Genomic DNA, 288,358 nt, shown 5'->3' on the forward strand with positions numbered 1-288,358 from the left:
GGGTGGCGGGTTCAAACCCAGCCCCGGCCAAACTGCAACCAAAAAATAGCCGGGCGTTGTGGCGGGCGCCTGTAGTCCCAGCTACTCAGGAGGCTGAGGCAAGAGAATCGCTTAAGCCCAGGAGTTGGAGGTTGCTGTGAGCTGTGTGAGGCCACGGCACTCTACGGAGGGCCATAAAGTGAGACTCTGTCTCTACAAAAAAAAAAAAAAAAGTATTATTTGTCCACATACATCTACACAAAATGTGATCTCTGGCTGCTGTTAACAGCAAAAACCACTTTGCACGGCTGAACCATCTGTGACATAGATAATAACATTGTGGTGCATTGGAGAGGGGGTGGCCTTTCATTAACACAACCAGATCCAATTTATTCATGAGAAAAAAAAATGCATTTTGACCCCTACCTTACACTATTTACAAAAGACCAATTATTTATATTTCATACCTCTTAATTATATATGTACATATGTATGTATATGTGAGCCTAAATGTGAACACTAAAATAAAACATTTAAAAGGAGACATATGAAAATACTTCCATGACCTTTAGGGTAAAAGAAACTCTTAAATTAAACATGAAAATTTCTAACCATAAAGAAAAAAGATAAATTGAATTTTACTAAAACAAAAAAACTTCTGTTCATCAAAAAAAATCACTGAGAGAAAAATTAAGCTACAGAAAGAAGGGACAATATTTGCAAAATGTATACCCAGCAAAAGACTCATATTCAGAATATATGCAGAAATCACACCCCCCAAAAATAGCATAATAGAAAAATGGGCAAAATGTTTGAATAGGAAATTTCTTAAAAAGATATACAAGTGGCCGATAAACACATGCAAAGATGTTCAACTTCTATAACCACCAGAAAAACACAAATTTAAAGCACAATGGGATATCACTACATAGCCATTAGAATGGGTAAACTGAAATAGACAAAGAGTACCAAGGGGTACGCTTTGCCAGCATCTAACATGCATGCCAACAGAAGTTATTTACCAACAAGAAGTGTAAAAGATTTGTACAAGAATGCTCATCACAGTACTAGTTGTAAATTATCTCAAACTAGAAACAACTCAAATGTCCATCAATAGCAGAATGAATAAATAAATTGTGGTATATTCATAAATTACAATACTGTACAGCAATGAGAAGGAACAAATAATGCTATCCTCAATAGCAAGAATAAATCTGACAAATACAAGAGTGAGCAAAAGAAAGAAGTCAGAAAGGAAAAAATTGTATGATTTCCGTTCATAAAAAGTTCAAAAACAGGCCAAAGTAATCTATGGTAACTTTCAGCTACTGGTACTTTCAGAAGTAGAAGTGATAACAGGGAGACACTTCCAGTGATGATAAGGTGGTTCTTTTTCCTACTTTGAGAACTGTCTACATATTAACTATAAAAAATTCACCATACTGCAAATGTGTGATGTGTTTTTCTGAATGTAGGTTATATTTCATTAGAAAGCTATTTTAATGGCTTAAAGTTAGAAGTTTATTTAACTCAAACAAAAGATGTTTATAGGAGGCAGTAGAGAAGCAGAATTGTGTCTCAACAATGTCCTGGAGAACCCAGGCTCTTCCAACTTCATGCTTCTTCATGTTCAGCACGCGAATTGCATCTGTAAGGCTGCAGGATGCCAGTGACACTTCCAGATGTCACGTCACATCTGCATTATGGGAACGGAAAAGGCAGAAGACCAAAAGCCAAACAGTATACCCGCTGAGTTTAAGGCTATGGAATGGAGGATGCTTTTTATTTCATCATCATAATTTTCTACAGTTTCCAAATGTTCCACCATGATATATATTAATGTTATTTTTAAAAGAAAGCTCTGCTCTTTGGGTGGCAATACAGCAAAATCATTCTCTGATTTTAAGCTTCAAGTCCTATAGAGGTAATGTACAGGGTTTTCTATTGGGCTGAATAATTGGAGAATCTTTCTACGCCTATAGGGGCAGAAAGATATCCCTGGTCTGGTTCACTGGAGGGAACAGAATAACGCACTGCTCTCCAATTCTCCTGTTATAAGGTGCATGGAGAGACCTTATGTGTGGGCCCCAAAAAGGTATTCTTTGGGAGCAGAGGTGTTTCTGACCCGAAACGACTTGGGGAAAATGGCAGCGTCCCACACAGCAAGGGTTTGGTGTGTAGGTGTCTGCTGCTGCTATTCAACACTCAAATGCATATTTTATCCATTTTCTGGAGCTCTGCAGGGTAGAGTTTAGCTCAGAATAATTAAGGAGAAATGGAAATCAAGAAATGAGGTTGGTTATAGTTTAATTCACTGAAAGAAGGTAAAGTGAAGAGCAGTATAAATTATACTTTAATGCAGAGTTGACATCCTGAAAGATATAATTGATCAATATTTTTTCTTAAGAAAAAACCCTTGAAATAACCTTGAACAGAGTCAAGTTGATTGATCAGATCTGGAGGACGGTCCTTGGCCCTGAGCTTCTGTCCTTCACTTGCCTTACTATCTGAGGAAACTTGGTCCCCAACAAACAACTTTCACAGGAGTGTCTCCTTGAAAAACCCAGAGAGCTCTCTCTCTCTGACTTACAGTCCAAGAACCATTTGAAGGTGGCCCTAAATTTTTCCAGTGAAGAGAAGTAGGAAGTTGATGCGTGATGGTTTAAAATTTTAAGTAAGGAGATCGTGTTAAAGAAGAACCAAAAACCTATGGAATTTTTAGACTTCACTTCCAACAATATTTATTTCCTGCCAACTTTGAGGTCCTGTGCTAAACCTGGTGTAGTCAGAGAAAAATCCTCACACCATCATGATCACCCCCACAGACACCCCCACAGCCTTCTCCCGGTCAGAGCCACATCTCACAGCCCCTCACCTTCCCTGTCTACCAGCAGCATTCTTCCCTTCTCCCCCACTCACCCCAGTCTTAGAGAACTTCCACTCAGCCACCAGGCCTTTGTTCAGACATGTCTTCTGAGAAAGGCCACCTAAGTCCTCCTGAGTTTCTCTGCCTACATTTTTATTTAGAACTTCTTTCCTGAATAAACTTAAAAGGACACAAGGAGATAAAAATAAAATGTCTTTTAGGGCTATCTCTAAGGAATCTTGCTTAATCGACACACGGATGATATAAAGCTAACATTTACTGGGACTTATTACATGCCAGATACTGCCCTAGGTGCCTGATGTATTAAAAAATTGATGCCTGGAAACAGCCCAAAGAGTTGGATGAGTAGGTCTAATATTGTTCCAATTTTACAGATGAAGATACTGAGGTATTCAAACGGTTAATAACTTTCCTCCAAGTTCACAAAGATGGTTGGAGGGGCACTTCAATGCAGAAAACTCCCACCTATGTACCACTGGCCTTGAGCTCTCCCATACGATTAAGACTTGATGGACAGCTCCATTTAGATCACCCCAAACTCAACCTGACCTCAGCTGACCCAAACTTTCTCCCCACCAGCCAGCCATATGTTCTTTGTTTTCCATTTTGCTAGTAGTAAAGTCATGCTCCCAAGAACCCAGGTTCAAAAGTCTGAGCATTCTGTGACTTTTCACTTTTTATCTCCATTTGTAGCCTATAGATCCTGTATCATAATACTCTGAGTCTATTCCCGGCTTTCCCTTCCCTTTGCCAGTATTCCACTTCAGAATTCCCCGACCACATATTTATGTTGCTAGTTAACAACTCACATCTGTGATTTCTCCTATTCCATCCACTTTATTCACAGGTCCGAGATCTTTAATAACTCCCCATTTGTGTTTTACCAGGTAAAAACACTCCTGCCTATTATTCTAACAACTCTGTTTGGGCTCAAGTTACTCTTGAAGCTTGTTGCCCAGTTAGGTGGTTCCCTAAATGCACACTATCACTCCCGTTTCATAGTATTTTCTCTGTCTAGACTTCCTTGGTTCTTATCACCGTGTATTACAGTCCTACATAGGTAGCAAAGTGCGTCCCAAATGCCATATCCCCTTTATGACATTTCACAGTCCTGCCTAACTGATATGTTCTCTCCCTACTTGGAAACACCATGATTTTTCTTTATTACAGACACACACATTCCTGTCGTACTCATCTTGGTTCCCAACAGGAATCAGTATGGTATACTGAAATAGGAGATGTTAAAAATATAGTTAAGTTGGATATTGTAAGATATGATTGCATACTACACTTGTCCCATGAAACAGGTCTATTTAGTCTTCCCAGCTAGGTTTATAGAACTAACTGAAGTTCATAGTAAATGTGGAAACAACATATACTTCCCCATGACACATTCAAGACAAACTCTAGACCAACTAGTGGAGTTGGTGCCTTAAAACTGAAGCATTTTTATAGAAATGAAAACTTGGGACGCCAAGTTGGAGCATCAGTAAGTGAACCGTTGAGGAGTTTAAGGTCCATCTTTTCAGTGGACCACAACTAGGCATCAAAATAAATTTGTAAATCTGTTTGTCGATGTGAGAAAATGTCCATAACACAGCATTAAGTGACAAAAACAGAGTAGATAATAGAAATTTTATTTGCATTTAAAAAAATATGTTATGTGTGTCCGAGGAAGAAAAAGGAGCCCAGGAGAACACACACCAAATGTTGACCTTAGTGATCTCTGAGGGGTAAAGACAATTTATCTTCTGTTCTAGAAGTTTTTCTCGAATGTTTACAAGGAGTAAAACATGAAAATTTTAAACTTTCATTGTGGATACCATGGTCAAGGGTATCATAACTACATGCCAAGGTGTGTGTGAGGACATTGCGTCATTCTGAGGGGTCCACTAAGCTCTATAATTGTAGCCAGATTACAAATAACAGCTGAAACTTTTGCTGTTGTTTTATGCCAAGCACTCAACCCTTCTTTATTTTTCTTTATAGCGTATATCCCTTTCTGATATTAAAGTTTACTTTTTTATCTCCTTTATTGTACGTTCTTCTTCTCACAAGAACATAAACTTCCCGAGGGCAGGAAAACTTGTTAGTTTTGAGCACCGTTGTATCTCTAGTACCTACTGCAGTGCCTGGCACCTTAATAATTAATAAAGATTTATTGTCTGAATGAATGAATGAACAGCCTGTCTTAGCCCACTTTGGGCTGCTGTAACAGAATACCTAAGACTTGGTAATTTACAATGAACGGACATTTATTTGGCGTACAGCTCTGGGGCTGTGAAGTCCAAGATTGAGAGGCCACATCTGCTGAGGGCCTCCTTGCTGCGTCATCCCAGGTCAAAAGGCAGAAGGGCAGGAGAGCTCATGTGACAGAGTGAGAGGGAATGAATTCACTTTTATAATACACCCATTCCCACAATAATGACATGAATCCATTCATGATGGCAGGGCCCTCAGGACCTAATCACCTCTTAACGTCCCACCTCTCAACACTATTGTATTAAGGATTAAGTTTTCAACAGATAAACATTGGGGGACACATTCAAATCATAGCAAGTATTATTCCTAGTTTACAATGAGGACTCTTAAGAAAGGCTAAACAGTTTGTCTAAAATCACACACATAGGAAGAAGCAGAGCCATGTCTGAACCTCCATGTCTGTGGCTCCAGGAACTGTTTTCTGAACCTCTCTTTCTCGTCGGTTACAACCAACCCTTGAATAGTAAGCAGTGTCCTCCTCCTGCTGTAGTTGATCCATGGGAGAAAGTGTAAGATGAGATGTGAGAACTTGCAGGCTTAAAATATCATCTGAGCATTAAATTAGTAGGATTGTCACATAATAAATAATGTTCTATATCCACAGGGGTCACCATAAAAGGCACAATATTTTTCACATCAAAAGCAGAAGAGATAGGGTCCAGAAATGTCATCAAGTATTCACTAATAATAGAAGAAAGCTAAAGTCTGGGAAATGATCTTCAGGCATCCTTTTTTAAAAAAGATAAAATTGGGAATGCAAGAAGCTGGACTGAAGAAATAGGGACCCAAACCCTTCAGAGAAGGATTTATCAGAAAGTTACTTGGACCAGCAAACCCAGCGATTTGGGCTCCATGCTGGCTTTTAGCATCATCCACGTACTTTGTCTGATTGCCATGGACTGTCATGGGGCTTCCTGTGTGAATACATGTCAATTCTCCTGAGTGAGTGGAATTTGAGAGGTAGGTAGCCTCAGGCAGTGTGTGTAGCCCAGCCCCAAGCAGGGTAGATGTCTGCAGGTCTTGGAGCTCAGGGGCCTAGAGAGAGACTCCTCTGACCAGCAGATATGTGTTCCCTAGCTCCTTTGATGATTTGATCTCTCACTGTAAGTTAAGCAATTGGCATTTTGAGTAATTAGTCTTTTGTGGATTTGATTAATGTGGGTGAGTCCCTTGGACCTGACAACCTTTAAGAACTCTGCCAAGCTGGACCTGGTGGTGTGCACCTGTAATCTCAGCACTTTATGACGCTGAGACGGGAAGATGGCTTGAGCCCAGGAGTTTGGGACCACCCTGGGCAACATAACAAGATCTCACTTCAAAAACAGAAGAGTACTACCTAACTCAGTTTTAGTTCTTCAACGGGAAAAACAGCAGTGAATTATAGTAAGAACTCTACCTCTGCTCCTACCTCACACACAAGTGCACACACTTACACACATAGCCACATACATACTTACACATGTGTAATATGCGCAGACACACTTACATGCACGCATAGATACACATACGAGGCCCTGTTTGGCCAGACGCTTCCCCGGATGATAGCATTATCTCATCTTCCCTGAAACTACAAAACCACGCAGTTAAAATGGTACGAAACATTTCCTTCCAATATGCTCATATTTCTCCATCTTTGGTAGTTGCCAACTTTTCACAGAGGGCACACAGACTCAGCTCAGCCCACCACCAGCCCAGGTACAATGGTTTCCCCCTACAGTTTAGCTCCAGGCTGGTTCTAAGGGCAACTGGTCAGCAGCGGCTGCTCCCTTGGAGACAGGAGGTGAGTGTGGCCCCAGGGTCCCTGAACAGAGCTGAGAAGGAGACAAACAATGCCTTTTCTTCTCTCCCAGCCACACCAGGCCCTTTTGGCTCTTCTCTGTAGGAGCTCAGAACTGGCAAAGGAGGCCATTATGAACCAGGCTGTTTGATGTTAAAAAACACGATACTCAAACATGTGAAAAGCTAGTTCATTGCCATTGCGTCTGCTCCTCATTCCTGTTACTTTTTGCCAGCTGACTCACAATATTGTTGTACTCATTTGCCACCTGTAAGAAAGACTCAGACCCCACTTCAGGTATAAATCAGATGGTGGTTTATTACACCTGCCGCCCAAAGGTGAACAGCCCTGGAGAGAGGAGCCCTTTTTGTGCCTTGTGGCAAACCAAGCAAAAACAGAAGCAGAACATGGCGGCTGGTTAGCTCGGGGGTGGGTTACAGAGTTGACTCAGGTGGGCTACAACATGGTGATCGGCACGAGGGCGGGGTTACAGTGAGTCAGGGGGCTACATCGTGGCAGCTGGCATGGGGACAAACTTGGCTTGGGAAATTTTGCTCGAGTAAGCTTTCCACCATTGTTTAGCCATTGTTAGGGGTTTGGGGTAAGTTCAGGGGGGTTACAGAACCTGGGAAACTCTGCTTGAGTGAGTTTTTACCATTGTTTGGCAAGGAAGCCAGGAAACTCAGAGAGAACTTCCTTGTAACCTGTTCTCAGAATTAAACTAATAAGGGGGGTTTAAGACTGACAGGGACTCAGGCTGAAACAGGGAACTTTAGTGGTCTTCTTGCTGGGTCGGTTACTACAGTATAACCCAAAGTTCCTCCTTGGCCCTCGAGGCCATTACAAAATAGTCTGGGCTATTCTGACTGCGTCTGCTACCCTTCTGTCCCCTTGTCCACCTCATTGCAGCCCCCGGACTCCTCACTTTTCATCTGATGCACCTCACCCTGCTGCCTCAAGACCTCCACACTTTCCGTTCCTTTTACAAGAGATACTCTTCCCTCCCCCATAGCCACATGGCCGCTCCCTTGCTTCAGTTAGGTCTTTATTCAAATATCATCTGATCAGAGACGCTTCCTTATCACACCTAACATATGGCAGTCCGTACCTCCTAGGACTCTCCATTCTCTTATTTCTTCATAGTTCTTATTCCCCACTGACATGCCGTACATGTGTTTATTGTCTGTCTCCACTAGAATATAGGCTCCTTGAAAGCAGGGACTTCGTCTGACTTAATGACTGCCATCTCTCCAGGGCCTAAATAGTGCCTGGCCTATAGTAAGTACCAATAAATTGTTGGGAGTGAATGGTGCTCCTCCAGCCCCATATTTCCTTTTTCTTACATATCACAGCCCTCCCCCTAAGTTTTAGAATCTTCAAATAATAGGTTGACTCTAGAAGGGTGTCATTTGACTAAGGTGTCATTTCTCCTTGAAGTCTTTTGAAATGTAAAGTCCTTTGTGGCATTGGAGCAGCCCAATGGGAAGTGTAAGAGCTCTGGTTGGGTTGAGAAAGAATTTTAAATAATTAGCTAGTTGTACAGAGAATCACGAAAGAGGAGACACTAAGGGAATTCTATAGCTGTCCAGAGATAATGGCCAAATTCATCTTGTGGAGAGGAATGTTCTTTGGCTTGGAGAATTGCTTTAAGGGGCCTTTTAGTTCTGCAAAAACAGGCCTGGCATTTGGGCAGGATAGGAGAAGCAGATTTAAAGTGGGCAAAATTTTGCTCTCATACAATTATAAAAGATGTCTGTAGCGGTAGGAGAGATTTTGACATTTTGGTGTTTTCTAATTCCAATTTTTACCAAAGGTAAAAATTTTAAGAATAAGATAAAATGGACAGTGTGGGAAATAAATCCTTGCAAACCTGATAAGAGCAGAACCATCTTGGGAGGACAGCTAGTGATAGAAACCAGGTGAAAAATCAGAGAGCATGATCACAGCCACCCTCTCTCCACACTCCCAGAAGGCTTCAAAGCCTGTGTGCCTAGGAAACATCAGAATAATGACCTACCCTGGGCACTACAGGTTAAGTCACTGGTGCAAAGATTAACATCTCTGCGGAAGGGAGTAAGTCCGCGAGTGGCCCCTGATGCAAAGATGACTTACTCTGCAGAAGAGAATGACTCCCCACACCCCTCACAACCCCTCCTGCATTTCAACTGCATTGTTAAGGTTAATAACAGCCTCTTGAAACTGTAAGTGCAGAGCGGGCTCTTGATCAGACTCCCCTCTGCTCTTTTCTCCTCAATAAAGCTTCCCCTTAATCCCTGGACTGGCCTCCTCTTCTTGCGGAACTTCATCCCAACTCTACCCTTCAAAGAGGTTATTTTGTTCCATATGGCAAGAAAATAGGGCTGCAAAAGAGATCAGGAGGTACTCCTCACAACGTCGGATATTTTACATTCAGCTTTATGGTTTGCGTTGTATGAAAACCTGCCCTCGTTAACCCCAACTCGTCGACAAAGACCATGCTAACCCCTGACAGTGTCAGCTTTGTGTGAGTGCTGCCTTCAGGAATCAAAAGAGCGCTGTGTCTGTGTTTGGAGATGGCACAGATCCACTGGGACTGGGGAGGCATTAAGAAATTGATCGTGGAGATGGCTAGAGGTGAAGGAGGAACATTTGGAAGCGGGAGGTCAAAGGTGTTAACCAGGAAAATGGAATCACCTATAGGAATTTTTCAAAACTTGAGATAGGAAAGAGAATTCCTTGAAATCAACATTATTTCAGTATTTGGAGGGTAAAGGAAAGGGGACCCTGAAAGAATGAAAGATCTAGAAACTTTCAGGTCGCCCTGGGTTACAACCTTCCGACTTGAATCTTAGTGGTTATCTAGTTTTCAAACGTAATTTAACCACAAAATTCTTTTCATCAAATGAATTATTGTATGGAACCCAATGTGTAAAATGGATTAACAATCAAGGTACCATGATGAGCTTGATAGAGGTTTGACATTGTGGCCATATGGCCTTCCCATTGGATCCCATGCAGCTCCTCAGGCACTTCTGTGCAATCCCACTACCCCAGAAACACGTTGAGAAACCACTTATCTAAAACCCCAAGTAGGAAACTGGTCTTTGATATTCTAGACAGTTGACCATTCTGCCTGACTCTGCGTGCTTATAAACTGCTCAGAAGCCTGCCCCTTAGCAGACTGTTACTGACAGAATGTTATTCCCTTTCTTGAACCAACTTCCTCAACTTCTACACATTGGTCCTTGTAGAAAAATCAAATAAGCCTGATTTCTTGGCTGGGTATGGTGGTTCACACCTATAATCCCAGCACTTGAGAGGCTGAGGTAGGACGATTACTTGTGGCCAGGAGTTCAAGACCAGCCTGGGCAGCATAGCAAGACCCCTGTCTCTAAAGACAAATAAATAAAAATTAGCCAGCCACCATAGCATAAGCCTGTAAACCCAGCTATCCAGGAGGCTAAGGCAGGAGGATCCCTTAAGCCCAGGAGTTTGATATTGTACTGAACTACAATGATTCTACTGTGCTCTAGCCTGGGCAACAGAGCAAGACCCTGTTTCACACACACACACACATTTGCACACACACACAAAACCATGATTCCTTCCATGTAACCATTCTAAGAGCTCTTCAAATCTTCATAGACCTCTTAAATCCTTCCCCAAGATGTCTTTTTTCCAAGTTAAACATTTTTCATTCTCCAACACTCAAATTATTCTTTTTTCCTTTTTTTTTTTGAGACAGAGTCTCACTATGTCACCCTCAGTAGAGTACTGTGCGTCACAGCTCACAGCAACCTCAAACTCTTGGGCTCAAGCAATTCTCTTGCTTCAGTCTCCCTTGTAGCTTGGACTACAGGCACCCACCACAACATCTGGCTATTTTTGTTGTTGTTTGTTTGTTTAGCAGGCTTGGGCCAGGTTCAAACCCACCAGCCATGGTGTATGTGGCCGGCACCCTAACTGCTGAGCTACGGGCATCAAGCCAACTCTCAAATTATTCTTAAGTTCATATATTACTTGGAGATCTGAAATTATTGGTGTCAATTGGAAAAACAAACTCAGCATAGAAATAGAGTTCACTTAAGACCAAAACAGAAGCACAGAAAAGAGAGGCATAGCCACATACACTTGAGGGTAGTAAAGTCAAATGAGAGGTATTGATCTCCCACTCCAGAAACAGCCTAGACTATATGTACCCTTCTGAGCCCCAGAAGGGGCTGTGAAAGGGGCTGGAAATCAAGTCCAAGTTCACTCAGCTCAGGGATGTGCCTGGGACTATTCCTCAGCCCTAGCAGCCACCAATCAGGGAACGGAAGGAGATGGCTAATAGCAGCAGAGGCACTCAGTTCTTACTAATAGCATTCTTTTTTTCCAGGCCTTTAATCTTTCTTTAAAAAATTATTTTTAGGCTTGGCGCCCGTAACACAGTGGTTTCGGCACCAGCCACATGCACCAAGGCTGGCAGGTTCAAACCCAGCTCAGGCCAGCTAAACATCAATGACAACTGCAACAAAAAAAATGGCTGGGCGTTGTGGCGGGCACCTGTAGTCCCAGCTACTTGGGAGGCTGAGGCAAGAGAATCGCTTAAGCCCAAGAGTTTGAGGTTGCTGTGAGCTGTGTCTCCATGGCACTCTACTGAGGGTGATATAGTGAGACTCTGTCTCAAAAAAGTATATATTTTTAATTATTATGTGTACATAATAGTTGTAGTACATGTATGTTTATGGGGTTTACACGATATTTGGATTCTAAGGATGTTTTTGAAAAACCCCTTAGCAATTGGGCTTAGGAATGCAGGCCAGTAAACGCCTAGAATGAGTTAATCCAGCTGATCTTAACTGAACACAAGCATATCTATGGAGTTACTGACCCTTGGACAATGCCATAGAACCTTGTAACTGAAAATAAATGGCCTTCTAGAACACGGATTCACTCCACTGTTGTTCTTGAGGGCGGGACGTATCAGCCTGTCAGCTTCTTTTAGGAATAATCATTGGGTTTATAACTTGCACTTGATTTAGTAATAATCAGTGGAGCCTGTGGGGTCGGGGAGGTGAGTTTCAACAGTGAGGGACAGTCATATCACTAGAATGTGCCCATGTGTCCAGCTCACTATGAGAGACTCACCACCACTACCACAGCTAAAATTTGAGCTCCCTGGTATCAAAGCGCTTCACACGTCCACCAGGGGTGGTTTCAGGTGGGGAGCCCAGATGTACCATGCAACCCAAGAATGAGGGGACAAAGACGCCTGCACCCACGCTGTCAGAGCCCTGCCAGCGCCTCTCCTCCTGCAAGGTGTACTGTATCCTCTACCTGTATAACGCTGTTCCATGGACAGAAACTATTTGAGTCCTGTGGGTTCTTTTAGCAATGGAGCGCTTGGGATTATTAAGGGTAATTACTGCAGTGGGGATGACAAGGGACTTCAGATACAGGCCTCTGAGGTGTAAAGGATGCTTCTGATGGGAGAAAGTCAGTGTTTCACACGTCCCTGTCCCTCCCACATGCCTGTCAAAGCTGTGGCAGTGCACTCTCTGTAAGCAGGTGTGATGAAGCACAAGGCCCCCCAGTTCTGCTGGACTGTAAGGAAGCACCTCCAGGAAAACAACAGGAACATGTTCTGGTGTGTCGCAATAGAAAAATATGTCTAACTTTGACAAAGAATATGTCCATCTAAGTTTGCCAGGAATGGACACAGAGAAGGACCACCGTGTTAATCCTCATTTCTTTTTCTTTTTCCCACAAACTCCTTTACTTTGACTCCATACTGCTTAACAGCAGCATTGCAGTTTCACATATGTGAAGTTTTGTCTCCACAAATACAATGTTATAGGCTCTTTTGAACTTTCAAAGAGCCATGTGCAATTAATGCTGGGAATAAATGAATGAAAGTCACTGGTACTGAAGAAAAAATCAGGGTAACCCCATGTCTTCCATGAGTTAAGGCGGCACCAACAACAAAACAGAAGGGGGAGGAGAATGTGTATGTACGTAAGTATACACACATGTGTGGAAACATACAGGTAATTCTCACATACATATATGTGAAAAAATGATCTATAATAAAGAAAAAATGAAATGTAATCATTTTATTTTCACCTCAGGATTTGAGCTGTATCTAAGATCCATGCTCTGTCACCTGCCAGCTGTGACTGTGAATAAGTTCTTTTAACTGCTCTGAGATCAGTTTCCTCATCTATAAAATGGCAATGATGTTTACTGTTCTGATGAGGATTAAAGAGAGGCTGCATGTGCTTGGTACATGTCATTAAACTTAGGCTAGATGTGGTGGCTCATCCCTGTAACTCCAGCACTTTGGGAGGCTGAGTCAGGAGGATCACTTGAGGTCAGGAGCTCAAAAGGCAGCCTGAGCAGCATAGCAAGACTCCGTCTCTCAAAAACAATAATTTAAAAATCAGCCAAACATGGTGGTGTTTGCCTGTAGTCCCAGCTACTTGAGAGGCTGAGGCAGGAGGATTGCTTGAGCCCAGGATTTTGAGGCTACAGTGAGCTATGATTGCCCCACAGCACTCTAGCCTGGGTCCTGAGTGACAGAGCAAGACCCATCTCAAAGAAAAGGAAGGAAGGAGGGAGGAAGGGAAGAAGGAAGAACAAACAGGAAACCTAATAAACACCACTGACAGATTTCCAGAGAAGCAATTTTGATCAAAATTTGTTGACTTCTTTTCCTCCTTCTAAGGGTCTGTGTTGTGTGAAGAGGAAGGACAAAAGGAAGGGAAAATGGAACTCAGAGAAGAAAAGCCATAGAGTAAATCAGTCCTTGACAGAGTAAATCAGTCCTGGAAAAACAGCATTAAGTTAGCTCTACTTGTCTGCACTAAGGTTAATCCCCTAAGGAGCAACCAAGAAATCTATCACTCCACAGACAAAGGCAGCCAACACGTGCATCTCCTGACCCCAGAGTCCTGCCTCCCGCCATCCTCTTGCCACGGAGGCAGAGACAGGAGGGCCACTCTATCGGATGTGGTGGAGAGCTGGACACTCTTGTGTCCCTTGGGTGATGCTTTATAAATTGCAAAACGCTGTGCCACTTCACGTGTTTATTCAATCTGATGTTTACAATTACAGTTCAACAAGCCGAGTTTCCTAAGGCAATCATCTCGTAAGGCCTCAGTCAAGATGCAAACCTCGTTCTCCCCATTACAGTAGCTTCTCCTTTGTACCACAGCTGCTTGGAGCATGACAGTAGCTGCTGCCCCCTCCCCCGCCCCTCCAGCCGACCGAGGGCACCCTGCTGGTGGCACACACAGAGAAGCCCTGTGCCAGGTGTCCTTTTCCCATTAGCTCTCTCCGAGGGCTTTGTCAGGACCAGGGGAGCTTGCAGAGAAGGTTCCCCAGGCAACTCTCAACCAACAGTGGTTGGGCAGGAGTGGGTCAGTGCCAGTCTCTGGCAGGTTCTGTGTGGTTTCCAGAGGGCCCGCACATGCACAAGTGAGCCCCAGGTGCCCACAGTGCCAATAACCCATTCATAAAACACGTCCTTACTGGCTTCCCCTCCTCCCGTCTCACCTCCCGCACCTCCTCCCGTATTCGTTCTGGAATCAGCTCCTATGGACACAACTAGCGTTGAGTCTTTATCCTGGACTACTTTGGAGGAACCCAAACTGAAATTCTAAAACTCATGTGGTTATACGTTCATACCAAAAAAAAAGTAATGACCATGGGTGGAGGGTCAATCAGAGCCTGGTAACATTTCCAAAGCTTGAAAAAGTGAAGATAACATTCTCCACAAAGTAGCAATTGACTTCTCCAGCTTCACAAAGACTCCATCTTGCCTCAACTGCTCTAATTGTAAAGCAAGGCGATGGCTTCAGGGGGCTCTGTGAAAGCTGTTACAAATCCAGTTTGGATTGTCTAGCTGCTAAACAATGGACTTAGAATATGTTCAAAAAGTAGGATATTATTCCTCGATTCAAGAAAATAACCAAATTCATAATGTTTTAAGAAGTTTTTTAAAAACTATGAATATGATCAAATCACTTACATTATAGGAAGTGAGCAATTGCCTCAACATGCATTCTAGATTTATCAATGTTGCACACACATTTTTAAGAAGATTTTGAGATATTTTAATATAATATCTTTTTTTAATTAAGACAGGGTCTTGCTCTGTCATCCGAGCTGGAGTGTTATGGTGTGGTCATAGCTCACTGCAGCCTCTTGAACTCAAGCATACCATCACACTTAGCTAATTGTTTTTAGGTTTTTAAAATTAAAAAAAAAAATGTTTTGTAAAGACAAAGTCTCACTATGTTGTCCAGGCTGGTCTCAAACTTTGGGGCTCAAGTGACGCTCCTGCCTCAATCTACTGAGTAGCTGGGATTATAGGCTATGATATAGTTTTATATAGTATCAACACAGTATTTTAAAATGACCAACCATTCTATGCCAGTCAAAAGAGATTCCTAGTTTCTGATTGTTGACTTTAACTATAGGCTAAATTGTGTCTGTGTGTGTGTATGTGTGTAAAATTCTTGCATGAAAATCAACAGTAACACAACTTACTGAAGTCTGCTGGGTATTTACTCTGCAGTTTCCCCTGCTCCCGAAATGCCCGACGGGTGAGTTACACACAAGAAGTTCACATAACTTGTTTCGTTTTATAGACTCTAACCATTTATTTAACAAAATGGAAATTTCTAATATCTAGCACTTTTCTACATTTAAAATTTCAGGGAAAAGAGGCTCAAGTTATACATTATACATTATTACAAAAGAGTTCATTATAAATTTAGATCAGTTAAAACACTTTTCTCTAATGATCAGAGTCATCACCTTTTAGCAAAGCCAGGGGACATCTTTCTTGTGGAAAATGTCCGTATTTCTTCATCTGAGAAAAATGTCTGACCAACCCAACCTTCCTTTCACTCCAACCTGTTCATGAGAGGGTTTCTTTTAACCAATAAAACAGGTGGAAGTCCATTTTTCTGTTTGGGTTCCCAAGTCAAGTGTAAGACCTTTTAGTTTAGGAAAGAATACAAATAAACATAAGCCAAAGGGTTGAGGTGGTTGTTCTCATCCTCTTTACTCACACTCGGCTCCGTAAAGCCAAGGTTTTCCTAGGGGTTGTGCTCATGTGCCGACTGTTGTGCACACAGCTGTCATTAGTGTGAGTGTGTGGGAGACTTCTTGAATAATATGTTGCACCCAAGGAAAAGAACAACAGAGTCTCCTGATTTAAATTGTCACCCTTGCAAACTCTGACAGCCAAGGCTCACTTGTGCCTTGCAGAATCCGGGGCCTCTATCCCCAGGTGCAAAGTACATTTCCCAGGTTTCTCCAGGGCAAAGGCAGGGTGAACACCCTCATTGAACCTGTGCCTGATGATGAAGAGCAGCTGTCCACTCTCAGCATTTATGAACAGAAGCCTCTGGTTGGGGTAGTCCAGGAGAACACCCACTCTGGCGGGAGGCTCAGTCACGTGCACGTCACTCACGATGCCACTATAGAAAAATGTGTACCTGAAAGGAAATGGCATGGGAAATTTTTTAAAAAGAAAAAACTTGGGAAATCTTGAGAACTGGATAAGGTAAATCACTTGGGGATAACCAATTTTTCAGGTATTAACTCCAATTCACAATAATGAGTTGCAACAATATTTGTCCCAAATACTTTAATCAGATCCCTCCTAGGTGCTAAGAGGCATAGCTCGTCCCAACAGATGAGCACTGTTAATACTTTTGCTCCTTCTACATTAGGAGGCAGTCCCAGAATAACCAACATATGCCTCCCTTGTGATTTTTCTCCACATTCGAATTATTTGCTAGCTGCCCACATGTTTTAACTACTGCATTCACGGCGTGTCATTCTTTTGAATAAAACTCCTTTGAGGCTGCCATGTATTTTAAAAAGTACCATGGGCTTGCCTTCCATACAATGTATTAAATTTACAGTTTAAAACTTTGATACGTAACTTACATAACAGCCTTTATGAAGTTGAAGAAAAGATTTTCTTTTTTTTTTTTTAAACAGAGTCTTACTATGTCACCCTCGGGAGAGTGCTGTGGCTTCACAGCTCACAGCAACCTCAAACTCTTGGGCTTAAGCAATTCTCTTGCCTCAGCCTCCTGAGTAGTTGGGACGACAGGAGCCCCCCAGAATGCCCAGCTATTTTTTTTGTTGCAGTTTGGCCAGGGCCGGGTTCGAACCCACCACCCTCGGTGCTCTACCCATTGAGCCACAGGCACCCCCCGATTTCATGACTTTTTGCCCACTTCACCCTTTGTTTCCACTCCTCCTGCTCCAAACTAACTTTCTATTTTATCTTCTCAATGTTTCTGCAGCCTTGCAGCCGTGGAGGGGTGTGTTGCCTTTGGTTCCTCTCTTTAATTCAAACAAATTCAATTCACCAACTACTTGTTGGGCATATCGAGCACTTTAACAGGCACCCAGGAGAAATGAAGGACCACAGGGTGATATCCTGGCCCTCTGGGATCCCATTCTGTGTGGAGCAGGAAGGAAAAACTGTGGACAAGGGCTGCGAATGTATTAATAACTCAGGGCACAGATTGTTAAAGTGTGTGCAGATCACATTTAACAAATACGTTTTGGTCATGAAGGGAAAGGTTCAAGACCAGGCTGGGAGGGAAAATTGCTGACCAGAAAAGCTAAACTGCTCTGTGCAAAAAAAGAAACACAGTCTGGGGTTTGCTCCTAGTAATCTTAGAAACTTTGAGAGCAGGGCCCTGAAAGCAGGGAAAGGGAAGGAATGAGAGTTGGAAGAGGAGAGAGGTGAAAGGACTGTGGATATGGTAGGTCCAAGGGGTGGGAGCACAGAGGCTCCAGGGCAGTTTGGGGCCTAAGAAGCTGAGTCAGCGACAGGTCTGGCAGGAAGAAACTTTAATACCTGTGATGTCTGTTTTAAGGCCCAGAAGCTCAAGGGTAGGTGTTTAAGGGATGGCAGTAGCCAACTTCATTGCAGAAAGAAATCCAAATGCGAAATCAGAGGCTCATGGTGATGGGGAGATAAGCAAGACTTAGGGCATGATGAAGAATCTCTTTAATGCCTTGCTAAGGAGATGCTGGAACATTGTGGAGTTCTGGAGCCTGCAAGCCAGACCAATGTTTCAGGCGTCAATGATGAAGGCACAGTGAGGGCTGGGCTTGCAGGGAAGGCTTTGGGAGCAGACAGGCTTGGACTCGGCCAAAAAGAATGGACAGGGTTTGAACAGGTGGAGAGGAAAGAAAAAAGAGATCCACACAGTGAGAACAGCAGCCACCGAGATGAGGTGGCGGAATGGCCTGTATGTGGCAGACATCATCACCATCTCCCTGGTAGGCTTGGTTGAGACATGGGGGTGACTTTCACAAAATTACATGTTTAAGGAAGTCGGGAGCCAGGCTCTAGACCTGCCCTGCCAAATACAGTAGCCACTAGCCACGTGTAGCCACTTAAAATTTAATAAAATTTAAAGTTCAGTTTTTTATTCCTACTAGCCACACTTGTATTTAATAGCCACTTGTGACTTTTTTTCTATTATTGTTCTTTTGCAGTGCTGGTCTGGAGGGTTCTTAATGATCAAATGAGCTATTTCTTCTCCCCTGTTTGGAAGGTCCCTGGTCCCCAGACCAAAGGCGCAGTGTTGGTCAGTCCTTGAGCCAGTCCCCACTGTAGAGGCCATTGAGGGACAGACACTTCTTGAAGTCTCGGTTCTACCAGTTTGGCAGGGCATGAAATCTGCCCAGCCTTGCTTCTGTTTCTGACTGAGCACACTGGTTCCCTCACTGACCTGCATCTGGGCTGAACCCAACCTGTTGGCCTGGGGCCTGACTCCCTGCCCGGATTTTGCCTGCCCACCCTTGGCACTGCTGGTCCCTGTTCAAACAAGAATCATCCAGAAGCCTGACTCTGAACACGTGCGTGATCCTGGAAGTGCCTGTTTGGGACCCCCTCAACCAGGTGGACTGAGCCCCTCAGCCCCTTGAATCTCACTGCTGACCCAGACTCAGCCTGGACCCTCAGACTGGTGGCCACCCCTTCAGGGGTCCTCCTCTCACCTGGCCACATCTTTCTGACCTCCCCTCTTCACTGTGCCCCACAAGTGGTCCCACCCAAGTTCTGATACTTCTGTAGATGTGTGTAGATTTTTAAGCAGAAAAGGAAGGGATATGATAAAAGAGATGTTTTAGAAATATTTTTCAATTTGGACATGCAGGATAGCTGGTGGTGGGAATAGACCAGCGAGCCTACAGACAGGATGGCTGCTGGTGAAACTGTGAAGGAGGTGAGAAAGCCTTGAGCTAGGACAGCAAAGGTAGGAGTGGACAGGAAGAAAACCAGCTGACCTTGCTGGGATAGACCTGAGGCCACCTTCACGTCTCCATCACAACTGCAGCACCCGAAAGCTCAGAGTCTGCGTCAGCAGAATCAGAAATAACATCAGCTGGTTTAAATCCTTAAGCCAAAAACAGTGAAAGACACAAGGGCTGCCACAGCAGTCTTTCCAGTGCCCCGAGGGTTGGGGTGCTCCACGTGAAGCCCCCAAAACAAGAAATAAGGCACGTGGGCCCTGACCTCTCTCTTCTATGACCACACAGGTCGACACCTTCTTTCTCTAGCATCCATGGTGCCTGCTCTGGGTGTGAAAGACCCAAAGACCAAAGTCCTAGTTTGAACTAGTCAACAAAACATACAATTCTATTTTCTAGAGTCTAGAAATTTGTTATTGGAAGTCGGACTTGGATTTTTAAGGATTTGAATATGTAAGGATGTTCATGAGATTAATACCTAGTTTCAGCCATAAATCTACTCTGAGTTTGAGTGATTTCAAACTCTGAGCAGGGGCTGGGTCCTTAAGCACTGCACAGCACTGAATATCAATTAATCATAATCGCTTTGACTTGATGAAATGCGACTTTAAATAGTGCTTGGAGATGGTGTCCTTATGAACCATCTCAGAGAAGCAAACTGTCAAGTAGGATGGAGGGAGAAATGTGCAGCCAGAGATATGCAAATCCCAATCTGTGGGCCTTTTCTGGGAACTTGCAAGCATTCAAGGCTTCTTTTTAAAGCATTTCATTTGAATAATGCCTCACATTCGGATGACACTTTACAATTTCAAAGCTCTTTCCTGGACCTGACTTCATGTGGTCTTCACAACCCTGAAAGGTAGCAGGTCAGGCATTTCCTGTCCCCTGCTGAGACAGATGATGCGTCAGGTTGCTCAAAGGGTTAACCAACTCCCAGTGAACAGCCATCAGGAGGCCAAGCAAGCATGGAGCCAGGACTAAAATTAGGTTCCTGGCTCCCAGGACATTGCTCTTTCTATTACACCATCCCCGTGAGCATATTCAGATTATAACACGCTTGCCTGATCTCTCCGAGACTAACACAAGATGGTGGCTTTTACACATCAACCCAACCAAACAATGTAAATAACAGACCAGAGGTTGGCAAACTTTCTCTGTAAAGAGGCTGATAGTAAATATCCTAGGATTTGGAGGCTGTTGTGGTGCAAAGGTAGCCTTAGACAATACATAAACAAATGCGCAGGACTGTGCTCTAGACAGCTTCATGTGCAAAGACAGGCAGCGGGTCACATTTGCCCTGAGCTATAGTTTGCCAACCCCTGAGAAAGACCAGCGCGGGGAGTGTGTTGAGTACCTGCTTCCTCCTCACTCCTGTTCATTCCTTCTCTGTGAGGGAGCCCTCTCAGCATTACTCTGTGATTTCTTTGCCCGCTGGGGTGAACTCAGAAGGAAAGACTGGCCATGAGCCATCACCCCCTTCCCTAGCTCTTCTTCATGAGCTGACTGAACAGGCACACAATCCTTCTTTGTGTCTCTGGAGACCAACTCTGCCCTGCAGGGCAGGGAAGCCAGCCTGGCCAGGGCTTGGGTGGCTGAACCTAGGGGCTCAATATAAGAAACCCTCTTGCTCTTAGGTCTGATCCACAGTCTCTATAGTTAGCTTTCTCAGTAATAAGACTTTCTTCTCCATATCCTTGACTCCTGTTTTCTTAGTTGGCTCAGAGCTAAGGGAAGGGAAGTAGGATGCTATTCATCAGATCCCTCAGAGACCCTAGATGGCCATGCAGACATGTCGATCAGAAGGGATGGGGCAGGGCTCCGGCTTACCTCTGTGGCTCAGAGCAGTGCATGTACCACGAGGTGTCCCCTTGTCCCAGGGTACCAGCCTGCACAGCGGAGCTGGAGCAGATGCCAAGTCGATAAGCTGGACAGTCTGTGACCGTGGTTTCCCAGTAATGCTGGCCACAAGCAGGCAGCTCCTCGCCCAGCACTGATGGGATTCTGCAGGCAAAGTCGATCAGATCAAGCTTGGCACAGACATCACCAGCCTATATGTCATGAGCATCAACATTCACAGACTCACACACAGCTTAGGCAGGTTCTATCCTTGGAAACTGCTGGAATTTGACTAAAGATATTCTTTTGTCCACTGTGCTCCAACCTTGACCAGAATGCCACAGAATTCCTCATCTCTTAACACGCATCTGATACATTTCCACTGTCACATACAACACACATATATTGCACATTGCATCTCTTAAAGGAACTGGGAACCAGGAAATAACTAGAATAGGGACAGGACAAAAAGAAATAATACAATCTTTTCTTTTAAGGAAAGAGAAGAAATTTAAGGGAGGCAGGTGGGAAATATAATTTTCAGAATTTTCTCCCAACACTTGCAAAAAAGGAGTCATAAAAACTTTATTTAACAATGAGTTCTGGGGTGGAGCAAGATGGCAGCCGAGTAACAGCTTCCTTGCATCTGGGCACCGTGAGTCTGGGGATATAGGACTCCAGGCATCTCTGGCTGGTGGGATCTGCCTATCATCACCCCTGAGAGGATACAGGGAGTCAGCGAGAGACTTCTGGACCCCAAGAGGAGGACTAAAACAGTGGAAAACCGGCAAGTGGTCGCGTGTGTTCAATCCGCCTAAACCCGCCCGCAACTGTAAGTTCAGTAGCAGCGAGACTGCAAACCAGAAAGGCCTTACCTGTGAACTGTTTTGGTGTCTTTGGACTTGGCACTCAGCTGAACTGCCTTGGGGAGAGCCTGAGCGGGAGTGCGGAGAACTTTGGCCTTTGTCTAGGGCCCCAGTCTGAGCCGCTGAGCCAGACGGAGCTAATAGAGTTTGGCTCTGGGTCACAGGCAGACATTGTGAGCGATCTGCCCTGGCAAGCTCCGCCCTCAGGGTCACAGAGCTGGAATTGGGTGGGAGCTGGTAACCCAGCGACCAAGTAGCCTAAGGGCGGGGTCTGAGCCGCCTTGCAGCCCTAACCCTCGGGGGCAGAGGGAAACCAGATTTGACACACAGGGTAAGTGGATAGCCACTTCAGCAGTGATTCCAGCAACAAGCACTTCCCTGAGAAAGCTTCTGCTCAGTAAGTGAACAAGTTCAAAGTGCCTTTTAAGTGGGCTGAAGAGAGATTTAGGGTGTCTACCTGCTGGGGTTCGAGAAACTAGCAGCCTCCAGTCGTATCAGAACTGTGATTAACATCTCATACCCCAGAAGACCACGTGTTGCCCAGACAATATTCAATTCCATATACATACTGCTTTGTTTTTGGTTGCGTGTGTGTTTTTTTTTTTTTGTTTGTTTGGTTTTTTTTTTTTTTTTTTTTGTTTGGTTGTTTTTTTTGTTTATTTTGACGTTCTAGATTGTTGTTTTGTTTTTTAAGTTCAACCTTTTCCATACAGATCCTTTTTCTTTCTCAATTTTTCTAGTTTAATTATAATTTCCCATTGCTGCCTATTTCAATAATCAGAACTTCATTTTTGTTAGTGTTTCTACCACTATTATTTGGTTTTTCCAGCCAATTTTATCCCGTAAGGTTTTCTGTTTGCTTGTTTTGGTTTGATTTATAGCATTTTTGTCTTTCCTCTCTACTTGGTGGAGGTGGGGTACTGTGTCTGATCAGGTTAGCAAAGAGCTGCTGACCTCAAGGGAACCACCCCACTTGGCACCCCCAGAAGGTGTTTTTTTTTTTTTTTAAGGTTGTATCAAAGTACCCTACTGTACACCTATATTGCTCTGTCTCCCTCTTTCTGTGCCTCTCTTCTTTTTGTCAATATTCCTTTCACCCAACCACTCTCCTTTCTCTATTTTTCTTTTTTTTCATTTTTTTTTTTTTTTCTTATCACTCGGTTCTCATTTCTTTCATCGCTTTTTTGCTCTTAAACCTTCTCACCCTTCTGGTCCTGTAACCCTTAGTCCACAGGCACAAGAACTTAAAGAGCAAGAGGAATTGAAAGGAAAATTAGGGCAAGTAAACAGATAAAAGAAATCACCCATGAGGAAGAATCAGCAGAAAACTCCAGGCAACATGAAGAACCAGTCCAGAACTACCACGCCAAGGGACCATGAGGTAGCTACTGCAGAGGATTCCACCTATACAGAAATGTTAGGAATGACAGAAAGGGAATTTAGAATACACATGCTGAAAACAATGAAGGAATTGATGGAAACAATGAAGGAAACTGTTAATAAAGTGGAAAATAACCAAAAGGAAATTGAAAAACAGAATCAAATAAGAGATGAACGATATGAAGAATATAAAAAGGATATAGCAGAGCTGAAGGAAATGAAACAGTCAATCAGGGAACTTAAAGATGCAATGGAAAGTATCAGCAACAGGTTAGACCATGCAGAAGAAAGAATTTCAGAGGTAGAAGACAAAGTTTTTGAGATAACTCAGATAGTAAAAGAGGCAGAAAAGAAGAGAGAGAAAGCAGAACGTTCACTGTCAGAATTATGGGACTTTATGAAGCGTTCCAACATACGAGTTATAGGAATTCCAGAAGGGGAAGAAGAATGCCCCAGAGGAATGGAAGCCATACTTGAGAATATTATAAAAGAAAATTTCCCAAATATCACCAAAGATTCTGACACACTGCTTTCAGAGGGATATCGGACCCCAGGTCGCCTCAACTCTAACCGAGCTTCTCCAAGACACATTGTGATGAACCTGTCCAAAGTCAAGACCAAAGAAAAGATTCTGCAAGCTGCCAGGAGTAAGCGCCAGTTGACCTACAGGGGCAAATCCATCAGAGTGACCGCAGACTTCTCTAATGAAACTTTCCAAGCAAGAAGACAATGGTCATCTACCTTTAATCTACTTAAACAGAACAATTTTCAGCCCAGAATTCTGTACCCTGCTAAGCTAAGCTTCAAAATTGACGGAGAAATCAAATCATTTACGGATATACAAACATTGAGGAAATTCGCCACAACAAGACCAGCTCTACAGGAAATACTTCAACCTGTTCTGCACACTGACCACCACAATGGATCAGCAGCAAAGTAAGAACTCAGAAATTAAAGGACAGAACCTAACCTCCACACTGATGCAAAAGATAAAACTAAGCAATGGACTCTCACAAAATAAGACGAATAGAATACTACCACACTTGTCAATTATCTCAATAAATGTTAATGGCTTGAATTCCCCACTGAAGAGACATAGATTGGTTGACTGGATTAAAAAACACAAGCCATCCATTTGCTGTCTGCAAGAAACACACCTGGCTTCAAAAGACAAATTAAAGCTCCGAGTCAAGGGTTGGAAGGCAATTTTTCAGGCAAATGGAATTCAGAAGAAAAGAGGAGTTGCAATCTTATTTTCAGACACATGTGGATTTAAAGCAACTAAAGTCAAAAAAAACAAAGATGGTCACTTTATATTGGTCAAGGGAAAAATACAACAAGAAGACATTTCAATTCTAAATATTTATGCACCCAATTTAAATGCTCCCAGATTCTTGAAGCAGACCTTACTCAGTCTGAGCAATATGATATCTGATAATACCATCATAACAGGGGACTTTAACACTCCTCTTACAGAGCTGGACAGATCCTCTAAACAGAAATTAAACAAGGATATAAGAGACTTAAATGAGACTCTAGAACAACTGTGCTTGATAGACGCATATAGAACACTCCACCCCAAAGATAAAGAATATACATTCTTCTCATCACCCCATGGAACATTCTCCAAAATTGATCATATCCTGGGACACAAAACAAATATCAACAGAATCAAAAGAATTGAAATTTTACCTTGTATCTTCTCAGACCATAAGGCACTAAAGGTGGAACTCAACTCTAACAAAAATGCTCGACCCCACCCAAAGGCATGGAAACTAAACAATCTTCTGTTGAACAACAGATGGGTGCAGGAAGAAATAAAACAGGAAATCATTAACTTCCTTGAGCATAACAACAATGAAGACACAAGCTACCAAAACCTGTGGGATACTGCAAAGGCAGTTTTGAGAGGAAAATTCATCGCTTTAGATGCCTACATTCGAAAAACTGAAAGAGAGCACATCAACAATCTCACAAGAGATCTTATGGAATTGGAAAAAGAAGAACAATCTAAGCCTAAACTCAGTAGAAGAAAAGAAATATCCAAAATCAAATCAGAGATCAATGAAATTGAAAACAAAAGAATCATTCAGAAAATTAATGAAACAAGGAGTTGGTTTTTTGAAAAAATAAATAAAATAGATAAACCATTGGCCAGACTAACGAGGAATAGAAAAGTAAAATCTCTAGTAACCTCAATCAGAAATGATAAAGGGGACATAACAACTGATCCCACAGAGATACAAGAGATCATCTCTGAATACTACCAGAAACTCTATGCCCAGAAATTTGACAATGTGAAAGAAATGGATCAATATTTGGAATCACACCCTCTCCCTAGACTCAGCCAGGAAGAAATAGAGCTCCTGAACAGACCAATTTCAAGCACTGAGATCAAAGAAACAATAAAAAAGCTTCCAACCAAAAAATGCCCTGGTCCAGATGGCTTCACTCCAGAATTCTATCAAACCTTCAAGGAAGAGCTTATTCCTGTACTGCAGAAATTATTCCAGAAAATTGAGGAAGAAGGAATCTTCCCCAACACATTCTATGAAGCAAACATCACCCTGATACCAAAACCAGGAAAAGACCCAAACAAAAAGGAGAATTTCAGACCAATCTCACTCATGAACATAGACGCAAAAATTCTCAACAAAATCCTAGCCAATAGATTACAGCTTATCATCAAAAAAGTCATTCATCATGATCAAGTAGGCTTCATCCCAGGGATGCAAGGCTGGTTTAACATACGCAAGTCTATAAACGTTATCCACCATATTAACAGAGGCAAAAATAAAGATCACATGATCCTCTCAATAGATGCAGAAAAAGCATTTGATAAAATCCAGCATCCTTTTCTAATTAGAACACTGAAGAGTATAGGCATAGGTGGCACATTTCTAAAACTGATTGAAGCTATCTATGACAAACCCACAGCCAATATTTTACTGAATGGAGTAAAACTGAAAGCTTTTCCTCTTAGAACTGGAACCAGACAAGGTTGTCCTCTGTCACCTTTACTATTCAACATAGTGCTGGAAGTTCTAGCCAATACAATTAGGCAAGACAAGGAAATAAAGGGAATCCAAATGGGAGCAGAGGAGGTCAAACTCTCCCTCTTTGCTGACGACATGATCTTATACTTAGAGAACCCCAAAGACTCAACCACAAGACTCCTAGAAGTCATCAAAAAATACAGTAATGTTTCAGGATATAAAATCAATGTCCACAAGTCAGTAGCCTTTGTGTACACCAATAACAGTCAAGATGAGAAGCTAATTAAGGACACAACTCCCTTCACCATAGTCTCAAAGAAAATCAAATACCTAGGAATATACCTAACGAAGGAGGTGAAGGACCTGTATAAAGAAAACTATGAAATCCTCAGAAAGGAAATAGCAGAGGATATTAATAAATGGAAGAACATACCATGCTCATGGATGGGAAGAATCAACATTGTTAAAATGTCCATACTTCCCAAAGCAATCTACCTATTCAATGCCATTCCTATCAAAATACCAACATCATACTTTCAAGATTTGGAAAAAATGATTCTGCGTTTTGTATGGAACTGGAAAAAACCCCGTATAGCTAAGGCAGTTCTCTGTAACAAAAATAAAGCTGGGGGCATCAGCATACCAGATTTTAGTCTGTACTACAAAGCCATAATGCTCAAGACAGCATGGTACTGGCACAAAAACAGAGACATAGACACTTGGAATCGAATGGAAAACCAAGAAATGAAACTAACATCTTACAACCACCTAATCTTTGATAAACCAAACAAGAACATACCTTGGGGAAAAGACTCCCTATTCAATAAATGGTGTTGGGAGAACTGGATGTCTACATGTAAAAGACTGAAACTGGACCCACACCTTTCCCCACTCACAAAAATTGATTCAAGATGGATAAAGGACTTAAACTTAAGGCATGAAACAATAAAAACCCTCCAAGAAAGCATAGGAAAAACACTGGAAGATATTGGCCTGGGGAAAGACTTCATGAAGAAGACTGCCATGGCAATTGCAACAACAACAAAAATAAACAAATGGGACTTCATTAAACTGAAAAGCTTCTGTACAGCTAAGGAGACAATAACCAACGCAAAGAGACAACCTACACAATGGGAAAGGATATTTGCATATTTTCAATCAGACAAAAGCTTGATAACTAGGATCTATAGAGAACTCAAATTAATCCACATGAAAAAAGCCAACAATCCCTTATATCAATGGGCAAGAGACATGAATAGAACTTTCTCTAAAGACGACAGACGAATGGCTAACAAACACATGAAAAAATGTTCATCATCTCTATATATTAGAGAAATGCAAATCAAAACAACCCTGAGATATCATCTAACCCCAGTGAGAATGGCCCACATCACAAAATCTCAAAACTGCAGATGCTGGCGTGGATGTGGAGAGAAGGGAACACTTTTACACTGCTGGAGGGACTGCAAACTAGTACAACCTTTCTGGAAGGAAGTATGGAGAAACCTCAAAGCACTCAAGCTAGACCTCCCATTTGATCCTGCAATCCCATTACTGGGCATCTACCCAGAAGGAAAAAAACCCTTTTATCATAAGGACACTTGTACTAGACTGTTTATTGCAGCTCAATTTACAATCGCCAAAATGTGGAAACAGCCTAAATGCCCACCAACCCAGGAATGGATTAACAAGCTGTGGTATATGTATACCATGGAATACTATTCAGCCATTAAAAAAAATGGAGACTTTACATCCTTCGTATTAACCTGGATGGACGTGGAAGATATTATTCTTAGTAAAGCATCACAAGAATGGAGAAGCATGAATCCTATGTACTCAATTTTGATATGAGGACAATTAATGACAATTATGGTTATGGGGGGGGAAACAGAAAGAGGGAAGGAGGGAGGTGGGTGGGGCCTTGGTGTGTGTCACACTTTATGGGGGCAAGACATGATTGCAAGAGGGACTTTACCTAACAATTGCAATCAGTGTAACCTGGCTTATTGTACCCTCAATGAATCCCCAACAATAAAAAAAAAAAAAAAAAAAAAAAAAAACAATGAGTTCTAGTGCTTGCTGACCTTACTGGGGACAGTAACCAAATGAGATACACCTTTTAAATGGCAAGACAGATGGGGCTGCGCAGAGCAGGGTATGGAATTAACAAGATCTGCTTAGGGGCTTGTGGTCAACAGTCTTCCAGATTCTATAAGTCCTCTCTGCCCTATAGGTGCCCTTGAGAGATCGGTTAAAGGTCTCTTTTTTTTGTCTCAGCTCCGCAATTTTTACAAGACGCTCAGTAAAATGAACCAAAGTACTTTCAACTGCTGACAGGTGACCTTGTTTGCATGAATTGCCCAATTTTGCTTGGAAATGGCTGACATGGCAAGGAAACATTTTTAATTTCAGCAGTGTTAATATTCAGTCAGCACCCTCTACCCTTTAACAGATGAGAAAATGATTAATGCCAGAAAGTGTATTTTACCTTCTCATGTCTTTACCCAACAACCTCATTTCAGAGAGGTGGCTACTGACAAGCCCTCATTCTCTGGAGCAAAGCCTGACTCCCTAATATTTATGAGTTAATTTTCAGGTTAATAATAAAGAAAATTCTACAAAATACATTGCAGTGATCATTGGTTATAGTCTATGAACTCTAACCCACCTCTCATCTACTTCTTAATTTCTTGAGAAATCCAAAAGACAAAAAAGTTCAACTTATTTCTTAACTTTTTTCCCCCCAGATTCACTCATCTATATATTTTTAGCATCTACAATGTTCCAGGCCCCATGCTGGATGCTGGGAATTCAAAGATAGAGGATTATTCATGATCAAGTGGATGACAAATGGCCCTGCAAGTTTTCCCTCCTTTTATACAAATAAGACGAAATGGTACCAGGGCCCAGAGAAGGCTTGACCATCTCCAGGAGCAGTGACATCTAAGCTAGGCCACAGATAGGCAAGTAGTGACCCCCTAGAAAGCAGCGTAGGAGGCCACTGGCTGGCTTAGGGCACCCCAGCACCATCAGCAGTGTGGACTTCACATGCTTTCTCCCATTCGGCCAGTTGGACGTAACAGTTGGCAGGCAGGTTGCAGGGCACCCTGTCCTCAGCTTCAGGCTCTTCTTTGATGCTTCCTTTTGTGGAAGCTGCTATGGAGACAAGATTCTGTAGCCAGAACCAGGGACTGAATAAAACATCTCCTCTATTCCTTTTTGAGAGGAATGATACAAAATCAAGTTTGCTATTGAAAGTAATGGAAGAATCACTGAACCGTATCTTTTATTGAACCAGAGACACTACCTTAAAACCACCAATGTTTTAAGCAAAACCATCTGTGCTTATCTTTCCAATAAAAATATTGACAAAGCTCCAAGGGATGAACCATCACCGCCACTTTCCCGTAACAATGAAGCACAACTGGACTGCGTGGGCACACACGCACAGGCGACACCACGCCCCCTGTCTGTCCAACCAATGCTCAGTGATGCCACACGGAGGCAGCACGCCCTCAGACTCTCCCGCGGGGCATCAGCCCGCTTGGGCTTTCTTCTCCCACTTACTCTGTCAGCCGTCTCCTCTCTGTGAAGCTGATGACAGTCCCATTTGTGGAAATCTGTAGGGCAGGATGAGCTGTTTCTCTCAACAAGAGAAATCTGGTTCCTATTGCAATTAGAAAAATGGGATCATGACAGTGCTATGATACCCAGGGCTGTCCCTAGCCTGAGCCCTACATTTCAGATCTTAGTCTCCCTCTCCCTGGCATCAAAATCCCCCACTCAGTGTTTTTGGATCTGCCGCTGAAACTCTCACCAACCATGAGGCATTCCTAGATGCCAGAGGCTGGTTTACCGGTATGTCCTCCCAGGTGTGTCCTGTACTAGTGCTCACTCTGCTATGCAAAGTGTGCTCCTTAGACCAGCAGCCCCTCCATCACCTGGAAGCTAGTTAGAAATGCAGATCTCAGGCCCCACCCCATACCTACTGACTCAGAATTCGTATTTTAACCATATCCTCAAGAGACCTGTGTGTTTGCTAAAATTTGGGGATGCACTGGGGTAGTCTAAAGGAAAAGATTTAATAATGGGAGGGATGGGCACGATGCTGGACTTTGAAGAGAACATTTCTGAGCAGGCAGCCTCACAGCTGCTCTTCACGGTCACCGCACTATCCCTAACTGCATCACAAATGAGGCACCTGCACAAGTTTTGGCTGGTTGAACAAATCACAGATTGCGCCGTCTCTGGTCTAAGATAAGATAATAAAATGACACCTTTCCATTCCTCATTTCCTTTCATGAAAATAGAGACTAGTCAAACATTTTTTGTTGGCATCATCCGGGTATTTTTTCCAAAATGCCATTGAACGGTTTTATCACTTCCTTGAGTGACTCTTTCAATCATCCATTCAACAACCATAAACTGGCACAACCTATGTGCCAAGCACCAAGAATAAATAGAAGAACAAGACTGTGAACTTGTTCATAGAGGTCACAGTGTGATAGGATAGGAATACCCCCAACCCTACCACCACAACATACACACAAAAATAGCATACTGAGAGTCAAACAAAAGTCATTAGGGGAGATTTCCAAAAACACCAATGTCCAAGCCCAATTCCAGATCTTTAGGAGTGGGACCAGGGCATTATTATCTTTTTAAAAATATTTTTTAAGTATCTCCTTTTTCAAAGTTGAGCATCAGTATCTTTTAAGCATCCTGACTGGTTGCTGATGGGTAGCCAAAGTTGAGAACCTTTAAAGCAGAAAAATAAAAGAAACTTCTTGATCTTTGACAATCTTGAGAACTAATGACCAGCACCAACAGCACTGGGGGCTTCATGAAGTTGCCCTTTAAGAGGTCTTCTCTGGGCATCAGAAGAAAACGAAATGCTTGGAAACAGCTCACTGTGTAGAAAGGAGAAAGTACCTCTGGTGGAGACGAGGGCAGCTTCACTCTGTTCACTTGTCCCAAAGGCATTAATGGCTCTCACGTAGAAAAAGTAATTATCATTCGGTTGCAGGTTAACTTTCAGCTGAAGTCCTTTGATTCCAGAGAAAGACCTAAATACAAAGGAAAATAATTGGGTGGCGCCTGTGGCTCAAGGAGTAGGGTGCTGGTCCCGTATGCTGGAGGTGGTGGGTTCAAACCCAGCCCTGGCCAAAAAAAAAAAAAAAAAAAAAACAAAGGAAAATAATCATTTTAAATAGAAGATCATCTGCTAAATGACTCATCTTTCAATTCTGTAGTGAATGTATATATTTTATTAACAATAAATAACTTATTTTATTCCCTTTTTATGACTCCGAGAGTTATCAAGCCAGATTACTCAAAATGGCTATTGTCTACTAAGATAACTTTATCAAATCATTACTATTCTTGTCAACTTTTATTTGGTTTGTGCCTCCCAGAGTGGTATTTGGAACAGAACCAGGTTTTTTTTTTTTAATTCACAAAACAAACTGATTTTTGTGGTTAATGAACCTCCAAGAATACATTATTGTCTTTATCAATTTTTGGCTGAGAGGGCACTTTGGGGTTAAGACGATGCTAAATCAATCTTTAATACAAAGTTCCCTAATTATCTTATTAACAGATCCCAAGTGTGGAAAACTTATGGTGATGATTTTGTACATGATAATCATGCCAAAGCTACCAAAGTTAATAAAAACTGAGTAACTTTAAAGAAGACAGTATCTTCTAAAGCAAACTTAATACTGGAAAGCAAAGAGAATTCTAAATGCCCAAAGGGAGAGGGGGGAAGGAAACCTTCAAGTTGCTGCCCCTAAATCACCTACTTAAATTAAAAGAAAGTGCTGGTCATGGTTTCTAATTGGCAGTGGGCCTGGCAAGTACACTGTAATAGCCCAACCAGTCAAATACAAATAGACTTGCTGGATTTGAAGATGGAGCTCTCTGGATTTGCCAATGAGCTGGAATAGTTTTGTGCTTCTTTTTCATTCTCTTTAATCTGCTTGATATCATGGCCTACAGCAAGGATACCAAAAAATTTTTTTAAATTAAAAAAAAAAAAATCATTCAACTGCTCTTTCCTTATGCCTTCTTTGGGAGAGGAGAGGCCTGGGAGAGAATTATAAGTTAGGCTCTTTGCTGAAGAAAGAATTCCGAACCCCAGTGCTATAAAGCAGAGTCCTGATTCTAGGAGTATGCAGTACATAATGGCCAATGAAAATAATAGTGCAATCGCCTTCATTCTCAGAGAAGTAGGGTCTTTTGTTTGGTTAGTTTTGGGTTTTGGGTTTTGTTTGTTTCTTTGTTTTTGTTTTGCTATTAATGAATACAACACGAAAGCATTAGAATCAAAGAGTGGTCACTGTTTATCCACAGGTGGATTTTTTTTCATGTTATTTCTACATTTGCTGATTCATTTCATGTCTTAATACCTGCCTTAGAGAATAACGTGGAGAAAAAGAAAAAGGAAAGAGTATCAATGACGAATATCATTTGACTAACAAACTAACTTAGGACTTCTTAAAAGCAGAAAATCTGTACAGAGTATCCACCCCAGGTCTAAAAGTCCAAAACTCAAGGTGTGTTACTCAGAAGAAAGTGGGGAGGGGAGCAGTGGGGAGGGGAGCAGCCTGGATCTATTTGTGTGTCTGCTGTTTAGTGCCTATATCTGGAAAAGGTCAGTGTGAACACCTCAAATTATGCCGGTTGTTATTTCAGAACCTATCACCCAACCAGACCCTTAGGAGAGGACTATCTTTAGATATGCTGAGAGTAGATCAATGGAATAGAGCCATATGTCCACTGACAACAAATTATGCTCCAGCTAATTAATGAAAAACCATGCCCTATGACTGAGAATGTAGTTCCTGATTAATATCTAGAATATTAGAATCATATTAACATTATTGCTTATCTTACAATATCTAGAATATTATTAGAATAATATTAACATTATTGCTTATCTTACCTGGACTGATGACTGAAAAAATATTTTAAGTGTACATTAATTATAATTAATGATAAAATTATTGTCATGAATATGATAAATATACATTAATTATAATTAGTAATAAAATTATTGTCTCAATAAGCACACTCAGGTCTGGTGCGGTGACTCACACCTATAATCTACCACTCTGGGAGGCTGAGGTCGGAGGATGGCTTGAGCTCTGGAGTTTGAGACCAGTTTCTTTTTCTTTTTTTTTTTTTTTTGAGACAGAGACTCAAGCTGTCGCCCTGGGTAGAGTGCTGTGCCATCACAGCTCACAGCAACCTCCAACTCCTGGGCTCAAGTGAGTCTCATGCCTTCACCTCCCAAGTAGCTGGGACTACAGGAGCCCGCTACAACGCCCGGCTATTTCTCGGTTGTAGCCATCATTGTTGTTTGGTGGGCCCAGGCTGGATTTGAACCCGCCAGCTCAGGTGTATGTGGCTGGAGCCACAGGCCCCGAGCCTGAGACCGGTTTCAACAAGAATGAGACCCCAATAGCCGGGAGTTGTGGTGGGTGCCTATTGTCCCAGCTACTTGGGAGGCTAAGGCAAGGGAATTGCTTAAGCCCAGGAGTTTGAGGTTGCTGTGAGCTGTGACTCTGTCTCAAAGAAAAAAAAAAAAGAGTGAGACACCATCTCTATTAAGAATAGAAAAATTAGCTGGGTGTTGTGGCAGGTGCCTGTAGTCCCAACTACTCAGGAGGCTCAGGCAAAAGGATCACTTGAATCCAAGAGTTTGAGGTTGTTGTGAGCTACAATGACACCACGGCACTCTACCCAGGGTGACAAAGTTGAGACTCTGTCTCAAAAAAAAAAAGAAGAAGAAAAAGCACACTCAGCCTGAACTGAATTGCAGACTTATTTACTCATTAAATACATATTTATTGATCATTTATCATATGCCCAAGCCCTGTTATCCTGAAGCCTGAGGGGGAAGTGACAAGGATTGGTGAGCAAGTTTTTGCTCTAGAGACTAGATAGAACATGCTGGCTTCATTTTGTAACAATGGAGTTGTTAAATACCAAGGAAGCTTTGTTTTTAAGTAAGTGTATTAAGACTTATGGAATCTGTCAAGGAGAAACTTCCATATGTATAGTCAACTGCGTATCGTGGCTTATCACTCATTTAAAGAACAAAGGTTCACATGGTACTGAAGTCAAAACAGGAAATCAGTCCTGCTTGCAATGCTTGAAACAGGCCAAGCAGATTTAACAGAGATGCGCAATGCCCCAGGGCCCCAGGCATGAGAACAAAAGTAAAACCAAATGTGATGGTGTCTTATTGTTTAAAAGATGCCATCTTATGCTTGACATCAAGAACAAAATGAAAAAGATCAGAACAAATGGTTCGTTTCCATGCCTATTTATTCCGATTCCACTTAGATGTCACCAAAGTCTTCACGTCAGCTGTCTCTGCTTTTTAGCCAAAGGAAAACTTCAAGAATTTTGGAATTTGAGATCTGAAGAGTGGCACCCTTCCGGAGGTTATGATTTCTTTATTTCAAAATCAAAAACCTGTCATAACTGCAATTAAATCCACATAACTTATAATGAGCCTTGCATAGTTGGCAGTAAAATTCAAGTTCACAGAATATCCGCCATGAAGGAAGTGGTCAGAGAGCAAATGAAACTACAGTAGGTGGTTGGTGCTTAGCTAAGAAGGGATTTGACAGATGTCATTGTGATTGTGATTAGAAGTCTGGGGCCAACAGTAAAATTTAAAAGACAAGAGGGAATGTGACTCAGACGGTCTCACTTTGGAATTTTCGCTGTTACAAGTGCCAGAGCGCCATGGAAAGGGATGGCTTTATTTAGCCTCCAGAGACCGAGGGCAAGAAACAGCCCTGGACATGCTGACACGCTGGCAAATGGCTGATTGCTGGTGGAGCATAAGCATGTGTGGAGCTGGAACTCAGCGTAGAGCTGTGTGCCCTGCACATCTTCAAAGGCCTCTCCACCTGCTCACCTCTCTTGGTAGGACAGGGAGCATCTGTTAAGCTACCATGCTGTAAAGCAGAGAGAGACACTCACTGTCTCCTCGGGAGGCTGGTGACTGCCCAGTCCCAGGGAGGCCTTTCTGCCTTGTGCCTTTCAGTCTTCAGTTTTTCCAAGGAGTGACTGGAAAGTTTGCCACAACTACCCACGGACAATTGGGCAGGAGTCATTTTAAGTAAGAATTGAAAAGGATCTTTACAAAATGAAAATTAGTAGAAACATAATATTTAAGGGGGAAATACTAAAACCATTCCCATTAAGTCAAAGAGAAACAGGAAGTTAAAAAATCGAGAGGTAGAAGTCAAAATTATTACCATTTGCAGATAATATGACTGTTATCTAGATAGTGAACCCAAGAACATCAGCTTTACTCTTACATAATCAGAGAATTCAGTATGATGGTTAAATATGTTCCTAATACAAAAAAATCGAAAGCCTTCATCTATAAATAACAACTAGTTAGAAGATAAAATGAGAATTTTTTTTTTTTTTTTTTGAGATGGAGTCTCACTATGTCGCCCTGGGTAGAATGCTGTGGTGTCACAGCTCACAGCAACCTCAAACTCTTGGGCTTAAGTGATTCTCTTGCTTCAGCCTCCCAAGCAGCTGGGACTACAGGCACCCGCCACAATGCCTGGCTATTTTTTGGTTACAGTTGTCATTGTTGTTTAGCAGGCCTGGGCTGGGCTCAAACCCACCAGCCTTGGTGTATGTGGCCAGCGCCCTAATCACTGAGCTATAGACTTTTTTGTTTTCTTTGATTTTTGTTTTTGTTTTTGAGACAGGATTTTATTCAGTTTCCCAGGCTAGAGTGCAGTGGCATCATGACAGCTCACTGCAACCTCAAACGATCCTCTTGTCTCCTCAGCCTCCTGAGTAGCTGGCAATACAGACCTGTGCCACTATCCCCAGCTAATTTTTTTTAAGAAGAGTCTGGCTATATTGCTCAGGCTGGTCTCCAACTCCTGGCCTCAAATAATCCCCCTGTCTCAGCCTCCCAAAGCCCTGGGATTACAAATGTGAGCCACCTTGCCTGGCTGAAAGTTCTTATTCAGAATAGTGACAAATATTTTAAAAGTATAAGATTTATATAAAGAACTTTTTTTTTTTTGAAACAGAGTCTCACTCTGCTGCCCTTGGTAGAGTGCTGTGGCATCACAGCTTACAGCAACCTCAGCCTCTTGGGCTTAAACAATTCTCTTGCCTCAGCCTCCCAAGTAGCTGGGACTACAGGCACCCACCACAACTAGCTATTTTTAGTTATAGCTGTTGTTGTTTTTAGCAGGCCTGAGCCGGGTGCGAACCCACCAGCCTCGATGTATGTGGCCAGCGCCCTACTCACTGAGCTAAGGGCGCCGCCCTATAAAGAACATTTTTGAAGATTCTGTTGCGAGAAAATACAAAAGTCTTGAATGAATAAAGAGGCACATCAGTTCCTAGTTAGGAAAATGCAATCTCACAAAAAATTTCAATTCTCCCCAAATTAATCCATACATTTAATACGATCTCTGAAAATAAATGATCAGGAGCAGGCTGATGAAGATGGCTGAATCTAAAGATCATATAAAATACAAACTAGCAAACAGCAGAAAAATAAAGATCATGAAGGGGCAATCTAACCAGCTAACCTATTAGGGATTCTAAATTATAAATCTATAATAATAAAAACAGAGTGGTCCTTGGGAATATATATCCATCTCCCCAAGAGTGATCAAAGGAACAGATTATAAAGGTTCGTAATAGAGCTAAACATATAGTCTCTTGAGTATATAAGGATGGAAGCATTTCAGATCAGAAGGGAAAATGCTGGGTTTTCTTATGGGGACAGCTGGATAGCCACACTAAAAAAATAAAGTTGTATTCCCTACTTCACACTTTCTACTGAAATAAATTCCAGATGATAAATTATCTAGTTTTTTAAAAATGAAATCACCATATTGGCCACTACAAAAAAACATGGGAACACACACATTTTGGGGGGAAGGTACATTTAAAAATAGGACACCAAAACTAAAAGCCATTTTCAAAAGAGACTGATACATTCAATTAAATTATTTTAAAATATGCCTGGCAAAAAAATAGCAAAAAATGATTTGCAACTCAGATCACACATGAGAGCTAACTTCCCTTAAAAAAAAAAAAGTCTCTACAAATCAATAAGAAAAAACCACCACAATCCAACAGAAAAAAAAAATGGTAAAGGAAATGAATAGTTCATAGAAAAAGAAACACTATACATGACTCTGAAACATGAAAAGATGTTCAACCTAATAACAGAAATACACAGATAAACCACAATAAGATTCTATTTTCTACCTACTAAATTATGGAAGATCTAAAGTTTTATACCAGGTATAGCCAAGGGTATGAACAACCAAGCCCTCTAAGCCCCTACTAGCCTGGGTGTAAACAGCTACAACCTCTGTGGAGACTTTTTGGTAATATCTACCAAAATTCACAATGTTAGACCCCTTTTGACAAGTCATTCTACTTCTAAGAATTTAATCTACAAATGTGTTTGCACATGTATGAAATGATAAGTGCAGGGGGTTTGCTTACTGAAGCATTGTTTGTGATAGAAAAAGAACAGAAACCACTCAAATGCTTCCCAATTGGTAAAAAAGCTAGACTATGTTCTCAAAACAGAACACAGTAAATTTTTTTTTTAATCGAAGTAGGTCCATGTGTATTGATCTGGGATGATCACCAAGGCATATTGATACACAAGGAAAATAAGGTGGTTTTTAGAAACATATGTGCATACAGATACTTTCCGGACAGCCCCTGTGGATAGTAGGCTACCATTTGTTGAAAAACTACAGATGCTTGGGGTAAGCACAGAAATTATGAAAGGATAAATATGAATCAGGTAACAGTACTTGTTTCTGGGGAAGAGATTTGAGTAAGTATGGTTATGAAGACTTAATTTCTAGTGTCAGCCCTTTTGTTATCTTTTTTTTTTTCTTTTCTTTTTTTGAGACAGTCTCACTTTGTCGCCCTGGGTAGAGTGCTATGGCATCACAGTTCACAGCAAATTTTATGCTTCAGCAATCCTCCTGCCTCAGCCTCCCAAGTAGCTAGGACTGCAGGCACACACCACAACGCCTGGCTAGTTTTGTATTTTTAGTAGAGATGGGGGTCTCATTCAATCCACTCCCCTTGGCCTCCTAGAATGTTAAGATTACAGGCGTGAGCCACTGCACCCCGCTCCTTTTGTATTTTTTGAATTTGTACAATAAGTACATATTTTCAATACAAAATTCATTAAATAATTTCTTTTTAAGAGCTATATTACCAGCTCTGGAGTTCAGAAGTTGGTTCAATTGTTCGGCATGTTAGTTTGAACACTGTAAAGTAGCTTTTCCAGGAATTTGATAATTTAGCAACTTGTGTGGGTTGGAAAGAAAGAGTGTGCATGTGCTTAAGGTAACTTGAGGGGCTGGCAGTGACGGGGACTGGCTGTTCTCTGTGTCACCCCATCTGACACCTGGATCTAACCAGGCTTCCTCCCCAGGGGAGGGACAGCTGGGGACAAACCACCTGGAGGTGTCCAGTGCCCTGACTCTGGCGAGCAAGCTAACGATGGTGCTATCACTGTAGCATACAACAGATGGTTAAGTAGAAATTGTTCTTTAAAACACAGTTGACTCTTACTGCCATCACGTTGGCAGCACCAACATTCAGCCATCAGTCAACACCATTTAATGTGAACAGAGCATGCAGCCGGGCCCTGCAGGACCAGCTAGTAAAATGGTGTTTCCCAAACCTGCCTAGGCCTTCTGAGGTGAAATCTCTTAAGAGGGGCCTTTGAATCTAAATGTTTAACAAGATTGCATTTGATTTTTATAATCATTTAGGATTGGGAAACACAATCTTAAGATAATATGGGGTGAGAAGAAAAAACAGGAAAAAAGAAAACTACATGAGAATACAAGTGACATTAAACACCAGGAAACTAAATAGCCATAGCTCTTTGAAGCCACTTATAAAACCATAACTAACCGTAAATATGCAACTTTTTGTTTAAGATGAAACATTTTGGTTAAATCAGGATTAAGAAGAAAATTCTTATTTATTTATTTATTTTGAGACAGTCTCACTATGTCACCCTTGGTAGAATGCCGTGGTGTCACAGTCATAGCAACCTCAAACTCTTGGGTTTCAGCGATTCTCTTGCCTCACCTTCCAGAGTAGCTGGGACTACAGGCACCTGCCACAATGCCTGGCTATTGTTTGGTTGCAGTTGTCATTGTTGTTTAGCTGGCCTGGGCAGGGCTTGAACCTACCAGCCTCGGTGTATGTGGCCGGCACTCTACTCATTGAGCTACAGGCACTGAGCCAAGAAGAAAATTCTTTACATACTGATTTTCTTTTTAAAAAACTTGGTAAGGCTCGGCACTCATAGCTCAGTGGTTAGGGCACTGGCCACGTACACCAGGGCTGGTGGGTTCGAACCTGGCCTGGGCCTGCTAAATAGCAATGGCAACTACAAAAAAAATAGCAAGGGACTTGCAGAGAAACTTCTCTGAAGAAGACAGGTGCACGGCCTATAGACATACGAAAAAATGCTCATCATCTTTAATCATCAGAGAAATGCAAATCAAAACTACCTTGAGATACCATCTAACGCCAGTAAGATCAGCCCATATCACAAAATCCCAAGACCAAAGATGTTGGCATGGATGTGGAGAAAAGGGAACACTTCTACACTGCTGGTGGGAATGCAAATTAATACATTCCTTTTGGAAAGATGTTTGGAGAACACTTAGAGATCTAAAAATAGATCTGCCATTCAATCCTCTAATTCCTCTACTAGGCATATACCCAGAAGACCAAAAATCACATTATAATAAAGATATTTGTACCAGAATGTTTATTGCAGCCCAATTCACAATTGCTAAGTCATGGAAAAAGCCCAAGTGCCCACTGACCCACGAATGGATTAATCAATTGTGGTATATGTACACCATGGAATATTATGCAGCCTTAAAGAAAGATGGAGACTTTACCTCTCTCATGTTTACATGGATGGAGCTGGAGCATATTCTTCTTAGTAAAGTATCTCAAGAATGGAAGAAAAGGTATCCAATGTACTCAGCCCTACTATGAAACTAATTTATGGCTTTCACATGAAAGCCGTAACCCAGTTATAACCTAAGAATAGGGGGAAGGGGAAGAGGGAAGGAGGGAGGGAGGAGGATGGGCAGAGGGAGGGTGATTGGTGGGATTACACCTGCCGTGCATCTTACAAGGGTACATGTGAAACTTAGTAAATGTAGAATATAATTGTCTTAATACAATAACTAAGAAAATGCCAGGAAGGCTATGTTAACCAGTGTGATGAAAATGTGTCAAACTGTTTATAAAAGCAATGTATGGTGTCCCATGATCACATTGATGTACACAGCTATGATTGAATATTAATTAAAAAAAATAGCGGGCATTGCGGCGGGCACCTGTAGTCCCAGCTACTCCAGAGGCTGAGGCAAGAGAATCGCTTAAGCCCAAAAGTTCAAGGTTTCTGGGAGCTGTAATGCCAGGGCACTCTACCGAGGGCAATATAGTGAGACGCTGTCTAAAAAACATAAAATACCTGGTAAATAAAAATTTTCAAATGGGATTATTTTTCTTTTGATTAAATGAGGGTCTTATGAGACTCAATGTTAACTAAATATCACTCACTCTTAGTTCACAGTAAGTGCAGAAAAATAACACGGGCTGAATGCTGACGACCACGGCCCTTAGGCTTTTCTGTATTTAGAAGCTGTCACAAAATCAACCGAAGCCAAAGGTTCCAGCAGAAAGCTCCTGGATTTTTGTTTTCTCTCTCTACTTATCCCCCAAAGCCTGAATGATACAATTTATATTTCAGGCAGAGAATCCCACTGGATTCTCTACGCCCTCATTTACCACAGCATGGCCACATATGTGAATGAGGACTTGAGCTCCCCACAGAACTGCCCGTTACGAAAAGGTGATTCAATATTATGCTTTCAGATCTTTTTTAAAAAATGGTTGCATTGGGAATGTTTTTGCATCTTTTGTAAAACTGCTCTTCAAGACAATCGCTATTATCTTGTTCAATAGCCCTTATATAAAGACCTCCATGAAAAATTCATCATTGACCTGAAAGTCAAGAAGTATAATGGTTTCTCTTAGTGAAATGTTGTGCTTCCTTTTAAAAAGGAGATGAGTTATGTAATCTCTTTCTTCCTCTTGCTCTCTCCCCCTCTCTTCTATTTTCACTTTAGCTGCCAGGAAGTTCAGATTTAAATTTCACGTTCCATTGAGGGACAGTGTTTCACCTGTGCTTCCTGATACAGTCTCCTCAGCCCTGCATTATTGGGCTCTTGTTCATACAGGGTTATTTTATTGGTTCCTTTGTATCAGGGTCTTTTTTTATGAACAACTTGAATGTTTTTCTTGGAACTTGACAACTTGACAGAACATAAGTTAGAAGTAAAGGAATAGGTTGGGTTTCAACTGGCTGAGGTTTTACTGTAAAACCAGGAAGTATATGGGAATTTTTAAATGATCAAATCAAATTAGGGTCATTTGAGAGTTAAGATTTTGTTTATAAAAAGCTGGATGCCAAAAGTGCTGGGGATTTAAAAATGCTCTTCCCATCACTCACTCTCCCAAAGGCTCCCTGGAGAGAGACATTGCAACCGGATCAGCAGAACAATACCACATCACAGTTGGCAACTAGCTCTTACTTACTCACCAGATTTGGGCCTAATCATGTCACTGGCCCTCCTGTCACCCTAAGCACCAAGCGCGGAGCAGGAATAACTGCCTGCTTTACCCACAGATTGCAGACAAAGTCCAGTGACTTGCTGTTGACATGTCAGTCAGGTCCTATCTATCTGAAAACTTAGTAACAAAATTATAAAAACGAAAAAGAAAAGAAATGCTGGGAGCTGGGATTCCTCACTCCTACTTGGGCACTAAGTTCATTAGGAAACTCACCTTTATTTGTCCTTATTATTTGGACAGAGCTGGGGGTGTCCCCAACTGGAACGCCCACCTATGCTGGGCAATTCTGTTCCTGCTCCACCAGGTGTGGCCCCTAACGCTGGAAGGAGGAGAAACATAAACTGACAGCCCAGGCCACACCTAGAGCCCACCCTCCCCCCAATGTGCATCCTAGAGGGTAGCCCAAGGGCGGGTCTCCCTACCTACCCACAGTGGGGCCAGGGAGCAGGAAGCTCATTCCCAACTTCTTTGTGGCGTATTGAGTCTCACAGATTTGTCATTCAATACATGGCTTCTCTCTGCACAGCCCACACAGCTAATCCCTGTACTATATTTCTCTCAGTTTTCCCTCCTCCACCCACACTTCTGCTGACTTCTCTCCACACAGGAGAGACAGAACAGCTGAGGAAACAGCAGAGCGGTGAAAAAGTTTTAAAAGTGTTTTAAGCCCACCCAACCTGAGGAGAGCATTCAAAGAAAAACAGGAAAAGGGTGAGTAGGAGCTCCCTCAACCCCCACACACAAGCCGGGATTGTCACTCCCGCCCACCCCAATCCTGGGACTCAGCCTCAGTGCCCACACGCAAAAATATGCAAATACGTTTTCTGTGAGGATTCTGGAATGAAGGCAATCGCTCAGCTATTTCAGACACCGTGTCATGAAACTGGAGGGCAAAGTAGGCTCATTCAAACACCCATCATAAGGGTTCAACCAGCACCTTTGGTCTTAAATTGGAATATCTAGTGGCCACGATACTGGGAGAGTGAACGTAGGCTCCCCAATCCAGAAGCCAATCAATGCACCCTCTGTGTGTGTGTGTGTGTTTGTGTGTGTGTGTTTTATTTATCCTTTGCTCCTTTTTTTTTTTTTTCATTTCAACTTCTCTTCCTATAACAGACCAGAGCTTTTAAGGCTGCCTGCCTGCTTTTTCAGGGTTTGGGTGCAGGAAAGAGATGTGAACTCATTTAGAGTTTGTTCCTTCTCTCTTTTGCTACAGATTCTAGTCAATTAGATGACTTGAAGTGGACAAGGACAAAACATTAGCTAATCCCACGCATTCATCCACTCATTCATCAAACAGACATGTGAGGAGAATCTACACAAATAAGTTCCCCATCCTCCCAAGTTTATGGTCAAGGGTCAGTCAAACTGAGCTAGCACACAGAAGTAACCTTTGATCCCCCTTGCTCCCCTTTGGATCGATTTTTAGAACTGGTTTAGTACTATAGGGTTTTTCCATGGAACCCAGAACCTAGGTAAGGGTTATACAACCAGTGGATAAACAAGATTATAAATGGTCTTCCCTATAATTGATCCACGGAAAGGTTTCTAGCCCATAGATCTGACTAGTCCTATCTCCTCGTTAAGTATCCAACCACTGGGCAGTGCCTGTGGCTCAGTGAGCAGGGCGCCGGCCCCATATGCGAGGGTGGCAGGTTCAAACCCAGCCCCGGCCAAACTGCAACAAAAAAATAGCCTGGTGCTGTGGCGGGCACCTGTAGTCCCAGCTACTCGGGAGGCTGAGGCAAGAGAATCGCTTAAGCCCAGGAGCTGGAGGTTGCTGTGAGCTGTGTGATGCCACGGCACTCTACCAAGGGCCATAAAGTGAGACTCTGTCTCTACAAAAAAAAAAAAAAAAAAAAGTATCCAACCACTAAAATTAATTCACTCACCCATTCTTCTTTACTTTGATGACACAATTTATGTTTTCTCATTTTGAATAAGAATTCACCTCAAAGCTGATCTATTTGTCTTATTGGTCCGTGCTGTGTGCCTGTTGTTAGTTGATATTTACCCATTCAGGTAACACATGTCTTGAATAGCTACGGTACACCAGGGGCTGTACCAGACACTGAGGTACAGTGATCCCTTCATGAAGCCAGCAACGGAGTGAGACCAGACAGCTCTTGGTTCTTTCCAAGACACAAAGTAACTTTATCCATTGCTGTGCAGAAAACCAAAGTGAAGAATGAGGTTCTAATACAATGGAAAAAAGATGGGAGTGTTTGCATTTGTTGGCCAGAAGTGAACGAGTTTTGAGTCTACTGTCAGACTGGTTCTCCACAGCTGACATCTTCGAAATCAAGCTATATATTAATAGATTGTAGTTAAATAATTAACCTTATATAGAGTTTGAAACACCAGACCCTGTAAGGAATGTTTTAAAGTTGGTTGTCAGAACCAGATGGTCAAAAGACCTATGACACATGGCCACTGTCAAAGAGCAGAGTTTTCTTCCCCTCCTTAACTGTCAAATTGGAGAACCAAAGAGATACAAATGAGTTTTGCAGTCCTGGGGCCCTGAGATTAGGGATGGACTTACATCACAGTCTATTGACGCCAGCCTGGGGTAAGACGTGGAGGCTCATTCTGATGAGGCATGGCTCTGGTGTGGTGTGTCAGCAACAGACTTAGTGAGTGAATAGGGTAGCAATTTATGGCCAAGAAAATATTGCTTGCTTCAAAAAATTCAGTTTGGCGCCTGTGGCTCAAGAGGCTAAGGCACCAGCCATATACACCTGAGCTGGTGGGTTCGAATCCAGCCAAGGCCTGCCAAACAACAATGACAGTTGTGACCAAAAAATAGCCAGACGTTGTGGCAGGCGCCTCTGGTCCCAGCTACTTGGGAGATGGAGGCAGGAGAATCTCCTGAACCCAGGAGTTGGAGGTTTCTGTGAGCTGTGATGCCACGGCACTCTACCCAGGGCGACAGCTTGAGGCTCTGTCTCAAAAAAAAAAAAACCAACCAACCAACCAAACAAACAAAAAATTACCTATTCTCAGACTCAGCAGGGATTTGGAGGCTGGAAAGTCAGCCCTGGGCTGTAGATCGACATACCTTTTCACATCCAGCACTGAGGGGTCTCTCAACACCTAATTGGAAAACAGCTCTATCTCCAATACAGCTTCAAACTATCAACAGCACTCTGAATGAGGGATTTCCCTTCCCTTGTAAACTTGCTGGATTATGTATATCCAGTCAATAACAAAGAACCCTTCATATTGTTCTTTAACTACTTCTGCTTATCCAGCCCCTAATATGCTGTCCTGCAACAAGAAAAATAAAAATCAATCCCCCGGCTAAGTCTCAAATACAATAAACTAATGACAAGCTTTAAGTTTTAATAAACTCCATTTTGGTCTTGCTTTTTTTTTTTTGAGACAGGGTGTCACTCTAGTACCCCTGACTAGAGTAACATGGCATTAGCCTAGTTCACAGCAACCTCAAACTCCTGGGTTCAAGCCCTCCCAAGTAGCTGGCACTACAGGAGCTGCCACAATGCCTGGCTAATTTTTCTATTTTAAGTAGAGATGGGGTTTTGTTCTTGCTCAGGCTGGTCTCCAATTCCTGAGCTCAAGCAATCCACCCTCCTCAGCCTCCCAGAGTGCTAGGATTACAGGTGTAAGCCATCGTCATCGTTGGTTTCTCTGGCCTTGATAGAAGGATTTGTTTGGACTGCATTGTCAATATCAAATGAACCCTTCTTTGTTTTAGTTTTGAGGGCCTGAGAACAATCAGAGAAAGGACAAACCTTAAAGATGGTTTGAATAGTAGTGTAGTCTCTCTCTTTTTTCTTTAATTACAGAATATTAAAGGGTACACATGTTTTGTTTGTTTTGTACACACATGCTTTATTTTTGCACAAACTGAATTAAAGTTATAAGTGTGCCCTTCCCCCAGATACTGTGCCTGTATTTAATAGGTGTGAATTTACCCGCCCCTTCTTCCTCTCTCTCCCCAGATTGATTTTCATTGAGATTTACTTTCATGTGTGCGCTTAAGTATTGATTGATTGGCTCCAATTTGGTCATTGTTTCTCCATTCTTGTGATGTGTCACTTAGAAGAATGGCTTCCAGTTCCTTCTGGGTTGTCACAAACAACACTAGATCACCATTTTTTATGGCTGAGTAGTGCTCCGTGGCATGCATATGTCACACTTTATCAAGCCATCCATGTACTGCTGGGCACTTGGGTTGTGTTCACATCTTTGTAATTGTGAATTGTGCTGCTATAAACATTCAAGTGCAGGTGTCCTTTTTATAAAATGTCTTTTTTCCCTTTGGGTATAAATCCAGCAATCCTACTTCAAGTTCTTTGACGTATCTCCATACAACTTTCCATAGTGTGTTCCCTCTTAGTATCTATGCTTTCCATGAGACAAAGGAAACTAAAGATAACAGTAAGCCCCACTTCTCAGGATGTTGAGGTATGCTAACTCAGTCTGTTAGTGACAGCAGTTTTAATGGTAATAGAAAGAATAAGATAGACTGGGTTTGAAGCCTGACCCCAAATGCTCACTTTACCTTGGAATACGTTGACCAGATTTAAGTCTGATTTAAGGGAGGTCACTACCTACCTCACAGGATTGCTGAGAAGGTTAACTGAGAATAAGCACAGCGTCCGGCCTGCTGGAGGCCCTCAGTGGCTCCCGTTCCCTCCTTCCCCTTCTCCCTATAACCACATTTACAAGATGACATTACGGTTTCCTCAGTTGGATGGCTACTAGGTTTCCAGATTTCTGCTGATTTAAATATCCAACTGTGCTGACATGATTTAGGCAAATGCCAGCTGGGGACTGATGCCATAACAGAAGTGAGTCATTTTTGAGCCTTCCTTAGCAGTCTGGTCCTGCCTCAAAAAGAACTGGGTTTTCCTTACCGATGGTAGAGAAGGGGGAAGGAGGAGGTTGCCCTGAGAGTTGGGTACTCCTGACAGTGTTCTCATCACCAAGGGTTTTCATAGGTAAGGTCCAGGACTTCCCTAAGTGACACCAAATGGAAGCTAGCAGCTTGGACTGTGAAGCCTGACAAACTGAGGTTTGAATCACGATTGTTACTGCTGAGTAGCCTCTCAAAGTGTCTGTTTTCCCTTAGAGTTCTTGTGAGTATAAAATGAGGCAATATACTTAAAGCACTTGGGACAGGGACTGGCACACAGTAAATGCTGAATGCAAGTCAGTTCTTCTCTCCCTGTCCTGGCTGGCGTTCACCTCAGCTACCTGTTAATTCCCGAAGTCTGCCTTCCCTCAACTGGCATGTTAATAGAGATGCTGTTTCTTGTACAATTACTATGTTCACACTTCAGCTGAAATGCCTACATCCCACCCAAACAGCCCGTCAAACATTAATTCATCCTTTGATCATGATTTTGTGAAGCCTGTCTTCAAGTCGAAAGAAACTATAATTATTTCTCACTCATACGAAACCTCGCATCATAACTAAATAGTTGTTGATCATGAACATAATCAAGAGCTTAAATAATACACTTTATTCAAAAGCAGTCTAATTTCATGCCATTTTTCCTAAGTTCCATGTCCTACCAAAATAGTTCATCTCAGTAAACTCATTTAAAAAGAAAAACCAAAAAATGTCTCTGTCAAGATACAAATGAGAATAATGATCCAACTATGTGTCATGGTCCACGAGGTTGCTCTATAGCCAGGAGATGGAAGGTTAAGAAAATACCTCCTCCGTAGAGGAGTTAACTTTTGTCAAATGCCTTGAAGATGCATAGCCCTTTATTGATAAACATCAGCAGCATCATTTTAGTGAGAGAGATTCACATTTCTTTTTCCCTAGAAGAATCTCTTTAGATTCTTCATGGTTTTGGAGGGGCAGTTATGTCTCTGTGATAGTATATATGTGATTAGCTCCTTTACATTACCAATATATCATGGAGACATTCAGATTTACATTATACACAAGCTCACTATTAGTTTCTGAGTTAGGTGGTGCCTCTTCTGCTATAGCTAGTAAAAAGTGCATAAAATACGCATAAATCCTGTCTAATGACTGAAGTTAAATATACCTCAAAGAATGTTCTATCATTAAGATTTGCATACATTTTTCTTACAAGAGAGGCCTTATTCTGCATTGGAGTATGTGTTTTATTACAAACGTGGAGTTCATTGATGAATAGTGATGAAGCCGCAAATCAAGTCAACAGCTTAATTAACTCAGCAGGATTTGGGGATGCTTTTCTCTCTTGGTGAACACACCACCTCGGAGGTTAGTTTAGGCCCAGAGCTCGGTTCCTGGAGCTTTGGGTGGTTTCTCTGTGGAGAGGGATCCTCACCTGAGACCCTCGCCCTCTGGAGAGTGTTGTCTGCAGTACTCCAGGGTGTAAGTCTCCGTGGCGTCTGGGTTGGCAGACCGCCATCGGATAGTGGCTGTGTTCCAACACACCGTACAGTCCTCAGTGCGGATCACGGGGGCAGAGGGTGCTGCAGAGAGAGAACCAAGACAATTGTTCAGTGATGTCAGCTCCGCTTTGTAGGACTGGGAGTACTACTGCTTGGGCACGATTTTATTTTTACTTTTTGTCTCAGAAAATTTATTCTGGGTTGAGAATTCAAAGGGATCAAAATTTATATAGTGAAGTCTCTCTCCCTCCTCTGCCTTGGAAATTGCCCAGTTCTCACCCATCCCCTAACAGCCTCTAAGGTTAGCTTCCTATAAATACCACCAAAATCTTTATATCAATACACATAAAAAAATAAAGATTCTCGCTCCTCTCCCTTTACACAAAAGGTAGCCATGACCAGGACCTCAATAAGTGCTCAATAATGACTTGGAAAAGGCAAGAGGAGGCCAGGCGAAGTGGCTCACGCCTGTACCCTCAGGATTTGGGGAGGCCCAGGCAGGAGAATTCCTTGAGGCCAGGAGTAACAAATGTTACCAGCCTGGGTAATATCCCGAGACCCTGTCTCTACAAAAAATAGAAAAATTAGCTGGGCATGGTAGCACTTTCCTATAGTTCCAGCTATTCAGGAGGCTGAAGCAGGAGGATCGTTTGAGCCTAGAAGTTTGAGGTTGCAGTGGGTTATGATGATGCCACTGCACTCCAGCCCAGGCAATGGAATAAGACCCTATCTCAAGAAAATAAAAAAAAAGCAAGAGAAAAGGATGGAGAGTGGGAGGAAGGGATCCTTTCCCCTGAGGCAGGTGTAATTATCTTTTTTTTTTTTTATTAAATCATAGCTGTGTACATTAATGTGATCATGGGGCACCATACACTGGTTTTATAGACCGTTTGACACATTTTTATCACACTGGTTGACATAGCCTTCCTGGCATTTTCTTAGTTATTGTGTTAAGACATTTACATTCTACATTTACTAAGTTTTACATGTACCCTTGTAAGATGCACCTCAGGTATAATCCTACCAATCATCCTCCCTCCACCCACCTTTCCCCTCCCACCCCTCCCTTTCCTCCTTCCCCCTATTCTTAGGTTATAACTGAGTTATAGCTTTCATGTGAAAGCCATAAATTAGTTTCATAGTAGGGCTGAGTACATTGGATACTTTTTCTTCCATTCTTGAGATACTTTACTAAGAAGAATATGTTCCAGCTCCATCCATGTAAACATGAAAGAGGTAAAGTCTCCATCTTTCTTTAAGGCTGCATAATATTCCATGGTGTACATATACCACAATTTATTAATCCATTTGTGGATCAATGGGCACTTGGGCTTTTTCCATGACTTAGTAATTATGAATTGGGCTGCAATAAACATTCTGGTACAAATATCTTTGTTATGATGTGATTTTTGGTCTTCTGGGTATATGCCTAGTAGAGGAATTATAGGATTGAATGGCAGATCTATTTTTAGATCTCTAAGTGTTCTCCAAACATCTTTCCAAAAGGAATGTATTAATTTGCATTCCCACCAGCAGTGTAGAAGTGTTCCCTTTTCTCCACATCCATGCCAACATCTCTGGTCTTGGGATTTTATAATATGGGCTAATCTTACTGGAGTTAGATGATATCTCAAAGTAGTTTTGATTTGCATTTCTCTGATGATTAAAGATGATGAGCATTTTTTCATATATCTGTAGGCCGAACGCCTGTCTTCTTCAGAGAAGTTTCTCTTCAAGTCCCTGCAGGTGCAATTATCTTGAAGGTAATTCAGCCTTGGTTTATACCACACCTCCTCCTTCAGCTCCTTGTGAAAAGATTTTATCACCTGAATACATTCCCAGTTGAATGTCATTGCTTAAAACCTTTCTGGGGCTCCCTGAACCTATATGGCACAGCCCAAGTTACTTACCTTACAAACACAGCCTCTGTATGCTAGCCTTTCTCATCCTTTGTCTTTCCTCTCTCTCCTCTCCCTCTCTTTTTTTTTAGACAGAGTATCACTCTGTTGCCCCGGTTAGAATGCAGTGATGGGATCATAGCTCACTGAAGCCTCAAACTCCTGAGTTTAAGTGATCCTCCTGCCTCAGCCCCCTGAGTAGCTGGGGCTACAGGCATAGGCTACCATGCTTGGCTAATTTTTCTCCTTTCAGTAGAGGCAGGGTCTCACTCTTGCTTACACTGTTCTTGAACTCCTGAGCTCAAGCAGTCCTTCTGCCTTGGCCTCCCAGAGAGCTGGGATTATAAGCATGAGCTATCATGCCCAGCCTCCTCTCTTTGTTTTTAAGTCTAAGAAACAACACCAAACTTCTTACAGCGTCTGCACACTCCATACTGTTTCTTACCACAATGCCTCTGGTCATATGTCTTCTTCAAGGGGAATATGCTTTAACACATGACTTCTTACTGCTCCTTAGTTTAAGCATTTCATGTAGGCCTCAGTTCTAGGAAACCATTCCTAATCCTTCCCCTGCCACAGTCTGTCTTGGGTACCCCCTGGAGTACTTTCGTAATAACCTGTGCACATGTGGATCGTGGCCCTTACCACACATTTTCTATGATCTTCTGATTTTCTGTGTCCTCCTCCCTCTTGGCTATGAGCTTTTTTTTTTTTTTTGTAGAGACAGAGTCTCACTTTATCACCCCGGGTAGAGTGCCGTGGCATCACACGGCTCACAGCAACCTCTAACTCTTGGGCCTACGCGGTTCTCTTGCCTCAGCCTCCCGAGCAGCTGGGACTACAGGTGTGTGCCACAATGCCCGGCTATTTTTCTGTTGCAGTTTGGCCGGGGCTGGGTCCGAACCCGCCACCCTCGGCATATGGGGCCGGCGCCCTACTCACTGAGCCACAGGCACCACCCCGGCTATGAGCTTTTTAAGAACAAGAATCCAGTCATTCATCATTATATACAAAGGACTTTGCCCAACACCCAACAGATTGTAGGTGCCTAATAAATAATTATTGGTGATCTCAAGAGTCTGAAGAATGGAGTCCTGCCTTCTAACACCCGCTTAGCATCTCCTTACCTGTTCTAAAAACTGCCCTTTCACTGGGCAGACTGCATCCGGTGAAGTTCACGGCCATAACCCACACTTGATAGCATCGGTCAGGTTCTAAATCTTCGAAAATGCAGTAGCTTTCTTTCACTGTCACTCTGTATTCTTCTACCAACTCTAGCAAAAAACACAATCATAAAGTCTAAGATGTCTTCCAAAGTTAAGTGAAAGTTACTGGGAAACACAGTCTGTGATCTTTTTCCCCCAGTGGAAAACTCAAACTGATAGCCTTACACGTACCATTATATATGATAACTAGCTGTTTAGAATACATAAGAAAGCAATCGCATTCTGAAAAGAGATATTTAGAAAGACATAGTATTTCTTGTGAACACTTACCAGAAAATAATAGCATATTAGTAAGATTCTGAGCTTCATATACCACAATTAAAGTAACTCATTTCAAAAGCAAATATTAAAATTGCATAGTGTTTATGTTAGCTTAAATCTCAGAAACACAGTCTCAAGAAAGTCCTAAGAATGAATACCAACTTACAGAAGTGTATATCACTAAAAAAGGGACAACCCTGTGCTTTTAAACTTATAAAGAAAGCATCTTTACAGATTAGTAAACTATTTTGGAATTCAGTATGACTTTCCCAGTTTCAAATCCTGTTTCCTTCTAATAAATTCCAGAATCTTTCAACTAGAGAATTCCACAATTTATAGGAATACTTTAAAAACTTTGATAGGTCATAAGCTGTTCCAAGAAGTAACTTTATACAATCTGGATGTTTTCCTTTAAAAAATTCTTCAATCAATTTTCTCTCAATATTTTTATAGTAAATGTTAACACCATTCTATATACCTTCCCCTTTGGACCAATCTGATTATTCTTATCAAAAATTTTCCCTACATTTTATTTTATTTTATTGAGACAGAGACTCACTTTGTCACCCTTGGCAGAGTGCCATAGCATCATAGCTCATAGCAATCTCAAACTCTTGGGCTTAAGTGATTCTCTTCCCTCAGCCTCCTGACTTTTGAGACAGATTCTCACTTTATGGCCCTCAGTGGAGTGCTGTGGTGTCACAGCTCACAGCAACCTCCAACTCCTGGGCTTAGGCGATTCTCTTGCCTCAGCCTTCCAAGTAGCTGGGACTACAGGTGCCTGCCACCATGCCTGGCTATTTTTTGTTGCAGTTTGGCTGGGGCCGGGTTCAAACCTGCCACCCTCGGTATATGGGGCCAGTGCCCACTGAGCCACAGGCACTACCTGCCCAGCTATTTTTTTAAGAGACAGGGATCATGTGCCTGGATCATGTGCAATGGCTCACGCCTGTAATCCTGACACTCTGGGAGACTGAGGTGGGTGGATTGCTTGAGGTCACAGGTTGGAGAGTGGTCTGACCCAGAGCGGGACCTCCTCTCTAAAGGTATCCAGGTGTTGCAGTGGGCACCTGTACTCTCAGCTACTCGAGAGCCTGAGGTAAGAGAATCACTTGAGTCCAAGAGTTTGAGGTTGCTGTGAGCTATGATGCTACACAGCACTCTACTGAGGGCGACAAAGTGAGCTCTGTTTCCAAAAAAGAAAAAGGAGAGAGAGACATGGTTTCACGCTTGCTCAGGCTGGTCTCCAACTCCTAAGCTCAAACAATCCAACCGCCTCAGCCTCCCAGGGTGCTAGGATTGTAGGAGGAGCCACTGTGTTTGGCCCCTCCTTTACAAAGAACAATTTTCTTCTTAAAATTAGCCTATAGTAATTTCAGTTATTCTCCTTTATTACTCTTAAATGTCACATCTCCAAAACTCCTCCAGTTAAGGGCCCAGATTGTTTCTTTAAAAGATATTTAGGAGCTCTTTTACCCAGCAGGTCTCTCTAATGAGCTATACTCTTTTTCAATGAGCTATACTTTCTGGATAGAAAGTTCAGTTTAAAGAACGTCATAAGGACTTAATCATACACTGAAAAACATTTCCCCCATAGCCCAGCAGCTGTGACTGCAGTTTTCTCTGGAATCATTCCTTTGAGGTCCTATTACCTTGACACTCGCTTTAAGGATGCATGTTACTGGAGACCCTGTTATGCAAGGGACAAGGTACAGTATCACAGAGCTGATCATCAGATTAGCCGTCATCAGCACAGTCCAAAGCATAGAACCAGTGCAATACACAGGACAGGACATGTCGGGGTGGGATATGGGAGTGGGGGTGTGGATAGAGGTCACACACATATAAAAGGTACTGCAGGCAACTACTTGTTAAGAGTGTTCTCAGAGAGCCATAGTGTTTCATGAAACAGCTGGATGAAGATGGAGTTAAAGTGTAGTATAACAAAACAAACAAAAATGTAAGTCTGAAAGATGTTTGTGAATCTGCCCCCGTCATGTACACGTTGTGTGGCCTTAGGCAAATGGCTTACCCTGAATCAGTTTTCTCATTTGCAAAGGGAAATAGTAACATTTATTTCATTGTGTTCTGATAGGCGTATGGAAGTAGGCCTTTAACAACATAGAAGTCTTTATAGACAAACCTAGCCAACATGACACTCTGCCTACAGTTGCTTTTTTAACTTTTTCCTAAATTATCAAATGACATTTCAAAAGCCTTAAATATTGGTAACAGTAAAATGTATTACATTCATTCCTGATTATAAATTGGGAGCCTCAGTTTTGAATAGGATGGCGCTCCTGCCACGTACTCATCTGGTCTCCAAAGTATGCGGCTCTGGAGAGGCAGCACTCCCGGGTCTGATTCATCGGAGAGTAAACCTCAAACTGCCTGGTCTTACTGGAAGTCTGGCTGAGCACGCAGACACTGACAGAGGCTCATCTATGAGACATACCACCCATTCACCCTCCCAACATTATCACTTCTATGCACCCCAGAACAATACGCCATTCCTAAGCCCTCGCTTTGAGAACTGGGAGCAGTGAATGAACCTCATCGCCTGTTGGTGGCTTTCATAGAGGGGGACCTGAGAAACTGCCAGCTGTGACATCCAATGCCTCATTTGCATTCAAATCATTGTGGAGGACACTGTCCTGTACAGCTTGTTAGTCCCCTACAAAATGACACACATGACACTTTTCTTTCAGACTTCAGTACTAATGAAAACTTGGTTTTCCTTGAAACTCCTACCTGATTGTTCCTGTTACCCTGAGAGCGCAAAGCCAGATGGGAACCTCATTGACAGTATTAATGCTGACTGTGAGGACGACACTTATGCATATTTATTTCCCTTGATCCTGCTTTCCAAATTGTGCTTGTGTGTTATGATTTTACGGGGTTTTGTTTAAATGTCTCGCATTGAGATGTCTAAACACACATCTGCACCTGCCTTAGCACCCTACCATTTTCTTCTTGGTCCTCTTGGGGCTCCTCCATGCAGTAAACCTGGAACGAGTCGATGACGTCCCCCTTATCCATGCTCCAATAAACCGCGATCGTGCTGCCAGTGGCAGAATTCGGTTCCTGAGGTTCTAATCTAGGAGGCTGTGGAACTGGGATAGAAACAGGGGTTATTACAACTCATGCTCTTTTTATTCCTTTTTTGGCAAAATTTACTTATGCTTTTTGAAAAAACAATAGAATCGTTTGTATTTCAAACAATACAGAAATAGATGGAGTAAAAGTGGAAGCAGTGCTCTGTCACCAATAACTCCCACCCCAGTGCTGTTCCTTGGATGCCCTCACTGCCTGTTGAGTGCGGCGTAACCCTCCAGAATGTTCTCTGTGCATTTGTGTATGTGCATGTGCACCGCAAGACACCCAGAAATAAGCACCAATGGATCCAAGAACAGAATCACTTGATAAGACTCTTCTGTAGTCCTATATTTAGAGCAAAAAACTAAATAACTCTTCATTGTTCCTTCAAGAAAAGTGTCCTTTTGAGTATGCTTTGCTAGGTAATCAAGGCTATATCGTTCTATATCAATCCAGCATCTATATTCCTAACAGAGACAAATGAAACGTTTTTTAGATATAGTTGCTGCATCTTCAAGGCTGAAAAATACCAGAATGAATAAAATACCAAAATATACATTTCTTTTTTTTTTCTGTTGCCCAGGCTAGAACATAGTGGCATCATCACAACTCACTGCAACCTTAAACTCCTGGGCTGAAGTGATCCTCCTGCCTCAGCCTCCAGAGTAACTGGGACTACAGGTGTGTGCCACCATACCCGAGTAACTTTTTCTATGTTTTGTAGAGATAAAGTCTGGATATGTTGTTTAGTCTGATCTTAAACTCCTGGCCTCAAGCAATCTGTAGGTATGGGTGGCACCTGTGGCTCAAAGGAGTAGGGCGCTGGCCCCATATGCCAGAGGGGGTGGGTTCAAACCCGGCCCTGACCAAAAACTGCAAAAAAAAAAAGAAAAAGAAAAGAAAAGAAAAACCTGTAGGTATAGCCATGTTGGAAAGATAAAATGGGATAGTAGTTTCAGAAAGTATATTTTGAGAGGCGGAGTCAGGACGATTGCTTGAGGCCAGGAGTTTAAGATCAGACTAAACAACATATCCAGACTTTATCTCAACTACAACCAAAAAATAGCCGGGCGTTGTGGTGGGCATCTGTCATCTCAGCTATTTGGGAGGCTGAGGCAAGAGAATCGCTTAAGCCCGGAAGTTGGAGGTTGCTGTGAGCTGTGACGCCTCGGCACTCTACCCAGGGCAACAGCTTGAGGCTCTGTCTCAAATAAATAAATAAATATAAAATGAGCAAGATGGTGAATTTTAAGTTATGTGCATTTTACCACAATTTTTTAAAAATCCCTAGGGGTCAGGGTCAAGAAAGCTGCCACTATCCCATTTTGATCTCATCTGTCACAGCAACTCGCCCTGCCTCTCTGGTGTAGAACAGTGGGTGCAGCTGACCTCCCCCTCCCATCCCACCGCACACAGCCCCAACCAGCTGTGTGGCCTTGAGGAACAGGACATTTTTCTGTTCCTCTCTTTCCTCACCTGAGAATAATAAAAAACCTGCCATTGTGAGATGAGATAATTTGATATGCCTAACAGTCTCCAAGTGTCAGGCATCTCCTCGGAATGGAATAAATGGCTCTATTTCTCTTTGGAAAATTTACGTTCTTTCCTCATTATCTCTGCTCAGTCTAGGTAGGGGGTCACCAGATGAAGCTTTCTGTTGCCAAGTGAGGACTTTATGCCTGAGAGGTGTCATTGGTCACAAAATGAAAAAAAACTATCTAGCAGTAAGTCAACACCTTGAGCTCCAGTTCTGTGAAGCAGACACACAAAGAGGCATTTATCACTAAGAGATCCTTCTCCTTTATGGGGCTTTGCACCACTGGGACCATCACAGGCACTTCCTGAGTTAATCATTACCACTTTGTGGCCTCTAAAACATATCATAGAAAATGTTCTCTCGTCGCCCTTCAGGTATTCAAAACACGTCTTTCTAAATGAACAACAGCATATAATTAATCTCTGAAAAGCAAAAGACCAGCTCTGTCAATCAGAATTTCCTAATATGCAAAATTACAATATACCATCTCGTAATATCAAAGACATTTACAAGAAAGCATCCTTTTGTTTTGAGACATTTCTAGAGGAAATAGGGTGACTAAATATACCGCTTTATAAAGGGTTGGTGGGGTTTGTATGTACATGTGTTTTGTCTTTTGAGAGCCTTTAGTTACTAAACTAAAACTGTTCCTACAAGAATGAAAGTTAATTGCCAATTTAAATACAACAGCCATCTTTTTGCATTTTTGTTTTGGGGTTGGTTGGTTGGTGTAGAGGCAGGGTCACACAACATGGCCCCGGCTGGATTCAGACTCTCGGGCTCAAATGTTCCTCCCGCCTCAGCCTCCTAAGTAGCTATGATCTTTGAGTTAGTTTTAGAAGAACAGTTAGCATCTTTTGAGGAGGACATCTGAGCACATTGTACAGTAAGTCAAATTTGACAACTGCACCGAAACACAGCAATCTTGAGAATCGAAATACGTTTCATTGTCCTGTTTGTTAAAATAGCACATTAAAAAATAGTGTGAAGAGCCAGCAGAATGCTCTGACAGTTAAGTGGGAGGCTCCTGGCTACGGACCATGATGCTGAGCTGTTAGTTCTCTAAGCTCATCTGGTTAGTTCAAAAACTAAAAAAAAAAAAAAAAAAAGGAAAAAGAACTGAATTAGAGAGGGGAAAACCACTCATGAGGAAAAATCTGTTCAACAAATATGAAAATATTTGACTTCTATTTTTTTTTTCATACCTGGCTGCTGGCACGAAGTAAACAACTCTCAAAGAGAGGGAGAAAAATTCTATTTTTAAAAGAAAAAAGAAATCAAAAAGAGGAGACCCTCTGGTTTCTTGGCTTCTTTCTCCCACCTCCTCAGTCTCCTGCACAATCAGACAAAGCTTCAGCTAGCAAGGCAGTCAGTCCCAGCAATGGGCTGCTAGCCGCATGCTCTAGTTCAGAGTCTAGCGTTACAGTTTCACAGTCAACACTTTCCTTTTTCTAGTTATGTCTTTACATTCAAACTCTTTACAAAACAAACAAGCCAAACTTGCCATCTTTCATCAAGGTAATTAAGACGTTAAAATGCCTACCAGGCACTTGTTTCAACATCTGGTCACTTCTTGCCAAGTTGTCATCGTAATGTTCGAAAAGAGAGAAGGCAGTGGGCATTTTCTCTAACGAAGCCGTGCTCTCCATGGCAGAAAGCAACCTGACAGCAAGAGAGAACTCTACGTAAGTCAAGAAATTATTAACACACAGAATGAAAGCGAACCCCAGTTGTTCACAATGAAGCTGGTGTTGGTAGTGGTGGTTTTATAAGGCAGAGCTTCTTAGGATATCCCAAAAGGATATAAACAGTTTTGAAATCTGAAAATATGTCTAAAAGCTCTTTATTATTAGAGTTATTAGGCAACTGGTAAGATTAGAAATTTCATTCCTCTATTCTCCAATTAGAAAAGATACTATCAAATTAAATTTAATTTAATCAAATTAAATTTCTTATCTACAAAGTTAGTCCTAAAAATGACTTCCTTGTAATGGTTATTTTCTTTGTTTTCTAAAGGATATAAATGCTCAGAGTCCATCTGGAAACATCTACACTGTAGGATGGCCTTGTTCTCAAACCTCAATATTGAGCTTCTAGACATTTGTGATTCAAAAAATACTGTTCCCCTACTATGTGCCAGGCGCTGTACTAGATAACGGGGACCCGGCAGTCAAAGAGGGTGAAGTCTGAAAAGACTAACCAAGCCACAGCTTTTAAACTAATGGCTTTTACAGGCTCAAGGCCCTCTTAGGAGGAATGCCAGCTGATGCTAGCCTAAGCATTTGTTTCCAGGTGAAATCTGGATTCAAATGTACAAAAACAAGTTAGCTCTAGAGGGGTGGGAGAGAAAGAAGAGTTTGCAAACAAATTTATGTTTCGCATGAAAATTAGGAGCCCTTCCCTGTCTCCTCCCTGACACCAGCTGGCTTTCTCTTCCTGCAGCTGAGTTAACCCCAAGACCTGCACAGGCTTCGTTACCGCCGGTGGACTTTTGGCTTTCCCAGCACAGACGCATCTCGCTGGCTGCTGGGACTTTGTTTTCCCAGGTGCTTGCCTGACTCCTTCCTTTGCTTGACTTCAATCTCTGTTCAAATGTCAGCTCCTCAGAGAGGACGCTGCTAAGGCAGCCCCGCCTGCCCCACCCCACCTTCCTCAGCTTCCTGTTCTCCCTCAAATTTCTCATCGCTTATTTGGGCTTTGTCCACCAAAACCCAAAATACTTCACCAGGATACAATTTATACTCAAGAAAAGATGTTGTTTTATTCACTACTGTATTGTAATGCCTTCCTTGGCACATGGTGGGCACTTGCCCATCTATAAATATATTTTGAATGAATGAGAGGCCAATGGTTTACTGGGGTAAAGATACCAGCTTCATTTGGGTAAGTAGGAAGAAAAAATATTATAAAATATAACTGAAATATTTAAAGAGTGCCTTGCACACTTAACAAGTGTTAGAAATAATATGGCTCACTATCATCTGATTTAGGGGAGATGGTTCTAATAGTGGCTTCAAAGAGAAGGTGTCATTTGGGCTGGGTCTTAAGGAATGAATAGGAGTTTCCTAGGCAGAAAAGGGAGTAAGGGTGCTGCAGACCCAACAGTGTGAACAAAGGCATGCGGATGGGAACAAGTATGGTACATGGAAGGGCAGGTTCCACAGGAGAGTTGGAGAACCAGACACAGTTAGGGATAGAATAGAAAGGGCAGGGAGATCCACAGAATTGTATAAAAGGGAAATGTAGAAGCATATCCTGGCAAGTATCTGAGGAAGGATCAGGCAGGCAGACTAGAGAGGCAGTGAGGTTAGTGGGGAGGACCCCACGATAGTCCAGGTGAGGGAAGACAACATGAGCCTAAATTAAAGCTTTGGGGCTGCAGAGGATGGAAACGATAGACTCAGAATTCACAGAAAATGGTGAGTCGTGCATACACCGAGCCCTTTCACGACGCATCCCTGACTAAAGGTAGGACTTTCGTAGCATAAAAACTCTGGTTGCAGACAACACAAGCAAAATGTTTGCATTTCCCCTTATGCACCGACCTGTTCAATTTTAACATCAGCGTGTGAAATGGCAAGAAGACATCTTTTTATAAGCAGGTCCTACAATGGCTGTGACTCTTTTTCTCATTATAATAACATAAAAGAGCAAAATGAAGAAAAAAAAATGAATCCCCTTCCAGAACAGCATTTTCTAAGCAAATGTGTTTTTCAAGATATGCAAATGTTGAGTCTAAATATGTTTGACAGCATTCTTTAATTTAAGCATTTTTAGTGTTGCGAAAAATCATTTAATATACAAGCACTGCCTTTGGAGACAGAATTTGAAGGGAAGGAGAAAAGGGAAAATAAACTACAGTTGACCCCTGAACAAATTGTAGGTTAGGGGCACCAATCTCTCCTGTAGTCAAAACTCCATATATAACTTTTAACTCACTCAAACTTAACTACCAAGAGCCTACTGTTGACAAGAAGCCTTACAATAACAGAAACAGTTGGTTAACACATCTTCCGTATGTTCTATGTTTTATATATTGTATATTGCCTTTGTTTACACAGTAGTGTCTGCAGCACCCTTACTCCCTTCTCTGCCTAGGAAACTCCTATTCATTCTTTAAGACTCAGCCCAATACAATTTATTGTATTATATGTGTTTTATATATTGTAAGGTAAGCTAGAGAACAGAAAATGTTACTAAGAAAATCTTAAGGAAGAGAAAAGATATTACAGTACTATACTATTTCTACCTATACCGTGAGTTCACATCATCTGTTTACAAGACAAATTGCCTGTCTGAAACAGCAAGTAACCACAGTACATGGTACATAGCGACTGATTCAGCTTTTTCTTGCCATGTCATGTCTTTGCCTCTTGGGAGTGCTTCTAGCATCATTAGTGGCACTTGTATGAGGCCCAGGGAGTTAGTCAAGGTTTATGACACTGCTCTAAACAAGACGAAAAACACACAAGAACCTTAAGAGACCACTTTTTACTTCAATGTACAACTTTCTGGAGAGACCAACTACTGACTCAGAGATGATTTCTGTCACAAAGAGTATTAAGTGCAGAGTTGCAGCACTTGAACTCACTGCAATAGCAACAGGAGGGGGCTAGGAAATGATCACAATAGTACAGTATGTATGTACTGTATGCTGTTACCATTTATTTTTCATCTCTTTTTGTTGCTGAGATAGAGTCTCACTCTGTCGCCCTGGGTAGAGTGCAGTGGCATCAGCCTAACTCATAGCAACCTCAAACTCCCGGGCTCAAGCAATCCTCAGTCTCCCAAGTAACTGGGACTACAGATGCCTACCACAATGCCTGACTAATGTTTCTATTTTTAGTAGAGACAGGGTCTCACTCTTGCTCAGGCAGGTCTTGAACTCCTGAGCTCAAGCAATCCACCTGCCTCAGCCTCCCAGATTACAGGTCTGAGCGTCTACAGTCATTATTTAATACCACATCTTTATGTTTATTTACATTTCTCTTGATTGTAAATGGTGCCGTGGACCATTGTGTTTACACAAGTTTTGATAAATTTTAATTTTTGTAATAGATTGGTGTATATTTTGGTAGTATATATGGTAGTAAGTGACAAAACAGATTTATATTTTATGCATCCATAATGTACCTTTGTCTTAATTCTTTCAATATTTCTAAGCTACACGGTTCATCTTCAAATTGTCATAAATCTCCAGACATTTTTCCAATATATTTATTGAAAAAAGTGCATACGGACCCACACATTGCAAATCCACATTGTTCAAGGGTCAGCTGCAGATAATTTGCACTCCTTATAGAAAGGAACACTCCTAACCTTGAGACTTTGAGACATAAGTTTTCTTGAGAACATTGAAGGCTTTATAGTGAGACAATCAAGCTTCATCGTGTGTGTGTGTGTGCACACGCACAGGCGCACACATGTGTGTCTGTATGTCTGTGTGTGTGTCTGTATTCTCGCACGCGAGTGTGTGTGCACTTGTTTAATAGGACTTTCTTTAGTTACTTACATTTCTTCACCAAATCCCAGAATTTTCTTGTCTTTTTTCTTTACAGAATAGTAATGGCTACCCCAAGTGTACTATCCTTTCAGTGACATGCAGCTTTAGCAAAGATTAATTCATTGTCAATTGGACAATGAAATAGAAATTAATTAAAATGACACACAGATGAACACATTTAAGCACAAAACCAAAGAAATGGCATTTAGAATTAAACGGGTGTCAATTTATATTAGCAATATTCTAATGGTTAGAAAAGTAAAAACAAACATTCTGTTAATTTTTTTTTAAGGGAAAAGCATATGCAAATTTTCATTCACCAAATTTTGTTACTGATCAATATCTTCCATGAATGAATAAAATATAAATAAACAAATATATATCTACACTGTCCACTGTATATGGAATGGCACTGTAAATCCATATACTTTTTGGATAAAAAGAAATGTCAATAATATTTAGAAAAAATGTATAATGTATTTTAAAAATAAAGATGTTGGGGACCTAAACTCTTCCTCCTCCTCCTCCTCTTCCTCTTTTCCCTTCTCTCTTTCCTCCTTTTCTCCTATACCTGGTCCCATTCTAAGAATTCCACTGGAAAGACCGTAGCCCACCAGAACCTTCCAGCAAGCTGTGGAATCTTCCTCCCCCTACGCCCAGTGTAAAAACAAGCCAGGCGGGTCTCTGTCCCCTCTCATTAAACTTGACCTGAACCTCTTCAGGTCTCATCTCTGGGTATATCACTGAACTCCTTAAGGGAACTGGGAATAAGGCCTGAGTATCAGCTTCCAGAACTGACTTGTGTGTCTTAGACTCATCTGTGGCAATTGGTAACAAGCAAATGCTTAGTCCCATTCCAGAAATTCTGATGTAGTGGAGATCTGGAGTGGGGCCCCAGGGTCTTTGGTTAAACAAGTTACACAGATGATTTAGGCACAGTCAGCTTGGGGAAACAGTGAGCCAGCGGACAGATTGTTATAAACCAGAATTTTCAACTCTGGTTATGTATTAAAATCATCTAAGTCTAGGAAGCTTTAAGAATGCCCACCTATACCCAGATCAATTAAATCAGAATCTCAGGAGATAAGATTGAGATATCAGCAGTTTTTAAAGCTCCCTGGGGGAATTCTACTTATAGCTGTCACTTAGTGAATAATGCTAATATTAATATACACATCATTTTCATAAAACTTATAATATTCTATTGAATAGAATTTTTTATAGGTAAATAGGATTCATCCATGTGGTTTCAACTATCTTTTTAAACAGTCATGTTTCTAATCCAAATCCATTTTTCCATGTTTTAATACATTACCAATACAAATTTTTGATTTTACTCTTATGCTGTATCACAATTTGAATTGGCATGGAAATAAACTGAAGATAATATTTACCATTTAGAAATTTACATTTAAAATTACATTAAAAACATTAGGGAGAGCCAGTTGGAAAAAAAACCTCCCATCTCACTATGGGGTAAAAGGGAAAATTTGTCAGATCTGTATGAGAATTTCAACATCAGATGCTCTAAAAGATAAGCATAAATCTGATGTTATATGTTTTTATAGACAACATTTTCTAATTTCTTGTTGAGTGTTTTACCATTTGAAAGAATAAAGAATTCTCTCAGACTGAGTGTTAAAAACAACAGCAAAACAAGTAACAAAACGAAGATTCATTTAGGTTAGCAGAGCAGAAAGAGAAGACAAATGCTTGGCTATCTTTTGAAAAGAAAATGAGAGAATATCCCATTAAGATTACATAAGTCATAAAATGCCTCAAGGCAGATATGAACGATTCTTTCAAATACTCGTATTTAATAAGTCTACATATCTACAAAATGCTCTATATGCATGACAGGAAAGATGGTGTAGATTAGGCCAAAAATATAGACTAGATCTCAAAGAAGCAGTTAAAAATCTACAGTATGATAATTGTTATTTAACTAAAGCACATGCAATTTTCTTTCAACTCTGTCATTTAACTTTTAAAAGTGCTATATCTAAAAGTGAAAATACAGTAGCTCACTAAATGTATTTTTTTTAATTGGCAGCTCATTTTCTACAAAGCATCAAAATATTAAAAAGAAAGCATCCAGTCATGCTCTTCCCAGCCACCACCACATTGTGCCATGTTTTATGTACCTTTCATTGATTTCCTCAAATGACTTATGGAGATGGGAGAGAGGGGAGAAAGAGAGAGAGAGAAACTAATTAACAAAGAGAAAAACCACCCAAGAGCATTAAGATCAAGGCCATTTGAAAATCATTACCCCTCAGCTTCCCTGAGGTTGTTTTCCTTGGGTGATTTCAGCAATTCACCCAAGAATTGGGGAGTGGGGGGTGGGGGTGGCCCTGGACAGGGACGGGAGGGGCTCTAGTTTTCAGTTCCTTTGGCTCTGCTCTCCAGGGTCAGCAAGGCCGCCCATGAGGGGCTCACATTCTACTTCTCTCCTCATTAACAAATGGCTTAGCTTCCAGAATTGACCTCTCTGAAGCAAGAAAAATGTCTTACATTTGTTCAGTGTGGGATATGTATCAAAAATGTAATCAGTAGTTACCTGACTGATCATTTGTCTATGCTCTTCTGTATTTTCCAACTTTTCTAAAATGAATATATATATCACTTTTAGAAGCAGAAAAAAATGCCCCTCGCCCCTTTTTTTATAATTTGTACTTCTAAGACAGAAAGAAATTTCCTTATTCTTATCAAACGAAGATAAAGTTCTCAGGGAACACAAAGCACTTTTTGAAAGTTATACTTCACAAGAGGTGCCTAATTTTAAAAATATTAAAGCCTTGGGCGGTGCCTGTGACTCAAAGGAGTAAGGTGCCGGCTCCGTATACAGGAGGTGGTAGGTTCAAACCCACCCCTGGCCAAAAACTGCAAAAAGTAAAAATAAATAAAATAAAATAAATAAAAAATATTAAAGCCTTGCCTTAGTCACACATAAAGCGAGCTACTGAGTTTAGTTCTCTGAGGATGGCCGTATCTATCCACATCACTCAAATTTGCCCTGGTTGGAAATGTCCCAATTAGTAAACCAAAAGGCTAATATTGCCCCCATTTTGTCTTGCTCTATCTCCAAAGTTTACTTAAGGGTTAGGAAGATGGGGAACTTCGAAAGGGAGGTCCCCTGTCATCACAACATGTACCTTTCTCCATGTGACAAACAGGCCTGGGATTCCCCTCAAAAAAACATCTCCATTATACCTGCTGAATCCCAGCTCTATGGAGAACTGGCATCTTACTGAAGGTTCTAGGGAATTATAGGAGCAAACAGCTGTCTCAGTGGTACAATTTAAGGAGCAGCCAAGGGTTATCCTATCTACAAGTTACTTGCTTGAATTAAGGAATCCTGTTCCTAGGATGTCCTTTGCAAAAATGTCAACATCCGTATGGCCTGAGAGAGGTACCACATACCAAAATGGTACTCTCAGCTACTTGTCAAGGCTCAGAGGGAATGGTCCATAAGCGGGGTCACTTCAGATTAGGGAGTGGAGAGGACAGGCTCAGGGGTCAGCATGAGGACACTAGGCACTGGAAAAGAGGGCTGACCCTTCAAGGGAGAGTGTGGCATGAATAAGGCATTAAGGCTGCTTTCTGTCCACCTTAGAAAGAAGGTGACTGATCTGGTATGACAGATGTAATGATGACACTTTAGCCCAACTCCACGTGTCCTTCAACTGGATCTGAGCATTACGTTTGCATGATTTGCTGGATCTTTCTCACAGGCATCAGGCATGCCTAAGTAATTTTTAAATGCCAGAACTATTTAAACCCTACACAGAGATAGCAATGATCTTAAGGGAGATAGAAAGATGAAGTTTTCAAAGTAGATGTGCTGGATGAACCCCAGGTGTTTTGAGCCCATTTCACTTGGCACTTACGGTCAGGAGGACAGTCTCATCAAGCTCCTCTGCTTCTCGCACGATGGTCTCCAGGGTGTCCTTGGCAGTGTCCATGCTCTGCAGAAAGCTGACCATCTGCTCGTGCAGGAACTCCATCTTCTTCTTCTTCACTTCCTCGAAGCTCTGGGCTTTCTCATCATATTGTGCCAAAACCTTCTTCATCATTTCCTCATTCTGTTCTTCCAGCCTTTTCTCATTTTTACTACAGTTTTCCTAAAAATGAACAAACAAAAACAACCAAAAAAAAAAAAAAACAGCCCACCCAGTTCTGAATGAAACAAGGAATGAAACTGAGTTGGTGTTGGTGTTTCACCAAAAACAAAACAAAAAGCACGCACTCCACACCAAAAACACCAACCACACCTGTCAACCACAAGTGGCAGAGACCCCAACGCCACTGCAGAAGGCTATTGGTGATCTGGCATCCTGATCAGAGAATCAGACATCAGGTATGCCGTCTAAATTTCCAACCTACTAACCTGCTTTGTCATGATTAGCTTTGCAATAGAATTTACTGTGAGAGTATCATCAAGAAGCTCCCAAAACATTTTAACTACTGAAATACAAAAATAAACAAATAAATAAATAAAACAAAGCTGTTTGTATGGGAAGTCTTACCACCTTGCACTCCCACATGATGAAACTTGAAAATGGCATCACAGTGAGTGAGGACCACTGGCCTCAGTAGTGGAGAAGGGTTAGCACCATTTCACCACCCTGCTGAAATCAGTGTGAGGGAGGGAGCAGCCAGCTACATTCCCCAAAGTTCTCCAGTGAGGCCACGGCTTCTACCACGGTGGGGGAAACTTTACTGCCCATCTGAACACAGCCAGATGCCTGGCTATCCTCACCAGTGCTAGGTGTAAGGTGATCACAGCATTTACTAAGAGGAGCACTTGGGGGAGGAGACAGTACAAATAATTAGCAGGCGTTACTTGCTTGACAACAGGAGGTAAGCAGGACGTGGAGCAGTAGGGAACCGTGGCGCAGAGGAGGAACTAGGCAACAGCCTTCTGCAATGGCGCTGGGGCCTCTGCCACTTGTGGTTGACAGGTGAGGGTGCCTGGCCATCTCTGTATGAGAACGGAACATCACTCTCCCCACCCCTCACTGTGGAAGGGGCAGGAGCCAGCAGCTAGGAGAGTATAAACTCTTTAGTGACAGTTGTACCAGGAGAGGCACTCATCAGCCCTGGGCAGGGGACATTCTACAGTAACTCAGAGTATTTCTGCAGAGCTAACCCAGGGAGAGGCAGGAAAGTGGAGTAGTACACTTCAAGACTCAGTTTTTATCTAAAAAATGGGAATGATAATAATAACACATATCTTATAATGTTGTGAGGATTAAATTAGGTAAAGCGTTTTCCCTATTATAGTAAGTGCTCAATAAATGCATGTTTGTTTTTAAGGGCAATTCTTTTATCCTTAGGCAGAAAGTAGTCTCCTACACTTAGAGGGAAGACTTTAAGGGTCCTCCCTTTGAAAGGAACAAAGCCAATAATGGCAAATAACACATGCACACAAAAACCCCAAATCAGATCCTTTTAGCTCAGAATCATTTCCTTATGATCTTGTGAACAAACCAGGTCAAAGCAAAATGGACAAGTTAACTTACCTCAATGGTATTAAAAAAGGATTCTATCTCACTAACAAAGGCTTCAATCCTCAAGGACTTTTCCTGTAAGTTTTCTAGAAATTCTGCTAATTGAACCTAAAGAAAAGAATTGAGACATCCTTAGTATATGGCTGTGGAAAAGAATTTCAACCAGTGAGTTCCAATTTCCTTATAAATTTAGTACATTATAGAGATATATTATATTATATTCACTAATAAATCAATCTTTAAATTTTCTTTGCTGCTTCATCTAAATTGACTGTAGATAATTTCGTATGATAAATCACTTGAAGGCTGTGAGTGGGAACCTCAAAGCAACAATAAAAGGGGCACTTTCTTATGCAAAAGAAAAAACTTCTTCGTAACTTGAGCTCAAAGCATACTTATTTTAATGAACTTTGGATGTGAATGCTTTCTCCTTAGATTGACCACGATTTTTATATTTTCTGGGAGAGCAAGCAGTCTTGCTAACCTGGCCCAACATATCTGAGTAGTTTCTTCACATTTGTGCCCATGACCTCAGATGTGGCTGGAAGACCTGATTCTAGGATGGTGACCAAGGTGACACCAGAAGTCTAGCATATCAAATGAAAGAAACCACCTACTAAAAGGATCTAAAAGTTCTAATGACCCGGAAAGGGTTATAAAATACTCAAGAGGTTGGGGTGAGGCTCATGTCTGTAATCTGCCCTGCAATCCCAGCACTCTGGGAGGCTGAGGCAGGTGGATTGCCTGAGCTCACCGGTTTGAGACCAGCCTGAGCTAGAGCAAGACCTTGTCTCTAAAAATAGCTACTCAAGAGACTAAGGCAAGAAAAATCGCTTGAGCACAGGAGTCTGAGGTTGCTGTGAGCTATGACACCATGGCACTCTACCAAGGGCGACAAAATAAGGCTCTGTCTCAAAAAAAAAAAAAATACTCAAGAGGTGACAGTGAAATAGAAAACTTATGGGGTGATAGGGGAAGATGGTATCTACTTTATTCATAGTTACAATCCTAGCAGTAATCAACCCTGCTAAAGTTAGAAAATAACAAAACAGAATAAGAGCATCGGCTGCCCGGTTGACTATATACAGAACAATGAAGACCCGACACTGTTGGAGGCCTGTTTAGGATCTGGCCTCTGCTTCCCTCTGTGGCCCTTACCTCTTCTCCAAAACCCTCCAAAGTCCTCAAACTACGGCCCGCGGGCCACATGCAGCAGTGTGATTGTATTTGTTCCCATTTTTGTTTTTTTACTTCAAAATAAGATACGTGCAGTGTGCATAGGAATTGTTCATAGTTTTTATTATTTTTTTTTAACTATAGTGCAGCCCTCCCATGGTCTGAGGAACAGTGAACTGGACCTCTATTTAAAAAGTTTGAGGACCCCTGCCTTGGACCCTTTCTCACCTGTGTGAGACTCCTAGACTCAAGTGATCTTCAATGAGATAGAGATCTTCTAGCAACATTCTGGAAACACGGGAATACCATATGCATGCCTTCCCTTGTCTCCAGAATGCTGCTAGAAGATCTCTATCTCATTGAAGGCTCCCCCAAATTTCACCTCTTAGAGACAGTTTCCCCAACTCTGCCCACCCCACCATTTCACTCTCAAAAGGTGAATTTCTCAGAACATTGTACTCCCACAACCTTGTACAGATTTGAGGGATCTGAAAATCCATCTTCTCTTTTTTTTCATTCCCAATGATTAATACAGTTCCTGACACAGAGCATGAGATCGTCAACATTAACAATGAGGGAAGGGAGTCAGTAAGGAAGAAAATAACTAACAGACTAAAGATGAGGGGTGGGGGAGGGAGGGGAGGGTTTGGGGAGACACGGGATGGTCTTAAATGCAGCCAGCAGCTCCCGAACAGACACGAATGCCTAATCATGAGTGCTACAGAGTTCTCAATTTACACCTTTTTCAATTGATTTTTATTCTGAGAGTTGCCAACAGACTCTTAATCTTCACTTAATCTTCACTTTGACTTAATGAAATGAAGCAAAATCCCTTCGCTTTTGTCAACGGAGTTCCCACTTTCTTCTTCTCATACTAGTTAGAGAAGATCAAAAATACCAATTTTTAAAATGATTTCAAGGGCTACTGCTCATGCCTATAATCTCAGGAACTTGGGAAGCTGAGGTGGGAGGATCACTTGAGTCTAGGAGTTTGAGGCCATTCTGGGCAACATAGTAAAACCCTGTCTCTAAAAACATGAAAAAAAGGTTAGCTGGATCAATTATCAACTAAGGCTTAGGCAAAATAAATAAATATTTACAAACAAAAAAACCTACCTGAGTGTGGTGGTGGCACCTATAATCCCAGCTACCTACTTGGAAGGCTAAAGTGGGAGGATCACTTAAGCCCAGGAGTTTGAGGCCACCGTGAGGTATGTTTATACCACTGTACTCTACGCAGGTGACAGAGTAAGACCCCATCACTAAAAAATTAAGAAATAAAATAAAATAATTTTAAGGCAGGAGACATCATATCTCCCTGTTTATGAAACTTATTTTAAACGGACATTTAGACAATGATTTTTTTTAATTTCTAAAACTCATGGAAATAAAACATAATTTAAAAGGCCCCCCAAAATACCATCAATAAAAAAGGGAAAAACAAATTCTGTCTTCTTTTTGCTGACAGAAGTGGTTAGTTAACAAAACCAGGTATCACCACAGAATGCTAATACATCTGATGTCTGAGATGTCACAAAGAAGCTGCCCCCTGCCTAGCCCCAAACTTTAACAAGTTTCTACAAAATTTCACCCTGGAGAAATGGAACCAATTATCAGACAAATTAAGAAGGATGAATTTGGTAGAAAAAAATGCCAAGATTCTAATATGTTACTGTATTGAATCAAAATGAGTCTGACAATTATTTAACAGTGACCTATTGAATGATAATACTGAAAATCACTACCATTAGCAAGGCACTGAGCCAAGCAATGTGGATACAGTCAAGAGCATGAGCTCAGACAGACCTATGAACCAATCCCAGTTCTACCTTCCATGACGATGGTCAAACCACTCAAACACTCTTAAAGTGTTCAAACCACTTAAGACCACTTAACACTTCATCTGTAAACTGATGACAGGGTTGTTTTAAAAAGTATAAGATATCCTGTATAATAAAAAACTTAACACAGTACCTGGCACATAGTGCTCAGTTCTTGATATTTGCTAATTTTAAGATAATTGCAAAAGGGAGGCAAGATGGCTGATAAGAGACAGTCTCTTATCAGATTGCCTCAGAGAGAAGGAAAAATTTTAGATGGGGGGGTGGGAAACAACATAGCCCACGTGTAATTCCGAGGGGAAAGTGCCAGAATCTATCGTGCCAGATTCCACAGGAAGAGGTTGTGGAGCAGAACAAAGAGGAAGCAAGATTTCGGCAGAGATCAACCCCCCCCCCCCAACAATTTGAAGTCCCATGGAGAGAGTAGGTTGGGGTGATTGTTTTTCCTCTCCTCACACCTCTGGCAGACTGCAGGCTCCCAAGCTGCTGGGAGTGTCTCCACCCTCACAAGCCCAAATGCTGCTGCCACCAGTGAACTTGGGGACACTTGGGGACAAAGCACCAGCTGCCAGCCCCCTTGGTGTCGCTCCCCTGCCACAGACCTGAGTGGAGGTGGCAGGCACCATAAAGCTTCCCCACCCGTTGTGTGCCTGTGTCCTCCCCAGGGAGCTTCAGCCCTCCAGTTTTCTTGTCACTGGTCCCCACACAAACATTTCCCAAATCCTGCCCAGACTGTGGTGGCCATACGGGGCTGGTGGGTCTCGGGAGAACTGTGTGATCCCAGAACTTGGATTTCAGCGCAGGCTGCCTTCAGGGTAGAGGAGAGTGCAGCAAGCCAGAGGGTTCCCTCGGAACAAAGGGGAGCAGAGTGCCAGCTGCTCTCCTCCACTCAGACTTTTCTCTTCTTCCTCCCCTCCCCCACCCATAGCTGCCAGTACAGCCATGGCAGTTCTGACAACTCTGCATGGGCGCCCTAAGGAACAACTGAGCAGAGGCTCTCAAGAGCAGCCGCTTTTCCTCTGTTGGTGCACCTATGACACTAAGGCTTCCACGAAGAATGTGGCTTATGCCTTTCCTCTTAAAGACCTGCAGTGGACCAAGAGGTGCTTGGACTGTGAGGTCCCTGCCCACTGGCCCTCCTTCATGTTCCTTGCTGGGCTGCTGCAGCAGAGCAGGGCAGATCCCAAGAGTGGAGGGTCATTAAGCCTGCTTGAGCACTGCATGGGAAACTTGAGACCACCATGCTTCTCCCTGCAGAGTCAGGGATTGAACTTGGGGAATCAGAAGACAGGCCTGCAAGTTGGATCCCATACCTCCAGGACTCAATCATATTGCTGGGGGATATGGAGGGAAGATAAATGAACTGATCTTGGCAGCAAAGGTAGCCCGCATGGGCATAAATAAAAGGAAAATGTGATATGGGCTAGAGCTGCAGCACGCTTGCAGATCACCCCTCCCCACCCACAGGAAAGATGAGCTTTTGGTCTGGGGTGGGGTTCTGGGCAGACAGGCTCCCAGCCCATGACACCAGTGCTTTTCAGCTTGGCTAATTTGGGCTGCTGCTCATGGCTAGACGCCAGAAGGAGACCCATGGGTCAAGGAAGATGGAAAAGAGCAAAACCCATTCCTGTCTGCCAGACTGAATCCCAGACTGCCCCTCCCCTGAGAGCAGACCTTCTGGTGTGGTGGAGCTGCTTCAACCTCTCCCTGGTGGCTTTCCCCAGCCCTACCTTGCCTCAGCTATGGTAGAGCACAAGAAGGAGTGACTTGGGAGTTCCAGCGCCCTGCCCTTGGTCTGGGACATTTGAGTACTTCTGATCAACCAGAGCCAATCACAGGTCTTGGGAAACACCATTGCAGAGGGCTCTTTTCTACAAGTGCCACCTACTGGCAGGGAGGACAAATTATACAGCCCATTACAGTATTTACTGATTTAATCATACAGGGCATGCCTAACTTTTGCCCACAAGTTCCACCTGCTGACTTACAGATTAAACTGGGCATCTCATTATAATTCATATTGTTAATAAGACCACAGGGCTGGGGAAAGAGAAAAGATTTCAAAGACCTCCATCTCCTCTTGTCACCAATAGGCAGGGAATCTGCCTACACACACATAGTACACCACCCTACAGCCTACAAATAACTAGCAACTGAGAAAATCACCATGCCAAAGATATCTATAACCAAGGTATCCTATCCATAACCTGGTCCCACATCACAGTACCCACAGGCAAAGTGAAAGGTCCTTACCCAACATGTCCTACAGTAGTGGTTTTCAACCTGTGGGTCATGACCCCTTTGGGGGTTGAATGACCCTTTCACAGGGGTCGCCTAAATACATCCTGCATATCAGATATTTACATTACAATTCATAACAGTAGCAAAATTACAGTTATGAAGCAGCAACAAAAATAATTTTATGGTTGGGGGTCACCACAATATGAGGAACTGTATTAAAGGTTTGCAGCATTAGGAAGGTTGAGAACCACTGTCCTACAGGCATACCCTTAAGAGTTAGGGGGGTAGGGAATTCCATCTAAACAAAAGAAAATTCAAAAACAAGAAGCCACAGTCTCTCCAGCTGAGAAGGAATCAATGCAAGAACTGGAGAAGTATGAGAAATCACAGTGAAAGGACTCTTCACCAAAGGAACACACCAGCTCTAGCAATGAATCCCAACCAAAATGAAAATATTGAAATGACAGATAAAGAATTACAAATATGGATTGTAAGCAAGCTCAATGAGATCCAAGAGAAAACCAACTGGAAGAAACCAAACAATGAGTTGAATGTTTACTAAAGAGCATTGATAAAGGAAATCACAGATGACACAAACTGAAAAATATCCCCTGCTCATGGATTGGTAGAATCCACATAGTTAAAATGTCCGTACTACCCAAAGTGATTTACAGATTCAACACAATCCTCATCAAATTACCAGTGTCATAGCTCCCAAATCTAGCAAAAATAACCCTAAGCTTCCTTTAGAGCAAAAAAAGAGCCCAAATAGCCAAAGCAATTTTAAGCAAAAAGAAAAAATCTAGAGGCATCAATCATATCACTAGAGTTCAAATTATGTTACAAGGCTATAGTAACCAAAACAGCGTGATACAGGTATAAAAGTAAAGCCATAGACCAATTGAACAGAATAGAGAACCCAGAAATTAAATCATTTACCTACAACCAACTGGTCTTCAATAAAGCAGCCAACATACACTTGGGAAAAGAAATCCTATTCAATAAATGGTTCTAGGAAGATTGGAGAGCCACATGTAGAATGAAACAGGATCCCAATCTCTCACAATATAAAAAAAATAAATTCAAGATGTATTAAAGACTAAAATGTAAGGCATGAAACTACAAAAATTCTAGAAGAAAATGTAAGAAAAACTCTTTTAGACATTGGCCTAGACAAAGAATTATGACTAAGATCCCAAAGGGAAATACAGCAACAATGAAATAAGCAAATGGGACTTAATCAAATTAAAAAGCTTCTGCACAGCAAAGGTAATAATAAACACAGTAAATGTACCACTTACAGAATGAGAGAAAATATTTGCAAAATATTTCCACACAATGGAAACTAAAAGCTAGCAGGAGTAGCTAGCTTTGGATAAAAACAGACTACAAAACAACAACAGACTTTAAATCAACAATAGTAAAAAAAAAAAAAAAAGACAAAGATGATTACTATATAATAATAAAGGGATTGACTCAACAAGAAGATCTAACAATCCTAAATATACTTGGACCTAACAAGAGCTCCCAGATTTATAAAGCAAATTCTACTAAATCTAAGGAAAGAGAAATAAACAGCAACAACATAATTGCTGGAGAATTAAACACTCCACTGACAGGACTACACAGATCATCAAGGCAGACAATCAACAAAGAAACACTATTCTTAAATAGAACTCTGAAACAAATGGACCAAACAGACATTTACAGCAAATTCTACCCCCAAACTACTGACTATACATTTTTCTCATCAGCACATAGGCCATTTCCCAAGATAGATCATTACAAAGTGATCAAAAAACATGGAAGAGTTTTTCCAAAATAAGATATACAAGTGGCCAAAAGACATATAAAAAACATGCTGAACATCACTAACCATCAGAGAAAGGCAAACTAAAACCACAAGGAGATACCATCTTACCCCTTGCCAGAACAGCTATTATTAAAAAAATCAACAAACCTTTGATGTTGGTGTGGATGCAGTGAATAAGGAATGCTTATACGTTATTGACAGGACTGCAAATTAGTAGAACTTCTATGAAAAATGGTAAGGAGATTCCTCAAAGAAATAAAAGTAGACCTACTCTTCAAACCAGCAATCCCACTCCTGGGTATCGACTCAAAGGAAAAGAAGTCACTATATCGAAAGACACCTATACTCAAATGTTTATTGCTGCACAATTCACAACTGCAAACATGTAGAATCAACCTAAATACCTTTCAATTGATGAGTGGATAAAGAAAATGTCATCTATACACACACACACACACACACACACACACACACACTCTCTCTCTCTCTCTCTCTCTCTATATATATATATAGAGAGAGAGAGAGAGAGTACCACTCAGCCATAAAAATGAATGAAATAGCATCATTTGCAGCAAGTTGAATGGAACTGGAGAACATTATCTTAAGTGAACATTTCATTTCCTTAGAAATGAATAAACAAACACCACACATTTCTCACTAACAAGTGAGAGCTAAATGATGGTTACAGATGGTAATAAAGTGGTATAAAGATATTGGAAACTAAGAAGAAGGGTGGTAAAGAGAGAGATGAGGAATAAAAACTTACCTATTAAAAAAAAAAAAAACTTACCTATTGTGTATAGTGCACCCTATTCTGGTAATGGGCACACTGAAAGCCCTGATTTCAGCATTATACAATTCACCCATGTAAAAGAACACTTGTCCCTTCTAAGATTTTAAAATAAAAATTATTTTTTAAAAAGATGATTCTAGCTGCTCAATGGAGAATGGATAGAGGAGACATGAATGGAGACCAGTTAGAAGGCTATCTAAAGGTAAACGGCAGTCTCAAAGCCTAAATGCTGATTTCCAATAGTACCTCTGGGGAAGTAGAGTATTTGTAATCACTCACATAGGATATGTGTTGTGACTAACTTTTTATCTGGAACATTGGGGTGCTACAAACATAGCCAGAAACTATGCAAAAATTTCCCATTTCTAACATACGTTTTATACATATAAAGGAAATACAGAGAAAAATCAGAATTTAAAATGTCTTAATGTGTTAAGTACTCCAATATAACTTGCAATAAAATTTCTCAATGTAATATTAATATGTGTGTATTTTTAAAGGATGATACTTTAGATAGAAAATGAAATTGTGTGTTATAGTCAAAGGTATTTTTATTTATTTCAACTCATTTGGTATTTTTGATAATGTTAAGGGATATTAGCCTAAGATGACACACTCCTCACAGGCAGTGACCCTGTGTTATTTATCTTGGTATCTCCAGAACCTGGAAAAATGCCTGGCAAATAGTGTATACAGTCATCTCCAGCATCTGCAGGAAACTGGTTCCAGGGGTCCCCAGCAGATACCAAAATGCACAGATGCTCAAGTCTCTGATAAAAAATGACATAGTATTTGCATATAACCTATGTACATCCTCCATTATATTTTAAATCATCTCTGGATTATTTATGATAGCTAATATGATGTAAATGCTATGCAAATAGTGTTACACTGTATTTTTTAATTTATATTATTTTTATGGCTATGCTGTTATTCTTATTGGTTTTTTCCCCAAATATTTTCTGCAGTTGGTTGATTCCAAGAATGCAAAATTCAAGGATACCAAGGGCCAGCTGTACTCAATGAGTTTGTCAAATCAAACTTAACTAAATTCTTGGAGAAGTATTCTCAGTTTGCTTTTGTCACGTATAATGCACACTTTTCCGCAGTCAGGACTGGGGATGGTGGCAGGGCTTGTGAGGCAGAACACGGCTATGCGGGGTGAGGGCCAATGCTTGAGGCCCAACCACACAGAGGGGACTTGGAGCCCCACCCAGGCCCCAGGGATCTACCTGGCTGCCCAGGGGCCCAGCAGCCTCAGAAACTCCCGCCCTACCAGCACACGCCTGGCCTCTTGGCCCAGGCCCTTAACATGGCAGGCAGGAAAGGGCTCCTGGGAGAGAGGGAAGGAGCAGCCTTCACAGACTGGGAGAGGAGAGAGGGTAGTGCGTCTCCACATTTACCAGGGGAGTGTTAGCCCTTCCCAAGAGCCAGCCATTTTCTCAGGAGGCATTTTCCTGAAAGTTTGTGTGCACATTATATGTGGGGTCACATTATACCCAGCAAAATACAGTAATTATTCTGCTTAAAGATGAATGTATCAAATATTGGTCATTTTTTAAATTGAGAAAATGTGAAAACAAATTAAATACATATGAATTATTAATTACTTGTATGTTTTTAAATCTAATTACCTTTACAGCACTTATAGCTGTGTCAAGTGTTGAAACCTCATGGCTTTTGTGGGTACCAGAAGCCTTGTCCGTAGCCGAAATTGGGCTTTTGCAGGTGTAGCAATATGCGTCAATCTGGGGCTTTTTCAGTTCTGTTTGTGCCTTTTCAGTTACTAAGTCTGATGATAACTGAATTTGTTCTTTCCTCTCTCTGCCCAATTCTTCCTGTTCAACAGACATACTTTGCTCCACCTTGCTGGCAAATTCATTTTCACATCCTTTGATACGTTCAAAGGATTCCTTTCTTTGAGATGATACATCTTCAAGTGAGGATTCTGGATATAGTTCTTCTGGTAAGGTGTCTTGAGTGACCACTTCATAATTTTGGGATTCAGCAAATTCATACTCATCCTGAACAGGGCTACTGCGGAGCCTCTCTTCGCTCGGTTCAAGTGGGACCAGGATTTGGGGTTCTTCTTGTAAGGTTTCTTGAAAATAAGTTGCACCAGACGCGAATTCTTCCTCTGGGTAGGACACCTGTACTGGGACATTCAGATTGAACTCCGGACTTGCATTTTCTGCTTCATTCCCCTGACTACTTGCTTCACCTATGGGCTCTAGAACATGATGGGTGTCTTCAAATGGAACCGCATAACTCATCTTCTGGGTAACCACTGTGACTTCCTCAGTGACAGGAGTTTTCCTCTGCATTGCCACATAATCAAGGGTCTCCACATGGCCTACTGGCTCTTCTTCCTTGTAAACAGCTTTCTGTTCTTCTAGACTCTTCTCCAAAGCAGTTTCTAACCTCCCCCAAATTTCCCCTTCTGCAGCTATTGGTTGGTATGAATCATCCTTACCAACTCTTTCTTCCAGACCTTGCCCTTGGTCCTTTAGAGTTACAGATGTGTCAGAGAGAATGTCATCCTTGAGTATGTACTTCTCAAAATATATTCCTGTTCCATCATCAGTGTCAGAATTTCTTCTTGGAAATGATGCCTCAGAATTCACACCGTCACCTTCAGAAGCTGTCTCCCCTTCCTTCTTTTTCTCTCCAACTGCTTCTTCATACAGATCCTTATAGAAAAATGCAAGTGCTGGTGGCTCTTCCAGAAGTTCCGGATTAACGGCTTTCGGGGTGGGAGGAAATATTTGGGTTCGTGATAAAACTCCTTCTTCTGAATCAAATAAAGGCATCCCAGGTGACTTTGACATCACATCTCTATTACTGCCCTTCGAAGCGTTTCTATCAGCTGATTTTTGGATAACCAAAGGCTTTTGTGTCTCTGGGTAAGATAATTTGCCGTGGTCCTTTTCTGGTCCATAAAAACTTTCATCTAATTTCACCAAATCATATTCATGTTCTAGGGTAGTTTCCTCTGAACTTTCTGGGAAAGGTAGAGTTTCTTCTGTAACTTCCTTTGAGAGTTTCTCTTCAACATTTAATTTCTGTGGAGCTTTCTGTTTTTCTGGGTCCGGGGAGATGTTATAATCAATCAAAGTATATTTTTCAAAATAATCCTCTTCACAGGGAACTGTGGGCTGAATAAAAGCTAAATCACCAGTTTCTGAATCTATGGATATCTCTTCTGTTGTCTTATGAGTTTCCTTTTGTTTATTTTCTTTCAATGATAGAACTTTTTCATCAGAATCTTCTAACTTGCTCTTTATTATTTTTTGGCAAGCAAAAGCCTCATCGTGGGGTAATATGGTTTTAAATGAGGCTTTCTCTTCCAAATACTCTAACTTATCTTGCATTTGTTCACTTTCTTCCTCTTCAGCTGAAAACATAAAAGCAGGTGCATGAATATTCAGTATCTCACAGCCCTCAGAAATGATACTAAAGGCCCTCTTCTGGTCTTCTGAAAGTCCAGCTGGCTTACTAGTCACTGTAAATTCTTCATCTTCTGTATATGTGTCTTCAGGCCCCTTGGACATTTCTTTAGTAGAAACCATCTCAGCACTGACTGCTGACGCATTAGCTATAAACTGAGCATAGTTGCTTCTTGCTGAAGAGAGTGGTTCATTTCCATGGGTATCATCCACAGCCTCCAAATGGGGCTTTGAAACAAGAACAGATGGTTTAGGCATACCAGATTTCTGATCTTTAGATGTCTGGATAGTGTGGACTGTATGCCTCTCTGGAGTCGGTTCCGACCAGGGAATGCCTTGTTTCTTTGCTGTATTAATTTCTGGAGAAGCTCCTGAAGCAAAGGTTTGTGGTTTTACAGATGATGACAAATAAGGTGGCGTTTCAAAGTTCTTTGTTTCATTGAAAGGACAATCTACACTCCTTTCCAATTCTTTAAAAGGAGATCCTTGCTTCCTACTTTCTTTTGTGATCTCCCCCGAAACACCTTTGGATAACTCTGACACTTTGAACTGCCCCTTTTCTTCACTGGGAAGTGGTATATCCCTGCTTGACTCTTCAAACACCAGATGTCCTTCCGGAGATGAAGAGTGGTTATCTATTTCATCACAAGAAAGATCCACTGGAAGGAAAGTCTTGGTTTTCTCCACCCAGACTTTATTTTCTTCTAATGGATGTGGTTGGCTTCCTATTGCCTTTGTTTCTCTGACTTCTGGGGGAGCCTCTGAGAGGATGGTTTCTGACTTTCCAGTAATTGATGTAGCTTTAACTAATGAAAATGGTTGGGTTTCACCCAAAGAATGACCTAAAGAGGTCTCTAGCTCTTTAGGCATAGACTTGGCTACATTCACAGAAGGCTGATGTTCCTGCTGCGCCTCTCCTTCTGAAAACACAGGTGCCTGCTTTTCTTTTTCTTCTTCTTTCTCCTCTTCCGAACTAACAATGATTTGGGATCGTTCCCTGTGGCCTTCATTGCGATGGACTTTCTGCAGCACAGAAGCAGCTTTTGATCCTTCCAATTCAGTAGGTCTAGACCCACGTGTAACTTGGGCCTTTCCTGTCTCATTATTATCTCTCAGCTCTAAGGGGGCCACAGTGTCTTGTTTTTCTGCCAGCACCTTATCTTCTGCCAAGATACCTGATCTGCTTTCCAAGTTATCCTTCCCCTCATTTGGGCTAACAGACCTGAGTTTCATTTCCTCTTCAGAAATTTTCAAGGAAGTAGGTGTTGGCATTTCTTTCTTTAGTCTGTCTTCACCAAGATCAATTAAACTGCCTTTTGATTCTTTTACTGGCAAAATTATTGACTCTGGTGTCTCTGATTCCTTCGTGATAGTTTTATTTGTGAAGCCAGAGGAAGCTGATTCGGGTAGTGGTGGTACCTTATCCACTACATCAAATGAAAGGAGTGATTTTTCTTTGTGACGGCTTTTTGGCTCCTCCTGAAGGATAGAAACATTCCATTTAGATGGAGGAGCGATCGTCGGCTTCTGGACCCTCTTACTTTCCATAGCAGGAAGAGGAACGACATTTTTGGCTTCTTCCACGACCAATTTCTCACCAGTGGGTGAAAAAGATTGAATTCCAAGATGTTCCTCACCATCAGTGGAGGTAACTATTATGTTTGTGTTCATTTCCTCAGGAGAGTCTGGGGTTTCTTTCTTCTCATAGTCTTTAGCAGACAACTTGGAGTCAGATTTTGGCTGTTGTAAAACCTCTGTGTTTGACGAAAATGTGGGTTTTGCTTTGAACTCTTGCCCTTCATCAGATTTAATCTCAGTACCTCTGAATTCAATGGTTGTTTTAAGATTTCCTCCTGGCAATGAATAATCAGCTGGTTTCTCAGTTGCATTAAAATTGGTGGGAATTGTCCCTTCCGGCTCCATCACGGTCACTGCTTTTTCTACAGATGAACTTCGCTGAGTTTCTAAATCTTCTTTTTCAGCAACTTTGTTATCTGGAGTGCTTGATCCAAAAAATAAACTGGACATCCATGATTTGAAAGACGAAATTCCTTTTTTTCCCTTTTCCTCAGGAAGGTCTGGCTTAACCACCTTTGGCTGCTCAGGCAGCTTCTGTGTCCCCTCAGGTGACTCTTGGGGTTGAGGTTCTTGACTTGCAGGGACTGAGGAGAGGGATTTTCTCTGTGGGAGCATTTTCACTTCAGGAGCGGGTTTCTCTCCCTCACTGGCATCATCTGCAACCTTGGACTGAACCGTTTTTGATTCTTCTAGTGGCTTCTCTCCAGGTAAAGGGGGTGTGCCCCGGTGTGCTGCTACTTCTTTGCCCAGTGAAGGTTCCTCAGCTTCTGCCAGGAAATGGGCTGTTGTGACAGGAGAGGGGATGGTTTCTGACTTCCCCTGCTCTACTGATGGGCCAGACACTGATGTTTGGAGGACTCTTTCAGGAGGTAGTTTGATTTCTTCCTGGCTACTGTCTTTGCGAGGCCTGGATAACTCTGTGTTTGATTTCTCTGATATCAAATTTTCACTCCCCATGAAAGAATCAATCTCCTCCCCCTCTGCTGTGTTTCTTTCTTCATTTCTAGCTACTACTAAAGATTGTGGTTCTTGGGCCAGCTTTACTTCTTCGAAAGGGTAATTTTTACTTAATAAGGTCTCTTCATCACCACTGGAAATATCAAGAGTAGATACTGGTTCTTGTAATGACAGATAAGTTTCCTCAGCAGAATGTGGTGGCACCTGCTTTCTGCCTTCACGAGTATGGTCCTTATCTGACAGAGCAGCCTTCAGCTGCCCGCTCATCGGATCATTGCTGTCAGAGGAACCCAGCCGCACAGATGCTGGTATTCTTTCTTCCTGTTGGCTGGCCAAGTTGTCTGGCTTCTCCAACATCGTTTTTTCATCCTTTAGAGAAATAAAAGACTCCTTCATATTCGTCTCCTTAAAATCTGCAGGCTTGGTTGTCATTAATAATTTCGGTCGTTCCAAAGGCAAATTCTCCTTTGTAACCAAGAACTGTTGAATACCCAGATCTTGCTTATCTGTGGAAGAGGTGCTTATGTCAGGTAATTTAATAGCTTTATCTGAATGAAGTGCTTTTTCAGTCTTCTGTCCCACAAGGTCAGGAGAAGTGATCTTTGATGGTTCTGTTACACTCTGGATTACACAGGCTGATTTTGGGTGGCCTGTGTCTTCATTTAGTTTGGTTACGATATGGTCCATCATTTGTGCTTTCAGGTTTCCTATTGGTGGTAATGAGCCTATTTCTTGACGTTCCTCCTTTTTAAAGTCAGCTGAATGGTTCAACTGTTCTGATAATCCTTTTAATGAGAAAAGAGATGGCTGAAGTTCTTCTGGGTTATCTCCTTTTGACCTTAAGCTGACTACTTCAGGAGAGAAAGGTTTCATTTCTTCATTCTGAGCTTCCTCCCCGAGGCATGACGAAACCTCTGAAATTGCAGGCACCGTAGCAGATGCTTGAAGCTCCTTGTTTTCTTCTTTTCCTTTTCTACTCGTAAGCTCCACTAGGTCCTTTACTGAACCAGAATCCCCTGTTTCAATTATGGGAGATGTTACTTGTTTTTTATCTATGGATCCACTTTGTCTACCTAAAACATGAGTGATTTCTGATTCAGCACTTGGTAATTCTGATGGTTGGCATAGCTTATCTTTCTTCTCAGGCTCCAGCGAGAGTTCTGCCAGGCCAACATCTTGTTTTTCTGACAAGAAATCTCCCTGAGCTGTAGGAGATGGCTCCATCGTCTGTTTGCTCTTATCATCACCAAGGGTCGGTAATGTTGGGGCTAAATCTTCTGACACTAAATTTTCCAACTCAGAAGAGCTGGCTATTTCTTCATTTTTGCCTTTTTGGAATATATGTTGGGGTGGCGGTGACACACTTTGTGATGAAAGAAGTTCAGTTTCTTCTTTCTTTAACTTGCTGCCTAGGTTGTGCGAGAATACATGTTCCAGCTCTGACACCTCTGAGTTCTTTTCCTGTGATAAAACCAAACATTCCGAGTCAAGGACTGCAGAACGTGAGAGCCCTTGTTTGTCTTCTACCGTTGCTTCCTCAGATGCATCTGAGTGCTGAGCAGATGGTGTTTTGGTTATTGGCTCAGGTTTAATTTCTTCAGTTTCTACCTTTGACAAAACAGAACGCTCTGATATAGAGGAGACACTCAGAGGTGAAGCAACTTTCACCTCCTTCTCTGCTTCTAGCCAAGCTAAAACTTTGGATGAAGACGTTTCAATGGGAGAAGCATCTTTAATTCCTGCCTTTTCTTTTTCTTGAAGAACTGAATGTTCATCTACAGATGTTACCAGTGGTAGCAAACCACTTCCTAATTCACCCTTTCCTTCTTTTGTTAAGACTGGATGTTCTACAGGGGTGGTGAAGGACACAGCTGTTGGGATTTCTTCTGTCACCAATTCAGGTAAGTTTGAATCCAGCTTAGTTTCAGATGTGGTTGTTGAGGAACTGGGTTTAGTTTCTTTGTTTACTTCCGACAAAGATAAAGATGCCGGCTCAGGTGGGCCATGTTCAGCTTCCTTCCCCACTCCCAAGGAAGCCGGATAAAGCGCCATAGATGTACTCATTACTTTAGAATCACATTTCACTTCCGTTTTCACTACTGATAAAACCTCAGGTGCAGATAAAAATGTTTCCTTTAGAGGTGAATATGTTTTTATTACTTCAGGCTCGTTCTTGGACAAGACTCTCTGTTCTTGTTCAGAAGTCACATTTGGAGCTAAATTGGGTTTGACATCCTTCTTTGGCTCATCTTCCAATTCAGGCAAAACTGAATATTTCATCTCAGACCCTGGAACATTTGGAGGCTGAGGCTCCATTTTTTGATCCTGTGATACATGTGGTGTAGCTTCTTGAGAATCGGGCACAATTTCTTCCTTCCTGACTTTTGACAAAGCCATCTGTTCCTCTGCAGCTTTTAGAGCAAGTGATGAGTTAGGTTCCTGTTCTTTCTTAATCGCATAGACTGAATCAGGTGAAACTGAACACTGACTTGCAGCCAAAACAGGTTTGGTTTCTTCCTTTACCATGGATGACGGTGCAAGTAAAGAGGCAGGTGTTGCAGCCACTGATGGACTAGGCCTAGTTTCTCCCTTCTCCAATTCACTGTTTGAACATGGTGGAATCAAGTCTTTAGACTCAGGCTCCAAAGATGCTTGAGTTTTGTTTTTGTGCGCTGAAATGAGATATTCAGATACAGATATTGAGGTTGTTTGAATATCTGGCTTAACTTCTGGTTTTTCTGGTTTATTTCTTGAAGGTGGCAGACTCAAGTCTTCTAGCATAGATGTCAAAGGAAAGGGTTCAGCTTTTTGCTCCTGTGATGAGCTGAAATGCTCAGGTACAGGTGTAGAAGCTGTTGATCCAATTTCTTCCTCATCTGTTTCTGAAAAGCAGGAATATTCTGAAGCAGGTATTGCAGTTAATAGTGAATCAGGCTCAATTTCATTTTTCTCTGTTGCTGGGACTCTAAATGGTGAGATTGAAATTTGTGATACTGAGTCTGGAGAAAAACGTCCAGCTTCTTCAGTATCTTCATCTGATAAGATAGTGTGGTCAGATGGTGATGTTAAACATATTGGAGAATCGCACCCAAATTCTCTTTTCTCTGCTTCCTGAGTTGCATAGGGAGGAAATGAGAATTCTGACACAAAGGCTGAATCTGGAGAAAAAGGTCCTATGTCTTCTTGATCTGCTTCTGATAAATTATTGGGTGAGGAGGCACTTTTTAAATTTAGAGGGAGATCGTGGACAATTTTTTCTTCCTGTGGTTCCAGTGTTGCATATAGGGGTACTGAAAATTCAGAAGCAGACGTGGAAGAGGGTGTGTACCACTCCATTTCCACTGCCTCTCCTTCTGATAGCACCACATGTTCAGCTGGGGTGGCTGAAAGCGGTGGGGGCTGGCATTCTGAAGTCATCTCAGTTGTTTTCTTCAGCAATGCTTCTGTTGCATGTGATGGGACTGAATGTTCAGAAGCAGATGTGGAATCTGGTGTGTAACGCCCGCTTTCTGAGGCCTCGTCTCCTGAGGGGACCACGTACTCTGGGGTAACTGAAGAAAACGGTGGAGACTGGCACTCTGAAGTCTTTTCAGATGTGGATGGTGAGAGAGAGCGTTCAGATTGAGAGCCCACAGCTGGAGACTGTGATCCAATGTCTTCCTTCTCTTCCTCTGACAGTACCATGGGCTCAGAATCACCTTTTGGTTTTAGTGGGGTCTTATGGTCAATGGTTTCCTTCAGCGACTCTTCTGTTGCATGTGATGGGACTGAATGTTCAGAAGCAGATGTGGAATCTGGTGTGTAACGCCCGCTTTCTGAGGCCTCATCTCCTGAGAGGACCACGTACTCCGGGGTAACTGATGAAAACAGTGGAGACTGGCACTCTGAAGTCTTTTCAGATGTGGATGGTGAGAGAGAGCGTTCAGACTGAGAGCCCACAGCTGGAGACTGTGATCCAATGTCTTCCTTCTCTTCCTCTGACAGTACCATGGGCTCAGAATCACCTTTTGGTTTTAGTGGGGTCTTATGGTCAATGGTTTCCTTCAGCGACTCTTCTGTTGCATGTGATGGGACTGAATGTTCAGAAGCAGATGTGGAATCTGGTGTGTAACGCCCGCTTTCTGAGGCCTCATCTCCTGAGAGGACCACGTACTCCGGGGTAACTGATGAAAACAGTGGAGACTGGCACTCTGAAGTCTTTTCAGATGTGGATGGTGAGAGAGAGCGTTCAGACTGAGAGCCCACAGCTGGAGACTGTGATCCAATGTCTTCCTTCTCTTCCTCTGACAGTACCATGGGCTCAGAATCACCTTTTGGTTTTAGTGGGGTCTTATGGTCAATGGTTTCCTTCAGCGACTCTTCTGTTGCATGTGATGGGACTGAATGTTCAGAAGCAGATGTGGAATCTGGTGTGTAACGCCCGCTTTCTGAGGCCTCATCTCCTGAGGGGACCACGTACTCTGGGGTAACTGATGAAAACAGTGGAGACTGGCACTCTGAAGTCTTGTCAGTTGTGGCTGGTAACAGAGAGGGCTCAAATGCAGAGAGCACAGCCGGGGAATGGGGCTTAAATTCCTCTTTCTCTTCTTCTGACAAAACTATATGTTCAGTCATGGTTTTTACTTTCGGTGGAGAAACTGGCTCAGTTTCTTGCTCTTCTAGCTCATAGTTCAACCCTGGTGGTACTGAACACTCTGACACAAAAGCAGAATCAGGGGAAACAGATTCATTTCCTTCTCTCTCCTCCTCAGATGAAGGGACACGTGAAGGTGTGGATGTTGTCAGTAGTGGGAGGACAGATTCCTCTTCTTTGGGCGCCACTTCAGAGGACAAACTCGGTAGGAAGGGCTTCTCAGAAACTAACGGACTTCCTGGGTCTTCAAGTTCTATGATCTCTTCTGCTAAATCAGAATCTGCAGGTTCAGCAGCTACGGGGAGGGAAGTTTCCCCTTCTCTCTCTGGTTCTTCTGACACTAGATGTTCAGGAGGCTCAGAAGGAAGCCTTTCTTCCTTCCCTCTTTTGACACTAGGATGAGGAGGCAGCAGCTGTTCAGAGACTGGTTCTGCTCTTTCTAGTGAAGGCAGGTCCAGCTGTTCTTTGTCTGGGCCAAAAACTTCCGGAGTTGATGCTGCCAGATCTGGTGAACCTGTCTCCAGAAAATCCTGCTCTGCCTCAGGTGACGTGGACCGGTGGGCGGAACACATGTCTTCCTGCTTTACCTCATCAACTAAAGAGCTGTTCTCTGGAGTGGTGGCTCCTTGTGAGGTGGCCTCAGACTCCTCCTTTGCTGTTTTCAGGAATGCACTTTCAGGTGCAGCGGGTGACAGAGAGGAAGGCTCCATTTCATGGGTTTTTGCTTCACTCTCTGACCGTGGACGCCTGAGCTGTGGTTCTTGTTCTTCCGTGTCACTACTTGAATAAGAGGAAACTGTGCGCTCTGATGCAGATGTGGCATTTAGGGGGAAATCATCAGTTTTCTTCTGATTTTCATGACTGAATAATGAGGACAGGGACTTTGATCCTTTGGAGAGTGCCTCTCTCCAGGGTGGAACAAGCTCTTTTACTTTTTCTTCTTCTATGCTTTGGGCTACTAATTTGCCTGTTTTAGAAACTGTCTTAGAATCATAATTGCTCAAATCTGGCTCTAAACTAATAGATGCTTCTTTCCCTTTCCTATAATGTATTTCTTTAATTACGTAACCCTTTGGCAATGTTCCATAAAACTGTAGCGGAACTAGTTCTTCTTTCACCAAATTAAACATCTTAATTTTATACTGTACTGTCCCTATGTAGACTGGCCTTAACACCAATGGCTTGTGTTCTTTGTATATTGCCCCAGTAATAGGGGGTGTATTTGAAGTGGTCTTCTTTTTTCTTGTTTTATCATACATGCCAGTGTATGACTTCTCTTTCTCAATGTTTAGTGCCTGGCTTTCTGAAATTAAAGGATTGTCTTTTTTGTTTGCTGGAGCATCTTGAGATTCAAAAGAATTTCTTTTTTTGTTGCCTTTCCGACGTAATGATGGTGAGCCATGCTTTGCCTTATGAGTTCTTTTCTGTACCTTTTTAACTTGATCCACAATGAAGGACACATTTCCTGGAGGAGAACTCACAGTCGACCCTTCTCGACTACACACACCAGAAGTCTGACTTTCTTCTGAGGCCCAGGGAGTAGATCTATTTGAATTCGTCTCCCAGGTTATTCCACTATCTTCCCGTTGAACTGTCACCATGGAAAAGGAGGGGTCAGAAATGATACACTCCTGCGTGGTCTTGCCCTCTTCATCCTGATCTGATAACCTAGAGTAAATAATAATATTAATAATTATATATTATAATAATAGCATAATATTATTAATTATTATAATAAGTAAATAAGTTTTTACCAGGTAAAAGATTAATGTGAAATTAAAACATAGACATAAAGGCCAGGCACAGTAGCTCACGCCTGTATTCCTAGCACTCTGGGAAGTGGGTGGATCGCTTGAGCTTAAGAGTTTGAAACCAGCCTGAGCAAGAGCAAGACCCTGTCTCTAAAATTAGCCAGGTGTTGTGGTAGGCACCTGTAGTCCCAGCTACTCAGGAGGCTGAGGCAAGAGGATCACTTGAGCCCAAGAGTTTGAGGTTGCTGTGAGTTATGATGTCATAGCACTCTACCGAGGGTAACAAAGTAAAACTCTTATCTCGAAAAAAAAAATTAAAACATAGGCATAGACCTCTTTGCCTACTTGCCCTGGCAACGGAGGCCTTGTTCTCTGTCTATGGCAAATATATTGTGCTTTGTAAGCTTTCTTACTCTGTAAGCCTATCTTTCTCTTTTAGGGATGCCCAACAACACCAACAAAAATGAATAAATTAGTTAAAATTTGAATTTAAAAAAGCTTATCTTTCTCTTCCTCAATAAACTTTGTTTCATGCTTGCCTTAAATAAAAAATAAAATAAAATATACACATCAGGCCGGGCGCAATGGCTCACGCCTGTAATTCTAGCACTGTGGGAAGCCAAGGCGGGTGGATTGCCTGTGCTCAGGAGTTCCAGAGCAGCCTGAGCCAGAGGGAGATCTCATCTCAAAAAATAGTCATCCATGAAGGTTATGTTAACTAGTTTGATGAAAATATTTCAAATTGTATATAAAACTAGCATATTGTACCCCATGATTGCATTAATGTACACAGCTAAGATTTAATAAAAATAAAAATAAAAATAGTTGGATGTATGATAGGTGCCTATAGTCCCAACTACTCAGGAGGCTGAGGCAAGAGAATTGCTGGAGCCCAAGATTTCGAGGTTGCTGTGAGCTGTGATGCCACAGCAGTCTACTGAGGGTGACAAGTGAGACTCTGTCTCAAAATATTACATGTATATATAGACATCAATATTTCTATCCACATTAAGAAGAGGAATATATAGCAAATAAAGTTTAAAAACTGGAGGATACCAAATACAGTGACACATCCCACTGGAATGACGCGATATCCCACAAACTCAAAAGCACTAAAGTTAAGTTCATCACTTTCCCTCCTCAAGCTTGCCTCCCTGATCCCCTCAGGCTTAGAGTCACTCATGCTCCCTGTAGTCACCAGGATCTTCGTGATGTCCCTTGCATCTGTGCTCTCTCTGTTCCCACTGCTACCGCCTCACCTGGCTTATCATCATCACTTTCCTCCTAGACCACTGCCATTAGCCTCCTGCCTGGCCAGCTGCCATCACCATCACCTCTTGCCTTTCCCCACACTCAACCCATCCTGCTCGCCTTCCCAGGCTAGCTTTACTAAACATTTCAACGTGCCACTTCCTGCTTTAAAATCTCAGTAAATTCCTCATACCTATGGTGGGGGGGGTCAAAAGCCTCAGCTCTCTGATCCTATCTGACCTTATTTCCAAGTATCTCCCTCCACCCTATCCCTACATGGTAAATTTCTCCTTTAATTACATAATCGGTGGTCCAGTAAATTGCATCATGAGAACTCTGACTCATGATAAAGGAGGAAAAGGTTGTTGAACATACAGAGATTCATAGAAAATGTCAGCCTACTGTGCTTCATTTTCCTCATCTACAAAACAGGAATAATAATAGAAACTATGTCATGGGACTGCTGTGAGAATGAAAGTAATTAATTCATATGACATGCCCAGGGAAAGTGCCTGGCAGGTAGTTATTCGTTATCAGGCCTTCCATGCAGTCCGTGGGCTGGAGATTGAAGGAGCCTGGCCGTGGTCATTTTCAGTTGCTAAAGGTGTTGGAAAGGCTGCCTCCTTCAACTGCTCTCTGAGACGGCTGGCTTTGGCAGCCCTTCACTTGCCATTGGGCCCTGTCTTACACTCACAGTGCTCTTCTCTGGAATTTTCTTCTACCTCCTCCGCACCTGTATTTATGCCGTGCCTACATTTAGAATGCTTACCCACCCCCATCATGCTCCCCTCTTCTGCACATTCAAATTCTAAAGCTTAGTTAATCGCATCCCCTTCCCATTCCTGATCCATTCAGCAGTCAAGTGTGCCAGCACTTCATAAACATGAAGTTCAAGATTACAACTCCAAGGGCTATTTCCTCTGAGAATACGGTTACAATCTGAGATAAACCCAAACTATTGACTGGCGTATAACCTTCTGACAACAATAAAAATAAAAAACTCTCTACATTAAAACCACTAAGTGTGAGTATTAAATTAAGGCACTTTAAAAAAATACTGAGTATTTAGGTGCCTTACTGATTTTTTCTTTTTTTTTAATCAGTCACTGCTTAAAGCAGTAGTTCTTAACGCTGGAACACTTAAAATCATCTGTGGGAGTTTTCCAAAAATATTGATACTACTCCTATCCTGCTCCACATGGATTCAGCTTCAATTGTACCAGGGTAGCCTCTGGGCATTGCTGTTTCCATGTTTTAAGAGCTGCAGCATGACGCCAATATGTATCCAGAGTTGAAATCACTGGTTTTTTACACAATCCTAGGTCTGAAATTTAAACAGCACATGCTGTTTTTACTTATGGGCCTTCTTGGTTTACAAGGTTGTAAGTCCTTGTGGTTACATTCTGTTTCCCTTTGCTAAACTTCAGAGTTTACCCAGAGGCGTTACGATGTCCTGAGATCCTGGTGTCCTTACTTCTCAGCACAGCCAGGGGGAGCCGGGGGCAGCCAGAGACCCTGGGCCATCAGCCTGCAACAGCCAGCAACCTCATCCATTCATCCCACTATGGAGAATGTCCTGGGTGAAAAGGTCCGGGAAGCAGTGGGAAAAAGTAGTTTGCCTATTTCCCCAGCAACTCTGCTCTCACTGACTTGCTTTGGTATTAAACTACTGAACTTAATTCTGAATGAATACTCTGCCTCGGTCCTGAATTCAAGCTTATTTTAAACTGTTTTGTCAGGCTCTTTTATATATTTAATTAAAGTTATTCCACAGAATTTTCAACCCATACAACTTCTCTCTTCCATGTCACTTAACAGGTACAGGATGAAATTAAATACTGCGGTTATGACATGCATCGGGGAAGTCAGCACTTTGAATGCTCATGACTGTAGTGGCATTATAAAATTCGATTACAAATTCAATTTAGAGTTAATTATTGATTGTAAATTCAATGTACCCAAGCAGAGAAGTTTTCACGACTGGCTGGAATGAGGTCATGAGTGCTGAGGAGAGTGCTGAGACGGCAGTCATAGAAGGTAGGGCCCTACTCCTTCACGCACTCATTTCTTCATTTAATAAACTTCTACTGGATAGTTTGTATCCCAAGTCTCTAAACTGTAAGACAGAACATTCTTCTAGAAAATTCTATGAGATGAAAACATTCTTCTAAGAAATTCAAGATCTAATAGGGAGACAGAACTAAACAGTTTTAATACAGTGTAAAAAGTGCTATTATGGAAGATGGGTCAGATACCACAAGATAAAGAACAGAAGACTTCACAGAGGAAAGATATTCGAGTGGCTTGTGGGAGAAGAAATACAGGAGCTTGACAGATGGATAAGGAGAGACGGTGTGAGGACGGGAAGGTCATTACAGGAAAAGATCACAGGATATGCAAAATGTATCGATGATAAACAGTCAGGGCTCACTAAAGTGAGTGACAGAGCCGGTAGGAATCAGGATGCTTAGGGTATTAGCATGTGTAAAGCCACAGCCTGTGTTATACCTGTCTGAAGAAACAATATATGAACAGGAGGGAAATGGTCCCCACAGAGTTCAGAAATGTCTCCAGGCCTGCTTCTTACCCAAGACCACCAATGTTCTCATCTATATATAGATCAGCATTTCATAGTTAATAGTTAAAGGATATTGGCCGCCAACAAGATTTCTGACTTTTCCAATTGAAGGATCAGATCCTGGAGTACGACGACCGTGTCTGAACTCCCTGTGTTCCTTGTTCAGGCCCACCTTCTCTCTCTCTCTCTTCACTTCATCTTAGCTCAATCAGAGATCAGCATCTTATTAAAAATTAAGCCATGTACATTCATGAGTGCAAAAAGGCTTGTGGCTCTATAATCTACCTAATTTGGGTTGTTATTTTCTTTTCTTTCTCAGATTCTGCTTCCAGAGAAGTATTTTTCATTTTATAAGAGAATACATGTGCACCCACAAACTGAAATTTCTAAACTGGGAAACAGCTAGCCAACCAGTGGAGCTACCCAAGTAATGATTTCCCATATTCTGTCATGAGTATCTTTGTCTTCAATTAATACTCTCATGCTTTACTTGAAAAAAAAAGAAAGAAAGAAAGAAAAAACTACACTCCTGAAGCAGTGGAATGGGTCCTCAAACTATTTTTATCTCAAGGTTAAGATTTATAACCCCAGTCATGAGTCACTTAATGACAGGGATAGGATCTGAGAAATCTATCTTGGGTGATTTCACTCTGGCACAAACATTGCAGAGTGCATTTACACAAACAGACGGTACAGCCTTCTACACACCCAGGCTACATGGGATGGCCTATTGCTTCTAGCCCACAAAGCTGCATAGCATGTGACTGTCCTGGATACCGCAGCCAACTGTAACACAATGGTAAGCATTTGTGCATCTAAATATAGTCAGACATAGGAAGAGTACAATAAAAATATGGTACTTTAATCTTATAGGACCACTGTCATCTATGGGGTCATTGGTCAAAACCTGAACTATCATTATGTGGGGCCAGGCGCAGTGGCTCCCGCCTGTAATCTTAGCACTTTGGGAGACTAAGGTGGGTAGATTGCCTGAGCTCAGTTTAAGACCAGCTTGAACCAGAGCAAGACCCTGTCTGGGGTCTCTAAAAATAGCCAGGCTATTTTGTGGTGGTCGCCTGTAGTGCCAGCTACTTGGGAGACTGAGGCAAGAGGATCACTTCAACCCAAGAGTTTGAGGATGCTATGAGCTATGATGCCATGGGTGACTCTACCAAGGGTGACAAAGTGAGACTCTGTCTCAAAATTAAAAAGGGAACAGCATTATGCAGCACATGATCATATTACATTTTGTTTCAACTGAACACAAAATTTGTATTCCAGGAACTACTCTGATTAATAAAGTACCATGAAGTTCCAGATAGGAATATAATTATGAATAATACCTTAGATTTGCATGAGGGCTTATTCTGTTCCAAAGCAATCACCGAGCACTGATAGGAAGTGTACCAAACAAAAGAAGTTAGTGGGTAGGGTATTTTTCCAACTAAATCTTTTTAAATGCAGTAAATATCAATTGTTATAACAATAAGAAAGTCACATATGAGCCTGCTTATGTTACAAACTTTGAAATATTGTTTGAAAACATGAAACACCAAGCAAGCTTGTGATCTTACAATATAAACTATTCACATTTTATGTCTTTAAAAAACTTAAAACTTCTTAAAAATATAATCACTCATCCTTTTTTCTTTGTGTTTTTGTTGTTGTTTGTTTGTTTGTTTGTTTGAGACAGAGTCTTACTATGTCGCCCTTGGTAGAGTCCCATGACGTCACAGCTCACAGTAACCTCAAACTCTGGGGCTTAAGCAATTCTCTTGCCTCAGCCTCCCACGTAGCTGGGACTACAGGCACCCACCACAACACCCAGCTATTTTTTTGTTGCAGTTGTCATTGTGGTTTAGATTGCCCAGGTCGGGTTCAAACCTGCCAGCCTCAGTGCCTGTGGCCGGTGCCGTAACAACTGTGCTACAGGGCACCAAGACTATTATCACTAATTCTGTAGTTAATATTTCACCAAGAATTAATTTAATATCCATGTCTTTAGCAGAAAACTAAAATCATATGCATTGCAGAACAAAAGTAATATCAAACAGCTTAGGATAAAAAGAGCTTATAAGCCATTAGGGAGTTAAGAAAAAATTCATGAACCTGTGAATGAAAGAAAATTATTATACAGCATTATTACACCATGACAGAAAGGGCATCTTATACATATAATAAAAACATTCAAGTTCATTGTGGATGGGAAGAATAAATATCAGTGAGCAGATATTTGAGAAGCCTGGAAGCCCTCTGTTATGTGAAACTAGCTGTTCTCCCCTTCATGAATTCTATGATCCAGCCAAACATGGGCTTGACCCTTTATGCCTTTGCCTCTTTCTTTCTCTTCACTTGGAATGAATTGCCCCTGTACATTTTACTTCTTATTTCTTTAGAGATCAGCTCATTTGGAGGTGGAGCAAGATGGCGGCCGAGTAACAGCTTCCTTGCATCTGGGCACCATGAGTCTGGGGAGATAGGACTCCAGGCATCTCTGGCTGGTGGGATCTGCCTTTCATCACCCCTGTGAGGATACAGGGAGTCAGCAAGAGACTTCTGGACCCCAAGGGGAGGACTAAAACAGTGGAAAAACAGCAAGTGGTCACGTGTGTTCGATCCGTCTAAACCTACCCGCAACTGTAAGTTCAGTAGCAGTGAGACTGCAAACCGGAAAGGCCTTAGCTGTGAACTGTTTTGGTGACTTTGGACTTGGCACTCAGTTGAACTGCCTTGGGGAGAGCCTGAGCGGGAGTGCAGAGAACTTTGGCTGTTGTCTAGGGCCCCAGTCTGAGCCGCTGAGCCAGACGGAGCTAATAGTGTTTGGCTGTGGGTCACAGGGAGCCATTGTGAGCCATCTGCCCCTGCAAGCTCTGCCCTCAGGGTCGCAGAGCTAGAATCGGGTGGGAGCTGGTAACCCAGCAACCAAGTAGCCTAAGGGTGAGGTCTGAGCCGCCTAGCAGCCCTAACCCTCAGGGGCAGAGTGAGACCAGTTTTGGCACACTGGGTAAGTGGATAGCCACTTCAGCAGTGATTCCAGCGACAAGCACTTTCCTGGGAAAGCTTCTGCTCAGCAAGTTTACAAGTTCAAAGTGCCTTTTAAGTGGGCTGAAGAGAGATTTAGGGTGTCTACCTGCTGGGGTTTGAGAAATCAGCAGCCTCCAGTCATATCAGAACTGTGATTAACATCTCATACCCCAGAAGACCACGTGTTGCCCAGACAATATTCAATAACATACACATACTGCTTTGATTTGGTTGTGTTTTTTTTTTTTGTTTGTTTTGTTTTTTTGGTTTGGTTGTTTTTTTTGTTTATTTTGATGTTGTTGACGTTGTTTTGTTTTTTAATTTCAACCTTTTCCCTACAGACCTTTTTTCTTTCACAATCTTTCTAGTTTAATTATAATTTCCCATTGCTGCCTTTTTCGATAACTAGAACTTCATTTTTGCTAGTGTTTCTACCACTATTATTTGGTTTTTCACCCAATTTTATCCCATAAAGTTTTCTGTTTGCTTGTTTTGGTTTGATTTATAGCATTTTTGTCTTTCCTCTCTACTTGGTGGAGGTGGGGTACTGTGTCTGATCAGGTTAGCAAAGAGCTGCTGACCTCAAGGGAACCACCCAACTGGGCAACCCCAGAAGGTGGGTTTTTTTAAGGTTGTGTCAAAGTACCCTACTGTACACCTATATTGCTCTGTCCCTCTTTCTGTGCCTCTCTTCTTTTTGTCAATATCCTTTTACCCACCCCCTATCTTTTCTCTATTTTTCTTTTTTTTCTTATCACTCCGTCCTCCTTTCTTTCATCCCTTTTTTGCTCTTCAACCTTCTCACGCTTCTGGTCCTGTAACCCTTAGTCCACAGGCATGAGAACTTAAAGAGCAAGAGGAAGTGAAAGGAAAATTAGGGCAAGGAAACAGATAAAAGAAATCACTCATGAGGAAGAATCAGCAGAAAACTCCAGGCAACATGAAGAACCAGTCCAGAACAACCCTGCCAAGGGAACAGGAGGTAGCTACTGCAGAGGATTCCACCTATACAGAAATGTTAGGAATGACAGAAAGGGAATTTAGAATACACATGATGAAAACAATGAAAGAAATGATGGAAACAATGAAGGAAACTGCTAATAAAGTGGATTTTCCAAAAGGAAATCCAAAAACAGAATCAAATAAGAGATGAACGATATGAAGAATATAAAAAGGATATAGCAGAGCTGAAGTTAGCAGAGCTGAAACAGTCAATTAGGGAACTTAAAGATGCAATGGAAAGCATCAGCAACAGGTTAGACCATGCAGAAGAAAGAATTTCAGAGGTAGAAGACAAAGTTCTTGAGATAACTCAGATAGTAAAAGAGGCAGAAAAGAAGAGAGAGAAAGCAGAACGTTCACTGTCAGAATTATGGGACTTTATGAAGCGTTGCAACATACGAGTTATAGGAATTCCAGAAGGGGAAGAAGAATGCCCCAGAGGAATGGAAGCCATACTAGAGAATATTATAAAAGAAAATTTCCCAAATATCACCAAAGCTTCTGACACACTGCTTTCAGAGGGCTATCGGACCCCAGGTCGCCTCAACTCTAACCGAGCTTCTCCAAGACACATTGTGATGAACCTGTCCAAAGTCAAGACAAAAGAAAAGATTCTGCAAGCTGCCAGGAGTAAGCGCCAGTTGACCTACAGGAGTAAATCCATCAGAGTGACCGCAGACTTCTCTAATGAAACTTTCCAAGCAAGAAGACAATGGTCATCTACCTTTAATTTACTTAACCAGAACAATTTCCAATGCAGAATTCTGTACCCTGCTAAGCTAAGCTTAAAAATTGATGGAGAAATCAAATCATTTACGGATATACAAACATTGAGGAAATTCGCCACAACAAGACCAGCTCTACAGGAAATACTTCAACCTGTTCTGCACACTGACCACCACGATGGATCAGCAGCAAAGTAAGATCTCAGAAATTAAAGGACAGAACCTAACCTCCACACTGATGCAAAAGATACAACTAAGCAATGGACTCTCACAAAATAAGACGAATAGAATACTACCACACTTATCAATTATCTCAATAAATGTTAATGGCTTGAATTCCCCACTGAAGAGACATAGATTGGTTGACTGGATTAAAAAACACAAGCCATCCATTTGCTGTCTGCAAGAAACACACCTGGCTTCAAAAGACAAATTAAAGCTCCGAGTCAAGGGTTGGAAGACAATTTTTCAGGCAAATGGAATTCAGAAGAAAAGAGGAGTTGTAATCTTATTTTCAGATACATGTGGATTTAAAGCAACTAAAGTCAAAAAAGACAAAGATGGTCACTTTATATTGGTCAAGGGAAAAATACAACAAGAAGACATTTCAATTCTAAATATCTATGCACCCAATTTAAATGCTCCCAGATTCTTGAAACAGACCTTACTCAGTCTGAGCAATATGATATCTGATAATACCATAATAACAGGGGACCTTAACACTCCTCTTACAGAGCTGGACAGATCCTCTAAACAGAAATTAAACAAGGATATAAGAGACTTAAATGAGACCCTAGAACAACTGTGCTTGATAGACGCATATAGAACACTCCATCCCAAAGATAAAGAATATACATTCTTCTCATCACCCCATGGAACATTCTCCAAAATTGATCATATCCTGGGACACAAAACAAATATCAACAGAATCAAAAGAATTGAAATTTTACCTTGTATCTTCTCAGACCATAAGGCACTAAAGGTGGAACTCAACTCTAACAAAAATGCTCGACCCCACCCAAAGGCACGGAAATGAAACAATCTTCTGTTGAATAACAGATGGGTGAAGGAAGAATAAAACAGGAAATCATTAACTTCCTTGAGCATAACAACAATGAAGACACAAGCTACCAAAACCTGTGGGATACTGCAAAAGCAGTTTTGAGAGGAAAATTCAGCGCTTTAGATGCCTACATTCGAAAAACAGAAAGAGAGCACATCAACAATCTCACAGGAGATCTTATGGAATTGGAAAAAGAAGAACAATCTAAGCCTAAACTCAGTAGAAGAAAAGAAATATCCAAAATCAAATCAGAGATCAATGAAATTGAAAACAAAAGAATCATTCAGAAAATTAATGAAACAAGGAGTTGGTTTTTTGAAAAAATAAATAAAATAGATAAACCATTGGCCAGACTAACGAGGAATAGAAAAGTAAAATCTCTAGTAACCTCAACCAGAAATGATAAAGGGGAAATAACAACTGATCCCACAGAGATACAAGAGATCATCTCTGAATACTACCAGAAACTCTATGCCCAGAAATTTGACAATGTGAAAGAAATGGATCAATATTTGGAATCACACCCTCTCCCTAGACTCAGCCAGGAAGAAATAGAGCTCCTGAACAGACCAATTTCTTCGAGATCAAAGAAACAATAAAAAATCTTCCAACCAAAAAATGCCCTGGTCCAGATGGCTTCACTCCAGAATTCTATCAAACCTTCAAGGAAGAGCTTATTCCTGTACTGCAGAAATTATTCCAAAAAATTGAGGAAGAAGTAATCTTCCCCAACACATTCTATGAAGCAAACATCACCCTGATACCAAAACCAGGAAAAGACCCAAACAAAAAGGAGAATTTCAGACCAATCTCACTCATGAACATAGACGCGAAAATTCTCAACAAAATCCTAGCCAATAGATTACAGCTTATCATCAAAATAGTCATTCATCATGACCAAGTAGGCTTCATCCCAGGGATGCAAGGCTGGTTTAACATACGCAAGTCTATAAACGTTATCCACCATATTAACAGAGGCAAAAATAAAGATCACATGATCCTCTCAATAGATGCAGAAAAAGCATTTGATAAAATCCAGCATCCTTTTCTAATTAGAACACTGAAGAGTATAGGCATAGGTGGCACATTTCTAAAACTGATTGAAGCTATCTATGACAAACCCACAGCCAATATTTTACTGAATGGAGTAAAACTGAAAGCTTTTCCTCTTAGAACTGGAACCAGACAAGGTTGTCCTCTGTCACCTTTACTATTCAACGTAGTGCTGGAAGTTCTAGCCAATACAATTAGGCAAGACAAGGAAATAAAGGGAATCCAAATGGGAGCAGAGGAGGTCAAACTCTCCCCCTTTGCTGACGACATGATCTTATACTTAGAGAACCCCAAAGACTCAACCACAAGACTCCTAGAAGTCATCAAATAATACAGTAAGGTTTCAGGATATAAAATCAATGTGCACAAGTCATTAGCCTTTGTGTACACCAGTAACAGTCAAGATGAGAAGCTAATTAAGGACACAACTCCCTTCACCATAGTCTCAAAGAAAATGAAATACCTAGGAATATACCTAACGAAGGAGGTGAAGGACCTCTATAAAGAAAACTATGAACTCCTCAGAAAGGAAATAGCAGAGGATATTAACAAATGGAAGAACATACCATGCTCATGGATGGGAAGAATCAACATTGTTAAAATGTCTATACTTCCCAAAGCAATCTACCTATTCAATGCCATTCCTATCAAAATACCAACATCGTACTTTCAAGATTGGAGAAAATGATTCTGCGTTTTGTATGGAACCGGAAAAAAACCCGTATAGCTAAGGCAGTTCTTAGTAATAAAAATAAAGCTGGGGGCATCAGCATACCTGATTTTAGTCTGTAATACAAAGCCATAGTGCTCAAGACAGCATGGTACTGGCACAAAAACAGAGACATAGACACTTGGAATCGAATTGAAAACCAAGAAATGAAACTAACATCTTACAACCACCTAATCTTCGATAAACCAAACAAGAACATACCTTGGGGGAAAGACTCTCTATTCAATAAATGGTGTTGGGAGAACTGGATGTCTACATGTAAAAGACTGAAACTGGACCCACACCTTTCCCCACTCACAAAAATTGATTCAAGATGGATAAAGGACTTAAATTTAAGGCATGAAACAATAAAAATCCTCAAAGAATGCATAGGAAAAACACTGGAAGATATTGGCCTGGGGAAAGACTTCATGAAGAAGACTGCCATGGCAATTGCAGCAACAACAAAAATAAACAAATGGGACTTCATTAAACTGAAAAGCTTCTGTACAGCTAAGGAGACAACAACCAACGCAAAGAGACAACCTACACAATGGGAAAGGATATTTGCATATTTTCAATCAGACAAAATTTTCAATCAGACAAAAGCTTGATAACTAGGATCTATAGAGAACGCAAATTAATCCACATGAAAAAAGCCAACAATCCCATTTATCAATGGGCAAGAGACATGAATAGAACTTTCTCTGAAGACGACAGACGAATGGCTAACAAACACATGAAAAAAATTTCATCATCTCTATATATTAGAGAAATGCAAATCAAAACAACCCTGAGATATCTATCATCTAACCCCAGTGAGAATGGCCCACATCACAAAATCTCAAAACTGCAGATGCTGGCATGGATGTGGAGAAAAGGGAATACTTTTACACTGCTGGTGGGACTGCAAACTAGTACAACCTTTCTGGAAGGAAGTATGGAGAAACCTCAAAGCACTCAAGCTAGACCTCCCATTTGATCCTGCAATCCCATTACTGGGCATCTACCCAGAAGGAAAAAAATCCTTTTATCATAAGGACACTTGTACTAGACTGTTTATTGCAGCTCAATTTACAATCGCCAAAATGTGGAAACAGCCTAAATGCCCACCAAGCCAGGAATGGATTAACAAGCTGTGGTATATGTATACCATGGAATACTATTCAGCCATTAAAAAAAATGGAGACTTTACATCTTCGTATTAACCTGGATGGAAGTGGAAGACATTATTCTTAGTAAAGCATCACAAGAACGGAGAAGCATGAATCCTATGTACTCAATTTTGATATGAGGACAATTAATGACAATTAAGGTTATGGGGGGGGAAGCAGAAAGAGGGACGGAGGGAGGGGGTGGGGCCTTGGTGTGTGTCACACTTTATGGGGGCAAGACATGATTGCAAGAGGGACTTTACCTAACAATTGCAATCAGTGTAACCTGGCTTATTGTACCCTCAATGAATCCCCAACAATAAAAAAAAAAAGAGATCAGCTCATTTATGAACTTCCCCGTGTAGTTGTCACTGATACTCCTGTCACTGTTACTCCAAGCCAAAAATCATTTTCTACCTCTGAACTTCTGGAATCTTAAAGTCATCTTCTCCTATGGTGTTTACCGTCTTACATGGCTGTCATTTTTATGCACATCTCAGCTCCTCTTGAAGACTGTAAACTTCCTTAGTGTTTCTTTTAGATGTGCTCCTCTTGTGGAATCTCACCAAAACATTCGACTTTGTTTTCCTGGGAACAACAGCTCTTTTATTTTTTGTATTCCTATTTCATCAGGTTAAGAATATTTAATTAGGCTCAGTGCCTGTAGCTCAGCAGCTAAGGCGCCAGCCACATATACCAGAGCCGGTGGGTTCAAATCCAGCCCGGGCCTGCCAAACAACAATGACAACTACAACCAAAAAATAGCCAGGTGTTGTGGCAGGCGCCTGTGGTCTCAGCTACTTGGGAGGCAGAGGCAAGAGAATCGCTTAAGCCCCAGAGTTTGAGGTTGCTGTGAGCTGTGACACTACGGAACTCTACCCAGGGCAACAGCTTGAGACGCTGTCTCAAAAAAAAAGGGTGTTTAATTAAATCGCATTATAATCATCACAAGTGCAACTAGTATAAAAAAAGTTCAGCATGATCACATTTGATAATCGACCTTTAGTAAAAATACAACACAAAAGAGACTATTTATTAGAGAGGACTAACAGGAGTGGTCAGCTTGCCTGGGGCCTCAGTCTGGGGGAGCTTTGGTTACTCCAGCCAATTACGTATAGTGAAAAGTAGGTAAAAGTATGCGTATTACTCTTTTTGCACATTTCCAGTTTCCATTCATTAGTGTTTACACCTTTCAGGTGAAGTTACAAGACTTCCTCCCCCACCACTGACTTTCAACTGACTTCAAACCGAAGCCGGAAGTCAAGATTCATTCATTCAACAAGTATTTACTGAGCTCAAATTAATAACATGTACTAGGTTGGCACTGTGCTAAACATAGTCTTTTATAGCAAGATTACTATGTGGAGTAAATTTTTACAAGGTCTAAGAGTTCACTTTAGTCTCATGCCTAATGCTAGCACTCTAGCAGGCCAAGGCAGGTGGATTGCCTGAGCTCAGGAGTTCGAAACCAGCCTGAGCAAAGCAAGACCCATAGAAAAACTATCCAGACATAACGGCAGGTGCCTGTAGTCCCAGCGGAAGGAAAGGATGAGACAAGAGTTTGAGGTTGCTGTGAGCCATGATGCCACAGCCCTCTATGCCAGGACGACTTAGTGAGACTCTGTCTCAGAAAAAAAAAAAAGTTCACTTTAATCAGTTTGGTCTGAGTTATAGATCTGTGACAAAAATATAAATTAACTTTGTCTTGTTTTATTTGTCTGAACTCTAGGATGCATTTGGACATTGCTACTGGAGGTAGCACCTAAACCCTCACCTCTCCAAGAGCAAGAACAGACACAATCCCCATTGTCCAATTTTAGTTTGAGAACACTCAGGTGTTGTAGGAATCGTCTACGCAAGAATGTAGGAATAAACTCTGTGATATAAGGATTCATACCTTTTTATCTTTTTTAATGAAACATTCTTTGGTAAGATCCATTAAAAACATGATAGCAATTTACTATCAATTATTATTGATAGTAATAATTAGTTGCAACACGGGTTTCTCATTTCAGATGTTCTCAACTAGTAGAGGACAGGAGGACATTTACTCTTCCCATTTTATTCTGTTCCTAGTGCTGTGATATATACAACAGGAGGCCTGTGATTCTTCAGAGCCCATGTATATTTCTGAGATTGATACTAGAAAGCACACAGCTGTCCTCTACCAAAACCACATTCCCTGTCATCTGTTTTATCAATAAAGTTGATATTTTGATCTCTATCTACCATTCCTTTATCTATCAATTATTTCAGAACTTAGACAAGGAAAAGAAAGTAATTCTTCTTGCCAAATCCCAATGTACACAAACATACCATCAATTATGATAGAACCTGGAGACTGCACCAACCTCACTTCTCCTCTCTCTCCATCTACAGATAACCTACATTTTCCAGATTCCCTTGAGCTAGGTGTCACCAGGTGATGGCCCAGTAAGCACTAGCCGATAAGCACTCGTAATCTACGCTGTTTCTAGACATGGATCATAAAGATCTGCCTTGTTGGGTGTCTGCCCTTCTCTTCATTCATAGCTTGAAGCATGGCAACCTTAAATGCCACCAGCTGAAGACGGCAAAGATGTAACAGGTAAGATGCCTGGCTTCCGGGTCACTGCTTCTATGAGAGCTGTCCAACCAGAAATATCTGCATTAGACTATTTATTTATTTATTTTGAGCCAGAGTCTTACCCCATTGCCCTGGGTAGAGGATAGAGTGCCATGGTGTCATCATAGCTGACAGCAACCTCAGTCTTGTCTCAGCCTCCCAAGTCGCTGGGACTGACTAAAGGCACCCACCATGGTACCTGACTAGTTTTTCTATTTTTAGTAGAGACCGGGTCTCGCTCTTGCTCAGGCTGGTCTCGAACTCCTAAGCTCAAGCAATCCACCTGCTTCAGTCTCCCAGAGTGCTGGAATTACAGAGTGCAGCCACTGCATCTGCCAACTTTTTCTTTTTTTCAAAGACAAGGTCTTACTGTGTTGACCAGGATGCAGCACAGCTGGGACTACAGATGTGCACCACCATGCCTGGCTCATTTTTTTTAATGTCTTTTTAGACAGGATATTGCTTTTGTTCAGGCTAGTCTTAAACTTCCGAGCTCAAGCAATCCACCCTCCTCAGCCTCCCAAAATGCTAGGATTATAGGTGTGAGCCCCATGCCTGGCTTACATGTCATTTTTCTACAGATATACCTAGTATATAACTTTACAGAGACTTTTGCCTCATTAAATGATAGTTAATAAAGGCCGGGCATGGTGGCTCACACCTGTAATCCCAGCACTTGGGAGGCTGAGGTGGGTGGATTGCCTGAGCTCACAGGTTCGAGACCAGCCTGAGCCAGAGTGAGACTGTCTCTAAAAAAATAGGCAGGTGTTGTGGCAGGTGCCTGTATTCCCAGCTACTTGGGAGGCTGAGGCAAGAGGATCACTTGAACCCAAGATTTTGAGGTTGCTGTGAGCTAAGACACCACAGCACTCTACCAAGGGTGACCAAGTGAGACTTGTCTCAAAAACAAATAAACATTCTTTTAAATGATAGTTAACAAGTGGGTTATTAAGATACTTATTGAAGCAGTGTTTTTCAAACGTTAACATGCATTTTCATCACTTGGCAATCTTATTAAAATCCAGATACTGATTCTGTAGATCTGAGTCAGCCCTGAGATTCTGGTTCTGTATTTTCTTTATGGGGGAAGAAGGGGACCGGTTGCTGTCTCTGCTGCCTGGAGTAGAGTGCAGCGGCATCATAGCTCGCTACTACCGCAAACTTCTGGGCTCAAGCAATTCTACTATAGTCCCCCTGCCTCTGTCTCCTGAGTAGCTGGGAATACAGATGTGTGCCACCATGCCCAGCTAAGTTTTGTAATTTTTTATAGAGGTTTTCACTACATTGCTCAGGATGGTCTTGAATTCCTGGCCTCACGTGATTCTTCTGCCTTAGCCTCCCAAAGTGCTGAGATTACAGGTGTGAGTCACCACACCTGGCCTCATTTGGGTTGATATTAAAGAGCATGACTGCTGGATTATATGGTAAGATATAGTGTTGAACTTCTCTATTTGATCACCTCCTTAAGTTGATCTAATTTTCATAGACCCGACATGCACCACATATGCGTCTCAGTACAGGCCTAGTTCCTTATATTGGGCACCCCTGTGTGTTGACCAGTTTGCTATAATCCCTTGAGTGGTCAACTTACAGAGATTCTACTGTACTTAGTATCTATTCAAAACATGGCTACAAGCTGGGCCTGTTACTCAATTACATAAACTGTAGGCAGACACCTGAATCTTCCAGAGAAAAGTATAAAAACACCCCAAACTCATCCACTAAATTTTCCACTATTATCAAAAACCAAGGAGAAAAAAATGTCAGGTCCAGAGAACCAAAATACGTGAACTATGTTATGACAGGGCTGGTTCAGAGCTTCATGGCTGCTTTAGATGAAAACATGGGCAACTCCATTATTTGTGGTCTTGGGAGGTAAGGGTTTTTCATTGGTGGCACTACTGACATTCGAGGCTAGATAATTCTTTGTGATAGTGGGCCTCAGCCCACTGTCCCTGTGGGCTGAGGGTGGCTCCTATCCACTAGATGCCATTAGTACCTGATTCCCAGCTGTGACAGTCAAAATGTCTTGAGACATGTATTCGTTGAGAACCACTGATAGAGGGAGACCCAAGAGTGAGAAAAGATAGTCAACCACAGGCAACCTCAACCTTGGCTGAGTATATAACCATGGAGGACAAGAAGATTCATGTTTTGGGATCCCCGCTGAGGAGCTAAACCCTGGCTGGACTGTTTAGCACTGGAATTCTTCCATAGCTGCGGAGTATTAGCACAGAGCAGAAGCTGTACCCCACCAGCCTCTGCTGTCAAATTCCTGTATATGTTGAGTGGTGGTAACCAAGAGACAGAGCACTTCATCTGAATAGAATGTGTCAGCTTAGGATCTTTCTAAAATAAATCCATAAGCCAAGATAGACTTATCCCCAGCCATTTTACCCTTTTTTTTTTCTTTTAAAAACTATAATCATAACTACATAAAAAACAGGGGTGGCACCTGTGGCTCAGTCGGTAAGGCGCCGGCCCCATATACCGAGGGTGGTGGGTTCAAACCCGGCCCCGGCTGAACTGCAACCAAAAAATAGCCGGGCGTTGTGGCAGGCACCTGTAGTCCCGGCTGCTCGGGAGGCTGAGGCAAGAGAATTGCTTAAGCCCAGGAGTTGGAGGTTGCTGTGAGCTGTGTGAGGCCACGGCACTCTACCGAGGGCCATAAAGTAAGACTCTGTCTCTACAAAAAAAAAAAAAGGAAGAAAGAAAAGAAAAAGAAATAAAAAACAGGAAGTATGAGGACTAATTGGTCCAAAAAGTAGGAGTAATCTCATTGGATTTCCTTGGTAGCCCTCTAGCAGTTTTTCATATTAAGTTTGCAAAAAAGACCCCTACCCCTGGTTCGGCACCTGTGGCTCAAGCAGCTAAGGCGCCAGCCACATACACCTGAGCTGGCGGGTTCGAATCCAGCTGGCCTGCCAAACAACAATGACAGTTGCAACCAAAAAACAGCCGGGCATTGTGACGGGCACCTGTAGTCCCAGCTACTTGGGAGGCAGAGGCAGGAGAATCGCTTGAGCCCAGGAGTTGGAGGTTGCTGTGATGCCACAGCACTCTACCCAGGGTGACAGCTTGAGGCTCTGTCCCTAAATAAATAAATAAAATAACATAAAAAAAAGACCCCTACCCCTTCATTATTATTATTGAAAATAATAATAATGCATTTAAAAATAAAATCCAGCTTATCTATTAAATGGAATCACAGTTCTTCCATATTCCTAGTGTAGTGTATAGCAACATTATTCATTTCTCTGTCATTTAAAAAACAAAACAAAACTCAAGGCCTGATTCCATCAGATTCTGCCAGGATGAGTAAGTAGGGTGGGCAAAATAAATCTCAGCCCTGGAACTGCAGAAGGTGAGACCATTTTGCCTAGAGCCAGGAGAGAGATTTGAGTGGCACTGGGTTGGTTTTCCTGGACCTGTTTGAATAAACCTCGGAGAAATTCCACTGAAGTCACAGCGAGGGCACCCTCCAGCTATGGAGGGAAGCATCCTTGAGAACCTTCAGTGATGCAAAGAGTAGTGCAAAATGGAAGGAGGTTAGACCGAAACTGAGATCAAGTAACAACCACACACCTCTTTAATTTCTAAGTGCTCCTCCACTGAATTTTGACCTAATCTCAAATAACACTGCCAATAATTCATCAAGGAAAAGGAATCACAATGTTATAGTCACCGACAAATCCTCATATATTTTCTGCTGAATCAGCTTTGGATGACAACTCGGTAACACTGTTAACTTTGTGGGTTCTACAAGGGTAGTATTAGAGTGTTCCTTTGTACATACATAAACTGTTTAGAAAACTTCCCAGTCCTCATTTTTTTTTCTTTATTCTCCAACCATCTATCTATCTATAAAGGGTGTGTGGGAAACTATCTTTTCTTGGAAAGTAGTTAATTTCCCTCTTCAATGTGGCCTTAACACTGAAGAACTACAACCTGAAAGATTCAACTCTTAAGAATACAGTTTACAAAATCAGCTGACAAAATCTGTCGACTACTAAACTTTGCATTTCTCGTCTTCAACTTTCCAAGCAATTGTCTAGGTATTCTACACCCTTTTTCTGTGTGTACCACCTTTAGTGGCTACTGCACTTGAATCAAATTCTGCCATGGTTCCACTTGCTAGAAGAGAGAAAGGAAGGGAAGGGAAGGGAAGGGGAGGGAAGGGGAGGGGAGGGGAGGGAAGGGAAGGGAAAATTCTGCCATGGTAGGCTGGTGGTACAGTGCCTAGTTCCTATGAAGTTGAAAGAGCAGCCTAGCTCCTGGCTGAGTTACCAGATCAGAAGCATCCAGAGGACCTGGCATTGGTCCCATTGTGAGGCTTAAACACAACCAGAAAAAAAACAAGAAATATCTTACCTAAAACATAACCAGACAGCAAAACCAAACTCATAAAAGGAAGTCTCTAAAATTCCAGCAGGAAAAAGAAACAAAGAGATTAAATAAAATCCCTACTGATACATGTATTCTAGGAAATAACTTGCTAGTAGCTTGTTCTGGCCCTTCTGTTTCTCACTTGTAAAAATCTCAATATTGGAGATTCAATAATTTAATTTGATTCTATGGAGGATTGTGTTGGTATTGGGCTGGGTGCAGTGCCTCACGCCTGTAATCCTGGCATTCTGGGAGGCTAAGGCAGGTGGATAGCTTGAGCTCAGGAGTTCAAGACCAGCCTGAGCAAGAGCAAGACCCTGTCTCTACTAAAAGTAGAAAAATTAGCCACGTGTTATGGTAGGTGTCTCTAGTCCCAGTTACTTGGGAGGCTGAGGCAAGAGGATTGCTTGAGCCTAAGAGTTGGAAGTTGCTGTGAGCTGTGATGCCACAGTACTCTATCCAGGGTGAAAGAGCAAGACTCTGTTTAAAAAAAGAAAAGAAAGAAAGAAATGGTATGATTGTAAAACTCTGCATTCCTAAAATCATTTTTACAAGACTTTAAAGCACTCAGACCTCTTTAGGAGTTCTAAAAATTAATTTCCCATTGAATTCTCTTCTAAACCACCCACAAAAGAGAAAAATGACATGCATTTGATCCAGTGAAATGTTTTAAAAGGCATATTACAAAAAAGTTTAAAACATAAAAAGCATAATACAGGCTTTTGTGGGCAAGGCATAATTGTAGGAGGGACTTTACCTAACAAATGCAATCAATGTAACCTGGTTTCTTGTACCCTCAATCAATCCCCAACAACAAAAAAACAAACAAAAAAAGCGTAATACAGGCTATCCTTGCCATTTTTATACATTTTGCCCTATCCTTCAGTTGAATTCAGGTGAAAGGTCAAGATTTTTAGGTCCTATCATTAAAAATAAAGATATTTTCCAAATTACCAAATATAAATTTCATTATAGAATATGTAGAAAAATAGAAATGCACAAAAAAGAAAGTTAATCAATAGTCCCAATACTCAAAGATGACCACTTTTGATGTATTAGTATATTTCCTTCATTCTTGGTCTATCCTTTTTTTTTTTTTTTTTAAACACAGGCATGTGTTTTGTAAAGCCCTTTTTTTACTTAAAAATATATTCTCTGGCCAAGTACAACATCTCACACATGTAGTCCTAGCCCTCTGGGAGGCCGAGGCAGGCAAATCACTTGCGCTCAAGAGTTCAAGGCTATCCTGAGCAAAAGTGAGACACTCCTCCCACCCCCACACCCCCGTCTCTACTAAAAGTAGAAAAACTAGCCAGGCTTTCTGGTGGGTGCCTATGTCCCAGCTACTCAGGAGGTTGAGGCAAGAGGTGATATTAAAAAAAAAAAAACGACTTTAAAAAAAGGAAAGAAAAAAATGAAAACTGAAAAAAGTTAAAAAGATAAAATGAGAAAACAAAAACAAATTTAAAGATATATATTTTTTCTGAACATTTTTTCATTCTATTAAATGTTCTTTTCTAATAAACATTCTCAAATTCTTTGGCCTCAAATCCAATTTATACTCTTAAAAAAAGATTTTTTTTTTTTGAAACAGAGTGTCACTTGGTCATCTTCAATAGAGTGCCATAGCATCATAGCTCATAGCAACCCCAAACTCTTGGGCTTAAGTGCTCCTATTGCCTCAGCCTCCCATGTAGCTGGGACTACAGGAGACTGCACAACACCCAGCTATTTTTTTAAAGACAGGATTACAGGTATGAGCCACTGTGCCCAGCCTCTCTCTTAAAAATTATTAAGGACCTCAAAAACCTTTTATTTGTGTAAGTTGTATTTATTAACATTACAGTATTAGCAATTAAAAGAAAGTTTTTAATTTTTATTAATTCATCTAAAAATAACAATGATTACCTATTACATGTCACCATCGATAACATATTTCACAAAAAGTCATTCTATTTTCCAAAACATACAAACAAAAACATTTAGTGAGAAGAATGGCATTATTTTATATTTTTGCAAATCTTTTTAATGTTTGTCTTAACAGAAGACAGCTAAATTACCATATCTGCTCCTGCATCAAAACATAGATATGTTCTATTAATGGCAGTCTATACAGAAAATCGAGCCTCATGTAGACGGAAAAGGGAGAAGTAATTTTCAGGTAATTGTAGTTATTTTCTTTATATTACACCAAAACTTAAAAAGTAGTCATTTTTTAAAGATTAGTTGTAATGAGGAATATGAAAAAAAATCAATGAGCTTTTCCTACTCTATAAACTCTAAAATACTTTACATACTCTCATATGCATGAGAAATGGAAGTAGAAATTTGTAAATAACCTCTTGGTATTACCACAAAAACAGGTCTGACTTTGTGGATGCTTTGAGAGGGAACCACACTTTGAGAACCCCAGTCCTATAACTTCATATTTAATGCTTCTATCATGACAGAACATTTTATTTACCCCAAACCCATTGTTGAACATTTAGATTATTTCCAAGTTTTTGCTATAATTAAAAAATGCTATGACAAACATCTCCAGAGATACATCTTTCAGCACATTTGCTTTCTTAGAAAAATACCTTAGGGACTAGGTGCAGTGGCTCATGCCTATAATCCCAGCACTATGGGAAGCCGAGGCAGGTGGATTGCCTGAAGTTCAAGACCACCCTGAGCAAGAGCAAGGACCATGTCTCTAAAAAATAGCCAGGCATTGTGGCGGGTGCCTGTAGTTCTAGCTACTTGGGAGGCTGAGGCAAAAGAATCACTTGAGCCCAAGAGTTTGAGGTTGCTTTGAGCTATGACACCACAACATTCTACCCAGGGCAACAAAGCAAGACTCTATCTCCATCCTCATGGCTTGGTCAAAAAAGAAAGAAAGAAAGAAAGAAAAGAAAAGAATAGAAAAGAAATATACCTTAAGAAGTAGAATTTGAAGGTCCAAAGCAATTTTTTCAGGCTTCTTATACATAGCACCAGTTTTCCCTCCAGAAAGGTTGATTAATTTGCATTCCTGTCAATAGTGTGTACAAGAGCCTCACATTCCTACCCAAAGCCTTATCAACACTGGGTACCATGTAAGCCCTCTGTGGATAGCTGTTTTCAGAAAATCCAAGTGTGACTGAGCTGGCCCATAGTGAGCTCACTCCATTAATATGAAATACAATATTTGAGGTTTATTGGAATTCTCTTTGCAGAGTACTTCTCTGATGATTCTGCCACAGTTTTTATTAAATGCTACTTTGCATTTTTTTTTTTTTTTTTTTTTGTAGAGACAGAATCTCACTGTACCGTCCTCGGGTAGAGTGCTGTGGTGTCACACGGCTCACAGTAACCTCTAACTTTTGGGCTTACGCAATTCTCTTGCCTCAGCCTCCCGAGCAGCTGGGACTACAGGCGCCCGCCACAACGCCCGGCTATTTTTTGGTTGCAGTTTGGCCGGGGCTGGGTTTGAACCCGCCACCCTCGGCATATGGGGCCGGTGCCCTACTCACTGAGCCACAGGCGCCGCCCCTACTTTGCATTGTTATAATTAGCATTTACCATGCATCTTCTACTTAACAATAAATTTCTTGAGACCATGTGTCATTATCTTAATATATACCACAGTGTATGCCGCATGAGATAGTGGCAGAAACAGCATTTTTCACCTGAGAGAGGCTGAGGTTTAAATCCTGGCTTCACTACTACCAGCTATGTGGCATGGTCCAAATGTGTCCCTCAAAATTCACATGTTGAAGGTTAATCATCAATTGACAGTAGTAAGAGAAAAGGCCTTTAGGACATGACCAAGCCATGAGGATGGAGCCCTCGTGGGATTGGCAAGATTATAAGAGAGGTTGAAGGGAGTCCTAGGACCTTTTGCCTCTTTGTTTGTTTGGTTTGGTTTTTTTCTTTTGAGACAAAGCCTCAAGCTGTCGCCCTGGGTAGAGTACCGTGGCATCACAGCTCACAGCAACCTCCAACTCCTGGGCTCAAGCAATTCTCCTGCCTCCGCCTCTCAAGTAGCTGGACTACAGGTGCCTGGCTATTTTTTGGTTGCAGCCATCATTGTTGTTTGGCAGGCCCGGGCTGGATTTGAACCCACCAGCTGAGGTGTATGTGGCTGGCACCTTAGCCACTTGAGCCACAGGCGCCGAGCCCCTTTTGCCTCTTCTAACACGTGAGGACTCAGCAAGAAGGTTCAAGCTCTCAGCAGACACTGAATCTGCAGCACCTTGATCTTGTACTTGCCAGCCTCCAGAACTCTGAGAAATAAATTTCTGTTCTTTATAAATTACCCAGTCTCAGGTATTTTGTTTTAGCAGTATAGATAGATATGTAAAACACCTTATACAATCCTTGGCAAATGGAAAATGTTCCATATATTTGTTCTCTTCCTTTTCCTTTCCCACGTTGAATTCACCTTGTGAATTGCAAACTCTATAAAGTTCTACAAGCCCACTTTAATTTATTAATGAGCCTATAATTAAGGCAGAAGGCACCTCTTTAACAAGTGTAATGAAGCAAAATTGATGTGTTTCCTAATTATTCCTCCCTGTATCACCCATTCATTATTCATGCACTTTGTCAAAATCTATGAGTGTGTATTATGTGTTCCAAAGACAAGTTACACATAGTCCAGAAACAAACAGAAAGAAAAAGAAAATCCTTCTGAGTGCCAGAACCATTGATAAAGTCATGCTGAGAGAGCTGTGCCTGTTGTACAATTCAGGTACATCCTCCCAAAGTTGATAATTATTATGGTATGGTGTGGCTTCAGGACTAACATATTTTAATGTGACCCTAAAATGTATTTCAAATACTAAGAAAGTTTTAGCATTTTCTGATAACCCAAACCAAAGAAAACAGAGGAAAAAACACTAATGAGGTAGGCATAGTGCAGGTTGGAGTTCATTCTGGTTTTTATTTAAAATTAAAGCAAAAAATTACTATTTGAGTCTATAATGCCACTACTAGGCATTTACACAAATCAAAAAAGGGACATTTGTACTAACATGTTCATAGCCACTCAGTTCACAATCACAAAGATGTGGAAAAAAACCCAAATGCCCATCAACACATGAATGGGTTAATAAACTGGTATGTTAATAAACCACAGAATACTATTCATCCCTAAAACAAAGATAGAAATTTTGCATCCTTTGTAATAACATGGATGGATTTGGAGAACATTCTCCTAAGGAAAGTATCACAAGATTGGAAAAACAAGCATCACGTGTACTCAATACCAATTTGAAACTAGAAGATTGGTAATTACAGACCCATTCAGGTGTGTTAGGTCATGCCTGTAACCCTATCACTCTGGGAGGCCAAGGCAGGTGGACCCCTTGAACTCAAGAGTTCGAGACCAGTCTGAGCAAAGGTGAGACACCCCCCCCCATCTCTACTAAAAATAGAAAAATTACCCAGGCATTATTACACCAGTAGTCCCAGCTATTTGGGAGGCTGAGGCAGGAGGATGGCTTGAGCTCGGAGGTTGAGGTTGCTGTGAGCTAGCCTGATACCACAGCACTCTAACCTGGGTAACAGAGTAATACTCTGTCTCAAAAAATAAAAAATAAAAAAATTATAAGGCCTACACTAGAGAAAATCTCAATTAAACTCAAGAAGTAGGGAGGAGGAGGGGGATTCGGAAGCTTCCCACACAGTGGGTACAATGCATGAATATACAGCAGATTCCCTGGGGGTAGCATAAAACTGCAATTCTGATTTTTACCTTTCATGTATAAATTATATAACCTAACGGTTTGTACCCTCATATTAAACTGTAATTTAAAAAGAATAAAAAGTAAAATTAAATTAAAGACATAATAAGCTATTTTTGCATATAGGAGTGTCCCTCAATTAAGGGTGCAGGATGGGGCATGGTGGCAGGGGAATAGCATGGCCAGAGATGGCAATAGGAACTCAGCACCCACTAGGGTGCTGGTAGATTCTGCCAGAGGGAGGGGAAGGCAATGACACTCATCCATGCCCTGCACTGTGCTAGGAACACGTGATGCACTCCTGCATTCATATTGTCATTTACCCCCAAGTGCACTTGTGAAGCAGATAGTAGCACCTACATCTTTCAGAGCCTCAGGCTCAAAGAGGTCAGGTGGTTCTTAACAGTATACATGTATTCTGGAGAACTAGTAATCAATATTTTACTCCAGGAGAGATTCGAAGAAGGTGCAGGATTCTAGCCAGGTGTGGTGGCTCACACCTGTAATGAGAGGTCAAAGACCAAACATAAAAGATTATTCCCAGACGCAAAATGGAAGGAAACAGTCCAGGTTCCGTATGGACAACATCGGCCTTTGTTTCCACCCGGGGGCGGGTGAGCTGAGCTGAGAAGGAAGTCAGCATGTGGGTTGAGGTGAATGGGGGTTTTAAGGGATTGGAAGGGTGGGGGTGGGCACATTCTATTTGGGAGGGTCTACTTTATTTGGGCACGTCCCTCCATTTGACTCTATCATATAATCCCAGCACTCTAGGAGGCTGAGGCAGGTCCATTGCTTGAGCTCAGGAGGTGGAGACCAGCAACAGCGAGACCCCGTCTCTACTAAAAATAGAAAACTAGACAGATATCCTGGCAGGCACCTGTTGTCCCAGCTACTCAGGAGGCTGAGGGAAGAGGATCGCTTGAGCCTAAGAGTTTGAGGTTGCTGTGAGCTACGATGATGCCACTGCACTCTACCCAGGGTGACAGAGTGAGACTCTATCTCCAAAAAAAAGGAAAGAAAAAGAAAAAAAGGAAGAAGTCCAGATTCTAATTCTTGAGGTCAAACTGAGATTGATCAAGACCTTTTCAGTATTAGCTCTTGAAAAGTATACGTTAAAGTTGGTATTAAGTCATTACAGAACTCTGCCTTTAAGTCTTGTAACTCTATGCTCAATACAGTTTAAAATAGTAATACTTGCAGTGTATACAGGTGGGAAAGATAAGTTCTTTCAGATCTAAGGCAAATTTTAAATTTTTTTCTGGTAGGATGTGTGGTGATCAAGGAATAATGGTAGCTTTGGGTTTCAGCATTAGGGCTATTGATGTCCAAAAGATTCCTGATTGCCAGGAAAAAAATTTCTGGACACATGGGGCATGACTCCACTTTCAGGGAGTCCTTTGGCTAGTCCCAAGGAACAGCCAAGTTATGTAGGAGAAAACTTTTAAAAGCTGTTAGAAATGTTAAGAAGGGGTTAAGACACTCTTGGTGGTAAGAAGCAGTCTCCCCCAAGGAGCTCAGAAGGATTTATTTTAAGAAAATAGAGATTTTTCACAGAATCTCAGGGCAAGAGGTGTGTCCAGGCCTCGCAGGGAAGGGAAACAGGAAAAACTGTCAGGAACCAAGGGAGGTTGAAATAAACCAAGAACAAAGGCAGATGCTCTGCTTTGGGAAAGGTATTTTATTGTTTTTCCCTCTTCTTATCTCTATATTCCAGAGGATGAAAAGAAACAGGGAGGAAAAGCGATACAACCTCTGCTGGGTGTTGTTGGCCGACTTCCTTTGCTCAAGGCCGGAGCCTCTCGAGGGTGATAGGATCAGTTCACCTACTGACCCTTGGACAGAAGCATCCGTTCACAGAATTCCAAGCCAGAGGCATTCTTTGCAGCTGCTCTATTTTGGGTGGGCCTCTTTAAGGTTGTAGAAACAAACTCAAGTATAATCAGCATCCAGGCTGGGGTGGGGGTCCTATCCTTTCCCTATGTATTGGGCTTACCTCTGTGCCTGCCTACCTGCTATACTCCAGGCTCTCTGCCTCGACAGATAGTTTTTATCCAGCATTACTTTTTTTTCCTGACTGTCACCTCAGACATTAAATTATTCTTAGCAATTCTACCTAATTTTCTTCTTTACCACATTTTGGAAAGTTTACAGATGTACATTTAGAATCTTTTTGACCAATAGAAACATCAACTAATAATTTTCAAACATAAAAACCAATATACTCTATCACAAAATGTTGTTGAAAAGATCAAAATAAAGTTGACTAGCTCTCCAAGAAGCTGAGATCTGTTCCCTAAACCCTCTCTTCTACAGCTAACTGAAGAGAATCTGTGTTACCGTTTCCAGGGTGCCAGAGAAAAGAACCGGACAGTACTTGAGCCTCATTTCTCCCCTTGGTCAGGATCCTACACAGACCACTCCCACCCCAAGGGTATAATAAGAACCCAGCAAAAAGACCCCTAACGGCCCCTGTCTCAGCCTGAGTCCCCTGCACATCTCAAACCCCACACCCCCTTGGGTTAATTCCTCAAACAGGTTTCAGAATAGAACAAAGAAGTTCTCTGAGTTCCCAAAGACTCCTAGCCACAGGTAAAACAATGGTAGAACTTACCCCAAACCCCTAGCAATGGCTAAACAATGGTGGAAAGCTTACTAAAGCAAAATTTCCCAAGCCAAGTTTGTCCCCACACCAGCTGCCATGATGTAACTCCCTGAGCCAACCAGTCCCCCTGACTGTAACCCTGCACCGAGCTACCCCCTGAGCTAACCAACCACCACATTCTGCTTCTGTGCTCGCCAGCTTGCCTGCCAAAACAGCACAAAAATAGTATAAAAATCACCCTGCTCCTCATTTCGGGGCCATTTGCCCTTTGGGGCAGCGACCCACCTGCATCTGATTTATACCTGATTTATACCTGAAGTGGGGTCCAAGTTTTTCTTCCAGGTGGCATGAGTACAACAGGGGTTGGTGCACAACTCTCCAGAGGAGGCCTGGGCTGGGTATGCAAACTAAAAGGATTAGAAGGAATTAACTTTCTGATAATAGCAAACAGTGAAAGGATTTCAAGAGAGCTAAACTCCAAAGCAGTTGGCCGGGCAAGGTGGCTCATGACTGCAATTCCAGCACTCTGGGAGGCCCAGACGAGAGGACTGTTTGAGCTCACAGGTTCAAGACCAGTCTGACCCAGAGTGAGATCGCCTCTCTAAAAATAGCCAGGTATTAGGGCGGCACCTGTGGCTCAGTCGGTAAGGCCCCATATACCGAGGGTGACGGGTTCAAACCTGGCCCCGGCCAAACTGCAACAAAAAAATAGCCGGGCGTTGTGGCGGGTGCCTGTGGTCCCAGCTACTCGGGAGGCTGAGGCAAGAGAATCGCTTAAGCCCAGGAGTTGGAGGTTGCTGTGAGCTGTGTGAGGCCATGGCACTCTACTGAGGGCCATAAAGTGAGACTCTGTCTCTACAAAAAAAAAAAAAAAAAAAAAATAGCCAGGTACGGTGGTGGGCACCTGTAGTCCCAGCTACCTGGGAGGCTGAAGCAGGAGGATCACTTGCATCCAGGAGTTTAAGGTTGCTGTGAGCTATGACATCATAGCACTCTAGTGTGGGGCAATAGAGTGACACTCTGTCTCAAAATAAATGAATAAATAATAAAAAAATAATAATAATAAACTCCAAAGCAGAGATAGCAAAGTGTATAAGACAGGTCATATGAAGGCAAAAGTTAAAGATTTGTTTATTTTTCTTGTAAACAGAAAGTATCTGCCAGAATAAACAGTGAATAGTCAGACTCAGCTGATACACAATGGGGAAAGCCTACTTTAACTTCATCTGGTTGTATCTGTTCACTGTTGTACATTGTATTTGCAATTAAATGTTTTAGGAAAATGTTAACTCATTCCATGAATATTAACCAGTTCCACTAATTTCTCCTATTTTTAAATTAAGCATTGTCTACCCATAGAGAAAGCGAAATCTACTATATCCTGTGTTAAATGATGTGAGGATCAGGAAACAAAACCTGAAGAAAGCCTAGCCCAGTACCATGTGCCCTGTGCAGCAGACATCTGACATCCTCTTTGACAGTCTAGCAACTGACCTCTCTTTCCATTTGGCGAATTCTCCACCACGGGGGTCCTGGGAAGACAAAGATGACAATGCAGACATGTTCCTGATGATGCACGCTTGTTCCAGGCTGACTTGGAAGAGACTAATGAAAGAAACAGATGGGGGAGCTCCTTGGGTTACAGCCACTGCAATGCTGAGCTGCTGGCATGGAGGTGGCTAATGTGTGCAATAGTCAAAGCAACAGTTTTCTCACCAGACAACATAAAATTATTTTAAAAACAGCTTTATTGTGATATAATTCACATATTATACAATTCACTCATTTAAAATGTACCATTCAATGGCTTTTCAGAGTTGTGTAACCATCAACACAATCAATTTTAAAACACTTTCATCAGGCTCAGCGCCTATAGCTCAGTGGCTAGGGTGCCAGCCACATACACCGAAGCTGGTGGGTTTGAATCTAGCCTGGGCCTGCCAAACAACAATGACAACTACAACCAAAAAATAGCTGAGCGTTGTGGCGGGCACCTGTAGTCACAGCTACTTGGGAGGCTGAGGCAAGAGAATGGCTTAGCCCCGGAGTTTGAGGTTGATGTGAGCTGTGACGCCCTGGCACTCTACCGAGGGCAACATAACAAGACTCTGTCTCAAAAATAAAAATTAAAAAAAAAAAAACATAATAAATAACAACAACAAAAAACACTTTCATCACCCTCAAAAAGAAATTCTAGACTCCTTAAATATCACTCCCCTCCCACTGCCATCCACATCTCCCTCTAAGCTCTATGCAACCACTAATCTACTTTCTATCTCTATAGATGTTCCTGTTCTGGACATTTCATATAAACGGAATCATACACTGTGTGGTCCTTTGTGTCTGGCGTATTTCACGTAGGATAATGTCCTTGAGGTGCATCCATGTTGCAGCACATGTCACAACTTCATTCCTTTTTATAGCCAAATAATATCCATTGTATGAAGATGCCACGTTTTCTTTATTCATTCATTAGTTAACAAACATTTGGGTTGTTTCCAGTTTTTGGCTATTATGAATAATGTTGCCGTGAACATTTACGTATAAGTTTTTATGTTTCTCTTGGGTATATACCTAGGAGTGGAATTGCTGGGCCATATGGTAATTCTAAGTCCTTAAAAAGCTGCCAGGACTATGTTCTAATGTGGTGGCACCATTTCACATCCCCATCAACACCGTGTGAGGATTCTGACTTTCCTACATCCTCGCCAACACTTTTTGTTATCTGTCTTTTTAATTATCGCCATGTTTGAAAGTGTGAAGTGGTATCTTGTAGTTTCAATTTGCATTTCTCTAATGGATAATCATGTTCAGCATCTTTTCATGTGTAATATTTTCTTTAGAAAACTGTCTATTCAGATCCTTTGCCTATTTTAAAATTGGACTATTTGTCTTTTTACAATTTAGTTGTAATGATTCATCCATTAGACCAGTTTTGAGCATGGTTTCAAGAATTGCTCCTGGCTTTTTAAAGACTAAATCTTCACCCTTCCCATGATTCTATTAGCCACCAAGTAATTTTCTGCTTAAATTGATCACGTTAACATTTTTACTTTTTTTTTTTTTTCTTGAGACAGTTTCACTTTGTCACCCTCAATAGTGCTGTGGCATCACAGCTCATAGCAACCTCAAACTCTTGGGCTCAAACAATTCTCTTGCCTCAGCCTCCCAAGTAGCTGGGACTACAGGACCCTGCCACAACGCCTCACTAGTTTTAGAGACAGGGTCTCACTCTGGCTCAGGCTGGTCTCAAACTCCTGAGCTCAAGCAATCCACCTGCCTGGGCCTCCCAGAGTGCTGGGATTACTGGCATGAGCCACCTTGCCCAGCCGATCACAGTTAACTTTTATTGCAACTCAAAACCCTAATTAATGGGTGATGACTGTGGCTCAAAGGAGTAGGATGCTGGCCCCATATATTGGAGGTGGTGGGTTCAAACCTGGCCCCGGCCAAAAACTGCAAAAAAAAAAAAACCCTAATTAATGAAGATTCTGGAACCCAAGACAGCACCCCTCACTTACATAAGGCTGCTTCACTGGCAAACTGAAACCTATTCAAGTGGCAATGTTGTTAGTAAAGCCTGGGTTTCTGAATTTCTGATTCTAAACTGTTAAACTATGCAAACTCAGCCTAAGGAAACTTATGGGATTGACAACTGGAAACTGGCAGGTTGACCAGCAGGTAGGAACTGGAACAGAAAGAAGTAGAAAGAAAAGTCTAAGAAGTTGTTGCCACTTCTTACCATTTTCCTTTAAGATTAAATAGACTACTGATTGTAGTAAGTTATTCGTATGATAAGACCTGATGCCAGCAGTCCTCTCTCTGCTTTGGACCTGCAGCCGCAGTGGCTGTATTTTACCCTGCCTCTCCCTGTCCATGAAGGCTGGTGTCAGGAACTCCATCAGAATTGTCTTCCACAGAGTCAAGTATGCAAACGAAGTCGGGGTTCTAATTCTATCAGATGATGCAACTACACATTTGGTTATCAGGCAATTTTAGTTTGTATGTCAGCAGTGCTAATTTTGTATCCACACCCCACCCACCCTCCCCACCCTCCACCCCTTTCTGTATCCTGGATTCTCTAAGGAGTTGGGGAAGTAAGAATGTTACTCCCCTGGGGGTTATTGGCAACTGAGGCCCAGGGGCTGGGACCAGTTGTTTTCTGTGGTTTCCTGGGATGGCCTAAGCTCCCTCCAGGGAGCAGACTAGACACGACTGCAGCCCCCAGCCTGCTTTGAGTGCCCTCTCACTCCTCTTCTCAGCACACACTTTCCACTTTTCTCTTTCTAGTGCTCTCTTCTACCCAAAGAGCATTCTAGACCTGTGTTTGGAAGGATCTGCTCAAAAGTAATCTAATCTAAAGTAGATGCTAATAGGTTTAAACTATTAATCCCCTGAAAGGTGTCTGCATTTCTTTAAGTTATTAATCTCCCCCTATTGACTTAATTTTGCCAAATTCAAATTTGGTTTTCATTCCCTGCCCTTTACTATTTTGGCATCTAGGAGATAGAGGATTTGTTAGGAGGGTGAAGATGTGAATAGTGTTAATCAGAGAGGAGCTGGGACCCTGGATATGAAAAGTTTGGGCGAAATCCAACCACATCTTCATTCAACAATCGTTTCTTTTTTTTTGAGAGAGAGTCTCATGTGTCACCCTCAGTAGAGTGCACTGGTGTCATAGTTCACAGCAACCTCAAACTCTCAGGCTTAAGCAATCCTCTTGCAGCCTCCCACGTAGCTGGGAGTATAAGGGCCTGCCACAAGACCAGACTATTTTTAGAGACAGGGTCTGGCTCTGGCTCAGACTGGTCACGAACTCATGAATTTAGGCAATCCACCTGCCTCAGCCTCCCAGAGTGCTAGGATTACAGGTGTGAGCCACTGTGCCCAGCCAACAACCATTTCTTTCTTTCTTTCTTTTTTTTTTCCAGTGGTAAGATAGGACTTTTATTAGACGTTAGAAAGGAATACAGAAGAAGTAAAAAGCACCAGAGCTTCTAGAAGGAGGAAAGAACTGAAGAACTCACTCAGGAGTCCCCACGTGGGCTCTTTTTTCTAGGGGTTTAGGTCTAGAGGGTTACACGTGGCTGGAAGATGGTAGATAATGAGCGCCATTAACAAATGAATGAATGTAGTTCCTCCTCCACTGGGGCGTGGTTAGGAGGTCCAACAACCATTTCTTTTTTTTTTTTTTTTTTTTGGCCGGGGCTGGGTTTGAACCCGCCACCTCCAGCATATGGGACCGGCGCCCTACCAGCTGAGCCACAGGCGCCACCCCCAACAACCATTTCTTAAGCTCTTACTGTGTACCAGATACTATTGTAGCCCTTGGTAATGCCAAGTGGGAAGAGAAGCAGCAAGGTCCCTCACCTCATGGAGTTTACACTCAATGGTGGCAATAACCAAAAAGTACAACTTCAGATAGGGATAGGTGTAGTGCTAAGTCTTAAATATTATGACAGTGAGAGGCAAACTCAGCCCATTAGGCAGGGTAGTTGAGGAAGGCCTCCTTACCAAAGTGACATTTGCTCTGAAACCTGAATGGTGGATTTGGGAGAGAGGCAGACAGGAAAGGAGACAGCAAGCTCAGAGACCCAGATGCAAGAACAGGCTCAGCTTGCTGCCCAGAGCACAGAGAGCTCGCAGAGCAGTAGGGGATGAGCTGAGTGAGGCAGGCAGGGGCCAGATCCCGGCAGCTTGGAAAGCCGGGGGTGGTGGGGGGAAGTCTCTCGTCCCACATCGCACAGCCAGTAAGTGGCAGAGCCAGCATGATAATCTAGGTCTCTTCAATTCTATCAGGTGGGGCTTTAAAAAAAATGCAGTATAAACCTGGTTTATGCCCAAAATGGTGCTGGCTGAAAAGGAGATTTATTAAAGCCCTTATGGGAGATCTAAAACTTTAGAAAGGGCCAAAGACAGTTATCTCACTTTCTTCTCCTCACGCCCTCTTGGAAAAAAGGAAAAAACACACACAACACTTATGTTGCCAGACCAAGGAGACCATTCTCCTGTCACCCAAGCCAATCAACAGGGACACTGATGAGACATCAACAGTTTCCCTTTATTTACAGAAAAGCCAGCAATTCTGGAGAACAGCGAGGATACCTCCTCAAAGACTTGTTCTGTTCTCCTGTTCCTTTTGCTTACTTTTATAAAGCAAAAGCATATGTCAGCAGTATTGTTAATTAGCATAGTATACATTAGACACATTCCTTTCCTTATAAGTACAAAGTCAAAGTATCTCTTCCTTTCAAGGTGGCTATATCTTCAAAGTATTTTTAGTTAGACTAAATTTACAGCCAGCTAATGCTTCACTGGGTGCACAGAGTGCCCTGGGTCTTTGACCAGTGCCATGGAGTCTAATTTCCCACCTTATCTATGACAGTAGGCCGTGGAAGTGAATAAACCATCTCCAAATATGGGAAGGTAGGCTCCTCCAGCCTTATTAGGGCCTGAGCTGCATGAGATGGCCATTCAGGTTAACAGTGGCTGCTAACACTTAGATGCAAAAATTTCCAAGTAGTAAAACTAATAAAAATTCTGTCTCTTAAACACAGAATCTAAATTTTATATATTTTTTGGTAATTTTATACATATTATGGTAAATACCTACTGAAGGTTTAGCACATGATCCCATACAGCATATAAGAAAGTAATTTTGGTGTTACTATCTTTGGCCTTATGAAAATGCAATCACATTAGATTGCCTAATGTCTATTTTTAAACACAAGATCTAATTTAATATAGCTGAAGTGCTGGTCAAAATTAACTATGATGCAGATTTTCTGGGTCTTTTATGCTTTTGCTTTCTGAAAGTTTGAAGTAAATTGAAATTATTATTTTCAAGAAGTAAAATTATACTCAGATACAAAAGAAACATCTTGGTGAATAAAGACAGATCTGTGAAATTGGACATGGTAGTGCATGCCTGGACCACTCCACTAGGTGGGAGGCTGAGGCAGGAGGATCCCTTGAGCTCAGGAGTTGGAGGCTGCATTGAACTCTGATGGTGCCACTGCATTCCAACCTGGGCTACAGAGTGAGACACCCCCCCCCCCACCAAAAGGTGTATTTTATCTGTATATATGTTATATAATCTTGAGATAAGCACAAAACTCATGAGTATTCAAGCACTGTCTCTGCCATTAGGCTGGGGTTAGAATCCTAGCTAACATACTTAATAGCTGTTTGAAAATAGATAAATCACCCAATATAGTTAAGTCTCCATTTTTATCTTCCATAAAATGAGAATGAAAACAATGCCTATACCATAGAACTATTGTTAAAATAACTCCGTGGGTGGGTGGAGAACCTGTGGCCCTCCAGATGCCAGAGTGTGGCCCCTCGACCGAATCCAAACTTCACAGAACAAATCCCCTTATGAAGAGAACTTGTTTTGTAAAATTTAGATTCAGTCAAAAGGCTAAACGTGTGGCCCCAAGGCCACAGGTTCCCACCTGGATGTTCCTTGAGTAATCGCTGGGTTCCTTTTCTTTGCTGAGCCTCTGTTCACACAGCAGAAGCACAGGACAGTCAAGGAGAGGACGACTAAAGTCCCCTTGAGGCTGTTAGCAGCAACCAGGCTCTCCTGCTAGGCTCCCACCACGGGGCAGTGAAACCATTTGCTGTAGAAAGATGGGGAAGGACTGACAAGGGGGACCCCAAAACTGACAGAAAACTCCAAGGACAGCAAATAGGGAGGCTGGAGGGACCGAGGCTTCCAGGTCTCTACACCCCTACCTCAGCTCCAAGAACTAATTCATTTTACCAACTCGTTTGCTTTGTTACTTGTGAGATAACCTGTTACCTTCTTCCCTCCCCAGGGACTAACCTCTGAAGATTAAGACCTTGACCTGTTTGGCTCACTGCGCATTTTCCTGGCGGCACCATAACGTTTTGAATGAACAACCTTGTTTGTTTATAGTAGATACATTTATTTACATGGAAGAAATTAACGTTATTTACAAATCAGTAATTTTAAGTGCCCTAGTGAAGTCAGCCATTATAAGGAAATTTGTCGTAAATGTGGTTATCTTTTTAAAATATTTTGTAATTGACAAAAATTGTATATATTCATGGTGTACCACAGGGAATGTAAATTTCTCTTTAGCATGTGGATTTTTTCGTAAAGAAGAGCATACTCAAGGGAAGAAAACATAGTAATAGCTCCATGAGAGGGCTTTGAGCAGTTAGAGTTCGGTAGTCTGAATAGCAGCATCAATTAATCTTCCCACAATCTTGGACATATCTGAATAGGATGTGAAATTTTGGAATTGAGTCCACTCCAGTTGCCTTAATACAGGACTTTTCTATGGGCAAAGATTAAAGCCTAGCCTTATCTTTCCTTCTATGATGTGGCTCAAGGATCAGCCTCGGAGCACATCCTGACAAGTATAGAAAGTGGGGATGATGACCGCAGACATCTTAATTGAATAATCCTTCTGTACTTATCACTGTCCCCTCCAAGCTATGTATTTCCAGAGTCACTGGGCATTGTCAATCTCTGGAAAGTGAATGGTCAACAACCAATAAAATCTTTACCTCAGCAAGCAGGTTCAACATTCCACCTAAATTTGCTTCTTAAAGAAGTCTGGATGATTTGACATTCACTCACCCACTCATTCATTCATTCACATCATTCACTTATTCAAGCAACAAATATTCTCAGCTTTGGAAAATCCTGATCCTGGATGATAAGAGAAAGCTTAGACAGAGCAGTAATTAGTAGCCATAAGAGCTAGAGCCAAGACCTAAATAACTATCTGATTATATATTGTGCCTGGAATACATTTCTGCTCAGCTACAGTGTCACTCTACAAAATTTAAATCCCATTTTAAGAAGAAAATCTTTTCCCTATTCCTTTGTTCCTGAGTGCACTGCTTCTGACATTATATTGGAATTAACTGCCTCCCCTTGCCAGACTGTGAACTCCTGAGAGAAACTACTGCCATCCAATTATCTTTATGTCGCTGCTCTCTAGCACCAGGCCTGGCATATAAAGCAGTTCTTCAGATTCCAAGAGAATCTTCCTAGAAGCTAACAGATTTCTAGGTATTATCAGGCCTGCCTTGTCCAATATGGCAGCCACTAGCCACACGTGGCTATAGAGTACTTGGGCAGGGTGAACTGATAGGAGCTATAAGTATACACACCAAATCCCGAAGACTTAGTACAAAATAATATAAAATATATGAACAATTTTTATACTGATTACATGTTAAAATGATAATACTTTGGAATGGGTTAAATAAAATAATTAAAATTAATTTGTTCCTTTTTACTTTCTAAAACGTGGCTACTAGAAAATTTTAAACTACGTATGTGGCTCATGTTATAGTTGGATAATGCTGGGCTAAATGAAAGATTATTTTTATGTGCAAATCATATCCAATTTCTTGTACCTGATTCTCTAAGTTTTATTGATAGGAAAGGGGGATTTGATGATCATGTCTGAATGAAGTCAAGGCTTTCAAAACCTGTGCTCAGAATAGACAGGAAAGAAAAGATCTTTTTGGCAACATTTCATCAGTCAGTATATCCTACGCTTTAGTAGGTTTGCTGTATTCTTCCATGTTGAGTCAAAGTCTTAGCAAGGGCATGTAATATCCACACAGCCAACACTTACATAGCTCTTCAATTTCTGGCTTCAAGTGTCCCTGTTTATCCTCTCTACCCTCAGCCTCTGGCATTCTGCGCATTCACCCCTCCCATGCCCAGCTCTTTCCACTGACCTCAGAGGAGGGCTGGCTCAAAGAACACACTTGTCAAAACACCTAGGTAAGCACATCAGTGGGAGATAAGTATAAATAGATGTACGGTAACAGAGTGCTCCGTACTGATAACAAAAACCAGTTACCAACTCCCTTCACCTTCCAAAAGGTTTGTTTCCTGCGATGATTGGTTAAGTGAATAGAGCTAATAATTTTAGTTCTGTCAGCTTAGACAGACCTATTTTAAATAGGCCCTGGCAGAGCTGCAATTAAAGATGACTTTTAAGTTTTGGGTACTGCTGTGGCAAAAATCCTCTAAACTTAAAGCAACCTCCAACTCCTGTACTCAAGCGATTCTTCTGCCTCCACCTCCCAAGTAGCTGGGACTACAGGCGCCCACCACAACATCTGGCTGTTTTTTGGTTGCAAGCCATCATTATTGTTTGGTGGGCCCAGGCTGGAATCGAACCCACCAGCTCTGGTGTATGTGGCTGGCACCTTAGCCTCTTGAGCCACTGGTGCTGAGCCTTAATCTTCAAATTCTGACTGGACTAGTAGACATGGCTTCCTATTTTACTCGGAATAAAATTCAAAGTCCTGTGAAGGTCATGATCTGTGACCACCTATCTCAGTGAACTTATCTCCTGACGCTCTCCCACTTGCTCACTCTGCGCCACCATCCTGACCTCCTCCTACTCCCCAAACAGGCCACACAGTCCTGACTTGCACAAGCTTTTCCCTTCGCTTAGAATACACATTCCTTTGGTCTCTGCTCAAATGTCACGTCCTCAGAGGGGCCTTCTCACCACCCTAACCAAAACAGCTTATCTGTAGAGTCTGCTGTATTTGTCCTACTATAATTTATTGCCACCTAAAATGTTATACAGAAGGTGCCAAAAAAATACACATTTTAAGAAAGGATAAAACGGTAGTAAAATGGTAATACTCACGTCACATTTGACTTCTGCAATTATAAGAGATACAAGATACAATATACAAGGTAATAAACATTATTGTTATATATTAAGTATTACAAATTTTAATAGCTTTTTCCTTTCTTAAAATGTGTATATACTTTGTTAGCACCCCGTGTATATTTGTTTTGTCTCCCCAAACTAGAAATCCAGTTTTAGGAGGGCAGAGACTTTGCTTTTTTCACTGCTGCATCCCTTATGCCTAGGACATGGCCTGGCATTGCAGGAGTGCAATAAATATCTACCAAATGACTAAATTAATGAACATTTGATTGGAGTCCAGACATCTGGGATCTACTGTTAATTCTACCGCTAAAAATTTGTATGACTTTGAACAAATGTGCCCCAACAGTTTCTGAATTTGTTAAAGGATTGATTGGGAATAGAGCTTCTCCCAGCTCTAAAATCCTGTGGGTTTTATAGATCATGCCCTTGTATCAAGTTTAGCAATACAAAAACCTTTTATGATATCCACAAACTACAAGCCCTCTGGGGTACTTCATTATGATTCAAAACCCTGCTGCAGGGGTGAAGCCTTTTCCAGCCCTTCCAGGCAGTATGGATGCCAGGACTTTCTCCCTACTTTAAGGCACTCAGTACAGACTTCTTCCTTAAATCTCTTCTAACGGCTAATGTCATTATGTTTTTCTCTTTCTTCACATAGAATGTGAACAACTTGACATCAGTAATAGATTTTTAGTAATTTTTGTGTCCCCAGCACCTTGCATGCATGGTCCATGGCAGTTAGTAGGCACTCCATGAACATTTTTTGTTCGTTTGGAGACAATATCACTCTGAAGCCCCGATAACGTGCCTTGGAGTCATCATAGCTCACAGCAACCTCAAACTCTTGGGCTTAAGCAACCCCCTTACCTAAGCCTCCTGTGTAGCTGGGACTACATATACCCACCACCATGCCCAGCACATTTTTCTATTTTTAGTGGAGACAGGGTCTTGCTCTTGCTCAGGCTGGTCTCGAATTCCTGAGCTCAGGCAATCCATCTACTTCGGTCTCTCAAAGTGCTAGGATTACAGGTGTGAGCCACTGCCCCCGGCCTCCAGGAATGTTTAATGATTGAATGAACAGAGGTAAGCCAAAGTGGAAAAGGATCATTACTCATATTGAAAACTGAGACCATCACTCTCCCCTCATTGAAGAATGATGTGCATAAGGTAGACCTTTGGTGCCAATAATAATTCATCTGAAAGAATATAAGAAACTAACACTTACTGAGAACCCACTAAGAGCCAAGCAGCCCTACACATGTTCATAGTTCATTCAATCCTTGTCACAACCTTGTGAATTCAGAATTATTACCATTATTTTACAGATGAGAAGAAAATTGAGCTCAAAGAAGATAGAATTTGCTCATGATAGAACAGCTAATAGGATTCACACCCAGGCCTCTTGATTCCATATCCCATATTCATATCACCAAATGATGTATCAGAAGGGTACTAACATGATGAGCTTTGCTGCACAATGAAAGCACTGGTGTACACAGACCTAGACTCATATGTTGGTTTTCACATTTACTTGCCTTTAACCTCAAAAAATTATATGAAGCCACAATTTTCTCATCTGTAATTGGACAACCACCTCATAGCATTGCTGAGAGGTTTTAAAATGAGACAATATGCACTTAGTTGTTTATAAGTGGTATAGGGTGGGCAGGTGCTCTTTCGGCTGTAAAACTTTGAAGGAAGAACCTAGAAGAAGGGTTAAAGAATGATGCCACATCATGCTGACCTTTCATCCATCAGAAAATATTCCAAGTTCTCATCTCTAGGCTCAGAAAAAAAAAAAAAGTAACTTCAGGTGACACTTGTAACCTCATGCACAACAAAGCCAGAGGATGCCTGGTAACTCTGAAGGAGGAGTGATGTCAGGGTTCCCATTTCTCCGAGGAGCCCCTCTCCTCCAACCTACCCCCGCATCTAGCCCTAGCCAGCATCTCCTTTCCCACTGCCCTTTCTGCTACTGCCTTCCCGATCCAAACCCTCAGAAACTCAACTTCCCAATCTGCCCATCTGACTAATTTTCTAATACCAGTCTGTCATTCTAAATCCGGCTCAGTTTTCCTGACTCCTTGTTATCCATGCCATTGAATCAAAAATAAAAAATTTGGTTTCTCAAGGCCCCCATTACCCCAGTCCTATTCCCTCACTTTTCCCTCCACTCTTCACGTTCTGACCTCTTTCCCTGGTCCACTTCTGTACTCAGAGCAGACTGATGTTTACTGCAGATAAATATCTTTATCTGAAGGTCTTAGCTTTTGTCAAAGGACAGTGCAACCCCAAAGTGGTACTTTAAACTGTTAGCTGTTCACATTTTAGTGTAAATGAGTTTTCAGATTCCCTTGGGCAAGGTTGTGAGGGTTGCAGGCACCAGCAAGGGGAAAGGTTACATAAACTGGGATTAAGAGACTTCACTACTGCCCAGGAATCACAGGTTCCCTATTCCCTGTTCCATTTTCCATGGTGTCTTCTCTGCTGCTCTTCCTTTCTGCAGCTCCTGCCAGCTACTTGAAGGCAGTCCCAGCTCTACACTCTCTTTTGACCTTCCACAGAACCCACAGTCTGTCCTCTCCTCCACCTCTAACTTATTTAAAGCATATAGTCTCATACTCTCCATATTTCTTCCTTTTTCCAGAGTCCTTGAAGGCAGAGACTGTGCCTGCTTCCCACTTGGTAAAAATGTGACAGGACTTCTTAAGTGACAGGCCATCCGCCCTAATCAATGCCATTCCATGGGCTACTTCTCAGCTCTGCTGGCTCTAGTTGGGTAAGATGGGGATTCTGGAATAGTACACATCCATCTGACCCTTCAAAGTCTTGCTACTGATGATATGAACAGATTTAGGAAGAGATAACAATTGACCGACATGTGCTTAGGAAAAAAACAAAAAAACAAAAACCCAGTTTCAAAGAGAACAAGGGAAGGTACAGACAACTCTGTTCCAGAGAGAAGATGAACCCTACTCTTCTCATTTTAGGGCCTTCTAAAAGGAAGGGAGGGAAGATGAGAGGTCCAAGGGCTGAAGACCCATCTTTTCACAGAGCATTAATTGCATTCACATTCACTGAAATATTGGTATTGAGGGCCATGAAAAAAGAAACAGGATCTTATGTGCAAGGGTCACTGAAAACCATGCTTTCCTCCAAAGAATTTGTGGCCCTTTGACCTAAAGGAGGCCCGATTATAGCAACTAGCCCTGCGTTAGGCCCCCTGGAGACAGCCATTCTTTGGAAGGTACTAGAGTAGCTCCCTGCACCCACCCAATCCCTTTCCCCTGCCTCAGCTCTCAGGGTCGTTCCTGTGCCTTGAGCCAGAAGCGAGCGCTCCAGCACATTTGCGCAGTGAGGCAGGACCCTGAGTTAATCCTCGGGAGTAAACAAGAGCAGCAGGTCTCCAGGAGCGGGGGGCGGGGACGATGAACTCTGCTGCAGGCGGGCCTGTCACTCCAGGCTGACAGCGAGCACCTTCACCTTCGAGTTCTCAAAAAAGGCACTCCAGAGGGAGAGCTCTTGGCTCGTGAGAAATGAAGCCTAGACACTGAAAAGTTGCAGCTAAGCAGAGGGGGTCGTGCGGCGCCTCAGGAGCACCTGCCGGCCGCGCTCCGGGCCCCACCGGTGGCGGCCGCAGCGGGGCGAGGCCCGGCTACCTGGCGTCCGGCTCGTCCTCAGTCTCCGCCGCCTCGTCCTCCTCGCCCTCCGACGACTCCTCGGTCACCAGCCCCAGAGTCGCCTCCTCGTCCCCGTCGGAGCTGGGGAAGCTCTCCGCGGCGTGGCTGCTGTCGCTGCTGGCCATCGCGCCTCTCCGGGCCGGAGCCACCCGCCGCCCGCGCCCGGTGTTGTCCCTCCGACTGCCCGGCCTGCCCTGCCCAGCGGGCTGGCGGACGCTGCGACTTTAAATAGAAGGCGTCAAAGTTTCGCCCGCGAGCCTCTGGGGCCCAGCTCAGCGTCTCGTCTTCCCCCAGCGGCTGCCAAGTCCCCCGAGCTCTCTCCGCCCCGGTTGGCAGATCCCCGCGGGCTCTCCGGAGCGAGCGAGGCGGGTTTCGTGTTCGAGCTCAGATACCGGATGAGCCCTTTACCCCAACGACAGAAAGACTGCGTCCCGATCAGAGCACCCGCCAGTGATGGGGCACTCCGCAGAGCTCCCCTGCAGCGCCTCGGTTCTGCGGTGGCCCCGCGGGAGGTCTGACTCGAGCGCCTGTTCCTCAGAGGAGAAACTGAGGCTCCGAAGAGCTCCGATCGCTTGCCCAAGGCCCCCTTGCTGAACGACCCAACGGGAAACGAAGCCAGGTCTGCCCTAATCAAAAGGCCGGGTTTGAACCACTTCAGCAGACGCCTTTTACGATTGCAAATCAATAAAATTTTGTGTTCTCGTCCTCAATCGGTCCCTGAGAATTCAGCCAGGAAACTGTTGACGCCACTTACCTTACCTTACCCTTAAGGAGGAATAATAGTTTTTCACACATTAGCCAAAGTATAAGTTTTGTCTGAAACTTGGCCCAAAAGCCCCAGACGTTTCTTTGCCTGGATCATATCAAGCCAGTGCTTAAAACCCCTCACTGGGCCAGCGAAGTGGCTCACATTTGTAATCCTAGCACTCTGGAGGCCAAGGCAGGTGGATCACCTGAGCTCAGGAGTTGAAGACCATCCTGAGCAAAAATGAGACCCCATCTTTACTAAAAATAGAAAAACTAGCCCAGCATGGTGGCACATGCCTATAGTCCCAGCTACTCAGGAGGCTCAAGCAAGAGGATCCCTGGAACCCAGGAGTTTGAGGTTGCTAGCATGACACCATGGCACTCTATCCAGGGAACAGAGTGAGACTCTGTCTCCCAAGAAAATCAATAAATAAAAAATTAATTAAAAAAAACCCTTGATGACTTTCCATTGCTCAAGGACTAAAGCCCAACAAACACCCTTTACAAAGATGAATGCTGTCTTACAGGTTACATTTTACCTGTCTGGTTTCTTCAAAAATCAGGAGCTCCCAACATTATATCAAGTCACTCCACTGTGTCTTTACTCACACAATACCACCTGCCTGAAAGGGTCTTTCCACCTTTATTTACCTGGCTACCCATTGTAAGAAATCACCATCTTTCCCCCAAATCCCCAAGTTAAACTCAGTACCCCTCTTCCAGGTTCCCACATCATTCTGTAGTCAAATGTTTCGTACCTCTTTCCCCAGTAGGCTTTGTAAGTTTGTTGCTCATCTTGGTCCCACCATCTCCCCTGCCCAACTTTATAGCCCTGTTAACTAGCAAAGTATCCAGCAGGTAGCAGGTACTTATAATGAATGCTCCCTGAAGAGAAGGGCAGCAGTCCTACTGTGCAAGTCAAGACATCTTTACAATACATAAAGATCTTCATTTCATGAGAATGATTTTATGGCTAGAACACATTAATTATAGCACATCCTATTCACAGAGTTGTTAAATATGATGAATGTAGGGTGGGTATCATTCACCAGTTATGCTACCTTGTACGTACGCGTAAAGTGTGCAGGCAGCAAACTATATAGATAGTTCACTACAGAAGCATTGGCTAGTGGGGCATAAGAACTGAAAACAGCAGAGTCTGCCCTTCTAGGTTTAACATTAGAAGTATTTGTTCTCTTAACAACAGCTAGGATTTTTCCATTAGTAAGCACCAAATGACCACGCCCACGCAGGACCAAAAAATTTTGTCACACTTGTGGGAATCTCACTAATCAGAACTGTAGCCATTCTGTATTCCTTTTATTTAACTCAAAATTTCTTAGGAACACTAACAACTACATGATTTATTTGCAAAGATCCTACTTTAAATCAATACAAAATTTTGTAACTCTAGTACAGATTGCACGTTTTTAAAACTACCATAACTTTGAATAACAACATACGCAAACACAGTTGGCCCTCTGTATCTGTGGGTTCTGAATCTGTGGATTCATCCAACCAAGGATGGCAAATATTTAAGGGAGAGTAGTTGTGTCTATACTGAACATATATAGATTTTTTTCTTGTCATCATTCCCTAAACAATATAGTACAACAACTGTTTACATAACATTTAACTGTATATAGGTTATATGCAAATACTATACTATTTTATGTAAGGGACTGAGCATCTATCACAAGGATGGGGGTTGGGGGAGTCCTGGAACCAATCCCCCATATATACCAAGGGACAACTGTACACAGAAAGGGACAGGTCAGGCACAGTGGCTCACACCTAGATCACTTGAGCCCAGAAGTTGGAGCCCAGTATGGGTAACCTAGCAAGACTTCATCTCTACAAAAAAAATATTTAAGTTAGCTGGTTGTGGCAGCACATGCCTGTAATCTCAGATACCCAGGAGGCAGAGGCAGGAGGATCACTTCAGCCCAGGAGTTTGAGGTCTCTATGAGCTATGATTATGTCACTGTACTCGAGCCTGAGAGACAGAGCCAGAGAGCAACATTTTGTCTTTAAAAAAAAAAAAAAAAAAGATCAACACAAATAGAAAATAAAGAATTTAGTATTCACCAACCACATGATTAAGTAATTAAGACCGAAAATAAATGTCTAAAAAGTTCTCTCATACATTAACAACCCACTGACATATATGGCCTATCACAAGATGGTGTAATTTTAGGCTTCAGTCTAATGACTTAGAATTGAATCTAAATTTAAGTTTAGTAACTTCTTGATCTATGTGTTATAATAGAAGAGCTGAAAAGCAGTAGTAAGGATGGGATCACTGAAAGCTGAGAAAACAGTCGCAGTAAAGGAGTCTCCGGGGCTTTACTAGGAAATGTCCTAATACTGCAGAAGCAGTGTCCTACACACTTACCCATCCTTGAGAGTTCACAGCATTACTGATGAGTTTCTTTTTTCTGAGATAGAGTCTCACTCTGTTGCCCTTAGTAGAGTGCTGTGGCATCATAGCTCCCAGCAACCTCAAACTCTTGGGCTCGAGCCATCCTCTTGCCAGTAGCTGGGACTACAGACACCTGCCACAACATCCAGCTCATTTTTCTATTTTTAGTAGAGATGGGGTCTTGCTCTTTCTCTGACTGGTCTCAAACTCCTGAGCTCAAGGGATTGTCCCACTTCAACCTCTCAATGTGCTAGGATTATAGGCATGAACCACCATGCCTGGTCAGCATTACTGAATAGTTCTATGACTGTTTACAATGGTGACCCAGAGTCATTACTAGAATATTAATTCAAGAGCTGCACAGTATATAATAAATTTTAAGAAAATGTCTAAGAAAATGAATATAAAAAGCTCAATTGCATTAAAAATGTTACACATCAGTAATCTAAAAAATTCACCTATGTGGAAAGCTTCATTTCTAATAATGCCAGAGAAATATGGCTTAACGACAAATGAACATGATTCCAGACTATGTTATCTAAATAATCAAGCATAATAATTAGATTCAGTTCAGTTAAGTTCTAGATAACTATAGATTCAATCTTATCTCAAAAATAATGACTTTCACAGAAAAAAACCTCAATAATTTCCGTATATAAACTTTATTACATTTGACATTATACAAAAATTTAAACTTAAAGAAGAAAATGAAAATGTGGACCTTTACAAGTCAAAGAAAAAGTTTTAGCATTTGAATTGGTCTGCAAAAAAAATACATTAGAAGTACAAACTGTACTACAGTAGGTCTAAAAGAGGTTGTACACAGTCCTTTTGAAAAAGTTAAAACTGTTTTCAAGATTACTTTTTATATTTAAATTTACAGGTACTGACCAATTTACAAATATTTACATAAATCAAAAACAGCCTTAACAAACACTGTAGCTTTTTTAGCAGCCACCACTATGTCTTTCATGTGGAAAAGAAATACTAAAAAAGAAATTTTACAAATATTAAGCTTTTATTTATAATAATTTTATTGTGTCTTATCTAAAACATTTTGTAGTGGCTTACTGCCTAAAAATTCCAGTTTAGATTACAATCCTATAATTGTACACAGAAAAAAATATCTGATACTACAAACAGGATATAATCTTAACTCTGACCTCTCAGTTTCTTTGCTTCATGTGGCAAGGAATTTAGAGCAGGAAAACAGGAAGTAAAGCAAAAGTGCACATTGCACTAATCTATCATGAAGCACAGATTTCATCTATTCAAAATGTCAATGATGAACTGATTCTTTAAAACAATTCACTAACTGCTCTAAGAGTTAGTGCTCTTATTACAGTGCAAAGTGTATCACTTCAAAAGAAAATTTAAAGCAATCTCAAGAGTACATCATAAGCATGTGAAGTACTAAGGAAAAAACAGACCCAAAGCCTTGGTCTATCCCAGTGGGTCAAGTGAAGACTGAAGGCAATTGTCCAGTATCTCATGACTCTGCAATGAATTCAATGAAATAAAAAATTTCATTTTGCTTCAAGTAACTGGGTAACTGACTTGAATCTTCACTTTACTAGAACAGACAAAGACAACAATGTACTGTAGGTGATATTTTAAGCATGTATGAATCAGACCCTTTCCAAAATTCCACTCATCTGTATAGCATGTGGTACAATTAATTGAAGTTATATCAAAAACCCTTTATTTGTTTAGGTAATTTCCCAAAATATATTTATCTGATCTCCTGAAAATACATGCCATAATACTACTAATCATCAATGTAAACATTTTCAAAAATACAATTTTAAATCAAAGGGTTTTATTAGGAAATATCATAACAAAATATGCAATCTTTATGTCTTTTTAAAAATAAAACATGAAAACAAGAATAATTAAAAAGAAACCATGATGGAGGTAAACAAAATGCATTATAATGTAACTATTGTTCTTTATTTCTTGGAAGAATTATTAAGAAATAGAGGCCAGTTATCTTTTCACGATAGCAGCTCTTAAAGGTAGTATGCTGTTCAAATCCGGTTTGTTTTTCAATCTGTGCCATGACTGGGAGAGAAAGAAAAATCATTCTTAAAACCTAAAATTTATACAAAACAAAAGACTGAAAGAATTTAAAAGAATGCTAACAGTGGGTCTCTCTGATAAAACTATGGATAATTTATTTTCTTCTTTGAGTTTTTACTTCTCAAGTTTTAACACAATAAAATCATTGCTTTTGTCATCAGAAATGAAAATGTTATTTCAAAACTCTATACCTCTGTGGTTCCAATTCACTAATAAAGAAATGGGCACAACTGACAATATTAACATTTATTCACAGATTAAATAATTTTATCTAAAATAGCAAAGTAATTAAAGCCTTTGGATTTGAGAAGATATGAGAGGTTTCTTTCAGTAAGTTCAATGCCTGTCTTACGTCTTTACAAGTTTTTCAATTAAAAATGAAGGAGAGAGTAAATCTATAACACGTACTTTAAAGTATGCCTCTGGAAAAGAGCAGTGAATTGAATTTATAAGGAAAAGAAAAGAAAGTCAATTTCTATTCACAAGCTAAAAATGTGGCTCCCTACTTGGTGGCTGCAGATCTTTGTATTTTATTCTCACTTCAATTACCCAACTGACTAAAAGTACTGGTTTTACGACTAAATCATTTAAAATGAAAGCTCAGCCATCAAAAGGAACAGCAATGCAGCAATGATATTTTTAAGTTCTCAATTTAATCTCATAGTCAAACAAACTCCCTCTTGGATATTTGTTTTAAACTGAAAGAAATATTGCAGGACAAATACTCAATTCTTGTTGACAGATTAAGAAAGAAAGCCTAATTTGAAGGATAGTTTTTAATGTAATACTTGTATTTTAAATTACACTAAAATAAAGTCCACATGCATGTCAGATAATGAAAAACCATGCCTCTAAAATGATCTTCACATTTCTTTGCTCTTTTTCTTCTATGAAGCTTCCCCTCTCCTCTATGTCACATAGTGCACATTTCTGTCAATGCATTTCTACACTGTATTGTGGAAGTCACTGAAGATAGGGACCATTTCTAATAACACCACTGATGAAATATATTCATGGTGTGGACAAACATGTTTTTTAGACTTTCAAAATATAAATAAAGATAAATGGTGCCACAGACGCCACCCAAATTCCTCAACAGTCTAATAAGGAAAAAGAAAGTCCACTGGGTTTCATTTATTCATTTTGGGAATTTAATAAGCTCATTATGAAAATATTTATTTCTGGGCGGCTCCTGTGGCTCAGTGAGTGGGGCGCCAGCCCCATATACCAAGAGTGGTGGGTTCAAACCTGACCACAGATAAACTGCAACAAAAAAATGGCTGGGCGTTGTGGCGAGCGCCTGTAGTCCCAGCTACTCAGAGGCTGAGGCAAGAGAATTTGCCAAAGCCCAAGAGTTGGAGGTTGCTGTGAGCTGTGACGCTACAGCACTCTACAGAAGGCAAAAAGGTTAGACTCTGTCTCTAAAAAAAATAAAAATAAAAAGTAAAATACTTATTTCCATAAAAGTCAAAGCAATGTGAATGAAAACAGAGCCAGGCCTCTCTGAAGAACAAGTTAATCTAAATTCAAGTAATAAATTCCCTATTGTGATACTTTACTGGCTTTACAACACAGAAACCAGAACTATTCTGACCTCCTACATACATACCTTTCCCTTCTTTGTTTTCTTCAGTGACCACACAGTATATGTTTTTCAATTTTTAAATGGAATTTTCAGAGTTAATGTGATACATTGTTTACCTTTAAAAATTGATCCTTGATCATGTCAAACTTCTGCTTTTCATGCACAGCTCTGGCTGTATTTGTCCCATCAAACGGTTCTGCAATGTTAAATTCACATGTAATGAAAAAATTACTAAAATCAAGAGTTTCAGTTTCTTTTATTAGATTCAGTCATATGAAATTGCAAATAGGTGACAATTTTTGACCTGCTCTTTATTAGGTTTATACATATAGAAAAGGTTTAATATAGTATGAGCTATCTAATAACACAGATAGAATTCAAGGGAGAGGACAGCTAAAAACAAAAGTCGGCTGGGTGTGGTGGCTCACGCTTGTAGTCCCAGCACTGTGGGAGGCCCAGGCGGGTGGATTTCCTGAGCTCGGAAGTTAGAGACCAGCATGAGTCGGAGTGAGCCAGAGTGAAACCCTGTCTCTACCAAAAAAAAGGTCCGGCATTGTGGCAGGCACCTGTAATCCCAGTTACTTGGAAGGCAAAGGGCAAGAGAATTGCTAAAGGAAGAAAGGAAAAAAAAGAAAATTAAAAAAAAAAAAAAACTTCAAACTAAGAAGAGTGAAAGCCAGCTGAAATTGAAAGCAAAATAAAAAATTTTAAAAAGTCATTAGCATAGGTATGTTAAATTTAAGACATAAAAGTGGAAAAGCTGGCTCAGTGCCTGTAGCTCAGCAGTTAGGGTGTCAGCCATACACCAAGGCAGGCAGGTTCTAACCTGGTCAGGCCTGCCAAACAACAAAGACAACTGCAACAGCAACAACACTAAAAATAGCCAGGTGTTGTGGCAGATGCCTGTAGTCCCAGCTACTTGGGAGGCTGAGGCAAGAGAATCGCTTAAGCCCAAGAGTTGGAGGTAGCTGTGAGTTGTCACAGCACTCTACTGAAGGCAACACAGTGAGACGCTGTCTAAAAAGGAAAAGCTTTTTGAAAAATTACATAGGGCCAGGACCTATCTTTAGGGAAACAGAAATATTAAAGAAAAAAAATTATCAAAAGGAAATAGCCGGGCGTTGTGGCGGGCGCCTGTAGTCCCACCTACTCGGGAGGCTGAGGCAGGAGAATTGTTAAGCCCAGGAGTTGGAGGTTGCTGTGAGCTGTGTGAGGCCACGGCACTCTACCGAGGGCCATAAAGTGAGACTCTGTCTCTACAAAAAAAAAAAAAAAAAAATTATCAAAAGGAATAAAAGGCTCAGCACCCGTAGCACAGTGGTTTACAGTACCAGCCACATACACAGAGGTTGGCAGGTTAGAACCCAGCCCGGGCCAGCTGAAACAATGGTGACAACTGCAACAAAAAATAGCCGGGCATTGTGATGGTCACCTGTAGTCCCAGCTACTTGGGAGGCTGAGGCAAAAGAATCACTTAAGTCCAAGAGCTAGAGGTTGCTGTGAGCTGTGACACCACAGCACTCTAAAAAGGGCAGCATAGTAAGCGATTCTGTCTCGAATAAATAAATAAATAAGCTGATTTGTCCAGCAGGAAAAAGGACAATAACCATTAAAACCATTAAAGGACAATAAAACATTAAAAGGACAATAACCATTAAAAGTGGAGGTTCAATACTATACAGTTGTTTAGATAAAGATACACTGAAAACAGGAACCTGTATGAGAAATTTGGCATAGAAAGAAAAACACAGAAAACAGGAAGAAAGCAAAGTAAGAGTCTGTGTGTGTCTCAAACATATCTACCTTCCATGTCGGCACCCCCATCCACTCACCCTTCACCCAAAAGATAAAAAAGTCCATAGACAGAGACAGGACGAAACCAGAAAAGGACAAAGAAAATAAGATAACAGTTGAGTAGAAGAAGATAACTAAAGGTATTAGTAGTGAGATACAAGATTAAAATAATGTCAGCAGTAGGTAAAAATTACTAATGATTAAGAATTTTGATGGACAGGTGTGGTGGCTCATGCCTGCAATCCTAGCACTGTGGGAGGCTGAGGCAGGTGGATCGCCTGAGCTCAAGAGTTGGGACCTGCCTGAGCAAGAGAGACTCTGTCTCTAAAACCAGCTAGCCCTGTGGTGGGTACCTATAGTCCCAGCTACTTGGGAGGCTCAGGCAAGAGGGTTGACTGAGCCCAAAAGTTTGAGGTTGCTGTGAGCTATGATGCCACTGCACTCTTCTCAGGGTGACAAAGTGAGACTCTCTCTCTCCAAAAAAAAAAAAAAGAAACACTGAAAAGAAAGGAAGAAAAATACTTAGAAGACCCAATAGGATCAAATCAAGAATATCTTTTAAGGATAAGAAGACTTATATATTGTCTTAAAGGTGAAAGGAAGGGAATGAGAGAAAAAGAATGTAATTACTGGAAAGAAGAAAGGTTAACTACTGAGGGAAAGACCTGGAAAAAGTGTGAAAGAACGAGAAATCTGATGGAGAGGTTAACTTTAGATCTGTTAAATATTGCAAGCATGCCCAAAAGTTTAAAAATTCCTTTTGTTTATGTCTTAATTGCTGAGAAAAGCTTTTTTAAAAAGGAGTACATTACCTCAATGTCATGGGTTTTTTGTAACAGAATAAGGCTGCGTGCCAAATTGTATCAAAGTACATCAGGCATTGCACCTTATAGTAGTGTTTAATATTCAAAAGAGCACAAGTAACTAAAGTAATACATATCCACTATGCAATTTATTAGCAAACCAAACACCCAAGCAGATGTATTCATATTCACAAACTCTTAAGATGTTGAATATAAACTAAGATCAATATATCCTAAATCTGATGTTTTTGACAAATGTTGATTCTCAGCTCTATCCCTTTTTAACCTCAAGATTTACAAAGGTCTTCAATTTGGCAAGAGATCATTTTGCCTACTGAATTCTGTTTCCCACTCAAAGATAAATTCAACTACATGTAAATTAATTTTAGATAAGAAAATTATCTTCAGATCTTTAATTTTTAAAGTAAACAAGTTCTATTCTTAAAAATTTAGGTTGTATTAACAATATTTTTAGTAGGAAAGCTTATAAAAGAACTCATTTTATTTCAACATAAGAATCATCATATAAGGATTATATTTTCTTCCAAGTGTCAGCCATAAAATTAAGTTACAATTTACCACAACTATGAGAGATGCATAAAGACTGCTTAAATCTCACCAACTAGGAAAGTTAATTGCCCAAATTTGTGTTTATTATTCCTCCCAACTACAGACTTTTAAATGACTTTTTAAAATTAAAATTGAGAAGATTTAGAAATCACTTCAGAATATAAATGTACAAACGAAACACAACTCTGTAATAACTCAAGTACATCTCTCGGTACCATGATGATAACTGGATGTCAACACACAGTAGTCACAGGAAAACTACCTTCTACACAGATGTATTTATTTCTCCATTCAATACCATCAGGCCTCGGAATGGCTTTGGCTTCACGAACTGAAATCATTTGACTAGTCCAGCTATCAGGAAAAAAATGAACCATGTTAACCATTTTTATAATTTCCCTTTTATTGTTATTATATCAGTAGTAAGGCCCATGCTGATTTTTACGGATTTTCACATAGCACGCCAAAACCTGCCTCAACCTTCAGCACTACAATCCCTACTTCCCCTTTTTTTTCTCCACAGCACTTATCTATTTTCCCCACTGTTCACCTAGTTGCTTAGTACATACCAGGTATTCAATATATAATTACTAAATGAAGTAATAATATGAAAAATAAGAAAGTGAAAAGAAACAAAAAATGTAACAACTACGCTCACTGTTAATAGCAGTATGAATTTACTTGCTGAGCGGCACCTGGGACTCAGTGGGTAGGGCACCGGCCCCAAATACCGAGGGTGGCGGGTTTGAACCCGCCCCAGCCACACTACAAAACAAAAAAAAAATAGCTGGGTGTTGTGGCGGACGGCTGTAGTCCCAGCTAATTGGAAGGCTGAGACAAGAGAATTGCCTAAGCCCTGGAATTGGAGGTTGCTGTGAGCTTTATACCAAGGGCGATAAAGTGAGACTCTGTCTCTTAAAAAAAAAAAAAAAAAAAGAATTTATTTGCTAAGAGAGAGGTAATCATTTTGTGCTATTTTCTGGTATCATTAAATAATTTTTGTTTAGGTACATCTTTATCTGTACGATTCAGGAGAAAATTCTGAAATTTTCCAATAGAAGCAAGTAGATGCTTTTTATAGGAAAATAAAATTAGAGCTCTATGAAAATATACTTTTATTGCTGTGTATCAGGTAACAGCTGTTAATGAATAAAACAACTTCTTCAGCAGTCCTGAACATATACTGTCCAGTCTTTAATAATACTGACTCTACCTTTTTGTTTTCTTTTTTTGCCATTCACCACTGATCAGCAGGCATATATTTTGTTTTTTAAAGTTTTTACAATTTTTTTGTATTTCTAAGTTATTACAGCAGCATCTTTTTTTCCAAAAAATATTCTAAAACATATATGACCACTCATCTTGTATATTAGAGAATTAAGTTGGTGAATAGCTGATACCTGTTCAGCAGTATTTAGCTTTCTCTATCATTTCACCAAGCAGATAAGACAAAGGCTATGGCTAAAGGGCTCTGAACACCAACATTCATCTTCTACTTTCTCTAGTTATCAAAGGCTCTATGAGAATATAATCCTGGGTCCAGTTTTGCAGTTGCTTCTGGAAATCTGCTTAATTTCTACATATCAAATATGCAAAAACAATGCTGCAATGTGTGAAATCTGAGCATCTATAAAGCATACTGAAAGTGGGATTATTTTTGCTCTAGTTAAGAGTAGTTTTTAAATACTTTATTGTAGTTTCCTTAGTGTGGACTCCAAACACAAAAGGGGTACCCTCCTCTATATTCCAAAATTTTCTTAAATGTAATAATGCAAAGGGAAAAGTTAGGTAACCATATACCTGAGCCAAAGTTACAGTACTGAATTTTGCATTACTTTACTTTATCAGTTAAGTCAAATTTTACTAATAAAGTGAACTCTTCCCTGAATCTATTTTTTTAGTATCAGATGATAAGACAATCAAATCTGCAGAATTAAAACTTTAAATATTATTTTTAAAGGCATAAATTGTTTTCCAGAAGAGTCCACGCATGGTGGCTCACACCTGTAATCCTAGCACTCTGGAAAGTTGAGGCGTGTGGATTGGTGGTGCCCATCTCTTTATCATAAGAACCTATTTTCAAAACTGCCTGAGCAAGAGTGAGACCCCAGTTCTAAGAAGACCCAGCTTCTGTGGAGGGCACATGAAGTCCCAGGTTCTTGGGGAGGCTGAGGCAAGAGGATCGCTTGAGCCCAACCAAGAGTTTGAGATTGCTACGAGCTCTGATGTCACAGCACTCTACCAAAGGCAACAGAGTGAGACTCTCATCTCAAAAAAAAAAGTGTGGAATAGTAAACTACAACTGTTGTTTCCTTAAATCCAAGGCACACTATCTTCACCACTGTATTTCTATTAAAACTAATCTGGGGCTGAACGCGCCCAATCTCCTCTGATCTCAGAAGCTAAGCAGGGTTGGGCCTGGTTAGTACTTAGATGAGAGACGGCCTGGGAACACTGGGTGCTGTAGGCTTTTAAGAAAAAGAAATAAAAAAAAAAAACTAATCTTGGGGCGGCACCCATAGTTCAGTGGGTAGGACGCCAGTCACACACACTGAGGCTGGAGGGTTCAAACCCGACCCTGGCTAGCTAAAACAAGAATGACAACTACAACCAAAAAATAGCCGAGTGTTGTGGCAAGTGCCTAAAGTACCAGCTACTTGGGAGGCTGAAGCAAGAGAATTGCTTAAGCCCAAGAGTTTGAGGTTGCTGTAAGCTGTGATGCCATTGCACTCTACCCAGGGCAACAGCTTGAGGGCAACAGCTTGAGACTCTTATCTCAAAAAAAGAAAAAAAAACTAATCTTGAATTTACATTACATTCCACTACTTGGTTCTAAACTGGGTCAAAGATGGATTAAAAAACTGTGGGGCGGCACCTGTGGCTCAAAGGAGTAGGGCACCAGCCCCATATGTGGGAGGTGGTGGGTTCAAACCCAGCCCTGGCCAAAAACTACAAAATAAATAAATAAATAAAACACTGTGGTATATGTATACCATGGAATATTATTCAGCCATAAAAAAGATGGAGACTTTTTCTCTTGTGTGAATGTGTGTAAATTCCTCTACTGGCTTCATATTAGTATTAAATACATTGGATACTTGCTTTTCCAATCTTGTGATACTTTACTAAAGAGAATGTTCTCCAACTCTATTCAGGTTAATACAAACTGATATAAACTCAGTTTAATTCAAGATGGGGTAGTAGGGAGGAAGCAGTGGGCAGAGGGGAGGGGGAATCGTGTGCCCTCACCTGAAGAGCACAACGTAAGGGTATATGGCACACCTTCTGGGAGAGGGGCACAACTTGACAGGTACCTTACCTAACAAATGCAAACACCGTAACCTAATGGTTTATATCCTCATATTAATCTGAAGTAAAAAATAAATAAACTGGGTCAAAGAAACACTGTATGATATACATATATTCATTTTATTGAACATCTCATGACACATATCATTTAAGCTTCAAGCTATAATCAACTCAGGTAACGTGATTATTAAAATCACTGTATCATTTAAGGTACTTCAAAAAGAAAATGGAATATTTTAAATCACTACCATTTAGACTCATTCAACCCACTGCATTTTTAAAGAACTTTAAAATATTTCTAAATAAATAAAAATTTCTAGTCATGAGGGCTGGATGGAGTGGCTCACACTTATAATCCTAGCACTCCAGGAGGCTGAGGCAAGAAAATTACTTGAGGTCAGGAGTTCAAAACTGCCTGAGCAAGAGCAAGACCGTCCTCCTGCCAAAAATAGAAAAACTCAGCTGTATGTGGTAGCTCATGCCTATGGTCCTAGCTATTCAGAAGGCTAAGACAGGAGGACCATTCGAACCCAGGAGTTTGAGGTTGCAGTAAGCAATGCTGCCACTGCACTATACCCACAGCAACAGAATGAGACTCTATCTCAATTAAAAAAAAAATGTCATATAACTTACATACTTCTTTTACTCTTACAGGTGAGTTTAAATGAAGAATTTAGGTCGTAATATAGAAATGTCTTCTCTAAATATTTCAAGGTTTAAAATACACAGAGCATAAGCTAAACTCTTTATCACACTTTTTATTATTATTATTATTATTTGCAGTTTTGGGCTGGGGCTGGGTGTGAACCCGCCACCTCTGGCATATGGGGCTGGTGCCCTACTCCTTTGAGCCACAGGTGCCGCTCTATCATACCTTTTATTTTAATTTTAAAATATTACTGGGGTACAAATGTTTTTGGTTACCTGTGTCAATTTTGTTATGCTTGAGTCAGGGCTGTAAGTGTACCCACCTCTGTCATACTAACCTACTCTCAGTCATGATTTGTTTGCCATGTGAAAACCTATTATTGTCACTCAATAATTAAAGCACAGGGGCCAGGCATGGTGGCTCAAGCCAGTAATCCTAGCTCTCTGGGAGGCAGAGGGGGTGGACTGCTTGAGCTCAGGAGTTCGACAAGAAAAACCAGCTGAGCGTCATGGAATAGCCGAGCATCACAGCTGTAGTCCCAGTTACTCAAGAGCCTGCAGCAGAAGGATCACTTGAGCCCAAGAGTTTGAGGTTGCTGTGAGCTATGATGATACCATAGCACTCTACTTAGGGCAACAGAGTGAGACTGTCTCAAACATAAAAATTAAAATTAAAAAAAAAAATTAAAGTATAGGCTAGGCACAGTGGCTCATGCCTGTAATTCAGCCCATAGGAAGGCCAAGGCAGGGGAATTGCTTGAGGCCAGGAATTTGCAACCAGCCTGGGCAACATCGTAAAACCTGTTCTCTACAGAAAATAAAAATATTTAGCCAAGCTGGTGGCATGCACCTGTAGTCTCAGCTACAGGGAAGGGTAAGGTGGGAAAATTACTTGAACCTGGAACTTGAGGCTACTGTAAGCTATTATCATGCCACTACACTCTAGCCCAGATGACACAGCAAAACTCCAACTCTTAAAAAAAAAAGAAGTGAAATAAAAAATAAAAATGTAGGCTGGGCACCTGTAGCTCAATAGTTAAGAGTGCCAGGTGGGTCTGAACCCAGCTGGGGCCTGCTAAACAAAAAAACCCTAAATAAATAAATAAAAATGTAAAGTAAGATAGTCTATAGAAGAAAGATGTTTCAGAAAACAATAGATATTAGGTTTAATTCAATCTAAAATAGATTTGATAATATACAGGTGGCCATAAAGTTTGCATGTAATTGCACATAAACTTATGGCCACCCTGTATGATAATCTGTTTTTTTTTTTTTTTTTTGCAGTTTTTGGCCAGGGCCAGGTCGGAACCCACCACCTCCGGTTTATGGGTCTGGAGCCTTACTCCCTTGAGCCACAGGTGCCGCCCCCTGTATGACAATCTTTTGGAAAAAACTGAGATTACTAGCTAAATAGTTAGGTCCTTGATCTCTTCTTTAGTAATAATAATTGACTGATACTCATCAATGAACTCTCCCGTAGTTTTGGGTTTTCTTGTGTGTGACCAATAGAAAGTATTTTGAGATAATTAGTTAAATTTGAAAAAATATTAAATTGGAAATGGAGTTATAAAGAAAAATTTAAGTCTAGCAAAGTCAAAATTATGAATCTGACACCAAATGGCTGTATATATTAAGATTAGCAATGCTGACTCAAGCATTACAAAAGCAATCCATGTAACCAAAAACGTTTGTTCCTCTGTAATATTCTAAAATGAAAAAAGTTTTAAAAAAGATTTAAATTAACTTAGCAAATGTATATTATTAAGGGGTGGGAAGCAAATAAAACTTTCTCAGGAATTTCAAATATCTTAAGCACAGAGAAATTTTACTCTAATCCCAGAGTACTCAACCCAGCCTTCGATAACCTGATGTTTCTTTACCAAATCCTTTCTCTTGCATTAAGTTTCAGGTCGATATTTACAACTATTGGAACCTGTCACCTGGACGTCCATACTAGAAGAACCCTATGTCTGCATTTTCAAGACTGAATTTGATATATTCTGCCCATGGTCAATTACTAAAATCACTCCCTTGCATATACTCTCAACTCTCTTAACCTTCTTTCGCTGCACTGAACTTACTTGGCTGAAACATAACCCTGATTAAATCTATTTTAAACCTTTCCCACACAGCTGAACATGGGTGAAGATATAAACATGCTGACTGCATTCCAAATTCATGATCACTTAGCTCAAAAGGAACTTTAATGCTATGCTTCACAATCATACTGTATTACCATAGTTAATTTAATCTAATACATGACAATTCATACCTTCTCCTCCCTCATAATCATTCCCAGTTGATGCCCACAATTCATTTCACTAAGACTTAAAACAATCCAAAGGTGGTTCGTATTGCTCCCACCACAGTCCTCACCTATGTTCACCTGTGTGCATATAGTCTGCTGTTTTCTCATGAACTGTCTATACTCCTAGTCTATTGTGCCCTAGATTCCAACCATTCTTGACTCAAACAAGTATGTTGTTTCAACAATTTACTATGCTTTTCTCTGGTATCAATTTTGCCATTAAGATGAGTTACCTCTCCTCTCTAAAAATAAAAACTCAACCCCACCTAACCTTCCAATTTCTACACTGTTTTTCCTAGTCTCCTCTACAAATAAGTAAACATCTCTAGAGAATTTGTTACTTTATTTATATTTAATTTTTTTCCTGTCCTCTTGAGTCCAAAACCAGTAATGCTTTTTATCCCCAATATTTCACAGAAACTGTTTCTGTCAAGGGTTTGGTGGACCCCTTGTGGCTAGTTCCAATGCACAACTTTTGGCTCTCCTCTTATTTGATGTATCAAAAAAAGATAACACAGATAATCACTCCTTCCCCCTCAAAACTACTTTTTCTTAGGTGGTGCTGAGTAGGGCACTGGCCCCATATACCGAGGGTGGTGGGTTCAAACCCAGCCCCAGCCAAACTGCAACAAAAACATAGCTGGGTGTTGTGGCAGGTGCCTATAGTCCCAGCTACTCAGGAGGCTGAAGCAAGAGAATTGCCTAAGCCCAAGAACTGGAGGTTGCTATGAGCTGTGACGCCACGGCACTCTACCCAGGGCAATAAAGTAAGAATTTGTCTCTAAAAAAAAAAAACATCTACTTTTTCTTCTCTTTGAATTCCAAGACACCACATTCTATTGGATTTCCACCAATCTCCATGATTCTTTCTTCCTAAGTCTCATCCCTAACCTGATTTTTTTCTTTTTTTGCAGTTTTTGGCAGGGGCCGGGTTTGAACCCACCACCTCCAGTATATGGAGTCAGCACCCTACTCCTTGAGCCACAAGCGCCACCCCCTAATCTGATTTTTAATCATCTTTGTATTATAAAAATTTTCAAATTAGAAAAACTGAAAAGCATTAATTGAAAATTCAATAATTAACATTTGCCTATGTGGGTTTTTTTTTTTTTTTTTTGCTCATTTGCACTGACGAACTATTATGTGTGCTTTGAACAGAATCAAAGGTAACCTGTAAACACTATGAAATTTTATTTCTATATCCTTTGGCATTTATGTGAGAATAAGGCCATTCTCCTTTATAACACCAATAGCATCTAGAAAGTTAACAGTAACTCAAATACCATTTATATAGCTCCCCCACCCCAATCAGATTACAATCAAGGTTAATGTATTTGACTGACTGTTCTCTTTAAATGTGGAAAAGTTCCCCCATAGTTTTATTTTGTTAATATTGACTGTTCGAGAGACTAGGACAGTTGTTGCACAGAATGGCTAAGTTGTGAATTTATCTTTGTCTTCATTTTGTCATTTAATGTATCCCTTTATCCCCTGTATTTCCTGTTACACATTGGACCATCCAAGGACATAATCTCTATACCTCTTTTTCTTTTCTATCTAAATTCACTTCCTTGGTCTCCTCAAATAGTTTCATAGATTTAAATACCATCTATCTACCTGGGCTCAGAGCCTCATACCCATAACCCTGGTGGGAAGCAAGGAGTTAAAGACAAGCCTAGGTAATATAGGGAGACTGTGGCTCAGTGAGTAGGGCGCCGGCCCCATATGCCGAGGGTGGCGGGTTCAAACCCAGCCCCGGCCAACAAAAAAATAGCCGGGCGTTGTGGCGGGCGCCTGTAGTCCCAGGTACTCGGGAGGCTGAGGCAAGAGAATCGTTTAAGCCCAGGAGTTAGAGGTTGCTGTGAGCCGTGTGACACCACGGCACTCTACCGAGGGCGGTACAGTGAGACTCTGTCTCTACAAAAAAATAAATAAATAAATAAATAAATAAAAAACCCAGAGCAGGCACTGTGGTTGATACCTGAAATCCTTGTACTCTGGGAGGCCAAGACCAGTGGAAGGCTTGAGCTCAGGAGTTCAAGACCAGCCTGATCAAGAGCAAGACTCAGTCTCTACTAAAAACAGAAAAAAAAAAAAAAAAAACTAGCTGAGCATTGTGGCAGGAGTCTATAGTCCCAGGTACTTGGAAAGCCTGGGCAGGAGGATTGCTTGAGCCCAGGAGTTTAAGGTTGCTATGAGCTATGACACCATGGAACTCTCGCCTGGGCAACAGAGTAAGACTCTGTGACCACAAAAAAAAAAAAAAAGCCAGGCACAGTGCCTCACATCTGTAATCCTGGCACTCTAGCAGGCCAAGGCAAGTGGAATGCCTGAGCTCACAGGTTCAAGACCAGCCTGAGCCAGAGCAAGACCCCGTCACTAAAAATAGGCAAGCACTGCGGCGGGCACCTGTAGTCCCAGATACTTGAGAGGCTGAGGCAAGAGAATCGCTTGAGCCCAAGAGTTTGAGGTTGCTGTGAGCTGTGACACCATAGCACTCTAACTGAGGGTGACAAACTGAGACTTGGTCTCAAAACAAATAAATAAACAAAAACCACCAAAAACATCATCTATCCACTGGCAACTCTCAAATGGAATATCTCATAGATATTGCAATCTTAAAATGTTCAAAATCAACGATGCTCCTCTCTATTTTCTACCACACCTAAGAACAATTCCATCTTCCTACTGCTTGGGCCCAAAACTTAGACATCATCCTTGACTCCTTTCTTTCTCTCATTCCACATCTGATCTGTTATAAATCAAAATGTAAATAAAGTCTGACCACTTTGATCCACTTCCACTGCAACCATCTTCATCATTTCTCTTAGACTACTGCAATATTCTTCTAAGTAGTTCCCCTGCTTCTGGCCTTGAATACTTGCATTCTATTCTTATCCAGTAGCCAGAGTGAACCTGTTGTAACCTAGATAAGCTAAAATTTCCTTACTGAAAACTCTCCGATGTTTTCCCATATCGCCCAGAAGAAAAGCCAAACTCACCAAATTAACTAAAAGACCTTAGATGACTGGGCTTCCTGAACTTTCTGACATCATTTCCTTCTACTCTTTTCTAGTCACACTTGCCTCTCTGCTGTTCCTCTAACATGTCAGGGAAACTCCACCTCAAGGCCTTTGCGCTTGCTTTTTTTATCTGCTTAGAAAGCTCTTTTCCCACATAGCCACATAACTCTCACCTTCCACTCCACCTTTTTTCAAAGGTCACCTATTCACAATAAGACTTTACCTCACAATGCTAGATATTACATTGCAATACTACAGGTATTAAAATGCAACCCTTGGGCATCAGAACCACCTTTTTGGCTTTTGTATTATTTTTCCCCACTTACCACAATCTAATGCACTATACATTTTGTTTATTGTCTATCTCTCCATACTCCATGAAGGCAAAAAATTTTGCCTATTTTATTAACTGCTACATCCCTAGTGCATAGAAAATAGCTTGGTACATAGTATGAACTCAATGAATATTTATTGATTAAATAAAAGAAATGGGAAGAAAGAATCAGAGTAAGAAAGGAGATAAAAAATTTTAGTCTTCATATTCCTTTTTTAAAAAGATTCAGGTATTTATATTCATATTATTTTATCTTTAATTTTATAAACCAGTAGTAATGATATGTCATTAGGAATCCAAGCAATAAAAAGATTACAACCTTCTAAAGTTCCTAGAATCTACAGTATTCTGTGAGTCTATAACTTGAATTTTTCTTTTGTTAAAATAAAAAATGAGTACATTTTAATTGTGTTTTATAAAATCTCTAGTCACCTAATCCTTTTTTCCTATTTTGTTAGTTAGCTCTGTTCCCAGGCATTGTTCTAGAAGCCTGGCTTCATTTTAAGAAATTTCAGCAGCAAAGTATGAATGAAGCAGGTAAGAAAAACCAGTAGTTTTTAAATGACGGCATAAAACTCCTTCAATGTTGGCTCAGCGCCTGCAGCTCAGCAACTAGGGTGCCAGCCACATACACCGGAGCTGGAGGGTTCAAATCCAGCCCAGTCCTGCCAAACAACAATAACAACTACAACCAAAAAAAAAAAAAAAATAGCCGGGCGTTGTGTCAGGCGCCTGTAATCCCATCTCCCTGGGAAGACTGAGGCAAGAGAATCACTTAAGCTCAAGAGTTTGAGGTTGCTGGAGCCGTGATGCTACAGCACTCTACCCAGGGCAACAGCTTGAGAACCTTCTACAATGTGTATACCATACACTCGAACACTCCGTAACAAGCCCCTTATTCTTTGTCTTTCAGTAACTAGATTTTTCAAATTAAATACTTCAAAGTTCAGAAGAAATCTTTATTTCTAACAGCTGCCAGAATTCTTTTACACAGCAGTTAGCTCATTACCATGGCTACATTCTTAGCTATATTCCCTACAGTCAAATTTCTGAAAATATATCATATGAAATGACAAATGTACTATATGATGAGTTTCAAAACCTCTTCCCAAGCCTCAGCATCCTAGCCAGTATTATTTGGCCCAGAAAGCTAGCTGTCATTAATATTAAACTAACACACAAACATACACATCCACCATCTTGTTTCAGTTCAACAAAGCAGCTGATTTTTAAGATATTTATCTAGATGCTCTAATCCTCAACTATATATGGCAGACATGAATCTTTCTTCTGTGAATCATTTTTCCCCTCCACAAACATAACACAATCCCTAACTTATGTAACACAATAGATGACACAAATACAGTCTAACAATTAAGAAGGTGGTTTTGGAGTCATATTTGAAATTAAATATCAGTTCTCCCACAGGCCTAGCTGTATTTCTGTGGGTAAATTTCATGTATATGAACTCCCTAAGGTTAACAGGGAGTCACTGTGAGGATTAAATGAAATCCATAGCAATCAATTAGCACATTACAGGACACTAGGTAAACACTCACTAAACATTAGCTACTATAACTACAATGTCTTAAAAAGTAACTCTAGAATAACCTCTGAATGTTTACAGTCTCTGTATATTCCAACTCTTTAATCTTTCCTTTTCTTTATATAAATGAAGGTTCCTCTCTCTCTCTCTCTGTTTTTGTTTTTTTGCAGTTTTTGGCCAGGGCTGGGTTTGAACCCACCACCTCCGGCATATGGGGCCAACCCACTACTCTTTTGAGCCACAGGCACCGCCCAGGGTTCTTGTTGCCTGGACTTACATTCAGATCTTGATAATTTTTAATCTGGATTACTGTCATTTCATTCTTACTGAATTACTTTCCTCCAGCATTTTTCCTACTCCTTTTCTTAACCTAATTCTGTAAGTTTTAAGACATTTCAAGGATCTTTGAATCATGTCCAAGATCTCATTTTCTACTTCAAAATTATAACAAGTATTTTTCAAATATTCATTATCTGGCACTGGGCTAGGTACTGGGGACATAACTGCAAACAAAACCATCACAAAACCTGTCTGGCATAAGCTTTCCATTGAAGAATCTGAATAACATTTCTACCTATGTCTTATGTTTTGTCTCATGAGTCAGTCTCTTTAGAGCAACCTGCATCACAACACAAAAGACAAGCCCAACACTGTGATAAATCATCAGTAAGTATTATGTTTCTAGCTATCTTCTGAGAAAGATAGCTAGAAATCAGTAAGTATTATGTTTCTAGCTGTGTGATCTTCAGGAAAGTTACTTCATCTGTCCATATGTCTCACTAGTAAAATGGACATAATAATGTCACATCATAAATTACATACACTGAATGATATAATAAACATAATCTGCTTAGAACCATTTTCCCCCACCCAATAATAGCAATTTATTATTACTATTATTCCTCTCTCCAAACTTCTTCAAAGTGTTATCCTGTGCTCACCATACCCACTTCTAACTTTGTAAATTCCCAAGTCTTTTTTCTTCCTTCAGGCTTTCCAGATTGATCAGAAGAGCTGTGAAAAACCCCTAATTCAACTCTATCAGGACATAAAACTCACTTAGAAGTTCTTTTAGTTCTATCCAGCCTAATTTATACATTTTATTTGTTTCATGTTTATATACTGCCTTAAAAAAAGAAAAGACAAATTCCTTGATTTTATATATCATACTAACCCAACTCTTTATTTAGACATCAATATTAAATAGATCTTTTGTAAGTTTGTCTTAGTTGTGTTTGTCATTATGCATTTTAAGTTTCTATAAAATAGATGCTTTAAACAATACAGCACCTAATTAGGACCAACACTTAAAGCTTACATAAAATGAGGCAACTTAACATAAAATGAGATTACTACTGAACCAACTAAAACTGGACTAATTGAACTACATGTTTTTAATTAGCTAGAAGTGTGAAAATCTATTTAGTTTCTAATAATTAGTCATTATATTAAATTTTATTAACTCTACATTTCTGGACAAGTCTACAGCACTGCAATTGACAAATATAGCTTCTAACCAATTTCACAGGACTACCCAGTGAGTAAACACAGTCTGAGTTTTACTTACTCAAATTCTGTAGCATAATATTTAAGAAAGCCCAGTAAGAGGTCCCCAAGATTTGATTCATTCTTTGAGAGGTAAGGAGGAACATTACATGGAGCTTGATGTACAAGGTGCAGCTGTATAGCAGGACTAAAAGACTCCTGTCAAACAGAAAAAGGCAAAAAAATGTAAAGTCACTGAAAATCACACTAAGAAACTTCATGAATCCTGATCTAGGCAATCTGAAGAAGAAAGAAGAAATTCTCTACCTTGGCAATTTGAAAACTTAAAGATTTTCTTCCATTAAAAACTTCACCATTAATTACAAAAGGCCAGAATATCCTGAAATACTAAAATATTCTAATTCTTGTTGTGACTATATCACTCAGTAAACTAAATAAATACCTTCAGTAATAAAAGATTTTCTAACTCATAAATAAAAGCTTACTCCACATACCAAGATTCTACCCAACAACATATAGATTTCTTCATAAATGTATCTCATTTTTAATTATTTCCAAAAGGAGCTGTACTTTATGAAGGCTGTATCATGCACAAGGTATGAGCATTTTCCTCAAACGCCATAAAAGTAACTTTAATACATGAGTAGTACTGATACTAATTTTAAGATTTTTTAACATTTGGTTTTGTTCTTATATTTTGTAACTTAAAGGAAAGAGAAAATAGATATTTAACCTGAATTAAATCTGAGTAGACAAAGAAGGCAGGGAAAAGAAGGTAAGAAACATACCAACAAGCCATATTTAGCAAACTTTTACCATAACATTTATAAAAGAGAATATTATTTGCTTGTAGTGCAGGCACAAAGACATTTAGTAGAATGAATACTAATGAGTACTTATTCTTTACGCTTATGCCACTCGTTTTCGTATCTGATGGCTCCTCTTTTAACAGCAAGGTAATTTTGTATATTTCTAGCTCTGAAATATGTAAATGAACTATACAGATTTCAAAGAAATATATATCCATTAAGTTAGAAAATAATCTTTCTAAGGTAATTTGCACAACACCATCAAGAATGATTTTCTAGGCTCGGCGCCTGTGGCTCACGCAGCTAAGGCACCAGCCACATACACCTGAGCTGGCGGGTTTGAATCCAGCCTGGGCCCGCCAAACAATGATGGCTACAACCAAAAAAAAAAAAAAATAGCTGGGTGTTATGGCAGGTGCCTGTAGTCCCAGCTACTTGGGAGGCAGAGGCAGGAGAATCACTTGAGCCCAGGAGTTGGAGGTTGCTGTGAGCTGTGATGCCACAGCACCCTACCCAGGGCGACAGCTTGAGGCTCTCTCTCAGAAAAAAAAAAAAAAAAAAGATTTTCTATGCAAGGAATGGTGGCTCACACTTGTAATCCTAGCACTCTGGGAGGCCAAAAGGCAGGTGGATTGCTTGAGCTCAGGAGTTTGAGATCAGCCTGAGCAAGAGTGAGACCCCGTATCTATCAAAAATAGAAAAAATAGCCAGGGGTCATGGTGGGTGCCTGCAGTGTCATCTACTCAAGAGGCTGAGATAAGAATGATTGCTTGAGCCCACAATTTTGGGGTTACTATGAGCTATGATATTACAGCATTCTACCCAGGACAAGAGAGTGAGACTCTGTCTCAATAAAAAAAAAAAAAAAAAAAAAAAGAGAGAGAGAGAAAGAAAAAGAAAAAGAGAAAGAAAACAATTGGTTAAGGCAGCATAATGACAACTACAATTAAAGTTCCCAACTAACAGACTGACCTTGGGTTTACAGATACCAATTTATTAATAACTCCAAGCGAAAAATAAAGACTGGAGCACAGAGAAATAGGGTAGTGCATCATTTAATGCTAGTCCCAAACACCATCACTAAAAACAAAACAACAAGAAAATGAAACTATCCCTCCCCTTGCCCTCTTACCTATACTTCTATCAATAATTTTTAACTACCAAGAAGTGATTAAAAATTTATCTCAGAATAAAAATTCTGTTGTAACCAAATTCACAAAGCTGGCACTCCTAGATTTGGAACTTCTGCACACATTTCCTTCCTTCTTACTTTATTTATTTATTTTGAGACACAGTCTGATTCTATCATCCAGTCCACTGTCTGGAGTGCCATGGTTTCAGCTTAGCTCACAGCAACTGGAAACTCCTGGGTTCAAGTGATCCTCCTGCCTCAGCTTCCCAAGTAACTGGGACTATAGGCACCCATCAGAATGCCTAATTTTTCTATTTTTAGTAGAGACAGGTTCTCACTCTTGCTCAGGCTGGTCTCGAACCCGAGTTCAAGCAATCCTCCTGCCTTGGCCTCCCAGAGTGCTAGAATTATAGGTGTGAGCCACCACACCTGGCCGTCTTACATTTCTAACAGCTATAGTATTAATCACATTGTAAGACTCAAGTCTTTATTACAATTTGCAATAAAGAGTAAAGACAAAGGAAGAACAGATATGCTGTCACTTACCCTCCTTTGTCTCTTAATTGTTAGATATAAAATTTTACTTAGGGCAAGATTTTTTTTTTTTTTTTTGAGACAGGGTCTCACTCTGTCACCTGGGCTGGAGTGCAGTGGCATCATCATCATCAAACTCTTAGGCTCAAGAGATCCTCTCAAAAAGTGCTACCATGCCCAGATAACATTATTTAAAATTATAAATGTTATCTTCTGACAAATCAAAAAGGCATAAGGCACATCAAATGATAAAAAGGGTAGGTCATTTTAGTAACTGCTGCTAGGAAAACTTCTTACTAATTTTGATTCCTAGCACCTAGCTCAATAAGCATTCAATTTAAGAACTGACACTAAAAAAGAACATTTTCTTACCTGAAGTTTAAAATTGTTTGCATCTCCTTTAAAATTCGTATTTTGTTCAATAATTTAAAGAAAAAGATCAGCAATTGTGACATTAAAACTGAAGAGTTAGTTGTGAGATCTATTCTATTAAAAATGCTGAATGATCTTGGACCAACAATTTGACACTCTCCCCCGCCCCTCCTCAGCTCACTGTTTTTTCATAATATATATATATATATATATAAATAAAAAAAAGGATCACATTAAGCGTACTGCAAGAGAAAGGAAGGAGAAATCCAAACCTAAAAAGAAAAAGATTAGGATACACCTAAAAGAAGTTACAATAGGAATTCCATCTATCCTTAAGAAATCCCCAGTTATTAGTCATTCACATTACAGAAATGTCTTCAACAAAGACTTTCTTTTAAAGGGAGCTCCCCCACTATAGTTATATGTTTAAGATAGGATAGGATAAAGGGGACAGAACTTAAGCTAATCTTTTAGAAAGCACATAACGAGCAAAGCAAAAGTCAAATTTTCAGATTGAAAATTGCAAACTAAGTCCGCGGAAAAGCAATCTAACTGGATACATCTATTTCTTTAATAAACCCATTTTTTGATTACCAATATGTGTATTTATTGCTGTTTGATCATTTACATAAAGGGAAGACTTCTTTTTATTTTTTAAAGACAGAGACTTGCTCGGTTGCCCAGGCTATAAGGCAATGGTGTCATAGCTCTTTACAACCTCAAATTCCTGGGCTAAAGTGACCCTGCCGTCTCAGTCAACTCAATAGCTGGGACTGTACCACTATGCCTAACTAACTATTCTGTTTTTAATAGAGACAGGGCTATTGTTCTTGCTCAGGTTGATTTGTGAAGTCCTGAGCTCAAGCGAGGCTCCTACCTCATACTCCTAGAGTGCTAGAATTACAGGCATGAGCCACGGCACCCAGCCTGATATTTCATTTTGAGCTTCTAATAACCAAATGTGCAGAGACCTACAAATTCCTGAAAACAGTTTCAAAATGACATTTACATATTGATTTTTTTAAAGATAATATATAATTTTTCATTTCTCTTCAATCTCATCAAGTTAAAAAAGGTTAAATAGAAAAATCCCTTGAAAACATCTAAAACATTTCATGGCTTCTGCCCATACAACTGCCTACCAAAAATGGCAAAAACATCTTTTGCCAGATATTGCATGGTCACAACTAATCTGGTGATAGTCAATGTTAAAGATTGGTCATTAAGTTTCCTTTAATTTATACACGATTTTAGTAGATTTAAAAGCTTTGAAGTCAATGTAAGGATCTAAGGAAAGTAGAGGTACTATAATCAGAGCATGAGCTTCGAAGTCAGACCTGTGTTTGAAACACTGCCCTACAAGTAGCTGTACTAACTTCATCAAGTTACCTACCTTTCTCAGCTTGCTCACTTATAAGAAAATAGTACTCATAAGATTGGAATAAAGATTATTATTTTGTATATGCCAGGCAATGATCATTATTCCTCTCTAACCTTGGCCTGATAATAGTTAACTATAACCTCAAACTCCTGGGCTCAAGGGAATCTCCCACCTCAGCCTCCCCAGGAGCTGGGACCCACAGGTACACGCCATCATGTTGGGTTAATTTTTTTTTTGTTTATTGTAGAGATGGCATCTTGCTATATTGCTCAGGCTAGTCTTGAACTCCTGGCCTCTAGCAATCTTTCTACCGTAGGTCTCTCAAAAGTGCTGAGATTATAGGCATAAGCCAATGTGGCCAGCCTAGATAACTGATTAATTCCTTGAACATGTTATATGCATTTTAAAACAGAAAGAAGTTGCTATATGCATGTGTGTACAATCTTTTCCAGGTATCCTGGCAGGGAGGTGGTATAACTGATTCCAGGGCCCCCATGGATGCTATAGTTCCTTATATATAAAATTATACAATATTTGCACTTATATCCTCCAATATACTTTAAATCATCTCTATATTATTTATAATACAACGTAAACGCTATGTGAATATTTGTTACACTGTATTTTTATTTGTTTTTTGTTGTTGTACTATTTATTTTTATTTCTTATTTTCCCCAAATATTTCTGATCCATGTTTGCTTGAATCTAAGAATGTGTAACTCATGGATATGGAAGGCCAACTATATATATACAGGCATTTCTTGTTTTATTGTCCTTGGCTTTGTGGATATTGCATTTTTCTTTTTACAAATTAAAGGTGTATGGAAACCCTCTATCAAGCAAGTCTATTAGCACCATTATTTCAACAACATGTGCTCACTTTGTGTCTCTGAGTCACATTTTGGTAATTCTCATAATATTCTAATTTTTTTTGAGACAGAGTCTTGCTTTGTTGTCCTTGGTAGAGTGCGCTGGGGTCGTAGCTCACAGCAACCTCAGACTCTTGGGCTCTAGGGATCCTCTTGTCTCAGCCTCTCAAGTAACTGGGACTATAGGTGCCCACCACAACACCCGGCTATTTTTTAGAGATAGTGTCTCGCTCTGGCGTGGGCTGGTCTCGAACCCATGAGCTCGGGCAATCCACCCACCTAGGCCTCCCAGACTGCTAAGAGCACTGCACCTGGCCCCCAAATATTTTTATTACTTTTATTTCTGTTATGGTGGTCTGTGATCAGTAACCTTTGATAGTACTATTGTAATTGCTTTGGATGCCACAAACTGCATCTATGTAAGATGGCAAACTTAATACTTTCTTTTTTTTTTTTTTTTTCTTTTGGCCGGGGCTAGGTTTGAACCCGCCACCTCCAGCATATGGGACCGGCGCCCTACTCCTTGAGATGGCAAACTTAATAAATGTTGTATATTCTGACTGTTCCACCAACCAGCTGTTCCCCATCTCTTCCTCTCTTCAGAACTTCCTATTTCTTAAGACACAATATTGAAATCAGTGTGATTAATAACCCTACAATGGCCTCTAAATATGCAAGTGAAAGGAAAAGTCACACATCTTTCACTTTAAATCAAAAGTGAGAAAGGACTACACTTAGTGAGGAAGGCATACAGAAAGCCAACATAGCCTGAAAGCTAAGCCTCTTAAATCTACTAGCCAAGATGTTAACACAAAGGAAAGGTTCTCGAAGAAAATTACAAGCGTTACTCCAGTGAATACATAAATATTAAGAAGGAGAAAGAGTTGTATTGCTGATATGGGGAAAGTTTTTAGTGGTCTGGATAGCTATGTGACATTCCCTTAAGATAGTGGATCTCAACCTTCCTAATGCCGCAAACCTTTAATACAGCCCAAAAGGGTCGCGACCCACAGGTTGAGAACCCCTCCCTTAAGACAAAAAGCTAATCCAGAGCTAGGTCCTGACTCTTTTCAATTAACTGAAGACTAAGACATGCTGAGGAAGCTGCAGAAGAAAAGTTAGCACAGGTTGGTTATAAGCATTAAGGAAAAAAAGCTATTTCCACAACATAAAATCTCAAGGTGAAACAGAAAGTACCGATGTAGAACTTGCAGTAAATTGTGCAGAAAACCTAGTTAAGGTAACACATGAAAGTGGCAACACTAAACAACAGACTTTCAGTGTAGACGAAACAGTTTTCTTTTGGAAGATGCCATCTAGGACACTCACAGCTAAAGAGAAGAAGTCCACGCCTGTCAAAGGACAGGCTAACTCTCTCTTAGGTGTTAATGCAGCTGGTGATTTTAAGCTGAAGCCAATGCTCATTTACCATTCTGAAAACCCTAAGGCCCTTAAAAATTATGCTAAATCTACTCAGCCTCTGCTCTAGAAATGAAGCAAAGCCCAGATGACAGCACACCTATTTGCAGAATGGTTTACTAAATATTTTAAAATCCACTGTGGAGACTCACTGCTCAGAAAGATTCCTTTCAAAATATAACTGCCCATTTACAGGGCAGCCAGTCACTCAAGAGCTCTGATGAAGATGTAAAAGGACATTAATGGTATTTTCATGCATGTTAACACAACATCCATTCTGTGGTCAACAGATCAAGGAGTCATTTCAATTTTCAAGTTTAAGAAATATATTTTGGGCCGGGTGCAGTAGCTCACTCCTGTAATTCTAGCACTTTGTGAGGCCAAGGCGGGTAGACTGCTTGAGCTCAGGAGTTCAAAACCAGCCTGAGAAGAGCAAGACCCTGTCTCTACTAAAAATAGAAAAACTATGTTTTTAGTGGCACATACCTATAGTCCCACTTACTCAGGCGGCTGAGGGAAGAGAATTGCTCAAGCCCAAGAGGCTGAGGTTGCTGTGAGGTATGATGCCAGAGCACTCTACCCAGGGTGACAGAGTGAGACTCTGTCTGAGGAAAAAAAAAAAAAAAAAGGAAAATAGTTTATATATTCTGGAAGGCCATAGCTGCCATATGACAGATCTAAGCAAAGTCAATTGAAAATGTTCTGGAAAGGGTTTCCCTTCTAGATGCCATTAAGAACATTCATGATTCATAGGAAGAGGCCAAAATGACATTAAAAAGAGTCTGAAAGAAGTTGATTCCATCCCTTATAGATGACTCTGAGGGGCGTAAGACTTCAGTGGAAGAAGGAACTGAATATGGGTGAAAACAGCAAGTCAGAATTAGAAGTGGAACCTGAATGTAAGACTGAATTGCTGCAGGAAGGAAAAGCAGAGAGAGGGAAGGAGGAGGGCGGGGCCTTGGTGTGTGCCACACCTTCTGGGGGCAAGACATGATTGCAAGAGGGACTTTACCTAACAAATGCAATCAGTCTAACCTGGCTTATTGTACCCTTAATGAATCCCCCAACAATAAAAAAAAAAAAAAGACTGAATTGCTGCAATCTTATGATACAACTTTAATGGATAAAGGTCTGCTTCTTATGTATGAGCTAAGAAAGTACTTTCCTGGCACAGAATCTAGGGCTGGTGAAGATGTTGTAAACACTGTTGAAATGACAGCAAAGTATTTAGAATATCATACGTGTGAAAACTTAATTGATAAAGCAGCAGCCAGGTTAAGACTGACTCCAATTTTGACAAGAGTTCTACTTTGGGTAGGATCTATCTCTCTTGTGAAAGGAGGACTGAATCAATGTGGCAAACTTCATTACTGTCTTGCCACACCCCAACCTTTAGCAACCACCACATGGATCTGTCAATAACTGTAAACATTGAGACAAGACGCTCCACCAGCAAAAAGATTATGACTTAAACTGAAGGCTCAGCTGATAATTAGCATTGGTTAGTTATAAAGCATTTAAATAAATTAAAATCTTTAAATAAACTATACATACTGTTTTTTCAGATATATTGCCACTGCGTACTTAATAGGCTATAGGTTAGTATAAATATAACTTTACATGCACTGGGAAACCAAAAAGTTCGTGACTCACTTCATTACAGTGGTCTAAAATCAAACCCACAGTATCTTGGTATGGCTGTACAGTTATGTGTCACTTAATGACAGGGGTACAGTCTGACAAATTCTTTGCTAGGCAATTTCACCACCGTGTGAACATCACAGAGTGCACTTACACAAACCTAGATGGTGCAGCCTACTACACTAGGCTAAATGGCTTAGCTGCTCCTAGCCTACAAATCTGTACAGCATATTATTGTGCTGAATACTGTAGGCAACTCTAACACAATAGTAAGTTATCTGTCCATCTAAATACAGAAAAGGTCTAGAAAAAATATAGTATAAAAGATAAAAAATGGTACACCTGTATAGGGTACTTACCACAAACGGTGCTTACAGGACTGGAAGTTGCTCTGGATGAGTCAGTGATCAAGTGGTAAGTGAATATGGAAGGCCCAAGACATTACCATACACTATTGCAGACTTTCTAGGGCACGCTAGACTACACTAAATCTATTTTTTAGAAATTGATTTTCTTTCTGCCAAGTGTGGTGGCTCATGCCTATAATCCCAGCACTTTGGGAGGCTGAAGGTGGGGGAAAAAACTAGCTGGGTGTCATGGCGGGTACCTGTAGTCCCAGCTGCTTGGGAGGCTGAGTACCTTGGAGTACTATGAGCTATGATGCCATAGCACTCTATCCAGGACAACAGTCACTCTTTAAAAAAAAAAAAAAAATTATTTTTCTTTATTCAATGATAAATAAATCTTAGCTTACTGTAACTTTTTTTTTTTTTTTTTTTTTTTTGAGACAGTCTCACTGTCACCCAGGCCAGAGTGCCATGGCATCAGCCTAGCTCATTGTTCAAGTGATTGATCCTCCTGCCTCAGCCTCTCAAATAGCTGGGTTACAGACATGCACCACAATGTCTGGCTAAAAGTTTTCTATTTTTAGTAGAGACAGGGGTCTCACTTTGTTTAGGTTAATCTTGAAACTCTTGACCTCAAGAAATCCATCTTGGTCTTCCAGAGTGCCAGGATTATAGGTGTGAGCCACCCCCGCCATACTGTAATGTTTTTACTTTATAAACTTTAAATTTTTTAAACTTTTGACTTTTTTGTAATGACACCTGGCTTAAAACACACATTATACAGCTATACACAAATATATTCTTTCCTTATTTCCGTATCTATAGAGTTCTTTCTTATTATTTAACTTTTAACTTTTGTGAAAAACTAAAACTCAAATACACACATTGTCCTAGGCCTACACGGGGACAGGATGATCACCAGCACTGCCTCCTACCCCCGCATCTTGTCTCACTGGAAGGTCTTCAGGAAAAATAACATATGTGGAACTGTCATCTCCTATGATAACAATGTCTTCTTCTGGAATACCTCCTAAAGGACCTGCCTGCCTATGGCTGGTTTTTTTTTTTCTTGTTGGGTTTTGGTTTTTGAAACAAGGTCTCCATCACCCAGACAAAAGTGGAGTGAAATGATCATAACTCTTTGCAGCCTCAAACTCCTAAGTTCAAATGATCTCCTGGACCTCATCAGCCCCCCAAGTATCTGGGACAACAGGCATATGCAACCATATCTGGCTAATTTTACTTATTTCTTTCAGAGACAAGGTGTCACTAGGTTGCCCAGGCTAGTCTAAAATTCTTGGCCTCAAGCAATCCTCCTGCTTCGGCCTCCTATGAAGCTGGGATTACTGAGCTGGAGGTGAACCATCATGCCAAGCTACAAGGCTGTTTTACAGTTATTTTTAAATAAGTAGGAGTACATTCTAAAACAATGATGAAAGTACAGTATAGTACATGATGACTGAAAAAAAAGTACAGTATAGAAAAAACTATGCAAAAGAAACTTTTGAGCTCCATTATAAACTAATGGGACTGTTGTCATGTATGTGATCTGTCAACGACCAAAACATCATTACACACCACCTATGTATGTATATATATGCAAATTTTAAGGTGTTTTTAACATGTAACTACACAAAAGGGCTCTACAGTCTTAGAATTCTTTATTTCACAAAATAAAATAAATAAGAGTTATTTTCTTACATCTCTATTCTACTAAAACAAATGGCTTCCTAGAGTATTAAGATACTGTTAAGGAAACAAGTAACTAAAAAATGTAAGTTATCTTTCTTCTTTTTTTCTCTTTTTTGTGACAGTCTTTGTCACCTTCACTAGAGTGTCTTAGCATCACAGCTCACAGCAACCTCAAACTCTTGGACTCAAGCGATCCTCCTGCCTCAAGCCTCCTGACTAGCTGGGACTACAGGCACCCACCACAACGCCCAGCTATTTTCAGAGATGGGGTTTTGCTCTTATTCAGACTGGTCTCGAACTCCTGAGCTCAGGCAATCTACCCACCTTGGCCTCCCAGAGGGCTAGGATTACAGGCGTGAAATAACTGTACCTAACGTAAATCTCATAATAATACGCTTACATTAAAATAAAGATCCCTTCAAATTTAAGATCCCTTATAAATTTAAGCTTTCTCAGCTTCATTTAACTCAAAGGTAAATATCCTGCCCTCCATCACTGTACGTAGTTTTCTTTGTTTGTTTTTGAGACAGAGCTTCAAGCTGTCGCCCTGGGTAGAGTGCTGTGGCATCACAGCTCACAGCAACCTCCAACTCCTGAGCTTAAGCAATTCTCTTGCCTCAGCCTCCCAAGTAGCTAGGACTACAGACGCCTGCCACAAGGCCTGGCTATTTTTGATTGTAGTTGTCATTGTTGTTTGGCTGGCTCAGAATCCGCCAGCCCTGGTATATGTGGCTGGTGCCTTAGCCGTTTGAGCTACAGGCGCTGAACCACTTTACATAATTTTTAAGTCAATAAAAATTAAGTAGTAATAATCAATAATTCCATACTGTAATATAGCTTTTAAAGAAGTTTATAGCCTTTTATCCCGTTCTTTCACATTCAGTATCACAACTGAACTGAAATGTTCCAATTTTTTCACATTTTAAAAATCTTTTATCATAAATTTTGAGAAAATATAAAAATGCCTAAAAAGAGCATAATATAGTGGGCAACAAATGTATTCTATTCCAAAACTGTTTTCTCTTATTTTCAAAATAAAAATCCTACTTTAACTACATTAGAGAAGATCAACACTTAAAACAGCAGTTCTCAACCTGTGGGTCACGACCCACAGGACAGGGTTGTGGCATTAGGAAGGTTGAGAACCACTGACTTAAAAGAAGTTTGTAATTTCCTTTGCAAAGTTTTCCCATTACTATAAAATTTTAAGTCATTCCCAAACATTTTTATGTAAGTTGAAATTGTGCCATATCTGTCTCCTTTAAAGAAAGGTATATCTATATAGGAACTTCAGATATACACAAATAAAAAGTAATAAGCAATAGAAATTAGAATAAATGATATGGGGCGGCGCCTGTGGCTCAGTGAGCAGGGCGCCGGCCCCATATACCGAGGGTGGTGGGTTCAAACCCAGCCCCAGCCAAACTGCAACAAAAAAATAGCCGGGCATTGTGGCGGGTGCCTGTAGTCCCAGCTACTCGGGAGGCTGAGGCAGGAGAATCACCTAAGCCCAGGAGTTGGAGGTTGCTGTGAGCTGTGTGACGCCATGGCACTCTACCGAAGGCAATAAAGTGAAACTGTCTCTACAAAAAAAAAAAAAGAATAAATGATATGTTGATGAACATTACTGTAACCTTGCCTTCCCCCAAGAAATACAGTATATTGGAAAAAATACCAGTACCGCTTGGATCAATCATATAACCTTTCTATAAGACCTCTTTGTTTATTAGGGAAAGAAGGCTAATACCCTAAAAGTTCATTTGTTCAAGGTTTTAAAAACTGTATGTGGGGCGGCGCCTGTGGCTCAGTCGGTAAGGCGCCGGCCCCATATACCAAGGGTGGTGGGTTCAAACCCGGCCCCGGCCAAACTGCAATCAAAAAATAGCCAGGCGTTGTGGTGGGCGCCTGTAGCCCCAGCTACTCGGGAGGCTGAGGCAAGAGAATCGCTTAAGCCCAGGAGTTGGAGGTTGCTGTGAGCTGTGTGAGGCCACGGCACTCTACCAAGGGCCATAAAGTGAGACTCTGTCTCTACAAAAAAAAAAAAAAAAAAAAAAACTGTATATGAAGTTTACAATGTGCTAACATATAATGGTTATTACTAGTAAGAAGAAATAAGCTAATTTGCTTGTCTCATCAGTTGGACCACTGAAGAAGTGCTCTGTTGATCAGTTCACAGGTTTCACATAAAACAAAACATATTCTGCATCAGAGAGAGTAGTTAAGTCCTTATCCATGTAAATACCAATCTTACAGTAAACGTAGGAGGGTTTAAATACTTACAATGGCAATAGAACCACACCTGAAGGCAAACTGGGTCATTTTTTAATCTAGCAGGTCTTGCTATTAGGATTTTTTAAGGCTACTTTAAACCTGTTTTCCCATTACAGAAAAAATAAGACTATTACCAAAACAGGGATGAAGAGAGTGCATATAAACAGAAGTGAGGAATCTGGCATGAGAGAAAGCTGGATAATTAGAAAAATGAGAAAAAATGGAACACAGAAGTGAAAATAAAGCTGTGCAAACTAGACAATGTTAGTATGAACCTGGGTATTTATTATAAAAGCAGTACTTCTGTCCCTAACCACTGTACCAGCAGCATCTTACATTAGTAAAAACGGTTTCATGTAGCATAAAATTTTTCTTTTCTTTTCTTTTGAGACAGTCTCACTTTGTCACCCTTGGTAGAGTTACATGGCATCACAGCTCACAGCAATCTCAAACTCTTGGGCTCAGTGACCCTCTTGCCTCAGCCACCCGAGTAGCTGAGACTATAGGCGCCCACCACAACGCCTGGCTATTTTTAGAGACAGAATCTCGCTCTTGCTCAGGCTGGTCTTGAATCTGTGAGCTTGGCCTCGGCCTCCCAGAGTGCTGGGATTACAGGCACAAACCACCACACCCAGCCCCATGTAGCATAAGATTTTAAGTGAGACTTCTGCCAAAGTATTTTCCAATAGATAATAGATTCTCTTAAGGATAAATTTAACAGTTAGATTCTGTGTATGCTGAGAAATAAATGCAACTCTTTCTATCCTGAAACCCGGGTCTTACAGAAAAATAAGGTTAGGACAATAAAATACATAGCCATTATCTTAGACCTTTTGGTGTAAGCTAACAAAACAATACCTTATAGAAGAAGAAAAACATTCAAAAATAAAGCCAAAAGTTCAAGGTATTTCTATTTCTATACTTTACCATTCTTTCATTTTTCATAATGTTTATGAAGAGTATAAAGACTGATCCCTACATTAGGAACTCATTATAATAGTTTGTAATAGCAGAAATTAAGTTTTTAAAAAGAGGAAGAAAAGTTAGCAGATGTCAAAAGGTTCTTCTCACAGATTCCTCCAGTAGATGACCCTCCAGAAAATGGGAGAGCCCCACTACAGCAAGGCTCTGTTATAACCAACTTTTAGTATCCAGCACCTCACAGGTGAATATGACAGTAACGACTGATGGTCAAACACAAGACCATCAGTTCTTCTCAATCATCAGTGATTAAACTACATTAACTGATGTTTATAATATTTTGTGTGGTATGATAAAATAAGTTCTTTGAAAATTGATCAAGTTGGTTATGACATTTACCTCTGTAATATGACCACTAAGTTTAGAAAACAGTGAAAAAGCTCTTCTATTAAGTGTGTGAAACAGGCAAGAATTATGTGGTTTCAGAAGACTGGTCAAACATTCTAAACAAGTACCTTAAATATTATTTCCAAATAAAACCAGGAACAAGAATGACTATGGAGGAAAACAAATGACAGGACTATAAAACAAGGAAACAATTTTTGAGAGAGAACACAAGAGTATGGAAAAAGAAAATACAAGGATTCATACAGATTATGAATATGTACATTACTTAGGATTCTCTAAACTCAAACTGAGTATATGCTAAATTTTTTTTGTAGTAGGCAACTTCATTTTTCAAATGTTTCCAATTAATTTCAGCAGGATTCTTAATATTATTCAGACAAGAACAGTTATACTAATGTTACCTTTTTTTGATATATTATTTGGCAAAAATCAAATGAAACACAGTAACTAATGTTACCTTTTTTGATGTTACTTGGCAAAAATCAAATGTTCAATTTCTTTTTCTCCTGCTTCTCAAAGTACTAACTAAAGAAAGCGATAAAACTATTCTTTAAAATAGTATGAAGAAAACTGGAGTAAAACCAAACGGGCCTTGACCAACTGAATATATTTAATCCCATTAGTGATAATCATGAGCTCATGCAAAAAAAAAAAAAATCCATCATTAACATAACTGACCAGATTGTCTGCCAATATAACCAAATAAAGTATCAAAGTTTTCTGCAAAAGTATATGAAACATTTTAAATGTTCTAGTGGCCAAAGTCTCAGCCTGTATAGAAAATGTTATCACATACTTAGCCTTACTATTTTTATATTCACGTTAATACTGCATAAATAGTTCTATATATACTTGACATAGTATGTATTATAATAATTTATAAGAAACACTTACTGGGTACATTTTTTGGAGGGATGGAAGGATGGGTTCAGGTAGGGCTATAAAAAGAAAAAGTTTAAAGCTTCTGTGATTCACATGATTCAACTTACAATGCAATAATTTGTCAACTACATCCCAGGTATGAGACTATAAGGGCTTATACTAAAATTCAACAGTTTTCATATATTTCATAAAATTAACTCTGATCCCTAAAAATTCGAATTTAAAATATATCTAAGTTGACAATTTAAGATTTTGTTAATAAACTATGTATACGTAAACTAACATCACTTACATGGTTTTAGAATAATAGGCTATCAGTAAAAGGACACGTCATCTGGTCCAACATCAGACATACACACAAAATAAGCAAGACAAAGATTGTTCTACAGATACAAAATGAACATTGCTAAGATGGATGTAACTATCAAAAAATATAATTGTAAAGTTCAGTTCAATGATACTATGAAAGAACAACAGTTCTATCATAATTATTATTTAATTTCCACAGTATCAAAATTTAAATCGCTCCATGAAACTGATACACTATAAAGGAAAAAAAAAATCAAACTGAAAGAAAATCTTCAACTTTACTAATACATTTTTTAAAAGAATACCTCAGCAAATGTTAAAAATCAAAATCAAGAGGTTTGCAGCAATCTGCTATAAAATAAAATTTCACACAAAAGAATCATTATCCTCATGTTACCACCATATTTTTTGTTACCATTTAATAGTTTTAAACATATCTAATCTAATTAAGTGTATTAGCAGTAATTTTACATCACTATAATGTAAATGGGATAATATAAAAAAGCAAAGCACCTAATAGTCACAATATAGGAAATAACCATAAAATATGATGTCCTGGGCATAGTAAAATGGAAGCAATATATTTTCAAGATTTTTCTAACATTAGATACTAAATGTATTACCACTTTGTATTTAAGAATTAGAATTAGTTATATGTATATAACTAAATAAACTCAGTAACTAAAATATGTAATTCACTTTTGTTATTTGGCAAAAACTTTTAAAGTGACTTCTGGAATACATTAATGTGCATGTAATCAAACATTATGACCAACTTACATGGCCACCAGCTGAATAAAATAAAATAAAATAAATAACATTCTCAGTCTATGACTGAGAATATTAGAAGAAAAAAATTTAGTCATTACTTACCAGAATCACTCTTAGGAAGTAGGACATATTTCCACTCCTTAACCCCAAGCATTCAAATGCTCAAAATTCCAGAAGACCCTCCAAGTAAACTCAAGCCCCAGACACTTTAATTCTAAATATCTCTACATTTGTATAACACTTTTTAATGGCTTTCTAATCATTTTGGTTTTAATACAGAAGTCAAACAAGAAACTCTAATTAGAAATTAGTTTCCTGGGCGGCGCCTGTGGCTCAGTGAGTAGGGCGCCGGCCCCATATGCTGAGGGTGGCGGGTTCAAACCCAGCCCCGGCCAAACTGAAACAAAAAATAGCCGGACGTTGTGGCGGGCGCCTGTAGTCCCAGCTGCTTGGGAGGCTGAGGCAAGAGAATCGCGTAAGCCCAAGAGTTAGAGGTTGCTGTGAGCTGTGTGACGCCACGGCACTCTACCCGAGGGCGGTACAGTGAGACTCTGTCTCTACAAAAAAAAAATATATATAAAAAATAAAAATAAAGAAATTAGTTTCCTTAAAAACCTGAATCTTTCCCATTGAATACCCCAGCAAATTAAAATTATTTTTAAAAAAAGGATAAAGGAAGATTATTATAAAGTATTAGAATAAAGAAATTTATCTCAGGGCGGCGCCTGTGGCTCAGTCGGTAAGGCGCCGGCCCCATATGCCGAGGGTGGTGGGTTCAAGCCCGCCCCCGGCCAAACTGCAACCAAAAAATAGCCGGGCGTTGTGGCGGGCGCCTGTAGTCCCAGCTACTCGGGAGGCTGAGGCAGGAGAATCGCCTAAGCCCAGGAGTTGGAGGTTGCTGTGAGCTGTGTGAGGCCACGGCACTCTACCGAGGGCCATAAAGTGAGACTCTGTCTCTACAAAAAAAAAAAAAAAAAGAAATTTATCTCATTCCAAAATCATAACTAGAATGCTAGGAGAGAAAAACAAATACAAACTACTGGTTAAGGACTTATCAACAGACAAAAGAACGTTCAGAACTAAGTAGTTTGGAAGCAAGAATTTTATTCAGTAAATTACAACCTTAAAATTTCTTTCTTTTTTTATTTTGAGACAGAGTTGCACTTTGTCGCCCTTAATAGAGTGCTGTGGCGTCACAGCTCATAGCAACATCTAAATCCTGGTTTCAAGCGATCTTCTTGCCTCAGCCTCCCAAGTAGCTCGAACTACAGGTGCCTGTCACAACACATGGCTATTTTTAGAGACGAGGTCTAGCTATGGCTCAGGCTGGTCTCAAACCTGTGAGCTCAAGGCAATCTACCCGCCTTGGCCTTCCAGAGTGCTGGGATTACAGACGTGAGCCACCACACCCAGCCAACCTTAAAATTTCACTCATCATTACAGAAACGATTAGTATACTGTGGCAGTTATTGTTAACATTATCCTAATATTAGTCTTAAAAAGTTTAGTAATTTAGGGCGGCGCCTGTGGATCAGTGAGCAGGGCGCCAGCCCCATATACCGAGGGTGGCGGGTTCAAACCCAGCCCTGGCCAAACTGCAACAAAAAAATAGACGGGCATTGTGGCGGGCGCCTGTAGTCCCAGCTACTCGGGAGCCTGAGACAAGAGAATCGCCTAAGCCCAGGAGTTGGAGGTTGCTGTGAGCTGTGTGACACCACAGCACTCTACCAAGGGCCATAAAGTGAGATTCTGTCTCTACAAAAAAAAAAAAAAAGTGTAGTAATTTAAATGTTTATCTTTCTTCAAAGCAACATAAATTCTGGAAGAATCTGGGTGGCTGAATCACCTATTCCAACTCCAAAATTTTGGACCACAGATTCATCCTTTAAGTTTCTCTCTCAAAAGCAAACTTAAAAAAAAAAAAGAAAGAAAGAAAACTTACTATTCCAGTAATGCCTTGAGTGCTGCTTTATCTACACCTTTTACTTTGCCAAAGTTCAGATGAGGAGCTTGCTGATCAGGCCTCACAAATTTATACCCATAAACTTTCTAAACTGATTTAATAATCAAAACTTCAACTATTAAAAAAGCAGATTTTCAACAGTACTAAACCACTAATTTTGAAAAAGCAAGGATAGTTTTACAAGGCCTACCAGACAGTTCTGTGCCTAGGAAAATGGTAAACACTTCACAAATCTTCATTAACATTATTATTCCTAACCAATGGATAATTTTACCTTTATAATTAACTCTTAAAAGGTCATTAAAATCTCTTCTCAATAGGTTCTTCCCTTAATGCTTTGATTAGTCATCTTTTCAAGTATACATAGTCTATTATTGACACTAAAATTTACTCCAGGAAATGCCTCAATCTCTGTTCACAGCAAAAAAGATATTAAAGCATTTCCTAAGTTACATAAAAACTTAAAGGTCATTTAAAGTAACTATTTATGTTACAGGTGAGAATATTAAGATCAGAGAGGTGCAATAATATGAGCCAAATCACAAAAACTAGTTCCAAGGGCACAGCTGAAACTGCTTCCTACACCTTGCAGGTTCTCATATGCCCTCTCCCTTCATGGTAATGTGATACTGCCAAAAACAGCAACTACCTATTTTAATCACTCTGATTTCATCTAGGTAGAAGTGGCTTAAGTAAGCCACTGTAGGCACACTTTAGCTCTAGGTGTCCTTCAAGAAAGACCTAAGTATAGCTGATTATTGGCTTTCTTTTTTTTTTTTGTAGAGACAGAGTCTCACTTTATGGCCCTCAGTAGAGTGCCATGGCATCACACAGCTCACAGCAACCTCCAACTCCTGGGCTTAAGTGATTCTCCTGCCTCAGCCTCCCGAGCAGCTCGGACTACAGGCGCCCCCCACAACGCCCGGCTATTTTTTGGTTGCAGTTCAGCCAGGGCTGGGTTTGAACCCGCCACCCTTGGTATATGGGGCCGGCGCCCTACTCACTGAGCCACAGGCGCCACCCAATCATTGGCTTACTATATTGTCATTAGTTATAAACCACCTCAGTACATGGGACCACATCATCAAATACATGTTTAACAAAATCTAAACAAAATTTTAACATGATTTCATTAAACTGAAAAAATACTAATGCTTAAATTGTCAATATGCTTGCAAAACCATGCAGTGGCACTTGTGATTAAAGTACGTTTTTCTAAAGAAGTCAATCTAAGTTTTAATGTAACCAGTAAGAATGAAGCAATGGGGCACATATTGTGGATGTTCATGTATGTTAAATGCTTTAGTCAAATCAGATTTTAAATCACTACTACACTAAAATATGAATAGACATTGACTGAATGGTGGGCCATGGCTATTGTATTATTCTTTGTATTTTAAAAGAAATTCTTGTCTATTCGATTTTTAATAAAAGCCTGTTGCAATCCACAAGAGGACAAAGTTCACTAAAAAGGAAAGCAAATGTAATGCAGGTCTCAGTGAACTGTAATGCTGGACAAAAAAGGGTATGTCGCTACATATAAAGTAGTATCTAAAACAACCAACCATGTATTTCAAATCTTTTTGGAAGGACAAATAGTGTATATGAAGACTGATCAGCAATGTGAAGATTAGCTTGAAATATTTCAGCAATAAAGAGAAAAACGATACTAAACTCTGAGACTAATAAAACACTGGCCCATTTAAATTATTTTAAATCTCTCTTGACAAGTCAGAAAATTCATTTGATTCTGTCATTTAAAAGTAAATATAGGCTGGGCACCCGTAGTTCAGTGGTTAGAGCCTCGGCCACATGCACCGGGGCTAGGTTCAAACCCAGCCTGGGCCTGCTTAACAAACAACAACCAAAAAAAAAAAAAAAAAAATAGCCAAGCATTGTGGTAGGCGCCTATAATCCCAGCTACTGGAGGCTGAGGCAAGAGAATCACCTGACCCCAAAGAGTTTGAGGTTGCTGTTAGCTACGACACCATGGCAGTCTATCAAGGGTGACAAAGTGAGACTGTGTCTCAAAAAATAAATAAAGATAAAGTAAATATAATTCTTATTTAATATAGATCATAAAACATCTATAAATGAAGTATAAAGAAAACAAATCCAACTGTCCGTAAATAACCCCTGATAAAATTTTAGCATGTATCTTTTCAGTATTTGTATACCTGTAAATATATATACATAGTTACTATTTTTAAATAAAATTGGCATCAAGGTCTATAACACTTAGTGTATCATGAGGATTCTCTTATATCATTAAATACCGTAAAACATGATTGTTACTGGCTATGTAGATTTCATATTAGGATATATCATAATTAATTAATGTAACCACTCCTCTATTCTAGAAAACTTAAGAACACTTCTAATTGTTCTTTATTTCAATAAACATCACAAAGAATAGCCTTGTATAAGTGTCTATACATATCACTGACTATTACCTTAGGATAAACTAGAAATGAAATCACTTAGTCAACTGACATGAATACAAATATTAAAACACTGCTTTCTAAGAAGGCTGTACCAAACTGAGACTCTCACCAGAAGTACATGAGTGTGAACACAGTTTTGTCATTTTTATTTTTTGGAGACAGAGTCTCACTATGACACCCTGGGTAGAGTGCCATGGTGTCAGAGCTTACAGCAACCTCAAAGTCTTGGACTTAAGCAATTCTCTTGCCTCAGTCTCCCAAGTAGCTGGGACTACAGGCGCCCACCACAACGCCCGGCTATTTTTTGGTTGTAGTTGTCATTATTGTTTGGCAAGCCCCAGATGGATTCCAACCCGCCAGCTTCAGTGTACGTGGCTGGTGCCCTTAGCTGCGGAGCTATAGGCGCCAAGCCCCTTTTTGTTATTTTTAAAAACTGATGTTTCAGGGTGGCGCCCATAGCTCAGTGAGTAGGGCGCCAGCCACATACACCGAGGCTAGAGGCTTCAAACCCAGTCTGGGCCAGCTGAATAACAATGACAACTGCAACAAAAAAATAGCCAGGTGTTGTGGTGGGCGCCTATAATCCCAGCTACTCGGGAGACTGAGACAAGAGAATCACTTAAGCCCAATACTTTGAGGTTGCTGTGAGCTGTGACACTACAGCACTCTACCCAGAGTGACATAGTGAGACTCTGTCTCAAAAAAAAAACCCTGCTATTTTAAGGATATTAACTCCACATCTGAAATACATGTTATAAATTTTTACAACTAAATTTATTTTTATTGTTTCAGGTTAATTTGAGGGTACAAAGAATTAGGTTACAATGTTTGCATTTTTTAGGTAGAGTTCCTCTTATAATTGTGTCCTGCCCACAAAGAGTGCCATACTCCCTAATTATAACTAAATTTTTGATTAAAGGGAAAAAAAAAAGGAACCCGACAGTTTAAGAATGTATTCTCTATCAAGAATGCAGAATACCAAATTTACCTTATGAGGATACCATAATGTTTCAATAACCAAGGAGAAAAATGGCTGACATTCCATAAAAAATTAAGAAGATTAACATAAATACGCTGGTCAAATAATGGCACCTGAACTCTAGACAAAGGTAGAATGAAAACGTGCCTTTAGATAGAATCAAGATTTTCTTAGGAACTAGCTCTAAGTCAAATACAAAAAAACACTCACAAAATTCTCCATTACAGAGCCAACATTCCTGAACCGTGATAAACTGAAAAAATTAAAGTGTGTGTGTGTATGTGTGTGTCTCAGAGATTGGAAGGGGGTAATAATTATACTGTTTGGGGATGGTGCTGAGATTCTATCTTTACTTTTTTGGTGTTAATATACACCATCTTTTATGAAGTCATGATAGCAATCAGTAGCACTTCCTTGGTTCTGATACTTAACAAAATAAAAACTCCAGTTCTTTTATTTATTTTTTTTTTACCATTTTTTGAAATCTAAAAGTCATGTCATAATGTACAAGTAAAAGAAAATGTAAAAATACTATTTACTTAAAAAGGTTATGTTTTTACAAAGGAAAAATAACCAAATACACCAATTATAGTTATTTGTCCAAAAACTTTAGAATTAGAAGAACTGAATTTGGCGGCGCCTATGGCTCAGTGAGTAGGGCGCTGGCCCCATATGCTGAGGGTGGTGGGTTCGGACCCAGCCCTGGCCAAACTACAACAGAAAAATAGCCGGGCGTTGTGGCACGCGCCTGTAGTCCCAGCTGCTCGGGAGGCTGAGGCAAGAGAATCGTGTAAGCCCAAGAGTTAGAGGTTGCTGTGAGCTGTGTGACGCCACGGCACTCTATCCGAGGGCGGTACAGTGAGACTCTGTCTCTACAAAAAAAAAAAGAACTGAATTTGACATTTAATGTGTGGCTAGATATACATTTTGAAACCCCTGCAAAGATAATAAAAGCTGGAAAAAAAATAACATTAACAATTTTTGGTGTGGAAACGTGGGAAATTTATTATTTTTTCTTCTTTCCACTTTTATTTACAGGATTTCCTTTTTTTTTTTTGGTAGAGACAGAGTGTCACTTTATTGCCCACAGTAAAGTACCATGGCGTCACACAGCTCACAGCAACCTCCAACTCCTGGGTTTAGGCAATTCCCTTGCCTCAGCCTCCCGAGTAGCTGGGACTACAGGCGCCCACCACAGCGCCTGACTATTTTTGTTGTTGCAGTTTGGCCAGGGCCAGGTTTGAACCCACCACCCTCGGTACATGGGGCTGGAGCCCTGCCCACTGAGCCACAGGCACTGCCCTATTTTCAGGATTTTTTATATAATTATTTTAGTATCACTACATTTTAGCTATTATTTTAAAATAATATTTCTGAAACAAAACAAAGAATTCCTGACAAGGCATCTCACCTCTGAATTGTCCTTTATGAAGGCAGTGGTAGGACAATCTTTTCTTGTGTCCCTGTTTCTATACTTGTCTTAGTAAAAGTTACTACAAAAGAATTCTAAATTTGGCAACATCCCTCTAATTCCTATCCAAAGCAGCATAGTCTCCCAGGAATTATGGGTTAAACAAAATTGTAATCCCCAACCCTGAAGATCTCTGATCTACACACCAAGAAAAATGTGCCTTTTCCTTCTCCCAGTTCCCAAATACCCTTAATACAGAAATACTACTATAAGGGCATCAAATCATTACAACTTTCTCAGTTCTGACTTTTCTACTGCCTTTGACAGACTGCTAATATTGTCACTGTTATGTTTCCCAATGCATCAATCGATGCAATAAAAAGACATTTTTAAATAGGTTTTTTTTTCTTTGAGACAGAGTTTCAAGCTGTCACCCTGGGTAGAGTGCTGTAGCCTCACAGCTCACAGCAACCTCAAACTCGTGGGCTGAAGCAATTCTTTTGCCTCAGCCTCCCAAGTAGCTGGGACTACAGGCACCCACCACAACACCCGGCTATTTTTTTGTTGTTACAGTTATCATTGTTTTTTAGTTGGCCCGGGCTGGGTTCAAACCCGCCAGCCTGGGTGTATGTGGCCAAGCACCCTACCCACTGAGCTACAGGTATCGCCTAAATAGGTATTTTTTAATGACTGCATTATAATCATTTCTTACATTGCATATGATATGCTGATTGTGTTCTATCAGCCCTCAATTCACACAACAACAGTAAAAAGATTTCATTTTATTGGTAACTCACAAGTTATTTAATAATTCATGTTTTAGTAGGTGATAGCTGTAGAAATGTTAAGTTTTACATGTATAGAATATAAGCTTCATGAAGACAATAATTATTTTTCTATTTTGTTACTGCTGTATTCCCAGATCCTAGACTTATATGTGGCATTTATTTATTTATTAGTAAATGCCCATGGAATGAACAAATGAGCACTGTATGTGATAACACATAGTTTTCTCTGTTATTGTATTCTTTGGCAACTAAGATTCTAATCTAGAGAAGTACCGTCAACCAAAAACAGATGAGGCCACAAACCTCTTAGTAAATGGTCTTCTACTACATTAGCATCAAATCTTTCACTCAATCTTCATGCTGCCAGATACATGTTCAGTTGGGCAGTTAGTCATTAAACATTTCAAAGCATTGGTCTAATAACTACAAAAGAGTATAAGCATCCAGCTGAGTATAATGTATAAAATTGTTATTTCTTAGTTTATGTACACAAATAATTAACTATTAAAGGTTTCAAAATCAGATCTGTTCAGTCTGTCTTGTATTTCTAGGGAATTTTTAATACAACAAAAATTCTCACACTCATCTTCTGAATGGTCAAAATTACAAATGTTCACTTACTACTTTTTGCACTATACATGGAACAAAAGTATGTGGTTTTTACCAGAATGGTCTCACAAACAATAGCTGACTGAATTAACTAAAATTTGGGAACCAATCTGACACAAGAGTCCTATAAAGAAAAAATTGAGTGGGGAAGGGAACTCATAGAGATTAAAAGTCTCTTTTATCGACAGGAAAATCATTTACTTCTTTTCTCAAATGAAAAATAAAAAACATGACAAATGGTGCTTGAGCTTATTTTTATAGGCCTTCTGAACATTTGTCTGCCTGAAGATAATGAGTCCACAATACAGAGGTAAAAGTTCTCTGAATACAAAAGTGGCTACAGAATAACTGTCAAAAAATAAAAACAAAGTAAAACTTCTTCATAATATTTCTAAAACATTCGTTCAAAGCAACAAAATTTGAAATACGGCCTCATGGATCTTATCAAGAACTTTTAAAAACAATATTACTTAAATATATAGTCAATAAGGAAAACATCATAATGAAGTTTAACTGCATTTCAGTTATAAAAATTAAGGAAAAACCCATTATACTTACTTTGTAAATAGTGCAAAACCATCAATACAAGACTATAGCTGTTTAGAGTACCACGACTGGCATCATTTATCTGATGGTGACTTGCCCACTTCTTAATCACCAGCACTAATGGACGAACTCGATTTTCAACTGAAAGTAAAATTAAAACTTAAAAATAACAAGATATTACAGTTTCTTTAAAAGTTTACATCATTTCCCAACTCCATTCCAAAAAAAGGCATTGCCTCCCTATGTATTAAACACTGTGCTTACCATAAATATGTCTTACTTCTAAAATTTAACTTAGTTACCTTTTAAAAATTATCAGTTATTTAAATGCACTTGATTTACCTGTAACTCTAGTAGTAAATGATTTTAGTGTAGCAATATATGAAAATAAGACTCTATTATACTCAAACATAACTAACAAGATGTCACTATTTACTACATACATCTTTAAAAAGGAAAGAAGAAAGTGGAAAAAACAGAAGCTGATAATTAGGAACAAACCAAAAACTTACGGTATGCATAAGTTCTGAGAAGGAATGTGTTTCTTATTCCAGCAATATTGTTTACATTCAAGTCAAACTCCACACAACTGTTAAAAAAATAAAACTTTAGCTCAGGTACAAATAAACTCCCTTTGTAATCACCAAATTAATGCCCATCTACCCAAGGGTGCAAAATAGCAAGGACCAAAAGGCTATAGATCTGTTTTTATTTATTTATTTAATTTTTTAAAACAGAGTCTCACTCTGTTACTTAGAGTACCACGGCATCAGCCTAGCTCACAGCAACCTCAAACTCCTGGGCTCAGGCAATCCTCCTGCTTCAGCCTCCTAAGTAGCTGGGACTACAGATGCCCACCATAACCCTCAATTCATTTTTCGATTTTTAGTAGAGATAGGGTCTCACTCTTGCTCAGGCTGGTCGTGAATTCCTGAGCTCGAGTGATCCTCCCACCTTGAACTCCCAGAGTGCAAGGATTACAGACATGAGCCACAGCACCTAGCCTAGGAAACTCTTAACACCATTTACTTGGCAGATAGTCAATAAATGTATAGATCTGATGGATGTTTAGATGAATGAAAAGGAAGGCTTCAGCCAGGCATTAGGGTTTATTTAATAAAAATGTATAAAAAAGTCACATACATATATAAAGTAAGTATATTCAATCAATTCTCATTATTCACAATAGTTACATTCTATGAAGTCTAACCACTGAATTAGTAAGTACTGTACCATTGCTCATAGGGTAAAGACAGGGTCAGGTTTCTGGTAGGCTGGTCACATCATTTTCATAAACTGATCAATATATAACTTTGTTTAATGTTGTGTTTCTGCTTAAAGACATTTTATTTATTTAATGTATACAGTTGATTCATTAACAGTGAACTCATAGCCAAAAGCACTGTACTAATGCCTGAAAAAAAGCCTATCTAACAAACGTTTTTTCCACAGGGTACATCACAACCTTCTTGCACTTGGGGACACCACACCTATGCGTGGGAGCCATTCTAAACAGCAAAAAAAATATAGAATGTGAAAAACATGGCAATAACTACACTATGAGAGAAATATTGGTTTGCAGTAGTAAGCTGTAATAAGAAAGCAGTGTCACCTTATTCTACCTAGAAACGTGGAATTGGGCAATTCAAAATTTTTGCCACTCTGTGTTATCTCCAAGAATGACCGCTAACACATATGAATATTGACCAGAGAGTGAGGGGGTAGTTTACAAAAATACTTAAGCTAAATCTGTAAATATGGAATCCAAGAATAAGGATCAACTCTGTGTATTTATGCATATAATTTAAGTATTACTTTTGTAAAACTGGACTTGATAAACATGATTTATCTTTCATTTTCCACTAATAAAAAGTCAACAATATTTACACTTTATATTCAGATATTATATGAAAAGATTCTTTTTTCATATGAAAAGATTCTAATACTAATGCCCATAAAAAATTCAGAACCCGGGTGGCACCTGTGGCTCAAAGCAGTCGGGCGCCGGCCCCATATGCTGGAGGTGGTGGGTTCAAACCCAGCCCTGGCCAAAAACTGCAAAAAAAAAAAAAAATTCAGAACCCAACCCAGAATAGATGAACATAAATTTTTAAGTGGAAAAAATATATCTTGTTGTTTTTTCTTTTATATTTATTACTCTGGGTATTATATGTACAATTCATTAAATGAAATATAACTTGTTTAATCAGTTGTATTTACAACAGACCTTAAAACTACATTCTTGAGCAATACACTTCCAAAAGGCAAGAAATCATTTAAAAATGTAACATATAAACATGTGTATATTCTTTAAACTGAATTGTGTTGAATAATCAAAATGTCAAGCAGAATATATAGGGTTAAGCATGTTTTTAAAAATTATTTGAAATACTAATTCAAGTGATTTCTAAAAACCGAAAAAGATATGCTACTTGCTATAACATATATTTCTTGATTTCTTGATTTTAGATGAATATCTAAAAATGATCTAAAGCAACTGAAAAAAGGGAGTTCAGTAATTACTGACCTGACTTTATCCCTGAACTTCACAATTGGCACTTTTGCTCGAATCAGTTGAGGTCTCTCAATGTAGCCAGCTAAAAGATAAAGTAAATACATGCAAATGTTTCCCAAATTTACAGCATTCCAATGCATTTTTTTAAAAACAGTACTTTGCTAAGCTAAAACAATTTAAGAAAATGTTGTCTTTGAGAAATAAAGCAAATAAGTGAGGACATTATTATTAAATTCTTTTAAGACTGGAGGGTCCAATAATACTGTTCTTCTAAGATTGGAGGGTCCAGTAATACCTCAGCCTGCCATTTGGAGGTTTTATATTATTTTCGGGAATGTGGTCTAATATCTAATACATACTATCTATAAAGAAGTTCATCAGACCTTTATAGGAGTGAAAAAATAACTAGGCTACTGGCAGGGGAACAGCTAAATTTTGGGATAGCATAGAGTAAGATATGCTATCTTAAGAGATGAAAGCCTCAGAAATCATATTTACAAGGAGTCTTAAATGTGGAAATGCTTCGCAACATGTACTTGGGCTGGGACACAGTCATTGAAGTATGACCTCTATGAGGTAAAAATACATATATACATATTTTTATTCTACAAAACTTGTAGAAAAAATTTGAATTTAGATTAATAATGTTCATGTAGGCAGAAGGAAAATACAGAAATGCATAAAAAAAATCACAAAATGAGTAATCTTTCAATTTTGTGACTACAGAAAAAAATAGTACCAGATTTTTTTAAAAACCTCAAAATTTTGTTATTTTTTACTACCAAAATTATAAAATACATCTAGCTTCAAAATAAAATATATGTGTAGGAATTCGGTGAAGCGTAATGAAAAACAAGATCAGAGTTCAAAGTTATGAGTAACAATACGCGAACAAACTACGCTCCAAGCAGGTTGTCGAACCCACTCATTAGTCTCTTCAACTATTAAAAACAATAACCAAAATGGAAAAAAAACTCTTCTTCTAAATTAGATAATCTCTAAGGTCTCTTCTACTTTAATATTTTATGATTCTAATAATAGCTATTAAAAATCCACTTAATGTATGAATTACTATTTTTATTTTACAGATGCAAAATTTTAAGTCCACTGAAATAAGTCACTTGGTTTATTTCTCTCCCACAATAAATATAAGTTTTCTAAGGGCAGTAAGTTGTTACTTGACTTTCTATTTTCCAGCTCAAACCCTGGCAAATAATAAGTTATCTATTATAATAAACAAATGAACAAAATGTCTTTCCAATATCCAAGATAGTATGAGTTCAACTTTCTCCAAGATTCTGTGAAAATTTAAAATATAAATTTAAATTTGAGATGGATTAACAGATTAAAATCTGTTTAGAATCAATTTATTCAAAGAGTAAAATCTTACAATAAAATGGCATAAGTCAACAATTTTTTGGAGTTAGTACATTTGGGCCTCATGTTCAGTGATCACATTTTAAAACAAGTAAAGATACACTTCATAGCAGAAAGATTCTCTCTCCCTCAGATCAAGTCCTACAGGATATTACCTGTAACACTCTTTTGGTTTTTCACAGATATTTTGCATTGCATCTATTGCTTTAATTTTCCCAAGAGTCTATAACCTTTTGAGAAAAAGAAAAACTTACATAATTTTGAATCCCCCAATGCATTCAGTGGGATATTTTGCAAGGAAGCTCAATAAAGATACATTGAACGGTCACTTCCTTTTAATCGAAACTTAAAAGGAATTCATTTGGAAAAAAGGATCTACATTATACCTATCCTGACAAGGATAAACAATTCTTCCCAGAAAATAAAGTGAGAGACATTTTAAATAAATAGTTATATCAGATAGCATATGAACTTGAGGCATGTCAGACTTACAAAGTCTAGTACAGAAGTGTTTATGGACTAAGGTGAGTATATGCCGTGCTTCAGTCTTCTGATTTACCTGAAAAAAACACTGAAAAGTTAAAAATAAAGTGTTTTTTCATTATCTTTCTAAGTTTAGCATTTCATTTTCTTAAAGTATTGCAAGAAAAAGAAAACATACAAGGTTTATCTTTTGGGGAGTTATTTTTCAACATACGTTAAATTACATTATACAAAAAGTCAACCTCTAATGCTGCCTTTCATATCTACAATCTCAAGCTGTCGCCCTGGGTAGAGTGCCTTGCCGTCATGGCTCACAGCAACATCGAACATCAAGAGATCCTCTTGCCTCAGTTTTTCTATTTTTAGTACAGATGGGGTGTTGCTTTTGCTCAGGCTGGTCTTGAACTCATGAGCTCAAGCAATCCATTCACCTCAGCCTCCCAGAGCACTAGGATTACAGGCATGAGCCACTGCACATGACCTGATTTTAAATTTAAAACATAATTTTTTTTTTTTTTGCAGTTTTTGGCCAGAGCCAGGTTTGAACCCGCCAACTGTGGTATATGGGGGCGGGGCGACACCCTACTCCTTTGAGCCACAGGTGCTGCCCCTAAAATATAATTTTTTAAGAAATTCATAAACAGGCGGTGCCTGCAGCTCAGTGGGTAGGGCACCGGCCACATACACCAGGCTGGTGGATTTGAACTGGGCCTGGCCAGCTAAACAACAATGAGAACTGTAACAGAAAAACAGCCAGGCATTGTGGCGGGGGCCTGTAGTCCCAACTACTTGGAAGGCTGAGGCAAGAGAATCACTTAAGCCCAAGACTTGCAGGTTGCTGTGCACTGTGACGACACAGCACTCTACACCGGGTGACAGCTTGAGACTCTGTCTCCAAAATAAAATATTATATATATATATGTATATATATATAAAATATATATTTTTTAAGCTGTTTTAGAATTATTCTGAAATAGCTATATACGTCATTTGTTTCCTTTGGTATAAAAAGCAATCTTCAACAAAAATAAAAAGAATTTTAATACTCTATTTTGGGCGGCGCCTGTGGCTCAAAGGAGTAGGGCGCTGGCCCCATATGCTGGAGGTGGTGGGTTCAAACCCAGCCCCGGCCAAAAACTCAAAAAAAACTCTGTTTTATCTCTCTATACAGATTGTAAGCTCCTTAAAGACAGGTTTATATCTAAACTGTCTCGATTTTAGTGTAAGCTATGACAACAATTTAGACATGTGAATAAAACTGGAGGACTGAGGTAATGTGCCTCAGTATAATCCACTTGTACAGGAAACTGTCAATACTCTTATCTATTCTGTCAGAGGGGAGGAGTGTATTCTCTACCCTGGTGGTAATTTCAGGGTTTTTTAAAACTTTTTCTTTATTTCATTTCAAAGCCTAGAAAAATGCCAGAATTTCTTTCCTAAAATATATTTTCTTCTGATTTGCAGTAATTAGATGTCATTTTTGTTAGTGGAATAATATGAATAATAAATACATACTCTATAATCCAAATGAATTTTCTATATTTTTGAAGATGTGAAACACATAGGCATATCAAAATTGCATTCAATTTAATCTTTGGTAGTTCAGAAGAGATCTCAGTATCTTACAGAGGCTGCTTCAGTCAGCACAATAAACACCAATCATTGTGGTATTAACATCTACACAAGACTATCAGTTAACAGGAAACTCAAATAAATATAATACAAATTGAGCATCCCTAATCCAACACTCTGAAATGTTCAGAAATCCAAAATGCTCCAAAATCTAAAATTTTGTGAATGCTGACATCATGCTCAAAGAAAATGCTCACTGGAGTGTTTTTAAATTTCAGATTAGGGATGCTCAACAGGTATAAGGCAAATATCTCAAAATCTGAATTTCAAAACACTTCCAGGCCCAAGTATTTCAGATAAGGAATATTTAACCTACACTAAATAACACAAATTGGTTGCTAAGGAAAAATAAAAAAGTCAAAATGCCAGAGAAAAATATATTAAATGTAATGAATCACAATAATCTTATTTTAAGTGTCAGTAGAATCCTTTTGTTTCTCTCAAAATAAGACTACCAAACCCTGTAACATTTTCAAGAAGGGGAAAAAAAGATTAAAAACAGAATTGCTAAGAATTCAAATGGAAAGGAAATACATCAAGAAGATAATACTGCCCGCGCTCCTCTTCTCCACTGCAGACTCATAACATATCCAACCGAATGAAGTTTCAAAACCGAGGCAGAGCTCCTTACAAGCACATAGTGAAGCCATCTCACTTTAAAAACTTAGAACTGATAGTTCCTATTATGCTTATTTTGCACACGCCTTAAAAGAAAAAGAAGCACTTCCTGGGTTTCCTGGAATTATGGTAAGGAGAAAATCCAAAGAAGTAATTACAATAATCCTACTTCTTTTCCTCAATGACTTTTCTTTTTTTTTGAGACAGAGTCTCAAATTATCCCTCTGGGTAGAGTGCCATGATGTCCATAGCTCACAGCAACCTCAACCCTTGGACTCAAGCTATCCTCTTGCCTCAGTTTTTCTATTTTTTTTTTTTTTTTTTTTGTAGAGACAGAGTCTCACTTTATTGCCCTTGGTAGAGTGCCGTGGCCTCACACAGCTCACAGCAACCTCCAACTCCTGGGCTTAGGCGATTCTCTTGCCTCAGCCTCCCAAGTAGCTGGGATTACAGGCACCTGCCACAACGCCCGGCTAATTTTTGGTTGCAGTTTGGCCGGGGCTGGGTTTGAACCCACCACCCTCGGCATATGGGGCCGGCGCCCTACCCGCTGAGCCACAGGCGCCGCCCTCAGTTTTTCTATTTTTAGTAGAGACGGGATCTCGCTTTTGTTCAAGCTATCTACCCACCTCAGCCTCTCAGTGTGCTAGGATTACAAACGTGAGCCACCATACCCAGCCCTCAGTGACTTTTTTTTTTTTTTTTTTTTGAGACAAGAGTCTTACTTTATTGCCTTTGGTAGAGTGCCGTGGCATCACAGATCACAGCAACCTCCAACTCCTGGGCTTAGGCAATTCTCTTGCCTCAGCCTCCTGAGTAGATGGGACTACAAGTGCCCACCACAACCCCCGGCTATTTTTTTGCTGCAGTTTGGCCAAGGCCGTGTTCAAACCCGCCACCCTCGGTATATGGTGCCAGCACCCTACTCATTGGGCCACAGGTACCACCCCCTCAATGATTTTTATATAAAATTTCTTAACTGAGTTAACAAGAGAAAGACACTTGGAATAAGTGTTTCCTTACTTACTGGTTCTTCCTTAACAACAAGGCATAAATCACCATCACTGCTCCGGGTACCAAATCCATTTAAAGAGGATCCAACCAAAAAAAGTCTGCTTTCTGAGAAACAAAAAAATTAATGCAAGATTATTTAAAATATAAAATAAGAATACGTATAAAGAACATGCACAATAGAGAAACTTACGGGGAAATAACAGCTGGATTTCTCTTTGTAGCTGTGTTCGACAGAGTTCTTTCTTCTTTAAATCACTTACTTGCTGCTGACAAGTTTCAAATAACTCCAGTATCTGCTGACTTAGCTTGAATCCACCCCAAAAAAGAGTAAAAGTTTCATTCAGACATGTTGAAGTAATTACCACCCTGAGAAGAATAAATCAATTCTACTAACAATATTTTTAAAACAAATATTGATTATCATCTTACCACTTTTCAGTACCAAACTACTGTTACTTCACGTACAGGGTGGGGGAACGGCTTGAAAAACTACGTATAAATTTTACAAAGTAAAATATCATTGACAAGCCACAGAAAAGTATAGTCACATATAACTCATAATGAACATAATCCACAGGTCAACAAACTCATGGTTATTGTTTTTGTATGGCCCATGAGCAAAGAATGTTTTTTGTATCTTTAAAGAATTATAAAACCAAATAAATAAATAAGAAATTGCAACAAAAACTACATGTAAGAGGCAAAGCCTAAAATATTTACTATCTGGCCCTTTGAAGAAGTTTGCCCAACCCCAGGTGTTTTTATACCCAGAAATATCAAATTAAACAGACTTCCCAAGGCCCTAGTCTTTGATGTCCATGCAAACCATCCTCCTCTCCAGTCTTTTACACTGCCCTGAACCCTGACTTCATGTTGCCATGTACTGACCACCCTGCTTATCTACTGGTTCACACTTTCCCCTACAGCCCAACTCCTGACATCATTTACCATAGGTGACATCCTTCTCTGTAATGAGCAACATATCATAACATACTAGCTTCTGGATGCTTTTTACTCCAACATTTTTCACCAGTGTACACTTCCACAGCTTTCATGTGGTCTTTACAATAAACTATAACTGTTCTATCTCTGAAATTTTAAATTCCAATGTACTATCTTGGCTTCAATCTTTCAACTCTTACTTTCTTACTCCCCTTACCCTATATCCCCTTATACTATAAGAGATCTAGATTCCCTTGAATCTTCCCTTTTCTCCCAACCATCAGTACCTAAATGGTGTGATTTCCTTCCCTATGCAATCTATATACTCCACAATACATCCCCTGAACCATTTTTATCACACCTTAGCAACAATATCCCCCTGTCATGTTCTAATACCTGTCCTGCAAAATCTTAATCTTAGGTCAGTATGAAAATCACCTTCTGTGTACTCACATCTAATCTACTAAGAGATAAACCTGAAAAAAAAAAAAAAAAACATAAAACTGGAGTCTTCCTGTAGTCTAAGATCAGACTTAAGATAGGCCCTTAGCATCACCTAGCAATTATTTCCAAGTCTCTCATTATACAGTGCTCCTGTTTTTCACCATCTTCAAAATCTTTACTACCTTCCTCAAACCCTCTAAACTTATCTATCTCATTTTCTTTAGCAGATAAGCTCATATTAAAGTTTAGAAAGAAAACTGAGAATACCAGATAGACATATGTGATATTCCTCAGCCTCCTAACCAAAGACCTACAAATTAACGTCTGACTGAAATTTTACCTTTTTTTTTTTTTAACAGAATCTCACTTTGCCACCCCTGTAGAGCGCTATGCTATTATAGCTCACAGCAACCTACAACTCTTGGGCTCAAGCAATTCTCTTGGCTCAGCCTCCCAAGTAGCTGGGACTACAGGCACCTGCCACAACCCCTGGCTATTTTTAGAGATGGGGGCTCACACTTGCTGAGGCTTGTCTTGAACCTGTGAACTCAGGGAATCCACCCACTTCAGCCTCCCAGAGTGCTGAGCCACTGTGCCCAGCCGAAATTTTATCTCTTCACTTCTGTCAGACAAACTATCCTCTTTCCTTGTACAAACCTAATCCCTCTACCACTAATTAGTGTCCAAGTTGTTTGGTCCCCTTACGGGCACAAACATCTCCATTAGTTTTTCAGTTTCATTCTTGCATTTTCTGTTTTTTTTTTTGGTTTTTGGCCGGGGCTGGGTTTGAGCCCACCACCTCTGGCATATGGGACCGGCGCCCTACTCCTTGAGCCACAGGCACCGCCCTCATTCTTGCATTTTCAATCTCTCCCTCTCTAAGACTTCCACATAGTCCATGACCAGGCAAAAGTATCACCCATTAAAAAAAAAAAAAAAAGAGGGCAGCACCTGTGGCTCAAAGGAGTAGGGCGCCGGCCCTATATGCTGGAGGTGGCAGGTTTAAGCTCAGCCCCAGCCAAAAACTGCAAAAAAAAAAAAAGAAAAAAAAAGGCCAGGCATGGTGGCTAACACCTGTAATCCTAGCACTCAGAGACACTGAGGCAGGTGGATTGCTCGACCTCAGAAGTTCAAGACCAGCCTGAGAAAGAGTGAGACCCTGTCTCTACTAAAAATAGAAAAATCAGCAGATGTGGTGGCACACACCTGTAGTCCCAGCTACTTGGGAGGCTGAGCCAAGAAGGATCACTTGAGACCAGGAGTTTGAGGTTGCTGCGAGCTATGACGCTATGGCACTCTACCCAGGGCAACAGAGAAGACTCTGTCTCCAAAAAAAAAAAAAGAGAAGGTTTTTTATTACTCATCATTTTAAACATTTTCTTTTATCAACTTTAGAATACTTGTTTTAAGAAGCCAGAGGCATTCTGGGCAACTTGGAAATGAAAGACATAATTTTTTAATATACCTAGGTCCAAGCCCCACAAAATAAAAAAGTGCAACTAGGAGAATAAATCAAAACAGATCAAACCAAACCAAAACCTGGCCAAGAAATACATGATTAAATGACTCAGTATCCCTTTTGAACCCCAAACATTAGTTAAAGCCAAATAATAATGGCAGCAAGACCCACGTCATATCAAAACTATAAGGGAAAGAAATTTTAGACTATCCTAGAACCAGACACCCAGAAATCAAATTGTGTGCAAGTACTATCTTCTTCCCTAAGCCCCCAACCAAAGGGCCAAACTAGATGTGGAAGAACAGCTTCTCAGGGTACAACTCATAAGTAAATGCAAGGGATCACAGAAGGTTAAGAAATCTCAAAGCTAAATGACAAATACAAAGGAACACACCAAGCAGAAACTGCCAGGAAGAAAAATCCATCTAGGCAATACAGGGCCCCTAGGGGCTAAGGAAAGTTCTAGAATGATTCAGACTTTCAAGGAAGGAAGGTCTGGGAACTTTTTTGGCTAGGACAGAGGGAAACTCCATTGGCATCTAGTAGGTAGAGGCCAGGGATGATGCCACTGAACATCCTACAGTGCACAGAACTCCCCCACAACAAAGATTATCTGGCCCAAAATACCAGTAATACAGAAGATTTAAAAAAAAAATCCTGGTCAAGATAAAAATGAGAAAGTAAAAGAGAAAAGGTTATCTGAAAGAACATTCCTGAATACCATATACCAAAACAACAGAAGAGAAGGGGTCCTAGAGCCACAAAGCTAGGAAAGCTAGCCTGTCCAATCTTCTCCATCTATAAGTAGTGTAGAAAAAGCCATTTCACTTAGTCACAAATAACAGTAAAAATTTTTTTTGAATCTCGGAGAGGTAAGAATGAGCAAAGAAAAAAACATGTGGAGAAATAATGCCTTAAAAAGATTCTGATCAATTCCCTACAGATAATGAAGCATACCAGAAAGCATCTCTAGAAAACTGTCGAAATTTTTAACGTAATATAAAAAAATGAGATCTTTTCTCTCTCTTCATGCTTTAATTTTCTTCTTCTTCTTTTTTGTTTTTTCTCAAGTTGTCGCCCTTGGTAGAGTACCATGGCATTATAGCTCACAGGAATCTCAAACTCGTGGGCTCAAGTGATCCTCTTTTTCATTATTTTTAGTAGAGATGGGGGTCTCACTCTTGCTTAGGCTGATCTCAAACTCCTAAGCTCAGGCAATCCACCCACCTCAGCCTCCCATAGTGCTAGGATTACAGGTGTGAGCCACCACACCCAGCCACCTTTTAATTTTCTAAAACAAATTTTTAAAACTTGAGCACGTATACTAGCAAGAAGCAAGCAGAAATTTACCTTTTAAAAAATTCATTACAGGCCAGGCACAGTGACTCATGCTGGTAATCCTAGCACTCTGGGAGGCCGAGGCAGGTGGATTGCCTGATCTCAGGAGTTTAAGACCAGCTTTGGCAAGAGCAAGACCCCATTTCTACTAAAATTAGCTAGGTGTTGTGGCGAGCCCCTGTAGTCCCAGCTACTCAGGAGGTTGAGGCAAGATGATCAACTACTAAAATTAGCTGGGTGTTGTGGCAAGCCCCTGCAGTCCCAGCTACTCAAGAGATTGAGGCAAGAGGATCACCTGAGCCCAAGAGATTGAGGTTGCTGTGAGCTACAACACCACGGCACTCTACCCAAGGCAATAACAGTAAGACTCGGTCTCAAAAAAAAAAACCTATGGAGCACATTGCAAGTACAAGTTGGATTTATCAGGGGTAGAACACAAATGTCTTAATGCTATAATTGGGTAAATGAGGTGAAAGCTATGTTGATTAGTAAGATGTAAGCACTCCAATTTGTACAAATAATCAACACATCAAATCCCATAATAGCATAAAGGTATTTATGATCTATGTACAAATGACTTAATAAAAAAATAAAAAAATTCACTATAACAGCAAAAAGCAAGAAATATTTAGAAATAGATTTGCCAAAACATGTGCAAGACTTACATATTAAAAACTATAAAATATTGATGAAAGAAACTAAAGACCTAAGTAAATGGAGAGATATACTATGTTCACAACTCAGAAGACAATTGTTAAAGATGTCAATTCTCTCAAAACTAATCTGTAGATTCAATGCAATCAAAATCAAAAGCCCTAGGCGGTGCCTGTGGCTCAGTGAGTAGGGCGCTGGCCCCATATACCGAGGGTGGTGGGTTCAAACCCGGCCCTGGCCAAACTGCAACAAAAAATAGCCGGGTGCTATGGTGGGCACCTGTAGTCCCAGCTACTCAGGAGGCCTAAGCCCAAGAACTGGAGGTTGCTGAGGGCTGTGATGCCACAGCACTCTACTGAGGGGGACAAAGTGAGACTCTGTCTCTTAAAAAAAAAAAAATCAAAATCAAAAGCCCAGAAGTAGCCAAGGACAGTGGCATGTATGTGCCTGTTGTCCCACCTACTTAGGAGGGTGAGGTGGAAGGATCACCTGAGCCCAGAAGTTCAAGGGGTGAGATCTGTCTCTTAAAAGAAAAAATTAAAAAAAAAAAAACCAGAACAGTTGTTTCTTAAAATTGATAAAATAACTTTAAATTTTATTTGGAAAGGCAAAAAACTAAAAGCAATTAAAAAAAAAAAAGAAGTAAAATGTTGGAGAATTTACCCTACCTAACTTCCAGACTTACTATAAAGCTATAGAAATCAAAACAGTATGACATTGGCCAAAGGAAAAAAATCAAAAGAACAGAACATTGAAATATTTATAAATATAATGACTAGAATTTGCTTAAAACTAACAAGAGGAGGTATAAATGAAATAGGATTGGGTAATGTAGGAAGATCACTTGAGGCCTTTAAGAACAAAAGGCTAAGATTTCAAGACCAGTCTGGGCAACAATGAAACCCCATCTCTATACAAAAATTAAAAAAAAAAAAAAAGATTGCTCATACAGGTTAAAATTGAGTGATATGAAGATTTAAGATATTTTATTCTCTCTACTTTCATGTATAGTTTGATATTTTCCATACCAAACCTAAATAAAAAGGGGTCTGAGTTTGTAATAAATTTGAAAAAGGTCTTCAAGTAAAAGTAGCTAATCTAAAATGGTAAATGATACTTAAAGCACTAAATTTTATTCATCTAGAGTAGGGGTTGGCAAACTATAACCTATATATTCCAAGTATGGCTTCTGCCTTATTTTGTAAAAGCAGAAAGCTAAATAATTTTTACACATTTTACTCACTGTTAAAAAAATATCCTATGTCGCCCATATACCTAAAATATTTACTATATGACCCTTTTGCCAATCCCTGACATAGAGAATCAGTTAAGCAGATCAATATAATCTTCGAAGTCATAATAGGTATTCAAAATTCATTGAATAATAAATAAATTTCTTTATAGCAATGTTTCAATAAAACTTTATTATGTTTATAGTTCTTTCATTTGAATAACAATGTTTAATGTAGAAACGTGTGAAAAAACTTTCACGGTTATATGGAAAATATGAAATTTCATTCTTATTCCTTATTTTTTTGTTTTGTTTTATTGAGACAGAGTCTCACTCTGTTGTCCAGACTACAGGGCCATGTCATCAGCCTAGCTCATGACAAACTCAGACTCCTGAGCTGAAGAAATGCTCCTATCGGGCAGCGCCTGTGGCTCAGTGAGTAGGGTGCCAGCTCCATATACCAAGCGTGGTGGGTTCAAACCCAGCCCCGGCCAAACTGCAACATAAAATAGCCGGGCATTGTGGCAGGCGCCTGTAGTTCCAGCTACTTGGGAGGCTAAGGCAAGAGAATCACCTAAACCCAGAAGCTGGAGGTTGCTGTGAGCTGTGTGATGCCATAGCACTCTACTGAGGGCAATAAAGTGAGACTCTGTCTCAAAAAAAAAGAAATGCTCCTGTCTCAGCCTCTCAAGTAGCTAGGACTACAGGAGCCCTGGGATCTCCCTCCTGCTCAGGCTGGTCTCAAACTCCTGAGCTCAAGAGATCCTCCAGTCTCAGCCTCCCAAAGTACTAGGATCACAGGCATGACAGCCACCACGCCTGGACCATTCCTCTACCTTTTTTACATGTATGGAAAACATTTTTTTCTTTCCCAAAGAAAACTATAATGGAGATCTAGTAAGTTTTTACACGAAAGAATTTTTCTCACTATCTAGCCATGTACTTAGGGATTCATATTATCAAATCAGGTTACTTTACTCTATAATAGATACAGGAAAGTCCAAATGAGACAAAAACTCCAAAGAAATGCAATACATGCTGAAATAAGATTTCTGGTGCTTAATTTAGAGAAATACTTCAGGAGATATCTCTATGTTCTTGTTAATTCTAAAATGAGGGGGCAGAGGAATTAAAAAATGAAATATTTCTGGCTAAAATCATATGATTTACATCACATACGTAATACCAAGTTGACTAGGCATAATGGCACTTCAAGAATTTAAGTTTTGGCCAGGCATGATGGCTTGCACATGTAATCCCAACACTTTGGGAGGCCGAGATGGGCGGATCGCCTGAGCTCACAAGGTGGAGACTAGCCTGAGCTAAAGCAAGACCCCATCTCTAAAAATAGCCAGCTACTCGGGAGGTTGAGGCAAGAAAATCGCCTGAGTCTAAGAGTTAGAGGTTGCTGTGGACTATGACACCAGGATACTCTACCTGTGGCGACAAAATGAGACTGTCTCAACAAAAAAAAATAGAATTTAAGTTTTATTTCATTTAATTCTAGGGTAAATTTTTCCTTTTTAGTTTTAAAAAATATTCCAACACCCAACATAAAAAAAAAAAACAATATTGAGGGGAAAAAAAATTCCAACAATGTATCCATAAAATAGATTTTTCTTAAAGTTGTTTAGGCTGCCTGTAAAGGCCTGTCATTTAAAAATTAACTCTAGAAGCAATCTATTTCTCACTATAAGCAAAAGTTAAAGCTCCTCAAAATTGTACAAAGTTTTACCTACAGATAGTTTAAAATACAGGGTGTCCGCAAAATTCACGTGCAACTTATGTTTATTGCATATGAACCTTACAAACACCCAGTATTTACTTCTTCCAAATTTAAACGTCCACGTTTCCATTTAAAAAAAATTATTATTTTTTTTTGGAGACAGAGTTTCACTTTTTCACCCTCAGGAGAATGCCATGGCATCATAGCTCACTGAAACCTCCAACTCTTGGGCTCAAGTGATTCTCTTGCTTCAGCCTCCCAAGTAGCTGGGACTATAGGCGCCAGGCGTCTGCCACAACATCCAACTATTTTTTTAGAGATGGGGGTCTCACTCTGGCTCAGACTGGTCTCAAATCCGTGACCTCAGGCAATCCACCCCCCTGGGCCCCCCAGAGTGCTAGCATTACAGGTGTGAGCCACTGCGCCCAGCCTAAAAATATATATGCTTTAACTTGTCTTCAAAGTTAAGCTAAAATTAAACCACTGACAAAATTATCACTGTCTGAGGTCAACATAAAGCCATAAGGACAAGTAAAGCGTAAGTTTACATTCAGAAAGTTTTTAAATAGATCATCAATATATAAAGCTTTCACATGGCATTTCACATGGTATTCTCAGCAGTTTCACCATCTGTCCCTGTTAGCTGGGGCCTCACATAAAAGAAAATGAGAAAAACAAAAAGCTGGGAATACAAAGACCTGTCTAAAAAATGGCAACAGTTTTTGCCCAAATGGAAGTGCTATCTACAAACAATAAACATGAATCGGCAATGAGCTTTCAAAATAAGAGAAATAAAATTATATATGGTTCAGAAAACAGGTCATTAGTTCATAAACACTACAATATAAACTAGTAATTTCACACTCTCTTGTTGCCTTAATCTTAGTTGTACATGTAACTATAGAAAGTCTTGATACTCCAATAGATTACAGCTTATCATCAAAAACTCATACATCATGATCAAGTAGGTTTCATCCCAGGGATGCAAGGCTGGTTTAACATATGCAAGTCCATAAACGTTATCCACCATATTAACACAGGCAAAAATAAAGATCATATGATCCTGTCAATAGAAGCAGAAAAAGCATTCGATAAAATCCAGCATCCTTTTCTAATTAGAACACTGAAGAGTATAGGCATAGGTGGCACATTTCTAAAACTGATTGAAGCTATCTATGACAAACCCACAGCCAATATTTTACTAAATGGAACAAAACTAAAAGCTTTTCCTCTTAGAATTGGAACGAGACAAGGTTGTCCCCTGTCACCTTTACTATTCAACACAGTGCTGGAAATTCTAGCCAATACAATTAGGCAAGACAAGGAAATAAAGGGAATCCAAATGGGAGCAGAGGAGGTCAAACTCTCCCTCTTTGCTGACAACATGATCTTATACTTAGAGAACCCCAAAGACTCAACCACAAGACTCCTAGAAGTCATCAAAAAATACAGTTATGTTTCAGGATATAAAATCAATGTCCACAAGTCAGTAGCCTTTGTATACACCAATAACCATGAAGATGAGAAGCTAATTAAGGACACAACCCCCTTCACCATAGTTTCAAAGAAAATGAAGGAATATACCTAACGAAGGAGGTGAAGGACCTCTATAAAGAAAACTAGGAAATCCTCAGAAAGGAAAGAGCAGAGGATATTAACAAATGGAAGAACACACCATGCTCATGGATGGGAAGAATCAACATTGTTAAAATGTCCATACTTCCAGGGCAGCGCCTGTGGCTCAATGAGTAGGGCGCCGGCCCCAAATGCCGAGGGTGGCGGGTTCAAACCCAGCCCGGGCCAAACTGCAACAAAATAATAGCCGGGCGTTGTGGCGGGCGCCTGTAGTCCCAGCTGCTCGGGAGGCTGAGGCAAGAGAATCGCCTAAGCCCAAGAGTTAAAGGTTGCTGTGAGCCGTGTGACGCCACGGCACTCTACCTGAGGGCAGTACAGTGAGACTCTGTCTCTACAAAAAAAAAAAAAAAAGTCTACACTTCCCAAAGCAATCTACCTATTCCATGCCATTCCTATCAAAATACCAACATCGTACTTTCAAGATTTGGAAAAAATGATTCTGTGTTTTGTATGGAACCAGAAAAAACCCCATATAGCTAAAGCAGTTCTTAATAATAAAAATAAAGCTGGGGGCATCAGCATACCAGATTTTAGTCTGTACTACAAAGCCATAGTGCTCAAGACAGCATGGTACTGGCACAAAAATGGAGACAGAGACACTTGGAATCGAATAGAAAACCAGGAAATGTAACAAACATCTTACAATCACCTAATCTTCGATAAACCAAACAAGAACATACCTTGTGGGAAAGACTTCCTATTCAATAAATGGTGTTGGGAGAACTGGATATCTACATGTAAAAAACTGAAACTGGACCCACACCTTTCCCCACTCACAAAAATTGATTCAAGATGGATAAAGGACTTAAATTTAAGGCATGAAACAATAAAAATCCTCAAAGAAAGCATAGGAAAAACATTGGAAGATATTGGCCTGGGGAGAGACTTCATGAAGAAGACTGCCATGGCAATTGCAACAACAACAAAAATAAACAAATGGGACTTCATTAAACTGAAAAGCTTCTGTACAGCTAACGAGACAACAACCAAAGCAAAGAGACAACCTACACAGTGGGAAAGGATATTTGCATATTTTCAATCAGACAAAAGCTTGATAACTAGGATCTATAGAGAACGCAAATTAATCCATATGAAAAAAGCCAACAATCCCATATATCAATGGGCAAGAGACATGAATAGAACCTTCTCTAAAGATGACAGACGAATGGCTAACAAACACATGAAAAATGTTCATCATCTCTATATATTAGAGAAATGCAAATCAAAACAACCCTGAGATATCATCTAACCCCAGTGAGAATGGCCCACATCACAAAATCTCAAAACTGCAGATGCTGGCGTGGATGTGGAGAGAAGGGAACACTTTTACACTGCTGGTGGGACTGCAAACTAGTACAACCTTTCTGGAAGGAAGTATGGAGAAACCTCAAAGCACTCAAGCTAGACCTCCCATTTGATCCTGCAATCCCATTACTGGGCATCTACCCAGAAGGAAAAAAATCCTCTTATCATAAGGACACTTGTACTAGACTGTTTATTGCAGCTCAATTTACAATCGCCAAAATGTGGAAACAGCCTAAATGCCCACCAACCCAGGAATGGATTAACAAGCTGTGGTATACGTATACCATGGAATACTATTCAGCCATTAAAAAAAATGGAGACTTTACATCCTTCATATTAACCTGGATGGAAGTGGAAGACATTATTCTTAGTAAAGCATCACAAGAATGGAGAAGCATGAATCCTATGTACTCAATTTTGATATGAGGACAATTAACGACAATTAAGGATATGGGGGGGAGCACAGAGAGGGAAGGAGGGAGGGGGTCAAGGCCTTGGTGTGTGCCACACCTTCTGGGGGCAAAACATGATTGCAAGAGGGACTTTACCTAACAAATGCAATCAGTGTAACCTGGCTTATTGTACCCTCAATGAATCCCCAACAATAAAAATAAATAAAAATAAAAAAAGAAATATATAAATCTCATCTGAGGGGTCCAGAGGTCACGGAAAGACTCTTATATGATGAGCAGGAATTAGCCAGGTCAGGTGAGAGTAATGGTACAAAGGGGATACTCAATGGCAGTAGCATAAAAAATACTAAAAATGGAAAATAATTTGTTGCATAAGAAAAAATCACAAGCAACTTCATTTTAGAATGGTATACAAATCTGAGGCTGAGAATTCTGGGAGATGATGATGGAATGAGAAGAAACTTATAGCCTATGTTAAAAAGCTTAAATACTATGGTAAATACTGAAGGCTATACTTTGCAAAATATTTAAATGAACTTTTAATTGTGAAATAATTGGAGATTAATATGCAGTTGTAACGAATAATTCAGAGAAATTCCCAGTTTCCCAGTTTCCTCCAATGGCAACCTCTTATAAAACCATGATATAATATTAAAACCAGGATATTGGCTTTGATAAAATTCATTGATCTTACTAATCATAAAAAAAAAAGAAAGTCTTGATACTAATTTTCTGGAATTTAAATTCATTCCTGAAATTAAATTCCCTCTGCCTTCAAAGAGAATCAGAAAAAATGTCATGCCTAACACCCACTCCTTGTTAGTGTTAGATTATTATGTTTTTATGTAAGGACACAACAGGAAGTTGTCTTAATTTATAAAGTGGCAGGTTAAGAAGGCAGTTTGGATTATTGATTTTTTTTTTCCCCTAAATTTGACTGCTTTAGGCACATGCTATTGCCTGAACTCCACAAATACAAGCTAGAATTCAGAAATGTAACTCAGATTTCCAATTTAAAGGGTTTTGTTTGTTAATATAGCAATCTGAAAAACAGACAAAAGATTTTAAAATTGAGAAAAAAGTTAAACTGAGAGGGTACTAACTTTCAAAATTCAATCTTTAGGTTTCTAAAACACAGAGTATGAATCCTCCAAGTAGTTAAGAAAACTACTAACAAAATCTTTCCCTGGAACTGGCAGATCCAGTAGATTGATTTATTATTATTTATCATCAGCTGACATTTCACCGGGAATATAGTACAATAACTTTCCTATATCATGCTTGCTCAACTTCAATCTGCTCTACACAATGCAGTCAAAATACATAATCTTTTTAAGTCATCTCTCCCCTCTTAAAAATCAAACAAACACACCTGAATAGGTTACTGCTATTCTTAGGCTGAAGACTAAAATGGTGCACAAGTCCCTAATATCTACCCCTCTCCACTTCTCCTACCACACCTTCAACCACTCTCCTTCCAACTCACCAAAATCTAGCCATCTGACCTCCTTTCAGTTCTTTCGCTGTATTCTTCATTCTCTTTTCTGCATTAGGACCTCCAAACGTGCAATTTTCTCTCTCTAAAACCTTTCTCTTCACCCTCACCACTCTTTTAACTTATACTCCTCCTTCAGAGCTCAGCTCAAACACTGTCTAATCTACTCCAGGAGTTTCAATTGTCACTTTCACTGCAAGCATCTTCAGGATCCATTATTTCTGGGCCCTGACCTTACTTCTGAACTCCAAACATAACTGTCAGTTCAGTTACAGGACATTTTTCTACATTAACAATTAGCTGATACTTGATTGGTAAACAGGGGAATGGTATCCCCAGCTACTCGGGAGGCTGAGGCAAGAGAATTGCCTAAGCCCAGGAGCTGGACGTTGCTGTGAGCTGTGACACTACAGCACTCTACCGGGGGTGATAAAGTGAGACTGTCTCTAAAAAAAAAATGTTAAACAGGGGAATGGTATCACTACAACATGGAAGGTAGATCTGTACATGATTTGTACGTGGAGCTAAAACTGTAAAATTATAACCTTCACAAAAAAAAAAAAAAAAAGGCAGGCCGGGCACAGTGGCTAAGGCCTATAATCCTAGCACACTGGGAAGCTGAGGCAGGTGGATTGCCTGAGCTCATGAGTTTGGACGAGCCAGAGCCAGAGCCAAAACCAGGTATTGTGGCAGGCACCTGTGGCCAACTACATGGGACGCTGAGGCAAAAGAATACTTGAGCCCAGGAGGTTGCTGTGAGCTATGACGCTGTGGCACTCTACCGAGGGTGACAAAGTAAGACTCTGTCTCAAAAAAAAAGAAAAAGAAAAAAGTACTCAGCATGGAGTTTTTATAAATCTAAGATAAGCGTTTGCATCCAGGATTCTTGCTCAAGAAACCACACCCCAAGAAACCACACCCCAGCCTCATGCAGCTCGGTGCTGGTGCATTTCCTTTTGTCTCTACCTTAGCAGCAGCCTCACTGACTCAGAGCTCCGTTTTTAACTGGCTCGTCTCAGTGCCCACCACAAGCCAGAATCTCAAATATATTTTGTATATTTTTAATATCTCCCTACAGCAGCATCAGCCATGCTAAGCTGCCTGCCTGGCCAAATTATTTCCCAAATTATTATTCTTGACAGTATTTTGGTTACAAAGTTATTCAGGTTTGAGTAGTTTGCTCCAGCCCTATTTCCCTAAGTCCTATGTGCTTAGTGTGCAATTTATAGAACATGAGGTTTCACAAATGTTTTACAGCAGATTTTCTCATAGTACCCAATATGCCTTGCCTATTTCCTCAATCAGCATATAAACCCAAAATCTAGGTTCCTTATTTCTGTTTATAGCCCAGAATCAAATCACTGGAGTTACTCATGTATCTTTCTTCCTCTTCCCTATATTCAATTATTCCAAACATTCTATCAGTTTTCCTGATGCATTATCTCACATCTTTTTCAACACCATCTGCCATACCCGAAAGCTTCACTACCTTTCATCTGGATGAATTAACAGCCTTCAGGGTGATATCCATCTTCCAGGCCCACCTCATTACAAATCAAACTCCACTATACTGCAAGAACTATCTTTCTAAAAATACAAATCTGGCTCGGTGCCTGTAGCTCAACGGCTAGGGCGCCAGCCACATACAGTGGAGCTGGCAGGGTTGAATCCAGCCCAGGCCTGCCAAACAACAATGATAACACCAACCAAAAAAACGGCTGGGCGCTGTGGCAGGAACCCTGTAGTCCCAGCTACTAGGGAGGCTTAGGCAAGAGAATCACTTACGCCCTAGAGTTGGAGGTTGCTGTGAGCTATGATGCCATGGCCACTCTACTGAGGGTGACAGAGTGAGACCCTGTCTCAAAAAAAATAAAAATAAAAATAAATCAAAATACAAATCTGATTGTGCTATTTCTCTACTCAAAAACCTTCACCAACATTCCACTGTGCATTTCAAGGCTCTACCAAAGGTCCTCAAACTTTTTAAACAGGGGGCCAGTTCACTGTCCTTCAGATGATTGGAGGGCCGGACTAGTTTTTAAAAAAACAACTATGAACAAATTCCTATGCACACTGCATATATCTTATTTTGAAGTAATAAACAAAACGGGAACAAATACAATCACACTACCTCATGTGGCCCGCGGGAATGTAGTTTGAGGACCCCACCACTGTCCCACTTGTATCTCATACTGAACCCTCCATTCACTTCACACTCTACATAAACTATATAAACTGTTCAGCACATTGCTGGTAGGCAGACACTCAATAAATACTAGTTATTATTGTCAAGATTACTTGGTACTATAGTCAGTTCTAAGAATGTCATCTCCCTATCCTTGATCTTAAACATCTTTGTATTCTTAAATATAAGAGTCAAATCTTGGTTTTGTCATTTACTAGCTATGACTTGAGCAAGTTATTTACGTTCTGATCCTCAATAAAATTAGAATAATTTCCATAACATATGCAGAATGCCCAAAAGAGACATCTAAATATGGTAGTTTTCTTTAAAAGCGTTTACTTAAAGGAATAAACACAGGGCGGTGTCCATAGCTCAGTGAGTAGGGTGCCAGCCACATACACTGAGGCTGGTGGGTTCGAACCTGGCCCAGGGCCAGCTAAACAACGACAATTACAAAAAAAAAAAAAATAGCCTGACATTGTGGTGGGCGCCTGTAACCCCAGCTACGGGGGAGGCTGAGGCAAGAGAATCACTTAAGCCCAAGAGTTTGAGGTTCTGTGAGCTGTGACAAAACGGCACTCTACCCAGGGCGACACAGTGAAACTGTCTAAAAAAAAAATGGAATGAACATAGAAGTAACTGCTTGCCTTCTTTCTCCCACAATTAGACAGGTACAGAATAGCATCCAAAGAAACTGGCTCCACTACAAACTCTACCTCTCTGAGATAAATGCCTAGTTCCAAAAATACTAAGATTTAGGAGAAACGTTCTCTATATGACTAATGAAAAACAGTTACTGATGGGGCGATGCCTATAACTCAGTGGGTTGGGCACCGGCCCCATATACTGAGGGTGGCGGGTTTAAACCCAGCCCTGCAACAAAAATATAGCCAGGTGTTGTGGCGGTCACCTGTAGTCCCAGCCACCCAGGAGGCTGAGGCAAGAGAATCCCCTAAGCCCAGGAGCTGGAAGTTGCTGTGAGTTGTAACGCCACAGCACTCTACTGAGGGCAATAAAGTGAGACTGTCTCTACAAAAAAAAAAAAAAAAATTACTGACAGACAACTAACTGTACCAGATGATTTATACCCATTAATGTGAATTATATGCTATTAATTTACTAATATTGAACATTTGCCTAGTCCTTATGCAGAAATAGTAGTTATTTAGATAGTTCTAATAGTTAACTATTATAAAGATATAAATACATGCCAAAATATAGAGAACTTTCAATATCATAGTAAACTCTATAAAAAGTAGGCCCACCAGCATTCATGTATTAAAAACCCAAAAATATACTAAAAAGTTCTTTATATATACATTCAAAGAATTGGCCTGATTTGATTTATACCAAAGGATTTCACATTAAAGCATCACAAGAGTTTCTTTAAAATGAGAAAGCAAAGAAAAAAGGAAAACAGGGAAAAGGAAGGGAAAAAAAAATGATATCAAAACATCCCAAGTTGGTCTTTTCTCACTTTATTTGCTTTTTTCCTCTCTCCACCAGTTTTGCCTGATTGTTTTTATTTCATTGTAAAAAGGGGAAAAAAGGAATTATGAAGCGAAAAAATAACAGTCTTTCTTTCCAATAAATCGTGCAGGGACAACTAGATCAGTGACAAAGAATGGAAGTTGGATACCCCTACTTTACATCATATACAAAAATTTTAACTCAAGAGCTAGGCGCAGGGGCTCATGCCTGTAATACCAGCACTTGGGAGGCTGAGGCAGGTGGATTACCTAAGCTCATAGGTTCAAGACCAGCCTGAGCCAGAGTGATACCGCATCTCTAAAAATAGCTGAGCATTGGGGGTGGGGGGTGGGGCACTTGTAGTCTCAGCTACTTGGGAGGCTGAGGCAAGAGAATCACTTAAGTCCAGGATTTTGAGGTTGCTGTGAGCTATGATGCCACAGCACTCCACCAAGGGTGACAAAGTAAGATTCTGTCTAAAAAAAACCTCCTAAAACAAAACACAGCCATTAATCTTTGTGACATGAATTGAACAATGGCTTCTTATATATGCCACCAAAAGTCCAAGCAACCAAAGAAAAACAGATAAAATAGACTTCATCAAAACAAAAGTTTCTGGGCTTCAAAGGAAAACAACAAAAAAGTAAAAAGATAAGCCACAGGATGGGAGAATACATTTACAAATCACATATCTAATAAGGATCCAGCATTAAGAACATATAAACAACTCTTACAAGTCAACAATAGAAAGATGAATAACAGAATTAAAAAATGGGCAAAGGATTTGAACAGACATTCCTCCAAAGATATAACAGACATTCCTCCAAATGTCTAACAAGCATCTTTTTTGCTCAACATGGGTTAGTCAGTAGGGAAATGCAAATCCAAATCCCAATGTGATGCCATTTCACACCCTCCAGAATGGCTACAATCAAAAAGATAAGATAATAACAAGGTTCACAAGTGTTAACAAGGATGTGGAAAAACCACAGTACAGATACACTATTGATGGGAATGTAAAACGGTGCAGTCACTTTATTATGTATTTATTTTAAGACAGAGTCTCACTTTGTCGCCCTTGGTAGAATGCTGTGGTGTCACAGCTCACAGCAACCTCAAATTCTGGGGCTGAAGCAATTCTCTTGCCTCAGCCTCCCAAGTAGCTGGGACTATAAGCACCCACCACAACACCTGGTTATTTTTTGTTGTAGTCGTTATTGTTGCTTGGCAGCCCCGGGCTGGGTTCAAATCTGCCAGCCCTGGTGTATGTGGCCAGTGCCCTACCCACTAAGCTACAGGCGCCAAGCCTGGTATACCATGGAATATTATGCAGCAGTAAAAAAAAAAAAAAAAAAATGGAGACTTTACCTCCTTTATGTTTACATGGATGGAGCTGGAAAATATTCTTCTTAGTAAAGTTATCTCAGGAATGGAAAAAAAAGTATCCAATGTACTCAGTACTACTGTGAAACCAATTTATAATAACTCCACTTGCATATTAAAAATGAAACACAACTTTAGGCTATAATGAAGGAGGAAAGGGGAGGGTGAGGGATGGGGAGGGGGTGGGAGGGATAGTAGGGAATAGTAGGGGGACCACACCTATGGAGCACATTGCAAGTACAAGTGTAGAACACTTGTATCATGTGTAGAACACAAATGTCCTAATGCTATAATTGGGTAAATGAGATGAAAGCTAAGCACTCCAATTTGTACGAATAATCAACTCACTGAAATGGGCATAAATGTATTTATGATCTATGTACAAAAGACTTAATAAAAAATAAAAGAAAACATTTTGGCAATTCCTCAAAAAGTTAAACAATGAGATAGTTACTAGATATTCACAGCTGTTAGCAGGATCTAAACTATTAAGTACCTTACTCATGTCATACATAATGGAATAAAAGACAGTAGAGAATCCAAAGGGAGAAGGTGAAAGGGGGATGAGGGTTGAAAAATTACCTACTAAGTACAATGTAAGGTGAAAAGAACCCTAAAAGCCTGACTTCATCACTACATGTGCAATATATCCACCTAACAAAACTGAACTTGTACCCACTACACATATTAGAAGTTAAAAATAATAAAATAAGCTTGGCACCTGTAGCTCAGCAGCTAGGGCGTCAGCCACATACACTGGAGTTGGCAGGTTCAAACCCAGCCCAGGCCAACTAAACATCAATGACAACTACAACAAAAAAATGGCTAGGCGTTGTGGCGGGCGCCTATAGTCCCAGCTACTTGGGAGGCTGAGGCAAGAGAATTGCTTAAGCCCAAGAATTTGAGGTTGCTGTGAGCTATGACACCACAGCACTCTACCCAGGGTGACACAGTGAGACTCTGTCTCTAAAAAAGAAGAAGAAAAATAATAATAATAAAATAAAACATAGAATTACCCTATGACCTAGCAATTTTACTCCCAGGTATACATCCAAAGGAAAGGAAAAGGTGCCCTGCAAATATTTGTATCAGATATTCCTAACACCATTATTCCTGATAGCAAGGAAGTCTATCAACTGACGAATGCATTAACAAAATGTGGTATATTCACACAATGTAGTATTATTCAGCTTGAAGAAAGAAATGAAGTACTGATATATGCTACATCATGGACAAACCTTGAAAATATGAAAAGTGAAAGAAGCAAGATATAAAAGGCCACTATTACATTTATACGAAACCCCCATTTTAAGAAAATGCCTAGAACCTAGCAGTCTGAGAGGCCGAGGCAGGCGGATTACTTGAGCTCAAGGGTTCAAGACCAACCTGAGCCAGAGCAAGACCCTGTCTCTACTAAAAACACAAAAACCTGAGGACCGCTTGAGCCCACGAGCTGGAGATTGCTGTGAGCTATGACACTATGGCACGCTACCTAGGTCAACAGCTTGAGAGCCTATCTCAAAAAAAAAAAAAAAAAGAAGAAGAAGAGGAAAATCCCTAGAGACAGAAAATAGATTAGGTGCTGCCAGGGGCAGAAAGCAGGGTACAGAGAAGTTACTGCTATTAGGTTCAAGGTTTCTTTGGGTGGATGATGAAAACATTTTGTAATCAGATAGTGGTAACGGTTGCACGACCTTGTGAATACACGAAAAACCACTGGACTATATACTTTAAAATGGTGAATTTTATGGCACATTTATAAGTCAAAGAACAAAAGAATCTATCAACGCAACTAAGAAATGAACCAGGTATTGATTTTCTGGCCCAACATTTTCTGTACACTTACTATTTTCCAGAATTATACTGTTTGCTAGGAATTCAAAGATGAATAAAACAAAGACACTAGACTCTTTTCAGACTCCTATCCTCAACCTACAACTATATTTCTCAAAAATAAAGCAGCTTTGAAAACACAAAAATAGCAAATGTAAGACAGAGAAAATCTGAGGGAACATAGATAACCTTTCACTTATCTGGAAAGTTTTTTTTATTATTTATGTTTCAATAAACATGAAGAAGAGAGACAGGCTTTAAATATTAGATGTTAACTCACTCCCCCAATGCTACAATACCATTTTCCCAAAAATTATTAAATAGTTTCATTTTGTTCATTTGAATATTTTTTACGATTTTTTTTTTTTTTTTTGTAGAGACAGAGTCTCACTTTATCACCCTTGGTAGAGTGCTGTGGCGTCACAGCTCACAGCAACCTCCAGCTCTTGGGCTTAGGCGATTCTCTTGCCTCAGCCTTCGGAGTGGCTGGGACTACACGCACCCACTGCAATGCCCTGCTATTTTTTGTTGTTGTGGTTTGGCCGGGGCTGGGTTTGAACCCAACACCCTCGGTATATGGGGCGGGCGCCCTACCCACTGAGCCACAGGCACTGCCCACAAATGATATTTTTGATAAATCTTTCTTGATCTTATCATTTTAAATGTACTACATCTTCAAGATCCCTGGATTCTCTACTTTCAACATTCAAAAACCTCATGATAAAAACATTCCAAAAGAAAATGTTTAACACTGTATTTCACAAACACATGATAACTTATTTTTTGTAATATGAACAAGAAACACTCAGGAGTGGTGGCTCATGCCTCTAATCCTAACACTCAGGGAGGCTGAGGCTGGTGGATGGCTTGAGCTCCAAAGTTCAAAACCAGCCTGAGCAAGAGCAAGACCCCATCTCTGTTAAAAATAGAAAAATTAGCCAGGTGTTGTAGTGGGTACCTGTAACCTCCAACTCTTGGGCTTAAGCGATTCTCTTGCCTCAGGGTCCCAAGTAGCTGGGACTACAGGCACCCACCACAACACCCGCCTATTTTTTGGTTGTAGCTGTCATTGTTGTTTGGCAGGCTTGGGCTAGATTCGAACCTACAAGCTCCAGTGTACGTGGCTGGCGCCCTAGCCACTGAGCTACAGGTGCAGATCCAAAAAGACTTAAACTAAAAAATCAAATGCTTTGAGCTGTAATCCCAAATATTTATGAATTAAAAAATTTGATTTCCTAATAGCTGTACTTCTACAAAAGAACAGCTACCAAAAATCAAAATAATATTTTGATAGAAAACTGGGTTGAATAACACTTCAAACAGTGTAAAAAAGGCATGTTCTACTTAATCTAGGACTTTTTTTTTTTGTGGAGACACAGGGTGTCACTCCGTTATCCAGGCTGGAACACAGTGGTGCAGTGGAGCTCCCTGCAAGCTCAAACTCATGGAACCTCCAGCCTCAGCTTCCTAAATAGCTGGGACTGTAAACATGTGCCACTACACTTGGCTAATTTTTAAATTTTTGTAGAGACAAAGTCTCACTTTGTTGCCCAGCCTGGTATCAAATTCGTGGCCTCAAGCAATCCTCCTGCCTCAGCCTCTTAAAGTGCCAGATCACAGGCATAAACCATGGCACCTGGCGACTTCTAATTCTTTTAATATGTTATTTATATTAAGGTCCCAAAGCAAAACTAATTACTACCTTATCTTTGGCCTCAGGCAGTGTGAGTTCTCTAGGTTCTAAAAATGCTATTTCTCGAAAAGGTGGAGCACATCTGACGACATCTGGTACATAGTGCGTGTGAAACAATGGCGGCATTGAGTATCTTCGTTCACCTGATAAAGGCACTATCTGGTTAACTACAGTTGGTTCTTGGTGGGGTGAATGGAAACGTTGACGTTTACCGTCAAGAGGAAGATTTTTTTCATCGCTTAATCTCCTGAAAACAAGCAATATACCTTAGTGATTAAAGATAAAACTCTTGATAACAAATAAAAAACAATTAAAATTACATAAGTATCATAACAGATAATGAAATATTATGATTTTTTCTGTACAACCACATTATTAGATCTATAGGGATCATAAAAATCATTCTCAGCACAAGAAATGCCCCTCAACACCTAGAAAAAATGAGTAGTTAACAATGCATCCAGAAAAAACAAATTGTATGTATGTATACATCAGGGTTAGTTTCCTGCATTTGCATTACCCCAGTGTTTCATCTCAGCAATGCAAACCTTGTAGGAAAATTTCTACTTATAGAATTACCAAGAATAAAAGATCCAAACAGTAACACAAGGAAGATAAGAACAAGTGAGCAGAGTGCGATATATAAAAAGGGCTCTCTGAATATACCTATGTTCTGGTTCATCAGTAGGAAAGAAGATACTCTTGTTTTTGTTTGTTTGTTGTTTTTGAGGGGAGGTCTTGCTCTATCACCTACGCTGGAATGTAATGACAAAATCATACTTCACTGTAGCCTCCAACTCTTTTGGGCTCAAGTGATACTCTTGACTCAGCCTCCCAAGTAGCTGGGACTATAGGCACATGCTAACAAGTCTGGCTTTTTTTTTTTTTTTTTTTTTTTTTTTAAAGTAGAGGCAAGGGTCTTCTGGCCTTACTCAACCCTCCCATCTCAGCCTCCCGAAGTGCTGGGATTATAGGCATGAGCCACAACACCTAGCCAGAGACATTTACCTTTTAAAAAGCTATAAAGACACTGCAATATTGAGGAAATTTGAAAACAGATTACATTTCAGAGAAATTATATTAACCACAAACTTCTTTGGCAAAATAAACGTACGGTAAAGCCTCCACAGTTGACCACCTCCCTACATTGGTCACCTCCTTGATTTAATTTTCATGGACCAGACATGCACCACATGTACGTATCAATACAGTAGGCCTAATGCCTCATGTCGCCACCTCCATATGTTGACCAGTTTATGAAAGTGCCTTGGGTGACCAAGTTACAGAGGTTCTAGTGTATTTTGGTTACATAGGAAATTATCCTTATTTTCTTTTTTGAGACAGAGCCTCAAGCTGTCGCCTTGGGTAGGGTACTGTGGCATCACAGCTCACAGTAACCTCCAACTCCTGGGCTCAAGCAATTCTCCTGACTCTGCCTCCCAAGTAGCTGGGACTACAGGCGCCTGCCACAACGCCCGGCTATTGTTTGTTTGCAGCCCTCATTGTTGTTTGGCAGGCCTGGGCTGGATTCAAACCCGCCAACTCAGGTGTATATGGCTGGCTCCTTAGCCACTTGAGACACAGGCACCAAGCCAACTATCCTTATTTTTAAAAGGAATAAACTCATATGTTTTAGGTAAAGTAAAATGACGTCAACAATTTCAACAATTTTCTTCTGTTCGGTTCAGGGAAAAAAAGTATGAGGATAAGAAAAAGCAGCAGAGGGCGGTGCCTGTGGCTCAGTGAGTAGGGCGCCAGCCCCATGTACCAAGAGTGGCAGGTTCAAACCCGGCCCGGGCCAAACTGCAACAAAAAAATAGCCAGGCGTTGTGTCGGGCGCCTGTGGTCTTAGCTACTTGGGAGGCTAAGGCAAGAAAATCGCCTAAGCCCAAGAGCTGGAGGTTGCTGTGAGCTGTGTGACGCCATGGCACTACCGAGGGTGACTAAGTGAGACTCTGTCTCTAAAAAAAAAAAAGAAAGAAAGAAAGAAAAAGAAGCAAAGAGAATCAAACGTAGCTGACCTTTAATTGATGAATCTCAGCAAAAGGCAAACAGTTGTTCATTGTATTATTCTTTAATTTTTCTGGAGGTTTCAAAATTTTCAAAATATATATAGTCAAGGAAAAAATAATTAAAAACTAAATATTTGTTTGGGGAAAAAAGACTTACATCATTGATACATTAAATTGTTCATTTATGCCCTAGAAAATGGCTTCATTCCTTTTAAGCCCTAAATTTCCATGGGTCATTGCAACCTGAAGGTTTTCATTATCATAAATATTCCTTTGAGATTATGCTAATTCCTCTTTCCTCTCTCCTTAACAGATCCACAAAGGAACCGAAACTCCTACTCATGAGTAAAGGTGCACAGTGCTAAATGCTTATGTTTAATATTCTTAAATATAAAAATAATTTAGAGATATACATGTTGAATACCTTGTGAGAATATCAATTTTAATTGTTACAGTTCTTACAACAATGCCCAATACACGGTGATTAATAATTATTAGCTAGTGTTATTTTTGTCTTTATTTTAAAGCACCTTGTTCACTGATATCTTATTTCAACAGAAAATTCGTGGAATTTCTATATAGGCTTTTTGGGTTTTTTGCAGTTTTTAGCCAGGGCTGGGTTTGAACCCACCACCTCTGGCATATGGGGCTGGAGCCCTACTCCATTGAGCCACAGGCGCCACCCTCTTTTTGTTTTTGTTTTTTTTTAAGACGGAGTCACACTTTGTCACAGCTCTCAGCAACCTCCAGCTCTTGGGCTTAGCGATTCTCTTGCCTCAGCTTCCCAAGTAGCTGGGACTACAGGCACCCACCACAACGCCCGGCTATTTTTTGTTGTTGTTGATATTGTTGCATTTTTGCCAGGGATGGGTTCGAACCCACCACTCTCAGAATATGGGCCCAGTGCCCTACTCACTGATCCACAAGTGCCAGCCTCTATATTGGTTTTTAAGTAAACACAGTACCTTCCAAACATTGCCCAATGTTATTTTAACAACTACCTCTCAAGTGCTATTATAATTATTTTGTAATAAATGATTTTCTTTTAATTAAATAGGTTAATATTAATTGGCTCCTGACTTGACTATAGAAAGCTTCATGTTACACAGAAATTTTCATTATAATAATATTTATCAGTAGCACCCGTAGCTCAGTGGGTAGGGCACTGGCCACCTATACCAAGGCTGATGGGTTCGAACCCAGCCCGGGCCAGGTAAACAACAATGATAACTGCACCAAAAAAAAATTGTGGCAGGCGCCTGTAGTCCCAACTACTTGGGAGGCTGAGGCAAGAGAATCACTTAAGTGATTGGAGGTTGCTGTGAGCTGTGACGCCACGAAGGTGACATAATGAGACTCTGTCTCAAATAATGATAATATTAATATTTATCATGGAACTCTACCTTCAGATAAATCAAAAGAAAATTATATAGTAAATTTACTTGAAAGGAAATGTTATGACGTGAACTGAAATCCCCAGAAATTCAAATGTTAAAAGTCCTAAGCCCCAGTACCTTAGAATGTGACTGTATTTGAAGGAAGTGCCTTTTAAAAGGTAATTAGGTTAAAATGAGACATTTAGGATGAGCCCTAATCCAATACGACAGGTATCCTTAGGTATCCTTAGAAGAAGAGATTTGGACACAGAAAACAGAGGCTCACGCCTAGATTCTTAGCATTCTGGGAAGCAGAGGCAGGTGGACTGCCTGAGCTCATGGGTTCGAGACCAGCCGGAGCAAGAATGAGACCCTGTCTCTAAAAATAGCCAAGTGTTGTGGTGGGTGCCTATAGTCCAGCTTGGAGCTTCTTGGAGCAAGAAGATCACTTGAGCCTAAGAGTTTGAGGTTGCTGTGAGCTATGATGCGACAGCACTCTATCAAAGGTGACAAAGTAAGACTCAGTCTCGGAAAAAAGAAAAAGAAAAGAAAACCGATAGAAGAACAACCATGTGAGGACAGAGAGAAGACAGCCATTTACAAGCCAACAAGAGAGCCTCCAAAGACTTCCACCCTATTGACACCTTATCTTGGAATTCTAGCCCCCAAAATTGTGAGAAAATAAATTTCTGTTCCTTAAACCTAGTCTTTGGTACTTTGTTACAGCAATCTTAGCAAATGAATACAGAAGGCCCTCTGATTTAGTTAAAAATCTCATTAAAAAGTAGTTTTCTCAAGAAATACAGCTTAATTCCATCTGAAACTTATAATAATGTCAAGAACAAATCAATAAAACATAATTTTTAAAACACAAAAATTTCAAAACTGTGACTGATTTGATCCCATAGGTACCAGAAAACAAAATTTAGGACATAGTGTCTATACAATTTTAATACGAGATACTGTATACAATTCTCAGAAATGCAAGATTTTCTTTTAAAATAATTGAAAAGAAAAGAAAAAATAATAATTGAAAAGTACTTACTTCCTTCCTCGAAATAATGGAGAAGTTGAGGTCTGTATTGGACTGACATTTCCATATGTCAGCTGCTGTAATGACACAGCTCTAGACAAACTATCAAAAATAAAGAAAGAACAGTGGTAATATACACTATTAATATATACAATAGTCCTTAAAAATAAACACTAATTTCTGAAAAACTTAGTATTTCACCAGTCAAAAGAACACAAGAAGTGAGGACATTTTCTCTACCTTCAAATGCTTCATACAGGTAAGGTTTATGTTAAATAGATAACTAAATTTACCAATGATATGGGCCAAAATATTGTATCACTATACTTACTCTGCATTCTGAAAGTTGAACTGTGCATCTATAAGCTGCTGGTGTGAATAAAGAGCTGGTGACAAGGTGAAGAAGTTATTATGTTGTTGATGGTTTGGAGAGAAGGGTGGGCGACCCAATATTGAGTTTGGGAACATGCTCGTGTTCACTGAAAGTGAACATGTATTCTTCTACCTAGGATAATTTTAAAAGATAATACTCAATTATTATAGCTTAAAGATTCTTAACTCTTCCATAACTCTTGTACACAATTTAAAACAATTACAAATTGTTACAAATTTCATTTGTAAAGTTATTTTTTAAAATTCAAAGAGCTCGCCTAAATTCCACTGTAGATAACAACAAAAACTTAATTTAACAGCGAATTCTAAATCTACATTAACCACATTATTCAAATGGCCAGATTTATGCATATTCCTTTTTTTTTTCTTGTAGACAGAGGTTTACTCTGTTGGCCCAGGCTAGAGTGTCTTGGCATTAGCATAACTCACAGAAATCTCAAACTCCTGTATTCAAGTGATCCTCTTGCTTCAGTCACTCAAGTAGCTGAACTATAGGCCCATGCCACAACTTCCAGCTAATTTTTTCTATTTTTAGCAGAGACTGTGTCTCACTCTTGCTCAAGCTGGTCTTTAACTCCTCAGCTCGGCCTCCCAGAGTGCTAGAATTACTGACATGAGCCACTGCACCTGGCTCACATTCCTAATTCTTTGATGAATTTACCCTAATACCACATAAACAAATCTTCAAGAAATCAAGTTACTACCACATACTCTGATAGAAACCATTCAAGAGAGATTTAATGAAATCCCACATTTCATTCTTACATTTATTCTCAATCCAATTTATACAGGAGTGTATAAAGGGCCAGAAGTGTCCAACCTGCAGGCTGCACATAGATTATCTGAGGACTATTTTCTTTATCTGTGGTGTCACATATCACAAAAATCAGGCAGACCTTTTTCTTTTTTTGGCTTATCAGCTGTCATTAGTGTTTCTGTATTTAATTTGTGGCCCAATACAACTTTTCTGCTTCTAATGTGTGACAGAGAAGAAAAAAGGTTGGATACCCCTGGATCATAAGCCATCACATGACAACCTGATTGCTAGGATTTGGATCTCTCAAATCTAATTAAACAAGAGAAGGAATCTTTTGCCTAACAATTTATAAAATTCTGAGATTCTCCTTAAAGCCTACATAACTTACATAAAAGATTTCTAATAAAAGAGGGCTCTGTTCCACAACAAATGTGAAAAAAACTATATAAAAAGCAATCAGAATATCTATCTAGGCAGGAGACTAGATATTTATTCTTTGTGATGACTGATACAGAGAGGCTACAGTCTTACAAAGAGTAAGGAATGACAAAAAACTGAAAACAAGTATTATGTAAAGTCCACAAAGTAAAAATAGACCTGCAGTTTTTGTGCAGTTTTTCTTCCATCCTGTGGAACGAAGCCCTCTTTTATTACAAATCTTGTATATAGATTACGTAGACTTTGAGGAGACTATTCGAATTTTATAAATTGCTAGGCAATGCAAATTCCTTTCTTAAAACAAGCAATTAGAAAATTCTTATATGGAAAATATGAGAGATAAAACTATATAATACGGTAACAAGAATATCTATACCTAAAAGAATGAGAGTTACTACATACAGTGTTATAGTAACAAGAGAATCCTTAACTAGCAACAGTTGGGAGCCCACAGAGACAAAGTCAAGCTAGCTACCTGATCAACCCACAATGAAGCCTACTGGTTGTCAGGCCCCTTCCAAGCTTTCAATCAGACTTATAGTACTTCTCACTTGAAATAGATAGCCATCTGGGGGTGATGGCTCACGCCTATTGGGAGTCTGAGGGGGGAGGACAGCTGGAAGCTAAGAGTTCAAGACCAGCCTGGGCAAAATATAGAGACCTCATCTCTACAAAAATTCTCTGGGCATGGTAGTGTGTACCTCCAGTGCTAGCTACTTGGGAGGCTGAGACAGGTGAATCACCTAAGCCCAAGAGTTCCAAGCTACAATGAGCTATGATCACGCCACTGTATTCCACCCTGAGCAACAGAGCATGACTGGATCTCCAAAAAATGAATTAATTTAATTAAAATGACATCCATGGATCACCAAAAGGAAAAAAAAAAAAATCTAGGAATAAACAGAAACAAGGCCTAGAAGTAAAAGAATACCTATGCACAAAAAATTTCTGAGTAATGAAAAGACACTGCATATATAAGACAAAAATATGCCATTTAAAAAGAAAAGGCTCTTGGAAAATCTAAAATTGAACATAGAACTAACCAGGAGAAAGGTAACACTGAATAAAATTATAATAGAAAGAACAGAAAGGAAAAGTTAGTAGAGGCAAGAAAGAGAGCCACAAGACAATCAAACTATATGATCCAACATCCAACATTATAATAGAAAGTTCAGAAAGAACAAGAAAATACAGAGGACATTACTAAATACATAAAATAAGAAAATGTCCAGAACTAAAAGATACAAATCCCCAGACAGAAAGGATCTAATCAGTTACTAGCACAGTAAAAAAAGATACATATCTAGGCCTATGATGGCAAAATTTCAGAATATCAGGAAAAAGTTTCCAAGATATTCCAGAGAGGGGAAATGTTATAAAGGGCTAGAAATCAACATAGCATTGGACTTCTTTTTTTTTTTTGGCCGGGGCTGGGTTTGAACCCGCCACCTCCGGCATATGGGACCGGCGCCCTACTCCTTGAGCCACAGGCGCCGCCCAGCATTGGACTTCTTAATAGCACAAGACATGGACCAATGCCTTCAAAGCTCTGAGGAAAATGCACTCAAGCTATAATTCTATACCTAGCTATACTATCAATGCCAGGTGGAATAAAACCATTTTTAGACATGTAGGATATTTTAAAACAAAAGTAAACCTGGGGGGGCAGCACCTGTGCCTCAGTGAGTAGGTCACCGACCCCATATACCGAGGATGGCAGGTCAAACCCAGGCCCAGCCAAACTGCAACAAAAAATAGCCAGGCGTTGTGGGGGGTACCTAATAGTCCCAGCTACTTGAGAGGCTGAGGCAAGAGAATCACCTAAGCCCAAAAGTTGGAGGTTGATGTGAGCTGTGACACCATAGACTCTACCGAGGGCAATAAAGTAAGACTCTGTCTCTAAAAAAAAAGAAGTAAACCTAGGCTGGGTGCGTGGCTCATGCCTGTAATCCTAGCACTCTGGAAGGCAAAGGGAGGTAGATTTCTTGAGCTCAGGAGTTAGAGACCAGCCTGAGCAAGAGGGAGGCCCTGTTTCTAAAAAAAGAAAAGAAAAGAGGAGGGGAGAGGGAGGGCAGAGGAGAGGAAGGGATGGGGGGAGGGGAGGGAAGAGAAGAAAAGAGGAGATCTAGAAAAAGGGAGATCTAGCAAGGTGCAGTGGCTCGTGCCCATAATCCTAGAACTTATGGAGACTGAGGTAGATGGACCACTTAAGGCCAGCAGTTGGAAGTCAGCCTGAGCAACACAGCAAGACCCTATCTCTATAAAAAATAGAAAAATCATAGCCAGGCGTTGTGGCGGGCACCTGTAGTCCCAGCTGCTCAGGAGGCTGAGGCAAAAGAATCGCGTAAGCCCAAGAGTTAGAGCTTGCTGTGAGCCGTGTGACACCAGGGCACTCTACCCGAGGGCGGTACAGTGAGACTCTGTCTCTACAAAAAAAAAAAAAAAAAATTGAAAAATCAGCCAGGCCTGGTGGCACATACCAGTAGTTCCTGCTACTGGGAGGCTGAGGCAAGAGGATCACTTGAGCCCAGGACTTGGAGACTGCAGCTGCCACTGCATTCTAGACTAGGCAATGGGGGCGGGGGGGGGGGGGGTGGGGTGGGAGAAGTAGGAGGAAAGGAGAGAGAAAAGAAGAGAGAGAAGAAGTGAGAGGAGGAAGAAGGGAGGAAGGTAGGAAAAGATCCACTGAAAGGCAGTAACAAAGTAAATTCTCCACGACAATGATGAGGAGAAGCTAACAGCTCAAATTAGAATAGTAGGATGGAGGGCTTCAAGATAGCCAAGGGAAAAGAATTAACTAGTAGATTACCTGATGTCTCTGACCATAGAGAGAAATTCTGCTAAAAGAGCAGAAATCATTATAGATACACAGAAAAGCAGTTAATTAAAAATAAATTACTAAACCACTTGGAAAAAACTCAAAAGGTAACATAACAAAGGAAATACAATCATAGTTAGCTACCTAGTTTTACAATAACATAAACATTGAATATACTGACTTCACAAAAATGTCATATTTATTATATAGAATTTATTATTTATTATACAGTAGACCACCTCCTCAAATTGACCTAATTTTCATAGACCAGACATGCACCACATCAGTACAGGAGGCCCAGTTCCTTATGCTGACCGCCTCTGTATGTTGACCAGTTTTTTATTTTTATTTTTTTGAGACAGAAGTCTCACTTGGTCACCTCGGTAGAGTGCTGTAGCATCATAGCTCACAAAAACCTCAAACTCTTGGGCTTAAGTGATCCGCTTGCCTCAGCCTCCAAGTAGCTGGGACTACAGGTGCCTGCCACAACACTCAGCTGTTTTTTTAGAGGCGGGGAGACGGAGTCTTGCCCTGGCTCAGGCTGGTCTCAAACTCATGAGCTCTGGCAATCCACCCACCTCAGCCTCCCAAGTGCTAGGATTACAGGCATGAGTCACCGTACCCAGCCTGCTGACCAGTTTGTTACAGTCCCTTGAGTGGTCAACTTACAGAGGTTCTACTGTATTTACTTATATAGTACATGTATTATGTTATATATTTATGTTTATATATAATTTTTGACTATACATATACAGGAGGGTATAAAAGTGCTTAATCCTCAATTTCAGTAAGCATACATCAAAGGAACGAGCTAAAGAAGCTTTATAAACAAGCAAAAGTTAACACCTAGGCAGCTAAAAGAATTAAAGTGGTTACCTTTGCAGATTAAGACTAGAATTGGAAAAACTAAAACTAAGAGAGACAAAAGAAGAGAAAAAGATCTGGAAAGAAACTAATAAATCACTAACAAACTTTACTGGTTTTTTCTTTACTTTTTTTTTTGAGACAGAATCTCACTATGTCACACTTGGTAGAGTGCTGTAGCATCACAGCTCACAGCAACCTCAAACTCTTGGGTTTAAGCGATTCTCTTGCTTCAGCCTCCCAAGTAGCTGGGACTATAGGTGTCCGCCACAATGCCTGGCTATTTTTTTTTTGGTTGCAACTGTCATTGTTGTTTAGCAGGCCGGAGCCAGGCTCAAACCTGCCATGTGCAGTGTTTGTGGCCGGGGCCCTACTCACTGAGCCATGGGCAGAGCCATTACTGTTTTTTTTAATCATGTAAGATTAAAATTTATGGCCGGGCACAGTGGCTCACGCCTGTAATCCCAGCACTCTGGGAGGCCTGGGAGGGGGGGGATGCATTGCCCTGAGTTCACAGGTTCGAGACCAACCTGAGCAAGAGCAAGACTGCAACTAAAAAAATAGCCAGGTATTGGGGCGGGTGCCTGTAATCCCAACTACTGGGGAGGCTGAGGCAAGAGGATCACTTTAGCCCAAGAGTTTGAGGTTGCTCTGAACTATGGCGCCACGGCCCTCTACCCAGGGTGACAGCTTGAGACTCTCCATCTCTAAAACAAAAATTAATAATAAATAAATAAATATAAGTACCTTCAATAATCTTGAATTGCCAGATTCCAGACTAGAAGGAACTCTCATTCTAACTTTGCCCAGGTTCATACTTTATTGGTCTTCTTTACTCTGCTTCCCTTACCTAACTACCCATAAAACATAATTCCTACTCCATATGATTTATGAGAAAATGAAACGGAATATAATTCGTTGTAACAAATTTGACTTGATATTTCATTTTGTTGGATGCTATAAATGTTATCAATAGAAAAAAAAGTATATCCAGAAAAACTAGAATTTAAAATGTTCTATTTTCAGTTTTATTTAAATCAGTTCATAGTTAAAAGTTTAGAGATACTTTTCATTTATACCTCTAAATAATATCCTGTATTTTGCCTCTGCAGCCAAAATACGGTCCTATACTATGTGCATTCAGATTTGAAGACCCAAAATGACATAACAGCCCAGGCCTCGCCTTGTTTCTACCCCATTACAAGGTGAAATTCAAAGAACAAGTCAAAAGATGTCTTGTGACTCAGAAGTACTCTACCAAGTTAACAAAATTATCCCAGGCTTAAAAGTTTAGAATGATTCCACAGCAGTTTACTCTAGGGCAGATATCCAGTTTATCCTACTTGCCTATTCCGAATTCCCAAATAAGGATCAAATCTTTTAGAGTCCCTCCAAAACAAAGAGCTATAAGGAGAATTTCAGCCCTCAAATCGGGCTCTTAACCAGGCCAGCCTTCAAGTGAGAAGAATCATTCTTAGGACATTTAATCAATGAATAGCATTCATTCAATGCTCATCAATATAGGCATCTTGAATAACCATATAGAACAGTAATTTTCAACTGATATGCCATGAGAGAATGTTAGGTAGACCACAAAAAATTTTAAAGATCATTAATTAAATTATTTTCAAAAGAAATTCAAAGCACAATAAGTATATTCTTTTTTTTTTAACTTTTTAAAATCAAGACAATTTAAGTGTGTTGCAAAAGTTTAACTATAGGTTCAAGTGTGCCGTGAGATAAAAAAGGTTGAGAAACATTGATCCAGAGATAAGAAAGTAAACAAAAAGCCCAGAAATTTCAATTCCTTTCTTAATACATTTCAACATTGATTTTAATGAAAACAGAAATCAAAACAATAATCTATCATAAACGATATAATCATTTTTTTAAACAGACCACAGAGTTTCACAGAATAAAATCCAGTAAAACTATTACTATACCAGAGTTAAGTGGGCCTCCACAAAATTTTAAATCTTTGCTTTCTTTTTATTTTGAATGAAGGGCTTCTTCTCTAAGTAGAGATGAACTATTCAAAACTACTCCAAATTAACTGTGGTAGCAGGTGTGACAAATTTTTTGACAGAGGAATAAAATCCAGAAATTGGCAGTATCCCATTTTCCTTATCTTAAAAGTTAACAGTTTCTCAATCTGTACTCCACTATACAGATTAAGTTAATTTTGAAGTGTTGTACAACAAAACAGTTGTATTGTCTCGTACCTTACGGAAAGAACCTTAAGGATTGCTTCCTAACTGAATGGGACCCAATGGGAAATTATACAGGTTTATCTGTAAATAACTATACATGAGAAGAGATAGTAACAGACAAATTTATTATTATAAAATAATTCCTGGTGACACGTACAGTATTTGGGCTGGTAACTTGGAACCTGGAACTTCTGTCCTCAATTTGACTTCTCCAACAAACTAGTGAATACTTAAGGTTATACAATACCTTCATAAGGATTTATTAAAAAGCAAAATCTACCTAGTATAAAAACCAGAACTGGACTGGTTAAACCAAGTTATCTGTCCACTATGTCCAAGTATCTCTGAACCCCAAAACGCACTTCTTTTCTCCACAATACAAAAGTCCAATTCCTACATCCTGCTCAACCACTGTCAAAACCACCTTCAGTTTTTGAACAAGTCTTTCCTCTTTTTTTTTAAGAATTAAATTCCATCAAAACGTCAAAAAAAGAATCTAGTAATGTAGTCCCAAAGGGATATTTCTTAAATTGCTGACAAATGGCCTCTTTCACACGGAATTCATCTGTTGCTGGACCTTTTCAGATACAACTGGGGCCAGTCGCACAAAGTAATGTTACTATTACTGGCTGTACTAATCAGTACAAATTAAGAGTCTCGGTGCTGTTAAACAGTACTTGTTAAATGCCTGGTAGTACTGAATCAGACAATACGGTGGTATTTACAAAACTAGCATGTCACCTGAAAAATAAGAACACAGATTTAGTGATGAGTTATGATCTCTTTCACACTACGCATCTGTTAACAAGTTGTCAATTTAGCTTGAGTATTACAATTTCTCTGTTTCTTCTCTGTTCACCCTAACGGCAAATAATTATTTTAAACAAAGAACTGGAAGGTAAAACACAACAAGGAATTTAGACAACCCAGAAATTGCTAGACACAGAAACCACTCGTGTTCTTATCTAGAGAGCCGAAGATCCTACCTACAAAGGCTAAACGAGAAAAGGGAATACCACTATGAGATAGTCTTAACCTATGCGTTTTCCCATAAAGTGAAATACGGAGGAAATTTCACGCCATTTAATTAAAGGACTTAAAGACAAATGCCTTTTTAAATTGTTAATTAATGCGGATATTTACCTTAGTTCTTCACCACCCTTTGAAACACCATGCAGGAGTCCCAAGACAATCTTCCTCTTTTGGTCCCGGAGTGAGGACGCAGGAAGGGGGCGGGAGACAGGGGAACAGGATGCAGGGAAGACAAAACGAGTGAGGAAAGTAAGCGATCCTAAGATTCTTCAAAAAGTAAAGCAGCCTGGGGGGCAGCCGTAAGCCTGGGATATCTAAGAGATAATGCCGGGACCTCCCACGTAAAACAAAACACTACAGTTTCAGAAAGTTTCCCGCGCCCCGCCCCCGACTTGGCCTACACTGTTACGTCCCTCCCCTAACTCCCAAAACTTGCAAGTGTCCTTGGGGAAGGGCTAAGCAGAGCCTACCAGCACTGCCAGCCCAAGAGCTCCAAGGACCGAGCGGCGGCGACAGTCGGGCGTGCTCGGTTGTAGCTTTCTCCCAAGCCAAAGGAGGTAGTGGTGACCCGCGAGAAGGCTAGGCCCAGCGACAGCTCTGGCTTTCGATCCAAAGATCGGGCGCGGCTGCCAGGGGAGGAGCAACACAAGAAATAGCAGAGACTGCAAGGATGTGGAAGGTTGGGGGCGGTGGCAAAAAAGCGGAAGACTAAAAAGTCGCCGAAAAAGCGGCGTACTGAAACCTGTCTGAAAACCCCGGAAGATCGACCTGACCCGGATGAGAATACCCACCCGGGAGCAAGGGGTCATACTTCCGGCACCCACCTTGCCCCCTCCTAAGCGCGCTCTGCTCTATTGCGCAGGCGCAGGACTACTCGGCTTGGCCCGTGCTGACATCTCGGCGGCTGCTGGCTCAAGTTGAGAAAGGACAAGTTCTGAGCTGAGAGGAGCGGAGCGTGTTATCGGCGGAGAGCTGTGTCTGGGCGCGTTGCTCTCGAGCTTACGTGCGGCTGCTCTTTTTGTCCTGATAAACCCTTTCAAGCAGTCCTTCGTCTGTCAGCGGAGTGGCTGGTACCCAGAGAAGTTTTTCCTGAACCAGTTTTCCCCTACTCCTCTGCACCGGATCAGCATTAAGCTTTATTTGTTGGTTTTCTCATCCAGGAAACTAAAAAATGTGTTAGAAGGAAAATGCGTATTTATCTCTAAAGACCGAACTCAGCGCCCTGTCCGTAATAATTGCTAGCATTCAAATAACTGATTCGGCGACTATTTCTTGGTATTTCTTCTTGAGTGAGCTTTAATAGTTTGTGGCGCTATCTAAATTGTTTCATTAGTGCAAATATGTTAACAGCGTTTTTTTGTTTTTGAGACAGAGTCTCATTATGTCGCCCTTGGTAGAGTGCTGTGGCGTCACAGCTCACAGCAACCTCAAACTCTTGGGCTTACGACATTCTCTTGGCTCAGCCTCCCAAGTAGCTGAGACTACAGGTGCCCACCACAGCGCCCGGCTATTTTTTGGTTGTAGTTGTCATTGTTGTTGGGCAGGCCCGGGCTGGATTCAAACCGGACAACGCCTGTGTATATGGCTGGCGCCCTAGCCCCTGAACTACAGGAGCCGAGCCTGTTAACAGTATTTTTAGTTGCCGGTAGATTGCCTGAGCTGACGGGTTCCGGACCAGCCTAAGCTAGAGCGGGACTCCGTCTCTAAAAATAGCCAGGAGTTGTGGCGGGTGCCTGTGGTCCCAGCTACCTGGGAGGCTTGAGGCAGTAGAATCGCTTGAGCCCAAGAGTTTGAGGCTGCTGTGAGCTATGACTCTACCAAAGGCGACAAAGTGACACTCTATCTCAAAAAAATAAAATCAGACCCTCTTATTCCTGAAATTTGTAGTCTGTGTCATCTTTCTTTTTTCCTGATCAATCCGGTGAGAGGATTAGCAGCTTTATACATCTCAAAGCCTGCTTTTTGCTTTCTTGGATTTTCTCTTTCTGTTTTCAGTTTTATTGATTTATGCTTTTATGTTTATTATTTCCTTCTAGTTTAACTGTTTTTTTCTAGTTTCTTAACTCAAACTGAAGTCATTAGAGATCTCTTTTGTACTTTAAGCATTTGGTGGGATGAATCCCTTTACACTGCTTTAACTGCAGACTGCTTTACTCATGGTTTTTGGGTTTTTGTTGTTTGGGGGCATTTTTTTTTTTTGACAGTCTCATTCTCTAGCCCTGGGTAGAGTGCGGTGACGTCATAACTCACAGCAACATCAAACTCTTGGGTTCAAGTAATCCTCTTGCCTCAGCCTCCCTAGTACCTGGGACTACGGGCTCCAGAACTAAGCAGGGCTAGTTTTTCTATTTCTAGTAGACACAGGTCTAGATCTAGCTCAAGCTGGTCTTGAATTCCTGATCTCAAGCAATCCACCTTCCTCAGCCTCCCAGAGAGCTAGGATTATAGGCCTGAGGCACTACGCTGGCCTAATGCAAAAATTCTTAACAAAATTCTAGCCATTGTTATTCCACAATATATAAAAAAAGATAATACATCATGACCAAATAGGGGCTTATCCCAGGAATATATTAATAATTCACCTAAAGACTAAAAAAGAAAAACCATATGATCATCTCAATAGATGCAGCAAAAGCATTGGATGAATTAAATATCCATTCCTAGGGTTACAAGGAAACTTCCTCAATAAGGTAGAGAACATCTATATAAAGCATTACACTAAATGGTGACAAGCTAAATGCTTTCATCCTAAGATCAAGAAAAAAGCAAGAGGCACAGTGGTTATGGTGCCAGCCACATGTGCCCAGGCTGGCAAGTTCGACCAACTAAACAACGATGACAACTGCAACAAGAAAACAGCTAGGCATTGTGGCAGGTGCCTGTACTCCCAGCTACTTGGGAGGCTGAGGCAAGAGAATTGCTTAAGTCCTAGAGTTTGAGGTTGCTGTGAGCTGTGCTGCCACAGCACTCTACCAAGGGCGTCATAGTGAGACTGGCTCAAAAAGAAAAGAAAAAAAAGAATTTCTGCTCTCACCACTTCTAACATTGTACTATGGGTTTAACCTGTGCAAAAGGCAAGAAAAAGAGAAGGTATTCATATCAGAAAGGAAGAAGTAAAACTGCCTTTATTTGTAGGTGACTTGTTGAAAATCCCACAAAATAGGGCCGGACATGGTGGCTCATGCCTATCATCCTACCACTCTGGGAGGCTGAGGCAGGTGGATTTCTTGAGGTCAGGAGTTAGAGACCAGCCTGAGCAAGAGGGAAACCCTGCCCCTACTGAAAATAGAAAAACTGAGGCAAGACAATGCTTAAACCCAGGAGTTTGAGGCTGCTCTGAGCTGTGATGCCACGGCACTCTACCAAGGGCAACAAAGTGAACCCGTAACAAAAAAAAAAGAAAAAGAAAAAATTCCACAAAATCTACTACAGCCACCATAACTAATAGATGAGCAAGACTACAGTTATAAAATCAATATGCCGAACTTAATTGCAGACCGTGGATGTTGGCTCACGCCTGTAATCCCAGGACTCTAGGAGGCCAAGGTGGGTGGATTGCTCTGAGCTCACAGGTTCAAGACCAGCTTGAGCAAGAGCGAGACCCCCATCTCTAAAAATAGCTGGTGGGGGTGGTGCCTATGGCTCAGTGAGTAGGGTGCTGGCCCCATATATTAAGAGTGGTAGGTTCAAACCCAGCTCCGGCCAAACTGTAACAACAAAACAGAACAAGAAAAAAATAGCTGGTGGACACCTATAGTTCCAGCTACTAGGGAGGCTGAGGCAAGAGAATCACTTGAGCCCAAGAATTGGAGTTTGCTGTGAGCTATGACACCACAGCACTCTACCAAGGGCAACAAAATGAGATTTTTGTCTCAAAAAAAAAAGGAAAGAAAAGTAGCATTTCTTGACATGAAATGAAGTTCAAATTTCATTGTCCATAAATAAATTTCTTAAAAAAAAGAATCGAAATTGTATTAGCAATGAACAATCTGAAATTGAAAATACCATTTACAACACCAAAAATATCTAAGCTGAGTGCAACAGCATGAGCCTGTAGTCCCAGCTACTGAGGAAACTGAAGCAGGGTTGCTTGAGCCCAGGAGTTCAAGGACAACCTGGGTAAAATAGCAAGACCTCATCTTTAAAATAAATATGTATATATACACACACACATTTGTGAACTTGGGTTGGGCATGGATTTCTTGGGTAAATACCAAAAGCACTATTGTTACAAGAAAAAAGGGATGAACTAGACTTCATCAAAATTAAGTACTTCTGATCACTATTAACAGAATGAAAAGACTATACCATAGCAGATATTTGCAAATCACATATCTGATAAAGAATTTATATCTAGAAAGTATACTTTTAAAAACTGTTGTACCTCAGGGTGGCACCTGTGGCTCAAAGGGGTAGGGCGCCGGTCCCATATGCTGGAGGTGGCGGGTTCAAGCCCAGCTCCGGCTAAAAAGCACAAAAAAACAAACAAACAAAAAAATACTGTCGTACCTCAATAATTAGCCTGATAAACAAATAGGCAAATATTTTTGTTTTGTTTTGTTTTTAAGAGACAGTCTCACCTTGTCGCCCTTGGTAGAGTGCTGTAGCGTCACAGCTCACAGCAACCTCCAGCTCTTGGGCTTAGGTGATTCTCTTGCCTCAGCCTCCTGAGGAAGAGGGACTACAGGCACCTGCCACAACACCCGGCTATTTTTTTGTTGCAATTTGGCCGGGGCCAGGTTTGAACCCGCCACCCTCCGTATATGGGGTCGGTGCCCTACTCACTGAGCCACAGGAGCCTCCCGTAGGCAAAGGTTTTAAGAGACACTTCACCAAAGAAGCCATACGGATGACAAAGAAACGTGTGAAGAAATAATACATCAGTCATTAAAGAAATACAAATTAGCCTCAGCACAGTGGCTCACACCTGTAATCCTAGAACTCTGGGAAGGCCAAAGCAGGAGGATCCCTTGTCCTCAAGAGCTTGAGACCAACCTGAGCAAGAGTGAGACCCCCTATTTCTACTAAAACTAGAAACATTACTTGGGTGTAGTGGCCGATATCTGTACTCCCAGCTATTTAGGAGCTGAGGCAGGAGGACCATTTGAGCCCCGTTGAAGTTGCTGTGAGCTTGGCTGAGGCCATAGCTCTCTAGCCTGGGGCAACAGAGTGAGACTCCACCTCAAAACAAAAGCAAAAACAAGCTGTCAAAAAGAAGAAACCTATTCCATGCTGCATGTTGAATGCATTGCATGCCTGATTTTGTAACTTACTATACCAGTCATTTGGAAATAATTAGTTCATTGACTTACACAGATCCTCCAAATGTTGACACATCTTATCCAACATTGTCCAAAAAAATAACATTTGTGCTGGGTGTAGCACATGTAATCCTAACACTTGGGAGGCTGAGGCATCTGGATTGCTTGAACTCAGGGGTTGAGACCAGCCTGAACAAAAGCCAGATCCCATCTCTACTGCAAATAGAAAAATAAACCAGGCATTGTGGTGGGTGCTTTTAGTCTCAGGTACGCAGCAGGCTCAGGCAAAAGAATCGCTTGAGCCAAAGAGTTTGAGGATTTGGGGGAACCTCATTTGGGAGGACTCCATTTGCAACAAACTGTTGTATACTCAAACTAAAGACAGAGATGACCCACTGCACAAGGAGCCCAACATGAGGGGCCCGACCCTTTTGATATTGGCAGTTTCACTCTTTATCAATAGATATCCTTTCAGGCTGGGTAGAGGCTTGTCCTACCTGAATGGAGTGAGCATCTAAAGTTAGATGCTGCTACTAGGAGGAGCCTGGATGTATGTGGCTGGCGCCCTAACCACTGAGCTATGGGTGCTGGCCCAGGACAGGGTCTCTGCAGACTTCTTATGCAAATCCACCAACACAGAGCAGGAACAAGCCTCAGAGGACAACAGGATGATGGGCAGCAGCTGTCTAGTAAAAGAGGCAAAGCAGATGGAGAATGGCATGTTCATGATGGACACTGTGGGCAGGTGGCCACAGAGGCAGCTCAGGAGCTCTTCCTCAAGGAATCATCATCTTTGGCTACTCCATAGCAGTGTCCTTCAGGGAAAACTTGCTTCCCACCATCTGCACTTGGTTATGCTACATAGTGTCCTGTGGTCAACCATGAGTTTCTTTGAGGAACCCCCAGTAAGAACCTAATGATAATAGACCCTTTTTTATCTTACTTGCCATATAGCAGAGGTAACCTAGCAAGTAAGCAAAGCCCTCATGCCTAGAATGAAAAGTACATAATACCCACCTAAAGTGAGATAAGATATTGCCACTTGCCCACCTGGGATAAAGTTATCCCTTTATTTTTATTTTATTTTATGATTTATTTATTTATTTATTTTTGAGGCAGAGTCTCACTATGTCGCCCTTGGTAGAATGTCATGGCATCACAGCTCACAGCAACCTCAAACTCTCTGGCTTAAGCCATTCTCTTGCCTCAGCCTCTCAAGTAGCTGGGACTACAGGTGCTCGCCACAACGCTCACCAGCTACTTTTTTTTTATTGTAGTTGTCACTATTGTTTAGCAGGCCCAGGTGGGATCGAATGCTCCAGCCTAGGGGTATGTGGCTGGCGCCCTAACCACTGAGTATGGGTGCTGAGCCTGGGGTATCCCTTTGGAAGCAGGTTTAAGTCAAACCCCTAAAAAGTAGGTTTCTGAGAGACCTTTCCAGGGACCCCAAGGTAAGTACATGTTGCCCCTCCTCCCTTAGATATGGAAGGGTAAAACTGATGGTGGGGAATAGGTAGCAGAGAAGGGCCTGGAAGGAAAAAAGGGTACAGATGTTTTCTGTCTCTACAAAACTCCTTTACCCTTTTTAGTTTTGAGGACTAAAACCTAAAACCCTGTCTCAGGCCAGCAGTCAGAAGAGGCAGGAGAATGTCTTGTGTTCTTTGAGCCATAGGAGATAACTCAAGGGAATCCTCTGGGTGGAGGTCACAAATTTGTCTTAGTCCAAGACGGGATTAATCTTGGTGGAGGTCACAGATTCTTTTAGGTGAAGATGGGATGAATCTGGGCAGAGGCCGCAAGATTGTCATAGCCCAAAACGGGATTGTGGGATAATGAGAACCTCAGGATGTTAATTTTTTGAGACAGAGCCTCAAGCTGTCGCCCTGGATAGAGTGCCATGGCATCACAGCTCACAGTAAGTAACCTCCAACTCCTGGGCTCAAGCGATTCTCCTGCCTCCACCTCCCAAGTAGCTGAGACTATAGGCGCCTGCCACAACGCACAGCTATTTTTTGGTTGCAGCCGTCGTTGTTGTTTGGCGGGCCCAGGCTGGATTCAAACCTGCTAGCTCAGGTGTATGTGGCTGGCACCTTAGCCGCTTGAGCCACAGGCACCGAGCCAGGATGTTAATATTTTTGATGCAGGAGACTGTCAGCCTCCTCATTTGCCTTCAGATTAATAAACTTCTCTTTCCTACTCCTAAAATATATGTATGTATATATATATATGTGTGTGTGTATGTATACGTGTGTGTATGTGTTTATGTGTATCCCATAGCATCAGAAGGATATTTATGTATTTGGATGCTGTCAAGACGATAGTGAAGAGACAAGCCTGTGGCTCACGCCTATAATCTTAACACTTTGAGAGGCTGAGGTGGATGGATTGCTGAAAACAGAAAAAATAACTGGGTCTTGTGGCTACTTGGGAGGCTGAGTGAGGCAGGAGGATTGCTTGAGCCCAAGAGTTTGAGCTTACTGTAAGTTATGATGTCACAGCAGTCTACCCAGGGCTACGAAGTGAGACTCTGTATCAAAAAAATATATATATATCACAGTAATGTTATATTTTTTACAAAAGTATTATTTTTTCTTGAAAGTTCAATTTTATCAGTGACAACAAATAGGTGTTTTCCTTGAACTGACAGTTTCACTTTATTTTTTCATCAAAATGTTTACCAAATATCTAAGTCGGGATGAACAATTTGTCAATAGATCTTTTAATAAAAATGATGTTCCATGATAAAAGCAGCTAGTTCAGCTTGCAACTCACTCCCACAGTGACTTTCTTTTTTTTTTTTTTTTCCACAGTGACTTTCTTAAGAAAAAGCACTTGAGTTCTTGGTATGCAACAAAAGGGCTTCATGAATGCTTCTAATTTTTTCATACAGAATATTTTCAAGCTTGTATTGAAGGGCTAAAATTTAATAATTTATAACTTTCATTGCTTCATTAAGAAATTCTAATGTAGGTCCGGCACCTGTGGCTCAAGCAGCTAAGGCACCAGCCACATACACCTGAGCTGGCGGGTTCAAATCCAGCCCAAGCCTGCCAAACAACAATGACGGTTGCAACCAAAAAAAATAAAAATAGCCAGGCATTGTGGCAGGCGCCTGTAGTCCCAGCTACTTCTTGGGAGGCACAGGCAGGAGAATCGCTTGAGCCCAGGAGTTGGAGGTTGCTGTGAGCTATGATGCCACGGCATTCTACCCAGGGTGACAGCTTGAGGCTCTGTATCAAAAAAAAAAAAGAACATTCTAATGTAAAAACTGAAACTTTTTAAAAAACTGCCAATGAATGGCAGTAAAAACTAAGGACTATTAATTGGTACCAATGGTGTTCAACTGGAAGTATTTTGCCCTCATGAGACATTTGGCAATGTCTGGAGATATTTATGATTATCATAAATTAGAGATCAGGTGTTACTGGCATCTAATAAGTAGAAGCCAGAGAAACTGCTAAACGTCGTAACAATGCATGATCAGCCCCCACAAAAATAATATCCGCCCAATGTATCACGTTTTGTTTATTCATCAGGTGATGGATGTTAGGGTTGTTTCTACTGTTTGGCTGTTATAAATAATGCTGCTGTGGGGCTGGGTGCAGTGGCCCACACCTGTAACCTCGGCACTTTGGGAGGCCAAGGCAGGAGGATACTTTGAGGCCAGGAGTTCAAGACAAGCTGGGCAACATAGCAAGGACCCATATCTACAAAAACATTTTAAAAATAGCTGATATGGTACCCCATAACTGTAGTCTCAGCTACTTGGGAGGCGAAGATAGGAGAATTGCTAGAACCCACGCATTGGAAGTTGCAGTGATCTGTGGTTGTGCCACTGTACTCCAGCCTGTATGATAGAGTGAGACTCTTCTCTTAAACCTATTGAAGAAATGAGAGTTTATAACAGGTTTGTTTGTTTGTCTGTTTGTTTTTGAGACAGAGTCTCAAGCTGTTGCCCTGGGTAGAGTGCTATGGCATCACAGCTCACAGCAACCTCAAACTCTTGGACTTAAGTGATTCTTTTGCCTCAGCCTCCCAAGTAGCTGGGACTACAGGTGCCCGCCACAATGCCAGGCTATTATTGGGTTGTAGTTGTCATTGTTGTTTGGCAGGCCCAGGCTGAATTCAAACCCACCAGCTCTGATGTATATGGCTGGCGCCCTAGCCGCTGAGCTACAGGTGCCAAGCCGAGAGTTTATCATTATTTTTTTTTTAATTTTCTTTTGTAGAGACAGAGTCTTACTTTATCACTCTCGGTAGAGTGCCATGGCGTCACACAGCTCACAGCAACCTCCAACTCCTAAGCTTAAGTGATTCTCTTGCCTCAGCCTCCCCAGTAGCTGGGACGACAGGGGCCTGCCACAACGCCTGGCTATTTTGTTGTTGGAGTTTGGTCAGGGCCGGGTTTGAACCCGCCACCCTCAGTATATGGGGCCGGCGCCCTACTCACTGAGCCACAGGCACCTCCTGAGCCGAGAGTTTATAACAGGACCTTGGAGTTCTACTTTCTTTGCATGAGTGGACGTTCATAAGTCCATCTTCAAAGCAAAGCTTCACCATTTTTGGTTAAGCTTTGTTAATATGTTAAAAATAAAGATGCTCTGGAGAAAATAGCTTTAAGCTGGAATCTGCCATTTTTATTGCAATGGAAGACAAGTTTGGATATAGTAATGTGTAGAACAGAATAGAATGGATAAAAATAATTACTGCTATTATATCTTTTTTTTTTTTTGAGACCCAGTCTCATTATGTCACCCCTCAGTAGAGTGCTGTGGCGTCACAGCTCATAGTAACCTCACACTCTTGGGCTTAAGTGATTCTCTTGCCTCAGCCTCCCATGTAACTGGGACAAAAGAAGCCAGCTACAACACCTGGAAATTTTTTAGAAACAAGATCTTGCTCTTGCTCAGGCTGGTCTCAAACTCCTGAGTTCAGGCAATCCACCTGCCTCGGCCTCCCAGAGTGCTAGGATTACAGGTACGAGCCACCACGCCTGGCCCCCAAATGTTTTTTTCTTTTTTCATTTCAATGGATTTAGGGGCTACAAGTGCAAATCACTAGGGGGTCTTTTTTTTTTTTTGTAGAGACAGAGTCTCACTGTACCGCCCTCGGTTAGAGTGCCGTGGCGTCACACAGCTCACAGCAACCTCTAACTCCTGGGCTTACGCGATTCTCTTGCCTCAGCCTCCCGAGCAGCTGGGACTACAGGTGCCCGCCACAACGCCCGGCTACACTAGGGAGGTCTTAACCTGTTATGAAGGGCATGAGGACAGTGCTCAAATCTCCAGTGTGGAGAGCACAGCTGACTGACAGGCCCAGTGGTTGTCTCCCTGTAAAACCACTACACGTGAGGCGGAGGCCATGCTTCTCCTCATCTGCAACAAGCTGAGGTGCACTGGTGACTGAGCACAGCAGGGGTGCTAGTGCCAGCCCATTCCTGTGGGTGCAGGTCTCCTCTCATGGGCAATTCTGACTAGAGAACTTCCCATTGGCCTAGCCAAAATTTCCTTAGATGAATACTGCAGTCTTCTTCCATCCAATTCTCCTTTCTTCTTCCTCTGCTTTAATAGACATCAGACCAGCAGTAGAATCCGAGGTTTCCTCTTCCTACTCCTGGTTCCTCTCCTGTATCCTCCACAGAGGCCTCCCCAACAAATCTCTCACGTGTCTAATCTTATGTTGGCATTCACTCCTTGGAGAACCTGAACTAACTCAGAGAGCTCAGGGGAACCTTTATAAGGAGTAGAAGGTAGGTGAAAATTTAAAGTAAGAAAGATAACAGCCCTGAGCTTGGCAAACTGGCTGGTGCATGGTTGGTGCTCAGTAAACATTGCTTGACTAGGCTCAACACCCGTACACTGTGGTTACAGCGCCAGCCACATGCACCGAGGCTGGTGGGATCGAGTCCGGCCCAGGACCGCTAAACAACAATGACAACTGCAACAAAAAAATAGCCGGGAGTTGTGGCAGGCCCCTGTAGTCCCAGCTACTTGGGAGGTCGAGGTTGCTGTGAGCTGTGACGCCATGGCACTCTACCCAGGATGACATAGTGAGACTCTGTCTCAAAAAAAAAATTGCTTGACTAAGTGGAATGCTAAGTGCTTCGTGGCATGTAATTATTCCTCATAACCAATTTACAAAAGGAGTTCTATTATTATCCTTATTTTACAAATGATAACACTGATAAGAACTGTAAATTGTCCAAGGTCTAGCAGTGGTTTAAAAGTACAGTTAGGGTACAAACTTAGGTTGGTTTCCAAGCCTCTTAATTTTAACTTCTTAACTCTGGCTTATACTGGCTCCCTTCACAGCAATTGAAAATGGGCTTTGGAAAGAAAATGCCTATAATGTAATTTTTGTATTCATAATCCGACCAAAGGCCACTACCTCTTCTAAAAACATAGCAAAAGACATTCTAAATTACCCTGCTGATATATATGAAAATCATGAGACAAATGAACAGGATTTTAATTTATGGGGCCCATGTTGTAAGCAGAGTTTTCTGTAGTTAGAAACACAGAAGACTGAAAAAGAAATCTTAGGAAGTTCCTCTTTTTAAAGTAATCTTTTAATCTTTTTAAAGATATCTTTTTAATTGGGAAAGAGTGGCTGAAATAAGAGGTATATTTCCAAGATTAAGGATTTGCATGAATGTGTTAGATGAGTATAGTATTAAAACTCTTCAGACTTATCAACTTATTATGCAATGTGATACTCTGTGTGTTCCTGGTTCACGTTTAATGTGAAGGCCTCAGCCACCTAAGTAGCTGAGACTACAGGCGCCCACCACAATGCCCGGCTGGTTTTTCTACTTTTAGTAGAAATGAGGTCTCGGTCTTGGTCAGGCTGATCTCAAACTGCTGAGCTCAAGCAATTCACCCACCTCAGCCTCTCAGAGTGTTAGGATGACAGGCATGAGCCACCATGCCCAGACCTCGTTTTATATGTAAGAAAAAAATGAATGTGTTCAAGACAGAAAGGAAATAAATTCATATGTACTAAATCATTTTAAGTATATCAGCATGAAATTTCAACTTACGTATTGCCTGAGAATAGACAACATAATCAAAGAAAGTAATTGCAAATTCTGCAAGAATATACTGTGAATGCAGTTCTTTATACCTGAATAGAATCTTTGGAAAGTTCAAGTTGAAATTACTGCTATAGATTCTTTATGCCCTCAGGAAGTACTATAATAAAATATAAATTTGAAACCTGTTTGTTCAGAACGATTAATAGCTGATTAGGTGGGGGAGGGAATTAAATAGAATTTATTATTTTCTAAGATTTAAAAAAATGCAAATTGTTATCTTAATTTTTCCTTTCTTTTTTGTTATTAGGGAATGTTTGCTGAACACATATAGTTCAATATGATCCAGACTAATACTATAGTTCTTAACTTTTATTCCTTTGAAAACTGTAAAGAATCATACAATGGGCTCAGCGCCTGTAGCACAGTGGTTATGGCACCAGCCACATGCACCGAGGGTGGCAGGTTCGAACCCGTCCTGGACCAGCTAGACAACAATGACAACTGCAACAAAAAATAGCCTGGTGTTGTGGCAGGTGCCTGTAGTCCCAGCTACTTGGGAGGCTGAGGCAAGAGAATTGAGAATCACTTAAGCCCAAAGAGTTGGAGGTCGCTATGAACTGAGACACCACGGTACTCTACTGAGGGTGACATAGTGAGACTCTGTCTCCAAAAAAAAAAAAAAAAAAAAAATCATATAAAATAGTGTTCTGAAGAATTCAAAGTAAAAGATAAATCCTGCAAATGAAAGAGTGAATTAGCAGGGCAATGAGAATCTAAAAAAGCTTTCTTAGTAGTAGGTTCCAAATAAGTAAATAGAGTAGAATAACTGCAATTAAATAAGTTAATTTAACCAAAATAATTTAGATTAGCATTTTGTCTTTTTAGATTAGCATTTTGTTTTGTTTCAGGTTTGTTTTTATTTTTGGTTTTGGTTTTTTTGTTCTGTTTTGTTTGTTTGGAGACAGAGTCGGACTCTTTCATCCAGGCTGTGTGCAGTGGTGCAGTCATAACTCACTGTAAGCTCAAAGTTCTAGTCTCCAGTGGTCCTCCCACCTTGGATTTCAGGCATGAGCCACCAGATGGCATTTGATTTTTCTAAACTGAGTCCTGAAATTACATGATTATGTAGACTTTTGTCATAGTTATTTAAAGATTAATAAATTCTAGGGGTATGTAAAAGAATTAAATCAATACAATAAACACTTCTTTACAAGATATATTAGTAAGGGTATGTTTTACATTTACTCTCCTTGATCTTGTTTCTTTCCTTCCTGGGATAGTTTTCCTTTACTTATTCATTTCTTCATTCACTCACTCTGTCAGTCAACAACTATTTAGTATTGAGCGCCAACAATTTGCCAGATTCTGTTCAAGGCAAATACTATACTTATGTGCGTACAAGAATGTCACCATTTGTGAGGTGGAGGTGGTAGTAATGAAAGTCTGAGAAGGAAAGACAGCTAAATAGAAAAGGAGCCTAAAATTCAAGATCAAACAAGCTGTATGTGAATAAGATTAAACTTGAACAAGAACTAGAAAATGTTATCAAGGATCAAGTTTCATTCAAAACAATCTTTCCTCAAAAGAAAGAGAAAAGGCTGGAAGAGAAGTGAATTTATTGTACAGAAAGGTAATTCTGATGGGCATTGGAATTTAATGTTTCAATTCTGCCTAGTTTTCTACCATACACTCTCCTCTTACAATTTCTTCTTTAAGGAAGTTCCACTCAGAGAAGAATTTTTCAGGTTGATGCTAACCAGATGGCTTTTTCTCATCTTCTCCAGAAAAATGCAAAGTAGGGTTTGAAACTAACACTGCCACCTACAAGTAAGTACTCTGAAGAGAAAAAAGACTGAAATACCAATCATCTGGGTAGATGTCCAAGCTGCCAGATATCTAAGAATAGGGCTCTAGAGTGGGGCTTCTGGTTAACAGAAAATAGAAATGTGATTAAAATAAAAAAGAAAAAGAAAAAGAACTTCAAAGTCTTGGCATCCTTCAAAATCAAAAAGTCTATTTGTCTGTGTATTTTATCTCTATATTAGCTATGTAATAGCAGTCATTGCCCAGATTCTTAGGCAAGTTACTTTAAATATCTGTCTCAATTTCCTTATCTGTATGAGGGTAATAATAGCACCTATCTCTTTGTTGTGAGGACTAAGTTCTTATTATAATTAAAAAACTAAGAATACTATTTTTAGAACTTAATAATACTTATTATTAATATTCATACTTTTTTTTTGAGACAGAGTCTCCCTATGTTGCCCATCACAGCTCACAGTAACCTCCAACTCTTGGGCTTAAGCAATTCTCTTGCCTCAGCTTCCCAAGTAGCTGGGACTACAGGCACCTGCCACAACGCCTGGCTACTTTTAGTGAAGTTGTCATTGTTGTTTAGCTGGCCGGGGCTGGATTTGAACCCAGCAGCCTTGGTGTATGTGCTGGTGCCATAACCATTGTGCTATGGGCACCAAGCCAAGATAAGCTTTTAGTACCTCAGCAAGACCCCTGTGTCAGAAATGTATGTATCAGAACACCATCATATGTAATAATAGTAGCAAATTAATCTTCCTTGCTGTGATTCCATACTCTCCAAGCAGCCTTCTGCTTATAATTTGACTTCCTATATTGCTTCCCTCCAAGGAGAGGATAGACAGATCTACCAGCGCCATGCTGGATAGTTTTCATTTGCCCTGCATATCCACTCTACCTGTTCCGTCCTGCTTCTCTCCTGACAGACTGATGTATATGGGCTCTCTTACCTGGCTTCCTTGCCCATTGGGCCCATGTAGAGCCTCAGGAGACCGGGGGAGGGGGGGAAGGTTGGGTTATTCATTTTCCAGGCTGCTCCCTGGCATCTCTGAGGGTCTCAGGTAGCCTTTTTTACACAGCCCTCTTTCTCTCCAGATTCCAGGAATCCCACCTTCTTCTTACTTCTTCAGGCTTTCAAAAAGTCTGACCAACAACCCTATCCCAGAACGTCTAGACAAGTAATCATATATAGTACATTCCCAGAAAGAACAGTCTTCCAATAAACCAGTCATGAGCACAGTGTCCAAACAATGGCATAAACATTAAAAAGTTTAAACAACCTCAAATGGATACCAAGATCCCTTTTCACTCTTGTCTGCTTCTCACTTTTTAAAATTCCCCACTGCCCTATTTCCAGGATCTTCTTCATCCAGTCAGTGCCCTGTGTGGTCAAGTCCCTAAAGATCCTTATCCCTGGCAGTCCTCAGAGGGCAATCGTGAGAATTCTCAATCTTCCAATTTGATTGGCTTGTGCCTTTCAAAGTCTTCAGAGTGAAGGACCTACAAAACAAACACATAAATGGATTTTAAGAATGACTTTTTCAGCTCAGCGCCTGTGGCTCAAGCGGCTAAGGCACCAGCCACGTACACCTAAGCTGGTGGGTTTGAATCCAGCCCAAGCCCACTAAACAACAATGATGACTGCAGCCAAAAAATACTGGGCACCTGTGGTGGGCGCCTGTAGTCCCAGTTACTTGGGAGGCAGAGGCAGGAGACTTGCTTGAGCCCAGGAGTCTGAGGGTGCTGTGAGCTGTGATGCTATGGCACTCTACCCAGGGTGATAGCTTGAGGCTCTGTATCAAAAAAAAAAAAAAAAATGAATGACTTTTTCCTCTGAAAATATTGCTCACCTTTCATAGTGTAACTTGGGAATGTTATTTTGCTTAGATATCTTCTTCTCACCATGTGTGATAAGAGGAAATAAAATAGGGTCATTGCCAGTCTACATAGTGCCTTAATGCTTGTTAGAAAAAGACATAACCCTCCCACAGTGTCCAGTCACATGGCAGAGCCACACACGACTGGCATGGTATGCAGTTTTGTGAGCAAAGCTCAGTCTGACTTTCAGGCCTCTCATTCCCTCTTAGGCAGGTTCAACTTGTTACCTGTACAGAGCAGCCCTGCCCAAGAAAGTTACCTAATAGATGCTAACAACCCTTTAACTTGCTTTGAACTTGGCTACATTCAGACACCTTTACCTATTTTACTATAGGAAGAATCCATGATATTTGCTGTAAATAAAATCAGCACCAATAAGGGTTTTTTGTTTTTTGTTTCTATAATTTGGTAGTTCAACAAGCATGCTTTGTTGGTAAAATGAACCCAGATACCCTAGCCACAATAGTTTGGCTAGGCTTGGATTGGAATGAGAACTGATAGAGCTGATACACAAGACCCTATATGGACTAAGCACAGAGATACCAGGTGTTTCTGGGGTGGCTTCAGCCAGTTTTTGTCCAGTAGCCCCATTCCTATTGTTGTCACGTGACATCAAATAAGACCAAGCATATTCTGTCTTTGAGAACTATAAATGGTAGATAAATAGAGAAGGTAGATTACTCCAGTTTAATTGGCCCAACTGATACTGAATAAGTTATGATTTTTAGTGATACTCAAAGTTGAACAAGGTCCTAGTTCAGGGAAATTTGGGATCTGAGACAATTTGATTACAACAAAGAATATAATCTCTTCTATTTTTGTAGACATCAGAGTCTCACTATTTTGCCCAGGCTGGTCTTGAACTCCTGGCCTCAAGCAATCCTGCCACCTCGGCCTTCTACCCTGTTTCCCTGAAAATAAGACAGTGTCTTATATTAAGGTGTGCTCCCAAAGATGTGCTAGGTCTTATTTTCAGGGGACGTCTTATCTTTCCTGTGAGTAGGTCTTATTTTGGGGGGATGTCTTCTTTTCAGGGAAACAGAATAGTGCTGGTACTTCAGGCATGAGCCTCTGTGCCTGGCCTAGTGCTAGTTTCTGAATGGTATACTTATTAGCTATTTTCCACTGCTATTGTCTTGTATCATTCTCTAAATTCTGTTTTTCTCTCCAACCACAAGCTAAGTTCCTCAGGAGAACTTCCGTGTAAGTTCCTTGGCCCTTGACAGCATGCTGAGCACACACATAATAAGGTTTCAAAAAATATTTGAGATGCAGCATAACTTTCTTTTTTTTTTATTGTTGGGTGCACCATCATCATTTTCTTAAAAATTGTTAGCAGTTCACGGCGGTGCCTGTGGCTCAGTCGGTAAGACGTGGGCCCCATATACCGAGGGTGGCAGGTTCAAACCGGGCCTCGGCTGAACTGCAACCAAAAAATAGCCAGGCGTTGTGGTGGGCGCCTGTAGTCCCAGCTACTCTGGAGGCTGAGGCAAGAGAATCGCTTAAGCCCAGGAGTTGGAGGTTGCTGTGAGCTGTGTGATGCCATGGCACTCTACTGAGGGCCATAAAGTGAGACTGTCTCTACCAAAAAAAAAAAAACTGTTAGCAGTTCAACTTCAAAAATTTTATTCAAGTATAAAGTAATGTATAACATTATCAAAATGTAACAATATAAGATGGAGTCCACATGCCTTTTTCTCTCTCATCTTTTCTACCCAAGGTTTGTCTTATGAGCCATTTGCTATGAGTTTTTCCAGACATGTTTAATGCAGAGACATACTAATTTGCAAGGTTTTTTTTTTTTTAACATATGTCAAAAGACAAAATTTTGATAATTTTAGTTAGAGATCTAAATAGCTTGTGTTTGTGATTCACAAATCAGGCAGCTTCCGTTTTAGAATGAGTGCTCCCCCTGAGCAACAGCAGAACCCTGGCCTCTGCAAGGTGGAAACACACAAATAGGATAGAAACGAAGCTGATTAGTTAACATTAGGTTACTTTTTTTTTTTTTTTTAGAGACACAGTCTCACTTTGTCGCCCTCGGTAGAATGCTGTGGTGTCACAGCTCACAGCAACCTCCAGCTTTTGGGCTTAAGAGATTCTCTTGCCTCAGCCTCCCAAGTAGCTGGGACTACATGCACCTGCCACAACACCCAGCTATTTTTTGTTGCAGTTTGGCCAGGGCCAGGTTTGAACCTGCCACCCTGGGTATATGGGGCCGGTGCCCTACTCACTGAGCCACAGGCACCGCCCTCAGGTTACTTTTTTATATTAAGGGTTAAAGCAAAGAAGATTTCCTTACTACACGAACTCAGATAGGTTGGCATCTCCTGATTTCAGAAAAAACTAGTCTGTTTGGGGAGCTGTCTACTTCCTTAAAATTTGGTTTGATTATATGGCAAATTAACATGAGTGACACAATTTTAATGTGTTTTGGTCTACTGGGGCCTAGTGCAGGACCTCAGTCCAAAATCGTGGGCACTTACAATTTTTGTTTAACACATAAAAATGGAATTACACTATACATATTGTTCTGCAACTTGCGTTTTAAACTCAACAATAAATTTAGCTAGTATGCCAGTTTAGATAGCTGTTCAGTGTCTCATAATATAAATATGTCATGATTAATTTAAATAATCTCTTATGTTGACTCTGTAGGTAGCCATTGAGTGTATACTATTATGAGTAATGCTATAATGAATACCCCTCTACATATATTCTTGCACACTTCAGAAGTATTTATAGAGATCTGAATGTGTGATTACTGTGGAAAGTTACACGATGTTTTGAAAAGACAGAAAGACTCAAGCTTTGGTCTTATATCTGCCACTTCTAATCTATGTAACTCTAAGCAAGTCACTTCACCTGCCTGAACTTACACTATTTTATCTGTAACAGAAGGAAACATCTCAGTCTGCTTCATAGAATTGTGAAAATCAAATAACAAAGCTAAAGCGTTATGGTTAATTCAGATTAGGTTTCAGTTTCGTTTTAATAGGAATAGTTCCTTAGCCTCTTCTTATTCTGCTAAATCTTATTATATGGCATGCAAATTTTTAGTCATTGGTTGGATATACAGAAGGGGATATACGAAAGGGAACCAAGTATAAAAAATATTGAAATCCAATAAACCAACGTATTATGGGAAAACAGGCCTTTTTCTTTGGAAAAATGAACTCAGGATTGCAGATTGGATCATCCTTATAAAAACACGAAAGTGGCCCATAATAATCTCCAATAAAGAATGCAAAGAAGATGTCTGCTTTAGAATTCTATGAGGTCATAGAAAGAAAAGTCTACAAGACCTTTACATTCAAAGCAATTGTAAAATACCTTTGACTGGTTGAAAATGTACTTGTGCCACAATCTTGCTATCAGAAGACAGACTTGAATTCTGACTTTATCACTAATTGGTTTTGTGAGCAAGTGATAAGCTCACAAAGTTTTTAAAATAAAATGAAGATAGGGTGGCGCCTGTGGCTCAGTGAGTAGGGCACCAGTCCCATATACCGAGGGTGGCGGGTTCAAACCCAGCCCAGGTCGAATTGCAACAAAAAAATAGCCGGGTGTTGTGGCAGGCGCCTGTAGTCCCAGCTACTCGGGAGGCTGAGGCAGGAGAATCGCTTGAGCTCAGGAGTTGGAGGTTTCTGTGAGCTGAGATGCCACAGCACCCTACCCAGGGTGACAGCTTGAGGCTCTGTCTCAAAAAAAAAAAAAAAAAAACGATAAAGGAAGAAGGCTCAGCGCCTGTAGCTCAGCAGCTAGGGCACCAGCCACATACACCTGAGCTGGCGGGTTCAAATCCAGCCCTGGCCAAATACAACCAAAAAATAGCCAGGCATTGTGGCGGGCACTGGTAGTCCCAGCTACTGGGGAGGCTGAGGCAAGAGAATCACTTAAACCCAACAGTTTGAGGTTGATGTGAGCTGTGACGCCATGGCACTCTACCGAGGGCGACATAGTGTGACTCTGTCTCAAAAAAAAAAAAAAAGGGCGGTGCCTGTGGCTCAGTGAGCGGGGCGCCGGCCCCATATACCGAGGGTGGCGGGTTCAAACCCAGCCCCGGCCAAACTGCAACAAAAAAAAATAGCCGGGCGTTGTGGCGGGCACCTGTAGTCCCAGCTACTCGGGAGGCTGAAGCAGGAGAATCGCCTAGGCCCAGGAGTTGGAGGTTGCTGTGAGTTGTGTGACGCCATGGCACTCTACCGAGGGCGATAAAGTGAAACTCTGTCTCTACAAAAAAAAAAAAAAGAAAAAAGAAGAGAAAAATAGAAACAACGGAACACAAAGGGGAGGGTTCTCTCTGTTGCTCACTGCATGGGAAACCCATTACTGAGACAAGCAGGATTGTCAGGGAAAATGCGCTGTTTCAAATCTACCTCCCCAACACCCACGGTCAGGGTTTTTTATAGAGGTGAAATAAATGATGCATGAAGGGAGTGAGCATCATTACAAGTTTGGAGCAGAGTACAGGGCACACAAGCACAGTAAGAAATCTTGCCCTTACTTATATCACATGATCAAAAATAGCAGGTAAGTCCCTCCCAGAGTGGGGATTTTAGTAGTTTAATAAGTGAGGAGCTGGTTCTCTGCCTGTGGCTCAGCAGCTAGAGTGCCAGCCACATACCCCGAAGCTGGCAGGTTCGAATCCTACCTGGGCCTACTAAATAACAATGACAACTACAACCAAAAAATAGCCTGGCATTGTGGTGGGAACCTGTAGTCCCAGCTACTTGGGAGGCTGAGGCAAGAGAATCGCTTGGGTTTGAGATTGTTGTGAGCTGTGACGCCACGACACTCTACCCAGGGCGACATAGGGAGTCTCTGTCTCAAATAATAATGATAATAATAATAATAATAAGGCTCAGCGCTTGTGGTTCAAGCTGCTAAAGCACGAGCCATATACACCTGAGCTGGCGGGTTCGAATCCAGCTAGGGCCGCCAAACAACGGACGGCTGCAACCAAAAAATAGCCTGGCATTGTGGCAGGCACCTGTAGCCCCAGCTACTTGGGAGGCTGAAGCAGGAGAATCGCTTGAGCCCAGGAGTTGGAGGTTGCTGTGAGCTGTGATACCACAGCACTCTAGTCAGGGCAACAGCTTGAGGCTCTGTCTCAAAAAAATAATAAATAAATAAATAAATAAGCAAGGAGATGGGCGGCACCTGTGGCTCAAGGAGTAGGGCGCCGGTCCCATATGCCAGAGGTGGCGAGTTCAAACCTAGCCCCGGCCAAAAAAAAAAAAAGCGAGGAGATAATATTGGTGATTCTTTCAGCCTTGTAGGTGTAGGTGGGATACAAAGACTAGGTTGCTCAGTGGGTCCTTGGGCACAATCTGTGATGGGGTGTCGCTTCTCTTCTCTTCTCTGGACAAACAGGTGGCATAAAGCTTTGTAGTTCTCTGGTGGCTGCAAGGAGGTTCTGCTGAAGGAAAGTACTACCAAATCCAAAAAGGGGGGGGACCAGATATGTAGCAGCACCCCTCGCCCCCTACCATAAGAATGTGACCTTTTGTAACTGTCCTAGGAAATAGCCCCGAGCTGAAGCAGATAACCGGTAACTGGTTCTGAAAGAAAAAAGCTAAGCAAATGTTTAACTGCTGATCTTGTCTTAAGACAGATGAGTAATGAACCAGAGTTCTTCTTATCTGGAAAAGCCCCTGAGTCAAGCCCAAGCATGCTGGAATAAAATCCTCTTGCTATTTGCATCAAGCGCCGTCTCTTGCGGTTGATTGGGGTCTTCAGAGCTCAGGGCAGAGTGGGGGGTCCTGCCCCAAGTCTTTCATTTGGGGGCTCTCCCGGGATTTGACGACCACCCTTCACCTGCAGAGTCGACCTTGGAGGTAAGAAAGGGGTACCCCGAAAACTGTCTGGTCTGTGTCTTCAGTCCTTTGTTTGATTTTGTGTGCGCGCTTTCGGTTTTGCAGCCGTTCGGCACCTTGTGAGAGTGGCCGGACAGTGGTCGGTAGATGTGCCTGGAGGACCACAGGCTGAAATCCTGGGGGACACCCCAGGAACTGAGGAGAACCAGGGACGCCTGGTGGTCTCCTGCTGTAAGGGCGCTGATCGAGTCCAGTTGTTCGATCAAAAATTACGGGAAACGCGCCCGTCTGATTCTGTTGTAGGCTTGTGAGGGACCAAGTGTGGTAGGTAGGTCCTTGTATCTGTAATATTTCTGTTATTCCTGTTATTTGTGTTTCTGACATATCTACTGACGATGGGACAGACTGTGACAACCCCTCTGAGTTTGACTCTAGATCATTGGACTGAAGTGAAGAGAAGAGGTCGTGACCTGTCAGTAGAGGTTAAAAAAGGCCCATGGCAGACTTTCTGCTCCTCGGAGTGGCCCACTTTTAACGTCGGCTGGCCCTCAGGAGGAACCTTTGACTTATCTCTTATTTTTGCTATCAAAGAGATTGTTTTTCAGAGAGGACCGGGAGCCCATCCGGATCAACAACCTTACATCATAGTCTGGCAGGACCTGGTGCAGAATCCGCCCCCCTGGGTTCGGCCGTGGACTGCCACATCCAGGCCCCCGTCTAATCCTTGGGTGCTCGCTGTCCAATCTTCTGGTTCCAAAAAAGGGGGTGACAGTTCGGACCCCCCTAAGAAGATCTACCCGGAAATTCAGACTGATCATCTTCTCCTCGACCCTCCACCCCCTCCTCCCCCATACCCTCCCGCCTTGGCTCCTGTCAGGGGGCAGGGAGGACCAGCATCACCAGATCTGGCGATTGCCCCCTCTGCACCCCCGGGGGAACCTTCACTGGGGCCCACACAAGGTACCAGGAGTCACCGCCGGGGAGAAATGTCTCCCGACACTACTGTTGCCCTGCCCTTGAGGGCATACGGCCCCCCGCCGATGGCAACAGATGAGGGACCACCTCCTCTCCAGCCCCTCCAGTACTGGCCATTTTCTTCCGCAGACCTGTATAACTGGAAAACTAATCACCCCCCTTTTTCAGAAGACCCCAACGCCTGACTGGGCTGGTAGAGTCCCTGATGTTCTCTCATCAGCCCACATGGGATGACTGCCAGCAGCTCATACAGACTCTCTTCACTACTGAAGAGAGGGAGAGGATTTTACTAGAAGCTAGGAAGAATGTACTCGGGGCAGACGGGCGTCCTACCCAGCTCCCCAATATCATCGAGGCTGCCTTTCCCCTCTCCAGACCTGACTGGGACTTCAACACGGCAGAAGGTAGGGAGCGACTGACAGTCTATCGCCAGGCTCTAGTGGCTGGCCTCCGTGGGGCGGCAAGACGCCCCACTAATTTGGCTAAGGTAAGAGAAGTAATACAGAGGGCCACGGAACCCCCCTCAGTGTTTCTTGATCACCTAATGGAAGCTTTTAGGCGCTACACCCCATTTGACCCTGCCTCTGAAGGACAGAGGGCTTCTGTGGCTATGACTTTCATAGGACAGTCAGCTGTAGACATTAAAAGAAAGCTGCAGAGGATTGAAGGATTGCAGGACTATACCTTGCAGGATTTAGTTAAGGAAGCTGAGAAAGTATACCATAAAAGAGAAACTGAGGAAGAAAAAGAGCAGAGAAAGGAGAAAGAGAGAGAGGAAAGGGAAAATAAGAGAGACCGAAGACAGGAGAAAAACTTAACACGGATTTTGGCCGCAGTAGTAGGGGAGAAGAGCCAAGAACAGACCCAAGGTAGAACTAAGAAGTCAGGTAGCCTGGGCAACCGCGTCCCGTTAGGTAAAGATCAATGTGCCTACTGTAAGGAGAAGGGGCACTGGGCCAGGGAATGTCCTAAAAAAAGAAAGAAAGTACTGGCCTTAGAGGAAGAAGAAGATTAGCGGGGATGGGGCTCGGAACCCCTCCCCGAGCCTAGGGTAATACTTAAGGTGGAGGGGAAGCCAGTTGAGTTCCTAGTAGACACCGGAGCTCAACACTCAGTCCTACTGGAATCATCAGGACCCGTCTCCAAGAAAAAATCATGGGTTGTAGGGGTCACAGGGCATCAGCAGTACTAATGGACTACCCGAAGATCAGTAGATCTGGGAGTGGGATGGGTAACCCACTCATTCTTAATTATCCCTGAGTGCCCTGTGCCCCTCCTTGGGAGAGATTTACTCACCAAAATGGAAGCCCAGATCACTTTCACTTCTGATGGCCCAGAGGTAACCCAGAATAAGAGAGTAACAGCCCTGACCATGCGTTTGGAGGATGAACATAGACTCTTTGAAAAGCAATGGGAGAAAGGGACTAGTCTCATACATGACTGGCTAGAAAAATATCCCGGGGCATGGGCCAAAACTGCCAGAATGGGACTGGCCGCAGAAAGGCCGCCTATAGTCATAGAACTCAAAGCTACTTCCACTCCTGTGGCAGTGCGCCAGTATCCTATGACTAGGGAAGCTCGGGAAGGGATTAGGCCTCACATTCAGCATCTCCTACAGCTGGGCATACTATAAAGTGCCAGTCACCATGGAACACCCCCTTATTACCCGTCAAGAAACCCGGCACAGGAGACTATCGCCCTGTGCAGGACTTGAGAGAAGTAAACAAGCAGGCGCAAGACATCCACCCCACCGTGCCTAACCCTTATAATCTGTTAAGCTCTCTCCCTCCGGACCATATCTAGTACACTGTCCTGGATTTGAAGGATGCCTTCTTCTGCCTCCGACTACACTCCTCTAGCCAGAACATCTTCGCATTTGGAATGGAGAGACCCGAACTCTGGAATGACGGGGCAATTGACATGGACCCGACTTCCACAGGGGTTCAAGAACTCCCCAACCATCTTTGATGAAGCCCTCCACCAAGACCTAGCTCACTTTCGCGCCAGCCACCCTCAGGTAACGCTCCTACAATATGTAGATGACTTACTACTAGCTGGAATGACAAAGGAAGAGTGTCATCGGGGCACAGAACTGTTACTGGAAGAGCTAGCCCGCTTAGGATATTGAGCCTCCGCCAAGAAAGCCCAGATCTGCCACAAAGAGGTAACGTACCTGGATTACACCCTAAGAGGAGGGCAGAGATGGTTAACAGAAGCCAGGAAGCGTACTGTGACTCAGATTCCAGTTCCCCGCTCGCCCCGCCAGGTGCGAGAATTCTTAGGGACTGCGGGGTTCTGCCGCTTATGGATACCGGGGTTTGCTACTCTGGCAGCCCCCCTCTACCCTTTGACCAAGGAAAGCACTCCCTTCGAGTGGGGTGCCAGCCAACAGCGGGCCTTTGACAACATTAAAAAGGCCTTATTATCAGCCCCGGCCCTGGCTCTACCAGATGTAACAAAGCCCTTTGTCCTATACGTAGATGAGAAGAGAGGAGTGGCTCGAGGGGTGCTGACGCAGCCTTTAGGGCCATGGAAAAGACCGGTAGCATACCTCTCCAAGAAATTAGACCCCGTCGCTGGTGGTTAGCCAGCCTGTCTGAGGTCTGTGGCGGCAGTGGCGGTACTGGTAAAAGATGCAGACAAATTGACTATGGGGCAGAAGTTGACAGTCATTGCCCCTCATGTCTTAGAAAGCATCATCAGACAGCCCCCTGACTGGTGGCTGTCCAATGCCCGCATGACACACTACCAGAGTCTCCTATTAAATGGAGACAGAGTCCAGTTTGGCCCGCCTGTCATCCTCAACCCGGCTACCCTACTACCTGATACCTCTGTCCGGGAGGATGTATTACACACATGCCAAGAAGTACTGGCTGAGGAGACTGGAACTCGGAGGGACCTCTGTGATCAGCCCCTGCCGGATGCCCAATTGACCTGGTTCACTGATGGGAGCAGCTCCATAATAGAAGGTAAAAGGGTGGCCGGGGCTGCGGTGGTGAACGATCAGCAGACCATCTGGGCAAGTAGTCTGCCTGAAGGGACGTCGGCCCAGAAGGCCGAGCTGGTCCCCTTGACCCAGGCCTTACGTTTGGCAGAAGGAAAAAAAGTTAACATATACTCCGATAGCAGGTATGCTTTTGCTACAGCCCATGTCCATGGGGCCATTTACAGACAGCGAGGACTGTTGACTTCAGCAGGAAAAGAAATTAAACACAGGGAAGAAATCGTAAGTCTACTAGAGGCTGTTCACCTCCCTAAGAGAGTGGCCATAATCCACTGCCCTGGACATCAGAAAGGGGGGTCCAGAGTTGCCGAGGGAAACCAAAGAGCCGACCGAGAAGCTAAGCTAGCGGCTCAAGGGCTCAACATCCTACCGCTATATGAAAACACTTTAAGGCCTAGCCTTAAAGAAATAGCACCCCCCTTATCAAAAACTTTAAATATTCGGAGTGGGATCTCGAGAGGATGGACAGATTAGGCCTCCACCTAGAATCCCCAGAGGGGATCCGAGAAACCCCGGAAGGGAAAAACATCCTCCCTGAGGAGCAGGCAATCACCTTTCTCAGGCAACTTCATAAATTAACCCATCTGGGCCCCAAGCATCTGAAAACCATTGTTCAGTCCTCTCCATACTATATTATAGAACTAACTAAGCTCATTGATGCAGCTGTAAAAGAGTGCAGACCTTGCCAATTAGTAAACACCCAGCCTAGCACACTACCTCAGGGAAAACGACTCCGAGGGGATCGCCCTGGAAGCTACTGGGAAACAGATTTTACTGAGATTAAGCCGGCTAAGTACGGATACAAGTACTTGCTAGTGTTCGTAGACACTTTCTCAGGATGGGTCAAAGCTTTTCCTACAAAGAGGGAGACTGCTCAAGTTGTGGCCAAAATAATATTAGAAGAGATTTTTCCAAAATTTGGGCTACCCAAAGTAATCGGATCCAACAACGGTCCCACTTTCGTTGCCCAGGTTAGTCAGGGTTTGGCCAAAATCCTGAGGCTTAAATGGAAATTACATTGTGCTTATCGACCCCAGAGCTCAGGGCAGGTAGAGAGGATGAATAGAACCCTAAAAGAGGCCATGACTAAATTATCCTTAGAGACTGGCATTACTGACTGGACAGTCCTCCTTCCCTTTGCCCTGTTCTGTGTGCGCAACACCCCTAGTACTCTCAAGCTGACCCCCTTTGAAATCCTATATGGAGCTCACCCCCCGCTCATTGCCATGCAGCACCTCCCTTCCCCAGAATCTTACTCCTGTCAATCTCTATACACCAGATTAAAAGCCCTTGAAACTGTGCAAAAGGAAGTGTGGAGCCAGCTGATCGAGGCCTACAAGCCCAGAGATCTGCAAATACCTCACCAGTTCCAGGTTGGAGATTTGGTGTACATCCGGCGCCACCGGACAGCCAACCTTGAACCACAGTGGAAAGGACCATACCTAGTACTGCTCACAACCCCGACCGCAGTAAAAGTTGATGGCATCGCAGCCTGGATCCACGCGTCTCATGTCAAACCAGCACCGCCGCCAGACTCCGGGTGGAAAGTGGAAAAGACGGACAACCCCCTCAAGCTCCGCATCCGCTGCAGTAGCCCTGCTCCTGCTGATACAACTCCCGGTGATAAGTAGCTCTGGTCCCAATCCCCATGCCCCCCAGAGGTTAACCTGGCAGGTTCTCTCTCAGACTGGTGCTGTAGTATGGAGTACTACAAAAGAGGACCCTCCTTGGACCTGGTGGCCATCCCTCACCCCAGGAATTTGTGCCTTAATAGCAGGGCTAGATAATTGGGATATCCCCAATGAGACCTTTAAAGAGGGTCCATCAAGCCTTGATCACCATTTAGCAAAGCGCTCTCTTACCCAAGGCTCCACATCCCAAGGCCAGTATGTTGCAGACGCCCCTGGCTGTGGCAACTCGCCCGCCCAGCACCGGATGCGACAAACGGAGTTCTATATCTGTCCTCGGGACGGGAGAATGAGAAGCCAGGCCAACAGATGCGGGGGGATAGAAAATTTCTATTGTAAGCAATGGGAATGTGAAACGACTGGGCAGGCCTCCTGGCACCCCATTTCCTCTTGGGACTTAATACCCGTACCTTTGGGCCCTGCATTTTCAACTGTATAGTCACCTTCGTCCAGGAGAAAGTAAGTGCTGTACAAGTGTTAATGCTCAGACAGCATTACCAGTCTCTCCGCCGGGATGATAGCCATGAGAATGAATACATAGAGCCAGAAGTTCCATGATTAGAACTTCCCAAAAAACAAATGGGGGAATGAAGGAAAGTACTACCAAATCCAAAAAGGGGGGGGACCAGATATGTAGCAGCACCCCTCGCCCCCTACCATAAGAATGTGACCTTTTGTAACTGTCCTAGGAAATAGCCCCGAGCTGAAGCAGATAACCGGTAACTGGTTCTGAAAGAAAAAAGCTAAGCAAATGTTTAACTGCTGATCTTGTCTTAAGACAGATGAGTAATGAACCAGAGTTCTTCTTATCTGGAAAAGCCCCTATATCTGCTACCCCTCCCTAAAGCCCCTGCTATGTCTGCTACCCCTCCCTAAAGCCCCTGCTATGTCTGCTACTCCTCCCTACTTTATGGTTTTTTCCTTTATAAGCTTGTAAAACCTGCTGTTCAGGGCTTGACTCCTCGGCTCCTAAAAGAGTTGTGAGTCAAGCCCCAGCATGCTGGAATAAAATCCTCTTGCTATTTGCATCAAGTGCCGTCTCTTGCAGTTGATTGGGGTCGTCAGAGCTCAGGGCAGAGTGGGGGGTCCTGCCCCAAGTCTTTCACTGCCATCTCTGAGAAAGAATCTCAAAAGGGAAAATGTATCAGGGAAACAGAAAGTTACAAATTTTTGATTGGCAAATCTTACTGGCCTGGGAACTTGTAACACACGAGAACTATTTTTAAAACTTTTTTTTTTTTTGAGACAGAGTCTCAAGCTGTCGCCCTGGATAGAGTGCTCTGACATAATAGCTCACAGCAACCTCCAACTCCTGGGCTCATGCAATCCTCTTGCCTCAATTTTTCTATATTTAGTAGACGGGGTCTCACTTTTGCTCAGGCCAGTCTCAAACTCCTGAGCTCAAGCAATCCACCCACCTTGGCCTTCCAGAGTGCTAAGATTTCAGGTGTGAGCCACCGCACCCAGCCAGTTTTGTTTTTTTTTTGTAGAGACAGAGTCTCACTTTATCGCTCTCAGTAGAGTTCCATGGCATCACACAGCTCACAGCAACCTCCATCTCATGGGCTTAGGCGATTCTCTTGCCTCAGCCTCCTAAGTAGCTGGGACTACAGGCGCCCGCCACAACGCCCAGCTACTTTTTTGTTGCAGTTTGTCTGGGGCTGGGTTTGAACCCGCCACCCTTGGTATATGGGGTTGGCACCCTACCCACTGAGCCACAGGTACCGCCCACCCCCAGCCAGTTTTTAAAACTATTAAAAACTATTTTATTGTTTATTTAGTCAATTACACTAACCCATTCCTTTTAGTTTACATGATGTGGGTAAATCTTTAGTAAATAAAACTAGTTTACAGCCAGGCATGGTGAAATCATGGCTCACAAAGTTGTGGCAGAACCTATAGTCCCAGCTACTTGGGAAGCTGAAGAAAGAGGATTGTTTGAGCCCAAGAGTTTGATGTTTCTGTGAGCTGTGATGCCATGAAACTCCACTGAGAGCGACAAAATAAGACTCTGTCTCAAAAATAAAATAAAATAAAATAAATTAAGAAATAAAGATATTTTTAACAGAGAGCTCCCAGGAGACAAAAATATCAACAATCAGGTCACCAACCTGGAGATTTTGTTAATTATAAAATTGCCATCAAATAAAGGACTCCTTCCAACCACATTGGAAGGTATTACATCCAGCAACCCCACCTGACTGGACATCTTCCTCACTGGAGATCTCCAACACCTTATTCTTTAGATCAGGACTAGAAAGACACAAAATATTTATTTGGTTACCTTCAGGAACAGGAATACTTTTCAGATCTGGATTTCAAATTGTTTTATTAATAACTGCCTTTATATGTGTCATGTTTGATTCCCAAATTAACTGTGTTTTATATTTCTAGATGCCTAAAATCTACAGCAAAAAAGACTAACCATGATAGTGTTGCAGGGAGATGAGGCCCAACAGAGAGAAAGAGCACCCAAACACCATGTTTTTTTTTTTTTTTTTTAGAGACAGAGTCTTACTTTGTTGCCCCCGGTAGAATGCTGTGATGTCACAGCTCACAGCAACCTCCAGCTCTTGGGCTTAGGTGATTCTCTTGCCTCAGCCTCCCGAGTAGCTGGGACCACAGGCACCTGCCACAGTGCCTGGCTACCAAACACCATATTTATAAGAGGAAGGGCTTTGCTCACTGGCCGGGAGCTTAGGGCACAGAAGAATTCCAAATGGCCGAGCTCCCCAACTGGCTCAGTTTTTCCCCTTTTATCTACAGTCAAAAAGTTCCAACTCATAGGTACCTATCTCATTGGCCAGTTTGAATCAAGTGGGAGATGCTTTCCAGCCCCCACAGAACTACAGGATTTCACAGGACTGGAAATTTCCAAGTTCCAGGAAGTTAAGTTTACAAATTCCCAAGAGCGGGCTGTGCCTGTGGCTGAGTAGGGTGCCAGCCCCGTATACTAGGGTGGCGCATTCGAACCCAGCCCTAGCCAAAATGCAACAAAAAATAGTTGGGTGTTGTGGCGGGTGCCTGTGGTCCCAATTACTTGGGAGGCTGAGGCAAGAGAATTGCCTAAGACCAAGAGCTGGAGGTTGCTGTGATGCCACTTTACCGGGGGTGACAATTTGAAACCCTGTCTCTTAAAAAAAAAAAAAATTCCTAAGAGCTGAGTCCTGTGGAGAGGACCCTGCAGGTGTATCCTTGTGGTCTCCTTGAGAAGACGTGTTCTTCTAGACCTCACCCTTCTCAGGTATCCTCTCTCATTAGCTACATGCTTGGAAATGACCCAATGTGCCTGGAATCCATCATAAATGAATGGCCTGATGAAGACCCCATTGCTCTGCCCCTTGTATTCCCAGTCAATTCAGGCTCTAAGTGTTGTTTTTGTTTTTTTTTTTGACACAGAGCCTCAAGCTGTCACCCTGGGTAGAGTGCTGTGGCATCACAGCTCACAGCAACCTCCAACTCCTGCGCATAAGTGATTCTCCTGCCTCAGCGTCCTGAGTAGCTGGGATTATAGGCGCCCGTCATAACCCCCGGCTATGTTTTGGTTGTAGTTGTCATTGTCTGGCAGGCCCAGGCTGGATTCAAACCCGCCAGCTCTGGTGTGTATGTGGTCAGCCCCTTAGCTTCTTGAGCTACAGGTGCCACCCCAGGCTCTAAGTTCTTAATATGCCACAGTACTTCTCATCTTTCCTTTTGGCATGAGGTAAGATTGATTATTACATCTAAAATGTTGACAATTGGGTCAGGTATGGTAGGACACACTTGTAATTCTAGTACTTTGGGAGGTTGAGGTGTATGGATTGCTTGAGCTCAGAAGTTGGAGAGCAGGCTGAGCAAGAGGGAGACCCTATCTCTAAAAGTAGCTGGGGCAGAGCCTGTAGTCCCAGCTACTTGGGAGGCTGAGACAAGAGAATCGCTTAAGCCCAAGACTCTGAGGTTGTTGTGAGCTGTGACTCCATGGGACTCTACCCAGGGCAACATAGTGAGTGAGATTCTGTCTCAAAAAAAAAATAATAATAATAAATAAATAAATAAAAATAAATAAATAAAATGTTGACCATCAATGCTTTCAGAAGAGAAAGATTTTGATCCAAAGGGGGAAATGAGAACTGAAAAACAGCTCACAGCAGTGTGAGGCAATCCTCAGGCCTCGAGTTCCTGAGAAGCTGGGATCACAAGCCTGAGTCTCCACACCCAGCCCCAAGGTATACCCAGAAAAACAACAGCATGGGACCTGCCCCTGTACTCATGCCTGGGGGCAACAGTTTACTGGCATTGTGTTCCTGACTATCTGCCACACCCTTTATCTTCAAGGCCCTGAAATTTGTGACACAAAGAACAATGTATAGCCAATCAACAGCTTATACTATTTTAATGTAAATTTTTTCATTGTTGGGGAATCTTTGAGGGTGCAAAGAACCACTACACTGCTTGCATTTGTTAGGTAAACTCCCCCTTATAATTGTGTCCTGTCCCCAAGAGGTGTGCCACACACCACGACCCTGCAACCCCTCCCTCCTGCCCTCTCTCCGCTCCCCCATTCCCCTACCCCCTACCACGTACTAGCATCAATTATCCTCTTGTCAGAATTGAGTACGTTGGATTCTTGTTCTCCATTCTTGTGACGCTAAAAGATAGGATCAAACCCAGCCCAAATAGGGTGGACCAGCCTAAAAGAATCAACCCTCCCCCACACTGGATGTCCCATCTAAGAAAAGTGAATGGGTCAGCCCCCACCCTTACAACAGATGCCCAACCCAGGAAAGGGAATGTCCTGCCCCCCCCCATCTTCCTGACCTCTAAAACCCCCATTCGCCATTACCCACGTGTGGATTTCTTCCTGGCCTGGTTGGAAATCTTACCTCACCTGCATCCAGGTGGAATAAAGCCATTTTAATTGGACAAAACAGGCCTCCATTTTCCTTTCCTCTGGTGCCTCAGAATAATCTTTCATCTTAGGCTCCATAACCTTTCACTTACTAAGAAGAATGTGTTCCATCTCCATCCAGGTTAATACAAAGATGTAAAGTCACCATCTTTTTTAGTGGTTGAATAGTATTCCATGGTGTACATATACTACAGCTTGTTAATTCATTCCTGGATTAGTGGGCATTTAGGTTGTTTCCACAATTGGGCAATTGTAAATTGAGCTGCAATTAACAGTCTAGCACAAATGTTCTTATGGTAAAATGATTTACTTTCTTCTGGGTAGATGCCCAGTAATGGGATTGCAGAATCAAATGGGAGGTCTAATTTGAGTTCTCTGAGGATTCTCCATACTTCTGAGAGAGGATACCTGAGAAGGGTGAGGTCTAGGAGAACAGGTCTTCTCAAGGAGATCACAAGGATACACCTGCGGGGTTCTCTTTGTGGTGATTCAGCTCTTGGGAATTTGTAAGCCTAACTTCCAGGAACTCCGAGTTTCATGAAATCTGTAGTTCTGTAGAGACTGGAAAAGCATCTCCCGCTTGATTCAAACTGGCCAATGAGAAGGGTATCTATGGGGTGGAACTTTTTGACTGTAGATAAAAAGGGAAAGACCAAGCCAGTGGGGAGCACAGCCATTTGGAATTCTCCTATGCCATAAGCTCCTGGCCAGTAAATAAAGCCCTTCCTCTTATAAACATGGTTGTTTGGGTGCTCTTTCTCTCCTTTGGGCCTCATCTTTCTGCAGCACTTCCTTCCAAAAAGGTTGTATTAATTTGCAGTCCCGCCAGCAATATAAAAGTGTTCCCTTCTCTCCACATCCTGCCAGTATCTGCAGCTTTGAGACTGTGATGTGGGCCATTCTTACTCAGGTTAGATGATATCTCAGCGTGGTTTTGATTTGCATTTCTCTGATAATTAGGGATGGCGAGCATTTTTTCATGTTTGTTGCCCTTTGTCTGTCTTCTTTAGAAAAGATTCTGGCTTGGCCCCTGTAGCTCAGTGGCTAGGGTGCTGGCCACATACACCCAGGCTGGTGAGTTCAAACCCGGCCTGGCCCAGGGCCTGCCAGACGACAATGACAACTACAACAAAAAAGTAGCCAGGCATTGTGGCAGGCGCCTATAGTCCCAGCTACTTGGGAGGCTGAGGGAAGAGAATCACTTAAGTCCAAGAGTTTAAGGTTGTTGTGAGCTGTGACACCTTGGCAGTCTACCAAGGGTGACATAGTGAGACACTGTCTCAAAAAGATAATAATAATAAAAGAAAAGAAAATATTCTATTCATCTTCTATTCATCTCACTTGCTCTTTGATATAAAGGATTGTTGCGGGGGGGGTTGTTGCTTAATTTGAGTTTTTTATAGATTCTAGTTATCAAGCTTTGGTCTGATTTATTTATTCTTTTTTTTTTTTTTTGAGACAGAGCCTCAAGCTGTCGCCCTGGGTAGAGAGCTGTGGCATCACAGCTCACAGCAACCTCCAACTCCTGGGCTCAAGTGATTCTCCTGTCTCTGCCTCCCAAGTAGCTGAGACTACAGGTGCCCACCACAATACCCAGCTATTTTATTTATTTATTTTTTTTGGTTGCAGCCATCATTGTTGTTTGGTGGGCCCGGGCTGGATTTGAACCCACCAGCTCAGGTGGGTTTAGCCACAGGCGCCTAGCCTTTGGTCCGATTTCTAATGTGCAAATATCTTTTCTCATTCTGATGGTTGTCTATTTCCTTTGGTTGCTGTCTTCTTACCTGTTCAGAAGCTACTCAGTTTAATTAAGACTCTTTTGTTTATTTTTATTGTTGTTGCAATTGCCACTAGAATATTCTTCATACAGTCTTTCCCCAGGCCAATACCTTCAGGTGTTTTCCCCACACTTTCTTCAAGGATTTTTATTACTTCATGGCTTAGATTGAGATCTTTTATCCATCTTGAATCAATTTTAGTGAGTAGAGAAAGGTGCAGGTTCAGTTTCACTCTTTTACATGTGGATATCCAGTTCTCCCAGCACCATTTATTTATTTATTTTTTGAGACAGAGTCTCTAGCTGTTGCCCTGGGTAGTACTGTGGTGTCATAGCTCACAGCAACTTCCAACTCTTAGGCTCAAGTGATCCTCTTGCATCAGTTTTTCTATTTTTAATAGAGATGTTGTCTCACTTTTGCTCAGGCTCATCTCAAACTCATGAGCTCAAGCTATCCACCCGCCTCAGCCTCCCACGGTGCTAAGATTATAGGTGTGAGCCACCACTACTGGCTCCAGCATCATTTATTACATAGGGATTCTCTCCCCAGTGTATGTTCTTGTTTAGTTCATCAAAGATCAGGTGACTGTAAGATATTATTTTCATCTCCTGGTTTTCTATTCAGTTCCAGATGTCTATGTCTCTATTTTTGTGGCAATACCACACTGTTTTGATCACTATAGCCTTGTAGTGTAGCCTAACGTCTGGTGGGCTGATGCCCCTGACTTTGTTTTTATTACTAAGAATTGCCTTAGGTATTTAGTCTTTTTTTCTGGTTCTATACAAAAACAAGAATTATTTTTTTCCAAATCTTAAAAGTATGATGTTGGCATTTTAATGGGGATGGCATTGAATCTGTAGATTGCTTTGCAAAGTATAGACATTTTAACAATGTTGATTCTTCCGAGCCATGAGATGGTATGTTCTTTCATTTGTTAATATTTTCTGCTATTTCTTTTCTTAGGGTTTCATAATTTTCTTTATAGAGGTCTTTCACCTCTTTTGTTAGGTATATTCCTAGGTATTTCATTTTCTTTGAAGCTACTGTGAGGGAATTGTGTTTTTGATTAGCTTCTCATCTTGGCTATTATTGGCATATACAAAAGCTGCTGATTTGTGGATTTTTTTTATTTTTTTCATTTATTATTATTTTTTATTAAATCATAACTTTGTATATTGTGGATGTTGATTTTATATCCTGAGACATTACTGTATTTTTTGATCACTTCCAGGAGTCTTGGGGTTGAGTCTTTGGAGTTCTCTAAATATAAGATCATCTCATTGGCAAAGATTGAGAGTTTAACTTCCTCTGCCCCCATTTAGATGCCCTTTATTACCTTTTCTTGCCTGATTGTATTGGCTAGAACTTCCACCACTATGTTGAATAGTAGTGACAATAGAGGACAAACTTGTCTGGTTCTAGTTCTGAGTGGAAAAGCTTTTGGTTTTACTCCATTCAGTATAGTATTAGCTTTTCAGTTTTACTCCATTAGTATAATATTAGAATTTATCATAGATGGCTTCAGTTTAAGAAATGTTGCTTATGTTCTTGAGAGTTCTAATTAGAAAAGGATGTTGAATTTTATTAAATGCTTTTTCTGTATTTATTGAGAGGATCGTATGGTCTTTGTTTTTGCTTCTGTTGATATGGTGAATTATGTTTATGGATTTGCGTATGTTAAACCAGCCTTGCATCCTTGGGATGAAACCTACTTGATTGTGATGAATGGTTTTTTTAATGTGTAGCTATAATCTATTGGCTAGGATTTTATTGAGAATTTTTGCATCTATATTCATTAGTGAAATTGCTCTGAAGTTCTCCTTTTTAGTTGGGTCTTTTCCTGGTTTTGGTATCAGGGTGATGTTTGCTTTATAGAATGTGTTGGGGAAGATTCCTCCCTTCTCAATTTTTTGGAATAATTTCTGTAGTATTTCTATTTCTGTAGAATAAATTCTGTAGTATAAGCTCTTCTTTTAAGGTTTGATAGAATTCTGGTGTGAAGCCATCCGGAACAGAATATTTTTTATTGGGAAATTTTTTATTGTTTCTTTGATCTCAGTGCTTGAAATTGGTCCATTCAGGAGATCTATTTCTTCTTGAGTAAGTCTACGGAGAGGGTATGATTCCAGGTAGTGATCCATTTCCTCCACATTGTCAAATTTCTGGGCATAGAGTTTCTTGTCGCATTTAGAGATAATCTCTTGTATATCTGTGGCTCATTGTTATTTCCCCTTTATTGTTTCTGACTGAGGTTAGTAGAGATTTTACTTTTCTGTTTCTGTATGTCTAGCCAAAGGTTTATCTTTTTACTGTTGCACAAAAGAAGACAGGAACTCACTGCACCTACATGGATTTCTTCACAAAATAACGCCTGCCTCTTAGGCTCATTCAAATTCCACAGAAAAGCTTTTACAAGTTAATTTTTGTCTCCCTGGTCCATTTATTCTAATAATCATTTGCTGTCCTTCAAAAAATTATCTGCTCTCTCATCTTTTCCTTCCTCTATAAAAAAGGTTTTATAAGTTTCTGTACCCCATTGGGAGTTTAGGGATTTTCCCTTCATTCATGTTAATAAATTTATATGCCTTTTCTCCTTTTAATCTGTCTTTTGCCAGTTAATTGTCAATGAACCTTGGCCCTACATGTACTGACATGTGCCAGTCTTCCCCATAAACTATCCTTTCTCTTTTTCTGTTCCTTCTTTCCCTTGTTCTTCTGTTCCTCTTTACTTGCTCCTTTTTCCCTTACTCTAACTCAATTTGATTATTTTCTGCTTTTTTATTTTTCTCTCTATCTACTTTTTTTTTATTTAGAGACAGAGTTTCACTTTGTCGCCCTGGGTAGAGTGCTGTAGTGTCATAGCTCACAACAACCTCCAGCTCTTTGATCCTGCCACCCTCAGTATATGGAGCTGGTACCCTACTCACTGAGCCATAGGCACCGCTCTTTTTTGGGTTTTTAGGAGACAGTTTTACTCTGTCACCCTGAGTAGAGTGGTATGGCATCATAGCTCAGAGCAACCTCAAATTCTTGGGCTTGAGCAATCCTCTTGCCTCAGCCTCCAGAGTAGCTGGGACTACAGGCACCTGCCACACTGCCCAGCTATTTTTAGAGACTGGGTCTCGCTCTTGCTCAAGCTGGTCTCAAACTCTTGAGTTCAAGCAATTCACCTTCCTCAGCCTCTCAGAATGGTAGGATTACAGGTGTGAGTCACTGAGCTCAGCCTCTACCTACTTCTTAACCCCATCAATAGTTTCAGGGTTGCCTTTTAAACCAAAAAGATTACATACCCCTTGTCTAAACTGAAGTGAAAGCAAACAAAAAGAAAAGCTGTTTTTCAGCTCAGCTCGGTGCCTGTAGCTCAGCGGCTAGGGCATCAGCTACATATACTGGAGCTGGCGGGTTCGAATCTGACCCAGGTCAACTACAACCAAAAAATAAACAGGCATTGTGGCGGGCGCCTGTAGTCCTGGCTACTTAGGAAGCTGAGGCAAGAGAATTGCTTTAGCCCAAGAGTTTGAGGTTGCTGTGAGCTATGACATTACAGCACTCTACTGAGGGCAACATAGTGAGTCTCCGTCTCAAAAAAAAAAAAAAAAAAGCTGTTTTTCAACTCCACTGGGCTGGAACTATGACAAGATACATTGATACTGGGGCAGCACGTGTAACCCAAAGAGATACCATCATATATACACTAAGGAGCTTTCAGCTTCTAACATGCAATAGAGCTCTTTGTAAAGTTCTCCTGGTTCCACTTGGAAAAAAATGACTTGTAATCAGAAGACATTAGCATTCTTTCTGCATGTAAGAATTTGTAGAGGGAAGTTTCACTGCAGCTTAGAAACTGAGAATGGAAACAGAAGGAAGAAGCTCTTCTTTAAAGGTCAAAGATGTATGATGCGGAAATGAAAGTAGCATACTGTGGAAAATTCAAGATGAGACTGGCAGTCTTGAAATTCTGCCCATTCACTATGTCCTGAGAATGCAGAAGCCACTTAGGAAAACTAGATGACTAATCTAGGAGGTTTATACTCTGAGTGTTCAAGCTGGCACAACAGGTGTTCCCCGATTTGATGTTTTCTGATTCTCTATATTCAAGCAAATGAAAAGAAACCAAGGGAACAATCATTCTTTCAGTTCAATTTGAAGAAGAAGGTATTCATTTTTTTGTAAAAATTTTCAAGTGCTTTTGGAATACCAGACTTAATATTTAAACAAACCAAATCTCAGCGATTAAGAAGATGCTATAAATCATCAAAATAGCTCCCTGTTCCCTCTCCCCAAGAAACAAACCAGCATTAAAAGAGTTTTAAAATTAGTGTTGAGAAACAGAGCTGGTGAGTTCATGCTTTATCACGTATGGGATGATGATCTGACAACATTTTATTTACCAGAGAACTTTGCTGACTAGCAAAAAGTAGTGAGTTGCTAAAGCTGAGGGATCTTTATGAATATTTAAGGGCAAAAGTATTGTTTTCTGGAAAGGAGGGCTGTGTTTGAAAGCTATAGTCTTATAAGTCACCTTTTTTAGGGATAAAATGGATTTCATGAAAACGCCTCTTTCACTTGATAAAAAGCACTTAGATTCCTGCCAACACATCTTCCTCCTCTTCAACAGACTTCCACCACCCAGAATTAATCACATAACTTGTTGGTTCATTGAGTCTTGATGTCACTTTGGTGCATACGTTATCGCACTGATACATACAAAGCTATAATAATCAATCTCTCCCTAAAGAATTTTAAGGTCTACTTTGGAGATGAGAAACTTTGAATCATCTAATTGATTCAGGAAATGAGTTCACTAGCCGATTGCAGAGTCATTGGAGAAAATAAGAGAAAGAGAGAATCCCCTGGGGTTTAAATCTCAAGGGAACGTTTAGCTCTCAACTATAATTTTAGGAATAAAATAGTCCTGGCAGTTATAAAGTTTTGCAAATTAGCACTTCAAAAGTGTAGCCTCCCTGGGGCTCCTTTTTTTTTCTTTCTCACTGCATGTAACTGGTTCATTGAATGAGCTGAAGTCAGTCAGGGGCAAAAGAGGGCAACTTGGGTTCTGCGGCTCCTTCAGATCTTCATTGTCAAAGTATCCTTACCCATCTTTGGATGGCATCTTGGACAAAGATCCTACTTTTCTGGTTATAGTCAGATATTAAGAAGCCCATATCTAATATCAAAACATCATGTTCGCAGGTGGGCATGGTGGCTCTCTCTTGTAATCCTAGCACTTTGAGAGGCCGAGGTGGGAAGATCCCTTGAGCTCTGAAGTTCAAAACCATCCTGAGCAAGAGAGAGAGTAGTTTTGTCTCTACTAAAACTAGAAAAATTATCTTGGTGTGGTGGCAGGCACCTTTAGTCCTAGCTACTTGGGAGTCTGAGGCAGGAAGATCTCTTAAACCCAGGAGTTTAAGGTTGCTGTGAGCTATGAAAATACCATGGCACTCTAGCCCAGACAACAAAGTGAGACTCTGTCTCAAAAAAACAAAAACAACATTATGTTCCCATTTGATTCAGTGCCTCTCCTCATATTCCTACCGCCATCCTCGGGCCTGAATCAAGCTTGCAACCTCAAATGGAAAAGGCCAGGGTGGGTGTATGGCATGGTGGTAAAGAAGGGTATTTTTTAAAGCTAGCTCCATTTCCTTCTAAACTTTCTAGCTGCTATTGGCTCCTCTTCTATGGTCCAATCAATGGAGAAAGTAGATTAGAAGACAAGGGCAAAGATCTGAGGCTAGTGCTGTGACCCTCTGACCCCCCCATTTCTGAGGATCTCCTACCTCCAGTTTCCTATCATAGAAAATGATCTCATGCTGATCACAGCTTTCTCCACTACTTCTCACCCCACCTCAGCTTGAAGCTTTAGATGGCCCATCATCACTATTTTATTAGTTAATTAATTAATTTTTGAGACAGTCTCACTCTGTTGCCCAGAGCAGAATGCCATGGCTTCATAGCTCATAGCAACCTCAAATTCTTGGGCTCAAGCAATTCTCTTGCCTCAGGAGTAGCTGGGACTTCAAGCTCTTGCTACAATGCCCAGCTAGTTTTTCTATTTTTTAGGAGAGATGAGGGTCTCACTCTTGCTCAGGCTGGTCGGAACTCTTAATCCTCCTGTCTCACACTCCCAGAGTACTGGGATTACAGGTGTGAGCTACTGCACACAGCCATCATGATCACTCTTTAGAAAGATTATTTTGGTCTTTTAAGATGACCCAAATCTAGTTCTTTTTAATGTAATCCATGTGTATCCTATAGGAAACCTGTATGTTTGCCCCACATACCCTTAATCCATCTGTATTAGTTGGGGTTCTTCAGAGAAACAGAATATCTATATGAGAGGGAGAGAATAGAAGGAATTGGCTCACGCAATATGCAATGATGGAGCTTGACTAGTCCCCTAAGATCTATACTCAGCAAGCTAGAGACCCAGGAAGAGCTAATGTTTCAGCTTAAGTCCAAAGTCAGGAAAAAAACTTACTGTAGCTCAAAGGCAATTTGGCAGAAGGAATTCTTCTCACTTAAGGGATAGTCAGTCTCTTTGTTCTATTCAGGCCTTTAGGTGATTGGATGGAGCCCACCCACTCATTAAGAAAGGCAGCCTACCAATTTATTTATTTGCTTATATATTTTTTATGCTTTTCTTTTTCTGAGACTGAATCTCACTATGTCACCCCCAGTAGAGTGCTGTGGCATCACAGCTCACAGTAACCTCAAACTCTTGGGCTTAAGGGATTCTCTTGCCTCAGCCACCCAAGTAGCTGGGACTACAGGCACCTGCCACAACATCCAGCTATTTTTTGTTATTGTTGTCATTGTTGTTTAGCTGGCCCGGTCTAGGTTTGAACCTGCCAGCCTCGGTGCATGTGGCCAGTGCCATAACCACTGTGCTAGGAGCACAGAGCAGCAATCCACAAATTTGAATGCTAATCTCATCCAGAAACACTCTCAGGGATACATTCAGACTAATGTTTGAACAATATCTGGGAGCCCTGTGGCCTAGTAAAATTAGTCATCACATCAGCTCTACTTACTTTGCCCACCACACAGTCCTTCACCAAACCTCCTTCCCTCTTAGATGCTTTCAGACAGGTGACAGTTTCCCAACTCCTGGTTCCAGGGACACACGTCAAGCTATTTAAGTTGTTCCACGGAGGCTCCCTCAACTACCTTGACATATGGTTTTAAAATATCCCCTCCATGGGGGATACACAAAACATTCACCTTCTCATTTCACAGGGGGCAGATAACTCAAGATGAAGAGAAAGAAAGATCCAGCCCCTCACCCATTACCCCATATCCACAGCCTGCCCTCTCCATCCCCATTTTCTGCCTAAGAACCTACCTATTCCCCTAGGAATTAGCACAGAGAATTGCTTCATCCTTCAGCCAAAAGGTTTTGATTTTACTTTTACAGATCAGAACAAAATAACTCAATATTCATATAATATAATAATCTACAACAGTAAGTACAAACATGGTAATAGGAAATAGTTTCTTTATAAGGTTTTTATTTTATTTTATTTCAGATTAACGTGATGGTACAAACAACTAGGTTATGTTTGCATTTGTTAGAGTCCCTCTTGCAGTTATGTCCCACACCCTTTAGGGAAATCATAGGGGTCAGCACATCCAGATTGCAAGGGATAAGCCTCATCCAGGGAAAACCACTTTTGTGATCAAGGCATCTCCCCTGCCAATAAGTATCCTTTTTTTTATTTTTTATTTTTTTTTTGAGACAGAGTGTCACAGTGTTGCCCTCAGTAGAGTGCTATGGCATCACAGCTCACAGCAACCTCAAACTCTTGGGCTTAAGTGATTCTCTTGCCTCAGCCTCCCAAGTAGCTGGAACTACAGGTGCCCACCACAAGATCCATCTATTTTTTCGTTGTTGTTGTTATTGCAGTTGTCATTGTTGCCTTAGCTGGCCCAGGCCAGGTTCGAACCTGCCAGCCTCGGTGTATGTGGCCAGCGTCCTACCCACTGGGCTACAGGGGCCGCCCAGAATGTTTCATTTTTTTAAATGTATTGGCCCAATATTAAGTATAGCTACATCCAACAACATTAAGCTTGGCCATATTAACCTATCCACCCCTAATATATCCTTAAGAAATACACTAATTAAAAGTGTATGTCTTAGGCCGGGTGCAGTGGCTCATGCCTGTAATGCTAGCACTTTGGGAAGCCAAGGAGGGTAGATTGCTTGAGTTCACAGGTTTGAGACCAGCATGAGCCAGTGCAAGACTGCATCTCTAAAAATAGCCAGACATTGTGGTGGGCACCTGTAATCCCAGCTATTTGGGAGGCTGAGGCAAGAGAGTCACTTGAGCCCAAAAGTTGGAGGTGGCTATGAGCTGTGAGGCCATGGCCCTCTAGCAAGGGTGACAAAGTGAAACTCTGTCTCAAAAAAAAAAAAAAAAAGTGTATGCCTTTCAACATGGTTCTGATTGCAATATTTTATACTGTGTTTAATTCTCAGTGTGTTTTGATATGTAACTTAAAACCAAGCTTTGATACTAAACAAAAACCTTATTTAAAATATATTTCTTTGGGCTTGGCACCCATAGCTCAGTGAGTAGGGCGCCAGCCACATACACCAAAGCTGGCAGGTTCAAGGTTGGCCCAGGCCTGCTGAACAACAATGACAACTACAATCAAAAAATAGCCAGGTGTTGTGGCAGGCATCTCCCAGCTACTTGGGAGGCAGAGGCAAGAGAATCACTTAGGCCTAAGAGTTTGAGGTTGCTGTGAGCTGTGACATCACATCACTCTATCAAGGGCAAGAAAGTAAGACTCTGTCTCAAAAAAAAAAAAAGTATTTCTTTGTAACTGTAATACAGAATTCAGAATTTCCCTAGTTAATTCAGAAAATTTTGGTTTTTTATTGTTTAAACTTTCTTATTATGAAATATACCATATGCATATAATACCATAGAGTACATATATATATGTGTGTGCCATTTAAAGCAGAATAATAAAGAAGAATCAAAGAATAGCTTTATACCTACCATCCATGTTAAGAAATGGAATATTACTAGTACTTTAAAAGTTTCCCTTATGCCTCTCCCTGTTTCTTTCCCCCTTCCAGCCTACCCCTTGGAAACCATGTATTGAAACTTTCTTCATAGTTCCTTGATTTTAATTTTTTTTTGTTTTGAGACAGAGCCTCAAGATATGGCCCTGGTAGAGTACTGTGGTGTCACAGCTGACAGCAACCTCCAACTTCTGGGCTCAAGCGATTCTCCTGCCTCAGCCTCCTAAGTAGCTGGGTCTACAGGCACTCACCACAATGCCCGGCTAATTTTTGGTTGCAGCTGTCATTATTGTTTGGCAGGCCCGGGCTGGATTCGAACCCACCAGCTCGGGTGTATGTGGCTGGTGCCTTAGCAGCTTAGCCCAGGAGTTGGAGGTTGCTGTGAGCTGTGATGTTACAGCACTCTACTGAGGACAGTAAAGTGAGAAAACTCTGTCTCTAAAAAAGAAAAGAAGGTAATATGATTTTAATTTTTTTTTTAAGAGATATTCTCACTTTATTGCCCTCGATAGAGTGCTGTGGTGTCACAGCTCACAGCAACCTCCAACTCCTGGGCTTGGGCGATTCTCTTGCCTCAGCCTCCCAAGTAGCTGGGACTACAGGTGCCCACCAGAACACCTGGCTATTTTTTTGTTGCAGTTTGGCGGGGGCTGGGTTCGAACCTGCCACCCTCAGTATGTGGGGCCAGCTCCCTACCCACTGAGCCACAGGTGCTGCTTGATTTTAATTGTTTATCATACATGTGTGTCCCTAAGCAATATATTGTCTAATTTTTCCTGATATTGAAATTTATGTTGGCCAGGCAGGTGGCTCATGCCTGTAATCCTAGCACTCTGGGAGGCTGAAGCAGGTGGATTGCTTGAGCTCAGGAGTTTGATACCAGCCTGAGCAAGAGCAAGACCCTATCTCCACTAAAATAGAAAAATTATCCAGGCATTGTGGCAGGTACCTGTAGTCCCAGCTACCCAGGAAGCTGATGCAAGAGGATTGCTTGTGAGCTATGATGCCATAGCACTCTAACCATGGTGAGAGAGTGAGACTGTCTCAAAAAAAAAAACATTTATATACATGGAATCATACATATTTAGGTTTGTGCGATACGCGTTTTTGTTCAACATGTTGTTGAGATTCATCATCCATTGGTATTCAAAGCCATAATTTAATTATTTTCACTACTCCATAATATTCCATTGTATGAATACACCATAATTATCCATGCTACTATTGATGGGTCATTGGGCTGTTTCCAGTTCTTTGTCTCTCTCTCTCTTTTTTTTTTTTTTGAGACAGAGCCACAAGCTTTCGCCCTGGGTAGAGTGCTGTGGCATCACAGCTCACAGCAACCTCCAACTCCTGGACTCAGGTGATTCTCCTGCCTCTGCCTCCCAAGAAGCTGGGACTATAGGCGCTCATCACAATGCCCTGCTATTTTTTGGTTGCAGCCGTCATTGTTGTTTGGCGGGCCTGGGCTGGATTCGAACCCGCCAGCTCAGGTGTATGTGGCTGGTGCCTTAGCCGCTTGAGCCACATGTGCCAAGCCCAGTTCTTTGTCTCTTCATGAACAATGCTACTGTAACATTTTTATTCATGCCTCTTAGAATATATGTACATGAGTTTCTGTAGTGTATAAACCTAGAAGAGGAGAGTTTTAGTATTCCCCCAAATAGATACATTTCAGTTAGGTAGGAGAAATAAGTAGTAGAGATCTATTGTCCATAATGTTGACCATAGTTATTAACAATAGAATATATATTTGAAAATTGCTAAGTGAGTGGATTTTTTTTTCTTTTTTTGAAGACACAGTCTCACTTTGTCACCCTTGGTAGAGTGCCATGTGTCATAGTTCACAGCTCAAATTCTTGGGCTCAAGCAATTCTTTTGCCTCAGCCTCCAGAGTAGCTGGGACCACAGGTGCCAGCCACAATGTCTGGCTATTTTTAGAGACAGGATCTCGCTCTTGCTCAGGCTGGTTTCGAACTTGTGAGCTCAGGCGATCTGCCCACCACAGCCTCCCAGAGTGCTGGGATTACAGGCGTGAGCCACGGCACCTGCTGAGTAAAGCGAGTGGATTTTAAGTGTATCACCATACAAAAAAAGATGCATACGTGCACTAAGGCTATGTTAATATATGCATATGTTGAATAACTTGATTTAGCCATTTGACAAGGTATACGTATAGCAAAACATCATGTCATATACCATAAATATATACATATATATATTTTACTTGTTAATTATAAATAAATACAGTGATAATATATATGGAGAAAAAATAAAGAAATCAAAGCAATGAAAGCAATGAATGGTTAAAGAAATTGAAGCAATGCCAAACTACAGTATTTACAGGGCATATATTTGAGATGATGATGATTTCTTCACTGAATAATCATACAATAGGGAGAGTTCATGCTGTGCATACCGTTTTGGCTTCAAAATATTATGATGTAGAGGAGGGGGAGACAAGATGACTGACTGAAGCCAGCTTTCCACAGAGGCTCCCATCCAGAAGGAGAGTTAAAGGACAGAAATTCAGCAAGTAACCTGGTGGATTAGAGCTGCACCAAGAGAGAAGATTGAAGAACACACATCAACCCCACTAAGGTGAACTATGACCACAAGGATACAAACAAGGTATAGAATTCATCACCAAGCAGACGAGAGTCCCCTCCCCCATGAGAACGGCTCAGAGTGCCCTGCAAACAAACGAGCAGAGTTCAAAGATCCTCCCACTACACTCCATGGGAGAGACCCTCTAAAAACTGGACCCACCTCCCCTACTAGGGTGCCACAGTGTTCTCCTGCCAGGCATAAAACTGTATATATTCTCTACCTGCAATTCTGAGCTCCAGCACTCCCCCGACTCTCACTCTGAGGTCTGGAGGCCTGTCCCCCAGGAGTCCAGATTCTTGGGTGATTTCTCAAGGGGTGTGGACAGGGCCTAGACTGCAGTTGGTCAGTGCTGATTCTGCAGCATGGGAGTGAGGAGAGGATGGTCGGCTGAGAGGAAACCACACGGGAGCAGCGGTGCCCCAAGGTGCAGAGCAGCAGCCATTTTTGGCAACAATAGGGCTCACTCCTGGATATTCCGAAGCCACACCCCCTGTCTCCCTGGGCAACTGGAGGAGGCCGGGCATCTTCTCAGGTGGCAACCACTGCAGAACAGATCTGGGACAGAAACACAGGCCCCGTGAGTAAAGGGTTTGCCTGAGGCGGTACCAGCCTGGGTGTAGCACAGGGACTATAAAACACATGCACAGAGCGGGAAATTCTCAGGGTGGGGCTGACCCAGAGGACTGCTTTACTGAGCCTAAGATGCACCTGGCCCTCAGGGGATCGTCGGCCCATGGACAAAGGAAGTCAGGAGGCTAGAACTGACAGCTAACCGAATACAAACCTGCAGGAGCAAAGACAGGGCCTGAGGTGCAGGCTCTGGGAAATCAAAACAGCTTCTCTTCTGCAGGGGAATTTGGCAGGGACAGAAACAAATTCCCGCAAAGTTGTTCTGTTCTGTTCTGTCAGTAACGTCAATCAGGGGCGGGGCTGGAACTGAGTGAACAACCCCCAGCCTCCATCAAGCACCTGAGGTTGTCAGGCCTCACCTCCCCCTGCTGGATAGAGGCAGAGCGCAGTGGCCTGGCTGAGCAGAAATAGATTTCCTTGTGATTCAGGCAGGTGCAAATCTCTGGAGAATCTGTTCACTAGCTGCAACTGGGTCACAGCCCTGCAGGGCTATCAGTGACTGGATGTGACAGAGGTGAAAGGTGGGGAAGGAGGCATCAACCTTCCCAGACTAATCTATTTCCTGGGTGGGTCCTCCTGACTTCAGGGAGCACCAGAACAAGTCATATCTGAGTTGTCAAGAGACCCCTGCAATCCAGTTGCCAGAGACATTTTAAACTCTCCCACCTGAGACAGGTGCTGACTGAGACAATTGATTTGGACCTTTAGAACTGAGCCAATCGCTCAAGGACTATTCAAGTGGTGCCCTGGGTGTGTGGTTGTAGGAAGGTTTGATTTTCCTTTTCCAATTGTTTCCTGGTTGGGGGTGTGTGTGTGTGTGACTTAATTGCTGGTATTTCTCCACAGCTGAGACTTCAACCCAGAGTACCTATTTCACTAGGGTCGGACAGAGACCAGCTGAAAACAAGACAGAACCACTTAGCCCCACCACACCAAACAGGTCCCCAGTTTCTCAGGCCATAGCACTGTACAGGTCCTCGACAAAGCTCCAGGGGAAAAATCAAATGGTGTAAAATAATCATGGGGCAGAATCACCGGAAAAACTCTGGTAACATGACTAACCAGAATAGATCAACCCCCCAAGGAAAGATATGGCAGATGTAACTGAAGATCCTATTCAGAAACAGCTGGCCGAGATATCAGAAATCGAATTCAGAATTTGGATTGCAAACAAGATTAATAGAATGGAGGAAAATTTGGAATTAGAAATTCGAGGAGCAATTCAAAAGTCAGAATTAGAAATTTGAGGAGAAATTCAAAAGTTGTCTCAAGAATTTAACAAATTTAAAGACAAAACCACCAAAGATTTTGATGCACTGAAGAAGAATTTGCAGCCCTCAAAGATCTGAAAAATACAGTAGAATCCCTCAGTAACAGAGTGGAGCAAGCAGAAGAAGGGATTTCTGACATTGAAGACAAAGCCTTTGAACACTCCCAAACTCTCAAAGAGGAAGAGAAATGGAGAACAAAAATGGACCATTCTCTCAGAGAGCTCTGGGATAATTCGAAGAAGATTAATATCCACCTCATTGGAATCCCTGAAGTGATGAAGTGGCCTCGCAAGGCAGAGGCCATTCTCCATGAAATTATGAAAGAGAATTTTCCAGACATGCCAAGAGATTCTGAAATTCAGATAGCAGACAGTTTCAGAACCCCAGCAAGACTCAATCCAAATAAGACATCCCCCAGGCATATTATAATTAACTTCACTAAAGTTAATACGAAGGAGAAAATTATGAAAGCAGCCAGACGTAAGAAATCCATTACCTACAAAAGGGAAGAATATTAGAATGATTGCAGATCGCTCTGCTGAAACTTTTCAAGCCAGAAGAGGGTGGTCATCAACTTTTAATCTCCTAAAGCAAAATAATTTTCAACCCCGGATCCTGTATCCAGCTAAACTGAGTTTCATCTATGATGGAGAAATTAAATACTTTAATGACATTCATATGTTGAAGAAATTTGCTATAACAAAACCAGCTCTTCAGGATATTCTCAGACCTATTCTCCATAATGACCAGCCCAATCCGCTACCACAAAAGTAAACTCACTCAGAAACTTTTGATCAAACTCCAACTTCTACAGTGGCGAAAGGATTAAAAATGTTCACTGGACTTGTGAAAAACTTGATACCCAAAATTTTACCAGACTTATCAATATTCTCCATTAATGTGAATGGCTTAAACTGTCCTCTAAAGAGGCACGGGTTAGCTGACTGGATACAAAAACTCAGGCCAGATATTTGCTGCATACAAGTCACATCTTACCTTAAAAAATAAATATACACTCAGGGTGAAAGGATGCTCATCCATATTTTAGGCAAATGTTAATCAGAAAAAAGCAGGTGTTGCAATTCTATTTGCAGACACAATAGGCTTTACACCAACAAAAGTAAGGAAGGATAAGAATGATCATTTCATATTTGTTAAGGGTAATACTCAATATGATGAGATTTCAATTATTAATATTTATGTACCCAACCAGAATGTGCCTCAATTTATAAGAGAGTCTCTAACAGACATGAGCAACTTGATTTCCTCCAGCTCCATAATAGTCAGAGATTTCAACACTCCTTTGGCAATGTTGGATAGATCCTCCAAAAAGAAGCTGAACAAAGAAATTTTAGATTTCAACCTAACCATCCAACATTTGGATTTAGCAGACATATACAGAACATTTCATCCCAACAAAACTGAATACACATACTTCTGATCAGCCCATGAAACATACTCCAAAATCAATCACATCTTAGGTCACAAGTCTAACCTCAGTAAATTTAAAGGAATAGAAATTATTCCTTACATCTTTTGGACCACCATGGAATAAAAGTTGAACTCAGTAACAACAGGAATCTGCATACTCATACAAAAACATGGGAGTGAAATAACCTTATGCTTAATGATAGCCGGGTCAGAGATGAGATTAAGAAGGAAACTGCCAAATTTCTGGAACAAAACGACAATGAAGACACGAATTATCAGAACCTCTGGGATACTGCAAAGGCAGTCCTAAGAGGGAAATTTACAGCACTGCAAGCCTTCCTCAAGAGAACGGAAAGAAAGGAAATTAACAACTTAATAGGACATCTCACAACTAGAAAAGGAAGAACATTCCAACCCCAAACCCAGTAGAAGAAAAGAAATTACCAAAATCAGAGCAGAATTAAATGAAATTGAAAAGAAAAGAATTATACAACAGATCAATAAATGAAAAAGTTGTTTTTTTGAAAAGGTCAATAAAATAGATAAACCTTTAGCTAACCTAACCAGGAAAAAAAGAGGAACATCTCTAATCTCATCAATCAGAAATGACAAAGACGAAATAACAACAGACTCCTCAGAAATCCAAAAAATCCTTAATGAATATTACAAGAAACTTTATTCTCAGAAATATGAAAATCTGAAGGAAATTGACCAATACTTGGAAGCATGTCACCCTCCAAGACTTAGCCAGAATCAAGTGGAAATGTTGAACGGCCAATTCAAGTTCTGAAATAGCATCAACCCTACAAAATCTCTCTAAAAAGAAAAGCCCAGAACCAGATGGCTTCACATCAGAATTCTATCAAACCTTTAAAGAGGAACTAGTACCTATATTACTCAACCTGTTCCAAAATGTAGAAAAAGAAGGAAGACTACCCAACACGTTCTTTGAAGCAAACATCACCCTGATCCCCAAACCAGGAAAAGACCCAACAAGAAAATAAAATTATAGACCAATATCACTAATGAATATAGATGCAAAAATGTTCAACAAGATCCTAACAAACAGAATCCAGCAACACATCAAACAAACTATACATCATGACCAAGACTAATCCTAGGGTCTCAAGGCTGGTTCAATATCCGTAAATCTATAAGTATAATTCAGCACATAAACAAATTAAAAAACAAAGTCATATGATTCTCTCAATTGATGCAGAAAATGCTTTTGATAATATCCAGCATCACTTTGTGATCAGAACACTTAAGAAAATTGGTATAGAAGAGACATTTCTTAAACTAATAGAGGCCATCTACAGCAAACCCACAGCCAATATCGTATTGAATGGAGTTAAATTGAAATCATTTCCACTTAGATCAGGAACCAGACGAGGCTGCCCATTGTCTCCACTGCTCTTTAACATTGTAATGGAAGTTTTAGCCATCACAGTTAGGGAAGAAAAGGCCATCAAGGGTATCCATATAGGGTCAGAAGAGATCAAACTTTTGCTCTTTGCAGATGATATGATTGTATATCTGGAAAACACCAGGGATTCTACTACAAAACTCTTAGAAGTGATCGAGGAAGAGGAATAGAGCAGCGTCTCAGGTTATAAAATCAACACTCATAAATCAGTAGCCTTTCTATATACCAACAATAGTCAAGCTGAAACAACAGTTAAGGACTCTATTCCATTCACAGTAGTGCCAAAGAAGATGAAATATTTGGGAGTTTATCTAGCAAAGGATGTGAAAGATCTCTATAAAGAGAACTATGAAACTCTAAGAAAAGAAATAGCTGGAAATGTTAACAAATGGAAAAACATACCATGCTCATGGCTGGGAAGAATCAACATTGTTCAATTGTCCATACTACCCAAAGCAATATACAATTTTAATGCAATCCCTATTAAAGCTCCACTGTCATACTTTAAAGATCTTGAAAAAATACTTTGTTTTATATGGAATCAGAAAAAAACCTCAAATAGCCAAGACATTACTCAGAAATAAAAACAAAGCAGGAGGAATCATGCTACCAGACCTCAGACTGTACTATATAAATCGATAGTGATCAAAACAGCATGGTACTGGCACAAAAACAGAGAAGTAGATGTCTCGAACAGAATAGAGAACCAAGAGATGAATCCAGCTACTTACCCTTATTTGATCTTTGACAAGCCAATTAAAAACATTCAGTGGGGAAAAGATTCCCTATTTAACAAATGGTGCTGGGTGAACTGGCTGGCAACCTGCAGAAGACTGAAACTGGACCCACACCTTTCACCATTAACTAAGATAGACTCTCACTGGATTAAAGATTTAAACTTAAGACATGAAACTATAAAAATACCAGAAGAGAGTGCAGGGAAAACCCTTGAAGAAATCAGTCTGGGTGAGTATTTCATGAGGAGGACCCCCCGGGCAATTGAAGCAGCTTCAAAAATACACTACTGGGACCTGATCAAACTAAAAAGCTTCTGCACAGCCAAGAACACAGTAAGTAAAGCAAGCAGACAGCCCTCAGAATGGGAGAAGATATTTGCAGGTTATGTCTCCGACAAAGGTTTAATAACCAGAATCCACGGAGAACTCAAATGTATAAGCAAGAAAAGAACAAGTGATCCCATCGCAGGCTGAGCAAGGGACTTGAAGAGAAACTTCTCTGAAGAAGACAGGTGCATGGCCTACAGACATATGAAAAAATACTATTTAATCATCAGAGAAATGCAAATCAAAACTACTTTGAGCTATCATCTAACTACAGTAAGATTAGCCCATATCACAAAATCCCAAGACCAGAGATATTGGCGTGGATGTGGAGAAAAGGGAACACTTCTACACTGCTAGTGGGAATGCAAATTAATACATTCCTTTTGGAAAGATGTTTGGAGAACACTTAGAGATCTAAAAATAGATCTGCCATTCAATCCTATAATTCCTCTGCTAGGTATATACCCAGAATACCAAAAATCACATTATAACAGAGATATTTGTACCAGAATGTTTATTGCAGCCCATTTCATAATTGCTAAGTCATGGAAAAAGTCCAAGTGCCCATCGATCCACAAATGGATTAATAAATTGTGGTATGGGGCGGCACCTGTGGCTCAGTGAGTAGGGCACCAGCCCCATATACCGAGGGTGGTGGGTTCAAACCCGGCTCCGGCCAAACTGCAACAACAACAACAACAACAACAAAAAATAGCAGGGCGTTGTGGTGGGCTCCTGTAGTCCCAGCTGCTCAGGAGGCTGAGGCAGGAGAATCACATAAGCCCAAGAGCTGGAGGTTGCTGTGAGTCCTCTGACGTCATGGCACTCTACCCTGGGCACTAAGTGAGACTCTTCTCTATAAAAAAAGAAATAATAATAATAAAAATAAATTGTGGTATATGTACACCATGGAATATTATGCAGCCTTACAGAAAGATGGAGACTTCACCTCTTTCATGTTTACATGGATGGAGCTGGAACATATTCTTCTTAGTAAAGTATCTCAAGAATGGAAGAAAAAGTATCCAACGTACTCAGCCCTACTATGAAACTAATTTATGGCTTTCATGAAAGCTATAACCCAGTTATAACTTAAGAATAGGGGGAAGGAAGAGAGGGAGGGGAGGGGGGGGAGGATGGGCAGAGGGAGGGTGATAGGTGGGATTACACCTGCTGTGCATCTTACAAGGGTACATGTGAAACTTAGTAAATGTAGAATATAAATGTCTTAACACAATAACTAAGAAAATGCCAGGAAGGCTATGTTAACCAGTGTGATGAAAATGTGTCAAATGGTCTATAAAACCAGTGTATGGTGCCCCATGATCACATTAATGTACGCAGCTATGATTTAATAATAAAATATATATATATTACTATGTAATATCACCAATCCCACAGAAGTTTCAGGACGCTTAACACAAGTCTCCGGGTTTTTCCATGTAGGAGGTACAGAGCTAGGAGAATGGGAAATTCAATGAAGTGGTTTTCTAAGTGATGGTAAATTGACAAGGGATGTTACAGAAAGAACTGAAAATTGACAACACCAGGAAGAATACAGGGTGGACAGGAGCAAGAAAGTTTGACCTCTAAGATGTCTCTTACAGATTTATAGGTGGCTGTGTGATCTGAGGAAAATTAGGTAATCACATTGGAGCTCAGTTTTTATCTCCAAAGATATAAAATTTGCATTCACTGACCTTTGGGTCACTTCCGCCCCAGTTACGTTCAGTCATTTCGGAATACTTTTAGAAATGACAGTTTTGCACACCCCCTAGTGGATTCCTCTGGCCTTGCAACTAAAGAAACCAACTTAAAATGGTGGCTGTGACTCAAAAATTTCTGCGAGCTCTAATACATTCTAACCTTTCCAATTTCAAAATAAAGTACAAAAATTAAAGAAGCCTTTTTGAAGTTACTACAATTTTTTTTTGAGGTTTTTGGCTGAGGCTGGGTTTGAACCTCCTACCTCCGGCATATGGGGCCAGTACCCTACTCCTTTGAGCCACAGGTGCCGCCCTGAAGTTACTACAATTTTTTAGCACACACTTAAATGAAAAGTTATTTGTCTCAAATAAGAATTAAAAATGAAAAGTTATTTGTCTCAAATAAGAATTAATATTTGGCTTTGACAATCACATCTTTTAAGGGTACACATAATTTTTGCACTTACTTTTTCTGTAAACATCAGGCAATTCTACAAAAAGCGAGAGAAAATAAGTTCACAGTTCCTTCTCCCAAGAAAGAAATTAATGAGTACATCTCCCTTCTACTAAATTAATGCTATTAATTTTTTTAATGCTGTTAATCTTATTTAGGTAAATAAAAGACTAGAAAATTCCCGAGGATTAAACATATGAATAGTAGGTATTCATTATATGCTTAATGAACACAAATATGAATCTGAAAAAGGAAAAACAACATTGTTTTTCATTTGAAGTTGGAATTTCCAGTAGATTAAAAAAGAATGGCATTGATATACTTTGTAAAACTCATAGAAACAGACTTAACCATGTTAGACTGAGTTTCCTATTTACAAGGAGAGAATAAAACTTCCTGATGTCTGTTGAGATGGCAGGGACACCATAAAGATTAGTGAATTGAATTTTGGTAAATAATATGTTCTTTTTTTTTTTTTTTTTGAGACAGAGCCTCAAGCTGTCACCCTGGGTAGAATGCCATGGCATCACAGCTCACAGCAATCTCCAACTCCTGGGCTCAAGTGATTCTCCTGCCTCCACTTCCCACGTAGCTGAGACAAAAGGCGCCCGCCACAACGCCCGGCCATTTTTTGGTTGTAGTTGTCATTGTTGTTTGGCAGGCCCAGGCTGTATTCGAACCTGCCAGCTCAGGTGTATGTGGCTGGTGCCTTAGCCATTTGAGCCACAGGCGCCAAGACAAAAATATGTTCTTTAGAAGAGCATTGTTATATAAAGACTTGCTTCGTATCATCAGAAACTGGCTACACGGGCGCTATGAAATGCATTACACACCATTTTTATTTTATTTATTTATTTTTTGGTGTCACAGTTCACAACAACCTCCAGCTTTTGGGTTTAGGCAATTAATTCTCTTGCTTCAGCCTCCGGAGTAGCTGGGACTACCAGCGCCCGCCACAACGCCCGGCTATTTTTTGTTGCAGTTTGGCCGGGGCCGGGTTGGAACCTGTCACCATGGGTATATGGGGCCAGAGCCCTACTCACTGAGCCACAGACACTGCCTTTTATTTTTTTTATTTTTTTATTTTTTGAGACAGAGTCTCACTATGTTGCCCTCAGTAGAGTGCCATCACATCACAGCTCACAGCAACCTCAAACTCTTGGGTGTAAGCGATTCTCTTGCCTCAGCCTCCCAAGTAGCTGGGACTACAGGCGCCTGCCACAATGCCCGGCTATTTTTCTGTTGCAGTTGCCATTGTTCCTTAGCTAGCACGGGCCGGCTCGAACCTGCCAGCCTTGGTGTATTTGGCTGGCGCTGCAACCACTGTGCTATGGGCGCGGAGCCTACACACCATTTTTAAAAATAGAGTATAAAATTGCAACAAGAAAAATAATCCTGTTCACAAAACTATAACTAAAATGTCATTTTTCTTCAAAACAAGGACAAATAAGAAAAATGAGGACTTCTACCTTTTAATTTAAACATAAAAGGATATTCATAAATTCAATATATAAAAGAACCAAGTTATGAGTCCTGAATGTGTTAGTTCTTTCAGCATTTTGGGGTTTTTTTGAGACAGAGTCTCATTATGTCACCCTCGGTAGAGTGCTATCCTGTCACAGCTCACAGCAACCTCAAACTCTTGGGCATAACTGATTCTCTTGCCTCAGACTCCCAAGTAGCTGGGACTACAGGTGCCCACCACAATCCCCAGCTATTTTTGTTGTTGTTGTTGTTGTTGTTGTCATTGTTGCTTAGCAGGCTCAGGCCAAGTTTGAACCTGCCAGCCCCGGTGTATGTGGCTGGTGCCCTAGCCACTGAGCTACTGGCGCTGAGCCAGTTTATACCTTTTTAATTGTCTTGTGGTTGCTGTTGCTTTTTCAATAGCCGAGCTATCTTGAGAAGTCTCTTTCTATGTTCTCTTATATGTTCATCTCATTTTCGTAGCAACAGCTCAGATGAGGGAAAAGGAATGGGTCGCAAGTCAGAAAGACGAAATTTTACCTCTGGCTCTGCCTCTGAAGTACTAGTGACCTTGGGCAAGCCACTTGAGCTTTCTGAGATGTATTCTTTTCCATAAAATGGGGGCTTTTGATAATAACAGTAGCTCGCCCACAGTGATGACTAAGTGAAAGTGTGTAAATTCTCTTTAGGAACTGTAAAATTATTTCCAAATATTATGATTATTTTTCATATTTTTTCCCTTTTTGTCTATGTAAATCTACCAGTCTTAACTTTATCAATTACCGTGGCTTGATGGTTTTTCCCCCAAACTCTTACATAATTCATAGTCCCACCTCTTCCATCCTAGATTACACATAAACCATTGTCATTTACCACCCCACTACCTCCCTAATGCCCCATCCCCAACTCTCTCTGAGCTCTATTCAAACCACTTTCCCACCAGGGTGAAATTTCAAATTTCAAATTTCCCAGTGCTGAGTACTCTTTCTGGCTAACTTACAGAATAAAATCTCAATTCCTCTACCATCTAAGCTTGTTTTCCTATTCAGCTTCATCTTCTGCTGGCCCTTTCTTGCACTTTACAGACTCATTAATCCCAAGATGGTGGGGTTTTCCTGCCTTTCTGCATTTGCACACTTACTCCGCCTGCCTAGTGTGTCCTCCTGCCACTCGACATCTCTAGTACAAATTTTCTGCAGAATCTTCTTATTCACCGTTGGCAAATCCTACTTACTCTTCACATCTCAGTTCAAATATCTCCCTTTCACATGCTCTCTTCCCACTCTGTTCAGATTTCCTTTCTAGGGCTACCTGGTACTTTCTGTGTCTCTTTTGGACCTTGGATTCCTGAGTTGAATTCCTGGTTGATGGTGTCTTTTATTTTGGTATCTTCTTTTATTTGGTATCTTACCATAATAAAACCATTTATTTTGGTTTACAATGCCTGCACCTAGTAAACACTTAACAGTCTTTGTTGCCTGAATGAATATTTTTTACTATTCTTAACCCCTAGACTGATTTCATTTTATATATCTTGTTTTTCTATTTTCACGGGCTTTAATCATTTCTGTGTATCATTTGGCATCTTTTAATACTCATGTAAGTAGTTACGATAACCTTATCTTGGGGCATCATTACTGAATCAAATACATTATTGCTTAAGTCAGGACTTTTATAATTAGGACGCTCAAGTTAATTCAAGGGAAGTATTGGGGGCTGGGGTATTTTTAAGACACTGCAGAGGTTCTGTGCTTATCCAAGCTCAGGGAGCCTTATAGGAAATGAGACTTATACAGAGCAGCTTTCTGGTCTCTTGTCATGCTGTGACATCTTTCTCTATATGTGCTGTAGGCCTTTTCTCTCAGTTTCATCTGTGTTCAATTTCCTGATAACTTGGCCATGAATTTTGGCTATAATTCAAGTCCCTGATATCCTTGCACTCTTTAACCTCATTACTTTTTCTCTTTTTCTCACATTTCAGATCCATACAGTTCATATATTTGGGCCAAGTCACGTTCATCCACCAAATATTTACGGAACATCTAATGTGTGCAAGGACTCTTCCAGATGCTGGGATAAAGGTAATAAAAATGACAGATAAAAATGTCTGCCCTACGGTGGGCGGGGTGGCTCACTCCTGTAATCCCACTCTCAGAGGCCTGAGGTAGGTAGATTGCTTGAGCTCTAGAGTTCAAGACCAGCCTGAGCAAGAAAGAGACCCCATCTCTACTAAAAATACAAAAACTAGTTCAACATTCTGGTGGGCACCTGTAGTCCAGCTACTCAGAAGGCTGAGGCAAGAGGATCTCCTGAAACCAAGGGTTTGAGGTTGCTGTGAGCTATGACACCATGGCACTCTACCAAGGGCAACAAGATAAGACTCTGTCTCAAAAAGAAAAAAAAAATTTTTTTTATTTGTGCCCTCATGAGCAGGTAGTAACACAAGTTAAGGAGAACAGAAGTGAAAGAAAGAAAGAAAGAAAGAGAGAAAGAGAGAAAGAGAGAAAGAAATATACATATATATATATAAAGCTTCTTAACATGATCTTAAAGTGATATCAGACATTATCCTTCTTGTTCTGAATTATTTTTGCAACATGTTAAAAAATGAGAGGGTTTTTTTGTTTGTTTTTTTGAGACAAAGTCTCACTTTGTTGCCCTCAGTACAGTGCTGAGGCATCATAGCTTGCAGCAACCTCCAACTCTTGGGCTTAAGAGATTCTCTTGCTTCAGCCTGCCGAGTAGCTGAGACTACAGGTGCCCACCACAACACCCGGCTATTTTTAGAGACGGGGTCTTGCTCCTGCTCAGGATGATCTCGAGCCTGTGAGCTCAGGCAATCAACTTGCCTGGGCCTCCCAGAGTACAAGGATTACGGGCATGAACCACCATGCCCAGCCTCTATAAAACAAAAGTTTTTAAACAGTTGGTTTAACTTTTCAACATTTATTGTACCCATATAAGTGCTAGGCACTAAGAATACAGCTGAATAAAACAGATAACATCTTCGTTCTGATGGAGCTTACACTCTAGTGCAGATGGAGGAGCTAAAAAACAGTAACTATCAATTTCACAATATGGAAAAAGACGATGTTCTGTGGGGAAAAAATGAAAGAAGTACAGATAGCGAGTGAGGGTTGAGATATAAAATAAGGGGTCAGGTAGGCTGAGTCTTTTGAAATAGTTTTATGCTTTCCATTCTTGATTTAAATGGCATTGATATGTCAATTTGTAATCCTTTCACTATAGAAAGGTGAAGTACTATTCTAAGAGTTTTTGTATTTATGTACTCTTTATTAAGTATTTTTGTATAGATCTATATTCTACCAGAAAAAAAAAAAAAATCCTAAAGCAGAGCTTAAGTTTTGCTGGTTATCTATAGCTACTTCAATTCTACTTCATAGCAAATGTTGACTTTCTGGTGATGTTGGGCATCGGAAGATATGTCCCCAAGAGTTGATCCCATAAAAAAAGAGGAAGGACCCTAGGATATCTGAGACCAAAAAACCTAGGTAAAGATGTCTGATTTTAGTCATGTCAAACCCATGCAGAAAATTCTTGCATTTCGTGTTGTACATTCATATACAACAAATAACAAAATCAAGCAATTATAAATATTTGCTTGATCGCCACAGCATGTATAATAATTTTAATTGTTTTCCCACAAGGGAAAATGGGTTTAGATTTTCTGTGTTGCTTTGCCTACGTTTTCTTGAGTATCTTCTTACCAGCCAATGAGTCATGGGGTATCACTTCAGCTCCTTGTCAGCCAAACCAGTGGTATTTAACCCTGGTTGTGCACTAGAATCTTCTTTTCTAATTACTGATGCCTGGGACCTGATTCCAATTAAAATCAGAGTTTCCAGAGGTGGGGCCCAGGCCTCTGGGTTTTTGTTGTTGTTGTTGTTGTTTGTGGGGTGGAAGATTGGGCTGCAGTCATTTTTTCATTTTCTTTTTTCTTTTCCCACTCCGTCCTTCCTTTTTTCCCTCTTTTATCTTTCACATATGCCTCACATATATTTACGATTTTAAATAAAGATACACTGTTTTAATCCACATTATAACGTCTTATTAAAAAATTCCAATTAGACAAGAAATTCGAATGCACAGCCTAGGCCAAGAACATCTGACCTTAGCCCACCAGCCCCGGGCAGGCTCCTGCCCAGCACCTCTGAGGGTCTCCTGATGGGATTGGTAGTTTATTACCTTTCTAGGGACTTCTGCATTCACACCTCACTCTCTTATTCTCTCAACTCCTTTCGTCCCTCTCCTTGTCCCCTTCTTGTCTGCTTCTGTCTGAGCTTGCCACCAGTACCTGCTGAGGCTGTTTGGTCCCATTAGTGGCCAACCTCAGGCTAGGTTTTCATCCCTTCATGCAAAACAGATCTAGTTACCTGGAGGCTGCCCACTCATCACTTCTGCAGCTGCCTCTGTGGTTCTCTGGGGCCTCTCCAGACCCTGCCAAGCTGGCTGCCCTACATAGTTGGTGCTACACTCAGGGGCAGTCCCAGGGCGGCGTGCTGTGACCCTAAGAATTCCTGTCTAATATGTAGGATCGTCACAGCAGCATTTTCTCTGAGTGGCATGGAAGGGACTTCATCATCTGTCCCCTTTCCTCTTTCCCACCTCCTTCTCACCATCACTACCAAGGGTCTCCTCTGGCCTCATACACACATACACATGTGTCCCCTTCTGTGTGTGCTACCATATTCCCCTGGATAAGACCTTTTATTAGCTGGAAAATCTCTTACTTATTCTAGAATGCTAACTCAACCGTTGCTCCCTTAAGAAGCCTTCTCTAATCCCCTAGATCACAGGGTTGTTCACATGGTGTCGTGGTGGCTGATGCGTTTATGTCCCTGGCTTCTCCTCTAGACTCAAAAGCAGAGACTGGGTCTTTATTTTACATATCTTAAAAAAGATAAGAGCTTCTCAGTAAATGTTGAGTGGAAGAAAGCATGAATAGACCCATAGAATATAGCTGGCAAAGTACTGCTAGCTGTGGTCCACCATTGGCCCATCACTTCTTCTATAACAAGTTTTATGGAAACATAGCCACAGCCAGTTATGTACCATCTTTGGTGGCTTAGTGCTACCAGGGCAGAGTTGTTGCAACAGAAACCGTATGGCCTGCAAAATGCAAAAATACTTTCCATCTGGTCCTTTGCAGAAAAAGTTTGCTGATCCTTGACCTAAAAGAAACCTAAGAGATCTTCTAGAGTAACCTGTCCAGTAGAAAGATAATGCAAGCCATATTGATAATTTTGTTTTCTTTTTTTTTGAGACAGTCTCAAGCTGTCACCCTGGGTAGATTGCCATGGCATCATAGCTCACAGCAACCTCCAACTCTTGGGCTCAAGCCACCCTCTTGCCTCAGTTTTTCTATTTTTAGTAGAGAAGGGGTCTCACTTTTGCTCAGGTTGGTCTCGAACTCATGAGCTCAAGCAATCCACCCACCTCAGCCTCCCAGAGTGCTAAGATTACCTGCATGAATGCCCGGCCCATACTGATAATTTTAACTTTGCTAATAATCACATTTAAAAAAGGAAAAGAAATAAAAATAATTTTAGTAATATATTTTAACAGGATATGCCCAACATGTTATCATTTTAGTATGTGTTCACTAAAAAAGTTGTTATGTACCTGTAGTCCCAGCTACTCGGGAGCCTGAGGCAGGAGAATCGCCTAAGCCCAGGAGTTGGAGGTTACTGTGAGCTGTGTGAGGCCACGGCACTCTACCAAGGGCGATAAAGTGAAACTCTGTCTCTACCAAAAAAAAAAAAAAAAAAAAGTTGTTATGTAATGAGTTATTATACATTCCTTTTGTGGTACTAAGTCTTGGAAATTCAATGGGTATTTTACACACTTACAGAAAATGTTAATTTGGACTGCTCTCATTTCAAGTGCTGGATAGTTATACTGCTCTTTTTGGGAAATTATAGACCAAATCCATCAGTTTATAGTTTTAAAAAATTGGTCCAGAGACGTTCAAGTTTAATCTAAAGAAACACAGTTATTGGAAGAATTGGCATTGAACCTAGTTCTCTTTATTCCTAGCCAAGGGCTCCTTCTGTTGCATCATCCTGCCTCTGGCCATGTCTGTTCACTAGAAGAGACATAATAAAAAGGTTAGTATTCTAATTCTGTACAAGCATTAAAAAGTTGTGTGACTAGGATATTTCTTAGTTTCCCAGAATTTTCATTTCTTCTTCTCTAGAACAAAAGCATTGCATGGGTGATTTTAAATCTAAGGCTATATGACAATCAACCATGTAGATTTACAAACCAAAACACACTGCTGCTATTTTGCCCAAGAATTCTTTTGTTTTTTCTTTTTTCTTTTTTTTGAGACCGTCTCACTCTGTCACCCTGGATAGAGTGCAGTAGTATCACAGCTCACAGAGACCTCAAACCCCTGGATTCAAGCCATCCTTTTGCCTCAGTCTCCCAAGTTGCTGGGTCTACAGGTGCCCACCACAACACGTGGCTAGTGTTTTTCTATTTTTAGTAGAGACTTGCTCAGGCTAGTCTCACCTCTTGACTTCAAGGGATCCTCCTGTCTTGGCCTCCCAGAGTGCTAGGATTACAGGCGTGAGCCACCTCACCCAGCCTGCCCAAGAATTCTGTTTCTAAAAAGCTGTGTGTACATAAATTCGAGGCTATGTTGCCTGTCATCACAACTTGAACAAAGCTCTTATAGGCCATATTTCACACAGTTAATCCATTCAAATCCACATTTTAGTTACCAGGACCAACCTAAAGCCTGATACGTGTGTCACAGAACCTTTCAGAACATCACTGCCAACTTCCCAAGAAACTGGAAACGACCTGAGAAGGCCACTGCTGAACAGTGGAAAAGCAAACATGGGGGGTGGAATTTGGGCCCATTTGGGGTGGCAGGATGGCTTCTTCTCCCTGCTAAACAGCACCAGGGTCTGTCACGGCAAACAGAAAGGCAGGGCGGCGGGAAGAAATGGAGCTGGCATAATACCCATGAGAATTAGTGGATTGGGAACTGTGACCATGGTTAGATAATTGGATTTTATTTTGCACACAGCAACTATTCTAACAGAATCAATAACTTTTATTGAATTTGTACTCCAAATCATAGAAGAAACATAACAGTGTAGGAGAAAGACACAGAAATGGAAATGGGCAGGTGGACTTGGAAAAAAAGCTTGCCTAAGATTGATTGTATTCACTTTCAAACCCATTCCACCTTGCCTCTTCCTTGTAACAGAGAAACACTGCTTTTCTTCGGGGAACAGAGAAGATTACAGTGCATGGAGGCCAGGAGCAGTGTCTCGCACCTGTAATTCTAGTACTCTGGGAGGCCGAGGTGGGAGGATGGCTGGAGCTCAGGAGTTGGGGATCAGCCTGAGCAAGAGTGAGACCCTCTCTTCACTAAAAATACGAAAACTAGCCCGGTGTTATTGCAGGCACCTGTAATCCCATCTACTTGGGAGGCTGAGGCAAGAGGATTGCTGAAGCCCATGAGTTTGAGGTGCTGTGAGCTATGATGCCACAGCACTCTACCCGGGGTGACACAGTGAGACACTGTCTCAAAAAAAAAAAAAGGAGTTGCAACCACTTTCAAATGGAGAGCAAAGAGAGTATTTATATCTCTGCACTGCTTTTGAGTCTCTTTCCTACCTTCTCTCATTCACGAGAAGGACTCACTTCCAACTCTCTTTGGAAGCATTCTAAGCTTTCTCTTGGTTCTTAAACAAAATTTCTTTGTGTTCTACTGAAACTCAGTGTTACTTTTCCTTTCTATTGACCTGCCTGGGCTGCTTCTGTTTTACTTTTGGTTTGCACCCACTTTTGCTTTCAATTCCAGCTGTTCCTTGATTGAACTCTCTAGTTTGGCTGAGTAATGGAACCAGGTCGACTGGGTTCAGGGACCTGGGACCCCGACCCCCAACAATATGAAATTGTGGGGAGTTTAAAAACTATTTGACTTACTCTATCTTAAGTATTACACTTATAAAATGTATCCAATTTTTTTTGTTTTTCCACGTGCTGTCATTTCTCATTATGATTTCTTTGAAGCAGATATTGTGTATAGCATAAAAATGAGCAAATATTATTTTAGTCGAAGATTTAGATTTTAGCTGAGAAAACAAGGAATATAGCACTACGCTCAATTATACATATAGAAGCAATACGTTTAATAATAGCTTAATCTTGCCATTTAAACGCTGTTTTTACATGCATAAAAGCAAGGTAATTATTTTGTATATTGATTAAAATTAGTTGAAAATCAATATAGCTCTTAACATATCATGTCAATTTTTTTTTTTCTTTTTTTGAGACAGAGTCTTACTCTGTCATCCTGGGTACAATGCCCTAGCGTCATAGCTCACAGCAACCTCAAATTCTTGGGCTCAAGTGATCCTCCTGCCTCAGTTTTTCTTTCTTTCTTTTTTTTTTTTTTTGTAGAGACAGAGTCTCACTTTATTGCCCTTGGGAGAGTGTCATGGCATCACAGCTCACAGCAACCTCCAGCTCCTGGGCTTAGGTGATTCTCTTGCCTCAGCCTGCCCAGTAGCTGGGACTACAGGCGCCCACCACAACGCTCGGCTATTTTTTGTTGCAGTTTGGCCAGGGCCGGTTTGAACCCACCACCCTCGGTATATGGGGTCGGTGCCCTACTCACTGAGCCACAGGCGCCGCCATCCTGGCTCAGTTTTTCATTTTTAGTAGAGACAGGGTCTTGCTTTTGCTTTAGCGGGTCTTGAACTCATGAGCTCAAGCCATCTACCGGCCTTGGCCTCCCAGAGTCCTAAGGTTACAGGTGTGAGCCACTGCACCCAGGACCCTTTCAGTCAATATTGTCAATTTTTTTTTTTTTTAGAGACAGAGTTTCACTTTGTCACCCTCAGTAGAGTGCTGTGGCATCACAGCTCACAGCAACCTCCAACTCCTGGGCTTAGGTGACTCTCTTGCCTCAGCCTCCAGAGTAGCTGGGACTATAGCCACCCACCACCATGCCTGGCTATTTTTTTGTTGCAGTTTGGCCAGGGCCAGGTTTGAACCCACCACCCTTGGTATATGGGGCTGGCACCCTACTCACGGATCCGCAGGCACCGACCTCAATTTTTTTTTTTTTTATATACAGGGTCTTGCTCTGTTACCCAGGCTGAAGTCCAGTGGCATGATCATAGCTCACTGCAGCCTTCACACTCCTGGGTTCAAGTGATCCTCCTGCCTCAGTTTCCTGAGTAGCTGAGACTACTGATATGTGCCACCATGCCCAGCTAATTTTTTATTTTTATTTTTTGTAGAGACAGGGTCTTGCTGTATTGCCCAGGCTGGTCTCAAACTCTTGGCCTCAAGCAATCTTCCCACCTCAGCCTCCCAAAGTGGGAGGACCACCATAGGAGCCACCATGCCCAACCGTTAATCCATTTTTAAAAACCTCAAATTTATGTAATTTCTGCTGTTAAACAAATTTATTTAGCCTGAATTAAAGTAAAACTTAAGTTTATGCTACCTCTGACTGGCTTCTTGAGTTTACCATAAGAGCTCTTTTCACTTAAAATATTTTTGAATTATGATTTGGAATTTATCTTGTCATCCTAAAGATGATTAATTGGTTTCATATGTTTATATTATAAACATACTGGTGTTCACAATATTTTTATTATAAGTGTTATGGATCCTGGACCTCAGATTCCCTGAGGAAGGCTTTTAGGAACTTAAGCGGTAAATATTTAATAGAGGATATTAGCTTTCCTTTTTGTTTTAATTTTTATTTTTCTGGAAGGAGATGTTATTTAATCGACCCCTATTTACTCTGTATTTCTGGAAGAAAATGCCTCTGGAGACGTAATGAACTCACAGAACCTAACTTCCAAATTCCCAAAGGCTTTTTACATTGTGAATGTTTGCCTATAATGGGATATTGTGCAGTCTGTTGAAACAACTGAAACAATTAAACAATGGCGCTCACAAGATGCCTAAAGAACATTCTTTTCTTATGCTACATTTGTAGCTGGTTGTGAAGATTTCAAAGGGTTAATCTAGAACCAAATTATTTTTGCAAATACAGTATTGGATGATTTTTTTTCCTTCATGTACATTTTTTGAGATGTAAAAGGAAGTTGTTTTTTTGTTGTTTGTTTGTTTTTTGGAGACAGAGCCTCAAGCTATCACCCTGGGTAGAGTGCTGTGGCATCACAGCTCACAGCAACCTCCAACTCCTGGGCTTAGGCAATTCTCCTGCCTCACCTCCCAAGTAGCTGGGACTACAGGCGCCCGCCACAATGCCTGGCTTTTTTTTGGTTGCATTCATCATTGCTGTTTGGCGGGCCTGGGCTGGATTCGAACCCTTCAGCTCAGGTGTATGTGGCTGGTGCCTTAGCCGCTTGAGCTACAGGTGCCGAGCCAGAAGTTGTTATTTTTTGTGGAGTCATCTTGTTGTGAGTGTGTGTGTTTACTGTTTTTGTTTTTAAATGTGTGGTTTGCTCTATTTTAAAATAACAACAATAATAGGAAATATTAAACATCACCCACAACCTTACCATGGCCACAAATAAAATTTCGTTATTCTATGTTTCTTTATAAGATTTGTTTTGAATGTTGCTAGTCAGTAGTGTTATAATGTTAGTAACATCACAGTTCTCTCTCTCTCTACCTATCAGTTTAGTCATCCATAAAACTTTTTAACAGGTATAGGAATGGATGAAGGAAAGTAAGTACAGGGAAAGTAATCATTCATCTCTGAAATGTCTAAGTCTTATCAATATCTCCCTTTCCAAACAGTTCACACTCTTTCTGCTCTGCTTCTGATGGCAAATATTAGCAAAGCTAACTTTGGTCATTACCAGAACTTCCTTTTGTCCAAGTCCAAGTTGACCTTGTTCAAGCCATTTTAGTTGATTTCTCTCTGGGGCTCATAGTGTGTTCAACAAGCATGCAGACCTTTGATTTATTGGTCACAGACAAAAGCTAAAGATCTGACCCAGGGGATAAAACTCACCCTTGTTTCAGCTTATGTTAGCAGAAGAGTTCTTTCAGCCCCACAGAGAATCTCAACAGTATTTTGAACGTATTGCCTGGTGCTTCAGAGATATGGGATCAATATTTTGAGGCAATTTTTCAAATCCTGCAATTCCCAATCAACCTCAGCAAGTTGTTGAACTAAACTTTATTTGGCTTTAACAATTCAAATCTTCAATATTTCTTCCCAGTTTTTTGAAAGTCAATCTTACTGGCTCACTAATATGTCTAGTTTTGTTTGAAGCACATGTATTTTTTTCATTTGTGTTAAGTCTTGACTGTTCATGGCTCATAGCTGGTGTGGTGGTTCATAGCTGTAGTTCTAGCACTCAAAGAGACCAAGGCAGGAGGATAACTTGAGTTCAAGAGTTTGAGATTACCCCAAGCAAGAGTGAGACCTATCTTTCCTATAAACAGAAAAATTATCCAGGTGTTGCAGTGAGTGCCCATAGCCTCAGCTCCTCGGGAGGATTGCTTGAACCCACAATTTTGGGTTGCTGTGAGCTAGGCTGATGCCACAGCACTCTAGCCTGGGCTATAGAGGGAGATTCCTCTCAAGAAGTTAAATAAATAAATAAATTACAGCAATATAATAGAAAGTTAAACTTTTGTGATATGGAGAGCCATTGTTAACAGAAAAATAACATATTTCTCAAGAACATTTTTTTTTTCTTTTGAAAGACAAGAGTCTTGCCCTGTCACCTAGGCTAGAATCTAGAGTGCCATGATCTCAGCCTACCTCACAACCACCACAAACTCCTGGGCTCAAGTGATCCTCCTGCCTCAGCCTTCTGAGTAGCTGGGACTATAGGAGCCTGCCATTATCCCTGGCTAATTTTTTTTCAATGTTTAGTAGAGTTGGGGTCTTGCACTCCTGAGCTCAAATGATTCTCCCACCTCAGCCTCCCATTGTGCTAAGATTACAGGTGTGAGCCACCCACCGTGCTGGGCCCCAGAACATTTTCTTGATTACTGACACAAATCACCATATGGAGGGATATTTTCTTCAATACTTCCTTGACCATTACATAGCTCTTAGAAACATATTCATCGCTCATCCCTAGGTCTGATCAGAGGAACACGTATGGATCAGAAGATGGCAGGCACGGAGGAGCTTCCGAAAGGCAACCACGAGATGCATTCACACAGGAGACGAACCATGTTCACTGAGAAGCAATTGGAAGCTTTGAAAGTCTTGTATGATAAGAACCCGTACCCAAACCCCAGCCTTCAGAAAGAGATGGCCTCCGAAATAGACATCCATCCAACAGCACTGCAGGTTTGGTTCAAGAACCAAAGAGCAAAACTCAAGAAAGCAAAATGCAAGGACCTTCAGCAACAACCTCAAGCTCAACAGCAGCCAGTACCGGAGAGTGGAGTCAAGACCAGTCCCTCCCAAGAAGATACGGACACACAACCCAGAACTCCCAGCAACAACTATCCATTAGCCTGTGTTTATGCAGATTCCCAGGCACCCTCATACCAACTAAGCCTCTACCCCAGTGTTAAGGACCCTGCAGATGTCTTCCTTGGTCACAGAATAGTCCATTTTGGCTGCTGTCAAGACCCCAACATTTACTGCCTATATCCCATTGTAGAATCCCAGGTTGGTGCCCCATGCTTCCCTTCTAATGTGCCTGGCTGTAAACTTCTGCAAAGTAGGGAGAGACCCTAGATGTAAAAGGTCACATGTAATGATTCCCCTTCAAGAATCCTAGTGGTAGACAGACACCACACAGACAGGTGGAGATCAGAAACACGTGGTACAAGGGAAAGGCTCGTGAGGAGGCTACATCCTGTGTAATTCCATCTGAGTGAGTTCTGAGAGAAAGCAGGGAAAACTCTGATTAGTGGCGGTTCATGTGGGCAGAATTAAAAAAATGCTTCGTGTCTTAAGATGGGAGAAACCTGGGTGAATACAGTCATTAAAACCCTAAAAAAAAAAAAAAAATTCATCATGAATTATATACTGTTCAGCACGCTGGGTTCATCATTTAACACTTCTTGGATATCTTTTCATGTTAGTACTTATAAAGCCCACTTCATTATTTTCACTGGCTACATAGCATTCCCTGACATGTATACATCATACTTTATTTCAGCGGTTCTCAACCTGTGGGTCGCGACCCCTTTGTAACATTAGGCTTAATTGTAGGCATTAGGAAGGTTGAGAACCACTGCTTTATTTAAACACAGCCATCATGATGGACACCTGAGTTGCTTTCAGGTTGGCTTTGTTTGCTTGTTTTGTTTTATTTTGTTTTGCCCTACTAATACTTCAAGTGCATAGCCTTCTAAACATATTCATATATACTTGGAACACGGTACTTTACAATGTTTTTTTTTTAAGTAATGGAATAATGGGCAGCACCTGTGGCTCAATGAGTATGGTGCTGGCCCCATATACCAAGGGTGGTGGGTTTGAACACGGCCCCAGCCAAACTGCAACAAAAAAATAGCGGGGTGTTGTGGCGGGCACCTGTAGCCCTAGCTACTCAGGAGGGCTGAGGCAAGAATTACCTAAGCCGGGCGGCGCCTGTGGCTCAAGGAGTAGGGTGCCGGTCCCATATGCCAGAGGTGGTGGGTTCAAACCTAGCCCCGGCCAAAATAATAATAAAAAAAAAAAAAAAAAATTACCTAAGCCCAAGAGGTGGAGGTTGCTGTGGGCTATGACGCCACAGCACTCTACTGAGGGTGACAGAGTGAGACTCTGTCTCAAAAAAAAAGAAAAAGTAATGGAATAATACTATTTTAGTGTACTTTATTCTTGTTAGACATTCAGGTCTTTATTATCAACATACCAAACTTATAATAAATATTTCAAAAAATTATTTCAATACCTTTAGGTCTTAAGGATAAGTGCGTTTTTTCCAAAATTTAAAAATGCTATCGTACAAATGACCTTCCAAAATGTTCTTTTACGATTCCGTAAATGATGGTAATAATGATTCCTTGACCATTATACAGCTCTTCAGTTTACAAAGCACCTTCTCGTAATTAACTCATCTGACTCTCGTATCAATGTGATGTATGCGGGACAGATTTATAGGAAAAAATGGTGCTGACTTGGAATTTTTTACTGCCTAAAATAGTTACATAAAGTCCTTTGTTCTGCTAACCGAAGGAGTCAAGGCCACTGTCACGATGGGGGTGTTGTGTCATACTGGTACCTTAATGTGAAAACACACTTCTGTGTCACTTCAATAACTGATGCTGCTAATTTACCATCCAGTTTTCAGGGATTTTATTTAATTCTCTGATAGAGATTAGACTCACCAGGCATTTATTAGGTAAGTGCTCCAGTAATTGCTACTTCTGAAGCAAGTATTTTAAAGACATTTATGCAGCAGTTGTTAAAGGTTGATGAGT

At 40.9% G+C, this 288,358-nt stretch overlaps 3 protein-coding genes across 4 annotated transcripts; 1 reads left to right on the forward strand and 2 right to left on the reverse strand.

The window, feature by feature from the left end:
- Nucleotides 1-15,510: 15,510 nt before the first annotated feature.
- On the reverse strand, nucleotides 15,511-129,988 carry CMYA5 (cardiomyopathy associated 5). Its single transcript, XM_053587663.1, has 14 exons — nucleotides 129,792-129,988; nucleotides 85,147-87,498; nucleotides 76,851-84,702; nucleotides 67,365-67,460; nucleotides 65,730-65,963; nucleotides 63,984-64,006; nucleotides 57,880-57,998; nucleotides 54,667-54,816; nucleotides 51,344-51,490; nucleotides 48,252-48,399; nucleotides 31,171-31,304; nucleotides 29,806-29,905; nucleotides 20,988-21,161; nucleotides 15,511-16,372 (listed from the first exon to the last, which is right to left on the reverse strand). The coding sequence occupies exons 1-14, from the start codon at nucleotides 129,935-129,937 to the stop codon at nucleotides 16,126-16,128; spliced, it is 11,922 nt and encodes a 3,973-aa protein (XP_053443638.1). The 5' UTR covers nucleotides 129,938-129,988; the 3' UTR covers nucleotides 15,511-16,125.
- A 3,639-nt stretch (nucleotides 129,989-133,627) lies between these two features.
- Nucleotides 133,628-219,562, reverse strand: TENT2 (terminal nucleotidyltransferase 2). 2 transcript variants are annotated; one of them, XM_053587685.1, is made up of 16 exons: nucleotides 219,233-219,562; nucleotides 218,874-218,929; nucleotides 210,582-210,755; nucleotides 210,263-210,352; nucleotides 205,839-206,076; nucleotides 184,814-184,928; nucleotides 184,637-184,728; nucleotides 181,369-181,435; nucleotides 179,512-179,581; nucleotides 177,497-177,573; nucleotides 176,997-177,125; nucleotides 167,177-167,220; nucleotides 152,548-152,684; nucleotides 140,075-140,166; nucleotides 136,762-136,841; nucleotides 133,628-135,042 (listed from the first exon to the last, which is right to left on the reverse strand). In XM_053587685.1, exons 3-16 carry the CDS (start codon nucleotides 210,716-210,718, stop codon nucleotides 134,968-134,970), a joined length of 1,443 nt encoding a protein of 480 aa, XP_053443660.1. In that variant the 5' UTR covers nucleotides 210,719-210,755; nucleotides 218,874-218,929; nucleotides 219,233-219,562; the 3' UTR covers nucleotides 133,628-134,967. The 2 variants fall into 2 exon arrangements, with proteins under 2 accessions (XP_053443660.1, XP_053443651.1); XM_053587676.1 differs by having other exon boundaries at nucleotides 181,369-181,447.
- Nucleotides 219,563-240,762: 21,200 nt separating this feature from the next.
- Nucleotides 240,763-243,447, forward strand: LOC128591146 (uncharacterized). Its single transcript, XM_053598449.1, is given in 3 exon segments — nucleotides 240,763-241,714; nucleotides 241,717-242,979; nucleotides 243,404-243,447. Coding segments are annotated over 3 exon segments (2,061 nt in total). The 5' UTR covers nucleotides 240,763-240,960.
- The last annotated feature ends 44,911 nt before the right edge of the window (nucleotides 243,448-288,358 follow it).

Source organism: Nycticebus coucang, chromosome 1 (genome assembly GCF_027406575.1).
Source record: "Nycticebus coucang isolate mNycCou1 chromosome 1, mNycCou1.pri, whole genome shotgun sequence".
In the NCBI taxonomy this organism is placed as follows: Eukaryota; Metazoa; Chordata; class Mammalia; order Primates; family Lorisidae; genus Nycticebus; species Nycticebus coucang.

Coding starts and splice junctions, on each gene's coding strand:
- TENT2 (XM_053587676.1), bottom strand. CDS start 210,718: ATGTTCCCAAACTCAATATTGGGTCGCCCACCCTTCTCTCCAAACCAT. Junction 210,353..210,581: donor TTCAACTTTCAGAATGCAGA/GTAAGTATAGTG, acceptor TATTTTTGATAG/TTTGTCTAGAGCTGTGTCAT. Junction 136,842..140,074: donor TAAATACATCTGTGTAGAAG/GTAGTTTTCCTG, acceptor TTAACATTGCAG/AACCGTTTGATGGGACAAAT.
- CMYA5 (XM_053587663.1), bottom strand. CDS start 129,937: ATGGCCAGCAGCGACAGCAGCCACGCCGCGGAGAGCTTCCCCAGCTCC. Junction 67,461..76,850: donor CAGCTATAAGTGCTGTAAAG/GTAATTAGATTT, acceptor TCTTTTCTTTAG/GTTCAATTAGCAGAATTTCT. Junction 29,906..31,170: donor TGCCCTCGTCTCCACCAGAG/GTACTTTCTCCT, acceptor TAATTGCAATAG/GAACCAGATTTCTCTTGTTG.